The 288,358-nt window shown below is 44.1% G+C and overlaps 3 protein-coding genes across 4 annotated transcripts; 2 read left to right on the top strand and 1 right to left on the bottom strand.

Annotated features, from left to right (window-relative positions):
• Positions 1–20,958: 20,958 nt before the first annotated feature.
• TMEM248 (transmembrane protein 248) lies at positions 20,959–48,262 on the top strand. Its single transcript, XM_047779929.1, has 7 exons — positions 20,959–21,209; positions 37,048–37,224; positions 40,344–40,629; positions 42,417–42,567; positions 43,606–43,789; positions 44,902–45,045; positions 45,543–48,262. Exons 2-7 carry the CDS (start codon positions 37,057–37,059, stop codon positions 45,561–45,563), a joined length of 954 nt encoding a protein of 317 aa, XP_047635885.1. The 5' UTR covers positions 20,959–21,209; positions 37,048–37,056; the 3' UTR covers positions 45,564–48,262.
• Positions 48,263–134,415: 86,153 nt separating this feature from the next.
• On the bottom strand, positions 134,416–142,291 carry SBDS (SBDS ribosome maturation factor). The gene is made up of 5 exons (XM_047779928.1): positions 141,911–142,291; positions 141,140–141,269; positions 139,634–139,834; positions 137,204–137,368; positions 134,416–136,267 (listed from the first exon to the last, which is right to left on the bottom strand). The coding sequence occupies exons 1-5, from the start codon at positions 142,036–142,038 to the stop codon at positions 136,139–136,141; spliced, it is 753 nt and encodes a 250-aa protein (XP_047635884.1). The 5' UTR covers positions 142,039–142,291; the 3' UTR covers positions 134,416–136,138.
• An 858-nt stretch (positions 142,292–143,149) lies between these two features.
• LOC125127220 (S-adenosyl-L-methionine-dependent tRNA 4-demethylwyosine synthase TYW1) lies at positions 143,150–285,688 on the top strand. Of its 2 annotated transcripts, none has more exons than XM_047779925.1 (16): positions 143,150–143,335; positions 144,405–144,532; positions 145,562–145,699; positions 150,028–150,129; positions 151,080–151,274; positions 153,870–154,157; positions 157,894–158,016; positions 168,153–168,270; positions 173,426–173,478; positions 189,670–189,788; positions 197,323–197,432; positions 215,803–215,980; positions 225,267–225,402; positions 256,877–256,987; positions 265,501–265,668; positions 284,519–285,688. In XM_047779925.1, exons 1-16 carry the CDS (start codon positions 143,332–143,334, stop codon positions 284,738–284,740), a joined length of 2,193 nt encoding a protein of 730 aa, XP_047635881.1. In that variant the 5' UTR covers positions 143,150–143,331; the 3' UTR covers positions 284,741–285,688. The 2 variants fall into 2 exon arrangements, with proteins under 2 accessions (XP_047635881.1, XP_047635883.1); XM_047779927.1 differs by lacking the exon at positions 143,150–143,335 and adding an exon at positions 145,146–145,267 and having other exon boundaries at positions 144,482–144,532.
• Positions 285,689–288,358: the final 2,670 nt, after the last annotated feature.

The following is a 288,358-nucleotide window of genomic DNA, read 5'->3' as shown; positions in this document are numbered from 1 at the left end:
AGATCTGGCATTGCTGAGGCTGTGGTGTAGGCTGGCAGCTGTAGCTCCGTTTAGACCCCTAGCCTGGGAACCTCCATATGCCGCAGGTGCAGCCTTGAAAAGACAAAAAAAAAAAAAAAAAAAAGACAGTGCAACATTTGGGTAGGGATAGAACATAGATCAATTTCCTCCACATCCTCATCAATACTTGCTATTTTCTGCTTTTCTGACATGGCCCATTCTGATTGGTAAACCTCGCTAAGGTTTTGATTTGCAATTTTCTGTTGACTAGTGATGCTGAGCATTTTTTTCATGTGTTTTTTGGCCATCTGTCTGTCTTCTTTGGAGAAACGGTTGTTTGAATCCTCTACCCATTTTTTTTTATTGTAATGTTTGTCTTTTTGATATAAAGCTGCATGAGATGTTTATTTGTTTTGGAAATTAATCCCTGTCGGTTGCTTCATTTGCAAAGATTTTCTCCCATTCGTGGGTTATCTTTTCATTTTGTTTATGGTATTCTTTGATGTGTAAAAGCTTTTAAGTTTAGGTATTTTATTTGTTTATATGTTCATTACTGTAGTGCTGTAGGAGGTGGATCCAAAAAGATATTGCTGTGATTTATGTCAGAGTGTTCTGTCTGTGTTTTCCTCTGGGAGTTTTTAGCCTTACATTTTAGGTCTTTAATCCATTCTGAGTTTATTTTTGTGTATAGTTAGAGAATGTCTTAATTTCATTCCTTTACATGTAGCTGTCCACTTTTCCCACCATCACTTATTGAAGAGACTTTCTTCCGTTGTATGTTCTTGTCCCCTTTGTCATAGATTAGTTGACCATAAGAGTGTGGGTTTATCTCTGAGCTTTCTATCCTGCTCCACTGATCTATATTTCTGCTTTTGTGCCAGTACCATACTGTTTTTTTGACTGTGGTTTTGTAGCATAGTCTGAAGTCAGGGAGCCTGATTCCACCAGCTCCATTTTTCTTTCTCAAGATTGCTTTGGCTATTTGGGTTCTTTTGTGTTTTCATACATTTTTTTTTTTTCTTTTTAGGGCCACACCTGCAGCATACGGAAGTTCCCAGGCTAGGGGTTGAATCTGAGCTACAGCTCCCGGCCTATGCCACAGCAACAGCAATGTGGGATCTGAGCCACATCTGCAGTCTACACACAGCTCATGGCAATGCCAGATCCTTAACCCACTGGGCAAGGCCAGGAATTGAACCTGAGTCCTCATGGATACTATGAGGGTTCACTACCACTGAGCCAAAACAGGAACTCCTATACAAATTAAAAAATTTTTTTTGTTCTAGTTCTGTGAAAAATGCCATTGGTAATTTGATAGTGATTGCACTGAGTCTATAGATTGCCTTGGGTAGTATAGTCATTTTGACAATACTTATTCTTCCAACCCAGGAGCATGGTAAATCTTTCCGTCTGTTTATATTGTCTTTGATTACTTTCACCAGTGTCTTATAGTTTTCAGAGCACAGGTCTTTTGTCTCTTTAGGTAGGTTTATTCCTATGTATTTTATTCTTTTTGATGTGATGGTAAATGGGATTGTTTCCTTAATTTTGTTGCTGAACTACACTTTAGAACAAATTGACCCAATAAACATATTTAGAGCTTTCCATCCAACAGCAGGAGAATGCACATTCTTCTCAAGTCTACATGGAACATTGTTCAGAATAGATCATATGCTAGGCTACAAAACATGTCTTAGCAAACTTAAGATTAAAGTCATAACAAGTATCTTTTCTGACAATAATAATATGAAACTTGAAATCAGTAACAGAAGGAAAGTTGGAAAATTCACAAAAATGAACACATTTATGAACAACCAATGAGTCAAAGAAGAAACAAAAATATTTATTAAAACATGTGAAAATGGAAATACAACATACCAAAACTTGTGAGATGCAACAAAAGCACTTCTAAGAGGGATGCTTATAATGATAAATATTTACATTAAGGGAAAAAAAAAAAAAAGATCTTGGAGTTCCCTGGTGGCTCAGTGGGTTAAGGATCAGGCATTGTCATTGCTGTGGTTCACCTTGCTACTGTGGCACAGGTTTGATCTCTGGCTTGGGAATTTCCTCATGCTTCAGGTGCAGTCAAAAGAAAAAAAGAGAAAAAGAAAAGATGTCTCAAATAAGCAACTTAATTTTCAACCTCAACTAGAAAAAGAATTAACTAAGCCCAAAGTTAACAGAAGGAAAGAATAACAAAGATCAGAGCAGAAACAAACAAAATGGAGACCAGAAAAACAATAGTAAAGATCAACGAAAATAAGAGCTGATTTAAAAAAATAAATAAACAGGAGTTCCCATTGTGGCGCAGTGGTTAACGAATCCAACTAGGAACCACAAGGTTGCAGGTTCGATTCCTGGCCTTGCTCGGTAGGTTAAGGATCCGGCCTTGCTGTGAGCTGTGGTGTAGGTCGCAGACGCGGCTCGGATCCCGCGTTGCTGTGGCTCTGGCGTAGGCTGGCGACTACAGTTCCGGTTAGACCCCTAGCCTGGGAACCTCCATACGCCGTGGGAAGCTGCCCTAGAAAAGGCAAAAAGACAAAAATAAAATAAAATAAATAAACAAAATTGACAAATTTTTAGACTATAAGGGAAATGAAAGAATATTTAGACTATAAATGAAAAATGAGAGAAACATTAAATTAATACCAGCAATACAAAGGATTATGAGAGACTACTAAGAACAATTATATGTTCAAGAAACCAGACACCTAAAGGAAACAGTCAAAAGAAAACAGATATAGTCCTTGAAATAAACAACCAGGAATTCCTGCTGTGGTGCAATGGGTTAAGAATCCAACTGCAGTAGCTCAGATCACTGTGGAAGTGCAGGTTCAATCCTTGGCCCAGCACAGTGGGTTAAGTATCCAGCATTGCTTCAGTTGTGATGTAGGTTGCAGCTTTGCTCAGATTCAACCCCTGGCCCAGGAATTTCCATATGCTATGGGGGTGGCAAAAATAAAAAAGGAAGGAAGGAAGGTAGGAAGCAAGGAAGGAGGGAAGGAAGGAAAGAACCTACCAAGACTGAATAATGAAGAAATGGAAAATCTGAGCAGACCAATATGAGTAAGAAATTGAATCAGTAATCAGAAGACTCCCAACAAACAGAAGTCCAGGACCAGATGGTTTCACTAGTGAATTGTCTCAAACATTTAAAGAAGGATTAGTGCCAATGCTTCTCCAACTCTTGCAGAAAAATGAAGAGGAAGGAATACTTCCATACTCATTTTATGAGGCCATCACTGCCCTGATACTAAAAGCCTAAAAAGGATTCTACAAGAAAGGAAAATTATAAGCCAATATCCCTGATGAATATAGATGGAAAAATTCTTAATGAAATACTAGTAAACTGAGTTCAGCTGCATATTAGAATGATCATACAGAATGATCAAGTGGGATTAATCCCTGGGATGCAAGGATGTTTCAACATGTGAAATCAATCAATGTAATAACCACATTAACAAAATGAATGATAAAAATCATATTATCATCAGAGTTCCTATTGTGGCTCAGCAGGTTATGAATTCGACAAATATCCACGAGGATGGGAGTTCAATCCCTGGCCTCACTCAGTGGGTTAAGGAGCCTGTGTTACTGCAAGCTGCAGATAGGTCACAGATGCAATTCGGATCCTGTGTTGCTGTGCCAGGGGCATAGGTGGCAGCTGCAACTCCAATTCAGTCCTTAGCCTGGGAACTTCCATATGCCGCAGATGCAGCCTAAAAAAAGATCTTATTGTCTCAATAGATGCAGAAAAAAAATTGACAAAATTCAACATTTATTCATAAGAACTCTCCACAAAGTGAGTGTAATGGAACATTCCTAAGCATAATAAAGGCATGCTTACAGTTAACATGTTACTCTCTGGAGGAAAACTGAAAGCCTTTCCTCTAAGATTAGGTATAGGACAAGGGGAGGCCACTCTCACAACTCCTATTGAAACAGTCCTGGACATTCTAGCCAGAGCAATTAGGTAGGAAATAGAAATAAAAGGCACTCAAATTAGGAAGAAATAAAACTGTCTGTATTTGCAGATGATATGATCTTATATGTAAAAAACCGTAATGATTACACATACACACACACACAGACAAACTATTAAAACTGGTAAACAAGATCAGCAACATGGCAGGATATAAAATCAATACACAAAAATTACTTGGGTTGTTATTATACTAATAACTATCAGAAAAAGAAATTAAGAAAGCAATCCCATTTACAATGGCAGTAAAAACAATAAAATACTTAGGAATAAATTTAGCCAAGTGAATTTATAGTGAAAGACCTATACACTGAAATGTTTTAAGAGACTGATGGAAGAAACAGATGAAAACATAAATAAATGGAAAGATATTCCACACTCATGGACTGGAAGAATGAATATTGTTAAAATGTCTATACTACCCAAAACAATCTACAGATCTGAACCAATTCCTATCAAAATTCCAATGGCATTTTTCACAAAATTAGAACAAACAACCTTAAATTTGTATGGAGTCACAAAAGATCCAGAATAGCCTAAGTGATCTTAAGAAAAAAGAACAATGCTGGGGGCATTGTACTTCCTGATTTAAAACTATATTACAAAGCTATGGTTATCAAAGCAATATGGTATTGACAGAAAAACACACATAGGTTAATGGAAAAGGACTGAGAGCCCAGACTCACACACATATGTCCAATTAATTGACAGCAAAGTAACCAAGGATATAAAATGGAGAAAAGATAGTCTCTTTGATTAATGGTGCTGGGAAAACTGGACAACCACATGCAGAAGAATGAAACTGAGCCCCTATCATATACCATATATAAAAATCAACTCAAAAAAGGGATTAGAGGAGTTCTCTTGTGGCTCAGGGGAGTTAATGATCCAGCAGCCCAAGTCACTGCTGTTGTGCAGGTTCAATCCATGGCCAGGAACTGCATGTCTCAGCTGCAGCCACAAAATGTAAAAAATGGATTAAAGACTTGAAAATAAGATCAGAAACCATAAAACTCCTAGGAGAAAACATAGCGGTAAGTTTTTTTGTTTTTTTTTTTTTGCACATGTGGCATGTTCCCAGGCCAGGGATTGAAACTTCACCAGAGCCACTGCAGTGACAATGCTGGATCTTTAATGGTGTTCTAGGGGTAAGCTTTTTGACATGGGTCTTGGTGATGATTTTTTTAATTTGACACCAGAAGAGAGACTATATCAGGTGAAAAAGCTGTACACAGCAAAGAAAACCATCAAGGAAATTAAAGGCGACCTACAGAATGGGAGAAAAATATTTGCAGATCATATACCTGATAAGGAGTTAATATCCAAAATTTACAAAAAAAAAAAAAAACTTCACACAATCCAATAGCAAAAACATCAAACAATCCAACAATAGCAACAAAAATGGGCAGAGAACCAGATTAGACATTTTTCAAAAGAAGACAGGCAAATGGCTAAAAGACACATGAAAATGTATGTGACATCACTAATCATCAGGGCAATACAAAATAAAAACACAATGAGATGTGACCTCACACCTGTCGGAATGGCCATAATCAGAAAGACAAGAGGAGTTTCCTTGTGGCACATCAGGTTAACATTTCCAGAGAGCAAATCAATGTTATGTGCCAAGAGCCTTAAAAATCTTTCTACTTTTTGGCATAGTAATCCTATTTCTAGAAAGCCATGCTGAGAAAATAATCAAAAACACAGTAAAATGTACATAAAAATAAAGAAGTTTAAAAGTTCAAAATTTTTAAATTGCAAGGAGGGGGAACGTTGTAATTAAAGAATAATTATGCAGAAAGCTCCTAGCTTAATACTAAGCATAGTTCCAAACTTTGTTTTCTTTTTACAGCTGCACCTGTGGCATATGGAAGTTTCCAGGCTAGGGGTCAAATCGGAGCAGCATCTGCGGGTCTACACCACAGCCACAGCAACATAGGATCCTTAACCCACTAGCCAGGCCAGGGATCGAACCCACGTCTTTACAGAGACAATGTCCGGTCCTTAACCTGCTGAGCCAAAGCAGGAACTCCCCAAATGTGTTTTAATAGCCCAAGCAACGCCAGAGAAAAAGAAAGAAAGAAATACAGCAAAATCTCAATCAGTAGTTACCACTGGGATTGAGGATTACAGATGGTTTTAATTCTCCAAAGGTTTCCTAACTTTATACAATACCATGGTTGTTTTATCATCAAAAAATCAGAAAAAAATTATTCACAGAGTATAAAAACAAAAGCTCCAAACCACTGCACAACACAGAATTGTAATAGTTCATATTAGCTCTTACAGGGAGAAGTTTGTTTTAAAAGTGACACAGCTGTCGCCAGTTTCCCAGGCAACCTGTCTGTGGTTGCCAATACAGAATGCTACCTCTAGGGGTGGAATCACCCTCTTACAAGATTCTGAGGCCGGCCCCTCTTTAAAAGAATAATGAGTTTCTGCAGACGGTAGGTGTCTGGTTTAAATTTCCTCCATAGAAGTACACACCTGCTGAATGGTTTCAAGAAAATTGCTTGCTCCCTTTGTAAAAAGTCAATGAAGCTGAACGAAATCTAGTTCCTCGGATTTGCAGTGGCAGCCAGAAAACTGGTAAGCATTCTTGACTACGGAGAACGCTTCCTCCAAGCACCAAGGGAGTCTGTCATCAGAATTAACCTGAAATTCTGGCGGCACCTGCTCCGGGAGGTGGACAGACGGGGTGCGGGAGGCGGCTGGTCATTTTCTCCTGATTTGCAAAGTGAGAGGGGGTGGATGGACGTGATCTCTATTTCAAGTGGAAACTTGCTCGTATCACTTTGTAAATAAGAGCCACTCAGTCCGGAAGGAGCCCTGTCTAGGTGCGTGTTTAGGTGGACCCATCAGTCGGGGGCTGGCCCAGGTGGGCCGCGGAAGGTTCTGCCTTTAAACCGCGGGAATTCCGCGCTCTAACTGGATGTAGAGCCGAGCCTCCATCTAGAGAACGGTGCTGCAGGGACTGCGAAAAGGCACGTGTCTTGGACTTTGCCTTCAGCTCCGTTTCCAATCCCGTAGGAATGGGAAGCTATAAAACTATGAACAGTTAAGTGGCTCAAGACATAGTGGAGGAGGAGTTCCCATCGTGGCTCAGTGGTTAACGAACCCAACTAGTATCCCTGAGGCTGTGGGTTTGAATCCCTGGCCTCGCTCAGTGGGTGAAGGATCTGGTGTTGCCCTGAGCTGTGGTGTAGGCTGGTGGCTACAGCTCAGATTTGACCCCTGGCCTGGGAACTTCCATATGCCACGGGTGTGACCCTAAAAAGCAAAAAAAAAAAAAAAAAAATCATCTGCCCAGTGGAATAATTGTAGTCTCTGACATGTGTTCAGCCCTTAAATACAAGGTGCCAGGCTAGGCAAGCATTTCAAGTGCATTACCTCCTTAATGTGTCTAATAAACCTCGTCTAGCAGGAGTAATGATAGGTAGCCTTCATTAGCGCTTGATCCATGCTAGTTACTCTGCTAAGGGCTTCGTGGAAAACAAGACCTTTAACCTTCTCAAGGGCCCTGCAGCCAAGTATTATTATTACCCCGAGACACCGAAAGGAGACGAGCAGAGAGATGCGTGTCTTGTCCAAGGCCCCAGCACTGAAGTGGGAGCCAGGATTCAAACCAACGCAGGCTGACGAGCTCCAGAGCCCAGCTCTGTTTCTTTGTCTTCTGTTTTGCATCGGGGTAACAACACTTGATGTGAGACCTATCCTCTTAGCAATTGCTGAAGTGTGCATTATTTTTAAGTGTGCATTTATTTTATTTGGTTCAATGCTGTAAGCAGATCTCTGGAGCTTATAGAGCTTTTGCTTAACTGAAACTTGCCTGTTGATGAATAACTTCCCATTTCCTGCAGCCCCAGCTCCTGGCAACCACGATTCCAAGTTTTGATTTTATGACTTGGGCGCTTTTAGATACCTCATGGAAGGGAAATCCTGCAGGACAGGTCTTTCTGTGTCTCACTTATCTCACTCAACACAATGTCCTTAAGGTCCATCCATGTCCTGTATCGTAGGATTTCCTTATTTGTTTAAGGCTGAGTGAGATTGCATTGTGCGCTTCCACGTTTTCTTTATCCATTCATGCGTTTCCTTGTCTTAGGCATCGTGGATAGTGCTGCTGTGAACATGGGAGTGGAGTTTTCTCTCCAACATCCTGATTCTGTTCTGGATGGATATATACCCAGAAGCACTGGATCATATAGTTTCTTTTTTGTTTTGTTTTGTTTTTGCTTTTTTAGGGCTGCACCCGCGGCATATGGAAATTTCCAGGCTAGCGATCCAATCGGAGCTACAGCTGCCAGCCTGCACCACAGCCACAGCAAGGCAGGATCCCAGGAGTGTCTGTGACCTACACCACAGCTCACAGCAACACCGGATCCTTAACCCACTAGGCGAGGCCAGGGATCGAACCCACATCTTCATGGATGACTATTTGGGTTTGTTACAGCTGAGCCGCGATGGGAACTCCAACGGTTCTTTTTTTTTTTGCATCGTTTGGACCTGCCGTACTGTTTTTCATAGCAGCGGCATCAATTTACATCCCCACAAAGGCCCCATTTCAAAGCATCGTTTTATCCAACTCTGCCCAAGACCTCAGAGAACTGAGACAAGAGGGGATGATAGACACCCATGCTTTGGACCTTGGGCTTCAGGAAGAAAAGCAAATCTAAAGAGTTGTGTTCTGTTTTGGTTTTTTTTTTGCTCTTGGCCATGTCCACAGCATGCAGAAGTTTCCAGGCCAGGGATCAAACCCATGCCACGGCAGTAACCAGAGCCACAGCAATGACAATGCCAGATCCTTAACCCCTTGAGACATGAGGAGACTCCTGAAGAGTTTTTATTAAAAAAAAGATGAAAAAGAGGAGAGGATTTTTCAAGGGGGAGGTGGCTGTGAAGTTGTTAGTTATTCGGCGATTCGGATGATAGCATTTCAAGCTACAATGTTTGAGGCATACTTTGCTTTGGGCTTTTTTGGCTACACCTGAAGCATGTGGAAGTTCTCAGGCCAGGGATCAAACCCGCACCACAGCAGTGACCAGGGCGGCTCCAGTAACAATGCTTAATACTTAACCCACTGTGCCCCAAGGGAACTCCCCATGTTTTTTGGGTTTTTTTAGCATCTTTAGTAGTAAGAGTCTTTTTCTTTTTCTTTTTATATTACTCAGATGAATTTATCACATCTGTAGTTGTATAATGATCATAACAATCTGATGTCACAGGATTTCCATCCCACAGCCCAGGCACATCCCACTCCCCATGTTTGAAGAGAAGTTGTTAATTCCAGCCATGAATTTCCAGTCGACTGTGGGATGTCGCAGCATTGCCCTGAGTTTCTCACAGCCTAAAGCAAAAGGGTCAGAAAATACGGCAGGCAGACACACCTGGTCCAACACCACCTGCTTTTGTACATAAAATTTTACTAGAATACAGCCACTCTGGGAGTTCCCATTGCTCCTCGGCAGTGACAAACCCAACTAGTATCCATGAGGACACGGGTTCAATCCCTGGCCTCACTCAGTGGGTTAAGGATCCAGTGTTGCTGCTCAGATCTGGTGTTGCTTTGGCTGTGGCATAGGGAGCTGTACCTCTGATTCGACCCCTAGCAGGGGAACTTCCATATGCCACGAGTGCGGCCCTAAAAAGCAAAAAAAAAAAAAAAACAAAAAAAAACCAAAAAACAAAAAACAACACCAACAGCAAAAAAAAAAAAAAAAAACCCAAAAAATCTACATTTAAAAAACCCTAGGTTCTATGCAGGACTAACTATTGCACTTAGCTGTCCTGTTCCTTCGTCTCCTTTAATCTAGAACAATGGCCCAGGCTTATTTGCTTTATTCAGTTTTATTGAGTTATAACTGACAAATAAAATTGTAAGATATTTAACATCAGGATGACTTGCCATACATGTATGCTATGAAAGGATTTTTTGTTTGTTTTTCATGACATTGATACATTTGAAGAGTGTGGGCTAAATTTTGTGTGTGTCTTTTTTGGGGGGCCGCACCCAGGGCATATGGAGGTTCTCAGGCCAGGGGTCAAATCAGAGCCCTAGCCGCCAGCCTACACCACAGCCACAGCAACCCAGGATCCGAGCCGTGTCTGCAACCAACACCACAGCTCACAGCAAGGCCGAATCCTTAACCCACTAGGCAAGATGTCAAACCTGCCTCCTCATGGATCCTAGGCAGATTCGTTTCCACTGAGCCGTGACGGAAACTCCTAACTTTTTTTTATTAATTAATTTTTTGGATTGAAGTGTAGTTGATTTGCAATGTTGTATTAGGTTCAGATGCACAGCAAAGTGATTCAATTATATGTGTGTGTGTGTGTGTGTGTGTGTGTGTGTGTGTGTGTATAATGTTTTAGATTCTTTTCCATTATAGATTATTGCAAGATATTGAGTACAGCCCCCTGTGCTGTACCTTGGGTCCTTCTTGATTATTTTATTTATAGTGGAGTGCATGTATTAATCTCAACTTCCTGATTTATCCCTCCCCCTCCTTTCCCCTTTGGTAACCATAATTTTGTCTGCTCTGTCCGTGAGTCTGTTTCTGTTTTGTAAATATGTTCATTTGCATCATTTTTGTAGAGTCCACATATAAGTGATATCATACCGTATTTGTCTTTCTCTGACTGACTTCACTTCGTATGAGAGTCTCTAGTTCCATCCATGTTGCTGCCAATGGCATGATTTCAGTCTCTGTTATTGCTGAGTACAGGCTGGCTGTTTTCCTGGCCCGACCCTCAGCCTGGATTTGTTTGCTCATTTGCTCGTGTTTAGATTTCAGGTTTTAGCAAGGGGTGGGGGGGGGGTGTCCTTGTCAGCGCACCCCATCAGGGGACTCAGATTGTTAATGAAGCAAGACTGCACCAACAGGGGTAAAGAGGTTTTTTTGTTTGTTTGTTTTGTTTTGTTTAGGGTTGCACCCAAGACATATGGAGGTTCCCAGGCTAGGGCTTGAATCATAGCTGTAGCCGCCAGCCTCACCACAGCTCACGGCAACGTGGGATCCTTAACCCACTGAGCGAGGCCAGGGATCAAACCCGCATCCTCATGGATGCTAGTCGGGTTCGTGAACCACCAAGTCATGACGGGAGCTCCGAGGTTCGAATTGCTTAAAGACCCAAAATGACAGGATGCAGAAAGGCAATGTTTACAAATCTAGAGTTCATCTCAGGAAAAGGGTACCAGATAGCAACAGCTTAATGTAAGGAAATGCATTTGTCACCCTACGTGCACGGAACACCTGGGAAGAGGGACCCTCTTCATGTAGAGAATCCAAACATGCTTACAGACTCCAAGAGTTTGCAGTCATTGGATGGGCTGGTATTCATTTGAACAGTGACTCCACCCAGCGATACCAACACAAACTTCTCTATACTTGACAGTTCTTTTGTTCTCCAGTCCATGGTGATCTATACCTTATGGCATATTTCCGGTGACTGATTGAACCATAATTAATTCATCTACCCCTGATGAATTCACCCCTCCCAACAAAATCTACATTTTCTCATGTACCATTTTTAGTTCTCATCGGAGTACAGTTTGGAGGCTTCGTCTTTGTTCTTTCTGGGTCCAAACATCACATGGTTTGATGGATATTCATTCCCAATGAGAGGAATCCCTTGACAGGGCCCAGTGTCCCCCATGGGGAGCACTGTGGTCTGTTTTTTGTTTGTTTGTTTGTTTGTTTTTGCCTTTTGAAGGTTGCACCTGCGATATATAGAAGTTCCCAGGCTAAGGGTCGAATCAGAGCTACAGCTGCCAGCCTACACCACAGCCACAGCAATGCCAGATCTGAGCTGTGTCTACAACCTACACCACGGGTCACAGCAATGCTGGATCCTTGACTTGCTGAGCGAGGCCAGGGATCGAACCTGCAACCTCATGGTTCCTAGTTGTATTCATTTCCACTGCGCCACGATGGGAACTTTCTTTCTTTCCTTCTTTTTTTTTTTGTAGGTACCTATCTTTTTTTTTGTCTTTTTTCTTTTTTTGTCTTTTTGCCATTTCTTGGGCCGCTCCCACAGCGTATGGAATTTCCCAGGCTAGGGGTCGAATCAGAGCTACAGCTGCCGTCCTACACCAGAGCCACAGAACTACAGGATCTGAGCCGCATCTGCAACCTACGCCACAGCTCATGGCAATGCCAGATCCTTAATCCACTGAGCAAGGCCAGGGATCGAACCCGCAACCTCATGGTTCCTAGTCGGATTCATTAACCACTGTGCCGAGACGGGAACTCCTGTAGGTACCTTTCTTAAACCTTCAACACAATACCCATGACATCTTTTAAATAAACTTTTTTTTAAAAGAACAGTTCTAGAGGAATTCCCTGGTGGCTCAGTGGGTTAAGAATCTTGGTGGTGTCACTGTAGCCACACAGGTCACTGCTGGGGTGTGGGCTCGATCCCTGGCCCGGGACGTTCTGCATGCTGTGGGCACGGCCAAAAAATAACAAAAGATCCTTTATGCTCACATATATAGAGGAAATGGGAACCCAAAGGCATAGCCACGTTTATCCTGTTCCAGATGGTCACACGGTCACACCTCCCACCTGTTCATCCTTTGTGAGGACATGGCCCACACCCAGAAATTCACAGGTGCCACGCTGTCAGCTCCCTTGTTTTTATCTGGTGGAATAGACATGACATAAAATTGACCATTTTCAAGGGGACAATTCAGTGGCCTTAAGTACACGCACAGTGTTGTGCAACCCTTCCCACCATCTGTTTGCACAACTTTTGCATCATCCCAAACAGAAACTCTGTCCCCATTAAATAGTAACCCCTCATTCCCCACCTCCCCACAACCCCTAGCAACCCTGATTCTGCTTTCTGTCTTAATGGACTTGCCTCTTCTACTGCTTCATAGAAGTGAAGTCATACGCTGTCTGTGCCGTGTCTGGTTTATTTCATTTATCATAATGTTCTCAAGTTCATCCGTGTGGTAGCCTGTATCAGAATTTCATTCCTTTTTCAGATTATATTCAGGCATTCGCATCATGGCTCAGCAGTTAACGAACCTGACTGGCATCCATAAGAACGCAGGTTCGATCCCTGGCTTCGCTCAGAGGGTTGCCATGAACTCTGATGTAGGTTGCATTCCCGGCTCGGATCCGGTTTTGCTGTGGCTGTGGCATAGGTCAGAGGCTACAGCTCCAATTCGACCCCTAGCCTGGGACCCTCCATATGCCGTGGCTTCAGCCCTAAAAAGAAAGACAAAACAAAACAAAAACCAGATTATATTCCATTGTGTGTGCATATCGTGTTGTTGACTCATCTGTTGCTAGACATTTAGCTTGGTGGCCCTTGCGAATAACCCTGCGATGCACACTGGGACGTAAGTATCTGTTGGGTTCCTGCTTTTCTTTGGGGTGTGTACCTAGGAATAAAATTGCTGGGTCACACGGTAATTCTCTATTTCATTTTCTGTGGCCAAACTGTTTTCCATGGTGGGCAGATCACTTGCTGGCTCTTTAAAAGAGGGGGAGGCTTTGGCAAACAGGTACTTTGCCCCAAGGTTCTTCTGCATCAGAACTGAGAGACCACGTTGCTGCTCTTGCTCTAAGCGTCTCACAAGGCATCGAGATCAAAAGGTCAGAAATTCCCTTTAAAAAATTTAATCTCACCGTCCCCTCATAGCCATCTCATCTTCTTCCACATAGCATTCATTTTAATCTGTTTTTTTCCTTCTGAAGCAGGATGCTCTGGTTCGCCACTGGGCAAGTCTTACGGGTGGTAGCAACACGAGACACCGAAGGGCCCCCGATTCGGTTCATCTTGAGGTTCTAACTGAACAAGGGCAGAGAGATACTGTTATCCCATCCACGAGGCAATGAAACATTTTCAACAGCAGCTCCAACGTGGCAGGGTGGGGGGGCTACAGACCACCAGTCCCACCAATCCCTTTGGAATTCCTGCAGTTAGGTCCAAATTAATGGACATGGGATCTTTTTTAAAAATTATTTTATTGAATTATAAATTTATTGAAGTATTTACAATGGGTTAATTTCTGCTGTAGAGCAAAGTGATTCAGTTATACATATGTATATATTTGTATTTTTTATATTCTTTTCCATTATGGTTTATCACAGGGGGTCAAATATAATTCCCTGTGCTCTACAGTAGGACCTCATTGCTTATCCATTCTATATACAATAGTTTGCACCTGCTCACCCCAAACTACCAATCCCTCCCTCCCCCTGGGCCACCACAAGTCTGTTCTCTATGTCTGCAACTTTGTTTCTGTTTTGTAGATAAACTCATTTGTATCATATTTTAGAGTCCACATCTAAGTGATATCATAGGGTATTTGTCTTTCTCGGATTTTCTTTGCTTAGCATGATCATCCATGTTGTGGCACATGGCGTTGTTTCTTTCTTTTTATGGCTGAGTAGTACTCCACTGTGTATATGTACCACATCTTTCTCTGTTGTGCAAGGACATTGAAGTTGTTTCCCTGTCTTGGCTATTGTAACCAGGGCTGCAATGAACATTGATGTACATGCATCTTTTTTGAATTATACTTTTGTCCAGATATATGCCCAGGAGGGGGACTGCTGGATGCTATGGCAACTCTATTTTTAGTTTTTTGAGGAACCTCCATACTGTTTTCCCTAATGGCTGCACCAATTGACATTCCCACCAACTGGGTAGGAGGGTTTTCTTTTCTCCACACCCTCTCCAGCATTTGTTATACGTGGATTTTTTTAAATGATGGCCATTCTGTCTGGTGTGTGGTGGTACCTCGCTGTAGTTTGATTTGCATTTCTCTAATAATTAGCAATGTTGAGCATCTTTTCATGTGCCTGTTGGCCCTCTGGATTGGATATGGTATCTTGTCGTGGAATGTTTCCAGCCTCTGGAGCCCTTAAGAGTAGTTCCACGCACAGACAAGAAAAACTGGACTACAGAAGAGAAGACTTCTCTGTAAGTTTCTCTATCATCACCCCTCCCCTCTGTCCCAGTTCCACCATAAGAACATAGCAGGTAAAGCTGACAGCACTACAGTGCATATTTTTAAAAACCACACATTCTAGAGTTCCTGTTGTGGCTCAGTGTTAATGCACCTGACTGGTATCCATGAGGATGCAGGTTTGATCCATGGCCGTGCTCAGTGGGCTAAAGATTCTGAGTTGCCCCGACCCTAGCCTGGGAACCTCCATATGCTGTGGGTGCAGCTCTAATAATAATAATAATAATAATAAAATAAAAATCACATATCCCAATTTTTTTTTCTGTCCTTTTAGGGCCACACCCACAGCATATGGAGGTTCCCAGGCTAGGGGTCAAATCGGAGCTGTAGTCTCTGGCCTACGCCACAGGCACAGCAATGCCAGATCTGAGCCACGTCTTCAACCTACACCACAGCTCACAGCAACGTTGGATCCTTAACCCAGTGAGTGAGGCCAGGGATCAAACCCGCAACCTCATGGATGCTAGTCAGATTTGTTTCCACTGAGCCACGATGGGAACTCCATATATTCCAACTTTTAACCAGACTTTAATTTTGATCCCTCTCAGTAGCATCCCCAGAGCCCCCTGGGTTAATTCAGTTGCCCTAAGGCACTCATTACCAGGTCTAGGCCATCCTGGAACATCTCCTATACCCAAGAGAACTAGAGGAGCTACGGAGTTCCCGTCATGGCACAGCGGTTGCAATAACTAGGATGAAAAGGAAAGAAACATGTTTGCTAATCAGGGCTTATTTTTCTATCATGCTTTAAAAGTGGTCCAAAAATGCTTCACTGACAATCTATGGCAGCATTCATGTAAAAAAAAAAAAAAGAAAAGAAAAGCAAACACTGCTAAGTACACATTTTTTGGGTTGACATGTTTTCAATTCTCTTGAGTCTCTAGGAGTGGAATGGTGGGGGCACATATTAATTCTGTTTAACTTGTTTGAAGAAATGCCAGTCTGTTTTCCAAAGTGTCTCTACCATCTTTTTTTAGGGCAGCCTCCGTGGCATATGGAGATTCCCAGGCTAGGGGTTGATTCAGAGCTACACCTGCCAGTCTGCACCACAGCCACAGCAACACCAGATCCAAGCCGTGCCTGCGACCTACACCACAGCTCATGGCAACACCAGATCCTTACTCCACTGAGTGAGGCCAGAGATCGAACCTGTGTCCTCAAGGTTCCTAGTCAGATTCATTTCCACTGCGCCACGAAGGGAACTCCCTCTACCATCTAACTTTTTAAAACATTTTTTTGAAATTCCCTATGTGGCTGTTGGGATACAGGGGTTGAGGCTGCCTCTTTTATATTCTCTCATGATGGCAAGAGCAAAGTCATAGGTGGTGTCGATGCTGGCGGGATTCCTTTATTACAGTTTGGGTGGTAGCCTGGTTGAGGGGCCCCCAGTCATTGGTTGGTTCCGTAATTATGTAGATAGGCCAGTCCTGCAGCGTTTCTGCAGCGTCAGTGTGTTGACAGAGGGAGGGGCATAAAATAGCCCTTCTCCGTGTATGTATGATGAACCCTTCTCTTTATCCATTCGGTTCATCTGGGGGCTTCCCCTAAATGATTCCCCATGAACCATCCTCACACAGGTATGAGCCAACAGAGGATGGGTTTGGGGGGCACATATCCCCCGCTCTGGTCCACAGCGTTCAGAGCAGACACACTACCCCTTGGTCTCCGTTTCTCAGGATTCATTTCAACAAAGGCTGATCAGGATCGCGCCTGGAATGGTCTACAAAGCGACTCCATTCCTTCACCGAATAATCCCTCATTTCCATGGTTTCTTGCCCTCCATTGTCATCTTAACCCACTTGAATTATCTTCTTAGTTGTCATGGGTGTCACAGCCTTCGCTGATGCCTCAGGAATGAGAGTGCCAGCCAGAGAGGGCATGGATCAGCCCATGGAGAGTCTGAACTGGCTTTCATTTTTCTGACACTCATAGCAGCAACCACGGAATTAAATTTTGAGCTGACCTGGCATGGGTTTGCACTTCCCTTCTGATCCATTTTTTCTGGCTCCTGAAGTTCAGATTGTTTTCCTTTCCAGATTGTGCTGGAAATATATATTTTTTTAATTTCATTATGATTGCTAACTATCTCATTGCAAAGTCTGTGCTATTTCAAACAAGTTACAAGGATAACGTGTTCATTTTCATCCCCTGGGTCAGACTCGTCCATTTTCTTTTTAAATAATGCCTCAGCCAAATTTCGAGTTGAGAATGAGTCAGGGGGGAGTTCCCATCTTGGCGCAGCAGAAATGAATCGGACTAGGAACCATGAGGTTGCGGGTTTGATCCCTGGCCTCGATCAGTGCGTTAAGGATCTGGCGTTGCCGTGAGCTGTGGTGTAGCTCGAAGACACAGCTTGGATCCTGCATTGCTGTGGCTGTGGTGTAGACTGGTAGCTGCAGCGCCAATTGGACCCCTAGCCTGGGAACCTCCATATGCTGTGGGTGCGGACCTAAAAAGCAAAAAAAAAAAAGGAGTCAGGGAGGGTTTTCAGTAAATCCTGACATCAGCTGCATGGATGGTAGCAATGAAGAAGAAGCTTTTAACAGGGTTTGGTTGCTCAAGAAGACTCACAGGACCCTAAATGACTTTGCTATACTTTATTACAGGAAAAAAAAAAAAAAAACCCAACACTATAGCAACAGCATGAAAGTAAAGATGTGCATCACAGCCAAAGTCTGTCTCATAGCAGGAGGTCTGGAAAGGCCAGTATTGAGGTTCTATTATCCTTTTTTCGGTAAAAGCAAAGACAGAATGCACTTTCTCTGTGGGGCCAGGAACCACCAACCTGTGCATGCAACACCTTGGAAGAGAGAGCCTCCAAAATGGAGTCCCTCCCCCCCTTTTTTTTCCTTTTCAGGGCTGTACCTGAGGCTTCTGGAAGTTCCCAGGCTAGGGGTCGAATCAGATCAGCAGCTGCCGGCCTACACCACAGCCACAGCAATACGGGACCCAAGCCACATCTTCGACCTACATTGCAGCTTGGGGCAACGCCAGATCCTTAACCCACTGAGCCAAGTCAGAGATCATGGAGACTAGTCAGGTTCTTAACCTGCTGAGCCACAGCAGGAACTCCATTTTTTTTGTTCTTTAGTATCCTGCTGGCCACAGAAGCATAGCCCTGCTGTATTTCTCAGGGCCAGAGCCTCTTATGGGGCTGCACTGAGACTCAGGTATAAACCATTTGTCTGATTATCATCAATGATTAATAGTGAGACGCTGACATAAACCGCTCTGAAGCTCCTTGAACCCACGGGTTACAAAGCAGCAACGGATCAGTCCGTTGACCAGGGGTTGAAACGCTGCAAAAACGTTCACAAAACAGCCTAAGGTCAGTTCTGATCCTACCACGGCCAACTCTCACAGCACTCAACCTATCTTTGGAGAGCGCTTTGCAGTTGACAAAGTGTTTGAAGGATTTTTACCAACTCGAAGAAGCTGATATTGTCATCTCCAGCTTAGGGGTAAAGGACAAGAGGTTCAGACAGTTTGGGACCTGCTCAAGGGGATAAAGACCTGAGCAGCAGAGTCAGGACCAGACCTCAAATCCCACCTCCATCCAGGGCCTGCGGCTCTCCTTTCTGCTGCTGAAAATTCCCCCTTCCCAGCAAACTCTCTGCTCACCCTCACTGGTAATAATAAAGATGTCATTATTACCAGTGACATTTTTTCCATCTGATGGAAATCATATTTCTTCTTTTATGACATGTTTACTGTTCTTTCACTTAATAAGTTTTTTTTTTCTTTTTCTTTTTACAGCTACACTTGCAGCATATGGAAGTTCTCAGGCCAGGGGTCGAATAGGAGCTGCAGATGCCAGCCTATGCCACAGCTTGAGGCAATGCCAGATTCTTAACCCACATCCTCACAAAGACGTCAGGTCTTTAACCCGTTGAGCCACAACGGGCACTCCATCAACGAGTATTTATTGATTCTAATATTTTATTGAGTGCAAGACAGTCATTGACTCAATAATCGCTTTTCAGAAAAAAAATTACGTGCGTCTGAAAATATTTTCTTCCCTTCTTTGGACTTTGATGTACAGAATTGACACTTTAAATTTATGACAGCATATATTTATCCTGACACAGTGACCCACTGCATTGCTCTGCACCCTTGCAATCCAAGTTCAAGTTTAATCCACAGTCACCAAACCTTTAAAATTACCCTTGGCCGAGTGTAGTTGTTCGTTTCTTGCATTGGCATGCTTGTCAAAGCCTCCACTTTTTTTTTTTTTTTTCTGGCTACACCTGTGACATCTGCAAGTTCCTAGGCCAGGGATCACAGCTGTGCCACCGCAGTGACCGGAGCTGCTGCAGTAACAACACCAGATCCTTAACCCACTGTACCACAGGGGAACTCCAGAGCTGCCACTTGTAATTTGGATTGTTTTAACAACTTCAAGGCTGAGGGCATAATCTTGAGGCTAGAAATGTTTGGTTTAATTACTTCCTACTAAAAGTTAAGCAGCTGCTTTTGAAAGCCCGCTGAAAACTATTAATACTTTTGTCAACAGATATGTGTTTGGGGTCTACAGTCGCTCTCATGGCTCTAGAATGACTTCAGGCAACATCTCCTAAGTGTGACCTATTTTAGGATACTTAGCAACTTCTGCTGCCTTTGTCATTGATAGGGCATCTTCTGCATGCTCAACAGCAGAAGCCTAGTGTGTTTTTCCTTTTTATTATCTAGCAGATACAAAATTAAAAGTTTAATTTATGCATAAAATATAAACAATAGCAATTCATTAAATAGCTGCATATTCATGACCCTTTTTAAGATAGGGAATATCTCTATTACCTTGAAGTACCCTATGTGACATAAAGTTCGTGCATCCTTTTCTCATGCTTTTTTTTTCTTTCTTTCTTTTTTTTTTTTGTCATTTTGCCATTTCTTGGGCTGCTCTCACAGCATATGGAGGTTCCCAGGCTAGGGCTCTAATCGGAGCCCTAGCTACCGGCCTACGCCAGAGCCACAGCAACGCGGGATCCGAGCTGCATCTGCGACCTACACCACAGCTCACGGCAACGCTGGATCCTTAACCCACTGAGCAAGGCCAGGGATCGAACCCCCAACCTCATGGTTCCTAGTCAGGTTCATTTCTGCTGCAACACAACAGAAACTCCTTTTTTCTCAAGCTTTTTGTCAGTTCTACCCATTATGTATGCATTCTTAAACAATATGTGGATTAGATTAGCATTTAAAATTTTTTATAGTAGTATTATGCTACAATGCATCCTTTCCTGATTTGATCCCCTAGCACAGTATACCCTGGGGTTGATCCCTGCTGTGTTAGCCATTTTCAATTATTTTCACTGCTCTTTGGTATTTGATTACACATGAATATATGACTATATGCGCATTGTTTTTTTCCTCAATTCTTAGTGATTATAAACAGTGATGCTAGAAACATCATTAGATCTACTTATGCAGATATGCAGGTGTTTCTCTGGGGTAACATTCTCCAGAGATAATGTGTATCTTCAAGTTTACTGGACAAGGCCAAGTTTATTTTACGAAATCATTTTGTAATTTTGAATGTACAAAATGATACTTTCATCAGGAGTGATTAAGAGAGGAGCACAGAGAGACACCGACACACACGCACACTCACGCACTTAGGTCTGCACACACCCTGCACTCACCCATCACACACTAAAGATTCACGCACAGGTCCGCTTTTTTGCACAGCCTACAGCTTTGTACATAATGCACACCGACACACACAGATCCACAAACGTGCACCACACACGCACACTCACCGCAGTCACTCACAACATCCCCACTCACACCCTGACGCTCCAACATACTTCCCGCACGCCACGCCCGCAGGCACGCAGCTCACGTACTCACGCTAAAGCCCTCACGTGACCCAGCCCAGAAGCGTCCTCTCCGCCGCCCGCGACCCAGGAGTCTTGTCCCGGCTGGGCCGCCGTCGGACGGCAGGTGTCGGAGGTCAAGGCGGCGTTGGCGGTGGTTTTTTTTTTTTTTTCTACCCGGAAACCACGGCTGCGGGACCTGCGGACTAGCTTGTGTCGCGGCAGCGGGAGCCCGGGTGGTCTCTGGTCCTCGCGTCGGCCCCCCGGAGCCGGACGCTGCCCCCGGCGCGGCGGGGAGGATGGTGCCGAGCGGCCCCGGGCCCGCCGCGCGCCGCCGTGAGTGAGCTCCGAGCGGCCGCGGGCGTCCGCCTAGCAGCTGGCCCGGCCGGGCCCGGGGCGCGCCGCTGCCCACCGGGGCGAGGTGAGCCGGGGCTGGCGGGCGGGGGTCGACGCTCGGCCGGAGCTGACTGCCGGGCCGGGTGGGCCGAGCCGGCCGGGTTTCTCCCTTTCCTTTCCGGGCTGAAGCCCCCACCCCAGTGCCGGTGGGGGGTCGCCCCGCGTTGGCTCGGGTCTGGCCTGCGCTCGTATCCTCGGCCTGGTCGCCTGCCATCGGGGCCCTTGCGTCTCCGGAGCCAGGGTTTCCAGGCCGCCCTCGAGATGGTAGGACTTCCTACGTCTGGAGCTGAGGCCTGGATCGTTTGGATTTGGCTCGGGGAACATATTGGTAGTTTTCCCATTTTTGACGTTGGATTGTGTTTGCGTTGCTCCTCCTTTTGCAAATGGTACACATCTCAGAAAGAAGATGGGAGGGAGAGACACTTAAATGAAGTAGTGGTATTTTTTGTGTGTGTCAGGCTTGGTAAATATCCAGAGATGGGGTGGATTCTTATCCTCACTTCTATTTTAATAAGACAAATTAGGGACTGGCTTCAAGGCATGTAGTTCTGCTTCCCTTGATAGGCACCATCAGGAATAAGACCAGGCCTGTTGTGCTGTTTTGAATTGTGGAGACACCATAACCGGTGGACAGCTGGTGAGGGGGCCTTTTTTGAAGAATCCGATGTCTGTAGTTTAGTTCTCGGTTAGCAGATGACAGCCTTCGCTGAGTGTTGAACGATGAGCTTCTTTGCGGTCAGCTTGAAAGCAGGAAAGCTTGCGGCTCCTGAATTGCTCCTAGCCTGCCTCAGAGGTGAGCCGGGTCTGGGAGGTAGCGGTAGGAAAAACTCCAAGGTTGATGATGCTCCTTCAGTAAATTGGCTTGCTCGTTTTTGATCAGCTTGAGGTCTGAGCATTTGTAGCCTAGCTGTAGATGAGTGGTCCATCAGTGCTTGAATGATGAGAGCACCGTCCTGCGCCCTCTTTTCACCTGAGGATTCTCCAAGGAAGTAGACCTGTTGTGCTGCTAAGATATACTTCATGACTCCAAGGCTGTTTACACTCTGCCGGGAGGCAGGCGGTGAGTTTTCCTAGTAAAGGAGCAGCAGGGATTTCTGTGACCTAATTGAAGTGGCCTGGAAACAGGGCTGCCACTGACATCTGGGTCCTGGGATCACCGAATGGGCTGCAGCTGTAGCTGCTGAGCGGCAGAGAGACAGACCTGAGTGCGAGTGGAGTTTCTCCCCGCCAGAAACATACTTGGAGAAAAAGCAATAGGCTCTCAAATGTGGCAAGACTTTGTTGCCATATGGAGATACCAGCCGTGAGGGAGGACTTACTTCAGGTTGGGACCAGAAAAGGCTTCATAGAGGAAGTGACTTTTGAGGTGGACCACAAAGGCTCAGGAGGATTTGGATCTTTCAGAATTAGCTGGGGAATGAAAGAGCAAAGGACCATTTGGCGGAAGGGCATCCAGTCTTGGTAGCTGGGCAGTAGGTACCTGGAAGTATTGACAGAGGCAGCTGGCTAAGGGTTAAATGCTTTCCTAAAACAGGAAAACACAGGTTGCCCAGTCTGGCTTTTGGTAGATGACTGGGTTCTAGAGAATTGTTTTCATTTGATGAGTTTATCTTGTTCTATTAAACAGCCAGTGATATCAAGTGGTGCTTATTTTAAGGACAGTGAAGAAGATGCCGGTGGTAATTCCTGTCTGGCATTAACAATCAGGATATTAAATTTGGTGTCTGCGAGTTGTTTCACTGCCTGTATTTAGTTTGCAGGAGCACAGCTCTAGCACCATCTCTGCCACTCTGGCTGCAGCCAAGTGATAAATGGCAGCTCTTAGCCGCTCTCCCGAGTGTTTATAATGACATCGAGTCCACTTGACAGAGATGCTGTTTGTTTCTTTTACCCAGTTGTTGAAGAACCTTTGAAGCTGTTCAGAAAGGACAGCCTGTAATTGCCCTGGAGCCTGATGACTGGGACCTCCCCTCACTGGTCTTAACCTTAGCTTTTCTTTAAACATGCTCAGGACTGTCTTAACTTGTTCATACTTCTCTTCGACTCTTCTTCCCTCTCTGCCCACTGCTCTCTCTCCTTCTTGTTATAGCCAAGTGTCTGAAAGAGGGTGATCGAAGGGGGCTGGCCGATCTGTGGGATGTTTCTGTCTATATTAACATGCCCCAGAATAGCACTGTCATGTAAGAGGGCTTTAGAAGTAGAAGAAAAATGTTTTTACTATGACATTCCATTTTTTTTTTTTTACTCTGACATTCCAATTAAAATGAAAAAAGGAAATAAAGGAAAGACAGGCTTTTTAGCAAATTGAATTTCCATTTAGGATTTGTTTTGATAAACATCAAAATCCTTCACTTATCTTTCCATACACCAAATACATTTCACCAGAGGTCTGCCACTCTCTGTGTACCAGGATATACGTAAGTGTGGTCCTGAGTGGTGATAGTTTGCAAAGTACCATCATTTGCCGGTTGGACTTCTGTGCTGTTTGTTTCTCAGAACATCTCCCAGTCATTATGCTGACGTCGGATGTTATAATTTCACATTGAGCTTTTGGTGTTCATTTAATTTTGTCATCGTTAAGTTTTAATATGGGGATACTTTTAATATGGTTTTTAAGTAGTCAGCAATTAAAAGGAACCAAGAACAAAGGGATAAGTTATCTTTAGGACTAATAAATTTCAGGACCAAGATGAGTTTGTTTGTTAAAAAGAGAAGGGAGCATGTTGGAAGTTCCCATGATTTTATATCATGACTTTGAAAATGGAGCAGTGCACTGTTTAGTTATAAGCGAGTAGAAATACAGCCAAAGTCTGTATTTGGGAAATAAAGTCGTGAAACTATATCAGCCCACATCATTCTTTTTACTTTTGTCTTTATTTGAGTACTGATGTTGCCTGAAATGCATGTTTTGCCACTAAAATTTTCTGCTTTCTGTGGTCATTTCTCTTTTGATCATTTAAAACCTGTAGAGTTGTTGTGAAAGTCTCTTTTGCACTATGAATTATATTAGATTAAGAAACGAGAAGCCCTTGGGCAGGAGATTCCACTCGTCTTTGCTTTATACCCTGATGAGGGTACTGAGGTAGGAGACGCCTTGCTAAAGAGATGGGAATAAGGTCGCCCTTGACCTTAATTATGCTTTTTATTGACTAAAGTACATTTTATCTGTTGCACGTGAAATTTTTTTTTTTCCAACTTGGCATTGGACTTAAAACTTATCAACCCTGGTATTGTGATTGATGGCACAGCTTTTGGGGTCCGATGAATTAAGTCATAGTCTTAATTACTTACTGCCACTTATTTGTGGTATAACCTCCTACAAGTTACTCAACCTCTTTTGTCTCAGTTTCCTCTTTGGTAAAACGGAGATAGTAATATCTGCTTAGCAGTATTGTGAGGATTAAAAGATAGGACATTCGTAAAGCTCTCGGCATGGTGCCTGGCACACGGCACACTGTCAGTGGTGGCTGTTAGAAACAGCGCTCTCTCTCTCTCCTTAGCCCCTAATGTGAGAGGCTTCTGCTTACGTCACTATTGAAATCTTCCTTGCAAAAATTGTCTGGATACTTTTCAGTGTTTATCTCATTGGATGGGGTTGATTCTTTATTCAAACCCACGGCATTTACTGGGAGGCAGAAGGGCACTTCGTGGTTAATGCCTGGGCTCTGGAGGCTGATGGATTTGAATCCAGGTCCACTCAATGACCTTGGGCAGGGTAGCTAACGTCCTTGTGCCTGAATTTCCTCGTCTGTCCAACACAGATGTTGTGAGCATTGTATAAAATACGTGCCGAACTCTTAGACTCCTGTGCCTCGCTCACAAAGAGCGGGTGGGCGTGTGAGATGTTGCCCTGCCCCGGGTGGGAGGCGTGGGGAAACGGCATCAGGGAAGTGACAGCCCGCAGGAGCCGTCGCGCTTGGCGTTCAGTTTGGCTGAAGAGGAGGCAGTGTCGGTGGAGCTGGAGTGAGAGCTGCTGTTGAGAGACGTGGAAGAGGTGGGGTCGACAGGGCTGGTGATGGTTGTAGAGAGAGAGCGAGCCCAGGATGGCTGGCAGGGGACCTTGGCAGAGATCTGGGTCTTCCTCTACAGGGAGGGGTTGATGTGGAGTCTTTGGGTAGGTTTTGGCCTCGGTGGTTCCAGGTGCCAGTGGGTCATCGACACAGAGTTCCAGCAGGTAGATGTTTCCATCTGAAGTGGGGAGGCAGGTGGAGCGGACAGGAAGCCAGGAGGGAGGGTGTCCACCCTGAGCAGGCCCAGCCAGGGCTCAGAGGAGCCCCAGCTTTCGACGAAGAGTGGGAAGGCAGGGTGGCCGGACACGGGAGAGGAAAGCCAGGAGAGTGCGGTCCTGGAAGCCCGAGGCGGGTGTGGCCCCCGGTGCCCGATGCCTCTGGGAGAGGCGGTGAGGACAGGACCCGCACTGTGGCTTTAGCTTTGAGACCTGGACCTTTCGCCGCAGACATCCTTGACCTGCATTTGGCTCCCTGAGGGTCTTTTCCGTCTGTCCTCGCTGCTGCTGCAGTGCCGAGGTAGCGGGGCGTTGAGGGTCACGGGGTCTCTCTGATACCAGCCCGTGGCCTCCTCTCTGCGGAGGCCTGGGTACTTGGCCATCTCATCCGTTAACCTCTTTAGTAGGCTCAGGGCTTACAGGCCCGTGAGGGTCTCGGTATTTGGGACGTGCTGCTTTAATCTTCACGTTCAAAGCGGGCCTCCGTCCCACATCAGGGTGGGTTCCTGCCGTCCTCCCTCCGTCCGAGGCCAGGGTGCTTCCTGCAGCAGGGTTGGAGCAAGCTGGCCTCCCTCGTCCTCCCCTCTCAGCACCCCCGTGGCGTCTCCCACCGCGGCCCTGACTCCTGGTCGCTTCGGAACTTTGCAGAGGGCCCGACTTGAAAGGAGCACTCTAAGGAATTTCTCCCTTAGCCTCAGGTTGGAAATGCAGTTTACTAAGCTGAGTGGTGGTTTTCTTCTTCAGGGGAAGTCAGCTCTTTGATCTGGGTCTCAAGTAGTGGTGTAGCCTGTCTTCACATAAGGTAGGAACTGTGTAGGAAATACCATCTGGGAGTGTGGAATCCCCACGCTGTCCAAAGAGTCTAGCTTTAAACTTGGACGAGTCGCCACGTGGTGTACTTCACAGTATGTGGGCTCCCGAGAGAGGGAGAGCGACACCGGAAGGACTCGTGTATCTGGTTAACGTACGTCTTTTTAAATAAGATATTATCAAGTTGCACAGTTACGCGTTTTGGCCTTCACTCGTGCCAAGGGAAGCCTTCCTCTTTTATTAGCTCCTGGGCTCACAGCTGTTGACCCCACCGGCTCCCCTCCCTTGCACTTGAACTGATGGTGCTGACCTGCTGCCTCGGTTTCCCCCTCCCTGCCGTTTTCTCCTCACCAGCTGATTTCTCCCCTGCCAGAGGATGGCTTCAGAGCTCACCTGTGGTCTTGCCAGGTGGAGGAGTGTGACTGGGCAAGCGCAAGGTCCCCTGAGTATTTTTGAAACACAGAGGGGCTCCAAGACCCTTTCTTTTCTCACTCCCAATGCTTGGTCACGTCTCAGGAATATTTGGCTGATACCCCTTCCTTCTTGAAACTCTTCTCCATCCTGGGCACCCTCTGGGCTCATGGTCACTCCCTCCATCCATGCCTTCCCAACCTCTGCCCTGATGGAGGAGCCCCCGCTTGTCTGGAGAAGCTCTGCACCACCTCCCAGGAGCACACAGTCCTGGACTGTCTGGAGGGGTCTAGTCTGAACGTTCTTTCTCATTTCATTTTTGGTTTCTCAGAGATCCCTCCAAGTCCATATCACTGCAAGTTAGGCTTGCCTTTCTTTAGCACCAGGAGGTTTCCTGTCTAGTTATGTATTTTTAGGTGCGTTTAAGAAGTCATTCTTAAGTTCTCTTTTTCTCTTTTATTTATTTATTGCCTTTTTAAATAAAGAGAATGCATACAGTGAAGCGTTAGTAAAGTTTTGGGCGTTCCCCTTGTGGCTCAGTCGTAATGAACCTGAATGTAGTATCCATGAGGACTGGAATTTGATCCCTGGCCCCGCTCAGTGGGGTGAGCGTCCAGCTTTGCCATGAGCTGTGATGAAGGTCTTAGATGCGCCTTGGATCTGGCTTTGCTGTGGCTGTGGTGTCGGCCGGCAGCTTCAGCTCAGATTCAACCCCTAGCCTGAGACCTCCGTGTGCTGCCCAAGTGCGGCCCTAAGAAGCAAAACCAAAAAAAAAAAAAAAAAAGAGTCAGTGACGTTTTATTTTGGCCACAAGCCCAGCAGGATCAATGGAAGATTATGTATAAATTTTATTGTTAGAAATTATGACAAAGGAAATACGTATTCATGATGGAAATGTTAAAAAAGAAAAAGAAGAAAGAATAGGTAATCTCACGAGCTAGCGATAACCACCTCTATTTACACTTGAGGGTATCCTAGGCCTTTTTTTTTCCCCATGTGAGTGCTTTCATGGGTATACATGCTCTTTTACCTGCCAACTCTGAAGTAGCCTCGTTTTGTGTATTTTAGAGCCTGTGTTTTTAACGGCTACATAGTTTTCCTACTGAGAATACATTACTTGCTATTGTTGGGTATCTCGTTTTCCAGTTTTAACTGTTTTCACCACTTGAGAGAACTCTCTTAGCAGCTAAAGTGTTTCTGGCGGTGGATGTTTCCTCAGGTGAGGTCCTTCGAATCACAGAGGTAAAGAGTGTGCTTAGGCTCTAATGCTGTTGGTGTGTGTGGGCAGGTTGGTCTCTAGAAAGTTTGTAACAGCCACGCCTCCCCTTTTTAGGATCTCCCAGCTAATGGGTTGCTTGTGGTAACTCTAGGATAATCTTAGTATTGCCTTTTGCCCACTTAGATTGCAACTTGATGTTTAGTGGTGTCGCTTAACTAGTCTCAGAGCTCTAAGTCCTGAGTGTATGAACTCTGTGTGCTCTCACACACTTGTGAAATTGCCTTTTGGCCGTGTTCTGTGTACCTTCAATCCCTAGACCTTCCATAGAGGCAGCTTCACTGCCCTGGTGAAGTCTTATCTTTATTCTGATGAAAGCTGAATTGGAGTTGGGATGAATGAATATAGGGGAGGGAAGTCGAATAGTGTGCTTTTTCTCTTTTCATTTTCCTCTCCCCATAGAGTTTAATGTATTTTTATTTTTATTTTTTAAAAAGGAAAAATAACATTTTTGATTTATTTTTTTAAAATCTCATAATACATGGTTAATTAATTTGAGCATAAATGACAAAATGTTCTATATTTCCAACATTCCTTTTTTTTTAATGTATTTTTAAATTAAAGGTGACATTTACTGTTGAGAAGATTTCAGAAATTTTCTTGTAATTTGCACGGAAAATTAGTTTAGCCCTTGTTAATTTCATATTTGAAAACACTTGTGAATGGTGGAAGGGAATTTTAAGTTTATGAATTATTTGGATGCTTAATACCTTTATTCAAAAACCAAAAATACTTTCACTTTTTAAGTGAATGCAGTTGGCCTCTTCTGGGACTTTCTCTAATTAAATTGGCTTTCGTTGACATTGCTTGTTAATTGGCGGGTATTTATGTTGAGATGTGTTGACTGTGACATGGTTTAAATTACTGTTAGTTTTCCCTAGAAGTGAACTCAATTCAGATTTTTCTGTTTTTCTAAATGTTTCACAATTGTGGTTCCAGGTGGTGACTAGTTTCCAATTTATTGCATATACTGTTCAGATTTTGTTGTCTTTGTTAATAGAGCTCTACCGTTGATGTTTTTCTCAACCCTATTAATCTTTTTAATATTGTTTCTCAATTGACATATAGTTGATTTACAATATTTTATTAGTTTGGGGTGTACAACGTAGTGACTCAGTACTTTTATAGATTATACTCCATTTAAAGTTTTCATAATTGGCTGTATTCCCTGTGCTGTACATTACATCTCTGTGGCTTATTTACACATAATAGTTTGTATCTCTTAACTCGCAAGCCCCATCTTGGCCCTCCCCCACTGGTAACCACTAATTTGTTCTCTATATCTGTGAGTCTTGTTGCTGTTTTGTTATATTCATTCGTGAGTTGTTTTTTTTTTTTTTCCCCTCCCCGTTTTTGGCTCCACCTGTGACACATGGAAGTTCCTGGGTCAGGGATCGAATCTGAGCCCCATCTGCGCAATGCCAGATCCTTGACCCACTGCACTAGGCCTAGGAATCAAACCGGCAGTGCCACAGAGACAAGCCAGGTCATTAACCGTCTGTGCTACAGTGGGAACTCCCGCTTTTTAGATTCCACATTTAAGTGATAATATACAGTATTTGTGTCTGTCTTATTTCACTAAACATAATGCAATCCAAGTCCATCCATGTTGCTGCAAAAGGCAAAATTCATTCTCTTTTTTATGGCTAAGTAATATTCCATTGTAGGTATGTACCTCATGTGTATTCATTCATCTATTGGTGGACACTTAGTTGCCCCTGTCCTGACTGTTGTAAATAATGCTGCTGTGAACATTGAAGTGCATGTATCTTTTTGAAGTAATGTTTTTATTTTCTTCAGATATGTACCCATTTCTGGATCATATGGTAGCTCTAATTTTTATTTTCTTGAGGAACCTCCATACTGTTTCCCACAGTGATTGCACCATTTACATCTCCAGCAACAGTGTGCTAGAATTCCCTTTTCCCCACATCCTTGCCCATGTTTGTTATTTGAATCCTATTAATGAGTGGAGAGTTCCCTTTGCTCAACATCCTTGCCAGTAATTGGTATTGTCAGTGTCCTGGGTTTTGGCCATTCTAATAAGTGTGTTGTGGTAGCTCATTGTTGTTTTGTAATTTGCATTTCCTGATGACAGTAATGTGGGAGCATCTTTTTTCTTAGGCTTTTTTTGCCATCTAAAAAGCTCTTTGGCTAATTTTTGCGTTGTTTGTCTTCTGATTGTTGAGTTTTAATAGTTCTTTGTCTGTTTTGGATAACAATCCTTTATCAGATGTCTCTTGCGAATATTTTCTCCCAGTCTGTGCTTGTCCTCTCATTCTCGAAACAGTGTCTTTGTAGAGCAGAAACTCTTAATTTTAATGAAGTCTAGCTTATCAATTGCTTCTTTCATGGATGGTGCCTTCGGTGTCCCATCTGAAAAGTCATCATCACATTCAAGGTCATCTAGGTTTTCTTCAGTGTGATCTTCTAGGAGTTTTAAAGTTTTGCTTTTGTTACAGTCAGGTCTGTGATCCATTTTGAGTTTGCTTTTGTTAAGAGTGTAAAGGTCCGTGTCTCGTTTCACTTTTTCATGGGGATGTCCAGTTGTTCCAGCACCATGTATTGAAAGCCTTGTCTCTGCTTCATTGTCTTGACTTTGCTCCTTTGTCAAAGATCAAACATATTTATGTTGCTCTGTTTCTGGGCTCTCTATTCTCTCATTGATCTCTTTGTCTATTCCTTTGCCAATAGCACATTGTCCTGATTACTTTAGCTTTAGCTTTACAGTAAGTCCTGAAGTCAAAGAGTCCTCTTTGTTCTTCTCCTTTAATATTGACCATTCTGGTCCTTTTACCTCTTCGTATAAACTTTAGAATAAGTTTGTTTATATCTACAAAATAACTTGCTGGGATTTTGATTGGGATTGTGTTGAGTCTGTAGGTCAAGTTGGGAGGAACAGACATCTTTTTATCTATGAACAGGAAATATCTCCGTTTATTCAGTTTTTTGACTTTGTTCATGAGAGTTTTGTAGTTTTCCTCATATAGATCTTGTACATATTTGTTAGATTTATACTTAAGTCTTATTTTTCTTTGGGGGGGGTGCTAATATAAATGATACTGTGTTTTCAATTTCAAGCTCAACTTTTTCCTTGCTGGTATATAGGAAAGCAGTTGGCTTTTGTATATGAGCCTTGTATCCTGCAGTCTTGCTGTAATCCTGCAGTTTTGCTAGATTATTTTTTAGCTTATGTTTTAAGTCTGGATTCATTTGATTCATTCATTTAATGAACTTGCATTTTAAAGTCACTTATTTTGTGTCTGGATATTAATAATACAGAGACAGTAAGGCACATCAGCCTTCGAGGCTGACAGCTTGGTTGGGAAGATAGACATGTACACAGGCAACAATTTCATTCTGTGTGAGAAATTTGCAGAGAATAGTGGGGACATAAAAGTAAAAATGAAAGGTGGTCACTTCTCCCTGAGGGGTTGATGTGGGCAGGAAAAGTTTCAGAGAGTGGGTAACCCTTGAGCCCACTTTTGAAAGGGCAGAGTTGAAATAGTGAGATAGGGTTCATGGTAGGAGGACCAGTGGACACAAAGGCCTGAAACTGTAATCTTGTCTAATATGTTCTGGGAATTGCAAGCCGTGGTCAAACCACTGAGAAGTAGACAAGACGTAGTTTTTAGTTTGGATTGCCGCAAGAAGGAGCTTGGACCTGAACCCTTGGATCCTTGGACTCTGAGATAACTAAGCAGTAGCATGATTAACTTTGCATTTGGAAAAGTCACTCTGACAGCACGTGGAGGGTGGAGTATTTGATAACAGGAAGATGCAGTTGAGACTCTTAGCATATAGCTGCAAAAGAAGATGATGGCATGAAGTTAGCGTGGGAGCAGAGGAGTGTGGAAGGGAAGGGTCAGAAGTACTAGTGTTAAGGAAACACACTTAGGAGGTGTGGGGAGTAAGGCAGAAGTGTCTAGGATGTTTCCAGAGTTCTTGCTGAGATGGGGAATGCAGGAGGCCGCGTCAGATTGGGCAGGAAAGCTGATGAGCTCTGTGTTGTACTTATAGAATGTAGAAGGGTTTCCAGTGAGCACATGGTATACAGGTCTTAGGGCTTTAGAGATATGTAGAGGGCTGATGATCAGTCTCTCATCTTAACAAGAAGACGGGGGAGTTCTCTGGTGGCTCAGCGAGTTAAGGATCCAGTGTTTTCCCTGCTGTGGTTGCTGCTGAGCCCTGGCCTGGGAACCTCCTCACGCCGCAGGAGTGGCCAAAACAAAAACAAAAACCAACCCAAGAGGATGGGGCAGAGTGGCTAAGTCAGAGATACATCTTGGAAACAAAATCTGTAAGATTTGCTGGTGGATTTGATGGATGACAGTGGCGAGGGAAAGTAATGCAGCTAAATCTGTAAAACCAAATACTGTTCTTTGAAAACACAAATACAATACAGCCAGCTCTGGTGAGATTGATTAAAAGGAGAGAGGAGAGGACAAACACACAAAAACATCTGTAATGAAAAGAACATGACTACAAGTAAAAATTAAACAAAGCGCAAGATAATACTGTGCCCCAAATCTTAAAAACCAATAGAAAATAGGCAGTTTCCTAAATAACATCTTATCAAGATTGACTCAGTAGAAGTAGAAAACATAGACTTGCTAAAAAAATGAATAAGTAGTTAAGACAACCCGCCAAAATACCAAACCAAACAAAAATTTGAGGAGTCCAGATGGTTTTTTGGTGAAGGCCTATCAGGCTTCTTAGAAATAGAAGCAAATATCTCATACACGTTGTTCTGAAAAACAACGATGAGTGAGCATCGTCAATTACTCTTAACTAGAATGACTTAGTCATACCAGTCAAGGAGAGAATGATAACAGCCTATAATTTTTTAATCTCACTTATAAATAGATGTGGAAATCAGAATAAAATTTAGCAAATAGAAGTCAGCGGTTATTTTTAAAAATCATGGTTATATTATTTATCCAAGGAATGCGAATGAGTCAGCATGAAAAAATCAGCAAACATAAAAATCATTAACATAGTTCACGTTAACAGGATGAAAGGAGAAACATGAGTTGTTCAGAGGTTGCAGATAAAGCAACCTCTGAACACTTATGTGCAATGAAATCTTCTTTGCAAACTTGGAATAGAGGGTACTTTTTTTTTTCTTTATGGCCACTCCTACAGCAAATGGAAGTTCCTGGGCCAGGGATTGGATAGGAGCTGCAGCTGTGACCTGCGCCACAGCTTATGGCAACACTGGATTCTTAACCCACTGAGCGAGGTCAGGGATTGAGTCTGCACCCTCACAGAGACGACGTTGGGTCCTTAACTGGCTGAGCCACAACGGGAACTCCTGGAGGGTACTTTCTCGACTCAGTGAGGGATTTCTTTCAGAAACCTTTAACAGATACTGTATTTAATCAAAAGCATTTCCTTTAGAGCCAGGAGTGAGGCAGGGATTCCTGTAGTTGCCACATCTATTCATCATTTCACTGAAGGTTCTAGTCAAAGTAGTAAGAAAAAGAAAAACAAAAAATGGCCACAAGCTGTGGTGTAGGTCAAAGATATGGCTTGGATCTGGCGTTGGTGGCTGTGGCTGTGGTGTAGGCCGGCAGCTGCAGCTCTCATTTGACCTCTAGCCTGGGAACCTCCATATGCTGCAGGAGTGGCCCTAAAAAGAAAAAAAAAAAAATGAAATGAGGGTTGGAATGAAACACTGTTATTGCTTGCAATATGACTGTCAAGAGAAGCACAAAGAGGCTAAGTAGAATTTAAAAGATTGTAGCAAAGTATCTGGAATCAGGGTCAGTATACAAAAGTTTATTGCTGTTATATAGACTAATAACAATGGAAAATGTTATTTGTAGAAGATGCTATCAATGGTAACAGCATAAATTAGTATGTCTTTGAATCAAACCAATAAGATGTGGAAAAGAAAATTTTAAAAAACTATTTAAAAAGAGAGTTCCAGAGTTCTCATAGTGGCGCAGCAGAAACAAATCCGACTAGGAGCCATTAGGTTCGCGGATCCCTGGCCTCTGCTCAGCCGATTAAGGGTTGTGAGTTGCTGTGGCTGTGGTGTAGGCTGGCAGCTATACCTCTGATTAGACCCATAGCTTGGGAACCTCCATGTGCTGCGAGTGCAGCCCTAAAAAGCCAAAAAAAAAAAAAAAAAGAGTTTGCTAGTAACCTAGCAGTTAAGGGTTTGGTGTTGTCACTGCTATCTATGGTTCAGGTTCCATCCCCGGCCTGGGAACGTGTGCATACCATGGGCATGGCCAAAAAAAAATGATCGAAGAAGTGGGCCCAAATAAATGGGTGCTGCTAAAGGATATGGGATTTCTGTAGGAGATGATGAAAATGTTTTAAAGTTGGTTATAGTGGAGTTACTGCTGTGGCACAGTGGCTTAAGAATCTGACTGCAGTGGCATAGGTCCTGCAGAAGGTGCGGGTTCCATCCCTGGCCCAGTACAGTGGGCCAAAGGATCTGGTGTTGCCACAGTTGCAGCGTGGATTCAGTCCATGGCCTGGGAATTTCCATATGCTTTGGGTGCCACCTTTCAAATAAATAAATGATAGAGTTGGTTATAGTGATGGTTGCCCAGTTCTCTGAATTGAATTGTATACATTGAATGAACCTAGGTATGTGAAATATACCTTAATAAAGCTGTTAAAAAAAAAAAAAAAAACCATATGGCAAGAGAGACCATAAACCATAATAAAGAAAACCCAAAGACTTGGAGTAGTTATCTATAACATAAAAAAATTTGGAAGAGGTTCCGTGTCGAGAATACCAAAAAGAACTTTTAAGCATTAGTAAGATATAGACAAACACCCTACTGGTAAATAGACAAAGATTCAGGCAGTTCACCTAGGAAGAAACTAAATGGCTGATAAAGAAGTACAAAAGTACTCTGTTTCAGGGAGATGTTATTCAAAATAATGGCAAGGAGTTCCTGTCATGGCTCAGTGGTGAACGAATCCAACTAGGAACCATGAGGTTGCCGGTTCAATCCCTCGCCTTGCTCAGCGGGTTAAGGATCCGGCGTTGCCATGAGCTGTGGTGCCGTGAACGTTGCTGCAGCTTTGGGGCTCTGGCGTAGGCCAGCGGCTACAGCTCTGATTCAAGCCCCAGCCTGGGAACCTCCATATGCCGCAGGAGTGGCCCAAGAAATGGCAAAAAAAAAAAAGACAAAAAACAAATAATAAAAATAAAATAAATAAGATAATGGCAAGATACAATTTCACATCAATCTTTTTGGTCTGAATCAGTAAGATTGCCTTAGCATATCGTGTTGGCACGAATTTTGGGAAACAGAGTGAGCTTGAGCCCTTTCCTTGCTGGCAGATGTGTAAACTAGTACACGTTATAGGGAATCTGACAGTACAAAGTCAAGTTGCAGATGGGCCTACCCTGTGACCTCCTTGTGTTAGAACCACGCTTGCACCTGCTGTGGTGCCCTTTGTGAGCAAAACAGTAGAGAGAACCCAGCTGGGCTCCACAGCCCGCAATAACTGTGATGCAGTCGCATCCTGTACAGCAGGTAAACCCAGTGGACTGGGTCCACAGAGAGAAATCCCAGAAACAGAACTTCAGGTCAGAGACTCTTGAGAAAACAAAGCCCCCAGCTGGGCTTATTGCATATGGTTGCTCTTTGTTCTCGGGGGCTGTTGAGGCGTCTTTTTCGCTCCAAAAGTTAAAGCTTTTGGAGGTTTTTTAAAATTGCTCTTTTAGTGTTGTAGTCTGAGCATATATATACATATAAGAGCTTATTATGTGCCAGCTCCTGTTCGAGGGGCCAAGAGCTGGGGTTCTAGCAGTGAACAAGACAGGCAGAAATCTCTGCCCTCATGGCGCTCACAAGTGAAGGATGAGAGACTCTAAACAAGTAGCAATTGAACTGTACCCTTGGCCGGCACTGAACAGAGTGAAGGGAGTAGCAGGTCCTGGGAGACCAGGGGCTGAGGTTGGGCAGGGAAGGCCTGTCTGAGGAGCTGACTCCTGAGCAGAGACCTGCATTTTAAGAAGCACAGGCAAATGTGTGGAAATTTGGGGGGAAAGCATTCCAGGCAGAAGTGAAAGCCTTCAGATAGGACATGTTCACAAATTCCAAGAACAGCAAGATACTTGGGAAGAAGTTTAGCAAAAAAGTGCAAAGATACACTTTGATAACTACGAAATACTTGTTGAAATAAAGAGAACATAAGTGAATGGAAAGGCGTCCCAGGCGCACGGACTGGAAGACAGTCCTGCTAAGGTGGCAGCGCTCCCCAGACCGATCTACGGATTCCGGGTGATCTTTATCAGAGCCCCAGCTGCCTTCCTTGCAGAAACTGACAACTTAGGAAAAAGAGCAAGGCCAGAGCACAATGAGCAGGGAGGGCATGCCGGTGATGCAGTCAGGGAGGTCGGCGGGACGACTGGACCCTGACACCCTGTGGGCCTTCGCAGGAATCTCATCCCAGGTCGGGTGGGAAGCCTGAGGAGGGCTGCCAGAGGGGAGCGAGGCAATCCAGTACGGACTGCCTCCTCTCTGCCAGGTGCCAGGAGGGTCAGGATTGTGGTGGTGAACAGGGCGGAATATCGGATAAACAGGATTCAGCTCCAGTGGTAGAAAACGAGAGCAGCCTCAGTTTATTTTTGTACATGTTGGCATGTATTTGGGTCGTATTACTGACCTTCCTACTGACCTTGAAAGAATGCCTGTCTTTCAAGATCTTACTGCTTGGAAATAATGGGAACTAATGAGTTAAGTGTTTTTCCTTCTAGTCTTTCAATTTTTTTTTTTTTTTGCTTTTTAGGGCTGCACCCATGGCCTATGGAAATTCCCGGGCTAGGGGTCGAATCGGAGCCACCGCTGCTGGCCTACACCACAGCCACAGCCCCGCCAAATCCAAGCCTTGTCTGTGACCTACACCTGAGCTCACAGCAACGCCAGATCCTTAACCCACTGAGCAAGGCCAGGGATCAAACCCGAGTTCTCATAGATACTAGTTGGGTTTGTTACTGCCGAGCCACAAAGGGAGCTCCCCTTCTAGTCTTTGAAATGGATTTATGATGAAACAGTTCGCAAGTTCTGTAATGAGTGACCTGCTCACCCCGCGACATCGTTCAAGAGAAGTGAGAATCATAGGCTTTCTTCTGGCAAGTCGGTGAGTCTTCTGGTTAATTCCTTTCAGGTGCAGCTGATGAGAATAATGTTCAGCATCAACCCCCTGGAGAACCTGAAGCTGTACATCAGCAGCCGGCCCCCCTTGGTGGTCTTTATGATCAGCGTAAGCGCCATGGCCATAGCTTTCCTGACCTTGGGCTATTTCTTCAAAATCAAGGAGATCAAGTCACCGGAAATGGCAGAGGTACGGTGTGTTCTAAGTTCTCCTCTCTGACCGGCTGGACTTTGTACAGTGGGAAAACCTTTGGCTCCCCACACACCTTTCTTTGGTTGTGACCTTCAATCCCGGTGAGAAAGAGTACTATTTACTCCAGGATTTCTGTCTTGCATCTTGCTGTGACTCACTGTTAGGAGATAACCTAGCCAGAGAGGTAACTGATTTAAGTAATGCTACCAGTTTCAGTTAGACGGTTTCAGCAATGAAACATGTATTTTGGAAAGTATAATTGTAAAAGGTTTGTGTCAAGAACTATAACTGCTTTGCCATTCGTATTAAATTAGCTAATTGTAATTTTTAAGAACAACAAACATTTGTTATTTTAAAACCACATAGCATCATGGAGTTTTATCAGCTGTACTGATAGCTTTTTCACTGGATAAGAAAGGATTACTAAAAAAGTTAGTAAGCAGGTACTTATTTTGTTTTCTACATCAAGGAAAACTTCAGTTATCACAAACCTGCTGTCTAGACTTTATTTTTTGGTCAGTTTAAATGAATTATTCCAGCCTTGCTCCGCAGTCCTTAGTCTAGGCGTACATAGTTTGGACAGTCGTAATACAGATTTTAAAAGATGTGTTTCTGCATATCAGAAAATAGTTAACAATCTTGTTTAATAGAGGTGAATGACAGTATATCTGTTAATTTATTTTACGTGTAGAAATTATGCTGAATCAAGATACGGTGAATTTACTGGTGGATAAGTTTCTTTTAGGACAAATTAGTTCCCGTCTTAGTAGATTCCGTGAGTGCCTTCTCATAAACCTTTTTTTCCTTGGGTGTGTTTGTTGGTGGGGGTGGGGATGGGGGTGTGGATAGAGATGGTGGTGTAGTCACACGATGTGTGCCTTGTGATGGAGAGTCCTCTGGGTGTGATGGTGGCCGTGGCTTCCTCTTGTGCTCTGTGGCCTTCCAGATCAGAGCCGACTTTGGCAAGGGGAACCACCTTCCCACATGAACGCGCTAAGACAAAGTAACAAGCTTTAGCTTTCTCTCCCATGAAACCCTTCCAAAGAGTGTATCAGGAGACCTGCTGGCTGCCTTAACTCGCCCTCTTTTCTGACCCTGCCTGACTCTTTAAAGGTTGTGCAAACGGGCTATGTCTGCCTTTGGGCTACAGTGAATATTCTCATCACAACGGAAGGTCACAGCCTCCTGGTACTCCTTTCCTTGGACACTCAGCCAAGGCCACTGGTTAAGATGTCGCCTGGATAATCATCCCTTAATGATCAAAATGCGGCTCGACATTGGCCTCGGCCACTTGTTCAGAATGGTCTCAGACTCTGCAGGAAAGCTAGGGCTGCACAAGGCTGCAGAACTTAGAGTATGATTTAGTGATTTTTATTTTCAAATGAGGATCCTTGGTGTATGGGTAAAGTTTGGGTCTGTGAATCAGAAAACTTAATGCTGAGCCTGCCTTCAACTCAAATGGAATTGGGGAGTTGCTAATTTGCTCCGGGCCTCAGTTTCCTCATGTGTGGACTGTGAAAGGATGAGTCTAGAACGTTCATTTTCAGCCCTAATATTCTTGGACAGTCTGCCGAGATGGTAGGTGTTAAGGAAAATGTGATTTGAAGCATCTGGTTGTCCTCTTACTAAATGCCAAATAGGGGTAAACTGAGGCTATAGAGTTAGACTTGACTGCCTAAAGATTACTCAGATGGCATTAAGAGTTTTTGGAAGTACAACTTGGTTTGTCTTCACATTTGGCACCTTTTTTTGTAGATCATGTTGCTTGGGAGAAAGAAGTTGTATGTAAGTAACATCTTAGGTTGATTTGTTGTGGCTGTTTTAGCCTCAGTTCACCTTTGGGTGTCTGCTAAAATTCAGACCGACCCTGGTGGGGAGTTCCTGCAGGTTAAGGATCCAGTGTTGCTGCAGCTGTGGCTTGGGTTTGATCCCTGGCCTGAGTACTTCCATAGACTGCAGGTGCAGCCAAATCCAAAACGAAGCAACACAAAACCACCCCAGACCCTCGTGGGTACTTTTTTTTTTTTTTTTGTCTTTTTGCCGTTTCTTGGGCTGCTCCCGTGGCATATGGAGGTTCCCAGGCTAGGGGTCGAATCAGTGCCGTAACCACCAGCCTATGCCAGAGCAACTCGGGATCCGAGCCACATCTGCGACCTACGCCACAGCTCACGGCAACACCAGATCCTTAACCCACTGAGCAAGGCCAGGGACCAAACCCGCAACCTCATGGTTCCTAGTCGGATTCATTAACCACTGCGCCATGACGGGAACTCCCCTCGTGGGTACTTTAGTATGTTGGTATCAGTTTTAAAACTGCTTGTGTTTTAAATCACCATTGCAGAAATTAAGAGAAGCCTGAAGACATCTTTTTTCCTCCCTTTTGAAATTGTTTCCGCTCTAAAGTGGCACCCAAAGTCCATGGCGAGGGGGAAAGAGTACCACGAGTGCTGGTATTTACTGAAGTCTTGCATGCTCAAGAAAGAAAGGGGGTATAAAACGGACCTTTTGAGAAACTATTTTAAGGCAGCCTTAATTTTTAAATAATAGTAACTGCTAAATGAGTTTGGGTTTGTTCAAGCTTTGTTTTCAAGTTTGATTCTGAGGCCAGGTTATTTTATTATAATAATGCTTTTTAATTTACATGTTTTCTTGAATGACTTGATTTAATCTGTTTGTTTTATATCTCATGCCAATGACAAGTTCATATTTTATTCTTTTTCAGCCACACCCAGGGCATATGGAAATTTCTGGGCCAGGGGTCAGAATTTGAGCCACAGCTGCAACTGGGGCAACTCTGGATCCTTAACCCACTTCCCCCAGCCAGGGATTTGAACCCATGCTGCCATAGAGGCAGCGCTGGATCCTTCATCTGCTATGCTGCAGCAGGAACTCCAAGAGTTCATATCTTAGATTACGAGTGTGAGGGCAGTTTGGAAAAACCACACTGTCATGGCAGCACAGGAGGCCCAAGGCTGTGTTGTCGTCGTTTTAAAGGACTGACCCTGAGGTGCAGTTTCCTGTTGGGTGACTCCACACCTGGGTCGTGACGAGATCCTGGCGCTGGAAGCATTTTCAGACGACTGACACCCATTTCTCTTTCTTTCATTTTACTGAAGGATTGGAATACTTTTCTGCTGCGGTTTAATGATTTAGACTTGTGCGTATCAGAGAATGAAACATTAAAGCATCTCACAAATGACACCACAACCCCGGAAAGCACAATGACCAGCGGCCAGGCCAGAACGTCCACCCAGTCCCCGCAGTCCCTGGAGGACTCAGGCCCAGTGAACATCTCAGTGGCAATCACCCTAACCCTGGACCCGCTCAAACCCTTCGGCGGGTACTCTCGCAATGTCACCCATCTGTACTCGACCATCCTAGGGCATCAGATTGGACTTTCAGGTATGTGAGTCTTAGCCGGTTCCCTTGCAGGCTTTCTTGGGCCACACCTAGGCAAGACAGAGAGCATTCACCACGTATGGTTTTACGCATTAGACTGTTCTTTCTGGCTTTTTAGGGCCGCACCTGCGGCATATGGAGGTTCCCCAACCCACTGAGTGAGGCCAGGGGTCGAAGCCACATCCTCATGGATACTAGTCAGATTCGTTTCCACTGTGCCGCAGTGGGTCCTCAGAGACTTTTTTTTTGGGATGTGTCTTCCCCTTTGTTGTGTTTGAACTAAATGAAGTCCAAAAGGTACCATTTCTATTACATTGTCACTTATTAAAGTGCTTGATACACAGTAGGCTCTCAAAAGCCTATAGAAATGAGGCGGCCCATTTTTTGGTGTCCCCCCAGCCCTTGGCACTTGTCACATATGGAAGTTCCCAGGCCAGGGATCTAACCTGAGCTGCAGCAACTGCAGCCATGCCAGATCCTTTAACCCACTGCGCTGGACCAGGGATCAAATCCTAGCCTCCGCAGTGACCCAAGCTCTGCAGTCAGATTCTTAACCCACTGGGCCACAGTGGGAACTCCAGCCTATTTCTGGTCTTGATACTTAAAAACAAATTTTTTTTATTCTGCTTTATCATATTGGAATTTTCAATACATACAACAAAGACTGCTATTAGGCTTAACATTTTTTGAATGCCAACTGGGTTATGGGTTAAGTGCTAAGAAATGGAAAAAGTCTAAGATCTCTTCTTTTTGGGATTTGGGGATTAAGGCAGAGACAAGCATAACATGAGTTAATGTTTATCAAGCACTCAGAATGGTTCCTGGCACAAAGGAAATAGTATAAAAATGCTTGTTAAATAATATTAAAAATAAGCACCTATAAAACACTGAGCCACTCACTGCCCTTTGACTAGCACTGAGTCCGTGACAGACTGGAAGGGACTGGGGAGAAGGTGGGGAAAGTGGTGGAAGCCGGACTAATCAGGAAAGGCTTCATGCCAGGGGCCTGGCCTTGGAAGAGTCATCTTGGGTTTTTTGCTTCCCAAGAGCCCTTTAAAGTCCCTGCAGGAACTTGGGAGTGCCTGGCAGCCTCCCATTGGTTGTTCTAGCTGAGAGCTGGTCCTGTGTTAGGAAGGTAAGGGCAGCGGCTGGGTTTGCCACGTCGTGAGTGGACCTTTTTCCTCTCCTGTGGCCTTAGGATACCTTGGGATTCATTTACGCTTCATCTCTCACCGGGCCCCTGACCTTTCTTAAGGCTGCTTGTCTGTAAAAGGGAAGCAGTAACCTCTTGGGTCGTGGGTGGGGGAGAGAGGGGTGCACTTGCAGTAAAACACACAAAAGCAGTTTGAAATGGACGAGTGCTGTGCACATGCTCTGACAAATAGTCATGACTTAGGAGTTCCCTGCTGGCCTCCTGGCGCCTAGTGGTTAAGGGTTTGGCGTTGTCATTGCTGGGTCGTGAGTTCCATCCCTGGCCTAGGAACCTTCGCGTGCTGTGGGTGTGGCCAAAAGGAACAAGAAAACAGTGGTGGTCTCTTACCCAGCCCCCAGCCTCCTACCTCAGGCACACCCTCCTTTTGCCATCGTGGGGCTCAGCCAGGGGAGCCGGCCTCGGAGTCTGGCTGGAAAGTGCTCTTATTCCTGAAATCCCACAAAGGCAGGCGTCCTACTTCAGCGGGCTCATGGGTGATTCTCCCGGGGGTTTTGGTTTCAGGATTCATTCAAACCAAGGGAGAATAAATACATGAATTCATACTTCATTTACCAACAATCGGATGTCTCTTTCACAGGCAGGGAGGCCCATGAGGAGATAAACATTACCTTCACCCTGCCCACAGCCTGGAGCTCGGACGACTGTGCCCTTCACGCTCACTGTGAGCAGGTGGTGTTCACGGCCTGCATGACCCTCACCGCTAACCCCGGCGTGTTCCCGGTCACCGTGTAAGTGCTTTCCTGCGCCCAGCGGGTGTGCGCGAGGGGCTCCCACTCACCGGGAGCCCAGCTGGGATGCTTCAGCACATTCCCAGGCCAGCTAGCCTTGTGTGACGCTGCGGAAGTGTCCTCACTGGGGCCTGCGTGTAGGATTGGTTCACTGGGTACACAGAAGGGGGAGCTGGGGGCAAGGAGCAGAGGGTGAGTGTTCTGACAGGGCCTGGTTGGGGGGGCAGGTTTCAGGCTGCCTTTCCTGTTGGTGGAAGCAGCCACAGCAAAGATGCACAGGAGGCTCCGGAAGGACAAAGGATTCTGTTCCTCTCCAGTACCCGGGAAGGGTTCTTTTTAACTTGAGGGTATAAGTTGGACCTTATTTTCCAGGTAACAGTGACTTTCCGTGAAGGAACTTGACTTCATGCTTTTTGAGCCGCTGTCCCCATTTACCTGCCGCTTGGCCCTGAAGGCTTCTCTTGCCTCTCCTTTCTCTGTGAGGGAGGCAGGGATCTATAAATACATGAAAAACACAAGGTGTAGCCTATTTAAAAGAGTTCTATGGTGAATCCTTTTTAAATAATTATCCTGGGATTTATCTCTCTCAGACATTTGGAGGTTTGTAGGACAGGATCAGGCAAGTTAAACATTATTTGCTGTTGGTTACAATATCTGATGGAGGAGTTGGTCTGTAAAACTTCCGTTTGTGACCTGAGTTTAGAAAATTTGAGCAAATGGGCTTAAAAGGAGCAGGTCTATCTCTGACCACATCATATGCGGGAGGACCACAGGTTGAGTTCTGAAGGCAGCAGTCAAACACCCTGAGTGTTTGGGAACCTCCATGTGCCGCAGGTGCAGCCCTAAAAAGACAAAAGACAAAAAAAGAAAAATCACTGATCTAAAAACGTAATGGTGTTTATCTCAGAGAACCAGGTATGTGTCTGACTTTGCCCGTCCACACACGTGGCTCTGCTCAGTGCTGCGCCAGTGCCTGTGGGGGAGGCCCAGGCTGCGTCCCAGCCGCTGAGCATGCGTCTCACCCCTCTGCCCCTGCAGACAGCCGCCGCACTGCGTTCCCGACACGTACAGCAACGCCACACTCTGGTACAAGATCTTCACAACTGCCAGAGATGCCAACACAAAATACGCTCAAGACTACAACCCTTTCTGGTGTTACAAGGGGGCCATCGGAAAAGTCTATCATGCTTTAAATCCCAAGCTTACGGTTATTGTTCCAGATGTAAGTGAGAAAAACCCTGGGTGTGTGTGTGTCCAGGAATGGTCAGAGCAGGCCCTGTTCACCTGCTGGGGGTTAGCTTAGGCCCAGGTGCCCACCTGGGCAGTGGTGGAGACTTGGAAAAACACGCCACCCCTCTGGGTGAGAAAACTCTGCTTCTGTTGTTCCTTTCCTGCTTTGTTCAGTGGGAGTGATTCACTGAGCACTGCCGTGTGCCCGACCCACAGAGGGGACAGCAGAGGCTGGTTCAGTGTTAGTGAAGGGTGTTTGGTTAGTGTCAGTCCGAGAGATAAATAGTTTGGAATTCAGCAAAGGCAGAAGTAAGTGGGAGATGACTCTGGCTACAGAATGATGCCTGGGTAGGATTTTACCTAATGCAGAGGGGGCGGCAGAAGGCGCGCTATTCTGGCCTAGTGGGTTGGTGGCTCAGACTTGAGCCCTCTTTGAACAGACCGCACTGAACTTTTGCAAATGCTCTAGTCTTGTCGGTAGGTGCTAGGTGGATTTCTTTGCGTTTTGCCTGGTCCTTCTCCTCTGTCTCATTTTATCAGCTTGTAGAAGTTAGTGGCCCAGGGGCCTGTGGGAGCGAAACCTTTGGACCTTCTCAGACCAGGCAGTCAGGGCAAGCGGTGTGTCAGGAGGGCTGGCCTGCTCGCCTGCTGTGTGCACGAGGGATGGAGCCGGGGGCCTGGAGCTGTGAGAAGGGACCGGAGTGGAGGCCTGGCTGGGCCTGGTGACCGGGTCCCCGGGGAGATCAAAGAGGTGGCGTCAAGGCTGACCTCCGGTTTCCAGCCAGGGGCCAGTCCTCGTGGGGAAAAGGCCACGGGGAGGAGGGGAGAGGCGTAGCCAGGAGTTGGGAACGCAGGCTTGGGCTGTCTGAGCACGAGGGCGGGACTCAGAGACGCTTTGGGAAGGTGTGGGCGGTGTCGGGGACACCACGTCCTCCCTTACGGAGATCGCACTTTAACAGTTCAGAGGACCGAGCACCTCCTGTGCCCCTGTGAGGCCTAACGTTGAGGCCAGCCTGGAGGGTGGGGACCCTGGTTCCGGGGACCCGGCCTTAAAGCCTCCCCGTGACTCAGGGCAGCTGTTGGCGGTCCCCTCTCTCCATCTAGGATGACCGTTCATTAATAAACCTGCACCTCATGCACACCAGTTACTTCCTCTTCGTGATGGTGATAACGATGTTTTGCTACGCGGTTATCAAAGGCAGACCCAGCAAGCTGCGTCAGAGCAATCCTGAGTTCTGTCCTGAGAAGGTGAGCGGAGGGTGGGGTCCCGCCCGGCGTGTCGCGGGAGGGCTCTGTGTACAGAGGGGCCCCGTCGGTCCTTGGGCCCCGGCTCTGGGCGATGCCTTTCCTCCAGAGAAAGGAAAGGCGATCCTGACCTTCTCGGAGGTCGTCTCCCCTCAGCCCCAGTTACGGCGTCGCGGTTTCAAACACATACCCCGGTCTTGGCCGGAACAAGGTCCGGGCTGGGGGACACGTCCTCAGATCCCTGCTGGACAGCAGCCGACCCTGGAGGTGCCTCCCCTCCGCTTCCATCTGCTTGAGAAAGCGCCTCCCTGATGCTCTTCGGGTTTCCAGACCCTGCTCTCAGCCCGCCGGTGTCACAAGGCTGGCTGGGGCTGGCAGGAGACGTGGCGCTGTCTGTCCCTCGCCTGCTGGGAGAGCTTCCCGGCCTGGGGGGTGCATGCGGGGTGGCTCCAGGGGCTGCGCGGCTGCATGACGGCCTCGCCCCTCTTGTTGTCTTCTAGGTGGCTTTGGCTGACGCCTAATCTCACAACTGCCGTTTTCGGAGAGAGACAGAGCGAACCATCTTCATTGCCTGCTGAACCCAGCCTGGGCCTGGACACTCTGTGAATACATTATCTTGCGGTGTTGGGTCACTCCAGCCAAAGACATTTCAAGTGCCTGTAACTGATTTGTACATATTTATAAAAATCTATTCAGAAGTTGGTCCCGTGATGCACGTGCTTTGCACCGGGTGCAGCCAGAACTCTGCAGCCTCACCCGTGAATGTGGTGGGATGATTCCGCGTGGCGCTGGAGAAGTCCCAGCAGCTGCACGGCCTTCCCAGGGTCACAGGGGCGTTTCACTGCGGGTGGGGTTGAGGTTTGCTTTGGTTCTTGTTTCAGCCCGACATGTACAGAATGTTCAAGACAGTCTGCACCTCTGATATGATATTGCATTTCTAAAGCCACCAATCCATTTTGTGGATTTTATGTGTCTGTGGCTTAATAATCCTAGGAACAACACCAATACCTTTTTCTCCGTTTTGCTTGCAAGGAAACACACCTATCTTCCTCAGTTGTTGGGGTTTTTTTCCCCCCCCTTTGAAGAAAAAATAGTCACATTTTAATACTACTCTAGTTAGGACAGACTTGTGCTTTTCTCTTGAGCAAGAAGTTAAATACTTCAAAGTCACCTACATGGTAAAGATCCAAGTTTCATTTACCGCCTGGACAGTGAGGAGCGTGGTCCTGTTTCATTCGGCACAGACTGTTCCGCTGTTGTCGTCGTCTCTGTTGTCCCTTCCCTCCATTGTAAAAGTTAAAACTGCTTCCTCACTCAAAAGGGCTTAAAAAGGAAGTGCGAATGGCTCTGGGGTAGAAGGTGGCGCTTCTGTTTTCTGGAATGCAGATGACGGGATGGAAAGAGGACGATGACAACTTGGTCTAACAGTTGTGAAAGGGTTTCCTGTTTTCTTCCAAGAGGGAGTGGATTTTCTTCTCTGGGTGTTTTTGTCTGTTTAGGGGTTGGGTTTCTTTTTTTCCGCATTTATTTTTATGCAGTTAACATATTCTCAGAAGGAAATGTTAACCAGTGGAGGAGTAACCGTAAGAAAACAATGTCCCTGAAATTTGAAGGAAAGTGATTCTGATTTGCCATTTATCAGGAAAACCAAAAGCATTTTGCTTTTCTATCGCATTTTGGTGATTTCAGTTCTCTCTCCCTTTTTTCCTTCCAAGCCATCTTCTTTTTAGAACAATTATGCATCTTTTCCAGCCCTTTTTGTTACTTGCATTCTTACTGCTGGGTTTTGTTTGTTTGTTTTCCCCCAAAGAGCTTTTGGCCTCAATAACTCATCATCATTAATGATTTCCATGTTCTGCCAAGCCGTGTTCTCACAGAAGGGCAGTTAACATCTTGGGCGTGACTGTCCGCATTGCTTTCCCTCGACTCCAGGTCTGTCATCTCTTCTGAGTTAGGAGCAGTCCTGCAGTCTGAACTGTATTGGTCCAGAGCATCTGATCCCCGGCATTCTTGAATGAACGACAACGGGGGGCTTTTAGTAAAGGTTATTAAGATAATCATCGTCGTAATTTGATATGTTAATATTCTTTTTAGTACATTTCAAGCACAATGATCCTACTTGTCCATCCAGTTTTGTTTTTGTTTTTTATAAGTTGCTTACATGACGCATGGCTAACTGGTTAATTTTCTCTCTAGAGACTTTGAGAAAGAGCCATTTGGCGTGGCCTTTAGAAACATCAATATCATCACGACCAACAGACTTTTAGATTAAGCTGCTACTGAATTAATAAAGTCCCCGTGAAGTAGAGTTACAGGACTAGATGTACAACTGGCCGAGTACTACAGAAGGAAGACAGGTGAAAGAAGTCAGGTGCACGGGTCTCTTCAAGCCAGCTTGTTACTAAGGTTAAGGACCCTTGTTTTTGTCACTGGGGATGGCTGGGACCCGGGGCCAGGGAGGAGGGACGCTGTTAGGCGTGAGGAGGGGACGTGCCAAAAATGCCCAGACAGTGCGACTTGTCACGAGGCAGGACACACACTTTCAAATCCAGCATCTCCCTGGCAGGTGAGTCTCAAAGATCCCACAGAGACCCAGAGTTGGTCGAGGGTACAGAGGAAGGCTGGGGGGCGCTGGGGGCCTGGGCGAAGAGCTCTGGTGCCCGAGGGGGCATCCACTGACCCTCAGCAGGTCCGGGGGACCTGATGCTACCTGGGCGCTTAGAGGCCAGGCCCGGTCTTCCGCTCTCTTGCTGGGGGACCTCAGGATGAGAAGAGTGTCCCAGACAGGGCCTGTCTGCCACTTGGACGTGACCCCGCGCAGGCGCGCTGGCTTGTCCTCAGGCGTCTTGGGCTGGAGTCCAATGGAAAGGTCAGCAACTTACTATTAAAAAGGTTGTTTCGGATCATATTGATCTCTTTCCTTTCTCCTTTTGTCCTTTCACTGTATGACTTGAATCAGTTTTGATTCTATTTGTAAGTTTCTCGTCGCTAGGAGCCTGCCACTTCCGTTGCATTTTCTTTGGCAGTATGTAGGGATTCAGCGTCCTGGTTTTTCACCCTCCTGCAGGCACTGTGGGGTTTCGAGGGCCAGCGGATCCATTTCACGTCCCTTGCTGCATGATGGTCAGTAGCTGATCTGTTCCGGCATTCACTCCCGGATTGAGTTTCTGTGTTTGAAGTATGTGCATATGTGCTTTCCAGAATAAAACATCGGAGTTTATCTGCTGTGTCTCCACTTCCTCCTTTCTGACGGGTGTTTTCTGAGGGAAGAACCTAAGTGATAAGTCACTGGGAGGGTCTGCCAGCTGTTCTTTGCAGGTGTCACCTGTCATCAGGAGGAGGGCTGGGCGGTGTCCCCTGCCACGCTGGCCTCCAGGCACACAGCCTTCTCCCCGCGTGTACACTCTCTTTTACTCTGTTGGACCAGCAGGTGCTCCCAGACCTGACCCAGCTCCTGCCTGGAAGGAGTAGGACCAGCAGGAACATGTGAATAGGGATGGGAGTGTTGTTTCGTCATCTTTTTTGGCCACACCGGTGACATGCAGCAGCTCCCGGCCTAGGGATCAAACCCGTGCCACAGCAGTGGCAATGTCGGCTGCTTTTGCTTGTTTTTTGGCCGCATTCGCTGCATGAGGCAGTTACTGGATCAGGCAACTTGCCATGCCACCAGGGAACTCCAGGATGGGGGTTTAGAGCTGCTGCCTCCTCAGCTGCACAAGCCCTCCGTGTGCCCTCAACCTGAGTCCCTGGAAGCCGGCTCTGACTTAACCCCGTTACTGAGCTCCCGCATGGGCCAGGCCTCCTTTGCCAGGAAATGCATGCTCCGCAGTTATTGGTAAAGGGCAGTGTGTTGGCTCACCTGAAATCTTCCCTCTTCCAGCGGGCAGGGGCCCTGTGGGTCTCCCCTCCCTCCCCAGCAGGTGCCAGGCAGTCAGGGTCAGTCTCCAGGCTCCGAGGGACAGGACACCTCAACCAGCTTCTGTTCCCACTTCCTGCCCGTCTCCCTCTCCCCGACTCCCCCGGGGCTTGAACACTGGGCTCAGCACACGTGGTGCCCCTGGTGCCTGGAGATGCGCGCGTGCTGCTTGCTCCCCGTCGCAGGCCAGGAGCCCTTGGAGCACAAGAGCTCCCGTCTTGCCGCTGTGACGGCTGACACGGCCAGTCTCCAGGCCACGTTGGAGATGGTGCTCTCCAGGTATGTCACTGTCCCCGCGGGCGCACTCGGCCTGCAGGTCCTCAGATGCGTAGACCCGCCTTGGGGGTTTCAGACGAGGCAGGGGCCGTGGAGTCCAGTCTGGCGCGTCGTGAGCAGCCTCTTCTCTGCCCGTGCGTGGGGCCCACGCGCCTCACACCTCGCGGGCTGTTGAGGGAGGGACTGGACGTTGCAGGAACCGACGGCACGTCAGTCGTGCTTTCTCCACGGGCACCGGGCTGAGTCTGCTTTTGCTCTTACTCACTGTCTCTACTCCAAACTTTGCTCACTCAGTGACACATTTTTCTGGGGTTCTTCTGAAGGGGCCGTCGCCCATCTGGGAACCAGAGGGCCAGCAGCACACGGACAAAATGCTCACCTTCTGGGTGCTTCCTTCTGGTGGGGGAGACAGCCCATAAACAAATGTGTTTCTAACCCAGCGGCAGATGGCGATGAGACGGAAGCGTACCTGGACAGAGGATGACAGCTGTGATATCTCAGCTGGGGTGGGAGTTCTGTGGGTTAAGGAGCCAGCGTGGTCACTGCTGTGGCGTGGGTTCGATCCCTGGACGGGGAACGTCCACATGCCTCGGGTGCTGGCAGGGACAGGGGTGGGGTGAAAGGCATCTTCCAAGAAGCACGCTCTGAAGGCACACAGGAGCCCCCGGTGTCCCATGCCCAGGGCGGAGACTGTGCTCCAGGGGCCCTGGCTTACTAAGAGGTGGAGAATAGGGGTCCCGCAGGGATTTGTCTTCCCACCTGAGGACAAGACTCCCAGGCTGCTGCCGGAGCGGCCCCGCAGGGGCAGCAGGACAGAGGCTCTGCAGGGAGATGCCGCACCCAGCGTCTGGTCCAGGAAGGTCATCTCCGGGCTGGGGCACATCATGGCTGGTCCAGCTCTGATGGGCCACTTGGCTTAAGCTCTCTGTGCCCGTCTCCCTGTCTGTAAGGGAAGGATAACAGGACCCAGTTGAACGCAGGGAGGATTGAGCCGGTTAACACAATGCTCAGAAGTGTGTCTGGCACTCGGAACATGGTTATTGTAACCAGGTGCTAAGGGGAGGTGTCCGAGACGGAGGCTAGCAGGTCACGCCTGGTTACCTTTGGTAGATGAGAGCTAGCAAAGCAGAGATCGCCTCCAGGCTTTAGTCTTCCACCCGCTGCCTCTGCAGCAGTTCCTTTTGTTTGCTGTATTTGAGAACTGATGCCGGAAAGGATGTGTATGTAACTGAAAAAAAATTTTTTTCACAAAATAAAAATCACTCACCATATACAACACACATTGATATTTTAAATTTAGTTTCTTCTATTTAATGGAAAAACTGGGCTTAATCACTAAATTGATTGCATGGCCAGCCAATGAAAGTAAGGTAGCCTGAAACTTCAAAAACACTATTCGTTTATTTTTTATTTTTAGCTTTTTAGGGCCGCACCAGCGACATATGGAAATTCCCAGGCTAGGGGTCTAATCGGAGCTACAGCCGCCGGCCTACACCACAGCCACAGCAACGCAGGGATCCAAGCCACGTCTGCGACCTACACCACAGCTCATGGCAACGCCGGATCCTTAACCCCCTGAGCGAGGCTAGAGATCGAACCCGCATCTTTGTGAATACTAGTCGGATTCATTTCCGCTGAGCCATGACGGGAACTCCTCAAAAACACTGTGCTAGTGCCAGCAAATAAGAGCGACCAGGTCGTGGGCAGAGAGTGGCGTGTGGGGAGGCAAGTGGACCTAGTGTTTTGGAGCTTGGGATGAGGATTAGGATCCGGCTTGTCTGGGTTCATGTTCTGGCACTGCCCGCTTTGCTCTTGGGTAGCCTTGGGCAAAGTGCGTTTCTCCTCTCTGTCTCCATTTTTCACCTAAAAATCAGGGTTCGTAATGGCACTTCCGTCCTAGGGTTCTTTTGAGGATTCAGTGAAGTAAAAATAAGTGGAGCCCAGAAATGATCACTGTTGGCTGTAACAGTGGAGGCCGGACTCAGCCTGCTTACCCAGATCCCCTCCGTGCAGAGAACGCGGCAGGGGTTGGGGGGTGGCAGCTGGCAGAGGCAGGACCAGAGCTGAGCCCACACACCCTGTGTCTCCTGCCCTAGTCACACCCTCCCCCTCTCTGGTCCCTGGAAGAGTTCAAGGTTAATGGTGCAGTTCGACCAGTAATCCGGTCCACTGTCTAGACAGAACTATGTGGAAGATGACATTTCTCCTGCCCTCAGATGGAAGATGTAGAAGCGAGGCGGTAGCCCACCTGCAGTCGTGAGCCCCCATCAATAAAGTGGGTGTCGCGGGTTGAGGCAGGGGAGGGATGCCCGAGGCTGCAGGGATCAGTCTGCTGGTTCGGTGTTGAGATCTGGTCCCTCAGGTTCAGCCCCAAAGCTGCTCGACACTGAGCCTGCCTTCCCGCCGCAGCAGAGGGAAGTCTGCGTGTGAATGGAGAGCATTTAAAGAAGGCTGATTCTTGATGTTGGCCATTGTCCAGAAGGCCACAAACAGGAAGTGCTGGAGAGGGTGTGGAGCAAAAGGAACCCTAGTGCACTGTCGGTGGGATTGTAAATGGGTGCAACCACTGTGGAAAGCAGTATGGAGGTTCCTAAGAAAACTAAACATAGAACTACCATTTGATCCAGTAATCCTGCTCCTGGGCATCTATCCAGAGAAAACCACGACTCGCAAAGACACATGTACTCCAATGTTCATTGCAGCACCATTACAATAGCCAAGACATGGAAACAACCTAAATGCCCATCGACAGAGGAGTGGATCCAGAAGATGGGGTATATCTACACAATGGAATATGACTCAGCCATTAAAAGAACAAAATACTGGCACTTTTGGCAACATGGGTGGACCTAGAAATTATCATGCTAAGTGAAGTCAGCCATACAGTGAGAGACACCAACATCAAATGCTCTCACTGACATGTGGAATCTGAAAAACGGACAGATTGAACTTCTTTGCAGAACAGATGCTGACTCACAGACACTGAAAAACTTATGGTCTCCAGAGGAGACAGTTTGGGGGGTGGGGGGATGTGCTTGGCCTCTGGGGTGGAAATCCTGTGAAATTGGATTGTGATGATCATTATACAACTACAGATGTGATAAATTCATTTGAGTAATAAAAAAAAAGTTAAAAATAAAATAAAGAAGGCTGATTGACCCACTGGGGCTCTAGCTGGGAGGGTCGAGGCTGGATCCCAAGCTGTGGCCAGGGCTGAAAGCTTCGGTCATGTCTGGGTGTTTCTGGCAAAGGGCTGGACAACCACAAAACAGGGCGAAAGTGTTAAAAACCAACCGTTTCAGGGCTCTGGAGGTTGACCAAAGGCAAGTAAACAAAAAAATTCAGCAGCGTCTATTTGTGGAAAAACTGCTCAACCTTAAGAAAGTACACTGAGTATTTTGCCTGGAGCTGCTTCCCCGCCCTTCCGCATCCCCAGCGGCGGGGGTGGGGGTGGGGGGGTCTTTGGAAACAAGTGGCTTCACTGTGGGGCTTGACCCGGAGGGCAGGGTTAAAACCCCACATTGACGAACAGCACTGTCAGTAAAAATAGCAAACTTGGTAGGAAATGAAAGGGGAAAACCCACAGCTCTGTTGGCCTGAGTCTGCAGTCCCACTTGGGGCCGGTGGCAGACGAAACCGAAATTTACCCAGAAAATCCTGCAAAAGAGAGAGTCAGACAGGGTCCACACACCCGGCTTGAATGTACCCACACGGGAGACCCGAGAAAGCGCAGCTCCGTGGTGAAAATTAAAAGCTGGAGGGAGAGGCTTGCAAACAAACTGAACTTTGAATAGGCTTCCCCGCCTGCCCCAGACCTACTGGCTCGAGGTGTCCGAGCTGAACTCTGGGACCAGGCATTGCCCGACGTCTGTGCTATACAGACCCAGGAGCAGTCTCTTCAGCAATTTTTATTTTACGAAAAATCAAAATATAAATTAACCTGAACAGAGACATCATGGGCTACATGCCCCAGAGAAAATCGTTTCCAGATTGAATACATGCAACTTGCTAAAAACAGAACAGTAACAGCTGCCTCCGGGGGGAAATATCAGAATCCACAGTTGCTACATTATCTGAAATGTTCAGTTTTCAACCAAAAATAGAAACCCTTCACAACCAGGTCAAAATAGGTATGGGAGGTCCCCCTGTGGCTCAGGGGGACCGAAACCCAGCTAGAATCCATGAGGATGTGGGTTCCATCCCTGGCCCTGCTCAGTGGGTTAAGGATCCAGTGTTGCTGGGAGCAGATGCGACTCAGATCCTGCACGGTTGTGGCTGTGGTGTAGGCCAGCAGCTACCGCTTGGATTCAACCCCTCGCCTGGGAACTTCCACGTGCTGAGCGTGAGGCCCTAAAGAGAACCCCCTCCAAAAAAAAAAAAAAAAAGTCTGACTCTAACAAAGCATATACAGAACATTCATGCTGAAAACGGTAACACGCTATATATATAACACACTGGACACATAAATCAAAGACGGCCTAAATAAATGGAAGGATCTATCGTGGTCATGATTGGAAGACGTAACAGATGTCAGTGCTTTGCCAAACTGATTTAAATGTAAAATGCAATTCCTATCAAAATTCCAGCAAGGCTTTGTTTTTGGTAGACAACCTTATTCCATGTAATTTATAAACTAATGTATAACTTAAAATTTATGAGGAAGGAGTTCCCATCGTGGCGCAGTGGTTAACGAATCCGACTAGGAACCATGAGGTTGCGGGTTCGGTCCCTGCCCTTGCTCAGTGGGTTAACGATCCGGCGTTGCCGTGAGCTGTGGTGTAGGTTGCAGACGCGGCTCGGATCCCGCGTTGCTGTGGCTCTGGCGTAGGCCGGTGGCTACAGCTCCGATTGGACCCCTGGCCTGGGAACCTCCATATGCCGCGGGAGCGGCCCAAGAAATAGCAACAACAACAACAAAGACAAAAGACAAAAAAATAAAATAAAATAAAATAAATTTATGAGGAAAATCATAGGCCCTAGATATTTAAAGTAATCTCAGATTAAAGAATGAATCGACATCACTCTCCCCACTGTCAAGCCTTCCTGGGTAGCTCGTAGTAACGCCGAGGATAAAGTATCGGGGGAAGGACACGTTTCACAGATGAATGAAATGGCCTAGACGCAGACCCTCACACGTGCGCCTGTCAGACGTCTGACAAAGGTGCAAAGGCCATTCGGTGAAGAAAGAAGAGTCCTTTCGATAAATAGCGCTGAAGCAATGGGACAAAGAAGAAAAACTGAACCTTGACCTAAGGCCATACACGATGCAAAACCTAATTCGAAATGGCATATGTAACATGCAAAAGTATAAAATGAGGAAAAAAACCAGAATCTAGGGTGCAGAGCTAGGCAAAAGCTCCCTGGACATGACACCACGGGGCATCAAAGGAGAAACCAGACCTCATCAAAATGTAAAACATTTGCTCTCTGGATGAACTGACGAGGAAGAAACGACAGGCGAAAATATTTGCAAACTTGGAGAAAATGTTTGCAAACCATGGATGATTTCACAACTCTTGAAACTCAGCAGTAAAAATAACAACAGAACCCCTCAATGATCCAATTAGAAAATGGGCAAAAGAAGAGGATTTACAGATTTCAAATGCGCACAGGGAAAGATGTTCACCAGCTTTAGCCGTTAGGAAAACGCGAAGTAAAACCACAATGAGGAGTTCCCGTTGTGGCACAGCAGAAACAAGTCCAACTAGGAACCATGAGGTTGCAGGTTCGATCCCTGGCCTCACTCAGTGGGTTAAGGATCCAGCGTTGCCATGAGCTGTGGCGTAGGTCGTAGACGCAGCTCAGATCCTGCATTGCTGTGGCTCTGACGTAGGCTGGTGACTGTGGCTCCGATTGGACCCCTAGCCTGGGAACCTCCATGTGCTGCAGGTGCGGCCCTAGAAAAGACAAAAAAAAAAATAGTGACATCAAATGCTAGTGAGAACACAAACTGAGTTACCCACACATTGCTGGGGAGGAATGCAAAATGGTACACCTACTCTGGAAAAGTGTGGAATTCCTGCCTGCCTTCCTTTCAGCTGCACCCACGACATACAGAGGTTCCCAGGCTAGGGGTCCTCTATACATTTATCCCAGAGAAGTGAAAATATACGGTCACACCAAAACTTGTACATGAATGTTCATCGCAGCTTCGTTCATAATAACCGACTCAGTTAAAAATGAATGACTTTTAATCAAAAAAAAATTTTTTTTCTGGCCACACCTGTGGTGTGTGAAAGTTCCTGGGCCAGGGATTGAACCCATGCTACAGCAGTGACAACGCTGGATCCTTAACCTGCCAATCCACCAGGGAACTCCTAACTTAAACAAATTTTATTTTCTTTTTATGGCCACACCTGAGGCATATGGAAGTTCCCGGGATAGGAATCAAATTGGAGCTATAGCTGCAGGTCTCTGCCACAGCCACACCGGATCCGAGCTGCATCTATGACCTACACTGCAGCTTGTGGCAACACTGGATACATAACCCACTGAGCGAGGCCAGGGATCAAACCTGCATCCTCACAGACACTATATTGGGTTCTTAACCCACTGAGCCACAGCAGGAACTCCTAAAAATTTTTTTTAATTGATGTATAGTTGATTTACAATGCTTTCATTTCTGGTTTTTCAGCAAAGTGATTCAGTTTATGTATATGTAATACATATACACTTTTCCATATTCTTTTTCACTATATTTTATTACGGGACATTGAATATAGTTCCCTGTGCTATACAGTAGGACTTTGTTATTTATCTGTTTTAAATATAGTAGTTTGTATCTGTTAATTCCAAACTCCTAATTTATCTCTCCCCTACCCCCCTTTCCCCTTTGGTAACCATATACCTGTTTTCTATGTCTATGAGTTTATTTCTGTTTTGTAAATAAGTTCATTTGTATCATATTTTAGATTCCACATATAAGTGATATTGTGTGGTATTTGTCTTTCTCTTTCTGACTTCACTTAGTATCATACTAAGTCATAATCTCTAGGTCCATCCATGATGCAGCAAATGGGTTTTTTTTGTTGTTTGGTTTTTTTTTGTCTTTTTTTTTTTTTTTTTTTTTTGCTATTTCTTTGGGCCGCTCCCATGGCACATGGAGGTTCCCGGGCTAGGGGTCGAATCGGAGCTGTAGCCACCGGCCTATGCCAGAGCCACAGCAACGCGGGATCCGAGCCGTGTCTGCAACCTACACCACAGCTCATGGCAACGCCGGATCGTTAACCCATTGAGCAAGGGCAGGGACCGAACCCGCAACCTCATGGTTCCTAGTTGGATTCGTTAACCACTGCGCCACAACGGGAACTCCGGGTGTTTTTTTTTAATCTTTTTTGTGGCTGAGTACTATTCCATTTTGTGTGTATACCATATATATATTTTTTTTTTTTTTTTTTGGCCACACTCATGGCATATGGAAGTTCCCAGGCTAGAGGTTGAATCTGAGCTATAGCCTCCAGCCTACACCACAGCCACAGCAATGTGGGATCTGAGCTGTGTCTGCGACCTACACCACAGCTCATGGCAATGCTGGATCCCTAACCTACTTAACAAGGCCAGGAATCGAACCCTCATGGATACTAGTCAGGTTCATTAACTACTGAGCCATGACAGGAACTCATATATACCATATCTTCTTAATCCATTCATCGGTCGATGGACATTTAGGTTGCTTCCATGTCTTGGCTATTATAACTAGTGCTGCTGTGAACATAGGGAGTGCATATCTTTTTGAATCATGGTTTTCTCCAGGTGTATGCCAGAAAGTGGGGTTGCTGTATCATCGAGCAACTCCCTTTTTAGTTTTTAAGGAATCTCTATACCATTTTCCATCCTGGCAGCATCCGTTTACACTCCCACCACCAATGTAGGTGGGCTCCAAAGGAATAAACTCTTGATACATACCAAACTGGAATGACTCTCAAAGGCACTGTGCTGAGTAAAAGCAGCCAGTCCTAAGTGGTCACAGAGAATCTGATTTCTCATATATAACTTTCTTAAAATGACAGTTATAGAGACGGAGAACATTTCTTAATAGTTTTCAGGAGTTAGGGGTGTGGGATCTGGTACTATAGTTTTACAAGATGTTACCACTGGAGAAAACTAAAGGGTTTATTGCATCTCTTAACACTGTATGTGAATCCCCAACTACCTAAAAATAAAAATATCAATGAAAAACGACTGAGCAGAGAAATCCATGTTCCTTCCACAATGGAAGGAGAAACATTCCACAGATTAAGTTCAGGCAAGTTACTAAATACAGTATCAACTCTTGGGGGGGGGGGAATCAGAACCCACAGTTGCTATAATATATTATCTAAAACTGTCCCGTTTTCAACAACAAAAAAGTATGAGATGTGTATACAAACAAGATAGTATAATCCATCGCCAGGGAAAAAAACAGTCACTAGAAGCTGTCTCTAAGTGGATCCAGATGTTGGAATTAGCAGACAAAGCCTTCAAAGCAGCTATTAAAAATATGCTCAAAGAATTAAAGGACATCAGGATCAAAGAATTAAAGCAAAATGTAACCACAACTAAAAAGCAGGGAAGCGCGACAAAAACAATGAAAGCTATAACAAAGAATTAAATGAAAATTCTAGCGCTGAAAAGCACAATAATTTTAATTCAATATTTACTGGATGATCTTAATAGATTTGAGGTGGTAGGAGAAAGAAATCAGTCACCTTGAATGTCAATCATAAAAATTACCCAATCCTGAAAATCAATATTGTAAAAATGGCCATACTACCCAAAGCAATCTACAGATTCAATGCAATCCCTATCAAATTACCCATGACATTTTTCACAGAACTAGAACAAACAATCCAAACATTTATATGGAACCACAAAAGACCCAGAATCGCCAAAGCAATCCTGAGAAACAAAAACCAAGCAGGAGGCATAACTCTCCCAGACTTCAAGAAATACTACAAAGCCACAGTCATCAAAACAGTGTGGTACTGGTATCAAAACAGACAGACAGACCAATGGAACAGAATAGAGAATCCGGAAATAAACCCTGACACCTATGGTCAATTCATCTTTGACAAGGGAGGCAAGAACATCAAATGGGAACAAGAAAGTCTATTCAGCAAGCATTGCTGGGAAACCTGAACAGCTGCATGCAAAGCAATGAAACTAGAACACACCCTCACACCATGCACCAAAATAAACTCCAAATGGCTGAAAGACTTAAATATACGACAGGACACCATCAAACTCCTAGAAGAGAACATAGGCAGAACACTCTCTGACATCAACCTCATGAATATTTTCTCAGGTCAGTCTCCCAAAGCAATAGAAATTAGAGCAAAAATAAACCCATGGGACCTCATCAAACTGAAAAGCTTTTGCACAGCAAAGGAAACCCAAAAGAAAACAAAAAGACAACTTTCAGAATGGGAGAAAATAGTTTCAAATGATGCAACCAACAAGGGCTTAATCTCTAGAATATATAAACAACTTATACAACCCAGCAGCAAAAAAGCCAATCAATCAATGGAAAAATGGGCAAAAGACCCGAATAGACATTTCTCCAAAGAAGATATATAGATGGCCAACAAACACATGAAAAAATGCTCAACATCGCTGGTTATAAGAGAAATGCAAATCAAAACTACCATGAGATATCACCTCACACCAGTCAGAATGGCCGTCATTAATAAATCCACAAATAACAAGTGCTGGAGGGGCTGTGGAGAAAAGGGAACCCTCCTGCACTGTTGGTGGGAATGTAAACTGGTACAGCCACTATGGAGAACAGTTTGGAGATACCTCAGAAATCTATACATAGAACGTCCATATGACCCTGCAATCCCACTCCTGGGCATCTATCCAGACAAAACTCTACTGAAAAGAGACACGCGTACCCGCATGTTCATTGCAGCACTATTCACAATAGCCAGGACATGGAAACAACCCAAATGTCCATCGACAGAGGATTGGATTCGGAAGATGTGGTATATATACACAATGGAATACTACTCAGCCATAAAAAAGAATGACATAACGCCATTTGCAGCAACATGGATGGAGCTAGAGAACCTCATACTGAGTGAAATGAGCCAGAAAGACAAAGACAAATACCATATGATATCACTTATAACTGGAATCTAATATCCAGCACAAATGAACATCTCCTTAGAAAAGAAAATCATGGACTTGGAGAAGAGACTTGTGGCTGCCTGATGGGAGGGGGAGGGAGTGGGAGGGATCGGGAGCTTAGGGTTATCAGACACAACTTAGAATAGATTTACAAGGAGATCCTGCTGAATAGCACTGAGAACTTTGTCTAGATACTCATGTTGCAATAGAAGAAAGGCTGGGGGAAAAATGTAATTGTAATGTATACATGTAAGTATAACCTGACCCCCTTGCTGTACAGTGGGAAAAAAAAAAATAAAATAATTAAAAAAAATTACCCAATCCTGAACAATGGAAGAAAAATGAACAGAGCCTCAGGACCTGTGGGCACCATCAAGCATACCAACCCAGGGAAACGGCAGTCACGGAAAAAGAGGAGCTAAACAAATGGGACAGAAGAAACATTTGAAGAAATGATGGCCCCAAACTTTCAAGTTTGATAAAGATCCAAAAATATCAATGAATCCCAAGTTAAATAAATACAAAGAGATATTCTACCTAAATACACCATAGTCAAACTTGAAAGACAAAAAAAAAAAAAAAAAAATCTCAGAGTTCCCCTGTGGTGCAGCAAGTTAGGGCATCTGGTGTTGCCACTTCAGCAGCTTGGGTCACTGCTATGGTGCAGGTTTAATCCCTGGCCTGGGAATTTCTACATGGTTGAGTGCAGCAAAAAAGATAACAAAAACCCAAAAAACCGTCAAAGCAGTAAGAGAAAAATGACTCAGGGAAACAATGCAATTTTTTTTTTGTCCCTTTGCTTTTCTAGGTCTGCTCCCGCGGCATATGGAGGTTCCCAGGCTAGGGGTCTAATTGGAGCTGTAGCCACTGGCCTACGCCACAGCCACAGCAAGGCGGGATCCGAGCTGCGTCTGCAACCTACACCACAGGTCGTGGCAACGCCAGATCCTCAACCTACTGAGCAAGGCCAGGGACCGAACCCGCAACCTCATGGTTCCCAGTTGGATTCGTTAACCACTGCACCACAACGGGAACTCCTAAACAATGCAATTAATGACTTCTCAGCAGCAGCCATGGAAGAAGACAATGGAGTGGCATAGTCCAAGCGCTAAAAGAAAAACTGCCAATGTAATGAAATTCATTGAGTAATTTAAAAAAGAAGAATTCTATACGCAGAAAGATTATCCTTCAAAAATGAAGTGGGAGGAGATTAAGATGGTGGCGTAGGAGAACCAAAGCTCAACCAACTACCGCTGGAAACCCAACAAAAGCACATCTACAGATGAAGCAATTCTCACTGAAGACAAACCCAAGACTGGCAGAAAGACTTATGCAACAAAGGCTGTGAGAAAGATCCACACAGAACTGGGTAGGAAGCAAAGAAAAGCTATCAGCTTGGGAGCTGCATTCCGGGAGTGGACACAGAAGAGGAGGGGGGATGACATGGGCTTGGAAATATCTCCTGGGGGGCGAGAGGTTTGAACCAGATTGGGCATCCTAGGCTTCAGGTCTGACACTGGGAAAATGAGTCCCCTTAGCTGGCTTGCAAACTAACGGAACCGAGAGTGGGGCTGTGAGAAATCTATACTCTGCTCCTGCAGTGTATGCACACACTTGCTGATTCCCAAAACAAGGTAGAGGAAGCGGACTGAAATTGCATGGGACTCTAGCCAGTTTCCTTTGACTGCCCCAGGGTACCCTAGCCTGAGCTGAGTGCCCACTCTGCCCCCACCCCTTGCTCCGTGGTGCAGCTCCGTACCAGGGCAGAGCCAGCTCAGACCCAACACAGCTGCTGCTGCTTTTTTTTTTTTTTTTTTTGCTATTTCTTGGGCTGCTCCCGCGGCATATGGAGGTTCCCAGGCTAGGGGTCGAATCGGAGCTGCAGCCACTGGCCTACGCCAGAGCCACAGCAACGCAGGATCCGAGCCGCGTCTGCAACCTACACCACAGCTCACGGCAACGCCGGATCGTTAACCCACTGAGCAAGGGCAGGGACCGAACCCGCAACCTCATGGTTCCTAATCGGATTCGTTAACCACTGCGCCACGATGGGAACTCCCCAACACAGCTTCTGAACAGTTGGCAGCAGCCACTCCTGGAGCTCAGGGAAGCAACAGAGAGGGAGTGACTGGTGCAGGACTGGCCCAGCCCATGCCCCAAGTCATGCTGAGCACCCACTCCAGCCCCTCTTTCTCCAACACTGCTCCACTTTGGGGCAAATGTGCCAATGCTGGGAGGGGGAGAGCATACTCCTAGAGGAAGCAGAGCCAGGGTGGACCTGACCCTGAGGACTTCTGCTCCAGCAACTTGGGAACTGACCCCACCCCCTCAAAAGGGTGGTGTTGGTAGCTGAGTAGAGGAGAAGCCCCAGCTCACATCAGGATCCAGCCCTACCCCCCCCCCGCCCCCATCTCCTGCTCCACTTCCTTTCAAGGTGATAGATGCCAGAACACCCTGGGGGATATGGCGTGTGTTCATGCCAAATCTAGCTCTCCCACAAAAGCCACTGGACATAGGCACGTTGCATATGGGATGCTCCGACACAAGGACACAACTTTAAGACCAGGACAAGTGACTGTTTCACCAAGTAACTGTTTCACCCAATTTCACAGAGACAGAGACATTTAATCAGGGAGACAGAAGAGTTCCCACTGTAGGTTAAGAATCTGACTGCAGTGACAGGTCACCGCAGAGACATGGGTTCGATCCCTGGCCTGGAGCAGTGGGTTATTGGATCTGACAGTGCCACAGCTGTGATACATGTTGCAGTTGGGGCTCAGATTCAATCCCTAGCCCAGGAACTTCGATATGCCATGGGTGTGGCCATAAAGAAAACCCAAAGCAAAAAGGAGACAGAGGAATTTTTTCTCAAATGAAAGAACAAGAAAAAAACAACTAATGATTTTTGTGTGTGTGTCTTTTGTCTTTTTAGGGCCACACCTGTGGCATATAGAGGTTCCCAGGCTAGGGGTTGAATCAGAGCACTAGCTGTGGGCCACAGCCGCAGCCACATCCATGCAAGATCTGAGCTGCATCTGCAACCTACACTACAGGTCATGGCAACCCCAGATCCTTAACCCACTGAGCAAGGCCAGGGATCAAACCCATGTCCTCATGGATGCTAGTCGGGTTCGTTAACCACTGAGCCATGAAGGGAATTCCTCCCAAACAACTAATGAAACAGAGATAATTTACCAGATAAAGAGCCCAAAACATGAGTAATAAGAATACCAATTGATTTCGGGAAAAGAATAGATGAACACAGTGATCATTTTAATAAGGAGCCAGAAAATATAAAAGAACCAGTCAAATCTGAAGAATAAAATAACTAAAAGGAAAAACACACCAGGAGGAATACTAGCAGACTAGGTGATACAGAAGAACGAAAACAGGAGTTCCCGTCGTGGCGCAGTGGTTAACGAATCCGACTAGGAACCATGAGGTTGCGGGTTCGGTCCCTGCCCTTGCTCAGTGGGTTAACGATCCAGCATTGCCGTGAGCTGTGGTGTAGGTTGCAGACGCGGCTCGGATCCTGTGTTGCTGTGGCTCCGGCATAGGCTGGCAGCTACAGCTCCGATTCGACCCCTAGCCTGGGAACCTCCATATGCCGCAGGAGCGGCCCAAAGAAATAGCAAAAAGACAAAAAAAAAAGAACGAAAACATGATCTGAAAGACAGAATTATGGAAATTACCCAATCAGAAAACGAAAGAATAACAAAATTTTAAAATGAGAATAGGAGTTCCCGTCCTGGTGCAGCAGCAACGAATCTGACTAGGAATCATGAGGTTGTGGGTTCGATCCCTGGCCTTGCTCAGGGGCTTAAGGATCTGGCGTTGCTGTGAGCTGTGGTGTAGGTCACAGACGCAGCTTGGATCTACTGTGGCCGTGGTGGAGGCCAGCAGCTGTAGCTCTGATTAGACCCCTAGCCTGGGAACCTCCATGTGTGGCCCTAAAAAGTCAAAAAAAAAAAAAAAGAGAACAGTTGAAAGGATCTTTGGGACAACATCAAGTACCAACATTTACATTATAGGGGTCTCAAACGAAGAAGAAGAGAGAAAGGGATCAAAATTTGATGAAACTGTAGCTGAAAATATTCTCAAACCTGGAGAAGGAAACAGATATCCAGGTGCAGGAATTACAGAGTCCCAGAAAAGACGAATCCAAAGAGATCCCAACTAAGACATACCACAATAAATATAGCCAAAGTTGAAGAGCTATCAGCTGATTTCTCTTCAGAAAGTTTGCAGGCCAGTAGGGTGTGGCATGATACATTTAAAGTGCTAAAAGGGAAGAACCTATACCCTAAGGTGCTCTATCCAGCAAGATAAGCATCTAGAGTTAAAGGACATGGAGCTCCCGTCATGGCTCAGTGGAAACCAATCTGGCTAGCATCCATGAGGACGCAGGTTTGATCCCCGGTCTCACCAGGATGGCTGACTGGATTAAAAAAACACATCCCATCTATATGTTACCCATAAAAGACTCACATCAGAGCTACAGACACAAGCCTTAAAATGAGGGGATGAAAAAAAAAAAGATATTTCATGCAAATGGAAACAAGAAACATGGAACAGCAATACTCATGTCCAACTCACAGAATAAGAGAAATATAAGTAAAATGAAGAAGCAGAGGAACCACTCCCAGTTAAAAAACCAAGAGAATTCCCCTGGAAGAACACACAATGAAACAGGCCTCTTCAGTCTAAGAGACACTGAGTTCAAAAAATAGACAATGAGAACACTGAAGGAACTAAGAAAGGCTACTGACAGACTGGCAGAATACTGTAAAAAGGAAACTATAAAGAGGAACCAAGAAAAATGATCATTTGGTTAAGGATCCAGTGTTGTCACTGCTGTGGTGTAAGTTCGATCCCTGAACTAGGAACTTCTGCATGTTTCAGGCAAAGTCAAACAACAACGACAAAGAGAATTTCACACTTGTCAACATACATGTACCTAATATAGGAGCACCCAAATATATACAACAAATACTAACAGACATAAAAGGAAAAACTGAGGAGGTTCCCGTGGTGGTGCAGCAGAAAGGAATCTGACTAGGACCCACGAGTACTTGGGTTTGATCCCTGGCCTTGCTCAGTGGGTTAAGGATCCAGCATTGCCCTGGGCTGTGGTGTAGCTTACAGATGTGGCTCGGATCCTGAGTTGCTGTGGCTGTGGTGTAGGCTGGCAGCTACAGCTCTGATTCGACCCCTAGCCTGGGAACTTCCAGAAAAAATATATATATTTGGGAGTTCCTGCTCTGCCACAGTGGGTTAAAAATCCAACTGTGGTGGCTTGGGCCATTGTGGAAGGTTCAGATTCAATCCTCGGCTCTGCACACTGGGTTAAAGGATCCAGCTTTGCCACAGCTGTGGTGTAGGTCACAGCTGTGGCTCAGATTCAATCCCTGGCCCAGGAATTTCCATGTACCACAGGTGCAGCCATAAATTTTTTTAAAAAAATATTGTTGGAAATTTCCATTACCACACTCTCAAAATTTCCCAAAATTCCAAAAATTGTTGGAAATCTCCATACCACACTCTTGTTATTAGGATAACAAGACAGAAAATAAAGGAGATAGAAGAGTTCAAAAACACTACCAAACAATTAATTGAACCTGATGGTTAGTTAACTCCACTAGATTATACTTTTTTCAGGGCCACACCTATGGCATATGGACATTCTCAGGCTAGGGGTCAGTCTAAGCCACAGCCACAGATCCGAGCCATGTCTGTGACCTACCCTGGAGCTCACAGCAACGTCAGATCCTTAACCCACTGAATTGGGCCAGGGATTGAACCCACATCCCCATAGATACTAGCTGGGTTTGTTACCACCAAGCCACAATGGGAACTCCCAGATTATACATTCTTTTCAAGTGCACTTGGGGCACCGTCAGGATATTATACTAGAAGGCTGAAAGTGAAGATGACACACACAGATGGAAAGGTATCCTGTGTTCAACAGACTGGAAAAATCAATACTGTTAAAATGACCACACTACCCAAGGCAATCTACAGCTTCAACACAATTCCTATCAAAATAGCATTTTTCATAGAACCAGAACATACAATTCTAAAATGTGTATGGAAATACAAAAGACCCCCAAATAGCCAAAGAAATCTTGATAAAAGAAGAACAAAGCTGGAGTTATCATGCGCCCTGACTTCAGACTATACTACAAAGCCACAGTCATCAAAACAGAATGATACTGGCACAAAACCAGAAACAAAGATCAATGGAACAGAACAGAGATCCCAGAAATAAACCCACACACTTATAGTCAGCTGTTTACAACAAACAAGGCAAGAATAGACAATGGGGAAAAGACAGTCTCTTCAGTAAGTGGTGCCAGAAAGACTGGACAGCCATATGTCAATCAATGAAATTAGAACATTTATAGACGCCAAATGGATTAAAGACCTAAGTGTAAGACTGGAAACCATAAAACTCCTAGAAGAAAACATAGGCACAACATACTTTGACACCAAGCATGGCAGTATTTTTTTGGATCTGTCTCCTAAGGCAAAGGAAACAAAAGCAAAAAACCCAAATGGACCTAATTAAACGTAAAAGCTTTTGCACAACAAAGGAAACAAAACAAAAAGACAACATCCTGGGGAGAAAATATTTGCAAATGATAGGGCTGATAAAGGGTTAATAGTAAAATATATAAACAGTTCATACAACTCAATATCAAGCCAACGACCTGACTTTTAAAAATGGGCAGAAGACCTGAAGAGACATTTTTCCAAAGACGACAGACCAGATGGTCAACAGGCACACGAAAAGCTGCTCAACATCTCTAAACACCAGAGAAATGCAAATCAAACCCACACTGAGCAGTCCCCTCACACCTGTCAGAACAGCCATCATCAAAAAGACCACAAAAAACAAATGTTGGGAAAAGGAAAACGTCATACATGGTTGGTAAGCATGTATACTGGCATAGCCACTACTGAAAAGAATATAGAGGTTCTTAAAAAAACTAATAACCTCCATTATGATTCAGCAATTGCACTGGTGGCTATACATCTGAAGAAAACAGAAACACTAATTTGAAAAGATACAGGCACCACAATTTTTCTTTTTCTTTTTTTTTTTTTTTGGTCTTTTTAAGGCCACACCCACACATGGAGGTTCCCAGGCCAGGGGTCACATCAGAGCTACACCTGCCGGCCTACGCCACAGCCACACCAGATCTGAGCCGTGTCTTCGACCTACACCACAGCTCCTGGCAACGCCGGATCCTTAACCCACTGAGCGAGGCCAGGGATCAAGCCCACAACCTCATGGTTCCTCGTGGGATTCGTTTCCGCTGTGTCACGATGGGTACTCCAAAGCACCACAATTTTCATAGCAGCATTATTTACAATCACCAAGAAATGGAAGGAACATAAGTATCTCCTAACAGATGAATAAAGATAATGTGATATATACATGCAGTGGAATATTACTCAGTCATAAACAGAATGAGAAGTTGCCATTTACAACATCATGGATGGATCTGGAGGGCATTACTCCAAAGCAAAAAAGAAAAAGAGTCAACAATGAGAAGGAGAATGATGTCTATGGAATGACATGGAGAAAACTCCAGGACATAAATGAAAAAAAAAAAAAAAATCAAGGTGTAGAATGATAGGTATTTGCTATTGTTTGATTGTAAATGCTGAGACTGCTTTTGGAAAGACACCCCACCCCCAAAAACTGGTAAGAGAGTTGGCTCAAGGGGAGAGGAATTGTGTGGGTTGGGGAACAGGGATGGGAGGGAGACTTTTTGCTGGAGGAACTTTTATACCTTTTGAATTTTACACCATGTGCAAAAAGGGAAATTAAAAAGTGGGTAAGATATGGAAACACCCTAAATGTCCATTGACAGATGAATGGATTAAGAAGTTGTGGTATATCTACACAATGGAATACTACTCAGCCATAAAAAAGAACAACATAATGCCATTTGCAGCAACATGGATGGAACTGGAGACTCTCATACTAAGTGAAGTCAGTCAGAAAGAGAAAGGCAAATATCATACGATATCACTTATTTCTGGAATCTAATATACGGCACAAATAAACCTTTCCACAGAAAAGAAACTCATGGACTTGGAGAACAGACTTGTGGTTGCGAAGTGGGGAGGGGAAGGAGGGAGTGGGAGGGACTGGGAATCTGGGGTTAATATATGCAAACTACGGCCTTTGGAATGGATAGCCATGAGATCCTGCTGTATAGCACTGGGAACTCTACCTAGTCACTTGAGATGGAACATGATGGAGGATAATATATGTGTATGTGTGACTGGGTCACTCTGCTGTACAGCAGAAAACTGACAGAACACTGTAAACCAACTGCAATGGAAAAAATAGCAATCACTAAAAAAAAAAAAGTGGAGGCAAGTGACTGTGCTGGGTAGGAAGCAAGCAAAGGCACAAGATGGCTCCAGTGTGGTGTGGTGTCATCTTGGCTGAGCCAGTGTCCTTCCTCCAGAAGCAGTGCTGACAGCAGACGAGCTGCAACCACGTGCAGGGTACTTGGGGTGGAGAGAAGGAGCTACAGGCGAGGCTCCGCCAGTGACTGCCTTCAAAGCAGGCACCTTGTCATAATAGGAGAAAAAGGGATTCCATGGCGTGCCTTCTCCATGTCATTCCTGTGGCAGCCGAAGTGAAGTCATGTCTTAAAATTTCCCCCAATTCTGCTTGGGCAGTTGTAACAGTTGCCTTTTTTTTTTTTTTTTTTCCTCTTATTCTTGCCTGCCTGGGGCATGTGGAAGTCCTGGGGGGCAGGGTGCAGGCAGAAATCCAACCAGTGTCATGGCTGTAACCAGAGCCACAGCAGTGACAAGACTAGATCCTTAAGCTGCTAGGCCACCAGGGAACTCCAACACTTGCCATTTTTAGTCAAACAGTTGAAACATGTGAAATTGACCCTGCGAAATTAAAACTCTGTAAACTCAGTGTGAAAAAAATTTAAATACACTCCCAAAATGATGCCCCCCCAAAAAAATGCATAAGAAAATTGCCTTTGGTCAAAAGCACCCATAGAGATACCTTCAATTACCCAGGACTAGGAAAAAAAAAAATCAATTAAAAAATTTTGCTGGAGACCCCTGAAGCAGCAGCCAGCTTGAATTTAAGAGCCACTATGTGTGGTTCTCTGTGCTCAGGCCATCAGGAAGTTGCAACCCAGGGAGCTATGAGCCCTAGGTAAGCAGTGCGGGGCGGGTGCTGCCAGGCATAGGTCTCAGTTCTTTTTCTGCCCCTCACTCTAACTCACATTTTTCTTAACAGGTTTGAAAGAAACCTGATGATGTCACTTCATTTGCTACCCTTCTGATCAGCACGTCCCCTGCCTGCTTTTAAGACTGACATTGTATGGAGTTCCCGTCGTGGTGCAGTGGTTAACGAATCCCACTAGGAACCATGAGGTTGCGGGTTCGGTCCCTGCCCTTGCTCAGTGGGTTGACGAATCCGATTAGGAACCATGAGGTTGCGGGTTCGGTCCCTGCCCCTGCTCAGTGGGTTGACGATCCGGCGTTGCCGTGAGCTGTGGTGTAGGTTGCAGACGCGGCTCGGATCCCGTGTTGCTGTGGCTCTGGCGTAGGCCGGTGGCTACAGCTCCGATTGGACCCCTAGCCTGGGAACCTCCATATGCCTTGGGAGCGGCCCAAGAAATAGCAAAAAGCCAAAACAAAACAAAACAAAAACAAATACAAACTGACATTGTGTAATTCTAATTAAACATTACATATTCATCTTGGATGTATATTTTGCGTGACAAACCATCCCAAACCTAGTGAGGCAATAACCATTTTAGAGCACTCATGAATTCTCTGGGTCCGAATTTGGACACGGCCCAGCAAGGACGAACCTGCTCTGTTCCACGACAGTGGGGGTGATCTCCACGGCTGGGGGCTGGAATCATGCGCCCGGCACCTGCAGGGTGATGATTGGAAGCCCGTGCTCGGCGGGGCTGAGTTACAGCGCCACCGTGTGGCCTTTCTCACCTGGTTTCTGCTTCTGAGAACATCTACAGGTGCCATCCCAGATTCTCCCAACTGGCATGGCCCTTTATGAGCTAGGCTTGGTGTCGCTCACTCCATTCTCCACTGGCTGAAGCGGTCCCAGGCCTGTGCAAGTTCAGGGCGTCAATGCTCTCTCCGCCTGGGAGGAGCGCCAGAGAACGTGGAGACACCACACTTGCTTATTTTCTGTCTCCCTTCTATGAGGGCAAGGACTCTCTCAGTTATCTTCCACTATATCCCTTGTAGGCACACAAAAAACTTATTTTCAGTGTCCATCGACAGAATTGCAAAAAGATGTGGTGTGCATACACACACACACACAAACCCAACAGAGTATTACTCAGCCATAGAAAAATGAAATACTGCCATTTGCCGCAACATGGATGGACTGAGAGATTATCCTACGAAACCAGAGAAAAATAAAACCATACAATTGGCAATGATATGTGCAATCGAAAAAATGATATAAACTCATTTACAAAACAGAAACAGGCTTCAAAAAAAACTGTGGTTACCCAAGGAGAAAGGTGGGGGGAGGGAGAGGTTGGGGGTCCGGGATTGGCAGGAACACATGATTGCATGCTGAATATCGGATGGCCAATAGGGACCTGCTGCGGAGCACAGGGAACTCCACTCACTATTCCGTGATAACCTAAATGGGAAAAGAATCCGAAAAAGAAGAGATACCATACATGTATAAATGAATCACTTTGTTGTTCAGCAGAAATTACTGCAACATTGTTAATCCACTACACTTCAATAAAACTTTAAAAAAAATGTTGCCGATGCATGCTGTATCATGCTCATGTCATTTAATTCCTAGTTTTTTTTTTTTTGTTTTTTTTTTTTAAGAAAGCTTCTCAAATGGCAAGAGCATCTTCTCAGGCGTCTGTGAGGATCACCAGATGGCCCAGCCACCTCACGTTTTCTGAATTCACACACTGTCCTCAGAGCCCCCAGCCCTTCCATCCTTGCTACTTCCCAGCACCGTGGTCCTGCCAGGACCTACAGGCTGTTGAAGATGCCCTCAGACGTGACAAGGAATGGGTGTGACTTACGAGTTCCCGGGACCAAGTGGCATTTGCAGGTGCAACAGGGTCAAGAAGATGAGGGGCCCCTGGGTTTGCAAGGCAGGTGTGCCCACACCGGAGGGTGAGTTCCCTGGACCCCGAAAGGTTAACAGATGGAGCTCAGAGACCTTCTGGGTTGAGAATGCCCCCTACCACGATGCCACCTCGATTCTCACTGAATCCTTGTCCTTTTGGCCAAGATCCTGAACTTCTCCATACACCCTGGCACCTTGCTCTCAGCAGAACAAGAACTTGACATTGGGAGACCAGTCAGGCCTTGGGGGAGGACCACACAGTACTTCCCTTTGGGGATGCCTCTCAGCCGTGTGCCATCTTGCTGGGATGACAAACCCAAGTTACCTGCTCTGCTCTAGCAACTGGACAACCCGTGGTGGCCCCTCCACTGGACACATCCTCTCCCCTAAGCCAAGAGTCTGGCTTGATCTGTCATGGGATCATGCACCTCAAGGGCAGAGACACGGGGCAGAAAAATGGCTAAAGCCACTCCAGCAGCAGCTCTGAGGTAGGACAGCTGAGCAGTTCCTACTACTGATGCCCTCCCCCCAGCACAGGTGCCAGATTCCTGTCTGCTCCAAAGCCATGGCTTCATCTTCCCTTGAACCCTGTAGCATGTCCCACATTTTTTTTTTTTTTAGGGCCACACCCACGGCATATGGAAGTTCCCAGGCTTGAGGTCCAATCGGAGCTACAGCTGCCGATCCACACCCCAGCCACAGCAAGGCAGGATCCGAGCCAAGTCTGTGACCTACACCACAACTCACAGCAATGCCGGATCCTTAAGCCACTGAGCAAGGCCAGGATCAAACCCGCATCCTTGTGTATACTAGTTAGGTTCCTTACCAACTGAGCCATGACAGGAACTCCTCCCAGACTCTTCTCATGACCTTCCTATTGCTAGAGAGGTGAGCTGGGCTCAGTGACCCCGCAGGGTAACAGAAAAGATAAGCATGGGGGGTGGTGAGGAAGGTGCAGAAGTCACGGAGGGAAGGGAAAGCGAGAGGGACACGGGGACCCTTGTCATTCTTTTCCAGCACTGGAACATCCTGTATTTGTGGAAGCCTTTGTCTGATGAGGCTGAATAACCCCTGGGTGAGGACATGAAGAAGGATCAGGGCCCTGACGGAGGTGCGTCCCCCACTCCCACATCCGCATGTTGAAGCCCTAACCCTCACCCGCAACGTGACTGTATTTGGAGACAGAGCCTGTACCAAGTAAAGGTTAGATAAGGTCATAAGGGTGGGGCCCTGATATGACAGGATTAGTGACTTTATAAGAGACACCTCTCTCCACTTCCCCGCCACCCCCTCCAAGCACGCACAAAAATGAGGTCCTGTGATGACCCAGCCAGAGGGCAGCCACCTACAAGCCACAGAGGGAGGCCTCACTAGCAACTGACCGTGCTGGCACCTTGACCTGGGACTTCTAGCCTCCTATGAGAATATCAGTGTCTACTGTTTCAGCCACTCACTCGGTCTAGAGTATTTTGTTAGGACATTCCTAGCTGAGGATAGGAGCACATGACCCAAGCTCCAGCAGTCCGGGGCAGCCATCCGTGTCCCATCCACCAGAAGCATGTGACAAGGAGTTGGTGGATCTGGCAAATCCCTTTGGTGAAGAGGTGAGCTGAAACATCCAGCCCCAGTGGCAGCTTCCAGGATCAGGGTGGGTGGTGCCAGCCCTACTGGCGATCTTGTGTGTCTCCAAAACGGTCTCCACCGAGCCAGTGCTGTGGGTGTTCTTACTGTCCGTACAGCCTACAAGCCTCTTTCCTTGGTCCTTTTGGTGACTCTGTGAGCCAACCAATAACAGCCCTTTTAAAAAATTAAACCAGGAGGAGTTGCCTGGTAGCCTAGTGGTTAAGGACTTGGTGTTGATACTACTGTGGCATGGGTTTGATCACTGGCCAGGGAATCAACTAGGAACCATGGAGGCTGTGGGTTCAATCCCTGGCCTCGCTCAGTGGGTTAACTTTTTTTTTGCTGCACCCATTAGAGAGGTAGAACATACATACCACAAGCATACAGTTTGCTGAATTTTTACAAAATGACTACCCTCATGTAATGAGCATTCAGACCATGAAAGAGAACAGTAATGCCCCACCCCAGAGGTGTTCCTCAAGCCTCTTTCCAGGCACTACCACCTTCCTAAAGATAACTACAGTCCTGACATTTTTTTTTTTTTTGGGCCATACCCATGGTGTGTGGATGTTTTCCGGTCAGGGAGTCCTGATTTCTAAAAGCACAGTTTAGTGGATCACAAAGAGTAGATTCCTTTGTGTCTTGCTTTTATTGCTCCATGTTATTTTTGTGAGATTCGTGGATGAGGCTGCATGTAGCAGTAGATCCTTCATTGTCAATGCTGTAGAGTACTCCTTACCGTGAATCTACCACATGGTAGCTGTTCGTCTCTTACTGGGTGTTTAGGGGTTTTTCACCTGGGGGCTATTATAAATAGTGATGCAATGGATATTGCTGTCCGGTGTACTGTTGAACACAAAGAAGCATGTCTTTGCATCCGGGAGTGCACCTCTTGGGCCCTTCAGGTATGCACAGGACCGCCTGTGGCAGATGATACCAAATGGTGTTTCAAGGTAGTTTTACTAACATATACTCCCACCAACAGTGTATTGGAGTTCCCTTTGCTCTGCATCTTTTCTAACATTTAGAATAGTCTTTTTATATTTTAACCACTCTGATAGCTGAGTTTATTGGCCATTTGCATATTTCTTATTTTGAAGAGCCTGTTTTATTTTTTTTAATTTGTGTGTGTGTGTGTGTGTATCTTTTTAGGGCCGCACCTGCAGCATATGGAGGTTCCCAGGCTAGGGGCTGAATTGGAGCTGTAGCTGCTGGCCTACACCACAGCCATAGCAATGGACAGATCTGAGCCACAGCTGTGGCAACACCGGATCCTTAACCCACTAAGTGAGGCCAGGGATCCAACCTACGTCTACATGGATGCTAGTCAGATTCGTTTCTGCTGGGTCACGACAGTAACTCCTGAAGAGCCTGTTTTAATATTTTGCCCATTTAAAAATTAGGTGATCAATATTTACCTGATTTTTTTTTAACTACACTTGCAGCATGCAGAAGTTCCCAGGCCAGGGATCGAACCTGCATCACAGCAGCAACAACACTGGATCCTTAACCTGCTAAGATCTAATTTTTTACATAATGAGATTATTCAAAAAATGACTTATGTATTACAAGAATCTTCTCTCACTTTGTGTCTTGCTTTTTCAATCTCTTAATGATACAGTTTGATAAGTGCTTGGGTTGTTTCCATATTTTGGCTATTGTAAACAACACTGTGATGAACATAGGGGAGCATCTATCTTTTCAAATTAGTGTTTTGCAATTCTTTGGATAAATACTCAAAGTGGGATAGCTGGATCATATGGTAGATATAATCTTTACAGACTGTAAATGGGGATTTTAAAGAAAGTGATTTACAGCAAACCCACTCCTGGGCATTATCTTCAGAGAAAACCATAATTCAAAAAGATACATGCGACAAGAGGGGCAGACAACAGAAGTAAGAGAGGCTACAACTCTATTATCTGTAAAAATGTCACCACACCAAAAACCTATAAAAAAGACAGAGAACTATAACTCAGATGAGGGAGAAAGAAAAAACCCCAGAAAAACAGCTAAGCCATGAGGAGATTCTCAGCCTCCAGGAAAAAGATTTTAGATTGTTGATGCTGAAGATGATGTAAGACATTGGAAATAAACTGGAGGCAAAGATGGATAACTTACAGGAAACACTGACCAAAGAGATACAAGATATAAAACTGAAACAAGAAGAGATGCAAAATACAATAACTGAAATAAATTCACTAGAAGCAGCTAACAGCAGAATACAGGAGGCAGAAGAACGAATAAGCAAGTTGGAGGACAGATTAGTGGAAATTATGGATGCAGAACAGAAAAGAGAAAAAAGATTGAAAACAAATGAAGAGAGTCTCAGAGAACTCTGGGACAACGTGAAACGCACCAACATCCATATTATAGGGGTGCCAGAAGGAGAAGAGAGAGAGAAGGAGACAGAAAAAATATTCCAAGAGATAATAGCCAAAAACTTCCCTAACATGGGAAGGGAACCACTCACTCAAATCCAGGAAGCACAACGAGTACAATACAAAATAAACCCAAGGAGGAATACACCAAGACACATATTAATCAAACTGACCAAAATTAAGGACAAAGAGAAAATCTTGAAAGCAGCTAGGGAAAAGAAACAAATCACATTCAAGGGAACCCCAATAAGGTTATTGGCAGATATTTCAGCAGAAACTCTGCAGGCCAGAAGGGAATGGCATGATATACTTAACGTGATGAAAGGAAAAAAACCTACAACCAAGATTACTCTAACCAGCAAGGCTTTCATTCAGATTTGAAGGAGAAATCTGTGAAGGTTTTGATAAACAAAATCTGAGAGAATTCAGCAACACTAAACCAGCCTTACAACAAATACTAAAGGAACTTCTATAGGCAGAAAAGAAAAGACACAAACAGGAAACAAAAATACCACAAATGACAAGACTCACCAGTAAAGGTATATATACAGTAAAGATACGAAATCATCCATGCACAATTATGCCACCAAAATCAGAAATCATGAGAAGAGGTGGGTACAAATGCAGGACACTAGAGATGAACTTGCAATTAAGAGAACAACAACTTAAAACAATCTCATATACATATAGACTCTTATATCAAAACTTCAGAATAACTGCAAACCAAAAATCTGCAATTGATATGCAAACAAAGAAAAATCAACTCAAATACAGCACTAAAGATAGTCATCAAACCAGAAAAGGAGAGAACAAGAAAAAAGAGCAACAAAAACAAATCCAAAGCAATTAATAAAATGGCAATAAGAACATACATATCAATAATTACCTTAAATGTTAATGTGCTAAATGCCCCAACCAAAAGACATAGACTGGCTGAACAGATACGAAAGCAAGACCCATATATATATATATATATATATATACAAGAGATCTGCTTCACTTCTAGGGACACACACAAATTGAAAGTGAGAGGATGGAAGAAAATATTTCATGCAAACGGGGATCAAAAGAAAGCCAGAGTAGCAATACTTATGTCAGACAAAATAGACTTTAAAATTAAGACTATTTTAAGGGACAAAGAAGGACATTACATAATGATCAAAGGATCAATCCAAGAAGATGTTATAACAATTTTAAGTATCTACGCACCCAACACAGGTTCGCCACAATATATAAGGCAACTGCTAACAACCTTAAAAGGAGAAATCGACAATAACACAATAATAGTGGGGGAATTTAACACCCCACTTACAGCAATGGACAGATCAACCAGACAGAAAATCAATAAAGAAACACAGGCCCTGAATGAAGCATTAAACCAGATGGACTTAATAGATATTCATAGGACATTCCATCCAAAAGCAACAGAATACACATTCTTCTCAAGTGCACATGGAACATTCTCTAAGACTGATGACATCCTGGGCTACAAATCCAACCTCAGTAACTTTAAGAAAATTGAAATCACATCAAGGATCTTTTCCGACCACAATGCTATATGACTGGAAATCAACAACAAGAAAAAACTGCAAAAAACACAAACACGTGGAGACTCAACAACATGCTACTAAACAACCAATGGATCACTGAAGAAGTCAAAGAGGAAATTAAAAAATACCTAGCAGCAAATGACAACAAAGATACGACACTCCAAAACCTATGGGATGCAGCAAAAGCCGTTCTGAGAGGAAAGTTTATAGCAATACAAGCCCACCTCAGGAAACAAGAAAAAGCTCAAATAAGCAAGCTAACTTTACATCTAAAGCAGCTCGAGAGAGAAGAACAGACAAGACTTAAAGTTAGTAGAAGGAAAGAAATCATAAAGATCAGAGCAGAAATCAATGAAACAGAAGCAAAGAAAACCATAGAAAAGATCAGTGAAATGAAAAGCTGGTTCTTTGAAAAGATCAACAAAATTGATAAACCCTTAGCCAAACTTATCAAGAAAAAAAGAGGACTCAAATCAATAAAATTAGAAATGAAAAAGAAGTAACAACGGACACCACAGAAATACAAAGGATCATAAGAGACTAACATATGCAACTATACGCCAATAAAAAGGAAAATCTAGAAGAAATGGACAAATTCTTAGAAAAGCACAATCTTCCAAGACTAAACCAAGATGAAATAGAAAAGATGAATGGACCCATCACAAGAACTGAAATTGAAACTGTGATTAAAAAACTTCCAACAGGAGTTCCCGTTGTGGCGCAGTGGTTAACGAATCCGACTAGGAACCATGAGGTTGCAGGTTCGGTCCCTGCCCTTGCTCAGTGGGTTAAGGATCCAGCGTTGCCGTGAGCTGTGGTGTAGGTTGCAGACGCGGCTCGGATCCCGCGTTGCTGTGGCTCTGGCGTAGGCCGGTGGCTACAGCTCCGATTCAACCCCTAGCCTGGGAACCTCCATAGGCCGAGGGAGCGGCCCAAGAAATAGCAACAACAACAACAAAAACAACAGCAAAAAGACAAAAGACAAAAAAAAAAAAAACTTCCAACAAACAAAAGTCCAGGACCAGATGGCTTCACAGGCAAATTCTATCAAACATTTAGAGAAGAGCTAACACCTCTGCTTCTGAAACTTTTTCAAAAAAATTGCAGAAGAAGGAATACTCCCAAACTCATTCTATGAGGCCACTGTCACCCTGGTACCAAAACCAGACAAAGATACCACAAAAAAAGAAAACTACAGGCCAATATCACTGATGAACATTGATGCAAAAATCCTCAACAAAATACTAGCAAATCGCATCCAACAATACATTAAAAGGATTGTACATCATGATCAAGTGGGATTTATCCCAGGGATGCAAGGGTTCTTCGATATCCACAAACCCATCAGTGTGATACACCACATTAACAAACTGAAGAATAAAAACCATATGATCCTCTCAATAGACGTGGAAAAAGCCTTTGACAAAATCCAACACCCATTTCTGATAAAAACCCTTCAGGAAGTGGGCATAGCGGGAACCTACCTCAACATGATAAAGGCCATATACAAACCCACAGCGAACATCATTCTCAATGGTGAAAAGCTGAAAGAATTCCCGCTGAGGTCAGGAACAAGAGAAGGATGTCCGCTCTCGCCACTACTCTTCAACATAGTTCTGGAAGTCCTAGCCACAGCAATCAGAGAAGTAAAAGAAATAAAAGGAATCCAAATTGGAAAGGAAGAAGTAAAACTATCACTGTTTGCAGATGACATGATACTCTACCTAGAGAATCCTAAAGACTCTACCAGAAAACTGTTAGAGCTTATCCACGAATTTGGCAAAGTTGCAGGATACAAAATCAATACACAGAAATCGATAGCGTTTCTATATACTAACAATGAAAAAGCAGAAAAGGAAAATAGCGAAGCAATCCCATTTACCATCACATCCAAAAGAATAAAATACCTAGGAGTAAACCTATCTAAAGAGACAAAAGACCTCTACTCTGAAAACAAGCCACTGATGAAAGAAATCAAAGATGACACAAACAGATGGAAAGATATACCATGCTCGTGGACTGGAATAGTTAATATTATCAAAATGACTATACTACCCAAGGCAATCTACAGATTCAATGTAATCCCTATCAAATTACCAAGGACATTTTTCACAGAACTCGAACAAAATATTTTAAAGTTTGTTTGGAAGCACAAAAGACCCAGAATAGCCAAAGACATCCTGAAAAATAAAAATGCAGCTGGAGGAATCAGGCTCCCAGACTTCAGACTATACTACAAAGCAACAGTCGTCAAAACTGCATGGTACTGGCACAAAGACAGACATATAGATCAGTGGAACAGGATAGAAAGCCCAGCATTAAGCCCACGCACCTACAGCCAACTAATCTATGACCAAGGAGGCAAGAATATACAATGGAGAAAGGACAGCTTGTTCAATAAGTGGTGCTGGGAAAACTGGACAGTCACACGGAAAAGAATGAAATTAGAACACTCCCTAACACCATACACAAAAATAAACTCCAAATGGATTAAAGACCTAGATAGAAGACCAGACACTATAAAACTCTTAGAGGAAAACATAGGCCAAACACTCTCTGACATAAACCACTGCAACATCTTCTCAGATCCACCTATCAGAGTATATATATATATATTTTTTTTTTTTTTTGGTCTTTTGTTGTTGTTGTTGCTATTTCTTGGGCCGCTCCCGCGGCATACGGAGGTTCCCAGGCTAGGGGTCGAATCGGAGCTGCAGCCACCGGCCAACGCCAGAGCCACAGCAACGCAGGATCTGAGCCGCGTCTGCAACCTACACCACAGCTCACGGCAACGCCAGATCGTTAACCCGCTGAGCAAGGGCAGGGACCGAACCCACAACCTCATGGTTCCTAGTCGGATTCGTTAAAAGTTTCTGCACAGCAAAGGAAACCCTAAACAACACAAAAAGACAACCCACAGAATGGGAGAAAATCTTTGCAAGTGAATCGACGGACAAGGGATTCATCTCCAAAATTTATAAACACCTTCTGCAGCTCCATACCAAAAAAACAAACAACCCCATCCAAAAATGGGCAGAAGATCTCAACAGACAGTTCGCCAAAGAAGACATACAGATGGCCAAAAAAACACATGAAAAGATGTTCAACATCACTCATTATTAGAGAAATGCTAATCAAAACCACCATGAGGTACCACCTTACACCAGCCAGAATGGCCACCATCAAAAAGTCTACAAACAATAAGTGCTGGAGAGGGTGTGGAGAAAAAGGAACCCTAGTGCACTGTCGGTGGGATTGTAAATTGGTGCAACCACTGTGGAAAGCAGTATGGAGATTCCTAAGAAAACTAAACATAGAACTTCCATTTGATCCAACAATCCCACCTCCTGGGCATCTATCTATCCAGAGAAAACCATGACTCGCAAAGACACGTGGACTCCAATGTTCATTGCAGCACTATTTGCAATAGCCAAGACATGGAAACAACCTAAATGTCCATTGACAGAGGAATGGATCCAGAAGGTGGGGTACATCTACACAATGGAATATTACTCAGCCATTAAAATAACGAAATACTGGCATTTTTAGCAACATGGATGGACCTAGAAATTATCATGCTAAGTGAAGTCAGCCATACAGTGAGAGACTCCAACATCAAATGCTTTCACTGACATGTGGGATCTGAAAAACGGAAAGATTGAACTTCTTTGCAGAACAGATGCTGACTCACAGACATTGAAAAACTTATGGTCTCTGGAGGAGACAGTTTGGGGGCTGGGGGGATGTGCTTGGGCTGTGGGATGGAAATCCTGTGAAACTGGATTGTGATGATCATTATACAACTACAGATGTGATAAATTCATTTGAGTAATAAAATAAATTTTTAAAAAAGATACATGCACCCTGATGTTCAGAGCATCATTATTTACAATAGCCAAGACATGGAAGCAACTCAAATGTCCACTGACTGAGGAATGGATAAAGAGGATGTGGTACATACATACAATGGAATATTACTCAGCCATAGAAAAGAATTAAATAATGCCATTTGCAGCACCATGGAGTGACCTAGAGATTTTCATGTTAAATGGAATAAGTCAGAGAAAGACAAACATCATATGATATGTAGAATCTGAAAAAAAGGATACCAATGAACTCATTTGCAGAACAGAAACAGATGCAAGCTTACAGTTACCAAAGGGGAGAGCCGGAGGGAAGGATTGCTTGGGAATCTGAGATTGGCACATGCACACTGTGGTTTATGGAATGATTGGCCATTGGAGACCTGCTGTACAGCACAGAAAACTCTACCCAATATTCTGTGATAATCTATATGTGAAAAGAATCTGAAAAAAAATGAGTATGTGTAAATGTATCTCAGAATCGCTTCTTTGTACAGCAGAAATTACTGCAACATGGTAAATCAACTGTATTTCAATTAATATAAAAAATTAAAATTATACCCCCCTAAAACATAAAAGTGAAGATGTGAAAAAATAAAGGGATGTAACAGTTACAACACTGGAAGCATAGGGTGTGCCAAGAACTCTGGAAGGAGAGGAAGAAAGTTAGAGATTGCACTTAAAGTCAGAGGAGTCAGCAAGTGTCCAAGGAGAGAGATGGGGTCCAGCAAATAGTGGGTGCGTGGAACCTGGGGTGTGTTCAGAGGAATGGTGGGAGAGGGACCCAGGGACCAGGGCAGCTGACCACGCCTGTCCTTAGGGGCCACTCTGAGGAGGGTAGCCTTGATTTTTAGACAAGATGGGCAGTCATTGAATTTGGACACTGATAGATAAACCGGAGACTGAGAGTGAATCCAGAAAATAATTTTTGTTTCTTTTGTCTTCTTTTTTAGGGCTGCACCTGCAGCATATGGAGGTTCCCAGGCTAGGGGTCGAAACAGAGCTGTAGCCACCAGCCTATGCCACAGCCACAGCCACACCAGATCCAAGCCACATCTGCGACCTATACCACAGCTCAGGGCAATGCTGGATCCTTAACCCACTGAGCGGGGCCAAGGATTGAACCTGAGTCCTCATGGATCCTAGTTGGGTTCTTTACTGCTGAGCCACAACAAGAACTCCAGAATTTCTGTTTCTGATACAGTACAGGCTGACAAGGGAGAACCATTCAAAAAAAAAAAATGCGAACTAACCTTTAGGGAAGCTGATAATCGACAATGTTATATGTTAATTATATAACCATTTTTAAAAGTTTAATTAAACTTATTTATAGTTGACAATGTTATATGTTAATTACATCTCAGTTAAAAAAAAAAAAAAAGAAGTTGGATCCTGACCTTATACCATATACAAAAGTCAACTCAAAGTGGATCAAAACCCAAAATTTAAAGCAAAAACTTAAGACTGCTACCAAAAAACTTAGGGGACAATCTTAATGCTATGAGATTTGAGCATGATTTCCTGGATATCACATGAAAGCACAAGAAAAAATAAATTGGACTTCATCAAAGTAATTTTTGTGTACTAAAAAACACTACCAAAAGAGTGAAAAGACAAACTACAGAATGGAAGAAAATATTTGCAAATCATTTATCTAATCATTTATTCATCCCCAGAATGGGTAAAGAATTCCTACAACTTAACAACAATGAAACCCCAAACAGCCCAATTCAAAAATGAACAAAAAGAATGTATATATGGCTGTGTGACTGGGTCAACTTGCTGTACAGTAGGAAATTTACAGAACACCATATAACAGCTATACTGGAAAAAAAAAATCATTTAAAAAAATTGGACTGGAGTTCCTGTCGTGGTGCAACGGAAATGAATCTGACTAGGAACCATGAGGTTTCGGGTTCTACCTCTGACCTGGCTTAAGTGGGTTGAGGATCCGGCTTTGCTGTGAGCTGTGGTGTAGGTTGCAGATGCAGCTTGGACCTGGCGTTGCTGTGGCTCTGGTGTAGGCTGGCGGCTACAGCTCTGATTAGACCCCTAGCCTGGGAACCTCCATATGATGTGGGTGCAGCCCCAAAAAGACAAAAGACAAAAAATAAAAATTAAAAAATTAAAAAATGGACAAAGGACATACATAGACATTTCTCAAAAAGAGATGTACAAATTGCCACAAACCACATGAAAAGATGCTCAATGTATTAGTCATCAAGGAAATGCAAATTAAAACAACAGTAAGATAACAACATTATACTTAGGGTGGCTGTAATTTTTTTGAAAAGGAAATAAAATTGTTGAGATGTGAAGAAGTTGGAACACTCATACCGATATGAACATGAGATGGTGCAGACACTGAGGAAAACAATTTTGTGGTTCCTGAAAAAGTCAGATATAGAACTACCAAATAATTTAGCAATTTCACTCCTAGGTGTTTCACCAAAAAGAACTGAAAGCAGGGACTCAAAGAGATGCTGTAAACCAGTGCTCATAGTAGCATCATTCATGATGCCAAAAGGTATCAACCACCCAAGTGTTTATCAACAAATGATAAACAAAATGTAGAAGATACATATAATGGAATATTACTCAACCATCAAAAGGGAAGAAATTTCGATGTATGCTACAACATGGATGGACACTGAAAACAGCATGCCCGAATTAAATCAGACAGACACAGACAGATAAATATTCTATGATTCCACCTATACGAGGTGTCTAGAGTAGGTAAATTCATAAAGACAGAAACTAGCATACAAGTTACCCAGAGGCTGAAGTAGGGAATAATGGAGAGCAATTAATTAGTTAATGGTGACAGAGTTCACATTGGGAATGAAATTTTTCAAAAAGGTTTTGTTACACAACATTTTTTTTGGCCACACCCACGGCATGTGGAAGTTCCTGGACCAGGGATCAAACCTGTGCCACAGCAGCAACAACGCCAAATACTTCACCACTACACCACCAGGGAACTCCTAAGATATTTTTGATGCCACTGTACACATAAAAATAGTTCATATAATTATGATAAATATGCTGTGTATATTTTACCATAATAAAAATATTCAATGGGCAATATGGCACAGTATAAATGAGTAAAGAAATGGCTAGAATGGTTTTGGATTTTTATCACCTGCTATGTAAAGTTATCTTGATCTGAGCACATATTTTACAATGTGATTTATTATCTCATAAGATTTTTTTTTTAAAGAATGGATATATTTACTTTTTTGTCTTTTGTTTAGGGGGGCGTACCCATGGCATATGGAGGTTCCCAGGCTAGGGGTCTAATCGGAGCTGTAGTTGCCAGCCTACACCACAGCCACAGCAACATAGAATCCGAGCTGCATCTATGACCTACACCACAGCTCACAGCAACGCCGGATCCTTAACCCACTGAGCGAGGCCAGGGATCGAACCCGTGTCCTCATGGATGCCAGTCAGACTTGTTTCTGCTGCGCCATGACAGGAACTCCTCATAAGATGTTAATATAAAGTGAAGTAATGTGGAGAGGGAGTTCTCCTTAGTCCTAACTTCCAGTCCTTCTGTTTTGTTAGCCAGAGGCAAGGACTACTAACATTTTTAGGGAATCCTTTTTAGTTAATATTCTAGGCATTTAACTGTGCATTTTTCACTAATTACAGTTATATTTATTGTCCCATGCCTTACTTTGTTCACTTATCCATATATCTTAGAGATCTTCACATATCAGTGCACATACAGCATCTTATTCTTTTTAACGACTTGCATGCTCATCAACTGGTAAATACATCAAAACCTCCCCTCCAATGGACACACAACCATGTGTCAAAAATATGTACACGAAATTTTGTATATACTTCCAAACTTTCCACTGAAGAAATGATGAGCTCTTTTTAGAATCCCATAAGTAACATATGAGAATACCTATTTCCCACATGAAAAATATTGAGCATCTTACCCAATATTTAAGAGTCATTTATATTTCTCTCAATGTGATCTGCCTGATCATATTCGTTCCCACTTTTCCTATGGGCAGGAGGTCTTTTTTTTTTTTTTTGGCTGTGCTTGTGGCATATGAAAGTTTTGGGACCAGGGACTGAATCCATGGCACAGCAGCAATCTGAGCCACTGCAGTGACAAAACTGGATCCATGGTGCCAGCAAAGAACTCCCAGTCTTTTTACTGACTTGCACAAATTTTGATAATCTAGAGAATTTTTACCATCTAGGGAATTTACCTATTTTTTTATAACAGGGGTTATCTTAATTGGATTAACTCCCAAACAGAGTCCAAAGTAAGAACTTTAGTTTCCCTGGGAGCACAAGAGAGGGAATGAAGATATGACACGGGAGAGAAAAATCAAGAAAATGAGTATTGGTGAATGGTTTACCACTGTGGACACCGAGAGCTGAATCCTGCTTAGGACTCTCCAAAAAGCCATATACAAGGTACTTTAGAATTTTCCTGCCAAGGGATGAGGAAGTTGACGTGTTTATCCAACAATTCACCACCTCAATAACTGATGCTGCCGTTATGGATGTAAAATCCCTACCTTTCTGGGCTGCCCTGTACACAGGCTGAGCCAGCCCTGCAGGCAGAGAAAATCCTTGGGTCATGAGACAAAGGACACAAGCGCCGGGGTGAAAAGCTGTCAGCATGATTGGCACCTGTCGATGGCAGAAGACCTTGGAAGGGGGTCAGAGGATGGACGGGAATGAATTAGTAGCATCTGCTAGAGTCAGAATTCTATGCCCACATCCCATCTGTTTGTCTTTTAACTTTTTCACAATTTTTTTTTCTTTTTTGGCACAGAGAAAGTTTTCATTTTGATACTGTTGAATTTAAAATATTTTCTTCTGGGACTTAAAGGTTTTATATCACACTGAAGTCCTTCGCTGCTCCAATTAAAAAAAAAAAATCCTCCCATGGTTTATTCTAGAGGGTTTTTTTAAAAAAAATTTTTTTTTCTTTTTAGGGCTGCCCCTGAAGCATATGGAAGTTCTCAGACTAGGGGTCAAATCAGAGCTGTAGCCGCCAGCCTATGCCACAGCCACACCCCATCTGAGCCGCATCTGCAACCTATGCCGCAGCTTATGGTGGTGCTGGATCTGTAACCCACTGAGCGAAGCCAGGGAGAGAACCCACAGCCCTGTGGATACTCTTAGAACCAGAACCAACAGCTCAAACAGCCAGCTCCCTTAGACACCCAAGAACCAACCGGTCCAGAATGATGAATGCCCAACATTTTGACTTTGTTCATCTACAACCCACACTCTTACCTTGGAACATTCACACCCTTTCCTCCCACCCTTCCCAGGACCCGATCTTGGAACTTTCTCATCTCCTCCTCCTACCCTCAACCACAAGCCCCTCTAAGACCTACCACCCCCCATAACATTGGGGAGCCTGAGCTGGCTCTCAGTTCTCCTGGTCATTTGCCATCAAACCTACTTGAAGCCTCAACCCTCCAGACTCCCCGCCTCTATTTACTTCAGCCCCAAACCCATAGCCCTTTCCCACTCTAATAGATACTGGTCAGGGTCTTAACCCACTGAGCCACAACAGGAACCCCCTAGAGTTTTTAATTTCATCCTTTTAAAACATTGACACATTCTGGAATTTATTTTGACATAAGGTGTGAGGTAGGGATTTATATCCGTCAAGGTTCCTTCCTAGCTCCAGGTGACTGAATCTATTCTAGCTAATTTAAACAGTAAGGGAGTTTAATAATGAAGGTAAAAATAGCTCACAGGGCCCTAGGAGGTCCAAAGAATCCTATCGTTGGCTGAGCTTTCAGAGCCTTCTCTCAAAATCACAGTTTGATCTGGGCCACCAAGGAGCTCTAACCTTTGTCATAATAGAAAGCCACCTGCTGGATGAGAACCTACTGCCAGAGGGGCTAGCCCTAGAACCATCTGACACGATCACAATCCATGACAGCAGGATAAACAACCCACTCCCAGCCCCAATCCCCACATGTCTCAATTCTGAATCCAAATTCTTGCAGGAATGTATCTGAAGCAATACCTGGGTGTTGAAGGTACCACTTTTCCACCCTCTGTGTATAAGAAAGCACATTAGAGAGAGAGAGGAGTTCTGTGAAGCAGCCCATGGCAAAACCCAGTTTACTCTTTTCTTCTCAAGGGCCAGCTGTCCCCAGTTCATTTTCTTCCATTATTTCAAATTCCACTTTTGTCCGCTATGAATTTCTGTACCTATGTGAGTCTGAGTTTTCTCCTGCATTTTATTCTCATCTGCCTACTTGTGCAAGTTATTCCTGTATTCATCTTACCGTGTCTTACTGTCTGGTCATGCTCATCCCTCCACATGCCTGTGATCCTTATTTTCAAGAAATTTCATAGCTCTTTGTGCGAGCTTACTAGTCACATGAATTCTGGAATTGGTTTAAATAGCTCAAAATTAGTATTTGTATAGGAATTGCATTAAATGAATTATTAAGTCTTTTGAGAAGTGAATCTTTATAACACCAATTCTTTGGAGCCAAGAACATGGTATTTCTTATCATTTTTCAAAGTCTTCTTTTGAGTCCTTTGCAGTAGTACTGTAAAGAGAACGTTTACATGTGGTTCTTGAGCAAGTGTTTTAACATCTCCCACTGTCGCAGACTCTGCTCCGGATAAAAGTCAGCCCTGAGATTTAATGAGACTTCAGTGGCAAAAAGCCAGAATAGTCATTGTGTTTTGAAAAGTGAAAACAATTTTTCTGTTTTAAGTGAATAATGGAACCTCTAAGTCATTGCTCTCTTGGCAAAATAAACCCTTTAATGGCTTTTTTTTTTTTTTGCCTTCTTAGGGCTGCACCCACGGCATATGGAGCTTCCCAGGCTAGGGGTGGAATCAGAGTTATAGCTGCCAGCCCACGCCATAGCTACCGCCAGGCGGGATCTGAGCTTTGTCTCCAACCTACACCACAGCTCACAGCAACGTCGGATCCTTAACCCACTGAGCAAGGCCAGGGATGGAACCCCTGTCCTCCTGGATACTAGTTGGGTTTGGTAACTGCTAAGCCCCAGTGGAAACAGCTTAATGGCCTTTTAAACTAAACAAATGGGTCCATTTGGGGGAAGCACACCTGTGGCAGGTGGGAGTTAACCCACACCACGGCAGTGACCCAAGCTGCTGCAATGACAATGCCAGATCCTCAACCCACTGCACCACAAGAAAACTCCCAAATGGGTCCATTAAAAAAAATTACACTGTATTAGTTTTCCAGGGTTGCTGTGAAAAAGTGCCACAAACTGGGTGACTTAAAACAGTAGTAATACAGGGAGTTCCCATCATGATTCAGTGGAAAATGAATCTGACTAGTATCCATGAGGACGCGGGTTCGATCCCTGGCCTCACTCAGTGGGTTAAGGAATTGGCATGGCTGTGAGCTGTGGCATGGGTCACAGACATGGCTTGGATCTGATGTTGCTGTGGCTGTGGCATAGGCCGGCGGCTACAGCTCTGTTTTGACCCCTAGCCTGGGAACCTCCATATGCTGTGGGTGTGGCCCTGAGACAAACCAACAATAGTAATTCACCCTCTCACAGTTCTGGAAGCTAGAAGTCTGGAGTCAAGGTGTCAGCAGCACTACGCCCTCTGAAGGCTCTAGGGAAGACTCCTCTCCTGCCTCCGTTTGCTTGGGGAGGTTGCTTCCAAGCCTTGGCGTGACCTGGCTTGTGGCAGCATAAACCCACCTCTGGCTCCAGCTGCAAAGGGCCTTTTCCCGGGTCTCCTCTGTATCTGTAGATCTTTCTCTCTGTCCTTCTAAGAACAGCAGCCACTCAACTTGGGGCCGGCCCTAATCCAGTAGGGCTTCCTTTTACCTTGATTACATCTACAAAGACTCTCCTTCCAAGTCAGGTCCCAGGGATTAGAACTGCACCATACCTTTTTTGGGGGCTTGGTTGAGCCATGTTCTTGAAATTATTTTGCTTTCGTTGAGAGGTTTGGGGGCGGGGGATAAGTGGTTCTTTTCTGCGGACCAAACCCTATGCGGTGTTCCCATCAACTCTTCTAGCAATTAGAAGATGAACTATTAGGAAGGAACAGCTGTCCTATCAGCTCTAAACAGCTCATTTAGAAACAGAACAGATTTTTAAATAAAGTCTACTGGGTTTTTTTTTAAACAAGTAATTTCTGTGTTTGAGTGTAGCTGTTCCCTTGGCGAATGGGAACCTGTGATTTGGTTTCTGTTTTTGCTTTTTAGGGTCGCACATGTGGCATACGAAATTTCTCAGGCTAGGGGTTAAATCAGAACTGCAACAATAACAACAAAAAAAGAATCTAACTAGGAACCATGAGGTTTCAGGTTTGACCCCTGGCCTTGCTCAGTGAGTTAAGGATCCGGCATTGCCATGAGCTGCGGTGTAGGTCGCAGACACAGCTCAGATCCTGTGTTGCTGTGGCTGTGGTGTAGGCCTGGGAACCTCCATACGCTGCAAGTACAGCCCTAAAGAGACAAGATAAAATTTAAGAAAAAAAAAAAAAAGAAAAGAAAAGAAGCAGTCACTGGCCTAAGCCACAGCCACATCCATGGCAGGATCTGAGCTGCATCTGTGACCTACACCACAGCTCACAGCAATGCTGGGATCCTTAACCCACTGAGCGAGGCCGGGGATGGAACCTGCATCCTCACGGATACTAGTCGGGTAACACTGAGCCACAAGGGGAACTCCCAGAACCTGCAATATGGATTACATGTCCTGTCAATAGAAAGGAAAAAGTGGTGGAAATAAATGTTATAACTGGAAATTTTAATAAGAAATTTAAATGCCAAGGAGGTTTTCATATCATTTAAATTGGATATGTTCTTTAGTCTCAAGTTTTTCTTATACGATGAACCTAATTTGGACAGAAGAGGATTTTTATTAATATAGATGGTTATTTTTATAAAAGTTCAGATCTGTCAATGTGACCATGTAGGTCCATCTGCTCTCCATGTGACATGTGATGGGTGGTGTCAGTCCCAGGGAATCTTTTTTTTTGCTTTTTTAGGGTCGAACCCGAGGCATATGAGGGTTCCCAGTATAGGGGTCGAACAGGAGCTATAGCCGCTGGCCTACACCACAGCCACAGCGACACTGGATCCAAGCCACGTCTTCAACCTACACCACAGCTCACGGCAATGCCGGATCCTCAACCCACTGAGCGAGGCCAGGGATCGAACCACATGCTGATGGACACTAGTCGGGTTCATGACCGCTGAGCCACGACAGGAACTCCAGTCCCAGGGAACCTAAGCCTAGGCTCTAGAGTGTGTGGGATCAATCCATGAAGCATTCAGATATGTGCAGCCCAACTGAAACGGAATTTACAAAAGTGAGGAAACACTATTTACTTAAGGAGAGGGACTTGAGCAAGACTAAAGGAGAAACCACAGCAAGGGGCTGAGTCTGGCTTGAATTTGGTGCATCCCAACCTGCTCCAGTCTGCTGATATCCTCCTCTTGGTGTTACTTGCAATTGAAGAGACCAGGATAGACTGGGTCTCTTTCCTTCTAATATAATTGGGTTTTGAAGGGTGAAGCGGCAGGTCCCTTCCCTGGAGCCCTCCCAAGGGATTTCTCTTGAGCCAAACGGATAGTTACGCTAAGAAATGAGGCTGGATAAGCTTCCTCTCTTTGGACCTGAGGTGACTGGGCCTGATCTCTAACGGGGGAAGATGTTTCAAGGCTTGTCCCCCAGGAAGAAGGGACTGGTTCCTGTCCCGGCAGGCAACCTTGTAACGGAGCGGGAAGGCATACCTGGAAGTCTGGGCGTGTAGGCTGTGCAGCCACATCTAGTAACAGGAGTAAGTTACTCTCCTCTTTGGAGTGGGTTTCCCTTCGGCTGCCTCTAAACCTGCAGAGAAGTTTTATCAAAATACAACTTCTAAGATTTCAGCAAGATAGCAGAATAGGAAGAAGTCACAGCCTCATTCCCCCACAGAAATACTGAATAAAAATAAACACAGGAGTTCCCATTGTGGCGCAGTGGAAACAAATGCTACCAGTGAGCATGAGGTTGCAGGTTTGATCCCTGGCCTCGCTCAGTGGGTTAAGGATCCGGCGTTGCCATGAGTTGTGGTGTAGGTCGCAGACTCGGCTCGGATCCCGCGTTGCTGTGGCTCTGGCGTAGGCCCATGGCTACAGCTCTGATTCTACCCCTAGCCTGGGAACCTCCAAATGCCGCAGGTGTGGCTCTAGAAAAAAACCCCCAAAAAACAAAAAAAAACCTCAACCTAAATTTATACCTCAAGGAGCTAGAAAAATAAGAATGAACTGAGACCAAAGTTAGCAGAAAGTAATAGCAGTTAGAGCAGAAATAAATGAAGTTAAAACTAGGAAAACAATCTTAAAAATGATGAAAGCAAGAGTTTGTTTTTCAAAAAGATACAAAATTGACAAATCTGACCTTAGGCTAAGAAGAGTCAAACTAATAAAATCATAAATGAAAGAGGAAACATTACAACAGATGCTACATAAACTTAAAAAGAGACTACTATGAAAAATTATACGCCAACAATTAGGATAAATCAAGAAGAAAGGGATAAATTCCTAGATACAGCAAATCAAAAGTCTGAATCATGATGAAATAGAAAATCTGAACTGACCAAGAATGAACAATGCACTGGAACAAATAATCAAAACTCCAGGACCAGATGGCTTCGCCAGTGAATTCTACCAAACATTTAAGAAAAATCAATGCCCATCCTTCTCAAATTCTTCCAAAGAATTCAAGAGAGAGAATGCTTCCAAACTTAATGAGGTCACCCTGATATTAAAGCCAAACAAACACACTAACAGAAAATTATAAGCCAATATCTCTTATGAATATAGATGCAAAAATTCCCAACAATACTAGGAAGATGGAATTTAAAAGCATATTAAAAGGATAATACACCACCATGTTTAAGTTGGATTTATCCCTGGATTGAATGGATGATTCAACATAGAAAAAAAAAAAATGATACACCACATTAACAAAATAAAGAGTACAAAAAAAAAAAAAAATCAGGGAGTTCCCGTCGTGACGCAGTGGTTAACAAATCGGACTAGGAACCATGAGGTTGCGGGTTCGGTCCCTGCCCTTGCTCAGTGGGTTAAGGATCCGGCGTTGCCGTGAGCTGTGGTGTAGGTTGCAGACGCGGCTCGGATCCCGAGTTGCTGTGGCTCTGGCATAGGCCAGTGGCTACAGCTCTAATTAGACCCCTAGCCTGGGAACCTCCATATGCCACGGGAGCGGCCCAAAGAAATAGCAAAAAGACAAAAAAAAAAAAAATTCACATGATCACCTCAATAGATGCAGCAAAAAAGTATATGACAAAATTCAGCACCTTTCCATGACAAAAATGCTCCACAAACTAGGCACAGAAGACATGCATCTCAACATAATAAAAGCCAAATGTGGCAATCCCCTAGCTCACATCCTACTCAAACAGGATAATGTAGAAAGCGGTCCCTCTAAGATCAGGAACAGATCAAGGATGCCCCCTCTGGCCACTTCCATTTAACATAATACTGGAAGTCCTAGCCAGAGCAATTAGGTAAGAAACAAAAGGTACCCAAACTGGAAAGGAAGAAGCAAAATTATCTTTGCTTATATAATCTTATAATGTGGAAAACCTAAAGATTATACACACACACACTTAGAATAAATGAATTCAGTGAAGTTGCAAGACACAACATACTAAAAAGTCACTTGTGTTTAGTTTCTTTCACAGCCAAGGACTAGACCTTTTTTTTTTTTTTTTTTTCCTGGTCTTTTTAGGGCCACACCCATGGCATACGGAGGTTCCCAGGCTAGGGGTCGAATTGGAGCTGTAGCTGCCAGCCTATACCACAGCCACACCAACGCCAGATCTGAGTTGCATCTGCGACCCACCCCACAACAGCTCACGGCAACACTGGATCCTGAACCCAATGAGCAAGGCCAGGGATCAAACCTGCAACCTCATGGATACTAGTCAGGTTTGTTAACCACTGAGCCACCATGGGAACTCCCTAGACCTCTTTCTTTTTGAACACAGCATAATATCCCATTGGATATTGGATATTATGTACATACCACAATGTCTTTATCGATTCATCCACCTACAAACACTTGTATTTTTTTTTTTGTCTTTTTTGTCTTTTTTTTGTTTCCCAGGCTAGGGGTTGAATCGGAGCTGTAGCCACCGGCCTACGCCAGAGCCACAGCAACACGGGATCCGAGCCGCGTCTGCAACCTACACCACAGCTCACGGCAACGCCGGATCCTTAACCCACTGAGCAAGGGCAGGGACCGAACCCGCAACCTCATGGTTCCTAGTCGGATTCGTTAACCACTGCGCCACGACAGGAACTCCCAAACACTTGTATTTCTTCCATTATTGTAGCTATTGTGAATAATGCTGCAATGAACATGAAGTGCAAATCTCTCTTGGAGGTACTAATTTCAATTCCTTTGGGTATATACAGGAGAGGAATTGCTGGATACTATGGTGGTTCTATGTTTTGGGTTTTTTTTTTTTTTTGAAGAAACACTGTATTATGTTCCATAATGACTGCACCAATTTATTTTTTAATTTTTTTTGTCTTTTTAGGACCACACCTGTGGCACACAGAAGTTCCCAGGCTAGGGATCAAATCAGCACTGTAGCCACTGGCCTCCACCAGAGCCACAGCAGCTCAGGATCAGAGCCATGTCTGTGACCTACAGCACAGCTCAAGGCAATGCTGGATCCTTAACCCACTGAGCAAGGGCAGGGACTGAACCCAAGTCCTCGAGGATACTAGTCAGGCTCACTACTGCTGAGCCACAACGGGAACTCCACGGCTGCACCAATTTACATTCCCACCAACAGTGTACAACCTTGCAAACACTCATTGCCTTTATTTTTTTTTTTAATGATCACCATCCTAACAAGGCTGAGGTGATCACTGTATTTTGATTCGCAGTTCCCTGATGATTAAAGTTGAGCATTTATTCATGGCACATGGAGGTTTCCAGGCTAGGGGTCGAATCAGAGCTACAGCTGCTGGCCTACATCACAGCCACAGCAACACGAGATCCCAGCCATGTCTGCAACCTACACCACAGCTCACGGCAACGCCGGATCCTTAACCCACTGAGCAAGGCCAGGGATCGAACCGGCAACCTCATGGTTCCTAGTCGGATTCATTTCTGCTGCACTGTGACAGGAACTCCCTATTGGCTATTTTTATGTATTCTTTTGAAAACTGTCTGGGGGAGGGGGTCTGTTGTCCATTTTAAAATTGTTTTTTGTTGTTATTTGGTTTGTTTTTTGTTTTTTTTTTGTTTTGCTAGTGAGTTGCCGATATATGTTAGATATCATCCCCTTTTAGGTACAGGGTGTGCAAATATTTTCTCCCAATCCATTGGTTGCTGTTTCATGTTGTTAATTGTTCCATTTGCTGTGTAGCAGTTTTTGGATTTGGTATAATCCCACTTCTTGACTTCTGTTTGAGCTTTCAGACACACCAAGAGAAAAAAAACTCAGGCTATCACCAATATGTGGAAACCCAGAAAGGCGAATACACAGACACAGAGTAAAAGAGTGGTTACTAGAGGTGCAGAGTTAGAATAAATGGGGAGACGTGGGTCAAAGAGCACAAAGTTACAGTCATGCGGGATAAACACATCTAGAGACCTAACGTATAGTGTGATTAGAACAGCTGATACTATTGAATACTGGAAATTAGCTCAAGTAGATTTCAGTGCTTTTATCACACACACAAAAGATAACTCTGAGGAGATGATATGTTAATTAGCTTACCATGTCTATATATCAATCAGGTTGTATACCTTAAATATATATATATATTTTTTGTTTGTTTTTTGTTTTTGTCTTTTTTGTTGTTGTTGTTGTTGTTGTTGTTGCTATTTTTTGTGCCGCTCCCACAGCATATGGAGGTTCCCAGGCTAGGGGTTGAATCGGAGCTGTAGCCACCAGCCTACGCCAGAGCCACAGCAACGTGGGATCCGAGCCACGTCTGCAACCTACACCACAGTTCACGGCAACGCCGGATCGTTAACCCACTGAGCAAGGGCAGGGACCGAACCTGCAACCTCATGGTTCCTAGTCGGATTTGTTAACCACTGCGCCACAACAGGAACTCCTAAATATATATATTTTTAAAATTTTGTTTCTATATATTAACAATGAATCATTCAAGAAAAATTACGATAATAATCCTGTTTGCAACAGCATCAAAAAACAATTCAAGACTTAGGAATAAACTTATCCAAGGGGGTGAAAGACTTGTACACTAAAAATTACAAAACCTTATAAAAGAAATTGGAAGATACACAAATAAATGAAACAACACCCCATGTTCATGGATTAGAAGATTTTATATTGTATTTGTTTGTTTTTTGCTTTTTCGGGCCACACATGTGGGACATGGAAGTTCCCAGGCTAAGGGTCAAACTGGAGCTGCAGCTTCCAACCTACACCACAGCCATAGCAACACCAGATCTGATCCATGTCTGTGACCCACACTACAGCTCATGGCAACACCAGATCCTTAACCAGGGAGGCCAGGGATTGAACCTGCATTCTCATGGATACCAATTGTGTTAGTTACCACTGAGCCACAACAGTGACTCCCAGAAGACTTTATATTGTTGAAAAATCCATACGACCCAAAGTGATCTATGGATTTGATGTTATTCCCATCAAAAATTCCAATGGCATTTTAAAAAACAGAAATAGAAAAAGTCATCATAAAATTCATATGGCCATGGATAGGACCTAAAATAGCCAAAGCAGTCTTGAGAAAAAAGAAAAAAGCTGGAGGCATCACATTTCATGAATTCAAAATATATTACAGAGCTATAGTAATAAAAACATTATAGTATTGGTATAAAGACAGACATGTAGACCAATAGAACAGAATAGAGGGCCCAGATATAAATCCACCCACATATGGTCAATTCATCTTTGATAAGGGTACCAAAAACACACACGGGGGCAGAATAGTTCTTCAACAAATGGTGTTGGAAGACTGGATTCATACTCAGATAAATGAAACACAACATCTGTCTAACAAAATCAGCTCAAAGTGGATTAAGGACCTACAGACTTGAAACCATAAAACTCTTAGAAGCAAAACATAAGGAGAAAATCTTCCTAACACTGTTCTTGTGTTACCAAAAACACAGATAGCAAAAGCAAAAATGGACGAATCAGACTACATCAAAGTAAAACACTTCTTCACAGCAAAGAAAATAAGTCAAAAGAATGAGAAAGCAACTGATAGCATGGGAAAATATATGTAAATCGTATATCTTAAGTTCCCAGGCTAAGGGGTGAATCAGAGCAGCAGCTGCTGGCCTACCACCACAGCAATGCCAGATCCTTAACCCAATGAGCCAGGCCAGGGATCGAACCCACACCCTCATGGATACTTGTCGGGTTCGTTACCACTAAGCCACAATGGGAACTCCATAAATCACATATCTGATAAGGGGTTAATATCCAAAATATATAAAGAATTCATACAACTCAATAGCAAAAACATAAAACCTAAACAACCCAAGTAAACAATGGACAAAGGACTTGAACAAACATTTCTCCCAAGAACATACGCAAATGGCCAACAGACACAGGAAAAGATGTTTAACGTCACTAATCATCAGGGAAATGCAAATCAAAACCACCATGAGACAGCACCTCAATCCTGTTAGAATGGCTATTATTAAAAAAAAAAAAAAAAAAAAAAAAAAAACCGAAAAACATAAAAGAACAAGTGTTGGCGAAGTTGTAGTGAAATCAGAACCCCTGCACACTGTTGGGGGGAGGGATGTAAAATAGCACAGCAGCTAAGAAAACAGTGTAGAGACTCCTCGATAAAAAACAAATAAAAATAAATAAAAATAGGAGTTCCCATCATGGCTCAGCAGAAACAAACGTGACTAGTATCCATTAGGAGGCAGGTCTGATCCCTGGTCTCACTCAGGGGGCTGAGGATCTGGCCTTGCCATGAGCTGTGGTGTAGGCTGAAGATGTGGCTCAGATCTGGCATGGCTGTGGCTGTGCCATGGCTGTGGTGTAGGCTGGCAGAGCTACAGACCCCTGGCCTGGGAACCTCCCTATGCTGTGGGTGTGCCCCTAGAAAGACAAAAATAAAGAAAGAAATAATAAAAATAGAATTATCATATGAACAGTAGTCCCACTTTGGGGTACTTTTCCAAAAAGCGAAAGCAGAGCCTCAAGGAGGTATGTGCACTCCCATGCCCACTGTGGCGCTATTCACAAGAGCCAAGATGTGGAAACAACTCAAGGATCCATCCACAGCTTCATCAACAAGGAAATCGTAGTACATACAGAAAATGGACTTTCTTCCTTAAGATAAGGAAATCCTGTCACATGCTCCAGCATGGGTGGACCTTGAGGACATTATGCTAAGTGAAACAAGCCAATCACAAAAAGACAGTTACTCCAGGATCCCAGGTCTGTGAGGTATCTAAAGCCATCAGACTCACAGGAACAGAAAAAGTGGTCACCAGGGGGTCAGGTGTTGCGAGACATGTTTTTATAATATTTTCTTAGCCTCTTTGCTGAAAACTCCATCTGGTCCTTCCTTACGTTGTCCCGTCTTCCTGCTTGAGAAACAGTCCCGGTGCTGGTAAATGACTTAAGCTTAAGAACAAAGACCTAAAGGCATGGGTAAATCGCGGGGTCAGCTGAATGAGGACATAATACATTGGTCTAGGCACGCCGGACCTGTGCAGGTTGGCACGCCATTTGCACAAGCATGATGTGTCCTCTAAAGAATAAGAGAAAGAGGAAGCTCATGGTCAAGTGGTTTATGAGTGGTCGTTAGCAGAATGTGCATTAGCAAAGAGAACCAAGGTGCAAACCTAGGCACACAGGGTTGCCGCCAATAGGCATGCCCTTTGCAGAAGCACAGTGAGGATTCTTTGGAATGCTATGCATAGATAGCTAACTCAAATGCTAATGGTTCTTAAATGCCTAAAGTTTAAAGTAAAAGTTTAACCATCTACCAGCTAAGTGACTTAAAATAATAAAAGAACTTATAAAATAATAAAAAAAAAACCCTGTATCCTGCACCTACAACCCCCTTTTCACTTGACATAATCCTCAATAAAAGCAGTGTAGTTTCTTGAGGCAGGGCTCTTGGTCCCTGAGACCTTGAGTCCCCCGGTTCCCACCTTAAGATAAATGTCTCTGTGTCTTGTTTGATGTTAACTTTTTTTCCTTAAGTTCCACAGCACCCGTTCTTCAGCCCCATCCTGCGGAGCTGGTCTTGGCACAAGGGAGGTGAAAACAGGAATTATTCAACAGAGTTTCAGTTACACAAGATGAAAAAAATTCTTGCAATCCGTTGTGTAATGGCGTGCATATATTTAACAATACTGTACTACACACTTAAAATCATTAAGAGGGTAAACTTATGTGTTTTTTACCCCCCCCCCACACACACACTCACAAAAGAGAAGGGTAGGGCAGTGTTTTAAGGAAGTATCTGGAGGAATCAGGCTCCCTGACCTCAGACTATATTACAAAGCTACGGTTAACTGAAACAGTATGGTACTGGCACAAAACAGAAATAAAGATCAGTGGAACAGGATAGAAAGCCTAGAAGTAAATCCATGAACATAGGTTAGATAATCTATGACAAAAGAGGCAAGAATATACAATGGAGAAAAGACAGTCTCTTCAATAACTGGTTGTGCTGGGAAAACTAGGCAACTACATGTTAAAAAAAAATGAAATTAGAACATTCTTTTATACCATATGCAAAAATAAACTCAAAATGGCACAACGACCTAAATACAAGGCCAGAGACTATAAAATTCTTAGAGGAAAACATAGGCAGCACACTCTGATATAAGTCACAGCAACATCTTTTTGGATTCGCCTTCTACAATAATGAAAAATAAAAACAAAAATTAACAAATAGGACCTAATTAAACTTAAAAGCTTTTGCGCTGCAAGGGAAACCAAATACAAAATGAAAAGACAACCCACAGAATGGGAGAAAAATCTTCGCAAACCAATCGACTGACAAGGGATTAATCTTCAAAGTATACAAACATCTCATGCAGCTGTATAATCAGAAAGAAAAAAACCATACAATCAAAAAATGAACAGAAGATTTAAATCTTTTTCCCAAGACGACAGATGGCCAAAAAGCACATGAAACGATGTTCCCCATAACTATTAGAAAAATACAAATCAAAACTACAATCAGGTATCACTTTACACCAGTCAGAATGGCTATCATCAAAGTCTATGAACAGGTGTTCCCACTGCGGCTCAGTGGTAATGAGCCCAACTGATAGTCCCGAGGACCTAGGTTCGACCCTTGGGCCCATTCAATGGGTTAAGGATTCGGTGTTGCTGTGGCTTAGGCTGACAGCTGCGAGCTCTGATTCAACCCCTAGCTTGGGAACTTCCATATGCCACGAGTGTGCCCCACCCCCCCAAAAGTCTACAAACAATAAATGCTGGAGAGGGTGTGGAGAAAAGGGAACCCTCGTACTCCATTAGTGGGAATATAAACTGGTGCAACCACTATGGAGAAGCTATGGAGCCTCCTTAAAAAAACTAAAAATAGAACTACCATATCATATAATCCAGCAATTCCACTCCTTGGTATATGTCTAGAGAAAAACCATGAATGGAAATATATGTACCCCAATGTTCTGTGCAGCACTATTTGCAATAGCCAAGACACGGAAGCAACCTCAATGTCCATAGACAGAGGAATGGATAAAGAAGATGTGGCCCACATACCCAATAGAATATCACTGAGCCATAGGAAAGGCGGAAAAAAATGCCATTTGCAGCAGCGTGGAGGGATCTGGAGATTATCATGCTAAGTGAAGTCAGTCAGACAGAGAAAGACCAGTATCACATGAGATCACTGATAGGTGGAATCTTTTTTTTTTTTTTTGCTATTTCTTGGGCCGCTCCCACGGCATATGGAGGTTCCCAGGCTAGGGGTCTAATCAGAGCTGTAGCTGCCAGCCTACGCCAGAGCTACAGCAACACGGGATCCGAGCCGCGTCTGCAACCTACACCACAGCTCATGGCAACACCAGATCCTTAACCCACTGAGCAAGGGCAGGGACCGAACCCGCAACCTCATGGTTCCTAGTCGGATTTGTTAACCACTGCACCATGACGGGAACTCCCTGATATGTGGAATCTTAACAAAAAGATACAAAAAGAACTTATTCACAGAACAGAAACAGACTCACAGATCTCAAAACCAAACTCCTTTTTTTTTTTTTTTTGGGTCACACCCGTGGCACATGAAGTTCCCAGGCAAGAGGTCGAATCGGAGCTTGCAGCTGATGGCCTTCACCACAGCCACAGCCATGTGGTATCTAAGCCACATCTGTGACCTACACCACAGCTCACAGCTGGATCCTGAACCCACTGAGCGGGGCCAGGGATGAAACCCACATCCTCATGGGTACTCGTCAGGTTTGTTTCTGCTGTGCCCCAATGGGAACGCCTCAAACCCAAACTGACGGTTACCCAAAGGGGAAACGTGGGGCAGAGGAGGGATAAATGAGGAGTTTGGGGATTAACACAGACACACTACCATATATAAAATAGGTAACTAACAGGGGCCTACTGTACAGCACAGGGAAACCTACACAAGACTGTGTAATCACCTATCTGGGGAAAAATCTGAAAAGGAATCGCTGTATGTTTAACTGATGGACTTTGCCAGGCACCTGAAGCGAACACGAGATTGTACATCAACCAAACTCCAATACGCTTTAAATGAATACGTGGAAAGAACAGTCAAAACCATGGAGACAAGAACGACAAGGGTGGCAGAGAGACGTCAGCAGCACGGCTCATCGAAATGCTCCCTTTCTCTCTCCCCTTCACTCTGCAACCAGTAGAACACCCACAACTCCAAGATGCTCCTGGCCAGCACACAAGATTCTGGAGCATTCCGCCCATCTGCACATCTAAAGAGGGATGGACTGGAGCAGAAAGAGGAGGTGGAACCAGGGAAACTGGGGAGATGGTGCCTGCACTCCTGGCCTTCTGGCGAGGATGGCAGAGCCCGCAGCACCAGAGAACTTGGTGGCAGCAGGGAAGGTGGTGCACGTGACTCCAGCCTTCAGGCAGCAATGGCACCTGCAGCCACAGATAACAAGGAGTGACAATGAGCCTGGGACTCATTCCTCCAGCTGCTGAAGCGCCCCCAACTCTGGCCCCTGCCCCTCCCCTTCCCACTGTGGTGGAACCCAGGAATTTTACAACACTGAACACAGCAGAGGCGCCCTCACTACCCCAGCTACCTCCTCACCGTTACACATCCCTGTGAATCAAGGGATCCCAGACATACACAAAGAGCCCACCATCCAAGTGCCCCAGGTGGTGATGCTAGAGACACTGGTAAGAGCTAGACACCAAGGACCCCAGAGGCACAAGAAACAACAACCAGGGCACAAGGCAACACCTCTGACAGAGGCTGTGGACAGTGGGCAGTGCAGACTCTTACAGAACCAGAGGCAGCTCAGGGAAGAGAAACCAAAACACGTGTGCTCTAGCGCCACCTACTGGAAAGAAAAAGGCCTCTAAGTTCTAACCTGATGAGTCTTTATTTAAAATAGACTCAAATAAAAAGGTTTTTGTTATATCAAATGTGCCAGCAAAGGAACAAATCATCCAGCACTATGAAGAACGACAGTACCCTGCGCCACAAAAATGAAAATTACAATTCTCCAAAACAGAATCTTAAAGTCATGGAATATTGCAATCTACCATAGAGAATTCAAAGTAACCGTTAGGAAGAAACTTAGTGAAAAGAAACTCAGAAAGGCAGTTCGACGAGCTAAGGAAGAAAAGCAATGAACAGAAGGAATTTTTTATCAAAGAGATTGAAATTATAACATGAACCAAAAAAGAGTTTCCCACTGTGGCTCAGAGGAATGAACCCAACTAGTACGTGGGTTCGATCCCCGGCCTCACTCAGTGGGTTAAGGATCTGGCATTGCTGTGATCTGTGATGTAGGTCACAGACGCAGCTCAGATCCTGCATTGCTGTGGCTGTGGCATAGGACAGCAGCTGTATCTATGATTTGATCCCTAGCCTGGGAACTTCCATATGTCACGGGTGCAGCCCTAAAAAAACAAAACAAAACAGAAATGGAGCTGAAGAACTCAATAAATGAGATGAAGAATGCATTAGAAAGAATTAGAAGGGGAGTGTCTGTTGTGGCTCAGTGGTTAACAAATCTGACTAGGAACCGTGAGGTTGCGGATTTGATCCCTGGCCTCCGCTCAGTGGGTTGGGGATTTGGTGTTGCTGTGAGCTGTAGTGTAGGCCAAAGATGCGGCTCAGATCCCATGTTGCTGTGGCTGTGGTGTAGGCCGGCAGTTGTAGCTCTGATTAGACCCCTAGTCTGGGAACCTCCATATGCCATGGGTGCGGCCCTAGAAAAGACAAAAAGACGAAAGGAAGGAAGGAAAGAATTAGAAGGATGTCCCTGGTGGCTCAGTGGGTTAATGACCCAACACCCTCCATGAGAATGTAGGTTCAATCTATGGCCTCACTTAGTGGGTTAAGGATCTAGCATTGCCCCAAGCTGCGCCACAGGTCACAGATGTGGCTCGGATGCAGTGTTGCTGTGGCATAGGCCAGCAGGTGCAGCTCCAGTTCAACCCCTAGCCTGGCAACTTCCATATGTCACAGTTGTGGCCATAAAAAGAATAAAAAAGCACTGGAAATACAGCAGACCAAATGGAAGAGAGAATTAGTGACCTCAAAGATAGAAATCTAGACATGGTAAGTAGAAGGGGAAAAACAAGTAAGATATCAATAGATAAGGAAATTCTCTGAGAACAAATTGACTCTTCTAGGAAGGGCAACATTAGGGTAATGGGTATCCCAGAGGGAGAAGAGAAGGAGAAGGGAGCAGAGAGTTTATTTAAAGAAATAATAGCTAAGAACTCCCCAGACTTGGGTAAGGAACTGGATATATATAAGTTCATGAAGCCAAGAGAACATCTAATTATCTCAATGCAAAAAGGCCCTTTTAAAGACACATTACAGGGCGTTCCCATCGTGGCTCAGTGGAAACCAATCTGACTAGCATCCAAGAGGATGCAGGGTCAATCCCTGGCCTTGCTCAGTGGGTTAAGGATCTGGCATTGCAGTGAGCTGTGTCGTTGGTTGTGGGTGTAGCTTGCATCTGACCGTTGCTGTGGCACGGGCCAGCGGCTACAGCTCTGATTTGACCCCTAGCCTGAGAACCTCCATGTGCCACAGGTGCGGCCCAAAAAAGACAAAAATAAAATAAAGACATTAAAATTGTGAAAAGTCAATGACAAAGAATTTTCAAAGACAGCCAAGGAAAAAAGGATGGTAACCTACAAAGGAGCCCTTATTAAGGTATGAGCATATTTCTCAGCGGAAACCCTATAGGCCAGGAAGGAGCAGAATGACATTCTCAAAATACTGCAAGACAACAACTGTCATCAAGAATTCTCTATCACAAAAAGTATCCTTCAGATGTGGAAGAGAAATAAAGACCTCCCCAGGCAAACAAAAGCTTTGAGAATTCAACAACACTAGAGCTGCCTTAGAAAAAATGTTGAACTTTTCTACCAGCAACAAAAAGGCCAAAAGTATGCAAAATGTTGAGTAAGGTTATAAATAGACAATCAGAAAACTGCAACTCTTCATTAGAACGGGTTTTTAAACACTTTATTATAGCATAAAGGTGGAGAGCAGAAAAATAACTATAGCTACTTCAACTTGGCAACAAATTCACGAATAAAAAGGGATAATTTGAGACAAGAAAAGCACAAAAACCAAAGAGGAAAGGACAGAACCTATAGAAGTAAATGAAGATAAAACACGTTCAGCAGAAAAAGAACGATTTTATCTATGAGACATTTTCTATAAATCCCATGTAGCCACAAAATGGAAATTAGAGCAGAGACACAAAATATAAAAACTGATAAAACATTAAAAAAAAACTAAACCAAAATGGCAGAGAGAAACACAAAGAAAAAAAATCAACAGTGAAGGTATGTAGCAACCAGAAAAGATAAAATGGCAGTACTAAGTTCTCACCTACGAATAAATCACTCTACATGTAAATGGATTGAATTCACCCATTTTTATGACACAGAATGGCTGGATGAATTAAAAAACAAGACCCAGCTATATGCTGCCTCCAGGAGACTCACCTCAGCTCTAACCACAAACATTGGATAAAAGTGAAAGGATGAAAGCTGATACTCCAAGTAAATGGAAGCCCAAAAAAGTGGGTGTGGTCATACTCACATTAGACATAATAGACTTAAAGCTGAGAAAGGTAATAAGAGACAAATATAGACAATATATAATGATAAAGGGGGCAACTCATCAAGATATAACATTCATTAATATATATGCATCTCACATAGGGACACTAAAACATATTAAATAATTAATTGTCCTAAAGGGAGAAATCAATAGCAACACAAAATAGTAGGGAACTTTAATACTTCACATCTATGGATAGATCATCCAGACAGAAAGTCAACAAAAACAGTTTCCTTAAATGACACTTTACAACAGACGGATTTAATAGATTAGTACAGAACATTCCATCCAAACACGAGAGACTACATAGTTTTCTCAAATGGATATGGAATTTTCTGAAGGACAGACCATATGTTTGGATGCTAAACAAGTCTCAGTAAGTTTCAGAAGACTGAAATCATATCAAGTATCTTTTTCAATCATAATGGTATGAAACTAGAACTCAACTACAAGAAGAAAGGTGGAAAAATTACAATTATGTGGAGGCTGAACAACATGCTACTGAACAACTATTGGGCCAGGGAAGAAATCAAAGGAGAAATAAAACATTACCCAAAGACAAATGAAAATGAAAATACACCACAGCAAAATCTAACAGTACTAAGTTCTCATCTACAAATAAATCACTCTACATGTGAATGGACTGACTTCACCAATTTTTTTTCTTTTTTGTCTTTTTGCTATTTCTTGGGCCGCTCCCTCGGCATATGGAGGTTCCCAGGCTAGGGGTTGAATTGGAGCTGTAGCCACCGGCCTACACCAGAGCCACAGCAACGCGGGATCCGAGCCGCATCTGCAACCTACACCACAGCTCACGGCAACGCCGGATCATTAACCCACTGAGCAAGGGCAGGGACCAAACCCGCAACCTCATGGTTCCTAGTCAGATTTGTTAACTATTGCGCCACGACAGGAACTACTGACTTCACCAATTTTTAAGTATTGCAACAAAAGCTGCACTCAGAGGGAAATTTATAGCAATATAGGTTTACCTCAAGAAACTACAAAAATTTCCAAAAAACCAATCTAACGTTACACCTAAAGGAACTAGAGAAAGAACTGAAGTGCAAAGTCAGTAGAAGGAAGGAAATAAAGATCAAGAGCAGAAATAAATGAAATATAAACTAAAGGGACAATAGACAAGATCAGTGAAACTAAGAGCTGTTTTTTAAGAAAGATCAACAAAATTAACAAACTTTTAGCTAGCCTAAGAAAAAAAGAGAACTGTGATAAATCACAACCAAAAGTGGAGAAATAACAATGAAGAGCACAGGATTATAAGAGACTATCATGAACAGCTATATGCCAAACAAACTGCACAACCTAGAAGACATGGACATATTCTCAGAATCATAAAACCTTCAAAGACTCAGTCGTGGAGAAATAGAAAATCTGAATAGACTGATCACTAGTACAAAGATGAAAATGGTAAACAAAAAAGGTCCCCCAAACAAAAGTCCAAGACCAGAGAGCTTCACAGGGGAATTCTACCAAACATTCAAAGAAGATTTAATACCTATCCTTTTCAAACTCTTCCAAAAAATTAAAGGGGAAGAAACACATCCCAACTTATTTTATGAGGCCAACATCACCCTGATACTAAAACCAGACAAGGACAAAATACACAATAAAGGAAAATTACAGGCCAGTTGTCTCTGATGAGATAGATGCAAAAATCCTCAATAAAATATGAGCAAACCAAATACAGTAATACATTAAAAGGACCACATACCATAATCAAGTGGGATTTAGTCTAAGGATGCAAGGATGGTTCAATATCTTTAATAAATATTTTGAGCACAGCAACAAAATGAAGGATAAAGACCATACGATCATCTCAACAGATGCAGAAAAAGCATTTTATAAGATTCAATGTGCATTTATAGTTAAAAACTCTCAATAAAGTGGGTACAGGAGTTCCCATTTTGGCTCAGCAGAAACCAATCTGAGTAGCCTCCATGAGGATGCAGGTTTGATCTCTGGCCCTGCTCAGTGGGTTAAGGATCTGGTGCTGCCATGAGCTGTGGTGTAGGTTGCAGACGTGGCTCAGATCTGCTGTTGCTATGGCTGTGGCTTAGGCGGGCAGCGGCAGCTCTGATTGGACCCCTGGCCCGGGGAACTTCCATATGCCGCAAGTGTGGCCCTAAAAATAAAAAAAGTGGGTCTAGAAGGAATGTACGTCAACATAATAAAGGGCACATGTGACAAACCCTCAGCTAACACCAAACTCAGTGGTGAGCTATCGCTCTACCATCAGGAACAAGAAAGGGATGCGCACTCTTGCCACTCTTACTCAACATAAAACTTGAAGTCCTACCAAGAGCAACTAGTCAAAAAAAAAAAAAAAAGGTCAAACTGTCACTGTTTGAGCATGACATGATTTTACATATAGAAAACCTTAGGAGTTCCCGTGACGGTGCAGCAGAAACGAATCTGACTAGGAACCATGAGGTTACAGGTTTTGATCCCTGACCTTGCTCAGTGGGTTAAGGATCTGGTGTTGCCGTGAGCTGTGGTGTAGGTTGCAGACGCATCTTGGATCTGGTGTGGCTGTAGCTGTGGTGTAGGCTGGTGGCTACAGCTCCAGTTGGACCCCAAGCCTGGGAACCTCCATATGCCGGGAGTGTGGCCTTAAAAGGACAAAAAGACAAAAAAAAAAAAAGAAAAGAAAACCCTAAAGACTCCACCAAAAATCTATTAGAAATTATAGGCAAAAAAAAAGAAAGAAAGAAAAAAGACAAGAAAAGAAAAAGAATAGGCAAATACATCGTAGGGTAAAAAAGTCAACACACAAAAATCTATTGCATTTCTGTACATTGACAGTGAGCTAGCAGAAAGAGAAATTAAGAATCCTACTTTCAATCACACACAAAAAAATACCTAGGAATAAATTTAACCAAGGAGTTAAAAACCTGTACACTGAAAACTATTAAGATATTATTGAAAGAAATTAAAGACACAAATAAATGGAAAGCTATTTGTACTCATGGATTAACATTGCTTTAGGTAATAGGGACATTTTTACTATTTTTTGCTTTTTAGGGCCATACCTGTGGCATATGGAGGTTCCCAGGACAGGGGTCTAATCAGAGCTGTTGCTACCGGCCTACACCACAGCCACGCCAGAGCCACAGCCACGCCAGATGCAAGCCGTGTCGTGACCTACACCACAGCTCACAGCAACGCTGGATCCTTAACCCACTGAGTGAGGCCAGGGATCGAACCCACAAACCTCATGGTTCCTAGTCGGATCTGTTTCTGCTGTGCCACAATGGGAACTCCTGGACATTTTAATTTTTATTATTTTTTGCTTTTTAGGGCCACAGCTGCAGCATATGAAAATTCCCGGGCTGGGGGTTGAATCAGAGCTACAGCTGCCGGCCTACACCACAACCACAGGCATGTGGGATACCAGCCGTATCGGCAACCTACAGCACAGCTCACGGCAACACTGGATCTTTAACCCACTGAGCAAGGCCAGGGATCAAACCCACATTCTCATGGGATACTACATGGGTTCATTACTACTGAGCCACAATGGACCTCCATAGTATGGACATTTTTATAATCTAGAGATTCAATGCACTCCCTTTCAATATCCCAAGGACATTTTTCACACAAGTGGAACAAAAAAAATTCTCAAATGTATATGGACCCCTAGCCTGGGAGCCTCCATGTGCCACAGGTGTGGCCCTAAAAAAAGAAAAAAAAAAAAATCAAACATATATGGAACTGCAAAAAACCGAATAGCCAAAACGGTTTCTCTAAAACTGTTTTTCATCAGTCTTTCATCTGAAAGAAAAAGGAACAAGGCTGGAGGTACCACACTCCCTGATTTCAAACTAGATTTCATTACTACCAAGAAATAGTCATCAAAACAGTATTTTTCTGGTATTGTCAGAAAGATAGATATATAGATTAACAGAACAGAACTGAGAACCTAGAAATAAAACCACATATATGGCCACGAATACTTAACCAAAGATCAAAGATCATACAATGGAGAAAGGATAGTCTTCGATAAATGGTGTTGGGAAAACTGGACAGCCACACACAAAACATTAAACTAGAGCATCATCTCACACCATCCAGGAATATCAACTCAAAAAAGATTAAAGAATGTAATTCCTGAAACCATCAAAGTCCTAGAAGAAAACATAGGCATCATACTCCTTGCCATCAGTCTTAGCAATATTTTTTTGGATAGGTCTCCTTGTGGAGTTCCCATCGTGGCACAGTGGTTAATGAATCTGACTAAGAACCATGAGGTTGGGGTTCGATCCCTGCCCTTGCTCAGTGGGTTAACGATGAGGCATTGCCGTGAGCTGTGGTGTAGGTCGCAGACGCGGCTCGGATCCCACGTTGCTGTGGCTCTGGCATAGGCAGGTGGCTACAGCTCCGATTCTACCCCCAGCCTGGGAATCTCCATATGCTGCGGGAGTGGCCCAAGAAATGGCAAAAAGACAAAAAAAAAAAAAAAGAAGATAGGTCTCCTCGGGCCAGGGAATCGAGCAGAAATAAACAAATACAACTACATGAAATTAACAAGTTTCCACACAGCAAAGGAAACCACGAATAAAATGAAAGATAACCTATGGAATTAAGGAAGACGTTTGCAAATGACATATCTGTTAAGGGGTTAATATAAAAAAAACATAAAAAGGGAGTTCCCGTCATGGCGCAGTGGTTAATGAATCCGACTGGGAACCATGAGGTTGCGGGTTCGGTCCCTGCCCTTGCTCAGTGGGTTAACGATCTGGCATTGCCATGAGCTGTGGTGTAGGTTGCAGACGCGGCTCGGATCCCGAGTTGCTGTGGCTCTGGTGTAGGCCAGTGGCTACAGCTCCAATTCGACCCCTAGCCTGGGAACCTCCATATGCCAAGGGAGCGGCCCAAAGAAATAGCAAAAAGACAAAAAAAAAACATAAAAAGAACTCAAATAACAACAAAAACAACCTGATGAACAAATGGGCATAAGAGCTGAATAGACATCTTTTTTTCCAAAGATATACAGATGGCCAACAGGCATGAAGCAATGCTCAACATCACTAATTATTAGGGAAATGCACCTCAAAACCTTAATGAGATAACACCTCATGCCTGCTAGAATGGCTATTCCCAAAAAGTTAAGAAATAAGTATTGGTGGGGATGTGGAGAAAGGGAATCCTGGTACAGTGTTGGTGGGAATGTAAATTGGTGCAGCCACTATGTCAAACAGCATGGAGATTCCTCAAAAAATTAAGAAATGAACGACCAAAGGATCCAGGGGTCACACCTCTGAGTTATTAGCCAAAGAATACATAAACACTGGCGTTCCCATCATGACTCAGCAGAAACGAATTTGACTAGCGTCCATGAGGACACAGGTTCAATCCCTAGCCTCACTCAGTGGGTTAAGGATCTGGTGTTGCCATGAGCTGTACTGTTGGTCACAGACACAGCTCAGATTCTGCATTGCTGTGGTGTAGGCTGGCAGCTGCAGCTCTGATTCGACCCCTAGCCTGGGAATCTCATATGCCTTGGGTACGGCCCTAAAAAGAAAAAAGAATACATAAACACCAATTTGAAAAGATAGAGGAACCTCTACAGTGACATTTACTCCAGCCAAGATGTGGAAACAATCTAAGCAGCTCACACACACATATACTGATATCCTCTTGGACATTTAAATCGGGTTCTTAACCCACTGAGCCACAACGGGAACTCCTAAAGTGCACTTCTTACTGGAACTGTGGTTCAAGAGGCTGGAAGGCGCTTGCTCTGGTCGCTGCTCAAGGCGATGGTGCCGAGTTGGCTTCGGAAGCAGAGAACAGAGCTGAGAGACCAGGTTGGGTTGCCTTGGTCTGGCTCCAAGCCCAACTCCGATTTCTGGCCTCAGAGCAAGCCCACCTCCAGGGTGAAGGATGCACCCTCAGGCCCAGTGCCTGTCAGTAGAAGCCCAGGGGGGGCACAGCTTTCCTTCCTTTGCTGAATGGCAATGCTGGTGCTAGGCTTCCTGAACTTTCTCACCCAGGTGGAGCCACTGCCTCAAAGGATAAGTATCTTCAGGACCACAGGGCGCTGGGTGGGTCTCCTGGGCCTTGTGAAACCCAAGGACAGAGGCTCAAGGGGCCCTTTGGGATGGCGACCTAGGGGTCCAGGGCGGCAGCTAAGCACCTTCTTCACCTCGGTCTTAATTCTACCTGTTCTGCAGTGCTTGCTTCTTAACCACCATCTCCTCCTAAAAGCCTTCGTTTTCTCTCCTTATTTTCTGCACTCTATTTTTGGTTGAGATTCTTTCTGGTTTCATACTTTTAAATATATCTCTTTGCCAGGCATTGTTTTCCTGTGGCATAAATCTTGTCTTCTCCCAAGCATGAGATGCTTGGGAGAAAGGCCTTATGTGCCTTTAAAAATTTTTTTAAAGTACAGGTGATTTGCAATGTTCTATCACTTTCTGCTGTACAGCCAAGTGACCCAGCCATGCATGCATGTACGTGCTGCTTCTCAAACCATCTTCTAGCACATTGTCCCCCAAGAGATTGGACAGAGTTCCCCCTGCTGCACAGTAAGACCCCACTGCTTATCCAGTCTAAATGTAAAGGCCCTTTAAGAGATGCCTCGCAACGACTCATTGGACTGAATCAAATTACAGGCTGAGATTGGTCAAATAAGGACCACGTCTATTTAGATTATGAGGATGAGGGCTTATTTCTCAAATTCAGGCTGAAAACAAATTACGATAATGAGTACGAGTCATAATAATCACCACTCACTGTTTTTGTGTGTGTGTCATCTTAACAAGTTAAACTGATTTGTCCTTTTTGTTTGGCTCATTGTTTTCTATGCCAGAACTGGGCAGGTGCGTTATGTGTATCATTTACTCTTTGATCCTAACAGCCCTAGATGTTACAAATTATAACCACTGGTACCATTTTGTCAATGGCTACACCAAGATTAAAGAGGCCAGGATTTGTCCAGTGTCACGTTGCTGGTGGGCAGGAGAGCGGAGACCCAAATCCAGACGCTGAGCCCTAAAGCTAGGGGCTCCCCGTCATCACTTAGAAAAAAGCAAAGCAACACACTCACCTCTGACAGTCATCACAATCATGGCCCAGTATTCGTGGACCACAAAGTGGCTTTGCCATTTGATCCTGGAATCTAGGACTTTATCCTTTGGGCCCATCCTTGGCAGGTTCTGAGACACTGTCAGGTGACGGCAGACATTGGGGAGCGATGATAGGTGTAACTGTTGGTTCTCCAAGCACAGGGGCCCTGCCCAGGTCAGGTGGAGAGCCGAGCCAGCAAGTGTCATGGGCACAGGTGGATACACCGTGGGGGGGGGGCGCTGGACAACAGTGTGGGTTTTGCCCCTTTAGGATGCATGTGATACATCAATGAGGTGCTGCTTCATAAGGTGTGCCCCCTTGGGCACCTAAAGTCTTAAAGGTCACGACATGGGTCATGATGAAGGGCTCAAGTTTGCAATCAAGACGACTGGGGTTTGAATTCCAAGAATGAACCACACAGCTGCTTCCTGAAGACATGACCTAGCCTCACACTAACTTAAATCCCGTGTCTGCAGCATGGGGATGATGATAAAAGAGATAGTGTGCTCAGTACTCCCCTCTGCGCCTGGTCATGGGGGATGCTGAGAAAACGGCCCCTGGTACCCACCTCCTGGTTATTACAGGATGGCCCAACCCATCCTGAACCCAATTCCATGATCTGCATATGGTCCCTTAACTACAATAACATCGAGGTAAAAATGACTATGAAAGGGCCTTCAGGAGAGACTTTTGTCCAGAGATGAGAACTCCATCTTGGAGTTCCCGTCGTGGCGCAGTGGTTAACGAATCCGACTAGGAACCATGAGGTTGCGGGTTCGGTCCCTGCCCTTGCTCAGTGGGTTAACGATCCGGCGTTGCCGTGAGCTGTGGTGTTGGTTGCAGACACGGCTCGGATCCCACGTGGCTGTGGCTCTGGCGTAGGCCGGTGGCTACAGCTCCGATTAGACCCCTAGCCTGGGAACCTCCATATGCCTCGGGAGTGGCCCAAGAAATGGCAAAAAGACAAAAAAAAAAAAAAGAACTCCATCTTGTTTAAAATGATGAAACCATGCCCTAGGTGAGGTTAAGGACCCTTCTGGAGGCTTCATGCTATTACGTGATAGAACCAGGTCTGTTTGATCTGTTCTTTATGTCGCAAAAATTAACATGAAATTCATGTGGCTACATGGAAACTACTTGGGACACACCAGAAAGTCATGATTCTTTAAAAAGTTATGCAAAAACAGAAATAGACTCACAGACATTGAACAAAGGTGTAGTTGCCAAGGGGGCAGGGAGAGGGAGTGGGATAGACCGGGAGCTTGGGGTTAGTAAATGCAAACTATTACATTTAGAATGGATAAGCAGGAGTTCCCGTCATGGCTCAGTGGTTAACGAATCCGACTAGGAACCATGAGGTTGCAGGTTCGATCCCTGGCCTTGCTCTGTGAGTTAAGGATCTGGCGTTGCTGTGGCTGTGGTGTAGGCCGGTGGCTATAGCTCCGATTAGACCCCTAGCCTGGGACCTCCATATGCAGTGGATGCAGCCCTAGAAAAGACAAAAAGACAAAAAATAAAAATAGAATGGATAAGCAATGGAGTTCTACTGTACAGCACAGGGAACTATATCTAGTCTTTGGGGATAGAACATGATGGAAGACGGTATGAGAAAAAGATGTGTGTTTGCGTATTTATATATATAATGTATATGTATTCCTGAGTCACCATCTCTATGGCAGAAACTGACAACACTGTAGTAAATCAACCATAATAAAAAATCAGTTAATAAAAAAATTTATGCCTATCTAGTATGCAGTACAGACATAAAAAAACCTTCCTGAAACTCTTGGTGGGTGGGCTTTATTTCAACGCTGATCAATACTTGGGTATTTAATCATCATTAAGCACTATAAAATAGACAATTACGGGGCATGACTGCAACACTACTGCTCCTCACCCTTCTTTTCTCCCCGTAAATATGAGAGACCTGTTATTTATGTGAACTACAAAAATGGCTCATGGACACAGAAATACCAGACATGAAACACACAAAATCCAAAATGAGCACCACCGAAGTTCAGATCATTTCAGGAATATTATCAAGGGCAAAATAATAGCTTTAAAGGAAAATCATGGACATTAGATCCTAGACGTTTTGGGATAGCAAGTACGATCACGGATTGTTCTATGGGGACAAAGCCAAGATGAGTTACCTGAAAATTGCACGAGATTTGGAAATGTCCGGTATCCCTCACTTCCCATCACCATGAGGGCGTTTCACAGAAATTCAGCCTCACTTCTGGCTGGAGGAGTCGTGCATTTTCCGCATGTGCCTGAGTTTCTCTTTTCAGGGTGGTTGGAGGGGCTGCCTATGAAATGTGTTCATGGATCGTTTCACAGGAAAAGGAAGGGGCTGTCTGCATGGAGCTCTAGGAGTGACCTGCTTTCTGAGACTATGAAGCTCTGCAAAGGTCAAGGGGCAGGGAGCTTCCTTGCAAAAACTGAGGTCCTGGAATTCCTGTCGTGGCGCAGTGGAAACGAATCCGACTAGGAACCATGAGGTTGTGGGTTCCATCCCTGGCCTCACTCAGTGGGTTCAAGATCTGGCGTTGCTGTGAGCTGTGGTGTGGGTGGCACATGCAGCTCGGATCTGGTGTGGCTGTGGCTGTGGTGTAGCCCAGCGGCTGTAGCTCTGATTAGACCCCTAGCCTGGGAACCTCCAAGTGCCTCTGGTGCGGCCCTAAGATAACCAACAAAAAAAAAAGAAAAAAAAATTGAGGTCCTTTTCTCTTCGGTGCCTGCCTGAGTGGGACTTTCTGATGACCTCAGGTGTCTGGGCTCACAGACGTCTTCTCTGCCCTGGGAAGAGTCAGTTCCCTCTGGATATCACGGGTTTTCTTCCGGGTCCCTTTTTATCTTTTCTTCCAGCTAAGCCTGTGATATCCGTGACCTGACGTAATACTCTGTTTCCTGTCCCTGGCCATCCCAGGACTTCCTGAAGGCTGGGGCTTAGAAGGAAGACTGATCACGAAAAAGTGTGTTCTGCCTTCAAGGTGGCCTTGCCGGTGGCCTGCAGGACCACAGGGGCGCTCTCCAAGGACACAAAGTGTTCACTAGCTCAGTGCATTCCTGTGGTGCTGGGGATGGAAGGTCCATCTCAGTGCTGTGTATTTGCCATGTGTTTTGTGGGGACAAGTTGGGGCAGAGGCTAAATGGGCTCATAAATTATTACCGACATATACCAAGTTCAAAATGGTTTTCACCTAACATTGCTTCTCATGAAAGGTATTCTGGAGAGTCTAATCTCCATCCACCTGGGGGGCAACTGAGACTTTGCCATGGGAAGTGAGAGGTTGCCGAGGCTGGTGGTTGGCACAAGCAGTGCTAGAATCCTTTTCATTTTAGGGCCAAACCTGCAGCATGTGGAGGTTCCCAGGCTAGGGGTCGAATTGGAGCCGCAGCTGCCAGTCTACACCACAGCCACAGCAATACCAGATCAGAGCTGCATCTGCTACCTATACTATAGCTCACAGCAACAGTGGATTCCCTGACTTACTAGGCAAGGCCAGGGATCGAACCCGCATCCTCACGGACACAATGTCAGGTACTTACCCAGCTGAGCCACAGCAGGAACTCCTGCAATCTGATTTCTGACCCCCTTTACCCCAGAGGCCCGTCTCCCTCCTGGTGAGGTTGCAGGAAGGTGGGGGCCCCAACACCAGTTGCTACTCCCCTGTAGCGGAGTGGCTGTCTCAGGGATGGGCATTTACCACTAGTCCAGCAGGGCCCAGTGTTTGATGGACAGTGAGGGTCTGAGTCAGGGCTTAAAAAAACCAAAAAGCTTTAATCAATAATAAAGGCACATTTCAGTCAACTTGAAATTTGACAACAGTTCCCACTGGGTCGTTCCCCCCCCCCCCTTTTCTAGGGCTGCTCCCGCGGCATATGGAGGTTCCCAGGCTGGGGGTCTAATTGGAGTGTAGCCACTAGACTACGCCACAGCCACAGCAACGTAGGATCTGAGCTGCGTCTGCAACCTACACCACAGCCCATGGCAACGCTGGATCCTTAACCTACTGAGCAAGGCCAGGGATCGAACCCTCAACTCTTGGTTCCTAGTTTGGATCCATTAACCACTGAGCCATGACGGGAACTCTGGTAGTTTTGTTTTTCTTTGAAACTATCCAGGTTTGGGATGTTTGGCCTCAATTAGAGGCAATCTGGTAACCAAGTCTGCAGCATTAGAATGTTGCAAAAGGCCCTGGCCGCCCCTCCCTCTACAAGGTGGGCCAGGGCCGCCCCAGGGAACGCACGGCCATCCGTGGGCTCTGTGCCCCAGACCCCGTTTTGTTCTGGTTACACGGCTCCTGAGAGAGGCTGGGGAGGATCAGGGCACGGATGATCTAGAAACCCCAGCCTCTGCTCCAAGAACACGTCTCACTTGCTTTCCCATTCGGACACTCTATTGAGGCAATATGTGAACAAATTCCATCTCTGTTACTTGCCTACAAGTAAAAATCAGCAAGCTCTCTACCTATTTTTCTTCTCTGCCTCCATCTTTTAGTAGAAATCCTACTTTTAACATTTGCCATCAATTACTGTGCAACAAAATAAAAACTATGTAGATTTTTTACTTGATGTGGATGCCGAAAGAATTCACCTTCACGGCATCAGTAAGTGTTTTCCGGGGTTCCTGTCGTGGCGCAGTGGAAATGCATCTGATTAGTATTCATGAGGACACAGGTTCGATCCCTGGCCTCATTCAGTAGGTTCAGGATCCAGCATGGCTGTGAGCTCTGGTGTAGGTCGCAGACGCAGCTTGGATCTGGCGTGGCTGTGGCTGTGGCTGTGGCATAGGCCGGCGGCGACAGCTCTAATTGGACCCCAAGCCTGGGAACTCTGATGTGCCTTGGGTGCAACCCTAAAAAGACAAACAAAAAAAAAAGTGTCTTCCTCCAAATACATCTTTTGAATGGAAAAATAACACGAGATATTTCCCACAGAGAAAAAAAGTAAGCACATCTGATTTCTTAGTGGGTTCTGAGAGTATAATTGCCTTGAGCATCAGGAAGTATAATCTGTATCTCTCCCAACACAATGGGATGTGGTGCAGTAGCCTCCGCTTAAATTCTAAGATCCCCCAATGGATGCCTGAAGCCTCAGAGTACCAAGCCCGATATATACACTGTGATAAAGTTTAACTTATAAATTAGGTACAGTAAGAAATAATAAAATAGAACAACTATAAAAATACACTGTAATCAGACACAGAGAACAAACTTGTGGTTGCCGAGGGGGAGGGAATGGGATGGGTTGGGAGTTTGGGGTTAGCAGATGCAAACTATGCCATTTAGAATGGGTCACAAGGTCCTCCTGAACAGCATTGGGAACTCTATCCAATCTTCTGAGAGAGACTATGATGGAAAAAGAATATAAGTATGTATATATATAAAAAATACATATATGTCACTTTGCTGTACAGCAGAAATTGGCACAACATTGTAAATCACCTACACTTTAAGAAATGATTTTTTCCATTATAGTTGGTTTACAGCGTTCTATCCATTTTATACTGTACAGCAAAGTGACCCAGTCGCACATACACATATACTGTCTTTTTTGCACATTACCCTCCATCATGCTCCATCCTAAGTGACTAGATATAGTTCCCAGGGCTATACAGCAGTAAATCAACTATACTTTGATAAAAATATAAGACAATCAAAATTATATAAATATGGTCTTCCCAAATATCTTGTACAGATTGAATGCTCCCCCACCCCCGCCTTTTTTTCTTTTTTTTTTGCCTTTTTTATCTTCACTAAGCACTTATGTACTGGGGGCTGTAATTTGCAGTTTCAGGTGGAACAGTAAGCCTAGCACAATTTTTTTTTTGCTTCTTCACAATTTCACGGACAGGTTTGTTCTTACCCTAGAGCTTAGCAATCTCAGTATATGATTTTTTTTTTCCTTTTCTTTATTAAGTTGAGAACTTTCACATTTTCACTTAAAAGCAGCACTTTACAGCTTCTCTTTGGCACATGCAAATTGCCAGCATCACTCCTCTGGCACTCCAGGGCCATTTGTTAAGTAAAATAGGGTTAAATGAACACAATCCATCTGGTAACAGAGCTGGCTACTAAGTAACTAGAGGGTGGATATGTGGGACAAAGGCATGACTCATGTCCTGGGTGGGACGGAGCTGACAACGTGAGATTTCATCACACACCTCAGCACGGCGAGCAGCTTAAAACTTATGAATTATTTCTGGAATTTTCCATTTAATATTTTTGGATTACGGTTGACTGCAGATACCTGAAATCACAGCATGAGAAACCACGGATAAAAGACAACTTCTGTATCTTCTTTATTACCTATGGGTTCCTTGAGGGCAAAGGGCGTGTCTCTCTTGCCCCTGTGTTCTCAGCATCTGGCATCCTCTACCCGGTTTGTTTTAAATAGATCAAGAAAAAAGCTTTCTTGTTTATTTTAAAGGTTGGTTCTAAAAGCCCCGGGGAAGTCTAATCTTAGAAAGGGAAAGAAGCTTTTTGAAAACACACTATCTTCAGACAGTGAACTCACTGAAAGGCACCCGATTTCCTTGCCAGTTGGAACAAGTTACTGTAGATGCCCAGGTTGCTGGACGGAGACAGGGTAATAGTCATGGAAGCCCCCTAGTCCTTCTGTCCTGGAGCGAGAGAGAGTACAGAGTATTCCCCCCGCCCCACCAAGACTCAAAGGAGCAGCTTTCCCAAGCCCGTTGCGTGCTAGACATTGTTCCAAGTATTTTATGTGCATTATTCCACTTAGATCATCACCAATGGATGAAGCAGCTATTCTGAGCCTTCTTTCAGAAATTCAGACAGTGAGGCTTAGTGAGATCAGGTGAATTTGCTTGCATGTCTTAGCTGACTTTTATGAGCCACAGAAACCATCTGGAGCTTGATTTTGGGGGAAAAAAAAAAAAAAAAAAGCTAAAGCGGGGCTAGGAGGCTTCATTTAAGGATCCCAAGATATTTTGCTGAACCCAAGGGCAGACTTGCCACTTGATTTAGGAAGGTGCTGAGCTTGAATCAGGAAAAGAGCTGGGAATCCAGGAAACCCACCCGTGGTTCATCTCTCTCTCCTCCTGCACAATTGGTGCCTGTGTGTGTGTGTGTGTGTGTGTGTGTGTGTGACTCTTGCCCTCCTCATCCTTGGTGAAGATAATGACTGACTCAGAGCTCAATCATGTATTACAGGTCCAGCCACTGGCAAAAACCTGATTGTTCCTCTGTCCTGATTCTAAACTCCTTCGAGAAACCATTATGGCTTCTTAGAAATGCCTGGAGTCAGGCACACATATGCGGTAGGTAGCAAGAGTCTCTCCATGCGTAGAAAGATTGAGAGACAGATTACAGGCAAACCACGGGAAGGACTGTGGAATGAGTAGACACCAAAGACCTGCCTGCTGACTGCACCAACTTCACACAACTAGTTAGAATTAAATTCCTGTTTTTTCCAACTCTGTTTCCAACAGATTCTGGGCTCTTTTCTACTCCTATGACACTTAAAAAAAAAAAAATCTATTTGAATTTAGCGTTGTCACTGTTGTGGCTCGGGTTTGATCCCTGGTCAGGGAACTGCCATGTGCCATGTGCATGGCTAAATAAATTTTAAAAGCCTGCTTGATGCTTTCTTTTTGGTCCCTTTTAGCCTCCCAAGATGGCATCACTTTAAAAACCACCTCATCTCAATAGATACAGAAAAACATCTGACGGAATTCAACATCCATTCATGATAAAAACTCTCAAAGCTGGTATAAAAGGAACACATCTCAACCTAAGAAAGGCCATTTATGACAAATTCACAGCTAACAATCATACTCAATGGTGAAAAGCTGAAAACCTGCCCTCTTAAAAAAAAAAAAATCAGGAGCAAGACACAGATGCCCACTCTTGACAATTCTGTTTAACGTACTATTGGAAGTCCTAGCCACAGTAATCAGACAGAGAAAAGAAAAGGCATCCAAACTGGAAGAAAAGAAGTCAAAATATCACTATTTGCACAAGACATGATATTGTATATAGATGACATGGTATTATCTACAGAAAACCCTAAAGGTTTCACCAAAATACTAGAGTTCATCAATGCATTTGGCAAAGTTGTAATATATTTCATTATATTAATTTTATCCTACATTTTTTTTCTTTGTCTTTTTAGGACCGCACTCCATAGCGTATGGAGATTCCCAGGCTAGGGGTCTAATTGGAGCTGTAGCCACCGGCCTACATCACAGCCACAGCAATGCCAGATCTGAGATGCATCTGCGACCTACACCATAGCTCACGGCAGCACCAGATCCTTAACCCACTGAGCAAGTCCAGAGATCGAACCCACATCCTCATGGATACTAGCTGGATTCTTAACCTGCTGAGCCACAATGAGAACTCCCTACTGTGTTTCTATACATAGATCTAATGAACTATCAGAGAGAGGAAGCAAGGGAGTTCCTGTTGTGAAGTGGTAGGTTAAGTATCTTGTATTGCTGCAGCTGTGGCTTGGATTTGATCCCTGGTCCAGCTGGGAACTTCCATATGCTTGGGTATGACCAAAAAAGAAAAAAAAAGAAAAAAAAAGAGAGAGAGAGAGAAAGCAAGAAAAAAATCCCATTTTCCATCACATCATAAAGAATAAAAATATCCACCTAGGACTAAATCTAAGAATGTAAAAGACCTACACTCAGAAAAGTCTAAGGTGCTATTGAAAGAAACCGAAGATGACACAAACAGAAAGATATACTGTGTTCACAGATTGGAAGGATTAACACTGTTCAAAAGACCATACTACCCAACACGATCTACAGACTCAGTGCAATCCCCACCGAAATAGCAATGGCATTTTTCACAGAACTAGGACAAATATTTCTGAAATGTGTATGGAAACATCAAAGACCCCAAGTAGCCAAAGCAATCTTTTTTTTTTTGTCTTTTGTTGTTGTTGTTGTTGTTGTTGTTGCTATTTCTTGGGCTGCTCCCGTGGCATATGGAGGTTCCCAGGCTAGGGGTCCAATCGGAGCTGTAGCCACCGGCCTACGCCAGAGCCACAGCAACACGGGATCCGAGCCGCGTCTGCAACCTACACCACAGCTCACGGCAACGCAGGATCGTTAACCCACTGAGCAAGGGCAGGGACCGAACCCGCAACCTCATGGTTCCTAGTCGGATTCGTTAACCACTGTGCCACAAAGGGAACTCCTTTTTTTTGTTTTTGTTTTTTTTTGCAAAGCAATCTTGCAAAGGAAGAGCAGAGCTGGAGCAATCGTGCTAACTTCAAGCTATACCACAAAGCTACAGTCATCAAAACAGCATGGTACTGGCATAAAACCAGGCACATATATCAATGGAACAGAACACAGAGCCCAGAAATAAACCTGCACCCTATGGTCAATTAGCCTATGACAAAGGAGGCAAGGACGTACAATGCCTCTTCAATAAGTGGTGCTGGGAAAATGACAGCTACACATAAAAGAACGGAATTAGAGTATTTCCTCACACCACATACAAAAATAACTCAAAATGGAGTTCTCTTGTGGTGCAGCAGGTTAAGCACCGGGCATCATCACTGTAGTGGCTTGGTCACTGCTGTGCCGCAGGTTTGGTCCCCGGCCCAGGAACTTCCACATGCCGTGATGTGGCCCAAACAACAACAAAAAAAGCCAAACATACAAACCCAAAACCCAAACAAAAAAAACTTCAAGTGGACTAAAGATCTAAATGTAAGACCTGAAACTATACAACTCCTAGAAGAGGAAGAACACTCTTTGACAAGCTTGAGCAGTATTTTTTTTTTTTTTGGATCTGTCTCCTAAGGCAAAGGAAACAAAAGCAAAGATAAACAAATAGGACCTAATTAAACGTAATAGCCTTTGCACAGCAAAAGAAACCATCAACAAAACAAAAACACAACCTACTGAATGGCAGAAAATACTTGCAAAGTATATGACCAATACGGGGTTAACATCCCAAGTATATAAACAGCTCATACAACTCAATGTCTAAAAAACAAAAACCCAATTAAAAAATAAGACAATCTGAACAGACATTTTTCCAAACACGACCTACAGATGGCCCACAGGCACGTGAAAAGCTCAACACGGCTAGTCTTCAAAAAAATGCAAAAAACCTGCAGTATCATCTGACCATATGACCAAAAAGACTTCAAATAGGGAGTTCAGGGGGTTAAGAACCTGACTGCAGCAGCCTGGCTTGCCTGCAGAGGGGTGGGTTAAAGGACCCTGCATTGCCACAGCTGCAGGGTAGATTGCAGCTGTGGCCTGGATTCAATCTCTGGTCCGGGAACTTCCATATACCTTGGGTATGGCCATAAAATAAAAAAATAAAATTAAAATAAAGAAGACCACAAAGAAACAAATGTTGGCGAGCATGTCGAGAAAAGGGAACTCTCACATGATATGTGTCTTCCTCTGTTTGACTTCACCCAGCATGATCATCTCTAGGTCCATGCAAATAGGAGGCTCTTATTATTTTAAGGTCATATTACACGATGAGCAAAGCAGAATCCAAAGGAGACAGACCCCCGAGAAAGGAACAACCCGGGAACCACATGAGGTACCCACTGGGCTTTTCTGCCCTCTCCTGAGTGAGGTCTTTTTCCCTCCTCCGTAAATCTCCTCTCAGACAGGAGCCCCTTCCTTCAGGTGAGCTGACTTTACTCAGGATGTGCTCGAAGGACTTGTCCTTTCTAGTGTGTCCTGTTTTGTTTTGTTTTGTTTTGTTTGAACTTCTGGTCTTGAGTAAAGGAATCCCAGTCTGCTAGGTTTTTCTCAGGAGGGTACCCCTTCTGGGACCCCAGCAGGTTTTAAGTTTAAAAACCTACAGGAGTTCCCACTGGTGCACAGTGGGTTAAGAATCCAACTGTAGTGGCTTGGGTTGCTCCTGAGATAGAGGTTCTATCCGTGGCTTGGCTCAGTGGGTTAAAAGATCCAGCACTGCAGAAGCTGTAGCAAATGCAGCTGGGATTCAGTCCCTGGCCCCGGAACCTCCATATGCCATGGTGTGGCCCTAAAAATATATATATACATATACATTATATATATTATATATAATATATACACACACACTTTTTGATACAATATATGTGGTATCAAATGATGCAAGTGATTTACAAAACAGAAACAGACTAACAGACATAGAAAAGGATAATTACCAAAGGGGAAGCAGGGGGAGGGGTATTATCAGGAGTTTGGGATTAATAGATACACACAAGTTTATATAAAATAAATCAACAACAAGGACGGATAGCACAGGGAACTATATTCAGTATCTTGTAACAACTTCTACTGAAAAAGAATCTGGAAAAGGGTATGGAACTGAATCACTTTGCTGCACACCTGAAACTAACACAACATTGTCAATCAACTCTTCTATAAAAGAAAAAAACAAAAACCAAAACCAAATGAACAGGAAAAAAAACTTGTTACCATTTTAAATGAATTGGACCAACTTAACCCAAAACAATTTAGAACTCCAATGGCCATTACTGGGACCCTTTGATCTCCCCAGACTTGCTTTTCTTAGACCCAAACTAGAGGACCAAGACTCTAAAGTTAAAACAAACTGAACGGGACGCCTATTTCGACTGGTGTCTTGAAAGCATACTGGGGACTCTACAACTGCCCTTTTTGCCAAATACCGTTTCCAGATCAATCAACGCTAACAAACAACTGAAAGAAGACAAAACAGCTTCTGAAGCCTCCATCCTCCCTCCATACCCTCCTCCTTCTCTAATTCTCTCGCTGAACTTTTTTTCTCCACACTGCTCCCTACCTCTTCCTTATCTGAGCCCATTGGGACCCGTGCCTTTATAAAATCGGACCCTCTGAAGATCTAACGCGAAGCTTCTCAATTCCGACGTCCCCTGGAAGAAGGAAAACTGCAAGTTACCGTCCAAGACTTTGCTAAAGTAACTAAAGATCCCCAGACATTTGCGGAGAAATTTAACGTAAGAGTCCAGACTTACCGACCAGATTTCTCAGACTTACACCCCGGAGCTCATGCGTCTCGGTGAGAGCCAAGCCCAAGACTGGCTGAAAACAGCACACGGGGAGACGCACAGAAATCTCGAGATCCGCAAATGAGAGCCCCTCCTCCTGCCTTGATAGACCTTCAGGCTCAGGCACTCTTCAACGGGCTTCACCCGGCCTTATTCCAATCAATCCAAATGATTGATTGGAATAAGATTCAGGCTTGCGCCCCCACGCCTCGTGAGCCTCCGCGTGATTATGACAGGCAGCTCCAATCATCTTCAGGGAAAACTCGGGCTTTCCTATGGATGTGGATTCCACTTGGGTAGAGCCTTCAACCCTGTTTGTTAAAGGGCTGAAGCGGGATCATTCCCTTCTGGTGAACAGGGCCAGGGCGGACTGAGATACGGCGTTGCCTCCTAATTCCCGGGATCGGGACTCTGAGGACCCCGGGGGCTTTTGCAAGCCTTCGTCCTAACCAGCGTGGAGTGGGAGGGCTGTCTTTGTCCTTATTGACACCGTAGCTACACTCTCAGGGTTCAGCCACGTTGGAGCCGGGGGCTGGACCCCGGGGGACTGAAAGAGTTAAATTGTGGGGGGGTCTCTAAGAAATCTTAACTTGTGCCTCCTTCTGACCCCATCCCTTTTGGTAGGGTCCTCCAAGAGACATTCAGCCTTTCTCCTTAGTTCCTCCGCCCCTACCCATATTTTAGGTGGAGATTGTTTTGTTGTTTTGATATTTATCAAATGTCTTACTCAAGGCATCTTTTTTTTAAAAACGATTTTTATTTTCTCCATTATAGCTGGTTTACACTGGTCAATTTCTACTGTCCAGCGAAGTGACCCAGTCATGCATATATATACATATTCTTTTTTTCACATTATCCTCCACCATACTCCATCCCAAGACTAGATACAGTTCCCTGTGCTTTACAGCAGGATCTCATTGCTTCTCCATTCCAAAGGCAATTAGTCTGCATCCATTAACCCCAGAGTCCCAGACTCTCCCTGTCCCTCCCCCTTGGCAACCACATAGGTGGAGATTTCTTAAAGAAGTATTGTCTACATTTTCTTGCAAAAAAGGGGAGATCATTTTATTTATTTTTATTTTTTTTAATTGAAGTGTCGTTGATTTACAATGTTGTCGTAGCTTCAGGTGTACAGCACATGGGTCCCGTGATCCATATCCATTCTTTTTCAGCTTCTTTCTCCTTATAGGTTATTACAAAATATTCAGTATAGTTTCCTGTGCTCTGTTGTAGGCCCTTGTTGGTTGGTTCTCCGTTTTATATATATAATAGTGTGTCTATGTTAAGCCAACCTCCTAATTTAATCCTCCCCCTCCCGCAACTGGGAGATAATTCTGGAATTTGACAGTAGGGTTGTTAAGGAAGGGCTCACTGCCCGACATGCATAGAAGCCAATCTATGGCACTGGTTTTGGGAAAATAAAGCACTATATTGTGAGGTCAACCCGCAAGGAGATAGAAGCAGGGCTCAAATCTGTCTCCTTGATCCAGAGTTTGGGGCAAAATCTCAAGGATTGGGGGTTAGGGGAAATTCACTCTTGGAAGAAATTGATTGGTTAGCTTCAAATCAGTGCATATACGGTAATCAAGCAGCTGGGGCTCTGGAAGCCTGATTTTCCTTCTTGTAGGATTCTCCCTTCCTAAAGGGCCCCCATGGCCACCTTTCTATGAGTTCTGTAGATGGAAGCTGTGAGGTTTTGAGGTCACCCTGGAGACACACGTTCCGGTCTTGCTCACATGCAGTGCTGTCTGTGAAACAACTCCAGGTTTGAGGCATCACCAACCTGTTTTAAAGGTGCAAATCCAGTTTAAGCTGGTCAGTGTTTTTTGTGCTCTTTCAGTATCAACCAAAATAGCCTTTCAAGGCGGAGCCCATGGAGACTGAAAGAGCCCATCCTTACCTGGGATCCTTTAGTTTATTTCAACAGGTAAACAGTTTGCATCTCTGCTTCCCTCTTTGCAGGAAGACAGCACTGACAGCATTTACACGTTAAAACGTTTAGCCTTAATGGGACACAAAGTCTCCAAAGAAAAACTGGAGTTTATTCAAACTCAGATTTCATGGTTGGGGCACCTGCTCTCAAAACTAGGACTACATTGAGATCCAAATCGGTTTCATGGCTTCCTGAGCTTCCCCAAGGGTGAAGCTAAACTTGGGCCAGCTGGCTACTGTTGCAATTGGAAAAGCTTGTTAAGTCCCCCTGCCTTTGGCCTATGAAAGCCTTTTGCTAACAGCTTTTTCTTGCTGTGATCATCTGAAACCTGTTTCTCTTCTTCCTTCCTTTATGGACAGTATTCCTCATGACTGTTTGACTCATCACCTCCTGACCTTCAAAAAGACATGTAGGACCCTCCTTTTGGATACCACTGACTTTTTGTGGCTTATCGATGATTTTTCTATAGAACAGTGAAATGGCAAATCTTATGCTGGGTATGCGCCTGCAAGTCCCCTTGACGTCATCGAGGCAGCACATTTGCCCTTGGCTGGCTCAGGCCAACAGGCTCTGACTTGAGCCTGCATTTTGGCCAAGGGCAAAAGAGGAAATATCAATACAGAGAGTAGCTATGCCTTTGGAGGAGCTTATGACTTTGGAATGCTCTGGAAACAGTGAGGCTGCCTCACGTCCAGTGGGGACAGAATTTAAAATGGCCCTTATGGCCAGGAATTATTAGATGCCATACTCTTACCAGCCACTCTGACCAATTATCCAGGTCCTTGGGCATTTTGACCTTGAGTCCCTGGAGGTCAGAGGAAACCACCTCTGTGATATTTTTGTAAAGAATGCTGCTCTCAGGGGAGCCAACGACTAAACCTCCGCCGTGGTGTGTGGTCAGGACACTCCAGATGGTTGTCCTTTTCCTCTTTGCACATTTCCTGCTTGCCCAGTCCCTGCTTCACCTACACTCTACCTGTGTGAGCCTGCTTGCCAACCCCCCGCCTCAGCTAGTGATCGCTAATCCTTAAGCCGCAATGGCTCCACCTGCTAGTTTATTAAAAGGGAACATGTGCTCTGTGATGATTGTTAACCTGAGGGGCTACGAGGGAGGAGCCCTAGCTGCCGGTTTCCCTGGCAACTGATGAGCCAACCTGAAGTCAACTGCCCCTGTAAACAGTAGCCTTCTTCTCTCCAGAGTAGCAAGAATGTTGTCATGCCCTGCCTATTGTCTGTCACACATGATGGAGTGTCACTCCGGGACATTTATTGTGGACGTGCAAGATCCCCTGTGCCATAAACCGTGGTTCCTTGTAGAATGTCTGTTCCTCATATCCTATAGAATAATTTTTAAGCTTTATATGTGTTGACTGTCAAACTATTGTAGAATCAACATGCCCAATAGGGTGATGCTGGCTCAGTGTTTCAAGGTGATCTTTAGTGCTTTTGATTTTTTTTTTTTGTCTTTTTGCCTTCTCTAGGGCTGTTCTGAGGCATATGGAAGTTCCCAGGCTAGGGGTCAAATTGGAGCTGCAGCCGCCGGCCTACACCACAGCCACAGCAACTCCAGATCCAAGCCTCATCTGTGACCTACACCACAGCTCACGGCAATGCCAGATCCTTAACCCACTGAGCGAGGCCAGAGATCGAACCCGCAACCTCATGGTTCCTAGTCGGATTCGTTAACCACTGAGCCACGACGGGAACTCCAAGTGCTTTTGATCTTGATAAGATCTCTTTTTATTGAAGTATAGTTGTGTTAGTTTCTGGTGTAGAGCAAAGTGATTGAGTTATGTGTAACACACGCATTCTTTTCCATAGCTTTTCCGTTGTGGTTTATTACAGCATATCGAGCATAGTTCCCTGTGCTACACAGTAGGACCTTGTTGTTCATCTGTTTTATTTTTTTTGTCTTTTCAAGACCGCACCCGAGGCATATGGAGGTTCCCAGGCTAGGGGTCAAATCCGAGCTGTAGCCGCCGGCCTACACCACAGCCACAGCAAATAGGGATCCAAGCCTCATCTGTGACCTACACCACAGCTCACGGCAATGATGGATCCTTAACCCACTGAGCAAGGCCAGGGATTGAACCCGCAACCTCATGGATACTGGTTGGGTTCGTTAACCACTGAGCCATGAAGGGAACTCCCCCTTCCCACTCTTTCCTCTTCGGTAACTAAATTTCTTTTGTCTTTGATTCTGTTTCTGTTTTGTAAATAAGTTCATTTATATCATTTTAGATTCCACATGTAAGTGATAACGACATTTGCCTTTTTCTGACTTCCCTTGGTATGATAATCTCAGGGTCCATCCATGTTGCTGCAAATGGCATTATTTCATTCTTTTTTAATGGCTGAGTAGTTTTCCTGTGTGTTTGTGTGTGTGTGTGTGTGTGTGTGTGTGTGTGTGTACATCTTCTTTATCTGTTAATGGACATGTCTCGGCTAGTGTGAATATTCCTGCTATGAACATCGGGGTATATGTTTCTTTCTGAATTAGAGATTTCTCCAGATATATGCCCAAGAGTGGGGTTGCTGGACATAGGGCGATTCTATTTTTAGTTTTTAAAGGAGACTCCATACTGTTTTGCACAGTGGCTGCACCAATTTACGTTGCCACCAATAATAATGGAGGGTTCCTTTTTCGAGGCAAGGATATTTTAAAGGTGAGAAAGGCTGTGATAGAGCATGGGCGCTGGTGCTCTGTCCCACCCCTGAAGAAAGCAATGTCTTCTCACTCAGCCAACAGCTTGTTCTGTGGCCGTGGACATTTATCAACAAACTTCTCTGAAATAATATTAACTACAATTTACTCTGCCTGTACTGTGGGAGAGGTTTAGGCTTTGCATACATTATCAGCTCCATTTTAGTCATGAGGCAATAAAGGCTCAGAGAGGTTAAGTGATTTGCCCAAGGACACACAGCTGTTCAACAGCAGAGCTGGGGTTAAAGTCAGTGTTTCCTGATTGTAGATGCCATATCCTTTCTTCCATCATTTAGAGAACAACTGAATTTATAAAGCTCCCCAAAAATGCCCAGAGGGAAAGAAAGAAGAAAGAATATTGGCAAAGTTCTGTTGTTTGCTAAACTTGAATTTTATGTGTGTGTGCTACCGTTCTTTATCTTTTTCAGTCCTAGGACAGTAAAACTCAACAGCTTTCAGCTCCAAATGATGGCGAAGACTTTGTATTTAAAAAGGGATCTGTGGCGTTGGAGTTGGGACATACACACCTGAAGGGACCGTCTTTTGAGACTGAAAGAGAAGTGGAGCTTTGCACAGCCACTGGTCATCAGTAGAGCTTTGCACAGGACACTGGTCTTCAATGGACCCAACAGGAGTTGTCCTCTGAGGTCTCAGGACTCAAGGCAGGAAAGGTTATGAACACCAACCAGGTGGCTTGACTCTTGAGTAGGTCTGGGGCAAAAGTGCCTGGATCTGAGTCTCTGAGTCCAGCTGGAGTGTACAGGTGTCTGCCGAGGATGCCGGGTCTCCCTCTGTGTCCGTCAGATGAGGGGAGGGAAGGATCCCGGGCTTCTCAAGAAAAAGGACAGTGGAAAAGCCATAACCCTTTCCTCAAAGACTTGACTTGTGATCTGGGATGATGTGACATAGAGCAATGCTTTTGAAACTGCAGATCATGCCTGGCATGAAGAACAATAAAAAAAGAAAAAAGAAAAGCAGTGAAACAGAAAATAATAGACACGAGAGAGTGCATGAAATAAGGGAATTTTTTCTTGGCAAAACTTGTGATGATATATGATGTACACACAGGCTGAGTCATGATGGAAAATAGAAAATGGTAGAAAATGGGTTGCTCCAAAAATGTCCAAGTAGGATGCCCTCCTTGTTTGCCCTTCTGTGGTTTACAATAGACTAGACTCTTTGGAGAAAGGCAGAACATTCAAAGACTGATTAAAGGAGATTCGGGAGTTCCCTGTTGACTCAGTGGGTTAAGGACCTGGTGTGGTCACTGCTATGGCCTGGCTTCGATCCCTGGCCTGGGAACGTTCACATGCTGTGAGTGAGGCCCAAATAAATAAATAAATAAAGACATAGATCTAAGATCCATGTCATGAGACTCAAGGACAAGAAAATGGGGCAGTTGTCTCACTGGCACTGAATGCCTGGGCTGAACTCAGCCTTGGAGGAGAGCTACAGGAAGCAAGGTCAGAGCCAGCTCACACTGTCTGCCCCTGGCGAGGTGAACTGTGGCGAGAAGCAGGTGTTCTACTCCAAACCCTCCTCTCCTCCCCTTTCTCTGGGAACCTTCTACCACCTCCTGTCTCTGCGTGATTTGTGTTATAAATGCTCCCCAGCTTCCCCGGCAGCTGTCCTAAGTAGCCTCACAGCATCCGGGCCTCCTAGGGCCCCAGCGAGGTGCAGGACCTCGATACGGAACAACTCACATTCCTTCTTGGGCTTTTTGCTCTTGCAACTTGCTCTCTAGGGCCAGGGTCATCTGTTAAGGTCCTGGTCACGCAAGGGACAGAGTTTAAGACCTCAAGTTCCCAGAACCAAGGAAGTCTCCCAGGGTTTTCAAAGGGCAGGGCAGAAGAGATCCTTGAAAGGGAACATTGATGAGAATAAAGATTGGATGTCTTTCTAAATTTACCAAAAAGCTTATTTAAAAAAAAAAAACAAACTTCTGGAGTTCCCATCATGGCTCAGTGGTTAGTGAACCTGACTAGCATCCATGAGGTTGCGGGTTCGATCCCTGGCCTCACTCGGTGGGTTAAGGATCTGGCATTGCCATGAGCTGTGGCGGGGGCTGCAGACGTGGCTCAGATCTGGCGTTGCTGTGCCTGTGGCATGGGCCAGCAGCTGTAGCTCCAATTCAGCCTCTATCCTGGGAACCTCTATATGCCTTGGGCGTAGCCCTAAAAAGACCAAAAAAAAAAAAAGGAGTCACTGCAAGGAAGACACCTTGACCTCCTTTGTCCTCCTGAAAGCAGTAGTCTCCCACGTAAACGGTGAGCCCTCTGGACCAGGAGGGTAGAAGGCACATTATAATCAGAGACGGGATTTAGGGACCACAAGGCTGTAGAAACAAACACGGTTTCTTCACTAATTTGCTACCCCAAGCCCAAACCCCTTCGTCTTGTTGCTTCATGGATTTATTGCTTAAAAGCTGCCTGCTTTGGTCACTTCTTTGAGCCTCATGTTTGTGTGGGTTCCTTTATGTTTGCAATTCAATTCGCTTTTCTTCTGCTCATCCGTCTTGTGTCAATTAAACTATGCAAACCGCTGAAGAACCCAGCTGGAAAAGTCTTCGTCCCTACACCTCCGAAAAAGGGACAAGAACGGGATGAAACCATAATGCACTGCTCCGTGATGGGCTTCTCTGCCCACCCCACCACATCTGCCTCTCTCTTTCTTTCTTTTTTGTTTTTTGTCTTTTTCAGGCTGCACCTGCAGTATATGGAAGTTCCCAGGCTAGGGGTCAAATTGGAGCTACAGCTGCTGGCCTACACCACAGCCACAGCAACTCTGGATCAGTGCCTTGTCTGCAACTTACACCACAGCTCAAGGCAACTCCGGATCCTTTACCCACTGAGTGAGGCCAGGGATCACACCCGCATCCTTATGGATACTAGTCGGGTTCGTTAACCCCTGAGCCATGACAGGAACTCCTCTACTTTCTATTATCACGGACATTATGGAATATTAGGTCTCTATAGAACCCGGAGATATGTCTCATTTATAAAAACTACTTAATACTTTACAATAAGGAGCTATCTCAACTTATTTAACTATGTGCTATTGATAGTTATTTTTAAGTCTTCTCCGTAGAAAACATCCTTGTATACATACCTTTAAAATTTAGATAATTTTATTTCTGGAGGATAGATACCTCAAGGTAAGATACACATACTTAAAAATTTAAACATACCACCAGGTTGCTTTCCTGAAAGGTGTAACAATTTACACTTCCATCAGTAAATGTGTGAAAATGCCTGTTCCCTTGGTCCCTCCCCCATACTGATACCCCCTCGCCAGTATCAGAATGAATCTTTTACGTTTTGCTCAATACGATGGCTAGAAAAAGACTTTTCATTATTTTGCATTTCTCTGAGAGAAGCTGACTGTCTTATTTTGCATTTATTTCTAGTGCCTGGGGTTGAGCCTAAGGACCTTTTTTATTGGTTTGTCCTGATTTGTTGGCATTCCACCTGTCTTAAATGTTTATTTTACTTTCAATCATATTTTCTCTAAACTCTCTTGAACTATCTTTTGTCATTGAGAAATTCTGCTTTTTTATGTGGTTAAATCTCTTAGTGTTTTCCTTTATAATTTCGAAGGTTCTGTTTTCCTTAAGAATGCCTCGTTCAGGCAGCTCCTGTTGTGGCTCAGTGGAAATAAACCTGACCAGCATCCATGAGGATGCAGGTTCGATCCACTCTCGCTCAGTGGGTTAAGGATTCGGCTGTGAGCTGTGGTGTAGGTCGCAGAGAGGGCTCGGATCCAGCATTGCTGTGGCTGTGGCTACAGCTCTGATTCTACCCCTAGCCTGGGAACTTCCATATGACTCCCGTGCGAAAGACAAAAAAAAAAAAAAAAGCCTCTTTCAGGTATTTTCCTGTATTTTCTAACATGTTCCTGATTTTATTTTTACACTTAGTCCTATAATTCATGCAAAATTAATTTTATCCAAGTTATGATGTAGGAGTCCAACTCAGATATACAATCAATAACACAGGGGTCATTGAGCAAATCACCCATTATTTTGTTCACCATATCGAAATATCCAGAACATATTGTTTCTACTTCTTTTGTAACACATTTGCTCCAACTTAGCAGTTTAAAATGCACAAACTTGTTACCTCACAGTTCTGTATGGCAGAAAGCCTGTTGTGTGGTGCAGTGGGTTAAGAATCTGACTGCGGCAGCTGGGATTGCTGCTGAGCTGTGGGTGCAATTTCCAGCCTGGCACAGTGAGTTAAAGGATCTGGTGGTGTAGCTGTGGCTCAGATTCAGTCCCTGGTCCGGGAACCTCCATGTGCTGAGGGTGTGGCCATAACAAATTTTCTAAACAATTCACACACACACACACACACACACACACACACACACACACACATCTTATGCTAAACATGTAATAAAAATGTTTATCCTATTGCTCTCATAAACTTTGGGACTTGTTGACAGTAAGGATCTTGGAGTTTGGGGACATTTTATTAAGGACTAAAGGTTCTGCGGGTTGCTTGGGAAAATGAACTACTGTGGGTGAATGTCTGACTTTTCTGACACAAGAATACACTGTGTAAAGTTGCCTCTGTGAACATCAGCTTTGGGGTGAACTGACACCTGAGAATGAGGGCCCTTGACTCTGGTTTGGGGGGGTTCATAGTTGCAAGAAGTTTATCTTCTGTATTCACACCCACTTAATACCCGAGGCTCACTCAGCTTTCCTGAATGAAGTCAGAATGGCCTCTTTGTACCTGGTACCCACTGCTCTTGGAGGATGTCTTTCTTAGACAAGCCTCCAAGGGAAGTTTCATGAATATTTCAAGTTATACCTTCTGTATCTGGAGAAGATCCATCAAGCTCTTTTTGCTTGATTTGGTAACACAAATGTTCCTACTTTACACGGTTGTAGTGTTCCTTAACTGGTTTTTACTCAAAAGCAAATCCCAACTGCAGTGATAACAAGCCTCCTTTTTTTTTTTTTTTTTTTTTGGCTGCACCTGCAGCATGCAGAACATGCAGAACTTCCCTGTCCAGGGACTGAACCCAAGCCACAGCAGTGATAACATCAGATCCTTAACCTGCTAGGCCACCTGGAAACTCTGACAAACCCTGTTTTTTTTTTTTTTTGTTTGTTTGTTTGTTTTAGTGCCCCACCCACGGCATATGGAAGTTGTCTGTGACCTACACCATTTCTCACCACAACGCCAGATCCTTAACCTGCTGAGCAAGGCCAGGGATAGAACCTGAGTCTTCATGGATACTAGTCAGGTTTGTTACCGCTGAGCCACGATGGCATCTCCTCTGATAAACCCTTTTAAAAATAATATTCTATACTAATATGAAATCTTACTTAGGGTAGCCTGTTTAACAAAATTATTGAACTCCTGAACAATCACCACGTCTGAGAAAGCCAGGCAGTAGCTCATTCAAACTTTACAAAATTACCTCTTGATACCCATTTCATTAAGAAATGCTTCCCTCTTCCCCTTTGTCACACCAATGTATGCCCCAAACCTTTCTGTAATATGCAGTTTTAACTTTTTTTTTTTTTGTCTTTTTGCTATTTCTTGGGCCGCTCCCATGGCATATGGAGGTTCCCAGGCTAGGGGTTGAATCAGAGCTGTAGCCGCCAGCCCACGCCAGAGCCACAGCAACGCGGGATCCGAGCCGCGTCTGCAACCTACACCACAGCCCACAGCAACGCCGGATCATTAACCCACTGAGCAAGGGCAGGGACCAAACCCGCAACCTCACGGTTCCTAGTCGGATTCGTTAACCTCTGCGCCACGATGGGAACTCCTGCAGTTTTAACTTTAAACCCAAAACTATTTTACTTTGATTTACCTGCAAGATTCCCAGTCTTGATCGTTTCTATCTCTGCACAACAGTGACAAATAAATGAACTTGTGGCCCCTTTCCTTCAAAAGCATGACAACCATGCTTGTCTGCCCCAGTGAGAGTGCCACTCAAGACTCTCTTGGCATTAAAGCGGCCGGCTCTCCGGGCAGAAAAATCTCAGATACGAGTGGTATTGAGTACAGAGGACAGGTCCGCTCCTCTCTGCAGTAGAAAGGACTCTGTTCTTTTCGATTCCGTTCACCATTTATCTCCATTCTTTTCCAACCAAAAATATGTAGGAATTTGGTGAAGCTGATGACTCTTCTTGGGGTGATGGAAGGGGCTCTGGGCCACTCAAGCATGCTCACAGTGCTGTGAAATTGTTTTTGGAATATCCAAGCTGAGAAAGAATTCGGTCAGGATTAGACTCTTAGCTCAGAAGAACAGGTGCCACTCTAAAATTACATTTAGAGGCATTCGTTTTGTAGGTACCATTAATAGTCACGTGGAGATGAAAAGTAATGGCTTTCATCATCTCAGGCATTATTAGTGGCCAACTATGTATTCACAACCACCTCTGGTGTGTGTGCAGCAGCAGAAAATTATTTTCAAAGAGTCAATACCTTAGATTTCAATAATCTAAGAGCAGGTACACAAAAAAACTATAAATAAGGAAACTTGCTGCTACCAAAATCATAGGGACCTTATGATGGGGGCCTGGAGGAAGCAGGTAGGTTGCAATGGGATGTGGGGCTGTTGCCTCTAATGAGTGCTACCCAATCTCCCCCCATCACAGCCCATGGAACACGTGTGCATGACACCCTGTGGTTAATAAGAGGGCTGTTTGCAGGCAGGGACAAAGCCCTGAGGGCTGAGGGCATCCGCACAGACAGGAACCACCCGTGGCACACCAGTGTGCATGGCTGTGAACGGTGGGAAGCTCTAGCTGAGCTGCAAAAACTCAATCGAGCTTTAATGGTGGATTTGAAAAAGTCATTTGGAGTTCCCGTTGTGGCTCAGCGGGTTAAGACCCTGACTAATATCGTGAGGATGTGGGTTTCATCCCTGGCCTCGCTCAGTGGGTTAAGGATCCGACATTGCTGTGAGCTGTGGTGTAGGCCGCAGATGTGGCTTGGATCTGGCCTTGTTGTGGTGTGGGCTAGCAGCGGCAGCTCCAATTCCACCCCTAGCCTGGGAACGTCCATATGCTACAGGTGCGGCCCTAAAAAAAAAAAAAAGTCATTAGCAGCCAAATTTGTCATTACTCGTCCTCACTCCTGATGGCAGGGGACCCCCCCACCCCCAACCGCCCCGCCAGAGAGCATGCTTCTCAGTCCTCAGATATTTATTCCACAACCACTAGATCCAAACCATGGGGGGCACACACACAACTGGCTCATCTCCTGCCCCCAGTCGGGTGTGTCAGGCGGGCGTTTCAGCAGCTCTCTGGAATACGAGGTAGGGCCAAATGAGGGCAGTTCAGAGTGGTATGAGGTTATGGAGGCTGGGAGCAAGTAACTGTGTGGGACCAGGGAAGCTGCCCAGAAAAAAGCTGAGCCAACAGAAGCGGCTTAATCTGCAACCTCACTCTGACCAAATGTGCACAAAAAAGCTTGTATGGAAAATGCCAAACAAAGAGATAAGCCCTGAGGCAATCCATTTCAGCAGTGGGAAGATGATTACGAACGACAATTAGTAGAAGGTAAATTTTTTTATTTTTTATAGGTTCAGGAACATGACTCAGATGGATCTACATTTGACACTCCTTGAAGTTCCGGCTTTAGAAGACATGACTATGAGGATGGGAGAAACTTAAGGCAATGCTGGCGAAACCTTCTCCTTTTCTGCTGGACATGCAGCCCTTGAACATTTTTAGCAATTACCACTTTCAACCTGAAACACTGCTCTCACTGTTGCGGCTAGAAATAAAGTATAAACCTCACTGGTTAAAATTATTTCCTGGGACTTCAAATTTAGATTACTTTGTCAAACAATAAACTGTCTAAGTAAAATGGAACCAGTGAGGGGGTTACTTAGAGATTGTTATCAAAACAGTTCAATTTCGGCATTCACACCAGTGTGTATTCCCAAATTATCAAACCAGAATGCTTCGAACATGAAGAGAAAAAATTCTGACTTCATAATATCTATTGAAATTATTGTAAAAGGGGCATTTCTGGGAACTTGAATTAGCAACAAATTCTATGTGCTTAGAAAACCAATCAGAACCTGTTCAAGGGAAGAACTCTTTTTTCATTTGAAAACTGCTGTCCACGAAATACATCTGCGTGGTCATTTTGAGTGAAGCCCTACTCTGTATTCTACACTATCTCTTTTGAAGACAAATAGATTTTTTTTCTTTTTTTGGCTGCCCCATGGCACATGGACTTCTCGGGTCTGAGGTTTCAACCTACGCTGCAACTGTGGCAACGCTGGATCCTGAACTTACTGTGCCGGGCTGGGAACTGAACCTGAGTCCCAGTGCTCCAGAGACGCTCGCTGCCCATCCCGCTGCACCACAGCGGGAACTCCAAAGAAAAGGAGATTTTGAAAAACTTGCACACTGTCTATTTAAGTGTTCAAATACTAAAATACTTAAGTTCAACTACATCTCAGATAATAGTAGCTAAGATTTACCAGGTATTTAACAGAACAGGCCCTGTTCTGAGCATTCCTCATACTGACTTAAGTCCTGCTAAGAACTCTCCAATCCTACCAAACAAGAAGCAGAGAAAAGAAAGGGAGTTAGGAAGCTGTCTAGAAACACAAGCCATAGTTTAACAAAAATAAAAAGTGGTTTTATTGATTGCATATAATTTCGGCTCTAGTACTATATATTATAAACTTTGAGAATTAGAAATGACTACAATCTAGGTTATGGCAGCACGTCTGATGAATATTATTTAAGTCCTGCTCACTCATCATACATCTATTTTTCAGATAATCAGGAAGTTACCATCCAGGCTTTCGATTAGGTCACGAAGTCACGACAGAGTTCCCCCATACGCGAGTTTCTTTTAGGTAGGAATTAGACACTCTGTATTTTCTTTTCTGGCAAATACTTCCTTTCTGTCATACAGATACCTCCTCCCAGTGTACAATGTACTTTTTATCCACAAGGGTTGTCTGGAATGACTTTCACCCTGGAAAGCTACAAAGGCCTACGGCAGCAACAAGATGCTACTCCGGGCTTTATCTTAGATTTTTCACTTTTGCCTAAAACCCCGTTTTATAATTAAAACTACATCAATCCCACATCATAACACTTACTTAGGAAAGTATTTTTGAATACATGTTTGCCACAAAGATGGAAAAACATCAAACCTTCCGAGCAAGTTTTTGGCAGATCACAGAAAGAAAACAGGACTGTGGGAAACAAAAATGCTTTAGTGCTGGCCAGCTGAAGACACTGGAGACTGTCACTCGAATTTCTCATCTCCTTCTTCGACATCTTTCAGGTTGAGCACCTCCAAAGAACCTTTGCCTTTCGTCTCCTTTTTTATCAGCTCATCGATTTCTCTGAAGCAGCCGGGGTCGATGAGACACACCTGAAACATTTACCACAGCTGGTGACCACACGAGGAAGAGCAATCCAACAGAAGGGACACCGTTTAACTTCCTCTGAGATGAACACACCACACTTTCCAGATCTCTCTACAACCGCAGTTCTAGGCGCATCAGATAAGACAATGCACAGGACAGTGGGCCCAGCCTCTGCCCTTAAGTACACATGCAGGCCCTGGGACAGGCATTAACCTCCTGGCTTTTCTAGACGCCTAGGACTGTTCTAGATTCCTTGGCTGTAAAATGTAGCGGCTGCATTAGAGGACTCTGGTCCTTTTCACTCTACAATTCGGCATGAAGGTACAGTGCAATGAAATCACCTCTTTGTAAACACATTTGAAGCAATAAAACCAAGAAGCCAGAAGGCCTATTCAAAAACTAGGAGCAAAGTTTTGCAAAGATTTTAGAACTTCAGAGAGTGTCAGAGTGTTGCTCACGGCTAGAGTGGAAAGCTCAACAACCAATGCTCTGGAGCTCACTCATCTGTCAGGAAGCTGTCCAGCTCTGAGACAGGTATTTGCAGACAGCTGAACGTGCTCTACGTCTGGGAGGGTCCGGTGAAGACCCAAAGAAATGAGGCTTTTTGCTGCTTCTTTAAAATGCTGTGTGGTAACTGAAATGGACAAACTTTTAGGCTTAGTTCCAATTGCCTCCTAATAGCAAACTCACTGTAAAAGATCTTTCCTCACCAAAAATGAAGACGACCCACGTCGTGTCATCATGATTAATTTAACCAACAAACCAAAGTCGTAAGTGGTCTGGTTCGCTGTGGACCTTGACCTGTCCCCGAATTCTAGCTAAGGCTGTTTCTGCAAATGTCTTTACTCGTCACACCTTCTAACTGTTTGTGAAATTTTACGACTAGAAGATCGACGTTTCGGTAACACGGAAGTCAAGAAACAGCAGTGTGTTGATCTTACCATTTCCAGCTGTTGACCGTAGTCTTCACTTTCGATAACCTTGATCAGGGGCTTGAGCTTTTCCTTCAGCTTCTTCCCTTCGTTCACTGGAAGAATGAACCGCAGTCTCATGTGAGCACGTTCTATCTTCATGTTCTCCTTCAACTGCTTTATCACTTCCAAAGCCTAGCAACACAAAAGTGACAACATCTGCACTGTCTTTGTTTCTTCTGCTGCGTTATCGTGGAAGGTATTCAAGATAAAGCAGTTCCCAGAAGCTCCCATGTGGCACAGCAGGCTAAGGACCCAGCATTACAGCAACTGCGGCTCGAATTCCATGCCTGGCCTGGGAACTCCACATGCTGTGAGTGTGGCCAAAATACAAAACAAAACAAAGCAGTTTCCATCTAGCTGGACTGGATGAAGTTTCTCAGATGACAAGAAGAATGTAAGCAACCAAAGGGGGGAAAAAAAAAAAAAACAGATAAACTGGACTTTAAGATGAAAAACGTTAGTGCTTCAAAAAACTGCCATTGAGTTCCTGCTGTGGGGCAGCGGGATGGATGGTGCCTCTGCAGTGCCAGGATGGGGGTTCGCTCCTCAGCCTGGTGCAGTGGGTTAAGGATCTGGTGTTGCCACAACTGTGGCATAGGTCACACCTCTGGCTCAGATTCAAGCCCTGGCATGGGAACTCCATGTGCCCCCCCATACAAAAAGAAAACAAAACACTACTGAGAAAGTGAAAAGATAACCCAGAGAATATGAGAAAACACTGGCAAATCATACATTTGATAAGATACTAGCATAAAATATATAAAGATCTCTTGCAACTCAATAATGAAAAACCAATCAACTGAAAAATGGTCAAAGGATCTGAAGAGTGATTTCTTCAAAGAAGACAGAGGGTCAAGATATCAATAACCACATGAAAATATGCTTAAACCATCTGTCATTAGCGAAATGCAAGTCAAAACCAGAATGATACTCCCAGAATGGCTATAATCAAAAAGGTGGACAATAACAAACATCATTGAAGATGTGGCAAAACTGGAGCCCTTGTGCACTGACTGTGGAAATGTAAAAAGACCCAGCTCTTTTGGAAAATGGTTGGGCAATTCCTTAAAAGGTTAAATGCAGGTACCACATGCCCTATCGATTCCACTCCTGGGTAGAGAGACAGGGAAACATAGGTCCCCACTAAAATTTGTAATGAATTTCATAGCAGCATTATCCATAGTCGCTAGAAAGTGGCAACAACCCAACTGTCCATCGACTGATGAACAAAAGGCATTTCCATACAATTCAGTCCTAAAAAAGGAATAAAGTACTGCCTCGTGCTACAGCACGGATAAATCTTGAAAGGGCCACATATTGTATGATTCCATTTATATGAAAGGTACAGACTCGACAAGTCCATAGAAACAGAAATAAAATTTGTAGTTGCCTCTCTCCCTCCTTGTGAGACGGAACAGGAGGTGACTGCTGACAGGTAAGGGTTTCACTGTGGGGAGATGAAAACATTCTCAAATTAGGTAGTAGGGAGGGTTGCAGAAATTGTGAATAACACGATTGAATTCTATGCTTTTTTTTTTTTTTGCTTTTTAGGGCCGCACATGCAGCGTGTGGAGGTTCCCAGGCTAGGAGGTGAATAGGAGCTACAGCTACCGGCTTATACCACAGCCACAGCATCGCCAGATCTGAGCCGCTTCTGCGATCTACATTCGAGCTCACAGCAACGCTAGATCTTTAACCCACTGAGCAAAGCCAGGGATTGAACCCACAACCTCATGGTTCCTAGCCAGATTAGTTTCCACTGCACCATGATGGGAACTTCCGTTTGATTTTTTTTTTTTTTGATTGAATTGTATGCTTTTTTTTTTTGTCTTTTCTAGGCCTGCACCCGTGGCATATGGAGGTTGCTAGGCCAGGGATCCAATGGGAGCTACAGCTGCCAGCCTACACCACAGCAACTTGGGATCTGAGCTGCGTCTGCGACCTACACCACAGCTCACGGCAACACTGGATCCTTAACCCACTGAGCAAGGCCAGGGACTGAACCTGAAACCTAGTCGGATTTGTTAACCACCGCACCACGAAGGGAACTCCTGAATTGTATGCTTTAAAAAGATGACATTCATCGTGTGTGTGTCATCTAAAAATAATAAAAATTCTAACAGGTGGAGTTAAAACTGATTCTTTAAAAATCCAAGTTTTATCTTTCAAGGTCTGACTTCAATAGGAAGATGAATCCTCGTACGTTTGAGTTTGGTTAAAAAAAAAATCCCACCACTCCTCTCTAAACCTCCTGTCCTTTCCTTCCTCTCTCCCCAAACCTCCTACCCTCTTGCTTCCAAGTAGCACCATCTTGTTATTACGGACTGATTACTTTATTTTCCTCAGGGAACACTGATTTTCACGGAGGGTTTTTGATGACCGTAAAAACCTACTCACCTGCTGTTTTGTACTCTTGTTGGGTTTGACTGAATAGTGGATGTCCTTCATGGCTCTCTCGATAAGGATGACAGTGTATGGTCTCTTTGTTTCAGGGTTCACACATTTGTCGGCCACAATAGTTGCAATGTCCCTAAACATCTGCTCCAGCTGTGTATGTCGTTCTTTATCAGACACCTGAACCTCTCCTTTAGTCAAAATCTAAAAAAAAAAAAAAAACAAAAAAACAAAACCAAAACCCCAACGAGTTTAAGAAAGCAATGTCTTCATTTTTTTTTTACTTAATTTTTTTTCTGCTTTTTAGGGCCGCACCTGCAGCACATGGAGGTTCCCAGACTGGGGATCTAATCGGAGCTACAGCTGCTGGCCTATGCCATAGTCACAGCAACGCCAGATCTGAGCCGAGTTTGCGACCTACACCACAGCTCACAACAACGCCAGATTCTTAGCACACTGAGCGAGGCCAGGGATCGAACCCACAACTTCATGGTTCCTAGTCGGATTTGTTTCCACTGCGCCGAGACAGGAACTCCAAGAAAGTAATGTCTTTATTTCACACTATTGGTTAACTGACCATGGAATTAATAACTGGGGAGAAAATTAAAACTAAAATTAAAATTAAATTTCATTCTCTGATACTGATACTTGGCAGTAATTTGAGCTTTGCTTAAAGGATGCACCAGATTGTCTTGTTCTAAAATCATACTCATTTAGGTGAGGGGAGGGGTAAAAGTAATCTTAGTGAAGGGTGTAAATGATGAAATACTTAAAATTTTATTTTCAGTTATGTTACAATAAAAATACATAAATGGATGAAATAAGGCAGTTTAGTAGGAAATCTAATTTGGGGCAGCTTTGACAAAAATATCCATGTCTTGAATTATTAAAAATGATGCTGTAAACACCAAATTACTGCATGGTAACTGTTCATTCCAAAAAATAATACTTATTTGAGAGTTCCCATTGTGGCTCAGTGGTTAACGAGCCTGACTAGTAACCATGAGGTTGCGGTTTGATCCCTGGCCTCACTCAGTGGGTTGAGGATGCGGTGTTTGTCGTGAGCTGTGGTGTAGGTCGCAGACGCAGCTCAGATCCCAAGTTGCTGTGGTGTAGGCTGGCAGCTGCAGCTCTGATTGGACCACTAGCCTGAGAACGTCCATATGGTGTTGGTGGGGCCCTCAAAAGACAAAAAAACAAAAAAAGTAACCAACCCCAAAATAATACTTATTTTCATTAATGATTTTTATTTTTTTCCACTATAGCTGGTTTACAGTGTTCTGTTAATTTCCTACTGTATAGCAAGGTGAGCCAGTCATACATACACATATACATTCTTTTTTTCTCACATTATCATGCTCTATCATAAGTGACTAGAAATAGTTTCCACTGCTATACAACAGGGGAAAATAATTGCTAAAAATAATACTTTAAAGTTTAACCTATCTCTAAGTACTTACACCACAAATGGATATTAGGGTCGATTATGCTGCAGTGGTTAGAACGCACCTGCTTACAGATTTCAGTCTGGTCATCTGTTCCAAATGCACTGATGAGATCTTCCTTCTTTGCAACTTGACCTTTAGAAACATTTACAAACACTGAGTGGGTCTGTAGAACTTCATCAAGATCTTTTTCCCTTGTGAGAACAGGAGAGAAAGTCCTAAATAAATACTTTTGCAACTTGGAAGTTCGTTCACATATAAATCCAAGACGGCAACGATACAAGTAGTAAGAAACAGCTACTTCTAAACGACCCTTGGTGCCCGGGGAACGTCTTCCAAACTGAGAACTCCATTTGTATTCACATTTACTCACTGGGGAAAAACATCGTGGGAATATGCGCGAATCACTGAGGGGTGGGGTCAGGCTGCTGCCAAGGAATTCCGTTCTCTAGATGGCAGCAGTGAAGATGCTACGCACTCTAGTTAAATTACTGGGCTTAGATCTGTGACATGCACAAACTATAGAAGTACCTGGAAGACTACGACCTTTGCCTTGATCATTATTCCAAGAAAAGAACCACAATTAGAAGGGTTTCTTGGCCGTAGCTTTTATGACATTACAGCAAAAGCAAAAACCAAACCCCAAACCACACCAACAAAACAAAAAAGAGAACGTTCGCTTTAGACGCTAAGCGCGAGCAGCAGGAGTAAACTTCCCACTTCCTTCCCTGACAAGACCCCAGCATGGCAAACTCATTAGACAACCAGAGGGAGGTGGCCTCCAAGGCTATCAGCTCCAGCTCCCGCCAGGGATCGGAGGGAGAGGATCACTCACACGCCGCTCCGCCAGCCGACGACCTTATTTTTGTAGCAGGCGATTTCAAAGCGCTTCCCGGCTCGCTTCATCCGTACCACAGCCACATTGGTCAGGCGTATCTGGTTGGTGGGGGTGAAAATCGACATCGCGGCCACTCAGCGACCTTGGGACCGGCGAACCAAGGTAAACCCGCGCCGCCGGCCTGAGGCCACCGGCGCCTCGATGTAACCACCCGGCGAACGGCACAGTCACGCCCGCAGACTGGGCGACGCAGTGACTAACACCCTCGCGGGCCACCCCAATACACCCAGCTGACTTATTGCGCAGGCGTCAGGTGTTGCGAGAACCGCGCGAGGAAGAGGGGGCAAAAACGCCTGCGCATTGTGGCTTTTACGACATCGTTCGGCGCCGGAAAGAGTAGCGCTCTTCCTTGACGTAATTTACTTTCGCGAAAGAACGAAAGAGCTCTGATTGGCTGGTGGAGATGTTTGGGGACCGGGTGGAAACTCTGACGGCGGTGCCTCATAGTTCTGGGGAGTTCAGGGCCACGCCCCCCTTAACTTTACCTTATATAAAAATTTTAACACAAAATACTTAGGGAAAAGTGTAATGAACCCCCATGTACCCATCATTCTTTCCAACAATTATCAATATTTTGCTTTTCTTGTTTCATTCTCCCTCTTTTTTTTTGGTTGGAGCATTTTAAAGCAAATCATCTTATGGTTTTAGCTTTAAATACGTGAAACTTCCAACAGATACACCTAACAAGATTAACCATAATCCCCTAATAACATCTCCTAGCCAACTCACAATCAAATTTCCCCTCAATAATGCCTTTTTTACAGTTGGTGTGTTTCAACTGAGATTCAAATGGGATCACAAATTGCATTCGGTTGATTATGCCCTTAGTCTCTTTTAACGCTCCCCACCCCCCATTTTTTCCCCTAAATCACTCCTGTCTAATTCGGCTTTTCTCAAAGTCCGTTCCCTCCTCTATGCGGATTCCTGAGTGTGCAGGAGCTTTCCAGTTTCCATTCTCGGAGCCCTGGGCAGGGCCCATTCTCTGGGCCCATCCCTTCCCCTTCTGAGCCAATCCGAGCGGGGCCGGGAGTGCTCTGGATTACACTCACCAAGTTCTGGGCGGTGTTTTTTATAGGACCGCCTCCTTTTCCCTCTGAGCCAATCCGAGCGGGGCCGGGAGCTCTCCGGTTTTTTTTCACCAAGCTCTGAGCGGAGCTTGCCTCTGGGCCCGCCCCTTCCCCCTCTGAGCCAATCCAGACAGGCCTGCGAGTGGCATGGCTGCCCCCAGTTTCTCTGGGCACACGGCTAATGCTGCAAGGAGGTTCTGGCGGTTTCCCAGTATTCGCGCCGGACGCTAGGATTGTTAGGTCCGCTGTCCTGGGCTCCAGTCGCGCCGCAGGACTTGGGCTCTAAGAAGAATGGGTAAGGGCCCCCAGCGGGCAAGATTCCTGGGGCGGGAAGGGAGAGAGCCGTTTTTCTGAGACCCTCGGGCCCCTTCCTCCAGAATACGTTCACCTTCTCACCCTGGGACCAGTGCTGCTGAGGACAAGGGAGGACTGATCCCTGCTTGTGACCTGGCTTTGGCCTTTTGAGGCTAGGAGATGAGTATAGACCTATGCCCCTAAACTCAAGTAAAGGGCAGAAAAAACCGCTTCTCCCCCTCACCCACGGGTGTTGAGGACTTTTGGTCCTTTCCAGGATGGAGTAGCACCTGTAAACCCCCAATTTTAGATTTCGCCTTTTAAAATTGCCCCCAAGTTCAGCATTTAAGGCCAGGTCCATCCATAGCTCCCTTTAAAAAGTGGGACTTGAGGTCAGTTACTTGTGCAAGTAGCTCTTGGTCTCTAAAAATAAAATTAAAAAAAGAATACTTTCGGTTTTATTTTAGGGTTTTCTTATGGAGCAGCATAACAAAACAAAATTAACTTGGTTAATTAGTATAATTCCACATAAAGTGTTTTGACTTTATGTTCATTTCTTTTCCGAATGCTATAACCAAATGAAATAAAATTTTACATATTTTTTGAATTAGCATTACAGTCAGAATTATATCACATTACCACATAATGTGTTGTTGGTTTTTTTTTTTTGGTCTTTTTTGCCTTTTTTTTAGGGCTTCACCCGTGGCATATGGAGGTTCCCAGGCTAGGGTTGAATCAGAGTTGTAGCTGCCGGCCTATGCCACAGCCACGGCAAAGCCAGATCGGAGCCACGTCTGCGACCCATACCACAGCTCACAGCAACGCCGGATCCTTAACCCACTGAGCAAGGCTGGGGATGGAACCCTCATGGTTTAGTCAGATTCGTTTCCTGTGCCAGGACGGGAACTCCTATAATGTGTTGTTTTTATTAGAGTTGCTTTTTATATATTTCTTAGCTGATTGTTGAATATGAAGGTTGCTTTGTTTTTTTCCCCCTTTAAAATAAGGATGGGTATCTTTGTTTATGTAGCTTTAAATAAAATTACATTAATGTATCATTTTAAATTTAGATCCTTTGGATACGTGGGACTTCTCCTCGCCTTTGATATCATTATGGATAAACAGGTTTTACATATATTTGGGCTTAGCCTTTGGCTTTAGCCTTTGGATATGTTTCCAGATTGTTATCAGGAAGCAGGTAAGTGGACTTATTTTTTTTCATAGGGAAGTATTTGGTGTCGGTTTTTACAGAGAATTCAAAATGCAGATTTTTTTTCTAAGGCTTCCGGAAAAGTACAGAAAAGCTAAGGAACTTTTATTTTTTGGCTGTGTCTGCAGCATGAGGAAGTTCTGGGGCCAGGGATGAACCAAAGCTGGATCCTTTAACCCAGGGCACCGGGCTGGGGATGGAACCTACACCCCTGCTGGGACCAGAGCTGCTGCAGTCGGATTCTTAACCCCCATGCCACAGCTGTAACTCCTCAAAGGAACTTTTATGTTTGGTCTCTAGACGTATTTTTTTTTTGTCTTTTTTTTTAGCTATTTCTTGGGCCGTTCCCAGGCTAGGGGTCGACTCGGAGCTGCAGCCACCGGCCTACACCAGAGCCACAGCAACGCAGGATCCGAGCCGAATCTGCAACCAACACCACAGCTCACGGCAATGCCGGATCGTTAACCCACTGAGCAAGGGCAGGGATCGAACCCGCAACCTCATGGTTCCTCGTCGGATTCGTTAACCACTGCGCCACAACGGGAACTCCCTCTAGACGTATTTTTTAATGCAGAAATATTTTTTTGGTTGTTTTTTATAGACTAAGTTGTTTACCTTGTCTTGAATGGGCAGTGGAAGTCTCCTTCTTAAGATATAGGAAGACTTTGGAATGAAAAATTAAACTTTTGCAAAAGCAACAAACCTGTCCAGCACCTTTAAGGGGTAATAGTCTTCTCTTTTCTTTCCACTAATTAAGAATCAGAAAATAAGTTCCTATTAATGATCCACTACAACGTATTATGAGTGAAAGTATGTGTAGTTTGATCCTGGAGGGAGCGGCAGTCTGGTCTTAAGAAATGTGCGCCCTCCCTTTAAAGAACCTGATTATATGAAGGGGTTAATATACAAGGAGTACAGTCGAGAGATTAAGAGAATAATAATAAAGTCAAGGTCAGTATCTGTCTTAATGAAGTTGGGAAAAGAGTCACACTTAATGGATTTTGTGTTTACTTCAAGGACAAGAACTCACAGGAAAAGACTGTTCAAAATGCATCACGGAATTTGATGACCAATGGCTCTCTCTCTCTTGAAAGGAAGGAAGTCTTTGTGTCTGGAGTGAAGATTTTCTATGGTTCCCAGACTGGCACAGCAAAGGTGAGAACTTTGTATCATACTTTTCCTTGGGTTGCCTGATCTTTTAAGCAAATCTTTGAAAAGCCCCCTGTAGCAGTGACCCAAAGTGGTCGTCTAACCTCTTTTCATCTTCTTTTTTCCTTTTGCTAGCCTACATTTGTCCTTTGTGGGGCGGTAGGTGGGTTTTATGTCTTGTGCCCAATGTCACCTGATGAGGGGGTGTCTAGTGGGCATTATCCTGAGAGGTCTTTGTCCTGAAGCTTGCTTCTGCTCAGTGGAGTGGAGACTTGGAGTTCCATTATTGGCGCCTGTGGGTCTAAACATAGGGGATAGTGAAAAATGGCAGGAGTAGCGTCCAAGATGGGCCCTTACTTTCACAACTTCACACATCTATTTAATGAAATGTGTTTTGATTTCTGATAGTGTTAAAAGTGTTAACGACACGTATCTAATACAGGTGAAATACAGGCTGCAGATACATAGCTGAAAGATGCCTTAACTGGAGCTGGATGCTGCCTGCTTCTTTGTTATGAAGGTTGCAGCTATTGCTTTCTAGGAAACGGTTCTAAGGCTAACACTGAAAATGAATTTTAAAAATACTCAATGTCGATATTTCGATAGCGTATTAGAAAGGGATCTGCTGCCCTCTTGTGGATGTTTTGCAGAATACGCCCTTTTAAAAGATTTTCAGTTCTTGGTGCTGGTGCTTTGCTCCACATCCTAATTAAAGGTACTTGGAATTAAGTTCAGTCTTAAGCAGCAGAGGCAGGAGGAAATGTCAGAAAAGAATCTGAGCCGCCAAAACCAAGTCCTTTTATGTTACTCGTAAAAGATCTCATTTCCAGCCTCTTTTATGTGTGCTTTTACATTTTTAAAAAATATCAAATTAATACTTGCAGATGGTAACAAATCCAGGTATACAGAGAGTTCCTAAGAAAAATACTCTTTGGAGGATCTGTTTTAACCATTTCTGTTTTTCATTCCCCTGGGGCTTATTTCTTTAACCTCTTTGTTCTGAGTTTCTAGATTATCTATCAAGTTAGATAAAAGTTAATGACTTCTATGAGTCTGTTCTTCAGATCTCAGCAGCTTAATATTGTTGCTCACATCTTGGTTGGTAAAAGGTAAATGGCCCTCCTTAAAGGTGTGCCGCCCGAATTTCTCCTTGGCTTTCATGTCTGATTGAATCATGTCTAGCTGGGTATGGAACACTTGGTCAAAGTTTTTCCGTACAATTTTGTCTTCAGCAGACAGAAGGTCAACCCCCTCATCCCTTTGTAGGTGGCTTTTTTGCTGTTATTTTTCTTGGAAGCTTTTATTTTTTTATTTTATTTTTATTTTTTGTCTCTTTTTGCCTTTTCTAGGGCTACTCCCGAAGCATATGGAGGTTCCCAGGTTAGGGGTCTAATGGGAGCTGTACCGCCGGCTTACACCACAGCCACAGCAACGTGGGATCCGAGCCGAATCTGCAACCTACACCACAGCTCACGGCAACGCCAGATCCTTAACCCACTGAGCAAGGCCAGGGACCAAACCTGCAACCTCATGGTTCCTAGCTGGATTCGTTAACCACTGAGCCACGATGGGCACTCCCTTCTTGGAAGCTTTTAGAATCATTCCTTTATCCTTGATGTTTGGAGCTTCTGTGAGAAGGTGTCTAGGTTGGGTCTGTTTCAGCTATTGTATTGGATACTTGGGCTCTTTTGAAGATTTGTGTTCATCAATTCTGCTAATATTTCTCTTGTAAACTTTTTTCCCTTCTATTTTCTCTGTTCGTTATTTCTGGGACTCTTGTTAGCAGACGTTGGACCTTTTAGATGGTCTTCATTTTATTTTATTATTATTTTTTAGGGCTGCACCCACGGCATATGGAGATTCCCAGGCTAGGGTCGAATCGGAGCTGTAACTGTGGGTCACAGCCACAGCAACACCAGATCCGAGCCACATCTTCGACCTACACTGCAGCTCATGGCAACCCCAGAACCTTAACCCACTGAGCAAGGCCAGGGATCGAACCTGTGTCCTCTTGGATACTAGTCGGATTCGTTTTTGCTGAGCCATGGCGGGATGGTCTTTATGTCTCACATTCTTTCTCTCACAGTTTTGTTGATTTTTTCTTTACACTCTGGGTTCTTGGATTTCAATTCCAAACCTTTTTATGAATGATTTCGTTTGCCCATGTTTTAACTGCAGACATGCCATTCTTTTCCATTTTCGTAGCATCCTTTTCATGTAAGAGTGTATTTCAGTGAGTTCCATCCTCTCCCTGATCTTCATAGGATGTGTAGGAGGCGACTCAAAATTAGCATGCTCCCGACTCAGCTCCCAGTTCCCTGCCCAGGCCTCTTCCCCCTCTAGTCTCTGCCATTTCAATAAATGGCAGTGTCATCCTTCCAGTTGCCCAGTTCAGAAAGAACCTCGGACTCTTCTCTTTTTCTGACTGCCCGCACCCAGTCTGTCAGCCAGTCCCGTGTGTTCTATTTTTAGAATAGGCGCAGCTTCCGGCCACCTCTTGCCACCTTCACGGCTGCTGCCCTGGTCCCGGCCGCCCTCCCCCCTGTTTTGTCCGGGCTACTGCGGTCCTTTCAGCCTTGGGCTCCTCCGTTCAGCACCTCCCCGACCTCAGCGTCCGCTCAACTGAGCAACCACAGGACCTGTGAGAACTGAGCCGAAATCGCGTTAGTCACCTTGGTTCAAACCCTGCGATGACCCCCTCGTGCACTTATTGTAAATGGCAGCGCCGTCCCGGTGCCCCGGAGGCCCTCCCGTCTGGGTCTCCGCTACCTCCTCCCCATGTCCTTGGTCCCTGCTCTTATCAGCCTCTGTTCCACGTGTGCTCCCGCCTTGGCCCTTTTCACTCACCTGTCCCTTTGCTGGGGGTGGCCTCACTGCTTGCTCTCTCATTTCCTCCAGGTTTGGCTCAAATCTTTTTTTTTTTTTTTCCTTTTTTAGGGCCTAACCCGCAGCATATGGAGGTTCCCAGGCTAGGGGTCTAATTGGAGCTGTTGCCACCAGTCTATAGCACAGCCACAGCAACACCAGATCCAAGCCGCATCTGTGAGCTACACCACAGCTCATGGCGATGCTGGATCCTTAACCCACTGAGCAAGGCCAGGGATCGAACCCACATCCTCATAGCTCCTAGTCGGGTTCATTAACTGCTGAGCCACAAAGGGAACTCCTGGCTCAAATCTTTACCTCTGAGGCTCGTGGCAGTGTTTTCTGACACCAGATACTTGTTTTTCCCCAGCAACAAGCTGACGCTGGTAGTGACTACCCAGGTTATTGTCACACCTCCTTGAGACACCTGCCCCAGGTCCCAGGGGCCACCTGTACTTCTGACCGCCCAGCCGTAAATTCCCACAATCTCCCCTAAGGCTCGCCGATTCCCTAGAACGACGCACAGAAGGCTGGGAATTGCTGCACGGGCGCTTTCCTGGTTTATTCTGATGGATGCAGCTTGGAAAGACAAATGGAAGAGATGCAGAGGGCAGGTCTCAGGGGAGGGGTGGTGGCCCTTCCAGTCCTATCTGGGCCATCTACCTCCGGCCTATTGGTGTGTCCCCACCCCTGTCATTTAAGTAGGACTGATTAAATTAAGTCATTGGCCTTGGCCCTCTTTGATTGAACTTCACCTCCTGCCCCTCCTCTGCTCACTGGGTGAGAAGGCGAGAAAGGTCTAAGCCTCTACTCCCAGGGTTGGTTTTCCCATGACCGGCCCCCATCCTGAAGCAACTTAATTTCAGGGCAGGGGCGGAGCGGGCATCTATTTGTTTACTCTGAAGTCCAGTTTCTATTGGAAAAGGATAAATTTTGGTTTTTTGGCCGTGCCTGAGGCATGCGGACGTTCCAGGGCCAGCGATCGAACCTGCATCACAGCAGCGACCAAGCCATAGCAGTGACAGCGCCAGATCCTTTGTCCTTCACCTGTTGCGCCACCTGGGAACTCCTGAATTTTTTTCCTGGGTTACCAAGTTTTCCCTTTTTCTTTGAGTATCATTATGTATTTTCATCACGTCAGTCTGTCAGCTCTTTTCTTTTCTGATCGTCAGATTTTCACACTTTGGCTTCTGGGCTTTTTAGCTGACTCCTGCATCCTCACCCTTTCCTCCTTTCTATAAATTTTTTCGGCTTTCCTGACGTGTAATTGAAGCATGCGAGAAATTGTGTGGTAGAGGTGAGAATAGTATTTGTGTGAATGATGAGACCCGTCGGTGCCAGGGTAAGTTTTCCATGACAGGTGCCTCCTCTCCTCGCCATCGGAAGGAAGTGAAGACTGTATTTTTCACTTATTTAGCTTATTGAAGGCTTCACTGGGTTTTTTTTTTTTTTTTTTTTTTTCCTGTTAGGGGTTTGCAGCAATTCTGGCAGAAGCAGTGACCTCCCTTGACCTGCCTGTGGCAGTGGTGGATCTGAAGGCATACGATCCGGACGATTATCTGCTAGAAGAGGTTGGTAATTGTCTTTTTTTTTTTTTTTTTTTCCCCTTCAGTCACAACCTTCCAATTGTATTGACCGCCTGTGTTCTGGGAGAAGTAGACTCTTCAGAGTAAATTCAGTGTTCACGCTAAGAGACGGCAGCTGGCTGCGTTTTCAGGGTCCGTCAGATCAGGGTGGTCCGGGCACGGATCTGAAGTGATGTGGCCGGGGTGGCGTGGGGCCCCCCGGGTGTGCTGTGTCACTTTCCTGGGGCTGAGCTTAGGGTGGAAAGCTTGGGCGGTCTGAAGTTCCTTCCTGCTTTGACTCCGAGACGATTTGTGTGGCTGTGTGCTGTGCACGTGAACCGCGCGTCAGCCTCTGGCATCCTTGGGTGCCAAGGAGTGAGCTTGAATCTGCTCGAAATTATTTGTTAAAAATTCTTAGCCAACTCGGAATTCTTACTCATAAGAGATGACTTACAACTTCCCTCCTACTTGGAGCTGTTAAGGTAACACAGCAGGTGAAATGCTGGCTTACAGCACTCAGATGTGTTTTGTGTCCCATGGAGATGATGGTGCCAAGTGAGTGTTAAGTCATTTTAAAGTTTGATTGCTTTAATTTTTCAGGTAGTTTATTTTTTCATTTTTTTGTCTTTTTGCCGTTTCTAGGGCTGCTCCCACAGCATATGGAGGTTCCCAGGCTAGGGGTCTAACCGGAGCTGTAACTGCCAGCCTACACCACAGCCACAGCAACGCGGGATCCGAGCCACGTCTGCAACCTACACCACAGCTCACGACAATGCTGGACCCTCAGCCCACTGAGCAAGGCCAGGGGTTGAACCCGCAACCTCATGGTTCCTAGTTGGATTCGTTAACCACTGCGCCACGATGGGAACTCTGAATGTCGGCGTTTTAAAAAGGATTTTCTTCGTTGTGATGACAAGTCTTGGCAACTCTGCTGAAACAGTTACTTTCTTGGTTAGGTCACTAGTAAGAGTGTCTGTGCCTTCCTGGTTGCCACCTACACGGATGGTCGCCCGACGGAGAGCGCAGAGTGGTTCTGCAAGTGGCTGGAGGAGGCAGCCAGTGACTTTCGATTTGGCAAAACCTACCTGAAGGGTATGCGATACGCCGTGTTTGGCCTGGGAAACTCTGCCTATGCCAGCCACTTCAACAAGGTAGGTACGAGGTAGGCACGTGCTGAGGCATAGGGATAAGTTCTCTTTTAGTCAGAAAGTCACCCACACGCATCCATATATAGGTGGGCATATTTTTTTTTCTTTTGTCTTTTGTCTTTTTAGGGCCACACCCGTGGCATATGGAGGTTCCCAGGCCAGGGGCTGAATTGGAGCTACAGCCGCCAGCCTACAGCACAGCCACAGTCACACCAGATCTGGGCTGCGTCTGCGACCTACACCACAGCTCAGGGCAACGCTAGATCCTTAACCTACTGAGCGAGGCCAAGGATTGAACCCTTGTCCTCATGGATACTAGTTGGGTTCCTTAACCACTGAGCCACTACAGGAACTCCCGGATGGGCATATTTGAGGTGGTCCGCAAACTTTGGTGGTACTTAATAATAAACTTTTTTAATCTTTTTGTGTTATTCTTTATTGCTGGAATTGCTACCGAAGAGTAGGTGCTCGGTACATTTTTACAGAACAGAAGGAAAGAAAGTGCCCCCTGTTGTCTAGCAACTTAGTGCCCTGGCTTCATGGCATAGCCTTCAGCCTTCTGTCCCCAGGCAGGACCTTGTGGATGGAAGGTCCCTTATTCTTTGGACTTTCTCAACTACCTTCTCTGTTGTGGAACAACCTTTACCGCCCAAGCAAACTGTTCAGTAGAGTTGAACTCATTGTCTTGTTTGTTGTTTTTGTTTTTTTGGCTGAGCCTGTGGCATGCAGAAGTTCACGGGCCAGGGATCAGACCTGAGCCATGGCAGCGACCTGAGCCACTGCAGTGACAAGGCCAGATCTATAACCTGCTGAGCCACAAGGGAACTCCAAACTCATTGGTTTTTTTTTTTTTGTCTTTTTAGGGTCCCACTCATAGTATATGGACGGTCCCAGGCTAGGGGTTGAATCAGAGCTGTAGCCACCAGCCTACACCACAGCCACAGCAACGCCAGATCTAAGCCTTGTCTGAGACCTACACCACAGCTCATGGCAATGCCGCCTCCTTAACCCACTTCGCAAGGCCAGGGATCGAACCTGTGTCCTCATGGATGCTAGTCAGCTTTGTTTCCGCGGAGCTATGACGGGAACTCCAAAAACTCATTGTCTTTTAATCATTACTTTTTAAAGGGAAATAGAAGAAAAACATTCACTGCCCTTTATGTAATAAAAATCCATTGTTTTCCTGGATTTTTCTAAGTGAAATTAAGTTGGCTTCTTTTCTTTTGCATTCTGTTTGAGGTACTTTAGTTAGTTAGTTATTTGGAAGTTCCTGGGCCACGGATTGAACCTGTGCCACAGCAGTGGCATCACTGGATCCTTGAAATACTAGGCCACCAGGGAGCTCCAGGGAAAAACGTGGAGGCTCTCCGTTTCTTAGTGGTTCTGAAAAGTGACCAGAATTTTTTCTGTGTACCCTCTCCAGATGGGGGCCCAGCCCGGCTCACCTGTCTTTGGTAGAATGTGAGTAGAGAGGAGGGTGGACATCCTTCCTTCTTTCTTCTTTTTTTTTGGTCTTTTTAGGGCCGCACCTGCGGCACATGGAGGTTCCCAGGCTAGGGGTCCGATTGGAGCTGTAGCCACTGGCCTACGCCAGAGCCACAGCAACATGGGATCTGAGCTGAGTCTTTGACCTACATCTCAGCTCACAGCAATGCCAGATCCTTAACCCACTGAGCGAGGCCAGGGCTCGAACCCTCATCCTCATGAATGCTAGTCAGGTTTGTTAACCACTGAGCCCCAATGGGAACTCCTTTTTTTTTTTTTTTTGTCTGCCATATCGTCAAAGGAATTAGAAGGTAAAGTTCAGATATGCAAATACTCTGTTTGCTGCCTTGTCACGCAGGAAGGCTGTTGCGTTTTTGAACTCTTAACTCTGCTTCTTGATAACCCCGTGCCTCACCCCAAGTGATTCATATTGCAATAAAGTGCATTTCTGGCTTATGACATCATGAGTCTTGCCACATGGGCTCCATTTATACTTTGTTGTTTAATTGTCTTTGGCCCCGTTGGTTTTAGTATTACATTTTGGAACCCATTGATTTTGCTACTGAGTTATTTCATTCTGACCATAATTTGGATTCAGAATTTTCAGATCCTTTAGGTACTGACTCTTTGTTGAAGAAAAAGATTTGGGGAGTTCCCATTGTGGCTCGGTGGTTAACGAATCCGACCATTATCCATGAGGATACGGTTCGATCCCTGGCCTTGCTCAGTAGGTTAAGGATCCAGTGTTGCCATGAGCTGTGGTGTAGGTCACAGAGGTGGCTCGGATCCCGAGTTGCCGTGGCTGTGGCATAGGCTGGCAGCTGCAGCTTTGGTTTGACCCTTAGCCTGGGAATTTCCATTTGCCACAAATGCGGCCTTAAAAAAGCCAAAAAAAAAAAAAAAAACCCCCAAACCAAAAAACAGAGATTTGTCTGCTCCTTTGGGAAAATAAAATCTTCGGAATCTTATCAGAATGTATCTGCAGCCTTTGAGCCCTGGGGCTGAGTGGTTCCTTCTTCCCAACGGAACCCCAGGCTGTGGCAGAGCAGATCTGCGGGCCTCTGACCTGGAGGGCTGGCTGTGTGTTAGCTCACTTGTCTGTTTCTCCCGCAGGTGGGGAAGAACGTGGACAAGTGGCTGTGGATGCTGGGAGCTCATCGCGTGATGGCCCGTGGGGAGGGTGACTGCAATGTGGTTAAAAGCAAACATGGCAGCATCGAGGCCGACTTCACAGCCTGGAAGGCCAGGTTCATCTCCCGACTACAGGCACTCCGTCAGGGAGAGAAGAAGCCCTGCAGTGGCAACTGCAGGAAAGGCAAGTGCGAGTCTCATCAGCGCGGCTCAGGGCCAGCGGAGCCAGGGCCCCAGGCTCAGGAGGGATTTCGTCAGAGAGATGCCGAGGTATGTAGCCCACATGTCTGGCTCTCGCTGTTCTCCTCTTGTGTTTGGAGATGCGTCACCTTTCCCTTTGCTTGGCTCCTGGTTAGAAGGATGATCTGAAATTCACGGCGGGGGGGGGGGGCGGTTTAGAGAGAGTATGGCCTGAGGTTGAGCCACGTTGTGCTGGGTGCCTTCTTGTGTCTCTTCTGTTTTTTTTTTTTGTCATCTTTTTTGTCTTTTCTAGGGCTGCAGCCACAGCATATGGAAGTTCCCAGGCTAGGGGTCGAATTGGAGCTGCAGCCAGCAGCCTACGCCAGAGCCACAGTAATGCGGGATCCGAGCCACATCTGTGACCTACACCACAGCTCATGGCAACGCCGCATCCTTAACACACTGAGCAAGGCCAGGGATCGAAACCAAAACCTCATGGTTCCTAGTCAGATTCGTTAACCACTGAGCCATGATGGGAACCCCATGTGTCTCTTTTGTAATCCTTGCATTGCTGGAGTCCAGTAGGTTTCTTTTTTCTTTTTTGTTTTTATATGGCCGTACCCGCGGCATATGGAGGTTCCTAGGCTAGGGGTCCAATCAGAGCTGTGGCTGCCAGCCTATGTCATCGGAATGCCAGATCCGAGCCACATCTTTGACCTGCATCGTAGCTCATGGCAACGCTGGATCCTTAACCCACTGAACAAGGCCAGGGATCGAGCCTGAGTCCTCATGGATATTAGTCGGGTTCGTTAACCACTGAGCCTCGACGGGAACTCCCTGGAGTCCAGTAGGTTTCTGCCACAGTTTTGCATGTCAGGGAACAGGCCTGGAGAAATCGAATATATCCTCTGCTAAGCTTGTAGCTTTTTTACCCCCAAGCTGCGGGTTCCTCCTGACCTCTCTCTCTGTCTCTTCTTTGGCTTTTTAGGGCCGAACCCGCAGCATATGGAAGTTCCCAGGCTAGGGGCACATCGGAGCTACAGCCAGGGATTGAACCTGAGTCCTCGTGGAAAACGAACCTGTCAGGTTGGTTACCGCTGAACCACAGTGGGAATGCCCCCACCTTTCTTATTCACTGACTCCAGTCACTCAAACTTGAAGGCCACAAGGCATCCCCGCTGCCTCTCTTCCATCCCTCACATTCTAAACATTTCTCTTTCCTCCTCCTTTAAATCTCCCCCCATTCCTTTGAAGCACCTCTTTTTTTGTTGTTTGTTTTTTGTTGTTGCTCTTTAGGGCCGCACCCTCAGCATATGGAGGTTCCCAGGCTAAGGAATGAATCGGAGACACAGCTGCCGGCCTACACCACAGCCACAGCACCGCCAGATCCGAGCCACATCTGAGACTGCACCACAGCTCACGGCTACGCTAGACCCTTAACCCCCTGAGCGAGGCCAGGGATCGAACCCCAAAACCTCATAGTTCCTCGTCGGATTCATTTCCGCTGCACCACGACGGGAACTCCTGAAGTTCCTCTTATCAGGCTGTATCCCTGCTGTTGTCGTTGGGCCACCTGGTCACCCGCATCATTCAGAAACAACTTTGCGTCTGACTCCCTGTCTTTCTCCACCCTGGCTCCTGGCGTTCCTCCTTGTGGCCAAGGATCCACGTGGCTGATTTATCCAGCACCCTGGCCCACCACTTTCCTGCCCTTCACACCCTCAGGAACTGTTTTCTCCACTGACCTTGGCCTCCCATTCCATGCTCACCTCTGACAGGTCACGTTCCTGTGACCTGAACTCTGACCTCTCTCTGGTGCTCCTCCTTGAAAGTTCTTTGACCCCATATTTTTTCCACTGGGTGATGCTGACTGCTTGCTTACTTCCCTTCTGTCCTTACTCAGTTTAAATTTTATACTCATCCTCCTATAAACATCATAAATTGCTTTGCCTTCCACAATTCCACTTCTTCCTTCCCCCCCCCCCCCCCCCCGGCTGCACCAGTGGCATGCGGGATTTCTGGTGCCAGGGATTAAACCAGCGCCACAGCAGTGACAATGCCAGAACCTTAACCCATTGGGCCACCAGGGAGCTCCTTCCACCCCTTCCTCTGACTCAGTTTGCTCAACCCCAGGCCAGGTTGAAACCCGTCTGCCTCCTCGTTGACCACTGATTTGTGACCACGGGCTCAGGCGTGCACTCAGAACTGCCCCCACATCTCTGACCTCCTTTCCCAGATGGCCCTTCTCACTCTTCAGGGACAACTGTTCAGGGCTCTTTCTCCCTACCCCTTCCCCCAGCTCTCAGACGAAGGCGCCAGAGAATTCTCTTACAGCCTCGCCACTCTGTCTACAAACCCTACCATCTTCTCTGCCAGCGAGACCAAGGATCCGGTTCCTGTTAAAGCCCGCCCTCTGCATGCTCTGGAATCAAGGACTTGGTTGCTTCGTATGCCGTGTGTCTCTCTCCTGTGTTGTTCATCTCTCCCGCTCCACTGGAGGGTCCCCAGAAATACATACACATGCTCTGCAAGCACCTGTGTTTACTTAGACCCAAAAAGCAAATAAACAAGTCTTTCCTTTGCTCTCTGTCTTTCAGCTGCTCTTTCCTTTTTCTGCTCTTTTGCTAGGTGGTCTTTTCGCTTATATTTGTTTATTTTCCCTCCAGCTGGCCCTTAACATTTTTTAAAAAATTAAAAAAAAATTTAGAGACGTTCCCCTTGTGGCTCATTGGGTTAAGAACCTGACACAGTGTCTGTGAAGATGTGGCTTTGGTTCCTGGCCTTGCTCAGTTGGGTTAAGGATCCGGCACTGCCACAAGCTGTGGCATAGGTGGCAGAGGTGGCTCAGATCCATTGTGGCTGTGGTGTCGGCTGTGGTGTCGGCTGGTAGCTGCAGCTCCGATTTGACCCCGTGCCCAGGAACATCCATACGCCACACGTGTGGCTCTAAATTGAAAAAAAAAAAAAGGTAAAATATGCATAATATTGAATTAACCATTTTAAGATACATGCAGTCCAGTGGTATTTAGTACATTCCCAATTTTGTGCAACTATCTACACTGAACTTCCAGTACCTTCTCATCACCTCCAAAGAAACCCCCTTAACCATCAAGCAGTGACTTTTCACTCCCTTTCCCGCAGCCCTGACAACTTCCACTTGGCTTTCTGTCTCTATGGATTTCCTTATTCCAGATATTTTATACAAGTGGAATCCTTCATACGTGACAGCCTTTTTTTCATTTAGCATAGTATTTTGGAGGGTCCTCCTTGTTGTAGCGTGGAGCTTGGGTATTTAAAAAAGAAACCCAAGGCGTTCCCTGGTGGCTCAGTGGGTTAAGGATCCAGCGTAGTCAGTCACTGCAGTGGTCGGGGTTGCTGCTATGATGCAGCACTGATCCCTGGTCCCAGAACTTCCAAATGCCGCAGGCGTGAGCCAAAACGAAAAAAAAAAAAAGGCAAAGAAAATGAAACCTGAGAGCCCTGCTTGATTCCTCCCTTTTCCTCATTCCCCCATGTAATTCCTCTCTTAAGTCTGGTTGGTTCTTCATTTAGAACAGGGGTCAGGGCACATTTTGTGTGATGGGCCAGCCTGTAAGTATTTTTAGCTTCGTGGGGCACATGGTCTCTGCTGCAGCTGTCGCTTCCACCCTCGTATAAAGAACATAGCCACGGGTAATGTGTAAATGATGGGCACCCTTGGATTTGGCCTGAGGCCCACCTCCAGCCTAAAGTATCTCACGTCCATCCAGTGAGCTCTCAGTCAGGGAGGGTTTGGTGGACGGTTCGCTGTGTTGCCCACGTGTTGCTGAAGCCTCGGATGTTGCAGGAGGAGGAGCTCCTTGGGAGCACCAGTGAGGAGGAGTCTGGCTCCGAGGACCAGCAGAGTGTCAGTTCTGTTATCGATGTCGAAGACCTCGGCCAAGTGATGGATCGTGTGAAGAAAGAAAAGGTAACTGTGATTTGGGAAGCAGTGAGCTGGGGGCCGGAGGTTGGTTACCGTCTCGTGTCTGTACTGGTGCGTCGTCCCCCTGAGATCATCCCGGGACAGTGTTCTTTCTTTGCCTCCTGTCCTGAGATCTCATTTGAGACCCGTTGGGTCTCTTGACATGAGCTTGGTGAAGATCTACTTCAGCCATGGGGAAATGAGCTCGGCGTAGGATGGGCAGCAACTGAGAAAAGGGCGCATGGTTGGAGGTCTGTTATCCAGTGTCGTGGCTGAAGGTGACAGGGTAGGCCGCGTGACGCGATGGGCTCGTGTTGCGATTCCAAGGAACTCCCATGTGCAGGTGTCTCCCTGTGGTGGCCCGAGTGGTGCCGGGCTGAGAGACGGCACCGTGGCCTGTGAGTGCTGCCATCAGCCGCGGTGCAGGCGCAGGCCTCTAAGAGAGGTCAGTCTAGCTTGTCATTGTCTTGGTGACTCAATAGGTGCAAGAATGTCCAGTGCAGTAAGATTTTATGAAGATTCCAATGATCTAAAATTGAAATCAGAATTCTGGCTTCATGGGATTTGTGGCATCTTTTTGGCACCAGGACACAGGTTCAGTCCCCAGCCCAGCACAGTGGGTTCAAGGATCTTTGCTGTCACAGCTGCGGTTCAGATCCGACCCCTGGCCTGGGAACTCCATATGCTATGGGATGGCCAAAAAAGAAAAAAAAAATTAAGATGATATATGTAATAATACAAAAATATAGGGTTAACATATACACACTACTATGTATAAAATATGTAATCAACAAGGACCTACTGTGTGGCATACAGAACTCTCCTCAGTATTCTGTAATAACCTATAGGGGAAAAGAATCTGAAAAGGAATGGGTAGATGTATACATGTAAGTGAGTCACTTTACTCTACACCTGAAATTAACATGGCATCGTAAATCAACTCTACTCCAGTTTAAAATAAAAATTGAATTGAAAAATATAATACTCGCAATTTCTGTTTGTGCTTTGGGAAATGAGAATATTCTCAACTAAAAACTTATCCAATGCGTAAGTCTTAGAAGCAAAAGAAGGAAAACTTTGGGAACCTCTAAGAAAATCAGTGATAAAGTTAACACAGACTCAAAGAATTCAGTAAGGTGGTAGGAGGTAATAAGGTAAAAAGTCAAAAGTCTTTGTGTTTCCAGATAATAATTGGTAAGACGCTATAGTGGAAGAGGAGACTTTCCATTTTCAGCAGCCGCAGAAGACAAATAAGTATGTAGGACTACTTTTAAGAAGTACTCTTAAGTCTTTTGTAAGGCCTATAACCCAAAAGTACCCTGAGTGTAAAACTCTGTGCTGTTGAAAATGAATTTAAAATTACGATCTTTCCGGAGTTCCCGTCATGGCTCAGTGGTTAACGAATCCGTCTAGGAACCATGAGGCTGCGGGTTCCATCCCTGCCCTTGCTCAGTGGGTTGGGGACCCGGCGTTGCCGTGAGCTGTGGTGTAGGTCGCAGACTCGGCTTGGATCCCACGTTGCTGTGGCTGTGGTGTAGGCCTGCAGCTACAGCTCTGATTAGACCCCTAGCCTGGGAACCTCCATATGCTGCAGGAGTGGCTCTAGAAAAGACAAAAAATAAAATAAAATAAAATTGTGATCTTTCTTATTGCAGAACTTTGTTACTTATTTCCTAATACTTTGACGTTTCTGTGTTGTCTCTGTCATTTTTAGAAGCTTTTGTATTTTGGAAGCCCTGGCGGAGGAGCTGTGAAGAATGACGAGTGAGGGGATGAAGGTTCAGAGCCTGGCCCAGCCAGTTCATAACCTGGCCGTCTCAGGGCCCGGCTTAACCTTCTTGGTCTTAGTGCCTTTGTCTGAGACACGTGGATCGTAATCTCTGCCTTCCTCATGTTGTTGTGAGTTAGATGAGAACGTGTGCATGAACATGCATTGTAGCGACTTGGAGTTCCCGTCGTGGCTCAGCAGTAACGGACCCAACTAGGATCCATGAGGTTGCGGGTTCGATCCCTGGCCTTGCTCAGTGGTTTAAAGGATCTGGTGTTGCCGTGAGCTGTGGTTTAGGTCGCAGATGTGGTTTGGATCCTGCCTCGCTGTGGCTATGGCATAGGTTGGCAGTTGTAGCTCTGATTCGACCCCCAGCCTGGGAACTTCCATAGGCTGCGGATGTGGCCCTAAAAGAGCCAAAAAGAAAAAAATGCATACAGCCTCTAAAAGCCTAACAGACTGAAATGGGAAGTAAATTTGCTTGGATATTTTAAATTTGCTTATGTATTCTGCTATAGGTGGTCATTTAGTCTGTTTCAGGTTTTCTCTTCTTGTCATTAGCACTAGTCTGAGACCTTTTTTACTTTAAAAAATGTATTAATTTTTGCTTGTTTTGTGTTTTCCCCAAGTGGATATACTGGGTCAAAGCAAATGTATAGTCTTATGGCTCTTGATGAAAAATCTGAGTAATTTTCCAAGGTGAAACTGTCTTAGAATAGATTTCAGTATATGAGAGCCTTGATTTAGATTGATTTCTGTATCTACTAGGTTGAGAGAAGATATTTATTTATTTATTTGTTTTTTGTCTTTTTAGGGCCGTACCCGTGGCACAGGGAGGTTCCCGGGCTAGGGGTCAAATCGGAGCTGTTGCTGCTGGCCTACGCCACAGCCACAGCAACTCCAGATCTGAGCTGCGTCTGCGACCCACACCACAGGTCACGGCAATGCCGGATCCTTACTTAACCCGCTGAGCAAGGCCAGGGACCGAACCCTCAACCTTATGGTTCCTAGTCGGATTTGTTAACCACTGCGCCACGATGGGAACTCCATGTACAGTATGATTTTTTTAAGGTTACGATGTGATGATTTGATGTATATATATACACATATATATGTATACACAGTCAAGTTAACACATCCATCGCTTCATCTAGTTAACATTGTATGTGTGTGTTGAAAACACTTAAGATCTACTTTCAGCAAATTTCAGGTGTATTGTAAGAGTTTGGAATAGTTTGTGGTGCATTATTTTCTCTGCTTTGTCATCTTATGTCCATTAGAGGGCACCGGAGAAAAAGCACTGGGGAAAAATTTGGTCATCCGTGTAAATTATTTTTCAAAGTGAAATGACTTTGGATTTTATGAACTTTAAGCAGATGGCTTATGATATTTCAGGTTTCTCATAGACATTGCTCATAAAAATCATCAGATCTAGGGGGAAACATATACCTGTATCTCCAAGTTCAGTGCAACGTGAAAATAAGCTACCTGTTTCTGTCATTATTATTATTATGTTATTTATTTATTTGGGCTGCAGGTGGGGCATATTCCAGGCTAGGTTGGGGTCAAATCAGAGCTACAGCTGCCGGCCTATGCCACAGCCACAGCCACACCAGATCTGAGCTGCATCTGTGTCGTATGCCACCGTTCATGGCCACGCCAGATCCTTAACCCCACGGAGCAGGGCCAGGGACTGAACCTGCAGATACTAGTCGGGTTGGTTTCCATTGAGCTGCAACGGGAACTCTTGTTTATCATTATTATTAGGTTAAAGCCGAGTTTCCAAGTGGGTCTTGCATGTTCATTTTGTATTGGACACAGTATACTCAAGTCAGTGATGCATGTGTGCTGGGTTCTTGTTTTTTATGTATTTATTCTATTTCATTGGTCATTTTCTTTGGGGTCCCTTCGCACATGTTCCTGAGCTGCTTTCTGCTTGGTCATCATATAGTCACACCAGATCACCTTCATTGTTCCTGTGGAGGAGGCAGAACGCTCTAGTACCTAAGAGCGTCAGCCGTCGAGTTGGGCCAGAGCCCTCCTCTTGCAAGGGCTCTTTTTGAGTAATACTCACTAACGTCCATGGCGTCACACTCTCTCAGCGTGTGTGTCTGGGCAAGTTGTTTCACCCTCTGTGCTTCAGTGGGAGGTAGTGACAGTAACTGCTTTATAAAGTTGTTATAAAGATTCAATAAGTTAATCCATTTAAAGCCTTTATTTTACTGCCTTCCACATATTAGGTCCTTGATAACGAATAACTATTAGTGTCTAAGAAGATGTCCTCGGAGTTCCCTGGTAGCCTAGTGGTAGAGGACTCGGTGTCGTCAACTGCTGTGGCTTGGGTCACTGCGGCGGCACAGGTTCGATCCCTGGACTGGGAGCATTTATATGCTGTGGGGGTGGCTCAAAAAAAAAAAAAAAAGATGTCTTCAAATGGGATATGTTTGGTGTGAATAGAATACAGCCGTGGTTTTCTACCTCCCTCCCTCTGCAGCAGGTGCAAGATAGGCGTGGTAATTCTAGGGCCGGAGAGAATTGGGAGGGTGGGAGGGATATTTAAGAACAAGAGAACTAGAACTTGAAACTCTGCAGAAGGAGAGGGGATGGGGTGCTAGAGGGACGTGGCACGTCTGGGGAGCTCTGTAAGGAGTTTGGTTGAGGGTCGAGGAGGGTGTTCGTGGAGAGGTGATGGGTTGAGAGTCGAGAAGGATGTGCATGGAGAGGTGGCGGGGAGGAGGCAGGCAGGGCCAGCGTCCTGGAGGCCTTCTCACCCTCTCTGGGAGGGCAGGGAGCCCTGAGCTTTGTCCTAAAGGCAATGGGAGCCACGTGGTTTGATTGAATAGGCTGAGGGGGTTGAAGGTGTGGGGAGAGAGCGCCAGGGTAGCTTCGGAGGATTAAGAGAAGTCAGACTACATCTTGCATGAGCTCATTCAGTCCCCACAGGCGCCCCGACGCCCGTGCTGTTAGCATCTCCACTTGCCCTGTTTACAGGATGGGCCACAAGCTCCGAGAAGGAAGCCAGTTTGTCCAGAGGCATGTGGCTGCCAAGTGGTGGGGCCAAGCCTAGGCTCTATCTCTTTGGTTCACTCTGCTGTGCTGCCTCCCTGGGGAGAAGTGGTTTCCAGAAGGGAAGCTGCAGAGTCTAAGTGGAGAACAAGGAGTCTGGAAGCAGCTGGCCATGCCGAGGCTGTTTGTTTTCTGTCTCTCATGTTGTGATTTGTCAGTGTAAAGCAGATTGCTACTTGTCTTCTTCTCCTTCTTTTCTGCAGTACATAAATGTTGCTAAAATACTCCCCACAGCGTGTTCTGGTTAAGCAGACAAACAGTGATATCAGTGTCATTAGTTGGGGAAATAGATGGCGATGCTCGGTAATTCCTCATCAGAGCAACGCTGCACTTTTCGGGAAGGAGCTCAGCGTGTCCAGTTCTGATTACAAGGTTGGATGGTACTGCAGCAGAAGAACATGAGGCGGGTTCTCCTTTCCTAAGTGTTTTTAAGGCTTTAAGGGTTTAGTTCACCCACAAGCATATGGTAACATCTCTTCAACCCCAAGACCCTGCCTTTCAACCAGCCTGATTCAGCCATAGCCTGGACAGCCAGGAGCACTTAATAGTAAGGTCTGGAATTATTTCCCTGAGTTATCCGAAGTAGAATCACTGGGCCAGAGGGAAACACTTTAAAGCTCTTGGCATACCTGGTCAAAGTGCTTTCCAAAAAGTTCGGAAAGCATTCTTAAAACCTAGTGTACACAAGAGCTTTGAGCCCCGTCGAAAATTGGTCACTTCAAAACTGAGCTATGACAGTGAGGGACATATGGGGATTCTGTTATTAAAGAAATAGGAAGCTCTAGAAAGGGAGTTACAGTGCAGAAGGTGGAGTTTTAGATACACCCGAGGAGGGATTTGCACTGTTGAAAGTTGCCAGATCTAGAATCTGCTTTTCTAGAGCTAGAAATAGCTAACTAGTAGCTTTGAGGCATTTATTCTTTTTTTTTTTTTCCGCTGACAACATGCCCCGGATATCAATACTGATGGTGTCAGCCTGGCTCCAGGCCCTCAGGCTGACTGTGTGGGAAAATGACCTCTAGGAGTTCCCTGCTGGCCTAAGGGTTAAGGACTTGGTGTTGTCACTGCCGTGGCTCTTCTGCATGCCCGGGTGTGGCCAAAAAAAAAAAGTGACCTCTAGAGAACTGGAGAGTCCAAATCTGTGTGAATTGATAATGAAGGGAATCACTGGATGGTAAACAAGCATCAGTGAAATAACCAGACAGACAGATTGGAACAATCCGTCAAAAAGACTTTTTCCTAGAAGCAAAAGCGGTAAAGAAAAGCCTGTTTGTTGCAGCACACCTGTTTGGCACTTAACTATCCAGGTGGAATTTTTATCTTCAAATCTTTCACGCCTCCCATTTTTGTCTTGTTTTTATCCTAAGCAGTGTTGGGGGAGGGGAAGGGCGAGGTAACTGATTTCTGGGATGAAGGTGTGAGAAAGAAATTAGGTGATGTTGTCTCATAGCTTTTTTTTTTTTTCCCTAATTTTAAAGAAAATTAGGACCACTTTTTGGTTCCCAGGATTACATCAGATTCATATACGTCTGTCTGTCTGTAAAGAACTTTTCCCTTATTTAATTTTCCTCGGTGCCCAGGAAGCGAGCTGATGATCGGCTGTCCCTTTTGCATGTCAGGAAATAGCAGCTTGGAGAGGGCATTTGTTTTCTTTCAAGACAAGAGTGATGGGTGTGGGAGTTGGGAAGGGGTGGAAGTAGAGGTTGGAGACCTCGGAGACTGCTGAGTTTGGCTATTGTAGTTGTCGCTTAGGCGACACCAAGGCTGGGGGCTAAAGCAGGGGCCTTGTGGACGGACAGAATCCGTACCTTGGGAATTAAACGTTTAGAACTTGGTCGCTCTTTGTCCAGTGGGTGTTTAGGAGAGGGAGGAATCAAGGTTGACCAGTTCTGGGTTCTTCATTTATCTCTGCCGTTATAGCCATTATTTAAAAAAATAAATGAAAAGTAAATAAAAAATTAAAATATACAGGCCCTATGTCAGTTGTTACGTTGCTATATTCTAGGCAAACGGAAGAAATGCCTGCACATTGGAGATTAGAATTCGAATAAGAATGGGGCTTTGCACTTCCTTGGGGAGTGTTGTGAGCTGTTGCATTTCTTTTTCAGAAATGAAGTTACTGCTGCGTATGCAAGATAGGACTAAATTGCCATAGAGGGAAAGAATGCTAAATGTTTGCCTTGAATGCTCAGGACCTTTAATCATAGCCTCCCATCTCTTTCCCTGTAAACTCTGTGTCCAGATGATTGGATCTGGAGTAGCTGCACTCACATTTTATCAGAGATAATTTCTCTAGTGATGGGCCATGGACGGTGGTCCATGGCCATCCTTGAAGAGAGTGTTCATTTCTTAGGGGTCAGAAGTTTACGTTGAAAACCATAAGGCGGTGTCTGAAGCTCTGACCATGGGTGGTCCGAGGCCAGGGTCATGGGCTGGATCCAGTTTTGGATTTATGTGGTCTGTGGGGTCAGCAGATAAGCTGGCGATGTTTTGTGGTGACAGGTTTTTGAGGGCAGATATTGCCACCTACTGTTAATTCTTGCATGATTAGTAGGGAATTACAGCAACTTACTGTAGAATTACTTCAGAGACATCTAAATGCTCTCAAGGTCAAGGTTAGTTCATTTTGCTCTACCGCAAGACTTCTCAAGTTCCCATCTTTGCTTTTAGGTCTGAAATAGACCTAAAAAAAAAAAAAAGAAAAAAAAAGCCAAACGATTCTCTTATTTTTAAATATTTTAACAAAATAATAACTGCAGCTTTTAAATTTTTTAAATGAAATGCCCAGCATTAAACTGATTACTTTCATAATGGATAAGAACAAATGATCGATGTTTGTTTATACGTTTTTTTTTCGTTCCATCTGGAAATGTGTAGTGGAGAACTCTTTTGACAGAAGCAAAATCGTTCATTAACTTTGCACTTTGATTATATTTAGTAATTTGGAAGGCCGACTTTGACAATGCATAGGGATCTGCTGTGGTTGGAGGTTTTTCATTAAGTACATTAGCTCCTCTATTTTTTTTTTGTCTTTTGTGTTTTGTCCTTTCAGGGCCACTCCTGTGGCATATGGAGGTTCCCAGGCTAGGGGGCTAATCGGAGCTGTAGTCGCCGGCCTTCGCCAGAGCCGCAGCAACGCCAGGTCCAAGCCAAATCTGCAACCTACACTGCAGCTCATGGCAGTGCCGGATCCTTAACCCACTGAATGAGGCCGGGGATTGAACCGGAAACCTCATGGTTCCTAGTCGGATTCGTTTCCGCTGTACCATGATGGGAACTCCTCATTAGCTCCTCTAAAGTGCTTTTTCACTGACTTCCTATTTACGAGGAGTCCCTGGAGTAACAGATGAAGTACAGAAATCAACTCTGAATTTCATTGGTGTACTTTCTCTGTTTTTAAATGTTTTTTAAACTGCTTAGTCTTGTTTTACATGTTATGCACGTAGAGAACTTTGAGCAGACAGAGCAGTACAGCCGATCCCTAGTCCCTACTGCCCAGCTTCAAACATGGACCAGCCTCTGTTCAGACACAGATTGGAGACATCCTGTCGTCTTGTGAGGTGTTTCCGTTTTTAGGCAGCAGGGGCATCACTGGGAGCCCGCCTCCTGATTCACCAGGGGCTGGACGTTGACAATGGATAGGCCTGAGGGTGGCTGGGGGCTTGGTGGTAAGGGCTCCTACCAAAGTGAGTTGCTTGGGATTTCTTCAGGTCTTAGCAAGGACTGATGAGTGTCTCCTCTGAAATGTTACTTTGCGTGTTGTCTTGAACTTGGAACTTCCCAGCTAGGGGTTGAATAGAAGCCGCAGCTGCTGGCCTATGTCACAGCCATGACAACACCAGATCCGAGCCATGTCTGTGACCTCCGCCTCCGCTTGGGGCAATGCTGGATCCTTAACCCACTGGGTGAGGCCAGAGAGTGAACCTGTGTCCTTGTGGATACAAGTTCTGAACCCACCGAGCCACATTGGGCACTCTCTTGAATTTATTAATTAGCACTTTAGCCAAATTCCAAAAAGACACTGCGACACTTCCTTTTTTTTTTTGGCTACGACCATGGCATGTGGAAGTTCCCTGGCCAGGGATCAAAGCCACACCACAGCCATAACCAGAGCCACAGCAGTGACAACACTGGATCCTTAACCTGCTTAGCCACCAGGGAAGTCCAAGGTAACTTTAAAATATATATACAGAATCCCCCTTGTGGCTCAGTGGAAAATGAATCTGACTAGTATCCATGAGGACGCAGGTTCAATCTAAAAAGACCAAACATACACACACACACACACAGACACAAACACACACAGACACACACACACAAATATGTATACATTTAATGAGATTTAAAAAGAGAGGAGGGAGTTCCTGTTGTGGCACAGTGGAAACTAATCTGACTAACAACCATGAGGTCGTGGGTTTGATCCCTGACCTTGCTCAGTGGGTTAAGGATCTGGCGTTGCTGTGAGCTGTGGTGTAGGTCACTGGCAGCTGTAAATCCGATTCAACCCCTAGCCTGGGAACCTCCATTTGCCTCGGGTGCGGCCCTAAAAAAGACAACAACAACAAAAAACCCCAGCATGATGAAGGGCCTGGTACAGGGATCAGAGTTGTGCTGTGAATTTTCTAGTGGCCGAAGTCAAAAGGAAACACTGTCCCTCTTAGGTTATGCTTCAGATTTCTTTCTGTCACTGAAGGCAGATTTTCACCATGGGATTTTCTAACAGAAGCCTTTGGGGCTGCAGGTGGAGGTGGTAGCGTAACTTGGTTTCCGAGCAGATGGCTCTCTGGGCAACTCAGAGCAATTTTTTGACTTGTTTTGGGGCTTTGCAGATGTTATAACCAGCAATGGCTGTAATTTAGTGAAGTCCTATTACATATCAGGCATTGTGCCCGGTTATTTGATCTCATTTAGTCTTCAACACAGTTCTGCTCCACAGATATTACCTCCCCCCCGCCCCTTTCAGGTGAGAAAATGCAATTCAGAGAAATAACTTGCTGAAGTTGGGTAGCTGCCTGTGCTCAGATGGCGAAAACTCTTTGACATCTAGAGAAGTGGATTTTCAATTTACGTTGTGTGGGTGTATGTGTTCGAGTATGTGGTCACTTTTTCTGAAAGCAAAACCACAAAGACTCGGGCATAGCTTCAGCTCATCTCGTGACTGGACCTGGGGTCCCTTCAGATGGAACAGGGGTGTGGGCTGAGGGTCGTGACGAGCCTTTTTACCTGTGCTGCAGGTGGATGGTGGTTGCGCTGTCTTTTTCCCTGCATGGTACCAATTCTGGCTTTCCTTCTTTTCATTTTAATACAGAGAGAAAAGGCGCAGCAGGAAGGGGAAACTGGCGTGTTGAGGAGTGCAGTGAAGAACGAAGCCAATGAACCAAGAGCTATGATAACTCCCGCTCTCCGAGAAGCCCTTACTAAACAAGGTGAAAGTCCTTAGGAATTGTTACAGTCCGATACCCTTAAGTGTTCCAACTTATCGCCTCAAAGAGGAAGCCAAAAACTAGGGATCGCCAAGAGGGAAAAAGATGAAGTCGCTCTGTAGTTGGCTCAGCCACGGTGTGGTGGTGGCAGCTGTAGCTAAGTCGCAGTCTTGTTTCTGTGGCTCACTTAAACGCTGGCTGCCTGGACCAAGTCTCCTCTCTGCTTGGTTTATTGGGATGGAACTTGACTGTCAGTGAGGCTCAGGTATGCAGATGGAAGATGCACCCACTGGCTTCTTTGCACATCACAGATTCTTCTTCTTTTTTTATTTACCAGCTGCACCTGCGGCATGTGGAAGTTCCCGGGCGAGGGGTTCCCGGACCTACATCACAGCCACAGCAACACTGGATCTGAGCTGCAGCTTCGCCCTACACCACAGCTTGTGGCATCGCCGAATCCATAACCCAGTGATCGGGTCCAGGGATTGAACTTGCATCCTTAGGAACACTGTGTTGGATTCTTGACACGCTGAACTGTAACGGGAACTCCTACATTGTTTTATTTTTATTTTTTAAAGTATTCTGTTTTATAGTCTTTGTCGGCTTATTAGCTATAGCACTGTTTTGTTATTTAGTGGTTGCTCGAGGTTCTATACTATAGGTGTCACAATATATCTGAGTGGAGGTTATACCACTTCATGTGGCAGAGAAGAGCCTTCAGTACGTCTGTTTTTCCCCCTTAACTTCTATGCAATTGTTATCATTCATTTTGCTTTTACATATGTTTTAAGCCATGTACCACACTGTTATTTTTTGGTTTAAGTAGTCAATTATCTCTTCACAATTTAAATAATTTTAAAGAATTAGAAAAAATCTTATACATTGACTCACGTAGTTGCCAATTTTGATACTTTTCATTCCTTTGTGTAGATCTGTATTCTGTGTGCTGGCCTTTTCCTTCTGTCTGGACTCCTTTTAGCATCACTTGTATGTGGGTTTGTTGGCGATGAGTTATTTCAGCTTTTGTTTCTCTGTGATAGGCTTTATTTTACCTTCATTTTGAAAGGGTTTTTTTTTTTGTTATTTATTCATTTCAGCTTTTTTGATGGATAGTTTTTGATGGGTGATAGATTTGTAGGTTGGCAGCTTTTTTCCTTTTATGTTGTCCCACTGTCTCATTGCTTCTCACAAGGGCTCTGCAGCCATCTTTTCTTTGTTCCTTTGTTCCTTTTTGGCTGCCCCGAGGCATATGGAATTCCTGGACCAGGGTTCAGATCCAAGCCGCACTGCCACAAGCTAAGCTACAGCTGTGTCCCAGCGCGCCCAAGATGCTTCTGATCCCTTTGTGCCACAGCGGGAACTCTCCCCTCCCACACCCCCGACCCTGGCTTTTTTTTTGGTTAAAAAACCAGTGTAATTATATAAATATGTCCTTACAATTTGTTACATCTTATTGATTCTTCAATATAGGCATTACACCATTCTAGGTGAGGTGATAAACAAGACATTATAGACCTTACATCGTACCATGGAAAGAAATGGTTATTAATAATACAATTGTAGAACTGTATTATTTAATTGTACAGTTGCATTCTTTAATTATAATTATCATAAATTCTTTGGTGGAGAGGAAATCAGAATCAGATCTAAGAAGACTTCAGCATTCCAAGAATGATGTCAAATGACCCCTTTCATGGTGAATTATGCACTTATTTACTATGAGATATATTTCTTCTCCAGAGATTCCTTGTTTGTGTTTCGATTGTAGATTTTTGGTTTGCAGTTATTCTGAAGTTTTGATATAAGAGTTTATATGTATATGAGAGTGTTTTAAGTTGTTACTTGCAAGTTTTACGTTGTTCTTAATTGCAAGTTCATCTCCAGGGTCCTGCATTTTTACCCACCTCTTCTCATGATTTCTGATTTTGGTGGTATGACCCTGGCTATTTTTAAGATTTTCTTCTAATTACTGATCTTGAGCAGTTTTAATTATAATATATCTAGTATAGTTTTCTTCAAGTTTCTTTTGCTTGGGATTTGTTGAGTTTCTTAGTGCTGATTTTGGCCATTAATTCTTCAGATATTTCACTGCTACTCCCTTTCTCTCTTCCTTGGGGACTCCAATTATATGTATAATAGGCCACTTGAATTTGACCCACAGCCTGCTCTTTTCATTTTTTAAAATTCTTTTTTCTGTCGTGCTTTACATTTTTTGATAGTTTCCACTGCCGACTTTAAGTTTAACTCAGTTATCTTTATCTTCCGTTAGTTATATTCAGTGTAATTTCCAGCTTAGATGTAGTTTTCATCTCTAGAAGCTCAGTTTAGGTCTTTTTATATCTTTCATGTCTCCTCTTAACTTGTGGAGCCTCTGGAGTACTTAACTGTTTTAAGGTCCATATCTGCTAACATCTGTGTCATTTCTGGGTCAGTTTGGTTGCTGGATTACTTTCCTCATTACTGGTTATGTTTTCCTGTCCTTTTGCATGCCTGGTAATCTTTGATTGGATTTTGCATCTAATTTTACCTTTTTGGGTACTCAATATTTTTGTATTCCTATAAACTTTTTTTTTGCTTTTTAGGGCTACGCTCAAGGCACATGGAAGTTCCCAGGCCAGGGGTCAGACCGGAGCCATACCTGTCAGCCAACGCCACAGCCACAGCAACATCAGATCTGAGCAGCGTCCGCCACCCACACCAGAGCTCATGGCAACGCCAGATACCCAACCCACTGAGCGAGGCCAGGAATCGAACCTGCGATCCCATGGTTCCTAGTCAATTTGTCTCCACTGCACCACAACAGGAACTTCCCTATAAATATTCTTGAGCTTTGTTCTGGGATGAAGATAAGTCACTTGGAAATGGCTTGAGCCTTTTAGTCTTGCTTTTATGATTTTTGGGTGAGACCAGATCTGAGTCTCTCTGCTGTACAGCTAAGTTTTTCCCCACTAATGAGGCAGAACACTTCTATGCACTCTTGCTTTGCAAATCTTGAAGTTTTTGTTTTCTTCTGTGGCTGTGCCTGTGGCATGCAGAACTTGCGCCACGTTAGTGACCTGATCCACAGCAGTGCCAACACCAGATCCTTAACCCACTGAGCCACCAGGGAACTCCTCTTGAGGTTTTTTTTGTCTGACTGGCAGGAATGGACGTAGTTCCCAGCTGACCGTGAGCACCAGGTGTACCTCTGATCCCTTCAGATGGTTCTTTCCCATTACTGGGTGGTTTTTCTCTCACCTGTACACTAAGCAGTGCTCAAGGAAAGACTTATAGGAATCCCTTGCAGACTCTTTTTTTTTTTAAATGGCCACAACCACAGCATATGGAAATTCCTGGGCCAGGGAATGAATCTAAGCCACAGCTGTGGCAGTGCCAGTGCCAGATCTTTTAACCTATTGCATGGGGCTGGGGATTGACCCTGTGCCTCTGTAGCAATCTAAGCTGCTGCAGCCGTATTCTTAACCCACTGCACCACAGTGGGAACTCCTCTCTGCACACTCTTTTAGTTCCGTCTCTCTGTAGCTTTTGTCCCTCCAGTACTTGATCCGGCAAACTTTAGCCACCAGGGCTCCCCAGACTTTACTTCTGTGTCCTCAACTCGGGGAAAGTAGCGAGCTCTGCCTGGGTTGCCTCTCCCTGCTGCACGGCCTGGAAGCTTTCAAGGCAGGAAGCTCAGGTAATGGTAGGGCTCGACCTTGTCTGTTCCCATCTCTCTTGGATCATTGTCCTTTGTTGCCTGATGTTTTGTGTCTTAAAAACTGTTCTTTCATATATTTTGTCCAGTTTTCGGTATTTCAGATGGGAGAGTAAACCCTGTTACTCCTTCTTGGTTAGAAACAAAATCCTGCACTGTGATTCTTAGCAACTGCAGTGTGCTTTGTGGTCGGCTGTGGGTCTCTGCACCCTGTACGGTGCGGGGTTTTCATACCTACCTAAATGCAGAATTTTATAGAACCCTTTGTTTCTTGGGAGAGAAAGATATAAAGAACTTACAGAGTCTGATTTCTACAGGCGTGGTATAAGCAACATATAATGTAGGAATCCGAAAGGAGAACTAGAATTTTTCTCTGGGAACCTGTTGAATGCTTATTATTCTGTATCTGAGATTAGCTATTCCTTTGGACTTGTTTCGTCTTCAAGTAGAGATGCAGGGCTTTATTTACATACGAGATGTTTACCTACATGTGGAAGAGGATAAAAGATGAAGCCCTGTAATGTTGCCACTAGAGACTTCTAATCCAAATTGACATTATTCCATTAATCATCGCACTGTGAATATGCATGTTTAACCAGCCACCGATCCACTTACGCCGTCATCCAGACTGTATTTCTCCATTTAGCTCATTTGTCTGCAAGTCAAGAGTCTTTTTGTGCCAGAGACTCATGGTAATTGTGGCTTATTACTTGAAGCCCTCCTGAGGAACTTTATTACTGAATGCTTTCTGAAATCAGAACGTTCTCCTTGTTTGCTCTGCTAGTTTGTTAAAATGGGGAAATGTGATTGCTTTGGCCTGGCCCTTCCATGCTTTTCATACCTTATGCAGCTCAAAAGATTTAAATGGTAGGTCGTGGAACCGTACTGAGAATGCATGTCAGGTTCTTAGAATTTGATTTTTCCACTTGTGGGGGCAGTATTTCTTTATTTTATTCTCCTGGTACCCATCTGATTCTTTATCTTTTCTTGAAGACTATTGATGAGAGTTCCCCAGTTGTTCATTTGAAGTGTATTGTGACTTGCTTTTGCTGGATGGCTCAGCATATGGTTTATTTTTTATAAATGTTCCTTGGGTCCTTGCAAAGCCTCCTATGGTTGTTGAGCACAGTGCTCTGTGTTATTGATCAAGTTTACTGTGTTGCTTCAGATCTTGGAGCTCTATTAAGTTTTTGGTCTCTGAGATCTGTTAGATACTGAGAGGTCTTAGACTCTCTCCCTGTGATTTTTGGATTTGCCTGTGTATTTTGAGTCTATGTTATTAGGTGCATACATATTTGAAATTGTTTTTATCATTCTGGTGAATTAAACCTTTCGTGTTTTCTGCCATTGGGCTGCTTGTCATTATTTAAACAAATAAAAGTGATTTTGCTATAGTTTTAAAATTACTTTTTGATATGAGGCTTTGAATCAATTCAGTATTATGTTCCCTGTTTTTTCATTCAGGTTATCAGCTGATTGGGAGCCACTCTGGGGTGAAGCTTTGCAGGTGGACAAAGGTATCTGTTTCTTTTCGAATGCTGTTTCTGTTTTATGCAACTTTTTTGTTGTTGTTGTTGTTTTATGCAACTTTCATGTGGCTATTACATGCCATGAGTGTTACCATTTTATTTTATTTATTTACTTAGGGCCGCATCCACGGCATATGGAGATTCCCAGGCTAGGGGCCCAACTGGAGCTGCAGCTGCCAGCCTACGCCACAGCTCACGGCAATGCCGGCCGGCTCCTTCACCCACTGAGTGAGGCCAGGGATTGAGCCCTCATCCTCATGGATACTAGCCAGGTTCGTTAACTCCGAGCCACGATGCGAACTCTGAGTTTTACCATTTTAAAGGTATAGTTTACATTTAATAAAATGTAATGATTTTGAATGGATTAGTTAAATGAGTTCAGCTGGAACTCCCAGCATATTTTGATGGGTGTGAAAAACCCTTATCCACCATCTGAATTAAGATATAATAGACTATTTTCCTCACCCTGATAAGTACGTTCGTTAATGCCTGTTTCTAGTCAACACCTTCTCCCCCACAGCCAGGCCGCAGATGTTCTCATTGCTGTCGTTGTCTTTTGCTTTTGCCTGTTCTAGAATTTCACGTGAATAGGATCATATAATGTGTAGTCTTTTGCAGATGGCGCCTTAAACTCAAGCTGATGTTGCTGAGATTCACCCAGGGTGTCATATGTATCAGTAGTTCACCCTTCTTATTGCTGTAGTATGAACTTTCCATGGTTTTTAATCTGTTGATAGACTTTTGGGTTGTTTGCAGTTTGGGGCTACTGGGAATGAAATGGCTATGGACATTTTTGTACACTGCTTTTTTTTCGTGTGTGACCATACATTTCAATTTCACTTGGGTACATACTTGGGTGTGGAATTGCGAGGGTCGTGGGGTTGGTATATATTGAACTTGATAAGAAACTCCCAGTCTGTTTTCAGTGTGGTGGTGCTATATGTTACACTTGCATCAGCAATTTATGAACGTTGCTACATAGTCTCTCCGTTGTGTGGTATTACAAATATCTTAAATGTCAACCATTCTGGTGAGTGGGAAATAGTACCATTTTGATTTTAATGTATATTTTGCTCATGTTCCTGATGATAAGGAGCACCTTTTCGTGTGCATGTTGGCCTTTCACAGTTTGTGAAGTGTCTACTCAGATATTTTACCCAAGTTGCATTGTTTGACTTTGTATTATTGATTTGTAGGAGTTTTTTATTTATTGTGGATATGAGTGTTTTTGTCTGATGCGCACTGTGAATATTTTCCCCTAGTCCGTGGCTTCCTTTTTCATTTCCCTAATGGCATCTTTCGAAATTTTTAATTTGAATCAAGTCCAGTCTATAGTTTTTTTCTCTTTTGTGGGTAGTGCTTTTTGTATATTAAGAAACTTTTGCCGACTTTTAGGTCACAAAGTGTTTTCTTCTGGAAGTTTCATATATAGTTTTAACTTTTATGTTTAGGCCTGTGAATTAATGTTTATGGGTAGTGTGAGGTAAAGTCAAGATTGTTCCTTCTGGAGTTCCCATCTTGGCTCAGTGATTAACGAACCTGACTAGTATCCATGAGGATGCGGGTTCAATCCCTGCCCCTTGCTCAGTGGGTTAAGGATCTGGCGTTGTCCTGAGCTGTGGTGCAGGTTGCAGATGCAGCTCGTATCCTGCATTGCTGTGGCTGTGGCCTAGGCTGGCAGCTACAGCTCCTGTTCGACCCTTAGCCTGGAAACCTGCATATGCTGTGTGCACGGCCCTAAAAAGACAAAAAGACAAACCTGCCCCCCTGTGTGGATTTTCAGGTGTTTTAGCGCCATTTGTTGAAAAAGACTTTCCTTTTACCATTGAATTACTTTTAAGCCTTTGTAGAAACTTCAGTTAGCTGTATATGGGTAGTCCTCTTCCTGAGCTATGTTTATTCTGTTGCATTGATGTGTTTGTCTGTCCTTAAGCCAACACTGCATTATTTTGATTACTGTGGTTTTGTAATAAGTTTGAAATCATGCAGCGGAAGTTCTCTGCCTTGTTTTTGTTTTTGCTTTTTTTGCTTTTTTTGTTTTTTTTGGCTGTGCCCACAGCATGTGAAAGTTCTTGGGCTAGGGGTTGAGCTCTCACCACAGCAGCGACCTGAGTTGCTACAGTGACAACACTAGAGCCTTAATCTGCTGTGCCATAAGGAAACTCCCTCTGGCTTTTTTTTTTTTTTTAATTTTTAAGATTCTTTCCCTTTTTTAGAGTCCTTTGCATTTCCATATACATGTTAGTATCACAGCCTGTGAATTTCTCTTGAATCTATTTGTTTTGTCTTTTTAGATTTCGTATTTGTCTGTTTGTCATCTCTTCAGCACAAGGCCAATTATATGAACTGTAATTTCTTTCTTTCTTTTTTGGCGGTACCTGTGGCATGCTGAAGTTCCCAGGCCAGGGACTGAACCGGAGCCACAGCAGTGACAATGCTTTTTTTTGTTTGTTTGTTTGGCTGCATCCACAGCATATGGAAGTTCCTGTGCCAGGGATTGAATCTGAGCTGCAGCTGTGACCTGTGCCAAAGCTGTGGCAAAGCCAGATCCATAACCCACTGTGCTGGTCTGGGGATTGAACCTTTGCTGCCGCAGAGACAATGCAGGATCTTAACCTGCTGTTCCATAGCGGAAACTCCTTATTTTCCTTATTTTCTATATTCTTGATGCTCTGGCACTTGCTTGGCTGCACCCACAGCATGTGGAAGTTCCCAGGCCATGGATTGAACCCCCATTGTAGTTGCGACCTGCATCACAGCTGTGGCAACACCAGGTCCTTAACCCATTGTGAACTTCCTTTTATTTTATTTTATTTTATTTTTTTGTCTTTTTGCTCTTTCTTGGGCCGCTCCCGCGGCATACGGAGGTTCCCAGGCTAGGGGTTGAACCGGAGCTGTAGCCACTGGCCTACACCAGAGCCACAGCAACGCGGGATCCGAGCCGCCTCTGCGACCTACACCACAGCTCACGGCAACGCCGGATCGTTAACCCACTGAGCAAGGGCAGGGACCGAACCCGCAACCTCATGGTTCCTAGTCGGATTCATTAACCACTGCGCCACGACGGGAACTCCTTATTTTATTTTTTAATGAAAATACAGTGACATACAATATTATGTTAGTTTCAGGGATATGACATAATGATTTGACATTTGCATGCATTATGAAGGGATCACCATGCCAAGTCTAGTACCCATCTGTCCCCACACAAAGTTATTACAATAGTCTCGACCATATTCCTTCTGTTGTATATTGTAGCTCCGTGATTTATTTATTATATCATTGGAGTTTTGAACCTCTTAATCCCATTCCTCTATTTTGTTCACCCCCTCTCTGCATTCTGGCAGTGACCCATTCTCTGTATCTGTGAGTCTGTTTCCATTTTCGTGTGTTTGTTTTGTAGATTCCGCATGTGAGGGAGAGCATGTGCTATTTGTCTTCCTCTGACTTATTTTACTTACCATAGCGCTCTTCAGGTCTCTCCACGTTGTTGCAGATGCCAAGGTTGCCTTCTTCTCATGGCTGAGCGATGTGTACCCCAGTTTCTGTATCCATTTCTCTATCTGTGAGCACTGAGTTGCTTCCATATCTTGGCTGTCGTAAAAAATGCTGCCTTGAACATTGGGGTTCATGTATCTTTTACAATTACTATTTTTGGTTTTGGGGGTAAATAGCCAGAAGTGAAATTGCTGGATCGCATAGCAGCTCTATTTTCAGTTTTTTGAGGAACCTCCATACTGTTTTCCGGAGTGGCTGCAACAGTGCACAGTCATAGCAGGAGCGCTTGAGGGTTCCCCTTTCTCTGCATCCTTGCCCAGCACTTGTTATTTGCTGTCTTTTTGATGAGGGTGATTCTGAAAGATGTGAGGTTGGATTTGCACTTGTGGTTTGCTTTGCCCTTCCCTGATGTGATGGGTAGGTAGCGATATTCAGCATCTTTTCCTGTGTCTCTTGGCCGTCTGTATGACTTCTTTGGAAAAATGTCCATTCAGGTCTCCAGCTCATTTTGTAATTGGGTTGTTTGTTTTTGCTGTTGAGTTGTATGTATTCGTGTACGTTTTGGTTATTAACCCCTTATTGGGCATATTGTTTGCAAATATCTTCTCACATTCAGTAGACTGCCTTTTTGTTGTTTTTGATAATTTTCTTCATTGTGCAAAACCTTTTTTGGCTTGATGTAGTTCTATTTGTTTATTAAAAAAAAATTTTTTTTTTGTCTTTTTAGGGCCACACCCACGGCATGTGAAGGTTCCCGGGCTAAGGGTCGAATTGGAGCTCTAGCTGCCAGCCTACGCCAGAGCCACAGCAATGCAGGATCTGAGCCACATCTGCAACCTACACCACAGCTCATGGCAATGCCGGATCCTTAACTCACTGAGCGAGGCCAGGGATCAAACCCACGTCCTCATGGATACTAGTCTCGTTAACCACTGAGTCATAGAGGGAATTCCTGTTTGTTTATTTTTGCTTTTGTTTCCCTTGCTTTAGGAGACATATCTGAAAAATATTGCAAAGAGTGATGTTAAAAAGTATGCTGCATATGCTTTTTTTTTCTTGAACTTTTTTGAGTTTAGATCTAACATTTAAGTCTTTGGTCCATTTTGAGTTTATTTTTGTATATAGTGTAAGAAAGTAGTTCATTTTGACTCTTTGGCATATAGCTGTCCACTATTCCCAGCATCATGTATGTATGTTTGTATGTGTGTATTTATTTTTCTTAGGGCCACAGGTGCAGCATGTGGAAGTTTCCAGGCTAGGGGTTGAATTGGAGCTGCAGCTGCTGGCCTACACCACAGTCACAGCAACACCGGATCTGAGCTGCATCTGTGACCTACACCACAGCTCATGGCAGCGCTGGATTCTTAACCCACTGAGTGAGGCCAGGGATCAAACCTGCATCCTCATGGATACTAGTCAGATTTGTTTCCACTGAGCTACAACAGGAACTCGCGTCTTTTCTGCTTTAACCTTCATACATCGTGTGCTGCTTCGGGTCCTCCGCACCCATCCTGTCCACCTGACTGGATCCTACCCATTTGTACCAGTCGGGCAGATAGAAACCACCCTGAGTATTTTAGCAAAAACAGACTTCATAAAATAAATGAACTGAGGGTGTACAAAGCCATCGCAAAGCCTGGGGCGGTGAAGGTCAGAGAGAACTGCTTCTTGCTTTGAGAAAATCCGAAAGCGCTGGACTCACAGGACACCGAGTGGCGTGACCTGAGACGCTGGAAACATTAAAGCCACTGTTTCCCAGGCGCTCCCTTGGCAGCTGCTGCAGACTCAGTGTTGGTTGCGTGCCCTGGTGTCTGCCAGCTGCTGCCAGCGAGGAATGATGGTTTCTCCTTGCTTGTCACCTCAGTCTTACATAAGCACCTCTCACTGGTGGCGTCTGAAGGAGAACCCTTCGGTCCAGGGACTCTGAGAAATCCCGGGTTAGGGCTTCTTCTTCGCCTTGCTTGGAAGGGCAGACAGGGATCTGAGAATTACCAACACGATCTTCCTCTTTGGATTCTTAGCATCTGTACGCACCCTTCTACCTGTATTTACATTTTCAGATGATCCTAGAGACAGACATTTGCTTCTGCCGAACCCGTTGCCACTGTTAGTCATAAAAGTGAAGATGCGTTCCCTCTGTCCCTTCCCTCTCTTTTGAGATCCTCTACCTAAGATGACATCGTAAGGTTAACTACCACTGACCTGGCCTGTGTAGAATAGTCGGAGAAGAGGAGAAATGATTATGCACATCAAAGCAAGGAAGATGCCATGTATATTTACAACCGTGCTCCTATCTGCAGCTGGTCGTGGTTGGCATTTATACCTTCCTTCTCCCGCTAGCCAGGCCACGTTTCCTTTGTGCTCCTAGCAGTCCCCTCTGTCTGATGCTTCCTTACCTGGCAGGTGATTCTGTCAATGAAGAGTTCGAGCCAGTAGGGGCCCTTCTGCTGTTTGTCTTCTCTTACCTTCCGCTATAAAGGAGAATACTAAAGAGGCACTCCAGAGAGCCCCCTGGTTCCTGACAATGCTTTTGTTTCTATGGCACGGGGAGCTCAAAGGAGCCAGGCGCCAGTGTTCACTGTCAAGAACTGTGGAGGGTCTGCTCTTGCAGCCTCCTCCCAAGCCACCAAGTTTGCCTGGCAGAGGACACAGGACTCTTGGGTCAAAGACAAAACCACAGCACGCAGACTGAGATCCATGTCCAGGTGGAGAGACAAATTCCTGGTGCTTCCTGCTGCTCTGTCTTCCCTAAATCCTCTTCCTGTTTGTATTTTTTTTTCTTTCTTTTTAACAACTTTTTGAATCAGTTTAGAATGTGTTTTGCTCTGTAGTATGCAATAGATATTTAAATCAGGGGTTTGCAGACCTTTTCTTAAAGGGCCAGGTGGTGACTTTTTTAAGGTTTGTGGGTCATATGACTTTGTGGCAACTTTACAGCTCTGCCATTGTAGCCCCAGTCCTAGGAGCCATAGACATTAGTAAACAAACACAGGTGATACGATGCTGACAGAACTTGACCCACAGAAATGGGTACTAGTCTGGATGTGGCCCGCGGGCTGCAGTTCACTGACCTCAGCATCGAGCTCTCCATCCCCTGTTAAAAATGGAAGAGGCTGAAATGTTACCCTCCTTGCAGGCGATCGGGTTAGACCCAGTACAGTTTCATGGATGCTGGCAGAAGGCAAGTAGTTTATTACTCATAATAATAGCAAAAGCCAGAATATCATCATTTGCTCTGGTTCCGGAGCCCCAGGTCCCATCAAGCAGCCCTAGGAAGGCCAGGTGTAGCACCTGCACATACGCTATAGGAGAGGAGCCGCAGGCTTTGGGAACATGAATCTTTTATAATTGGCAGTCCTCCTGCCTGACCTTTGCCCTAGAGGAGCACATCTTCATTATACTCTGGAGTAAACATACCTGTCCTTTACTCCAGAGGGAGACCCTCTATCTTCCAAGGCTATTCATTTTATAAAGCTTTTTGAAAAGACAGTCTAGAATAAGGGCAGTCAGGGCCTCTGCTTGGAAGACATTCACACACAGAGAGAGAGAGAGAGACCCAAGGAGAATCGTCTTCCAACCCCCCTCCCCCATTCCTCCACCCCCGCCCCCCAGTCTGCTGCTCACAGAGCCTGTCTAGCAGTGGTGTCTTGCAGTCATTCAATGTGCATCTGCTGGGCTACGGTTGTATTTTCTCAGGCTCCTGTTTGCCTTGAGGATAAGAATTCATGAATTCATGCGTCTCAGGCTATCTATCATTTTTTCCCCCTAAGTTCATAACATGAACACTTTTAATTCGAAGCATGTATCGCTCTCAGGTGTTTTCCTTTTCCATCCTGCTTATCTACTAATTTTCAGATGTGGGAGCACTTCCTTTTAAAATACAATGTCTGGGAGTTCCTGTTGTGGCGCAGCAGAAACGAACCTGACTAGGAACCATGAGGTTGAGGGTTCGATCCCTGGCCTTGCTCAGTGGGTTAAGGATCCAGCGTGGCCGTGAGCTGTGGTGTAGGTCGCAGATGTGGCTCGGATCTGGCGTTGCTGTGGCTGTGGGGTAGGCCAGCAGCTACAGCTCCGATTCTACCCCTAGCCTGGGACCCTCCATATGCTGCGGGTGCGGCCTTGAAAAGACGAAAAAAAAAAAATGCAATGTCTGAAGACTTCCAGTCTGGACAAGGTGGCACAAACCCTTCCTTTTCTCCCTGATCCTGCTGGGCACAATTGTAAACCCTGGGAAACACAAGAGACAGCCACGCAAGAACTCTGGAGTGGTTTGGGACCCCAGGACTGTAGGAGCAACAGCAATAGGATGCTTACATCTCCCCACCTAAACAAGAAGGCAGCCCAGACCCTGTGTTTACTGAGCCTTAGTCTAGCAACAGAAGGCCACTCATTTAGGCTCATTCCTCCCTGGCCTGGCATGGGAGTCCCACTGACAGATTCAAGTGAGCCTGGAACCACTGGCAAAGGGGATCAGTTGGGAGCCCCACCGACAATAAGCAGGTGGGACAAGTGCTGACCTTCTCTGCTGGACCCAAAATTCCCATCTTCTGCTGAGAGATACCATGTGGTCAAGTGAAAGTGGAAGGAGAGAGACCCTTTCTTACTCCTGCAGCGATTAACCTGCCTGTGAAATGTTCTCCATGCCTGCTGGACCTGAGACCACCCTCCCTCCACCGAGAGATACTGCGGGTGACTGTGGTGGCCAGAGGGATTCTGCCACACAAGCAGCCTGCCCTGAGACTCCCCTCCTCTATCGAGAGACCCTAGTAGGTCACCCTGGAGAAACCCCTACCACCCCCTGTAATGGTACCAGCCAAGATCAGTGGGAGCCCAAGCAAAATTACATTGCAGAGCCTTTGAAAATTAAACTGCCGTTGGAGTCACAGCATATGAAAATACTCCAGGGCCTGTAAGTTCAACCTATACAAAATGCCTGCTGCTAAAATGAAAGAATGAAATAGGATTTAGAGCCTTCTAGCACAGTAGACAAAAAACCTAGGATACAGTAAAAATAAATAAATAAATAAATAAATAAAAATTACCTGTCATTTCAAGAACCATGAAAATCACAACTTGTACAAAAAAAGATAATGAACTGACACCAACACTAGATGAATCAGATGGTGGAATCATCTGACAAGGATTTTAAAGCAGCTGTCATAAAAATGCTTCAGCAATCAGTTACAAAGTCTCTGGAAACAAATGAAAAAATAAAAAAATCTCAGCAAAGAAATGGAAGTTATAAAAAGAACCAAGAGGGAATTATAAAATTGAAAAAATACAGTAACAGGAAAAAAAACAAAAACAAAAAACAACCCTCACTGAACGGGTGCAGGGACAGAGTGGAGATGACAGAGTATGGAGTCAGTGACCTTGGCAATCAATAAAATTCCTCATGACTAGGACTAGTCAATAGAATTTACCCAATCTGAACAGCAGAGAGCAAACGCCAACCAGGATAGAACCAAAGAAATCCATAGGAAGACACCTTAAAATTAATGATCTGAAGACTAAAGAACATAAAAGTCTTCAAAGATGGTAGAGATAAACAATATATTAACATCCAGTGTCTTAACCTGAAGTCACGGAGGCCCAAGGGAAGTGGCTCACGTTTTTTCTAGTGTGGAAAGAAAATAACTGTCAATCATGAACTCTGTGTCTGTTAGAACATCATCTTCGTGAATGAAGATTAAATACATACAGACATTACTGGGTGAAAGAAACTGGAAAGAATTTGTTTCTAGCAAATCCGTCGTTAAAGATGAGCTAAAGGAAGTTCTTCAACCCTAAGGAAGTAATAAAAGAAAAATTCTTAGAGTACCAGAAGGGAAGGCAGAATGATGGAAAGAGCAGAAATACAGATACATGCAGCAGCTGACCATTTTCCTTATGAGCTTTATAAATCATATTTGGTGACTGAAACAAATTATAATACCTTGTGATACTCACGACAATGATATTTAATTTAAAAGAGGGAAGATTTAAGGGATCTGAAAAGAAGTGATATTTCCATACTTCACTTGGTGTGTGATAAAATGTTTTTACCAGTAGACTATGGTAAGTCACATGTGTATATTTTTTTACTTGGAACAACCACTACAAAAACTATACAAAGAGATAACAGTCAAAAACACAAGAGAGGGAGTTCCCGTTATGGCTCAGTGGAAACGAATCTGAATAGTATTCATGAGGACCCAGGTTCAATCCTTGGTCTTGCTCAGTCGGTTAAGGATCCTGCATTGCCGTGAGCTGTGGTGTAGGTCACAGATGCAGCTCAGATCCTGTGTTGCTGTGGCTGTGGTGTAGGCTGGCAGCTACAGCTTCGATTAGACCCCTAGCCTGGGAACCTCCATATGCCTTGGGTGTGGCCCTAAAAAGACCAAAACAAACAAACAAAAAAACCAAAAAAAACCTCCAAAAAATCAAAAAGCCCCCACAAGATAAATTAAGATGGAATCCTAAACATATTCAACCCACAGGAAATCAAGAATAACAGAAATGAGGATCAGAGGAAATAAGTAGGAAACAAATAATAAAATATTGCCTATTTAAAAAAATAAAAAATAAAATAAAAAAATTTAAAAAAAGACCCAATAAAATTGATTAGTCATCAGATACCAAAAAAAAAAAAAAAAAGGAGTTCCCGTCGTGGTGCAGTGGTTAACGAATCCGACTAGGAACCATGAGGTTGCGGGTTCGATCCCTGCCCTTGCTCAGTGGGTTAACGATCCGGCGTTGCCGTGAGCTGTGGTGTAGGTTGCAGATGCGGCTCGGATCCTGCTTTGCTGTGGCTCTGGCGTAGGCCAGGGGCTGCAGCTCCGATTCGACCCCTAACCTGGGAACCTCCATATGCCGCGGGAGCGGCCCAAAGAAATAGCAAAAAAGACAAAAAAAAAATAGTGCTTATTTTAGGGCTAATTATCAGTACATCAAATGTAAATATTCTAAATATATCAATCAAATGAATAAGATTGGCAGAGTGGATTTAAAAAATGACCTGAGGAGTTCCCTGGTGGCCTAGTGGTTAAGTATTTGGCGTTGTCACTACTGTGGTTTTTGGGTTTGATCTCTGGCTCCGGAACTTCCACATGCTGTGGGTGTGACCAAAGAAAAAAGACCCAAATATAAGATGTTTACAAGTAACTCATTTTAAATTCAGTGACATAGGTAGGTTGAATAAAATTGTAGAAAAATATATACCAGGCCAACAGGTAATCTACTATGTAGAGTTGCCTCTATCAATACCAGGTTAAGTAGACTTCAGAGCAAAGAAAATTAATACAGATGGAGAGTGACTTTTTGTAATGATAAAAGATCTATCTGCATTATATGAATATGCCCAGACATCAGAGGCACAAAATAAATCATGCAGAAACTTATATAATTGAAGAAATTAAAAAAATCCATAATTACAGTTGGTGACTTTGAATTCCCCTCTTAGCAATTCCAGAACTACTAGACTGAAAATCACAAGGCTATTGAAAATCCCAACAACAGAATTAGTAAGATCTAGTTGACATACAGAGAATATACCACCCAGCAATAGCAGAGTATGCTTTTCTTCCAAGTGCTTTATGGACCATTCACCAAGATAGACCATATGTTAGGACATAGAACAAACCTTAGCAAATTATTTATTTATTTAAAACAATTTTTTATTACAATTGATTTACAATGTTCTGTCAATTTCTGCTATATCGCAAAATGACTCAGTCATACATACATATATTATTATCTTCTATCATGTTCTATCACAGGTGATTGGATATAGTTCCCTGTGGTGACAGTAGGACCTCATTGCTTATCCATTCTAAATGTAATAGTTTGCATCTACCAACCCCAAACTCTTTGTCCATCCCACTCCCTCCCCCTTATCTTTGGCAACCACAAGTCTGTTCTCCATGTCTGTGAGACTGTTTCTGCTCTGTAGATAGGTTCGTCTGTGCCATATTTTAGATGCTGCATGTAAGTGATGTCGAATGGTATCTGTTTTTCTCTTTCTGGCTTACTTCACTTAGTATGAGACTCTCTGGTTGTATTCATGTTGCTGCAAATGGCATTATTTTGTTCTTTTTATGGCTGAGTAGTATTCCATTGTGTATATATACCAGATATTCTTAATCCATTCATCTGTCAATGGACATTTAGGTTGTTTCCATGTCTTGGCTATAGTGCTGCAATGAACATAGGGGTGCCTGTATCTTTTTGAATGAAAGTTTTATTTGAATAGATGCCCAAAACTGGGATTGCTGGAACATATGGTAGTTCTATATTTAGTTTTCTGAGGTACCTCCATACTGTTTTCCATAGTGGTTGTACCAATTTACGTTCCCACCAACAGTGCAGGAGGGTTCCCTTTTCTCCACACCCTCTCCAGCATTTGTTATTTGTAGACTTATTAATGATGGCCATTCTGACCAGTGTGAGGTGGTAACTCATTGTAGTTTTGATCTGCATTTCTCTAATAATTGATGATGTTCAGCATTTTTTCATGTGCTTGTTGACCATCTGTATGTCTTCTTTGGAGAAATAGCTATTTAGGTCTTCTGCCCATTTTTCGGGTTCTTTGTTTTTTCTGTTGAGTTGTATGACTTGTTTGTATATTTTGGAGATTAAGTCCTTGTCGGTTGCATTGTTTGAAGCTGTTTTCTCTCATTCGGGAGGTTGTCTTTGTATTTTATGGTTTCTTTTGCTGTGCAGAAACTTGTAAGTTTGATTAGGTCCCATTGCAAACCGGACCTTATTTATTTATTTAGTCTTTTGTCTTTTTAGGGCCACACCCACGGCATATAGAGGTTCCCAGGCTAGGGGTCTAATCGGAGCTATAGCTGCCAGCCTACACCACAGCTCACAGCAATGCTGGATCCTCATCCCACTGAGTTAGGCCAGGGATCAAACCCACAACCTCATGGTTCCTAGTTGGATTTGTTTCTGCTGCACCACAGCGGGAACTCCCGGAGCAGATTTATAAGAATTGAAATTACACAGGAGTTCCTATGTGGCTCAGCAGGTTAAGGATCCACTACTGCAGCTCAGGTCACTGCTCTGACCTGGGTTCAGTCCCTGGCCTGGGAACTTCCACATGCCACGTGCCTGACCAAAAGGAAAAAAAAAAAAAAAAGAAATCACACACAGTGTATTCTCTGACCACGGTCAAAGCAAACGAGAAAATAACAGGAGCAAAAAAAATCCCTAAATATGTGGAAAAATAAATGATACCTTTCTAAATAAGCCATGGGCCAAAGAAGAAGTCTCAAATGAAGAGAAAAAAACATAGAGCTGAATGATAGTAAATATAAAACATTATATATCGGATGTAGTTCAGGCAGTGCTCAGAGGGAAATTTATAGCAATGTATACTTATGTTAGAAATGAGGAAAGATCTCAAATCAGTGAAAAATCAGTGAAAACCTAAGTAAATGTAAATAAGAATCTAAATGTAAATCTAAATAAATGTTTATAAATTGGAGGATTCAATATAGTAGAACATCAATTTCGCCCAATTGATCTGTGGGTTTGATTCAGTTCCTGTGAAAATCCCAGGAGGGTTTTTGTAGGGATAGACAGGCTTAGTATAAAATTTGTAAGGAAAGGCATAGGAACCTAAAATAGCTGAAACAGTGTCGAAGAAGAATAAAATGGGAAGAATCAGACATCCTGATATCATAGTTTCCTGTATTACACCCGTAATCAAAGTGGTATGGTGTTGGCAGAGGAATGGACACAGAACAGAATGGAGATCCCAGAAATAAACCCACAAATATGCTTAACTGATGTTTTACAGAAGTGCAAAAGCAGTTCCTTGGAGGAAGGATAACTTTTCCAACTAGTGGTGCTGAGGCAATTAGATATGCATAGGCAGAAAACCCCAACCCCCCCTCCCCCACCAAACACAGACAACAAAAGTATACACAGACACACAAAACACAGGTTGTCTTAAATGTCACACCTTATATAGAAATTAATTCTAAATGGATTAGGGCCTTAAATCTACAGTGTGAAACCATACAACTTAGAGAAAGCGGTTATTTATTTATTTAGTTAGTTAGTCTTTTGTCTTTTTAGGGCTCTACCTGCGGCACATGGAGGTTCTCAGGCTAGGGGTCGAATCGGAGCTGTTGCCGCCCGCCTACGCCACAGCCACAGCAACCAGCCACAGCAACGCGGGATCTGAGCCCCATCTGCGGCCTACAGCACAGCTCACGGCCACACCAGCAGATCCTGAACCTACTGAGCAAGGCCAGGGATCGAACCCGCAACCTCATGGTTCCTAGTGAGATTCGTTTCCACTGTGCCACGACGGGAACTCCCAGAAAAGTTTTTTTCAAGAAAAATATGCCGTCCTTCTTCTGTCCCTTTATCCTTCTGGCCTGTCTGTATTTGTAGTTTGGACATCTCACCTTTGGGGGCTTCTCATTGGTCCCGAGGGCTGACTGGGTTGGTCCTCTCTCCCACGGGCTCCAGTCATGCCACGATGGACGTTTGTCTTTTCTCTGCTTGCCCAGCATCTGAGTCTTTACATGTTTGGGGAATTTCTGTTGCATGGACTTTGTTTGGTGTGAGGGCCCACAGCCTGCTACAGAAAGTAGGAAGGACAGATTCTATCTCTGGGTACCATGTCCTGGCAACTTGAGTATAACGGTGTCATTTAAAATAGTCTTTCTTTTTAGCCAGACACTTTGAGCATGGAGTGAGTGATGCAAAGGGACTCAGACGTGGAGAACTCAGCTGTGCTGGTGGCAGCAGCATTTGCCTTTCAGGGGGGCACTGGCGATGCGATCCAGGGACGAGTGGTGTTAGGTACAGTATGTGGCTTGGGGGGCATTGAGTGGTGGTCCTGCGACCAGCCTTCTTCATTCCTGCCTTTCTAATAATTCATTGAGCTATGAGATCCTTTCCATAAATTCCTTTTCCATTTAGTCAGTTTCTGTTGTTTGCAAAAGAATCTTGGTTGATTCAATCCCTCATCTTAATAATGGTGTACATTTTTCTTGCTTACTTGTCATTTCCTCCAACCAGATCACGGGCAGGGGCTCAGTCTTATTAGTCCTTGCACATTCACCACACAGCATGTTTGAGATATATTGGCTTCTCTGTAAATAATAAATGAAACATGCAGGTCTTCAACTTTGTTTCTCCACTGGCATGATATTTAGTGGTAATTACTTTGTGTCTTTGGCATTCGGTGGACTTTTAGTGTTCTGTGCTTTGTAAGATTTGAATATTTTATTTACCTTCTTGAGTACTTTGCTGGGAACTTGCAAAAGAGTTTGTAGGCACAGTTATCCTGAACTGTGTTTTTCCTTCAGTCCTTTTTTTTTTTTTTTTTTTTTCCTTAGTGGATATACTAAGTGAGCTAGATAGGGGAACGCCTTTTATCAGGACAAAAAATAAGACTTTGTGATCAACTGACACAGGAACAAGCTGGTAGATTTTATGTGGACAGCACGGTAGTATCAGTACACTGATGTGTCTTTTTCTTGAGATATATGTGTGTGCATAAAGGCTATCTCTCTGTATGTCCTGTTTGTTGTTCCTGTGGTTAATTCCGAAGTATTTCAGTCACTTGGGCTCAAGTTCTCAGTTATTTTGGAGGATTTCCTCTGCTTTGTCCCTCTCATCAGGATTGGCATTGATTGTACCTCTTTGGTACCTTCCCTTGTCCTCTGCTCATGTTTTGAGCCAAGTCACCATGACCTTTCCTGCATAACCGCCTCACAGGCTCACTTTTACTGAAATCAAGCCCATCTTTCACAGAGCTCCTGGCTGGATCTTTCTGATGACACTTCAAGGTGCTCCATAGTATCCTGTGATTCCAGCCCAAAGTTGGTCTGGGTATTTGTTCCGATTGCCCTTCTTACTACACTTAACCATGGTTCGGAGTTCCCGTCGTGGTGCAGTGGTTAACGAATCCGACTAGGAACCATGAGGTTGCGGGTTCGGTCCCTGCCCTTGCTCAGTGGGTTAACGATCCGGCGTTGCCGTGAGCTGTGGTGTAGGTTGCAGACGCGGCTCGGATCCCGCGTTGCTGTGGCTCTGGCGTAGGCCGGTGGCTACAGCTCCGATTCGACCCCTAGCCTGGGAACCTCCATATGCCGCGGGAGTGGCCCAAGAAATAGCAAAAAAGACAAAAAACAAACAAACAAACAAAAACCATGGTTTTACCAATCCCATATTAAATAGTGTTTGGAATAATCTGTTTCTTCTGCACCTGCTGCTTGCCCCCTCCGCAGCCTCAGTATGTTCAAATTCTGCCCTTCCTTTGACAGAGAACATGCTCGGGGATGCCTTCCCTTACCCACGCTCCTTTATTCGATGCAGAGATATTCTTTCAGATAAGCACCACCGCTTGTCTTCTGGGAGCCAATCTCATCTTTCCTTTGGCTTTAGCTACTATGGTCCTCGTATTTGAGGCAGTTGAATGGATTTGAAAATGAAAGCACCACTGTAGCGGTGTCCAAGGTAATGGATCGTAGGTTTATCTCATTAGGTTTTAGAAAACCCAAAGCGCTATCGAAAGCCGAACACCTTCAAAACACTATAATCTGCCTCATGCAGATACCAGTAGGGATATTTATGGTTATGAAACACATGGTTTCTTCTTTAAAATGGTGCCTTGGTGTTTCCTTTCCTTGCTTGGAGACTTTTATTCAAATTATCGTTTGTTTTGTGCTTTCACAGTCCATGCTCCGAGGGAGAGGAGGTTGCTATAAACATACATTCTATGGCATTGAAAGCCATCGCTGCATGGAAACTACCCCAAGCTTGGCATGTGCGAATAAATGTGTCTTCTGTTGGCGGTAAGTAAAAACGAATGGCCATGGCGACCAAATATGTAATGATCTGTAATAATCAGTTTCAGCCCAACCCTGCACTCAAATGTACCCAAAGCCCCGTGTTTTTACAATTCATCCCCTTTTCCATTCCTATTATATTTTTGAATTGGGTTGCTTTTTTTTTCCTGGACTAGTTTTATCAGGGGGTTGCCAATTTTTAGTTTCTTTTTTTTTGTCTTTTTGCCATTCTTGGGCCGCTCCTGCCGCATATGGAGGTTCCCAGGCTGGGGGCCGAATCGGAGCTGTAGCCACTGGCCTACACCAGAGCCACAGCAACATGGGATCCAAGCCGTGTTTGCGACCTACACCACAGCTCACGGCAACGCCGGGTCCCCGACCCACTGAGCAAGGGCAGGGACCGAACCCGCAACCTCATGGTTCCTAGTCGGATTCGTTAACCGCTGCGCCACGACGGGAACTCCCAAATTTTTAGTTTCTTAAGCCCTTGCTTAAGCTTTATGGATCTTCTCCATTGTGTCTTTGTTTTCTTGTTTAATACTCTACTACTCTTTCTTTTCTCTCTGTTCTTTTTCGAACTTAAATTGGACTATTAATATTCAGTCTCCTGTAAGTTTTTACGTATAAATTTTCCTCCAGCTACTTCTTTAGCTATATTCCGTAGAGTTTGATTAGTTGAGCATTATTCAGTTGGAAATATTTTCTAATTTCCATCATGACTTCTTTGTAACTCATGGATCAAAGAAGTCTTTTTTAAAAACGAGATTTTGGTGATTATATTTTCGTTATTAAACTTTAACCGAATTTTATTATTGTTATAATACATGGGTTCTAATGCAAAATATATAAAATTTATGAAGTGCTACATGCCTAGTATATATAGTCAGGTTTAAAAAAAAAAATTCTATCATATGGAGTTCCCTTGTGCTGTGGTGCAGGTTTGATCCCTGGCTGGGAACTTCCACATGTCACGGTCCTGGAGGAAAAAAAAATCTATCATATACTCATGGAAAGAGTGTGCTTTTTAATTATTGGGTAATAAAACAGCAACAAAATTATTCTTTGTTGCGTATTTTTTGTTTTCTCATTGTTGAGTAGTCCTTTTCATCTGTAATAATACTTTTTTGCCTTAAAGTCTGTGTTTTCTAATATTAATGTAACTCTATTAGATGTCTTTTTTGGGGGGGGTCTTTCTTTTTTCCTTTCTTTATGTAACTTCAACTTTTATGTGTCCTTATATTTTAGTGGGTTGCTTAGAAGCAAGTGTTTGGCTGGATCAGTTTTTAAAAGTCATCTTTACTGAAGTTTTATTTATATATATTCGAACGTACCTGCTTAAAATGTACAATTCAGTGAGTTTCGGTAAACGTGTGCCCTGGGCAACTATGCCCATGGTCGAGATGAAGAACTTTTTGTTGTCCGTGGAGGTTCCCCTGTGCCCCCTCCCAGTCAGTTTCTCTCATCTCCTGCCAGCCTCAGGCAAAGTGATTTTGCTTCCTGACATGATATGTTACTTTTTCTATAGACTTGCATAAAAATGGAATCATTGAGTATGCATTTTTGTGTCTGGTTTCTTTTGCTCAATAAAATGTTTTTGAGATTTCGATTCACCCAGGTTGTTATATCTCAGTAGTTTGTCCCTTTTTATTACTGAAGAATAGTCTGTTATATGGTTGTACCACAGTCAATTTATTCAACTCTTTTGAATATTTGAGTTGTTTCAAGTTTTTTTTTTTTTTTTTTTTTTTTTTTTAGGGCCGTACCCATAGCATACGGAGGTTCCCAGGCTAGGGGTTGAACTGGAGCTGCAGCTGCTGGCCTTTGCCACAGTGACAGCAACGCAGGATCCGAGCCATGTCTGTGACCTACACTGTCGCTCAGGGCAACGCCGGATCCTCGACCCACTGAGTGAGGCCAGGGGTAGAACCTGCGTCCTCATGGTTACTAGTCGGGTTCATTACTGCTCAGCCACAATGGGAGCTCCCAAATTGTTTCCAGGTTTTGACTTGATAAGGAATGAAGCTTTATGAATATTAATGTACAAGACTTTTGTAGACAAATGTTTTCACCTGGGTGCGGAATTGCTAGGTTTTTAAAAAGCCACTTGGACAATCTCTCTTTTAACTGGTGAGTTTAGTTGATCTCTTTATAGTCATCTTTTTATTTATAGAAAAATTCTGACAGGTATATACATTCTTCATAATTTTTTTTTTGTCTTTTTGCCGTTTCTTGAGCCACTCCGGCTGCATATGGAGGTTCCCAGGCTAGGGGTCGAATTGGAGCTGTAGCCACCAGCCTACGCCAGAGCCACAGCAACACGGGATCCGAGCCACATCTGCAAGCTACACCACAGCTCACGGCAACGCTGGATCCTTAACCCACTGAGCAAGGCCAGGGATCGAACCCGCAACCTCATGGTTCCTAGTCGGATTCGTTAACCACTGAGCCACGATGGGAACTCCTACATTCTTCATAATTTAAAAAAAAATTTCTTTTTATGGCCACACCTGCAGCATATGGAAGTTCCCAGGCTAGGGTTTGAATTAGAGCTGCAGCTGCCAGCCTACACCACAGCCACAGCAACACCAGATCTGAGCTGCGTCTGCACCCTGTGCTACATCTTGCAGCAACGCTGGGTCCTTAACCCACTGAGCAAGGCCAGAGATCAAACCTGCATCCTCAGGGAACTTAAAACCTGCTGAGAACTCCAAGGAATATCTATTTTTATTCTCTTATTTTGTGCTTTTTTGTTTGCCTTTGTACATTTTTTTTTCTTCTATTTTTCTTTCTTTCTTTCTTTTTTTCTATTCAAGACCGCTTTTATAGTAAGGCATCAGTTTTTGTGTTTTGTCGTAGGAGGCTTTTCAGATTATCTTACTGGACATTGAAGCCCTGAGTGTTGTGTAAGCTGGCTGCATACAGTGTATCCTATGTAGAAATGAATCTTTCACGTAAAATGGGAAATCACTTAAATTGCCGACATCTTTTCTTTAGGGCCTGCTCCTCGTTCATTTTTCTCCTTCATGACAGCTCCGGGTTCTCTAGCTCCTTAGTCCTTGTGTCTTCATGTCAGCTCATCTTGTCATGATCACCCATGACTTCCTTACCATCAGCTCTAACGGGGGTGGCTCCATTCTGTTGTAGTCGAACTCTAGCGAAGCATGCTCGACAAAAAGGACTTCTGCAGTCTCTTCTAGTTTTCCCCCCAACCTTTGGGCAGTTTTTCCGTTTCCCCTTGTTGGCGCTTTTTTGGCTCCTTCTTTGCCTGAGGAGGTCTGTCTGCTTCTGTCCTTGGCGTTCTTGAATCGCTCTGCCTTGTGATGGGAGGCATCGCAGGCCGTCTCCACGGCTTCCCTGCACACTTGTGGTTCCACACCTTTCTATTCTTGATCTCCAAGCCTAGTCTTCCTCCTGAGGCTTCCTCTTCTGTTTGTGATTGCCTGTTTTGGATATATTCTTTCAGATGATCCACAGGCACGTCAAGCCCAGTTTGTCCCCAGGAGTTTATTATGCTCTCTGTTAACTGTTCTTTCCTGTCTTGGTAGTGGCAGCCTTAGCAATCCAGCGCTGAGACCGAAAAGCTCTCTTTCTCTAACTCACTGTGTCCATTTGTGTATTTAATTCTGTTGATCGTACTTTAGGTTCTCAGTATTTTATCCTTTAACAGCCAAAATGATTTAATAGTCTGTGTCATCTCTTAATGTATCGTTCATATTGGAGCTATACCTCTTAAAAATTTTCTTTTAATTTAAGTGAACATAAAAGTAGTCCAGGCTTAACATAGAAAATTTTAGAAAATACCAAAAGCTATGAAGAAAAACAACTATCTGTGATTCAAGCATCCAGGGAAAACATTGCTAATGCTTTATGGTATTTGCTTTCTGGTTTTTTTCCCCTTAAGTCTTTCCTCTTATTTTAAAAAAATATGAGATCATCCTCTACTTTCTGTTTTATGTCCTGTTTTTATTTTTTTAAATATAAGACTTTTGCTCTATCATTAAAGGCTCATATGCATAAACTTTTTGTTTTGAAATAATTTTAGTTTACGGAAGATTTCCAAAGATGGCATGGAAATGATGTGTCTTTCACCCATCTTTCCCTACTGTTCAGACCTTCTTTTTCCGTGGAACAAGTATCAAGACCAAGACATGAGCATTGATTCAATACTGTTAATTAAACTGGGAACTGCGTGAGTTTTTTTTTCCATTTTCCTGTTGGATCCAGTTCAGGATCCTACATCCAATTTAGGTGTCACATCTCTAGTTTCCTCCAGTTCTTTAGGCTTTCCTTGTCTTTCACTACCATGACAACTTTTGAAGAATATTAGGTATTTTTGGATTTTTGGAAAATGTGACTTTCTCAGCTTATCATATTGGGGGGTACATATCATATCTAACTGTTATTACTGAGGTTTTTTGGCTTTTTTTTTTTTTGGCTGCACCTGTGGCATGTGGCAGTTCCTAGGCCAGGGATATAACCCGTGCCTTAGGTACAGCCTCTGCCACAGTTGTGGCAACACAGGATCCTTAACCCACTGTGCCACACAGGAACTTCCTATTACTGTTTTTTGAACATAGAATGAGTAGTATAGTGAATTTCTGTGTACCTACTCATATATCTAATCACACTCCATTTACCTACCGTAGTCCTCACTATTTTGATGCAAATCCCAGCCATTACTGTTTTATCTGTACATATTTTGATTGACATATAATATAAAAATTAAGGCCTTTAAACAAAGAATATAATACTATCATCCTGTCTTAATTTCTTTTATATGTTTTCCCTTTAGTTATCCAGAGATATAGTGAAAAACTGGAAAGTATCTTTTTGGACATTCTGTTAAATCAGTGGTTCTCAACTGGGGCAAAATTTCTGTTTTTTCACCCCATGTGGAAACTTAGGACACTTGACCGTGTTTAGAGACCTTTTTTTTTTGTCTTTTTTGCCTTTTCTTGGGCTACTCCCACAGCATGTGGAGGTTCCCAGGCTAGGGGTTGAATCAGAGCTGTAGCTGCTGGGCTACACCAGAGTCACAGCAACGCGGGATCCAAACCACGTCTGCAACCTACACCACAGCTCACAGCAGTGCTGGATCCTTAACCCACTGAACAAGGCCAAGGATCGAACCTGCAACCTCGTGGTTCCTAGTCAGATTCGTTAACCACTAGGCCACAACGGGAACTCCTAGAGACCTTTTTGATCATTGTAACCGAGGAAGGTGCTACTGGCATCTCCCTAGTAAAGGACAGGGTTGCTCTTATATATCACATAACATAAAGGACAACCCTCCACAACAAAGCATATTCAGTCCAAAACGTCATTTGTGCCGAGGTTGAGAAATCTTGTGTACAGTGGTCCAGAGGTAGAGTAAGAACTTCACAAGAGTGTATTTGCTGTTTTTACTATCCTTTGGCTACTGTTGGCATAAGTTTAACTTTTATATAAGCTGTAGACACACAGTACATCCATACTCTTTTTTGGTTATACTGTCAGTTGTTTTTAGAGCTATTAAAAGTAAAAAAGTAAATTTAATTTTTCCTCATTGTTTTCCTTTTCAGCACTCATCATTTCTTTCTACAATCCAAGTTACTACCTGGTATCTGTTTCTTTTGCCTGAACAACTCCCTTTATCATATCCTGCAATGTAGGTTTGCTGACAAAGAAATTTCTCAAATTTTGTCTGCCAAAGTATTTATTACTCCATTTTTTGAAAGATATTTGCACTGGGTATAGAATTCTGAGTTAACAAGTTTTTTTTTGTTGTTGTTGTTGTTGTTTTGCTTTTTAGGACCGTGTCTGTGGCATATGGAGATTCCTATGCTAGGGGTCGAATTGGAGCTGCAGCTGCCGGCCTACACCACAGCCACATCTTCGACCTACACCACAGCTCACATCAACACTGGGTCCTTAACCCACTGAGCGAGGCCAGGGATCGAACCTGAAACTTCATGGTTCCTAGTCAGATTCATTTCCACTGTGCCACGATGGGAACTCCAAGTTTCCTTTAAGCTTGTTGGAGTTCCTGTTGTGGCATAGTGGAAATTCCTAAGCATTCTTTTAGGTGTCATTATAGTTTTATCTGGCTTATTTGTGTTGTCAGAAGTAATTTTTAATCTTTGTTCTTATGTATTGTGTCCTTTTTCTCTAACTTAAAGAGTTTCTCATTTGCTTTGTTTTTATTAGTTTGGATATGGTATTTTTAGGCTGTTAAAAAATATCTTGGTTGTTCTATGAGCTTCTTGGATATGTGGTTGTTTATCGTTAACTTTGAAAAATTGTTGGCCATTTTTTTTCTGCTTTGTTCTCTCTGTTTCTTTTCTGGGATGTCAATCATTGGTATTTTGGTTCTGGGATTCAAATTTTGCGTGTTTTGGACCTTTTGATGTTGTCCCATAGTTCTTGGATGATCTGTCCTTTTCTTCACTTAAAGTTGTGTGTGTGTGTGTGTGTGTGTGTGTGTGTTGGTTTATTTTTTATTTTTTTATTTTTTGGTCTTTTTGTCTTTTTTAGGGCCGCACCCACGACATGTGGCAGTTCCCAGGCTTGGGGTCTAATCGGAGCTGTAGCCGCTGGCCTTCACCACGGCCACAGCAACACCAGATCTGAGCTGCGTCTGCAACCTACACCACAGCTCAAGGCAACGCTGGATCCTCAACCCACTGAGCAAGGCCAGGGATCAAACCCGCATCCTCATGGATACTAGTTGGGTTCACTAACCACTGAGCAACAACAGGAACTCCGTTAGTTGGTTTATTTAGATTGGCCTCTCTGAATTTTTTTCATTTTTTTCCTCTGGAATTTGTAGTGAACCATTGATCTGTTGAAGGCCTTTTTTTTTTTCAGATTTATTTTTCCTATTTGATTGTGTTTAATTTTCATGTTGGTGCTGAATTTACCCACCTGGTCTTGCATGTTGTTCACCCTTTTCTGTCAGGGCTTTTAACATGTCAAAGCATCATTTTAAAAATATTTCCTGTCAGATAGTTTCAACACTTGAGTCAAAAGAGTTTGGTTCTGTTGATTGCTTTGTCTGCTGGAAACGTGTTGTTGTTGGCTTGCTTTTTGGTATGACTCATTTTTCTGTTTAAAGTCAGAAATCTTTTTTGGAATATTAGAAACCGAAGTAAATGTTTTTGTGGGTCTGGAAATTGGCACACTTTTCCTTTCTGGTGTCCTTTATAGAGGTGTTTTCCTCTATGTCTGATTCCTCCTGCACTGCCTCTCAGGTAGGGTCTTGCAATAATATTCAGCTGGTGGTCATTACTGGTTGCTTGCTAGCCTCGTGGTGTGTGGCTGGGAGAGAGGGGGGGGGGCCTGATTGAGTCTCAGTCTTAACCAGGCCCTTCTCTTCTCCACCTACCCTTCTCTGCTTGGTGTCAGGATGGAAAATTAGTAAAATACAGCTGTAAATAGCTAAGCTTTTATGAGGCAACCAACTCTGATTTTGTAATTATATGGATTTCTTCATCGGAAGAGACGAGCTGAAATCTTAATGCAGGGGGACCTTTAGAACTTTGGCCTCTTTTTTTTTTTTAAGGCACCACACCAATCCAGTGGGTACTGAATGGCGGTGGAAGATGGACCAGCCTGATAGCATCTTAAAGGAAGCCATCGAAAACCATCAGAACATGATCAAGCAGTTTAAAGGTACTTATGTTCCCACTACAAAGGAATTGCTAATAGCCTGAATTAAATCGGCAGAGGAATTGCCTCTTTGGCAGGATTTTGTCCCTGCTGGCAACCTCTCATTGAGGGAAGTGAAAACTTTGTAGAAATATTATATCCATTTTGGCCTTTTTAGTTTTTACTGATAACGTTATGTCCCCTACGGGGGAAGAACTAAAAAATTTAATTCAAAGCATAGCTACTGTAATACAGCGCACTCCGGCTGTTAAGTTTCGCCTGGGAATGTATCACCATCTTTCCCCAAAACCTTTGTTATTGTTCCATCTTGGTGGGCACAGAGCAGCCTTAAAATGGACTAAAAATTCTAGATCATTGGAAAAGTCTTAAATAATATCTGTCTGTTAGAGAGTGATGGGAAAGCATTTTCGTACAGATGCCTTATAAAGAAGAAGGGTTAGTGTGAATGAAGTTTCCTCCCCGTAATCCACAGTGATGTGCAGAAATCTGCCTCTCAGTCTTTAGAATTTCCTGATTGAGCTCTGTATCACAGTTAAAGGTATGTGACTTTACTGGAGATTGCTGGTTCTCAAGCCGTAGGGGGCCTCCGAACCCCTTGTTCAAATAGAGATTCCTGGTCTTCTTCCCTAGCAGATAATTCAGTGAAGTCTGAGGTGGGGACCGAGAATGTGCCTTTCCAACGGATTTCCGGGAGGTGTGGATGTTGTTGAACCGGGACCCATCTTTTGAGACCCACTGCTCTAGGTAGATGTGGTGCACTGGTGAAGTGACGGCTTTAGACAGACAGCTGCAGAGGGTCCACGGAAATTTGTTTGGCTCCCTGTTAAATGTGTGTGCTTCTGTCCTCCCCCTGCCTCTAGTTAGTTCTCCCTCCTTTCGTCTGCCTTCCTTTCTGATGCAACAACCACAAAAAATTCCAGCCAAGGTTGTCTTGATGCAGTTAGTCTTGTGGTGCGAACATCCTAAGTGAGCGTCTTTGTAAACCCCGGTAATTAGCATTTTGAAGATCAGGTGACCCTTTCATGCAGAGCAGTGTATTCTTTCAGGTCACTGCTTCTTGAGATCATAGCGCTTCTGATAGTGTTTTTCTTTTTTTCTTTTTGTCTTTTTAGGGCTGCACTCGCAGCATATGGAGATTCCCAGGCTAGGGGGTCCAGTCAAAGCCGTAGCCACCAGCCTATGCCAGAGCCGCAGCAACTCGGGATCTGAGCCGAGTCTGTGACCTGCGCCACAGCTCATGGCAACGCCGGATCCTTAACCCACGGAGCAAGGCCAGGGATTGAACCTGTGTCCTCATGGATGCTAGTTGGGTTCGATGACTGCTGAGCCACTATGGGAACTCCTGATGTTGTTTTTCTAACACCGCCAAGCTTCTCCAGGTCTCAGCAGACATGGCCTGGGTGTCCAACAAATTTAATTCAATCCTGACACTGTCTGGAGACAGCATCAGACCTCACAGGTTAAGGGCTCAGTCCTACCAGACTGCCCCCACCTCAGATGCCCGTCCCAAGTGTAGGGTGTTGTCTATGCTCCAGACTGACTGGTGATAAATCGGAAGTTCCTGCAACCTCCTCCTCGGATTCCTTTAGTTCACTAGAGTGGCTCATAAAACACAGAGGAACATTGACTTATGTTTACCAGTTTATTAGAAAGGGTATCATAGAGGTTGCAGCTGGAGAGAACATACAGCCAGGTCTGGAAGGGTCCTGAGGGCAGGAGCTCCCGTCCTCATGGAATGGGGTTGCACCATCCTCCTGGCACATGGATACAGCCACCAATCCAAAGCTCATCAAGTCTTGTTTAAGAGTTTTGATAGAACTCAATTTGTAGCCCCACTTCCCTTTCTCACCAGTCCTGGGGCGTAGTTGACAATCCTAACCCTAAACCCTTGGTTTTTCTGGTGACCAGCCATCCTGAGGCTATTTATGGTTCTACCCTGTGTCACCTCATTTGGACGAACTCAGGTGTGCTCAAAAGGGGCTCCTTATTTTTTACCCCCGTAGAAAACAGTATCACTGTTCTGATTTCTTAGGAGAAATTGGAAAAGTGATACACATAGTGATTCGAGATCAATAGGAATTTATAGACTATAATTATCCCTTTATTTTATTCTTTATGAATTTTCTGGGCAAAGTTGACCTGTGCGTCTTTGTGTATGTCGGTATGTATGTGCTGACTTGATGCTATACATCTGCAAAGATGCTAATAAATATTTAAATATTCCATCTTGGCTTTTAGTCTCGAGCTTTTTTTTGTCTTATTGGGGCCACACCCACGGCATATGGAGGTTCCCAGGCTAGGGGTCTAATTGGAGCTGTAGCTGCCGGCCTCCACTACAGCCACAGCAATGCTGGATCTTTAACCCATTGAGCGAGGCCAGGGATCAAACCTGCATCGTCATGAATACTAGTCAGATTCATTTCTGCTGAGCCACGGTGGGAACTCCTCAAGTTTTGTTTTGTTTTGTTTGTTTGTTTTGGTTTTTTTTTGTCTTTTTGCTATTTCTTTGGGCCGCTCCCACGGCATATGGGGGTTCCCAGGCTAGGGGTTGAATCGGAGCTGTAGCCACTGGCCTATGCCAGAGCCACAGCAACGCGGGATCCGAGCCGCGTCTGCAACCTACACCACAGCTCACGGCAACGCCGGATCGTTAACCCACTGAGCAAGGGCAGGGACCGAACCCGCAACCTCATGGTTCCTAGTCGGATTCGTTAACCACTGCGCCACGATGGGAATTCCTGTTTTGTTTTTTAAATAAATTATTTTCTGTAACTTGGATAAAGCAGTGTCTCATCAGTTTTTTGGAAAATTAAATGAAACTCTAGTGAAAAAGCAGTAGGTCTCTACATCAGGAATTTACTACATTTTCTTAGATTCTTTGTTGATTTAGTTAATGTTATTGATTGTTGATCTTCCAGTGAACCATATTCGAAATTTGCCTTTTAAATAAATTTCAAGGTGAAGTCTTATTTTCTTTTGTATGGTTATTAGTCTGAGTTCTCCAGAGGAATAGTCAACAGGATGCTGTGTGAGTGTGTGTGAAAAGAGTGGGAGAGATTGATAGAGCAAGAGACGGACTTAAGGAATTGGATAATGTAATTATGCAGACTTGGCCAGTCAAAAAGATGAATGAAAGTAATCCGATGGGGTAGACCAGCAGGCTGGAGATGAAGACGGACCTGCAGTTCTAGGAGTTCCTGTCGTGGCTCAGTGGTTAATGAATCCGACTGGGAACCATGAGGTTGCCAGTTCAATCCCTGGCCTTGCTCAGTGGGTTAAGGATGCGGCGTTGCCATGAGCTGTGGTGTAGGTTGTAGACATGGCTCAGATCCTGCGTTACTGTGGCTGTGGCGTAGGCTGGCGGCTACAGCTCTGATTCGACTCCTAGCCTGGGAACCTCCATATGCTGCGGAAGCGCCCCAAGAAATGGAAAAAAAAAAAAAAAAGAACTGCAATTCCAATCCCAAGGCCTTCTGCTGGCAGAATTCCTTCTTGCTTAGGGGAAGTGAGCCTCTTTGTTCTTTGAAGGCCTTCAGCTGATTGGCTGTGATTCATCCCCATTCTGGAGGGCAGTCTGCTTTCCTTGAAGTCCTCTGACTCAAATGTTAATCTCATCCAAAGGACACCTTCCCAGGAACATCCAGAGTAATGTTTGACCGGATATCCCGCCCGGTGGCCCAGCCAAGTTGCCACATAAAATTAACCATCCCGGATAGTAATATGATAAGCAGGCAAATGCTACTAATTTTATCTTTATAGTCTAATCAGTTTGTTTGGGTTTAGTAACTAAAGAACCAGTTGAACCCTTAAGTAATGGGATGATGACCAGGGATGTGTGTTTCCTGGACATCTGGGAATCTTTCTGAATAAATTGGGGTCCCAAGCGGTTTGCAAGGGAGGAAGCAGCCCTGGGGAGCTGACATTCATTTCCTCCATTCCGAGATGTCCTTGATGCAGAATGACAGTCTCAGTTTTGATAGTAATTTTTCTGACAGGAGCATTTTTGCAGATGCACTTTAAATGGAAATAAGTGATGAATAAATCATGAGGCCGCCTTTCTTCACGTTAATAACATGTGTTGGGTGAGCGCGGTGAGCACACAGGCCTTGTTGGCCTGGCTTGTTGGAGTGTTTGTTCTGTGCAGAAAGGTGTAGCTGGTTAGAAACCTTGTGCTTTTTGCTATAATCAGTAGGCACCTCAAACAGTTTGTCTTCAGGTGCCCGTGGTATGAGTAAGAGACGAGAGTTTTAAGATACATCTTGTCTTGGCCAGGGGACGGCAGACACAGGATTGCAGGGAGCAAGAATAGAGCATCCTGAGTAGGGGTGAGAATGCCTAAGGGGGAGGGGATGACCCCCAGAAATTCCACAACTGCCATTCATTTCATTTAAAAAAATTTTCTTTAGTTTTTTTGTCTTTTTAGGGCCACCCCTGTGGCATGTGAAGGTTCCCAGGCAAGAGGTCGAATCAGAGCTATAGCTGCTGGCCTACGCCGCAGCCACAGTAACACCAGATCCAAGCTGCGTCTGCAACCTACGTACACCACAGCTCACGGCAACACTGGATCGTTAACCCACTGAGCGAGGCCAGAGATCGAACTAGTATCCTCATGGATGCTAGTCAGATTCGTTTCTGCAGAGCCACGACGGGAACTCCTCATTTCATTCTTAAAAACAGCTTTTGGAGTTTCCTCATGGCCTATCGGATTAAGGATCCGGGGTTGTCACTGCTCTTGTTCAGGTCACTGCTGTGCACAGGTTTGATCCTGGGCCTAGGAACTTCTGTGTGCCTTGAGTGCTGCAAAAAAAAGAAAAAAAAAGTGTCTCTACTTTGCTCTTGCAGTTCTCACAAAGGATTTTTTTTTTTAATGCCTTAATGAATTGGCAAAATGTTACCATGTCAGCAAAGCACCTATTTGATCAACAGTAAATTTCCTAGAAAGATTTTCAGATTGCAACTGGTTGATGTGTGTTCACCGACACTCTTCTGGGTACCTGAGCAGTCTTTTTTTCCAGTAATAGTAGAAAACAGGTGTGTATTTGAAGGTGTGGTGGGCCGCAGCTAGAACGGCATGTGGGTATAAAGAGGCTCTCATTCCTTTTATTTTCACAAAGAGAACTCCCTTACTTTCCAGTCTTTGGATGCCGGTGACTATTTGTTAATGCTTTTTTACTTCATGCTGTGCTTAATCAAAACATTGCTTTTGTGAAAATCTGTCTCATTGCTGTAATAACCATACCAAATCTTGCTGTGAAACCATAGTATTAGAAAAGGGAAAAAAAAAAAAAAGGGCAAAAAACCTGATTTTTAAAGGATGAAATACATCATTTGTAAAAATCCAGAGTTCTTCTGGAAAACTGGTGGTCTGCAATACAAAAATGTTATTTTCTTTTTATTATAACTTTGGCAAAGTGATAGAAGTTTCAGAGTATTGGTTGTGTTTTTCATCTTCTTGGCTCGAAGCAGAAAGTAATCTTAAGAGTTCGGTTGATGGTTGTTGACCATGGCCATTCAGCTAGGCAGTGAGATCTTATACCTTCACTCAGTCTTTATCAATGGTTATACTCTAAAATTTTCTTGTCTTTTTCTTTTCTTTTTTCTTTGGAGGGGAGCCTGCCTGCAGCTTGTGGAAGTACCGTAGCTGCAGCAACACCAGATCCTTAACCCACTGTGCCAGGCCGGGGATCGAACCCACACTGCCACAGGGATGACACCAGATCCTTAATCTGCTCTGCCTCAAGGGAGTTCCCTAAAGTTTTCTTTTTCTTTTTTTTTCTTTTTTTTTGTCTTTTTGGTATTTCTTGGGCCGCTCCCGAGGCATATGGAGGTCCCCAGGCTAGGGGTCGAATTGGAGCTGCAGCCGCCAGCCTACGCCAGAGCAACGCGGGATCTGAGCTGCGTCTGCAACCTACACCACAGCTCATAGCAACGCCAGATCCTTAACCCACTGAGCAAGGCCAGGGATCGAACCCGCAACCTCATGGTTCCTAGTCGGATTCGTTAACCACTGCGCCACGACAGGAACTCCAAGTTTTCTTTTCTAATGAACCTAAATTCCTCCTGTAGTCGGTGAAATCCCTATGTTCTATCTTTTATTCATCTTTTATGATCTGTAAATAAAAGCGATCCTCCTCCTTTCTGGGTGGTCAGCTTCAGAGTGAGGACGGTGAGGCTAGTGCAAGTCACTCTGCCTCTTCTGAACCAAGTCCCTCACCTGAGGGCAGCTCTAACACTCATCTTACTTTTGTTTTGTTTTTGTTTTTATTTTTGTCTTTTTGCCTTTTCTAGGGCCGCTCCCTTGGCATATGGAGGTTCCCAGGCTAGGGGTCGAGTCGGAGCTGTAGCCGCTGGCCTACACCAGAGCCACAGCAACGTGGGATCCGAGCCGTGTCTGCAACCTACACCACAGCTCACGGCAACGCCGGATCCTTAACCCAATGAGCGAGGCCAGGGATCAAACCTGCAATCTCATGGTTCCTAGTTGGATTCGTTAACCACTATGCCACGACGGGAACTCCTCCTCTTACTTTTGGATGCTAAATATTCAGGAATGGGAGTTCCCTTCGTGGCTCAGTGGTTGATGGACCCAACTAGGATCCATGAGGATGCGGGTTCGATCCCTGGCCTTGCCCAGTAAGTCGGGGAATCCACTGTTGCTGTGAGCTATAGTGTAGGTAGCAGATGCAGCTGCGATCTGGTATTGCTGTGGCTGTGGTGTAGGTTGGCAGGTGTAGCTCCAATTCGACCCCTAGCCTGGGAACTTCCGTATGCTGTGGGTGCAGCCCTAAAAAAAAAAAAAAAAAAAAAAGATTGAAGAATGTAACGCTAGTTTTCATTGCAGCCCCTAGAAGAGAGTATCCTCCCCAAATCAGAGCTCCTTAGCAGAGATTGGTCTGGAGAAGTGGTTAATCTCCAATGTAGAATTACTCACAGATGCCCTTCAGGAAACTGGTTCCCCTTTTTCTTCCGTTTCTATATTAGCTCTCTGATACTATTCCTCTTTGCCCCCTTGTGGCTTAAAAAAAGCAAAACAAAATAAAAAACCAAAAGGAAAAATATATTCCTGGTTTCCTTTTTTAGAACTAAGGATGCATTTTCTTACGGGGGGGGGGAATTTGAATTTGATTAGGTGATATTGAAATAGACTTGTTAGTACCGTAGTTTAGGTGTATTACAGATTAATTTGATATTGGGAGGTTTGAATGGTAACTTAATCTCCATTTAATAATTACCGTATGTGGGGAAAAATACGAATTTCAGGTTTGATCAGAAACTCAGGAACAGGACTCCCATACAGGCGGTTTTCAAAGGCATTTCCATCTTAGTTTGTTATGATGTGGGTGTCTCCACTCAAGCCTCTCTTTAGAGGTCACTCTTTTAACTCTTTAATAATCGCCCTCACTCTGGCTTGGAGTCCTTTGTTTTTAAAGGGTGCTTTCTCACCCCAGGATGAGCACGTGCTCTCTCTCCCATGGGTCCGGTTCCATCATTTGATGATCTTATTTTTGCGTCGGATGAGACTTGTTGTGACATTGTTGTTTCTGCCTCTGAATTTCCAGCTTTAGCTGAGGGGTCAGCCTTGAGCACATTTGGAAGATATTCTGATCTTTCAGATGCTTCCTTTTTGTGCTTCTGTTCTCAATTCCGAGGGCAATCATTGTCTTTTCAGTTATTTCATTGATCATTAAACCCGCTTTCTTCCCATGACCTTTATTAGCTTTGCCTTTGTATGCACGCAAAATTAACTTTATATTGATTACAAGTGGGTCAGCGTCTCAGCGCAACTCAGCGTCTTTTCAAAATACTCACTGTCTCCCTCTACATGCCACCATGGCAGGGAGAGATGGTTTTCGGAGCATGGGGTGCAGGTTTCTTTAGCTCATTTCCCCATCAGTTCAGCTGACATCCCGTGCGTGAACAGGATTAGCGAGGAACGTCCTTGGTGCTGAAGGTGCAAAGGTCGAAAAGACTTGGTTTGTGGCCAGATGCGTTTATCCAGAGTTTAAGTCTGCGAGTATAGGGTCTCCAGCAGATGGTCCTCAGGATGAGGTTGGGTCAAGGACACATCCAAAACCAGTGTGGGGGAGGCGGAGAGGAGAACACCGCCTGCTAATTATTTTCTGAAGCTTATTTACTTATTTATTTATTTTGGTCTTTTTAGGGCCACACCCGCGGCATATGGAGGGTCCCAGGCTAGGGGTCGAATCAGAGCTGTAGCTGCTGGCCTACACCACAGCCACAGCCACAGCCACGCCAGATCTGAGCCATGTCTGCAACCTATACCACAGCTCACGGCAATGCCGGATCCTTAACCCACTGAGCAAGGCCAGGGATCGAACCCTCAACCTCATGGTTCCTAGTTGGATTTGTTTCCGTTGCGCCAGGATGGGAATTCCTGAAGCTTATTTATTAAAAAACAAACAAACAAAAAAACAAAAAACCCAAACCAAAAAACAAAACCCCTCACGGTGGAAGTGAATTTATCAAATGTACCTTATATATGACTTTCAGCTGGGATGGGTAATTAGGAAGATCCTTGACCAGGAACTGCCTTGTTACGGAGAAGAAAGAAAGAAGAAAATGTTCTATTTCTGATTGGTCCAGTCTTTAGAGATAGGAGTATTCACTCATATTGTTCAATGATTCAGTAAAAAAAAAAAAAAAGAACCAAGTATTCCAAATAAAGATCCATTATTAACCAATTCCCCTGCCCTCCCCCCAGAAAACAAATGGGCAAATTCTAGGTTGAAGCCTGTGTCATTTTTATCGTCAGGGTCATTCAGCTTGTTGCTGTGACATTATGATAAAAATTCTGGATTCTCAAGTTTCTGCTTCGGCATCTCTCAGTGCCATCAGGTATGCTTCCTGGTTAGTATGAGGACTCATGGTTGTCCGGGATCAGGAACCTGTTCAGGTTAAGAGGAATGTCACAAAACGTGCCTAGGGGAAAAAAACCCAAAGCAAAACAAGAAAAAAAACAAAAGCGGAGTTTAATTGTGAAACGGAGAAGGTTTAGAGAAACGCGAAGTGCACAGGCTGTGTGTGTGTATGAGAGGCAGACAGACGCCCCTACAGGAAACTGTCCCCGTAGCTTGGCTGCTGAAGTGTAGCTCTGCTGATCCCCGGGCTGCCCTGCCACTCCACGACTGCCTTCCATCCGAAATTTGGCGGATGTCTTATTTCCTGACATGCTTCTCTGAGGACAGCAAAGGAAAGCATGAGCTTGATTCCCTGAGGGCCTTGTTTTGGGGAGGAGCCCTTGACACGCCTCTGACAGTGCGGTGTGAAATTGAAATGTGCTTTAGAAGGAGAAAACCCCCAGGGTTTTCCATATTCTCAGTGTCTTTCTTTTGACAAAATTAGGATAATTAAAAAAAAAAAAATTCCGGAATTATTCTTTTAAAAGGTTGACCCACAGGGCTTTTTTTCCTCTTGGTGTGTGTTTGTTTGTATAGTTGTCTACATTAGCAGGTCTGATATTCGTAGTTGTAATTCTAAGAGAAGATGGCTATTCATCTTTTTGCTTTTAAGCTTCCCTTCTCCTTCTCTGGCTGCTCCCCGATAGTTTCCTTTGCTCCCCTCCCTCCTCTGTCCCCTTTCCTCAGTCTTGGGTTCTCTGCTCCAGCTACCCTGCTGCCTTGGTAAATCTGCCTCGGCCCTGGCTGGAAATAGCATCCATTTCACAAAATGTTTATTCCCGCCCAGGCCTTTCTCCCAGAATCCAAACTTGAATGATGGCCGCACATTCAGCCAACAGACATGTTGAACTTGACGTGTCGAAAATCCAACACGTGATGTCTACTTCCATCCCTCCACTCCCTCAAAACCTGCAACCCCCCTGCGTCCCCCTAAGGCTGTCTTTGACTCACCTGTTGGCAACTCTGTCGGTTAGGTCAAAACCTTTGTAGAAACCATTGCCACCTCTCTTCTCGCATAATTTATAGCCAGTCCACGAGAAAATCCTCCAAATATACCTTCAGAATAGAGCCTTGGACGATACCGTCAAGATCGATCCAGCCAATGAGCCCTTCATTCCACCCCAACTGCCACCACCTTGGTCCAAGCCACCATCCTTTGTTGCTAGGGTTATGGAATAGCCTTGTGGCAGATTAGCCTCTCCGCTCGCCCCTCCGTTCTCAACGTAGCACCCAACCTGGTCCATTGAAAATGAAAATTAGAGAGTTCCCATCGTGGCTCAGTGGTGAACGAACCCGGTGGGTGTCCATGAGGATGAGGGTTCAGTCTCAGGCCCCACTCAGTGGGTTGGGGATCTCCAGCGTTGCCATGAGCTGTGGTGTAGGTTGCAGACGTGGTTCAGATCTGATGTTGCTGTGGCTGTGGTGTAGACGGGCAGCTACAGCTCTGATTTGACCCTTAGCCCGGGAACCTCCATATGCCGTGGGTGTGGCCTAAAAAGACAAAAGGCAAAAAAATTAGATGAGGCTACCCCTCTCAAAACCCTGCCAAGGCCACTCAGATTCCTTGGACATGCTCCCACCTTAGGGCCTTTGCTCTGGAGTCTCCTGCCTGGACTGCTCTTTCCCTCTCTAGCCTCAGCCCCGACCCTCATCTCCTTCAAGTCAGATCTTACCTGTCCAATGAGCTTATCCTGACCACACTCAGTCACAGGGCGCGAGCCTCTTTTTCTCTCTACCCTGTTCTACCTTTTCTTTCCACGTGCTTATCACCTTCTCATATACTAAAGAGAAGGATTCCTGCATGGTACTCGCCAGCCCCATGGAGCCCTTTACACTTTTTTATTTTTGCTTTTTAGGGCCACAACCAGAGCATATGGAGGTTCCCAGGCTAGGGGTCCAATCGGAGCTGTAGCCGCCCATCTACACCACAGCTACAGCAGTGCGGGATCTGAGCCACATCTGTGCACTACACTACAGCTCACAGCAATGCCAGATCCTTAACCCACTGAGCAAGGCCAGGGGGCAAACCTGCATCCTCATGGATGCTCGTCAGAGTCGCCTTAGCCACTGCGCCACGCCGGGAACTCCTCCATTTTAATTAATGAAAATTAAGTCCAAAAATTCAGTCCCTCAGTCACACGAGCTGCATTTCAAGTGCTCGAGAGTCACGTGTGGCTGGCGGCTACTGTATTAGGGCAGACAGAGAGCTGTTTCCATCATCTCAGGAAATTTTGTTATGAGGGGTAGGCAAGATGGGCAGAAGGGTGTCAAAAGATACGGACTTCTCCTTTTAAAGTCCATCAGTCCTGGGACGTATAGTACAGCATGGTGACTCTAGTTAATAATATTGTGTTGCGTATTTGAAAGTTGCTAAGGGGATCCATCTTAAACGTTCTTACAAGGAAGAAAAGGTATAACTATGGGTGGTGACGGATGTTAATTAGACTTCTCATGGTGGTCATCTCACCATATATACAAATAAGGAATCATTGTGTTGGGCACCTGAAACTAATACAATTGTATCGTCAAGTATATCTAAATAGAAAAATTTATTGGACTGCTCTGCTATAGAATTTACTCATTTATTGTTTCGTGTTTATTCTGTCTCACATGCAAGAACATAAACTTCACAAGGCATAGGTTTTCCTCTTTTTCTTTCTTTCTTTTTTTGGGGGGGGCCACACCCATGGCACATGGAGGCTCCCAGACTAGGGTTTGAATCGGAGCTGTAGCTGCCAGCCACAGCCACAGCAATGCGGGATCCAAGCCCCGTCTGCGACCTATACCACAGCTCATGGCTGGATCTTTAACCCACTGAGCAAGGCCAGGGATCAAACCTGCGTCCTCATGGATACTAGCTGGGTTTGTTAACCACTGAGCCGCTCTGGGGACTCCCATCTAATTCTAAGATTAATCATCTGTCAGTACCTACGTAAGTATTGTCTTATACAAAACACGGTAGATGTTATATATATTACTAACGCTAGACATCAAAAATGAAAAGATAATGTGAAAAGGAAATTCATATTGATTTATAGGAATAAGGATTCATACCTTGATAGTGAAGAAGCAGCTATATGATTACTTGATGGTAGCCTAGTGTAACTGATAACAGCACTGCGTCACAGTAACCCAGCTTCTAACTAACAAATGAATTGTAATACAGTTCTTATGGCGTATACTGTTATGGTCCTATTTATAATACAGCACTGGAAACATTGTTATATTTAAAAAAAAACAAAAACAAAAAAACTACCTGCCTGTGATGATAGGCAGTTTCATCAGGAGAGAGAGAGGCATCTTGTAAGGTAGTGGGATTCTTCGAAAGCAAAGTTATAAAACAGTAAGAAAACTAACACGCGGTTAGTTTTACGTTTAATATCACTCACTTTATGCCCGTGAAAGGATATGCTGTCCCTTTGAATACGGTTGCCCACGATGTATAATGAATGCTTAGGTGATGGTGACACGGAAACGTCTCATAGAGGTCTTGCTGTACGGTTATTAGATTTTCGCATGAACACACACACGTACACAACAGATTCGTGTGTTCATTATACGGCGTGGTGCATATTTACTGTGCAGTAGATGGAAGTGGATCCTCATCTTCACGCTGAGCAGGAGGAGGGGGAGGGAAGGGGCTGGTCTTGTGGTCTCAGGGGTGGCAGAGCTGGGAGAGGCTGGTAGAAGAGGCAGGCATTCTCGGGCGTTCTGTAAATACAGCATCATTTCTGCCTGATGCTGTTGCCTTTTCATTTCTCTTTAAGTATTGCTGTACGACGCCACGCCTTCTTCCACCATCTGCTTTCGTCTCTGTGCCCTTATCTAAGAAAGGGTCCCTGTCGTAAAAGAAGGCCAGAGCAGTCTTGCATCACCAGAACCCTTCTGCCGCCTGGTCTGGGGTCCATTTGTTCTCTGGCCCTGCTGCTTCTCTGTCTTCTTCCTCATCATCTTGGCCCTGGGGTGGAAGCACTCAGCTCCATCAAGTCACCTTCTGTTCCTTCCTCCAGTGCGGTGTCTGTTAGCTCTTGAATTTCTCCAAGATCCACATCTGGAAGCCCTCCTTCCCCATCCCCACCCCCAACCCCCTTCTTAAAACCATATCCAGTGTCTCTTTCTTGCTTTCTGTGATGGGCTCTTTCGTAAATCCTGGGAAGTCCTGCCCAACAACTGGACACAGTTCTCTGCAGCAGGAATTTATGGTTTCTGGCTTGATAGCTTTCAGGCGTTTTTCTCTGCCAATGATGGCATCTGCAGTGGTGTGATCCTTCCACGCTTTTGTAATGTTCTATCAGGGATCTGACCATCCTGACCATAGAGTACCATGCGTATCTGTCCTTCTGACCCCCTGACCTCAAGGCTAAACTAGAGACATTGTGCTTGGGGGCAGAACTCCTGAGGTCTGGATGGCCAGGGCATGGTCCAGTATCACAGAACTTTGAAAGACAGCCCCTCACCAGCAAGGTGCTTCCTGACATCAGGGACAAAGCATTGATGGACCCAGTCTAGAAAAATATTCTCATTGTCCAGGCCTTCTTGGACAACTGAAAGACCGGCAGCTGGTGTTTCTCATTTCTCTTCCAGGCACAGGAGTCAGTGGCTTTATAGTGAAGGGCGCTCCTGATCATACAGGAAGGGACAGGCTTCTGTCCAGAATGGTAAAGTTAGCCTTTCCATTCCTGCCTTAAATCCTAGTGCTGGCTTCTCTTCCTTACCCATAAATATCCTTTGCAACTCCCCCCCCCCCCCCAGACTAGGACACTTTCAATGACATTAAAAACCTGATCAGGCAGTTGTCCTTTCTCCGTTGTGGTTTTCTTTGCTGGGAATTCCTTTGCTGCCTCTTGGTTGGCAAACGCCGTTTCTTCTGTTATCTTGACATGTTAAAAGCCAAACCTCTCTCTAAAATCATCAAACCATCTTTTGCTGGCACACATTCTCCAGCTTTAGATCCTCCACCTTCTTTTTGCTTTATTGGCTTTTTGAATCACATTCGTCTATAGGTGATGCCTTTCTGTAGCAGTCTCGTACTCACATAAAAGCTGCATTTTCGGTATGAGATAAAAAGACATTTCACAAAAAGGGTTTCCATGTCTGCTGGCGGAGCGGCCTCGACGGCTTCATGAATTCCTTTTTTCTTTTTTTGCAATGGCCCTCATGCTGGATTCATTTCTCTTGAAGTGGCCGGCACCTGCCGCTGCAGACCTCAATTTATGGTGCATATCAAGCATTCACCTTTCTCTCGTCATGTCCTGACTTTTTTCTCTGCTGCTTGCAAGCCCTTCCAGCATCACTAGCCGCATGTTGTATGGGTCCTGTGGTGTTATTCAAGGGTCATGGTGTTGCACTAACCCCAGTGAAAACTACAACAACCACGAGAGTTTGCTCTTTACGGCAATTCTCAATTTACTGGAGAGACGAACCGCTCATGTGGAGGTGATGAGCCTCACGCGGCAGTACTTGCAACACTTGTGCTCAGTAGCAACAGGAGGTGGCGATGAAATGATGCAGTAGGTACTACTTTATGCAGTTATGATGTAATACTGTGTCTTTACATTTGTTTACGTTTTTTCCTCGACTGCGAATGGTGTCGTGTATGGTCCATCAGTGTTTAAGTTTTGATATGTATATTTTATGGTAGTAAATGATGAGACTGGTGTCTACATTTATTTTATGCATTCTCAACAAACCTAACTTTTTTTTTTGTCTTTTTGCTATTTCTTTGGGCCGCTCCCGCGGCATATGGAGGTTCCCAGGCTAGGGGTCGAATCGGAGCTGTAGCCACCGGCCTACGCCAGAGCCACAGCAACGCGGGATCCGAGCCGCGTCTGCGACCTACACCACAGCTCACGGCAACGCCGGATCCTTAACCCACTGAGCAAGGGCAGGGACTGAACCCGCAACCTCATGGTTCCTAGTCGGATTCGTTAACCACTGCGCCACGACGGGAACTCCCTAACTTTTTCTTAATTTGGGATATTTCTAGGCCCTGGGGTACATCTGTGAGCTTTTTCAAATTGTCACAAATCTCCAAAAACTTCGTGTGTGTGTGTGTGTGTGTGTGTGTGTGTGTGTGTGTGTGTGTATCTCCACATATAAAGTTCCCACCTTTGTTGCTCAGGGGCCATTGCATGTTGAACTGAATGGAATTATCATTTTATTTAAAAATTACTTAATTGAATTTCTTTTTTTTTTGTCTTTTTTGTTGTTGTTGTTGTTGTTGTTGTTGCTATTTCTAGGGCCGCTCCCACGGCATATGGAGGTTCCCAGGCTAGGGGTCGAATCGGAGCTGTAGCCGCCAGCCTACGCCAGAGCCACAGCAACGCGGGATCCGAGCCGCGTCCGCAACCAACACCACAGCTCACGGCAACGCCAGATCGTTAACCCACTGAGCAAGGGCAAGGACCGAACCCGCAACCTCATGGTTCCTAGTCGGACCCGTCAACCACTGCGCCACGACGGGAACTCCTGAATTTCTATTTCAGTTCATGAAATAATTATTTTAATAAAAATATTTGCAGCTAACAGTTTTGGATTGCTTTTGTGCTGAGCCTGGCACCAGACTAGTTATTTCATGGGGCTTGTTTAATTGCATTCTTAGAATTGTGTGCAAGTGTGTGTGAAGTCCCCACCATAGAGGCCAAGGAATAGGAGTAGAGAGGGTAATTGGCTTGACCCAGGACACACACCAGCCTGGGACCTGGTGCATCTGACTTCCAGTGGTTAGGGCCTAGCCAGTGCTCAGTTATTCTGCTTCCTGAGCTTTGAGTTAATTTTGCAGTTCAGATTAAATCTGCCCTTTTACCCATCTTTTCATAGGGAAATTAAAACGAATGCCTTTTTTTAAAAAAAACAAAAAGGAAATATTATACTCAATGCTGAGTTGTCTTGGCAACACAGAGTGAGTTCAGGATCAAGTTTTATTTAAAACCTCGATTCACTTGAGTGAAGAGCTTAGGTTTCAATACCTTAAAAAAATGATTCATCCCCAAATACTGACATGAAATACATTCTTAGAATTGCAGTTAGAGAAGAGATAAAACCTGCCCCTTTTCGATTGTCCAGATTTTAGCCTGAATTTTGTTGATTTGATGTCTTGGGTATTCTTGCAACCTGCTTATATCCAAGTAGATGGTGCTCGTGTATGTGTGAAATGAAGTCAACCTCCTGGAAACTACGGCACAAGCCAGCAGTGAAAACTAGCTTCATTTTCGCCAGATTTGTTGTTGTTGTTGTTCCGGGGGTGATGGTGACTGGGATTGAAGCAGTTTGAGAAACCAGGATAAAGGTGATGATAAAAACAAATCCTTGATGGGTGCTCTTAGGGTGTGTGCTCCTGGCGCTCTGCTAAAGCTTTTCCGTCTCTTAGTCCCATTCTCTCCTTTAATTCCCATTTCTCATTTCCATTATTTCATTTAATTCTCACAAGCATCCTTTGAGTCAAGTCCTGCTTATAGTTAAGGGAATGACATTTCAGAGATGGCCGTTACATGACTGAGAGGTTGTACCGACACGATCCCCCCCAGTCTCTGTGGAGACTCCGGATCCTTTAGGGAGAATATAGTTTTCAAAAAGAACCTGAAGATGATGGATGGAATTATATACAGCAAAAGGAGATACGTTTTTATTTGCGTTTTCATGCTCTTTCCAGGTCTTTCCAGCTCTGTGTTAGATTGAGGGGCTTTCACACATGCTTTCAGCCTCGAGGCAGGAGCGGTGCTTCTCGACCCCCGCCGACACTCGAGTCACTTGGGGAGCGGTTCAAAAATAGGGGTGTTTTGGGAGTTCCCGTTGTGGCTCAGTGGTTAACGAACCCGACCAGTATCCATGAGGATATGGGTTCGATCCCTGGCCTTGCTCAGTGGGTTAAGGATCTGGCATTGCCATGAGCTGTGGTGTGGGTCGAAGATGCGGCTCAGATCCCGAGTTGCTGTGGCTGTGGTGCAGTCCGGCGACTGCAGCTTCGATTCAACCCCTAGCCTGGGAACCACCATATGCCTTGGATGAGGCTCTAAAAAGACAAAAAAAAAAAAAAACCCAAAATATGCGTTCTCAGTTTCATCCCCAGAGATTGCAGTTTAATTGGCTTGGGATGCTGCCTGGACCCTGGGTTTTTTTTTAAAGATCTTCAGAAATTCCAGCATCACTAGGGTGGAGAGCCAATGGTGTGTGCCCATAGTTTCCCAGACTTGTCTGCATATCGTAAGCGCCTGGTGAGCTTCAGAAACTGATGCTCTTATGCCAGTTCCCCAGAGATGGTGATTTCCTTGGCGCGTGCTGGGGCCTGGAGCTCGGAACTTTGAAGATTCCCCGGGCGGTTCCTGTGTACCTACAAGCTTGGGGACGCCTGGTTCAGGCAGTGGAATTTGACCCTGGCTGCACCTTAGAATCACCTGAGGAACTTTTAAAGCTCCCAGGACCCCGGCTTGCACCCACTCCAGTTAAAGTCAGTCTTTGGCGGTAGACTTGCCAGCGGTATTCGATATTCTCCAGGTGATTCCAATATGAAGCCAAGGGCGAGAACCACAGGTTTCTTTTTTGGGGGGTGGGGTGGGGGGGTGCTGTGTGCAGCGGATTGGTATGCCATCTCAGGTCCCCAACCAAGGCTGCAGCAGTGAAACGCCGAGTCCTAACCGCCAGACCACCAGGGAGCTCCCTTGCAGTTTTCTCCTTTTTCTCTCCTCTGTTCTTCTGGACCAGAGCTACGTTCAGTTTATCAATTCAAAATACCTGAGGCGTTGAGGGGGCAATGATTGGTATAGAAGAGGCTTTTCCTGTGTAGCTGTACTGAGTTCATTTTCTTCAGCCAGCGTGAAAGAATGCAGAGCTAAGCAACTTATGGAAAGTAATACGTTCCATGTTCCAAGTAATTAGCTAATAACAAAGTTAGTTTTGCCTGCTTGTATTGATGTAGTTTAATTAGTACTAAAACCAATGATGAGTCTGCTGATTTAATCTAGGGGTTTTTTTTTCCTCTGATTTAATAATTTTGGGTCTCCCCCGCTGCCCCACCTCCGCCGCTGTTTTCTATTGTTTGGCTGGTATCAAAAATGACTTTGCCCTCTAGTATCAAGGAGCCATTAAGAAAAATTTTAAACATTGTAATTAAGGGGAGTTCCTATCATGGCTCAGTGTTTAACAAATCCGACTAGGAACCATGAGGTTGTGGGTTCCATCCCAGGCCTTGCTCAGTGGGTTATCGATCCAGCGTTGCTGTGAGCTATGGTGTAAGTTGCAGACTCGGCTCAGATCCCGAGTTGCTGTGGCTCTGGCATAGGCCAGCGGCTACAGCTCCAATGAGATCCCTAGCCTGGGAACCTCCATATGCTGCAGGAGCGGCCCTAGAAAAGGCAAAAAGACCAAAAAAGAAAAAAAAAATTGTAATTAAGAAAGATAAAAGCGATGCCTTCTATGTGTGCCTTTTTGAGCTTGCTCCTTTTTGCCGCATTCTGCAGGAGTACCAGGTGTCAAGGAAGAACGCTTTGAGGAAGGAATGACAGTCAAACACTGCGCCTTGTCCCTTGTGGGAGAACCCATCATGTACCCAGAAATCAACAGGTTTGTGAAGCTGCTGCACGAGTGTAAAATCTCCAGCTTCCTGGTCACAAACGCACAGTTCCCCGCGGAAATCAGGTGAGCGGTCCAGCTTGTTACGGTGCTGCTGCTTGAATCTGTGTTTGACTGAAAAGTCAAACTAACAGGCATTAATAAATTCAAAAAAAGGATTTATTGATTCCCAGCTACACACAGATGTTGGCCTTGGGGGGGCAGTGGTGGTCCTGCTCTTAAAAATCTCTTCTCTTGGGAAAGATAACACTATTTTTTCAAAAACAGAGGCACAAATAAATTGCTGGAGGAATTCAAAAGAGAAGCCTTTTTTTTTTTTTAAAGATAGGAGAAGCAGAACAAAACATCTCAGAGAAGGCATCATTACATTGGGGTCTTAAACCATGGCTAGGATTGGTACCTGGGGAGATAGGAAACTTGATTTTTAATAAGAACTGTCTGAGGAGTTCCCGCTGTGGCGCAGTGGCTTAAGACTCCCGACTGCAGTGGCTTGGGTCGCTGTTGAGGAGCAGGTTTGATCCCCAGCCCAGTGCACTGGGTTAAAGGGTCTGGCATTGCCACAGCTCAGATTCAGTCCCTGGTCCGGGTGTGGTGTATGCCATGGGTGTGGCCATTGAAAAAAAAAAAAAAGAACTATGCAAGAAAGATATGGCGTTAGGATATTTACATACCATTATGTAAATATCGTGGATTGACCCACAGAGTGTGTGAAAGATTCTGGCAGCTGGAAAGCAAGTTGGAGAGGGTGAGATTGGATTGTAGAGGACTTGGAATGCTCTTCTGCAGAGTGATCTTGCTTTCTGCAGAGTCATCCGTTGGCATGGTGTAAAGGGGGTGAGCCAAGAGGCGGGAAACTGGATGGGAGAGTTTATGTGTGTTTAGGTAAGAGTGAGAAGGACGAAAGCAAGACAGAATGAAGAGTCTTAAAAAGGCAGCCTTGAGGCCTGATAGATAAGTTTGTTTGGCTCTGTGGGCCCTGCTTAGAAGAGGTCATACATGATGATTCTGACAGTTCCAGCAGTGTTGACTGGTGGGCTTGCAGGGCCCTGTGACAGTCTAGGGCTCTCGTAAGGAAGGAGCAGGTTTCGGAGGTAAGATGACGAGGTTGGTCTGGCTGACTGGGAGGGAGGGTGTGGAGTCGACCATCTCCTGGGGCTTTGTGTTATGCTTGTACTGTGCACAAATTACAGCAGCAAACCCCTTAACTTTTCCTGAGTTGTCATTTACTTGTACCTTCTTCATTAGACTTGAGTCCCTGGGCCAATGGCCCCTGCTTCTTTATCTTTATGTCACTAAGTATTATGCCGGGCACACTGTAGGTGCTCACAGATGGTGGGTGGAATATTGGGGAGATTCCCCCCCTAGGAAGACATTTAATAATTTAAAATTCAAGTGCGTTTTATAAAAATCGGCCAGTAAGATGTAGCAAGAATGATCTCATATGCAAACACATGCACAAAGTCAGTTTAAAATTTAACATCACAGGAGGGCACAGTCTTTAGGGCATTAGCCTGCTGTGGCCTCCTTTGCCTGGGAAAGCAATACAGCTGCATTTTTCTCCTTCCCTCCCCTACCTCACCCCCAAAAATTAACATCGTAGGAAAACAGAGAGTTGATTAAAATTATTAGCTCCTAGGCAATAATATGGAGATCAGTAATATTATCACAAAGATAGCTAAGGTATTACTTTCTGAAGTCATATAAAAAGAAGTTAAAAGAAAAAGTTTGTAAAAAGTCAGTGTGTAAATTTTGCATAGAGTCACCATTCCTATTTTTTTTTTTTTGTCTTCTTGCCTTTTCTAGGGCTGCTCCCGCAGCACATGGAGCTTCCCAGGCTAGGGGTCGAATCGGAGCCATAGCCACCGGCCTACGCCAGAGCCACAGCAACACGGGATCCAAGCCATGTCTGCAACCTACACCACAGCTCATGGCAACGCCCGATCCTTAACCCACGGAGCAAGGCCAGGAATTGAACCTACAACCTCATGGTTCCTAGTCAGATTCGTTAACCACTGTGCCACGACGGGAACTCCACCATTCCTATTTTTATTCGTTTTTATTTTTATTTATTTTTTGTCTTTTTAGGGCCGTGGCATTTGGAGGGTCCCAGGCTAGGGCTGAATCAGAGCTACAGCTTCTGGCCTACACCACAGCCACAGCAATGCCAGATCTCATCCGTGTCTGTGACCTACACTGCAGCTTACCATAGCACCAGATCCTTAACCCACTGGGCGAGGCCAGGGATCAAACCTCGTCCTCATGGATGCTAGTCAGATTGGTTTCCGCTGAGCCATGACAGAAACTCCACCATTCCTATTTTTAAAGTTTTATGTTTAAAATCTTTGACTTTTCGGATGGCTCATGAGGGTGAATCGGATAGAGTGGTGTGGGGACACACACGCATACTTGCATACATAGAAAAAAACGAGTCTGTCCCAAATTTAAGACATGCAGTTGTTGTCCCTGGTATCTGAGCAGAATTAGTTCCAGGACTCCCTGCAAATACCCAAATCCATAAATGCTCAAGTCCCTTTTATAAAATGCTATATAGTATTCACATATAACCCATGCAATCCTCTCCTGTACTTTAACTCCAGATTACTTATAATGCCTGATACAATGTAAATGCTGCGTAACTAGCTGCTGGTAGGTGGCAAACTCAAGGTTTGCTCTTGGGAACTTTCTGGAACTGCCCCCCCCCCCACCTTTTGTCTTTTTAGGGCTGCACTTGTGGCATATGGAAGTGGTCAAATCAGAGCTCCAGGTGCCAGCCTACACCACAGCCACAGAAATCAGTGCCAGATCCCAGCTGCATCTATGACCTGCACCACAGCTTGCAGCAATGCCAGATCCTTAACCCACTGAGCGAGGCCAGGGATCGAACCTGCATCCTCATGGATACTAGTTGGGTTCTTAACTTGCTGAGCCACAATGAGACATCCTTGAATATGTTTGATTCACGGTCGGTTGAGTCTGTGGAGCCCTCAGAAATGGGGCCTCCTGAAATGCTTAAAGGAATTGAACTTCTAGGAGTGGCGTGTAGAATGATGACCAGAGAGAGTGATCCATCGTCTGATAATACACAGTATTCTTGTGAATGCCATCAGGGATTGAGGAGAGATGATAGAGAATTAAATAAGACGTGTACGTGAACGCCGTCCAAGAGAAAACGGGAAGGAAATACTTCTCTCGGTGCAGATAATGCCGTTTTATTTCTGTGAATCAGGAGGAATCTAAATACTAATTGTCTCTGGCGTCCTAGTTTCCTTCAGAAGAACAAGGCTATGGCACAGAGGTCATGCATTTTGGAAATTAGCCCTAATGTTTCTCGCGCTAATTCTATACTTTGTTCATTTGACTCAGCTATTAGGTGAACTTCCTGCAACCATTTCATCTTTGAGCACGTGCTAAGAAGTAACAATGGTCTCCGGCTAGTTGCATGGGGACTACTATTTTTTTCTGTTAATGAAATATTTCTTTTCCAAATGACTGCAGGACCTGACTCATCTTCTGGTCATCTTTGGAAGACAATCTTGACTTTGTCAGCTGATCTTCCCTGGACCCACCTGCAGGCATTACATTCAGGCTAGGGGCCTTTTCAGGACACTTCACTTTTCTTGAGGAGGCCCTCAGTCTCCCCTCCAGCTCCAAAGCATATGGCTCTTTGCCGACAGTCCTCCCACCAAAGGGAGTTGTCACAGCGAGTGGTCCCCGAGGGTTTGTGGAAGAGAGAAGCCAATACTGTTGCAAGTGAGAAAGCTGGTACACGCTAGGTAGCTTTATGTTTTTGTTTGTCATCACACAGGCTAATTAATAAAAACGACAAAAATGTGTAAGACACCTAATGATAGAGCTGGTGGTGATTGAACGATAAAAGGCCTTTCTCTGGAGAGAAGCCCACTTGGTTCCACAAAAACAAGTGCCTTTATGATGGTTTTTTTTGTTTTGTTTTTTGTTTTTTTGCTTTTCAGGGCCACACCTGCAGTATGTGGAGGTTCCCAGGCTAGGGGTCCATTTGGAACTAAGCTGCCAGCCTATACCACAGCTAACGGCAACGCCGGATCCTTAACCCACTGAGCGAGGCCAGGGATCGAACCCGCAACCTCCTGGTTCTTAGTTGGATTCACTTCCTCTGCGCCATGACGGGAACTCCTGTAATGGTATTTTTGGGGTTTTTTTTTGTTTTTGTTTTGGTTTTTTTTTTTGTCTTTTTTTTTTTTGCTATTTATTGGGCCGCTCCCGCGGCATATGGAGGTTCCCAGGCTAGGGGTCGAATCAGAGCTGTAGCCACCGGCCTACGCCAGAGCCACAGCAACGCAGGATCTGAGCCGCGTCTGCGACCTACACCACAGCTCACGGCAACGCCGGATCGTTAACCCACTGAGCAAGGGCAGGGATCGAACCCACAACCTCATGGTTCCTAGTCGGATTCGTTAACCACTGCGCCACGACGGGAACTCCTATAATGGTATTTTTGATGTGCATGTAACTGGTAACTCATAGCTTGTATCAGTTATCTGTAACCACTTGCCCTAAAACGGAGTCACTCACACTAGCAACCATGTATTTAGCTCATAAATCTGTGGATCGGCTGGGCGGTCTTTTCATCTTGGCTGACTGTGCTGGTCTCAGTGGTGTGCATGTGTCTAGTAAGTTGATGGATCCACTGGGCGGCTGATTTATGATGGCCTTGCCTGGGACAGCTGGGGCCTCCATGTAGCCTTTTATCCTCAGCAAGCCTGAAGTTGATCACATGGTGGCAGGGTTTCAAAGAGCAGCCAGAAAGGACAAACCCCAATGCACAGGCATCATTCAAGCCTCTCTTGTGCCACATTTGCTCACTCGTCCTTGGCCAAAGCAAGTCACATGGCCGAGCAGGGAGGCAATGAAGGGACCTTCAAAGCTACAGGTCAACAGGACACAGGCATAGAGGAATTATGGCCATGTTTGTAGGCTACCGTATAGCACAGCAGACCATATCTTGTACTTGGCAAGGAGGGTAACCTTGAACCTACTGGGACTCAGTCTGTTTTGGAACTCAGTTTTTAAACACTTTTAGGTATGCGGGAAGGCTTGGAGGTTTCTTAAGAAGCCTCAGACTGACAATTGATAAGGAGTAGGTTTTATTTGTCCTGAACCGTTGTTGGTTTTGTTTGTTTGTTTTTGTTGTTGTTTTTTTTTTGTTTGTTTGTTTGTTTTGGTAAACCAACATTTAAGATCCAGAGATTTTGCATAAGAGAGATTTCTGACCTTGGAAAAAAAGACATCTAGCAAAAATTGTCAAGAGCCAAGTATGAAGCTCTGTTTTCACAACACCAGAACACTTCACTCCTAGCTGTTTTTTGTTTTTTTTTTTTTTTTCTTTCCTCACAACACTTCTGACACCAGATGTGTGGTTTTCCCCACATCCAGCAGTTCTCCAGTTCTCTGCAGAGGTGTGTGTGGGTATGGGGATGGCCCTTCTAGTTCAAGCTGTGTACAGGGAAGAGGAGGCAAAAAACAACTAAGTTAAATTTTAAAAAGGTTTGTTGGAGTTCCTGTTGTGGCTCAGTGAGTTAAGAACCCAACCAGTATCCATGAGGATGCAGGTTCTATCCCTGGCCTCGGCTCATTGGGTTAAGGATCTGGCAGTGCTGTGAGCTGCGGCATAGGTCACGGATGCAGCTCCAATCTGGTGTTGCTGTGGCTGTAGTGTAGTTTGGCAGCTGCATCTCCACTTTGACCCCTAGCCTGGGAACTTCCATATGCCACAGGTGTGGCCGTAAAAAGGAAATACATAAAAAATTAAAAAGCTCTGTTTTTTAAGGCTCAGGGTTGAAACTTGGCTTAGAAATGGGTGAAAATCCATGGTTCCTCAGAAAAATGGCTGAGTCTTAATAAGAGCAGTAACCTTTGTCATGTGTTACCATGTCCTCTTCCATTCCCACTTCTCTGGCTCTGCAAATAGTTTACTACAGTCATGGTAAAAACCAAATAGCCTTGCAGCCAGAGGAAGGGACACAGCAGAGCTGGAACCCTTTCAAAGTCCCATTCCCAGAGAATTGTCCGTATATGGCTTGCATGGCAGTTCCCTAGAAACTCACTCACAGGGGTTGTGTTCACTCAAAGTGATTCAGAGTTTGTCCAGTCCAAAAAGCCTTTTGCTCGGGTGTTTCTCATGAATAATTATCGGCAATTGTTTAGCTTCCCAGCTGCCTGAGGCAGCAATAACAGTTGGTGCAAACAGGAAGCTAACCACATACTTTAAAGGAAAAGCTGGGGAATGAGTTGTCCGTAGGGGACTTTGAGAAGCTCCAGCATGTTCCCAGGAATCTGGAAGACCACATACATGGGCAGGGCTGTGGGTATGCCCGGGAAGACTTGAAAGGCCCTGTGCTCTCACCTCTACCTGATATTGATGCCTTGAGCAAGTAGACAGTGAAAACTAAGGCAGAGTTGTCAGCTGCCTGCTTGGGCATTGAAGGCTTGCCCTAAGACACACACAGAGCCCCTCAACAAAGACTAGGGGACTTATTGATTGAAGGCATTTAAGGATATCTTTGAACATTACCTGACAACTAGGCTAACCAAACATATTTAAGTGCCTAAACACAACTAAGAATACAGAAATTACCAAACTGGTTCAGTAACAACAAAAACAGCAAACTGAAAACAGAAAAGATCAAAAGCCTTGGTTGGGAGATCCCGGATTTAGAATTGCCACAGTGTTATTTGAAATGCCCAGCTTTCCTTAAAAAAGTCATGAACTAGAAGAGAAACAAGAGATCATGACCCATTACACAGGGAAGAAAAGAGTTAATAGAAACTGTCCTTTTTTTAAGATAGATTCCGAATGTAAGTCTTGGCTATTTGGGTCACTTCAGTTATTTTTTTTGTCCAGTCGGAACATCAGAGTCACTACTGAAACTGCTTGATTTCTTACAAACATACATCTCTCCTCCTTTTTTCTCCTTTTTCTGGAGATGAGTAGGTTTCATTCTAGGTAGAGTCTTGATAGGATCATGATCATTGATTATCCTGGGGAGAATGAGGCCTCATCGCTGCAGAAAGGAAAAAGGGGAGAGGGGTTTTTATGTTCAGTTACAGTGCATGTCTGTAAACGATCGTTCGTAACTCAGATTTCAAATCAGCAGGACGAAGGGTCATCACAGTCGTCATATCAGGATTCATTGGGCATTTCCACCAGGGACCGGGCTCAGGGTTGTATATCCCTTTTATTGCAGAGTCCTTTTTAATTGTTCTCAACAGCAATGTGAGATTCTGAGACCCGGGAATTGTTATGATGGTTTTAAGGATATAACTGAAAGGATTCTAACTGCGTAGAGAGGAGACAGACAAATGACTCAGCCTGGAGCCTCATGGCCCGTTGTGGGGAATAGAGCTGGCAGACACAATATCCCTGGGGCCCAGAAAGTTTCTCCAAGGTCCTTTTACTGCTTTGGGGCCCCTTAGGAATGAGCTCTCGTTTTCTCTTCTCCATTCTTCTCTGCTCCCTAGCAAAAGGTCTGTAAAATTCCTGGATTACAGCACCTTAGACCTTTAGTACTGGCAAAAAATTCCTTATTGCTAGTGTCAGTGGCCAGGGCTCCCTTGTTTTGGCAAAATGATGGAAGTTTGTAAAACAGCTATGGCCTTTGAAATTTGCTATTCATAATCTTAAGTAGTTAAGGAGACATAGTGAAAAGGTCAGGCCATTTCCCATTTTGCATCAGGCAGCGTCATGACAAAGTCCTGTAAGCCTCAGATGATGATAGCCAACAGTAACCGTTCAGACCGTCTTTTTTATTTTTGTAAAACATGAAGTCCATTTAAAGTAGCTCGTCTGTTATTAAAGAGGCCTCCAGCAAAAGGGGCGGCGAGGCAAAAGGCTGCCACGACCACATGCTGTAGTTTTGCATTTTCAGTAACCGAAGTCTCTGCTCTCAGGATGACACACTATTGAACTTTTAAGGATTCCCTTTATCAGTATTGGAGAGAGATGAAAGCCATGAGAGTCTGCTAGTGTTTTTAATCATTCCTTCCTAACTTTGATCAGAACTTCTGCACTTTAACAACTTAGAGTTTCGACCTTTCTGACTTTTCCATATGTCACTAAGCCAGATCATTACAAGCATTTGTTGGGCTCGAATTTCCTTAAAAGTTCTGTCGGCGGAAGTCAACGCTATCTCCTAAAAAGTCGCGTTGAGTGTCTGTTTGTATGGCCAGATGCAAAGAAAAATGAGGTTCCCGACCTTCAAGTCTTCCACTCCCAGATTGATAAGGCCGGTACTGATGGCTATAAAAAGCACACAAACCACTTTGATGGTGAATTTTATGGCACGTGAATTATGTGTCAGTTTTAAAACGTGCATAGACTTTGAAACAAAAAATTTTAAACAATATTCTAGGGGTAAGTACGAATTCTAGAATATTTATAGAAAATGGGAGCATTTGGTCAGGATTATTAAGGGGGAATTTCTTTTTTTCTTTGGAAATTCATTGAAGAGAGTGAATTATGAGACCCATTTGAAGGGAGAATGGAGAGACTTTGGAAAAAGAACAATCTGGGCTTAAAACATGCCCGGCAAGAAAACTGGTAGATGAGGACATTGTGAAATGAGAGAGTCGTTACGTTTGAGAGACGTGGAAAATGAATGGTATGCAAGGATATAGATGAAGAAGGCAAAGAAAAACAAGAGCCTGCAACATACATTTTTCTTCTAGGTTACGCTCCCTTATAAGAGCTTGGCTGCTGGTGTTCCAGCTCTGCATGACTTAAGGCTCCCCGAAAAGGTTATTGCTGGCCCACACAAGGCTCGACTTGAACCCCACCCCGGCTCTCAGAGGCATCAGCGTGGTTCTGTGCCTTTGAAAGGAGACTGGAGCGCTCTACGTTCTTCCTGTTTCTTCGAAAACTTGCATCAGGGAATCGATGATGAGAGGTGGCCCATCCGTGCAGACCCCTGTAAAAGTCTGAAGTGGTGGAGTTTATGGGGAAACTGGTCTGAGAGCCCCCTTTAATTGTGCTGAGCTGATGGAGTCAGACCTTAAAGCTCAGTCAGTCTTGTTTATTTTCCACCGAAACCTAGTGCTTGAAGAGAGACCAGTTTTAAGTAATTGAATGTTTTCAATTTATTAGGGATCGTCTCGTCATTTTGAAAAATAACCAGCTGACATCCCATTCTGCCACACTGAAATCATTGCTTCAGTCTTCTGGGAGATGTCGAAGCCTCTAGACCCAGTGAAATGTTTAATCACCACATCTATTACAGAGTTGAAATTTAACATCGTGTAAAGCCTGACGTACATGTAATTTTCTTTTTCTGTTGTGTGTATGTGTTTTTTTTTTTTTTTTTAATTTTAAATTACCAAGGAACCTCAAACCAGTTACCCAACTATATGTCAGTGTGGACGCTAGCACCAAAGAGAGCCTGAAGAAAATTGACCGCCCGCTCTTCAAGGATTTCTGGCAAAGATTCCTTGACAGTTTAAAAGCCTTGGCTGAAAAGGTAAGAATTATGCATCTTAAAAAATATATGGAGAGAGTTTTTTTTTTTCTTTCTTTCTTTTTTAAGACTAAAATCTCCCTTTTTTAGGCTTCCACTTTTATTATTCAATGAGTATTTATTGAGTTCCTCTTAAGTTTCTTTCTTTTTTATTACTCAAATGAATTTATCACATCTGTAGTTGTATAATGATCATAATAATCTGATTTCACAGGATTTCCATCCCACAGCCCCAGCACATCCCCCCACCCCCTGAACTGTCTCCTCCGGAGACCATAAGTTTTTCAATGTCTGTGAGTCAGCATCTGTTCTGCAAAGTTCAGTCTGTCCTTTTTTCAGAGTCCACATGTCAGTGAAAGCATTTGATTTTGGTGTCTCATTGTATGGCTGACTTCACTTAGCATGATAATTTCTAGGTCCATCCATGTTGCAAAAAATGCTGGTATTTCATTCTTTTTAATGGCTGAGTAATATTCCCTTGTGTATATTTACACCATCTTCTTGATCCACTCCTCTGTCGATGGACGTTTAGGTTGTTTCCGTGTCTTGGCTGTTGCAAATAGTGCTGCAGTGAACATCGGAGTCCATGTGTCTTTGCGAGTCATGGTTTTCTCTGGATAGATGCCCGGGAGTGGGATTGCTGGATAGCATTCCTCTAAAGTTTCTATAGCACTCTGCCTGTGTATATCACATGTTCTTCATGTATTTGGGGGGGGGGACACGACTCTCAAACTAATTAATAAAACGCAGTTAAGCTGCAGTACATAGCAACCCTACAAGAGGAGTCAGCAAGTAGTGTATGTTTAAATAGGAAGTTAATTTTCCAGGACTTCTAGGACCAAATTTCCTACCCATTAAGGAACTCAATCCTAGAATGTCCAAATTTAATGTGTTTTCTTGCAAACATTTGCCTCTTCTTCCGCCTACCTATTCTTTTCGTCCTAAAGTAACCTCTGGTTCTTCTTTTCCATTGACCCTCCCTCCCTTCGCCAACAGTGGGTATTTTCTGTTCGTTCCTCTTCTCTTCTCTTGCAGCCATTTCCCTCCTCCATTCTCTTTGCTTCCGCCCCGCAGTTGCTCACGCTCTGCCCACATCTAACTCATACCGAGAGCCACTACAGGAGCTTAAAAAATTGCAGTTTCCTATTCCTAGTGGGATTTGAGCATCTGCCTTTTAAACATCTCAGGTGAAGTTGATGTGCAGTCAGATGTGGGGGGGGGGGTCACTGTCCCAGGAGACCCGCCTTTCCCTCCTTTGCCCGGCACTCACGTTGACGTTGCTGCCCCGTGGCGGCCTGGCTGCAGGGGACATTGCTGGGCTCAGGGTTCACCATACTCCCAGGAATGCTGTGCCTCCCTGCTTATCTTGCCGTTGCTGCAGCTGTGCCCAGTACTTTTGCCACGTCTTGAGCGACCTCCTCAGAGCCTCCACTGTCCTTTCTTTCGATTCCTTTGACTTGTAGAAAAATTCCCCGCAGCCTTCAAGCCTCAGCTTCGCTACTACCTCTACAGCGAAGCCTTTTCCTCTCGCTCCCTTCCTAAGTTTTTTTTTTAATCTGTAAATACACTTCATTTACTCTGTTTCATCCTAGCTTCTCTCTCCCCAACCGGCTTCCTTCCTCATGTCTGAATTCCACCCAGTGTCTAACTCAGCACCTTTTACGGCGTTTGCTAAGTGTTTGTTAAAGGGATGAGGGAGTGGAGACTCTCTAGCGCTCTGCAGCGCTAAGACGTACTGTACACATTTTCAGGACTTTTCAGCTCGTCGCCACTTCCTTCCCCCTGTCCCCCTTTTGTGCTTGAGAAGTTAAATCAGTGCCTTTTTTGGTGGTTAACACTGACATTAGTTAAGATACGCAAAGAGGCACTGGTTTCTGATCTGCCTTGGATTATTCATAAAGAGAGCAAGTCAGATGCTTCTTAGGTCCTACATTCTCTGGATCTCTGGACCTCACCTTCAGCTGTATCATCTTCACTTGTTGTAAGACAGGAGATGCGTAGCCTAGACATCAGAACGGATTTAGATGGCAGTAAATGGCAGGAGCTGGCAGTAGCGAACACACATAAGTTCGTCATCTCGGCCGTATTCTGAGTCTCGGTGTGGAAGATGAGCAGTAGGCATTCACAGAATGGCTTAATAGCTTCCTTTTTTGGTTTTGGCCACAGTTTTCCAAAAAATGAATTCTTATCTTGAGGTTTCAAGCCTTTGGATGTCAAATTCATTTGTAAGTACTCTGGGTTGAATCACTGATAGCAATGCAGTAACTTACGCTTCTACACTATCTTCTCACCCATGCGCTTCTTACACAGAGTATCATTATTGTGTCCACATGACTCTAGTTGAAACACTTTCCTTGGGCTATTTAACCTATCTGCCTGCACTTAGGGCAGTTGCTTTCTAAGCATTTTGTATGATTAGTTTATGTTTCTCATTCTTGTGTTGTTTACGTCATTCAAGCTATGTTATTTCTTTATGCATATCTGATACTACCGGCACATTAGATACCATCAAGAAAGGTCTGCTTTACTGCTATTTCATACTTGAAAATAAGACCATGACTGAACTTATTAGCTAGGGTCAAATATATGATTCCTGTAATCTCATATCATTTGAGTTTTTATTTATTTATTTATTTATTTATTTTTTGTCTTTTTGCTATTTCTTTCGGCCGCTCCCGCGGCATATGGAGGTTCCCAGGCTAGGGGTTGAATCGGAGCTGTAGCCGCCAGCCTACACCAGAGCCACAGCAACGCAGGATCCGAGCCGCGTCTGCAACCTACACCACAGCTCACGGCAACGCCGGATCGTTAACCCACTGAGCAAGGCCAGGGACCGAACCCGCAACCTCATGGTTCCTAGTCGGATTCATTAACCACTGCGCCACGACGGGAACTCCTGAGTTTTTATTTTTTTATTTTAATTTTTTTCATCTTTTTAGGGCTGCATCCGTGGCATATGGAGGTTCCCAGGCTAGGGGTCGAATCAGAGCTGTTAGCCACCGGCCTCCACCACAGCCACAGCAACACAGGATCCGAGCCACATCTGTGACCTACGTCACAGCTCACAGCAACACCGGATCCTTAGCCCACCAAGTGAGGCCAGGGATCGAGCCTGTGTCCTCATGGATACTAGTCAGATTCGTTTCCGCTGAGCCCCAATAGGAACTCCCTCATTTGAGTTTTTAAATGAAAACTTTGAAATAAAAGTGATACTTGAGATATTTTAATTAGAACATCCATGCTGTTATCTACTGTTACTTGTTTAAGCTTCTAGGATACTTGAATAAGGAAAGACAGGTGAAGGGAAAGAATTTCTTAAACTTTATAAACAAAGAAACCTGATTTCCCCCAAGCTTTCAGCCTACATATCAGCTAGTGCAAACTAAAGTAGAAGAGGGTAGCATCTTTTGTTGTTCACTCCTGGCAAGTGTAATGTTTACATTTCAAGATTTTCATGCTTTGTCAAAATGTTCCTTTTCAAATATGAAGGGAGAAATATATTGGTACTTGAGTATGTGGGGCTCAAAAGCAATTCCAAGATAACACAACATAAAATGTGTTAGCATTAATTTCCGTACACAATAGCTGCTTGTCAAACAGTCCTTTTTTTTTTAAAGAAAGAGAAATCCATCTCGTGCAAGACAACACTGCCTACCTTTGGCAGCAGGCTTTTATCAACAGTGTGACCAGATGTGTTTCTGCTGGCACATTATTATGCCATGTTGAGAATCCAGTAGGAAGTTGAACTAATTAATCCCTTTCCATGTTTGAGCAATAATATTGATATTTCTGAAACCTTATGTTTGTCTTTTTTTTTTTTTTTTTTTTGCCATTTCTTGGGCCACTCCTGCGGCATATGGAGGTTCCCAGGCTAGGGGTCCAGTTGGAGCTGTAGCCACCGGCCTACGCCAGAGCCACAGCAGCGCAGGATCCGAGCCGCGTCTGCAACCTACACCCACAGCTCACGGCAATGCCAGATCCTTAACCCACTGAGCAAGGCCAGGGATCAAACCCGCAACCTCATGGTTCCTAGTCGGATTCACTTCCTCTGAGCCATGACGGGAACTCCTGAAACCTTATGTTTGAAAGACAAAAATAAATGCCTGCATTACACATTCTTGGATATCAGAAATGAATATCAGTCCCCTCTCTGTGGACGTGAGCAGGCAGTGACTGATGTTATCCGAGTTATGTTATTTTGATGTTGAGAAGGGCTTCTTGTGCATTAATGAGGTGGCTGCACCTGCGGTATATGGAGGTTCCCAGGCTAGGGGTCCCATTGGAGCTGCAGCTGCCAGCCTAGGCCACAGCCAAAGCAACGCCAGATCCAAGCTGCGTCTGTGACCTACACCGCAGCTCACAGCAATGCCGGATCCTTAACCCACTGAGCGAGGCCAGGGATCAAACTGGAGTCCTCAAGGATACTAGTCCGGTTCGTTTCTGCTGTGCCACAACCGAACTCCCCTTTTGCGCCTCACTTATTTGGATTATTGTTATTTTTTTATTGATTTGTAGGTGTCCTAACATATAGTCTAGGTGAAAGTGTTTCTGTCAGATACATCTGCTCAAGATATCTTCTGGTTTGTCTTTGCCTTTTTACTTTTAATGATATCTTGCAATGAACAGACAAAGCCCAGGGTATCAGTTGGTTTAAATTTTATGGTTAGTGCTTTTTATGTCCTGTCTATGAAATCATTGCCTACCCCAAGGTCATGAAGATATTTTCTTTCTTCTTCTTTTTTTTTTTTTTTGGTCAAAGCTTTATTAGTTTTTCTTTCATATTTGGGTCTGCGAATCATCTCATATTAATTTTTCAAGGATAACTCGAGGAGGGTTTATTTACTAAGGGCTTAATTAGAAAAGTGTGTGGGAGGAAGAGCGGACCCACCGGGATCGTGCCAAGGATCGCGGGGCGGGCAGCACCAGAACTGTTGCCACCCCGGCCCCAGGGACAAGGGGAAGGGGAGGTTCCTGGAAGCTGGACGGGGAGGGACTGCTGTAGAGCAGGCTCTCTGGAGAGGAGGAGTGGTGCTCTGTCCACGAGGAAAGACGCCTTTTTCTCTTCCCTTCTCCACTGGCTGCTCCCACTGGCCAAACCCCAGAGGAAGCCTGAGGGCACGGGAGCCTCGTCAAGGCAGTAACAGTTGCAGTTTCCATGTCAGTGTTGAGACACCAAGGTTCAGACAGGTTATGCGATGCTTTCAAGGTCACACACACGATTGGTGGAGCGGGAAATTCAATCCAGGTACATGGGACTCTGGACGCTCACCGCTGTTATTGTGGATACCACTATATTGGACTCTTTGTCTATATGATAACTTCTTGCTTTCATCTTCAAATCTGGTATTTTAACTCTTTGCCCACCTGCCTCTTTACAGAGTCCAGTTTGCACAGAACCTCAGAACCTTCTCCATCTTGGTACTACTTCCTGTCGTCTGGACCCTGCCCCCTGATATTACCTTGCTTCTCCCTGTCTTAGCAGCTAAATGCCTATTCACTGTTTTTTTTTTTTTTTTTTTTTTGCTTTTCTGGGTTTTTGTTGTTGTTGTTTTGGGCGATGCCCGAGGCATGCGGATGTTCCTAGGCCAGGGATCAAACCCGTGCCATAGCAATGACTCGAGCCACTGCAGTAGCAACACCAGGTCCTTAATCACTGAGCCACCAGGGAACTCCTCTGTTCACCATTGAACAGCCCTTGCAGTGCTAACATTTCTTGTGGCAATGGGATAGTTCTTCTCTTTGGAATTAAGGGTGTGGTACACCCAAGTCAGAGTGTTCCCACGTATCCAACCAAACGCCACATTATACAAGTCTCCTGCCAGATGCTAGGTGTATGCTGGCTCAAACCAACAGAGTGGAAATTTAATGGAAGTCAGATCATAGTGGGTTATAGAAAGTGGATATGTTAATTGTCTCACATTCAAACACTTTTGTCTTGAGCTCTTATTTCATCAATCTGACATGTATTTGTTTTTCCTAAATGTTTGCACCAACGCATCATATAATTTCCCAGCGCTTACACTAGTAATTAGTCATCTTAAATGTGTTATTTGATCACCATGTGATCCAACGTTTACGGAAAAACATTGACGTCTCTTTCATACTCCATCTTCAGTTGTTTTTGTTCTTCTCCCTTTAGAGGCTTTCAGGCAGTGATTGTTTTTTTGTCATTAGTATGTAGTCAAAGTATTTGACTGGAACCTACTGGGGGGGTGTCTTTCCAGTCATTGGCCAGGGAGCGTAGTGCAGGGAGGTGACTCCACTTGGTCCCCCATCAGCCCCATGACCTTGGCTGAACTACTGAGCCTCTGGAAGCCTTTGCTTCCTCACCACTTCCTCGGGATTAAAGTAGTTCCTGACTCACCGGATTGTGTTGAGGGGCTAAATGATATAGCACAAGTAAAACTTAGAGTACACTGCTGGGCACGTGAGCGCCATAATGTTAGTGCTGTTATTAATAAAATTAGTTCTGACTTGCAGTCGTAATCATTCGCCTCTTCCGACTCATTTTTGGTCACAAATGATTCTCAACCCTTTGGAGACTTCTTTTTACTGCATTCCTTTTAGCCAACTCTTACTTTGAGCATATGGTGCTTCAAGTCTTGTGCTGCATCCCAGATACAATTACAACTAGGATGTGGTCCAAGCCCCAGGGGAATTGCAGTCTTCTGGGGACAAATATAGGCAGACCTCATTTTGTGGTGCTCTGCAGATACTGCAGTTTTGACAGAATGAAGGTTGTGGCAACCCTGTGTCTATCAAGTCTGTCAGTGCCATTTTCCTGGCAGCATTTGTTCACTTTGTGGTTTTGTGTCCCATTTTGGTAATTCTCACAATGGGTCAGACTTTATCATCATTATTATATTTGTTTCGCTGACCTGGGATCAGCCATCTTTGACGTTACTACTACGGCCCATGGAAGGCTTAGATGATAGCATTTTTTAGCAATGCTAAAGTGTTTTTTAATGAAAGAATGTACATTGTTTAAAGATATGCTGGTCATCACACAATAGCCTGTGGTGTAGTGTAAACATTTGCAGGCACTGGGAAACCCAAAAATTCATGTGATTTGCTTTATTGTGCTGCTTGATTTATTTCGTTTTTGGTCTGGAGCGGAGCCTGCAAGATCTGTGAGGTTTGCCTTTGGACAACTAAGCAGCCAGTTTTAGCACATGGTGATGGGACCTAGGATAGTGGTGTGCACAAAGCTACACAAGATGAGAGGAGACCTGGGATCAGAGCTGAGAAGGATCCCTCAGCTGTGGTTAAAAATCAGCAAAACAGATCTATTCCACTCAAAAACTGAGACATGACGTTAAAGATCTAGCCCTCCTCTGGTTAATAGGGTCTGGCACACAATCAGGGTTTTTTTTTTAAAAAAAATCTGTTAAAATACTTGTGTAGTCCTAAAAACACTCCCCTTTGACTGAAGCTGAAAAAAGCATCTTTTAATGTATATACTAATTAGGTACTTTTTTTTTTACTTGAAAACTGTATTGAACAAAAACATGAGTAATAGTTGTATAACTATGAGGTCATGGGTGCTCTTGTAACATGTTTTCCAGATTTCATTAAAAATAAGCAAAATCTATGACAACATTAGGGAGGAACAATTTATATTTTGTCTTTTAAATCTGCTAGAATTTTCTATAGGTCATTACTGCAGGAGTGGATAATTTATCTAGTAGAAAATTTCTAGATCTTGACGGCTTCAATAGCCAAGTCCACAGAGTAGTAGCCATTTTGGGCGGGTGACTTTCAGGGCCAAATCTTTTTTTTTTTTTTTTCCATCTGAGAAAGCGTCTTTTACATGAAGCTCACTGTGTATTAAGGTCAGCCCTGAAAAGACTGTGGCTTGAATGGTAGTGAATAATACTGACACACTGCAGCTCCGAAAAGGAGAAATGGTTTTTAAAATCTAGTTATCCCCAAGTTAATAGGGTTTTAACCACCCTTTGACCTGCTATTCATATTATCAGGTCGGCTGAAGTGTATAGGAAGAGACATCCCTTCCAAATACAGGCACAACCTGCAGGCCATCTCCCTGTCAACTGTTGGTTTCCACCTTTTTGCTTTTAATACCCAAACATATACAGCATAGAAGTCTTTCAGTACAATGTTTTTCTAAGGGCACAGTTCATATTTATTTTCCAAAACTTAATACAGCGTTTATTTTTTAAATTTTATTTTATTTTCTTGCTTTTTATGGCCACACCCATGGCACATGGAGGTTCCCAGGCTAGGGGTCTAATCGGAGCTGCAGCTGCCGCCTACACCACAACCACAGCAACACAGGATCCAAGCTCGGTCTGCGACCCACACCACAGCCCACGGCAACGCCGGATCCGGATCCTTAACCCACTGAGCGAGGCCAGGGATCGAACCCGCAACCTTGTGGTTCCTAGTCGGATTCGTTTCTGTTGCGCCATGATGGGAACTCCTTAATATGGCATTTATAGCAGCATAACCTGCCAGAAAAGTCTTGAGTGGCTTTCCAAATATAGTTGGTAAATCGTCAAAGTCCAGGGCAGACGGTTTGAAAAGCTCAGCGTAGCAGCCAGGGGAAGTTTGCTTCTTGATGGTGCTGGCACGGAGGGAGGCCACTTTACTGATGAGTTAAAGTTAACCTTGTTTGTTTTCACTTGTTAAACCAGAAAGTAGTGTTTTACGTACTTTACAGACTAGTGCAATAGTTGGTACACTTGTGGGCATTTTACCCTGTTTTAGCTTCATTTTAAGAAATTCTCTGGAGGCTTTGAAGTTCGTGTGTAACATATTTTTAACTTTTCCCATTTAAAATAATGGGAAATATGCTTCACTCAGCATTTTTATACATGCTATTAGATTTCAGGAACAGGTTACTGGTCTTAGCTGGGAGATGCTTGTGTTACTGTAGTTTCATAATTAATTAACTAGTGGTTATGATGGTTCTTGAAATGTATTGGTTGTGCGTTTCCTGTGGTCATTTTTTCTGGATGTCTTTCTGCTGCCCACTCTATTTTAAATTGCATTTTTCAGGTTTATAGTATTCAAGGAAGTATGACCTATATCCTATTTCACTATCATTATAGTTCCTATTTAGGCCAGAGTTTGAGTTTTAGGTAAATAGTTGTAATCACACTCACTTTATCTCCTTTGCAACATAAATGTTTTCTGTCCGTTGATGTCATCTTGCTCTGTTATTTACTGATAATGATGGATTGCCTTCTTCTAATATTTATCAGTTTTCCCTTGTATTTTTACTTTTTTTATGATTTTCTCTCATGTATGCATAAAATTTAATATATAGATCATAAACCAATGTTTAAAGGATCTAAACTACAGTCATTCATTCAGCAAGTATATATTTTGCTAAATATTTGGTGAGGATTCTTCAGCCACTGGGAATAAGTGAGTAAGACATGTAAGGCCCCTATTCTCTGGTAGGAGAGACAGAAAACAAATAAATAAAGATGAATATACCATTTATAGACCACCGAGCACAATGTGGTAAGACAAACAAACTTTCAGTAAACAAAGCCCAATCATGTGGTAATTGAGAAGAGTCACCTTTAATTTTAATTAGATAAAAGGAAATCAAAACTGCAATTACAGATATTGGTAAAATAGTGGAAGTCAGAATAATGTATGACAATATCCAGAATTGAACCAAAGGTGAATTGTATCACTTGGGATTCAGATTAATGACATATAACAGAGACTCCCCCTGCCCCTGCGATAGTGAGTAGGATAATCAAGTTAGAAAGACTTTTCCTTCTAATGTCACAGAAGCCCAAATCTAGGTGAACCAAGGACTGATCCAGTGGCTAGGAGATAATACAAAATATATGCATTGTTTTCTGTCCCCAGTTCTGGCACAGATCTCCTAAAACTCTTATAATACCCTAAGCAATAAAACATCTTACGTTCTAATGCTGGTTTTAGACTCTGGTTCCTGACACAGAGTTCCTAAATCCCTTGAGTTTTCCCGAGAGTCTTTTGTTTTAATGAGGTGATTCTTGGTGGGCTTGTGGATGGGTACTGGTCAGCAGAAAGACCAAGCTGTGATGAAACACTTGGAACCTTCAGCCCCATCCCATATCCTACAAAAAGGGGAGAGAGGCTGGAAATGGAGTTAATAATCCCTCATGCCTGCAATGATGAAGTCTCCATGAAAAGCCCATAGGCACAGGGTTCAGGGAGCTTCCAAGTGACTGAAAACTGGGAGATTGGTGCCTGGAGAGAACATGGAGGCTCCTCACCCTTCCCACATACCTTACTCCTCGGCTCTTGTGTCTGGATGCTCATCCGTATCTTTATCCTATCCTTTTATAATAAACCGGTATATATTAAGTAAACTGTTTTCCTCAGTTATGTCAGCTATTTCAGAAAATTAATTGAACCCCAAGAGATCATGGGAATCTCTGATTTATAGCGGATCTGTCAGAAGCACCGGTAACAAGCTGAACTTGGAATTAGCATCTGAAGTGAAGGTTGTCTGTCTTGTAGGACTAAGCTCTTAACCTTTGGGATCTGGTGCTACCTCCAGGTCATAATCTCAATTAGAATTTCGTTATATCGAAGGATACGTAGTTGCTGTCACATGCCTACTTGGTGTGTGTGGGGGGAACCCACACCTCTGGTGTCAGAAGTGTGAATATGGAACAAGTGTAGAGGTAAAGGAGAATCACGGGAGAGAGAGTGAGTTTTTCCTTTTCGGTGGCTTCTCAGTATCATCAAGAGGCCAAGTTCCTATCTGACCGTCAACATATGACTTCCATTCTGACGTTTACTTCATGGTCCAAAATGCTTGCTAGAGCCCCAGCCATCATGCTGGCATTCCAGCCTTCATTTTGAGCAGACGGTACAAGGATAGGTCTAAGAAGGGCACATCTTCCTTTTAAGATAATTTGTATAATGCTTCCCTTTTGGGCAGGATTTAGTCGCTTGGCCACATCTTGCTGAGGGAGGCTGGGAAATAGAATCTTTTAGCCGAGTATGCCGTTGTCCCCAAGTTGTTCAGATATTCTGCTTATAGAATAGAAGGGGTGAATAGGTATTGATAGGCGACTAGCAATCTACATCAGGGAACTAAGCATTAAGTTCAAATGTTAAACAAGTAACAACAAAATAGGTCTATTAGGAAGAAGGAAATAATCAAGATAAAAGAAGACATCGTTACTTTTGGGGAATCTCCCAGTGCTGGACTAGAGAAGGTTATCATTGCCTGTCTTCAGAGGAATCTCAGTAGTTTGGGGCAGATGGAAGGCAGATTGGATAGCATTTTTAAGGACAGAAGAAGCAATCTGGAAAGGTAGACGGGAGACAGCCCGGCGGTTTGTTTGGAGATGTCGTTTATTGTTTGGCTTGAAGTGGAGGAGGCCTGCACGTGAACAGTGGAGGGAGTGAGGCCAATGTAAGAGATTTATCTTTCTATCGTGTCTTGGGCAGAGGTGTGTCTTGTTTCTGAATTCCAGAATAATAATAATGGTTGTATTATCAGTGTCCAGGATTCCCGAGTTCCTGTGATGTAGGTGTTATACTCGGTACCGTGCGTTTCCTAAGACTTAAAAAAAAAAAAAAGCAGTCCTGGCCAACAGGTTGGCTTTTTTGAGAGGTTAGGTATGTTTGTCCCAATGTTGCAGAGACCATGGGATTTTCATCTGGCCAAGGGCTGGGGAGGGACACCCTGGTGGTTTGAACAGACATTTAAAAAAAAAAAATGACCATCATTTTCAATTTGTTTTCGGTGATACTTGCTTGGACATTTCAAAAAGCATGAAAGGAAAATTTTCATGTTTATCAAAAGTGGTTTGCAGTTTAAAGTGATTGAGATCCATTGTCACAAACCAAGGAAGTCATCAGCCCCCATCCCTCAGAGACCAGTGGGCATCCCTCCCCCCCGCGCCACCCCATAGATTTCATCCTCTCTAATTTCTTCCAAATGGAGTCATTCAAGACCATTCATTTCAAGGGCGATTTAAAAACCTTGAGATGTGGTATTAATGCTTGGGAGATGAGAATTGAACCTTTTTGTGAGAATCATTGTGCTCGATTTATGAAAAGAGTGTGGCAAAAAGGGCTGTTCAAAAAAAAATGATCAGAAGCTAATTTCTTTTGCTTCTTGAAACCAGAAAGAAGGAAGCACTTTCTGAAATTGACATTTGAAGACCCCCATAAGTGCCTTTGGGAAGTGGAGACAGAGGAAACCGTATGTTTTGTTTGGCCACGTGAAGATTACTTGCTCCTTTGACGTGGCCCATAAGAAGCTAGCGTGGGGCAGAAACTCATCTGCCACTTCATAAGAATCAAAAAATTATGCCATTAGTTCCTTCAGAGTCTGAGAGATTGGATTGAAATAAATACCATTGATATGTAGCCATGTGCACCTTCACTTCAGCCGCACAGTGGGGAAAAAGGATATTTTGCCTGTGACAAGCTAAAACTGTGAAAAATCATGTAAATAGAATTTGAGCAACCCTGGGAGTTGTTTTATTTCCACCACTTTTAGAGTCTTTCTGATGAGATATCTTCTAGCTTTGGAGTTTGTAAAGCAAACAAACAAACAAACAAAATGTTCCGAGTTCCTGTAGTGCCTCAGCGGAAACGGATCTGACTGGCATCCATGCGGACACAGGTTCAATCCCTGGCCTCTCTCAGTGGGTTAAGGATCTGGCGTTGCCATGAGTTGTGGTGTAGGTCACAGCGTTAGCTCGGATCTGGCGTGGCTGTGGCTGTGGTGTAGGCCAGCAACTGTAGCTCCGATGAGACCCCTAGCCTGGGAACCTCCATATGCTGGGGGTGAGGCCCTAAAAAGACAAAAAAAAAAAAGTCCCAAATCAAACAAAAACAAAAATCCCTCTCTGCCTGTATTAAAACCCCAAAGGGAATTTTGGTAATTGTCTTGCAGTAACTCATGAGCTGCCTGCCTCTCAAGGTGTCAGGAGGCCCGATCCAGGGATGGGCGGAAGCTTCCATTTGAGGTTACCCTCAGGAGCACTTCTGGTTTTTCCTCTTCCAGTTCATGATGGAGAATGGTCCTCCTTTGACTTGATGTACTTTGAAAATAGCTGGAAGACCGTGAAGACACTGAAAAACCCCTGAGTGGTAGGGCTGTTTGTGCTTTTATAACCCATTACAAATTCAAGTGCATCTTCCCCGGGGGAAAGGCAGCGATTACTTTTTGGACTCCTGGTGGCCAGTTTCTGGGAGAGGTTGGATGTAGGGCCTGAGAAAGGCTGGAGCCCGTCTTATTTTCCAGAACTTACTCGTCATGATCTCGAAGAGGAAAACACCACACAACCACCTCCTTCCTGTTCATCTTTCTAGATGGTCCTGTTGCGTGGAGCTGAGTTGTTGCACGCAGTCATTTCTTTACCAAAAGTAAAGATGACCTTGAAAAAATCCACATAGGAGAAGTCACGTTTGAAGAGTTTAATTTAGCACTTAACAGGAAAATTTAGACCGAAGTTAGGAATTAGAGCAAATCAGTGGAATCCCTTCTAAATAATATGTTCATTAAATAAAAGGACAAAGGAAATCACACTGAATACAGAGACTATTAATAACATTTTATAGATCTTTAATTAGTAATGGATACTACTCAGTTAATTTCCACTTCTCTGATCCTTGCTTGCAGTAATGTTTTAGCAGCCACATGATAATTGCAGGTTTGTTTTATTCTTTGTCTGTGCATAGTAAATAAAGCATTTGCTTTTTTCTTTCCTGTCTGATCCATCACTAAATTGTTGACTTTTAAGTTCCATCCATTGTAGTTATAGAAACCAGAGAATTTGATACTTAAAATTAAAAGCCCAGGGATAAATTTTATTTAATCTAGTTTGGCATATTTTTATTTTATTTATTTATTTATTTATTTATTTATTTGCTTTTTAGGGCTGCACCTGTGGCATATGGAAGTTCCCAGGGTGGGGCTGAATCAGAACTGCAGCGGCTGGCCTGTGCCACAGCCACAGCCATGCAGGATCCGAGCCACATCTGCGACCTACACCACAGCTTACGACGTCACTGGGTCCTTAACCCACTGAGCAAGGCCAGGGATAGAACCCGTGTCCTCATGGATGCTAGTCAGATTTGTTTCTGCTGAGCCACGATGGGAACTCCTACTAGTTTGTCGCATTTTTAAATGTGCTCAACTCAGAATTAGCCACCTATAATGCCACCCAGGGCAACTTTATACCTGACCTCACCAGAATTAGCAAAGTTAGACTTTCCTGTCTCCTGATAGGTTCTAAAGTGAATTTTTATGGCCTGTGTTTGTTTACAGCTCACGGCAGTGTTGGATCCTTAACCCACTGATCTAGGCCAGGGATCGAATCCGCAACCTCATGGTTCCTAGTCGGATTCGTTTCCACTGCGCCATGTCGGGAACTCCTGTTTTGTCTTTTAAATTATTGCTCATGAAATCCTAAAGCGTCCACTGTTCCACCTTTTATTTTCTATTCTTTTTGGCTCTCACTAATACCTACATCTCTTTTTTTATCTCGCATTCCCAGTGGTGATTCAAAAATCCCTGTACATTCTCAGCTAAGAAAAATATATACCGGCATAAACCTACAAGTGATAAAAATTTTCAAATAAGGCACTGGTGATGACTTAAATACATCCTAAAATAATTACCACAATAAGTTTAGTGACCATCCATCATTGCATATATATATAAAAATTAAAGAAATAGAAGAAAAAATACTTTTTCCTTGAGATGAAAACTGTTAGGATTTTCACTTAACGACTTCCCAGTGCAGTGTACAGCAGTATTCATTATATTTATCATGCTGTACATTTTATCCATAGTATTTATTTATGACCAGAAATTTGTACTGGTTTGGTTCTTCTTTTTTTCTTTTGTGGCGTCTGTGATTTTCATTGACTTCCCAATGCTTTTTATTAAGGACTTAAGATGGCTTTCTATATGTATACACACATAAGCATATATATGTATAATATATATGTATGTGTATATCTATATTTATTTTAAGTATGGTATGAGAGAGGAATTCTTTTTCTCCTGTATGGATAATTGATTGAACCAGCATCCGTTGTTGAATAATTCATTCTCTACCCTCTGATTTGCAATGGCTTCCTGATGTAATCAACTTTTCATGCATTCATGGATGTTTCTGAACTTTCTACAGTATTATATTGATTAATTTTTCTGTTTTTCCCATTGCCACACTAAGTTATTCTAGTTCTGTAATAAGACAATATTAAGTACCAGAAAACCCTTTCCTCTTCAAAATTGTCGTGTTTATTCTTAGCCCCATACTGCATTTTCATATTTATTTCAGAATCAGTTTGTCAGTTTTCACACACATATACACCACACACACACACACGCATAAATTTGAGATACTGATTGGAATGGCATTGAATTTGTAGTTTAATTTGGGAACGTTGCCGTGTTTACGAAGTCATATCTTTGGTTTAAAGTTGCTTGTTCCGTCATTTTAATTTTCTTTGACTGAGATGTATCTTCCACTTGTAGATGCCATCGTCTGTCTTTGTGAAATGTTACATCCCAACACATCCTTTGGAACTGCTTGCAGACTCCTTTTGAGTAGGTGGTTGTTTTTGCTCGCGTGTGTGCTCTAACAGGCAGCTGGGTCCAGTTCCTGGTCACAAGGCTGTTGCATTACGTATTTTTAGCCAGCTTTATCTATTTGGTTTTCATTTTTCATTTTATCTATGTCACTGCAGTGGGGATGGCACATCAGAGGACCTTCGGGTACCCCTTTGACGGTACTGTGTTCATCAATGCATTTTTTGGGTCAATTATGTAAATTAGATGGATGAGGATTTTGGATGAAAAGCTTATTAATTTTTGGCATTTTGTGTCTATATAGCAAGTACCAAATACCCTTCTTCAGGCTCTTCTTGCTGTTCTTCCAGATTCACTTTCTCATGAGTCAGACGTGAGGTAGAGTGCTCCACACTCAGGCACATCTTCTCACTAACAAGCTTTCCAGGGAGGAAACTTTATAGGCTTCAGGAACTGAGTCACCATCTAATGAGTCTGGGTTTATTCGTGTGGGGGGGAGGTGGCAGGGGGTTCTTCTTTTTCCCGGAGCCAAGCTTAGGCACAGGGAGTTTAACGGGTAGGCTAAGGGCAGTCTGAACACCCCTTGACTACAAAGTATATGCACTCGCACAGTTAATTTCCCAGGAAGGGAGCCTTTAGTCTTTAATATTTGAGACTTGAACTTGTGAATTGTTAAAAGTAATACTTCTGGAGAAACAGATCTATAGGACTTATTGATTTTAGAGTTGTGTGGTTTCTAACTGCCCTGTTATTCTTTTTAGATTTACTCTGTCACTGGTTCTGTGCGACATGCTTGGGGTATATTGAAATGTCCTTCTCGTGCCCCCTTCTGTGCACTTGGGGTCCAGGTGTTTCTGTTCATGTCTGCTGCACGATGATGGAGTGATTGTGCCTGAAGGAGCCAGAAATTTTACTTTTTTGTCAATATCCTCGGACATCCAACTCAGTGTGCTGCTTAGGTGACGTGTGTATGCACCCTGGTATAGGCTGTAACAGGGTCTTCTGCTTACTGACTTGTGTGGCATTATTTCTCTGACTTCTCCTTACTCTTATGTAGATAGGCTGCCTGTTACATTCACCTTGTGGCGGTGGCCGTAGATGTCTTGATATAGATCTCCTGCCTGGAGAGCAGAGAGAGCGGCCCTATGATTTTGTAGCCGGTCCGTTCTTCCTCTAGAAATCTTACTTTTTATTTTTCCTTTTATGGCCATACCTGCGGCATATGGAAGCTCCCAGACCAGAGGTCGAATTGGAGCCGCACCTGAGGGGCTTCGCTGCAGCTTGTGACAACGCTGGCTCCTTAACCCACGGAGTGAGGCCAGGGATCGAAGCTACATCCTCACAGAGATAATGTCAAGGTCCTTAACCCACTGAACCACAATGGGAACCCCTTGCCAAATATTTATTCTCTTTTATTTATTTTGGTTTTGCCTTAAGCTCTTTACATTCTGTCTCTCTTATTAATCAACTTTTTCGGGTTCCCTGTTGTTCTTATTTTCTTTGCTTTTCCTTGCATGGCCCTGTTGTAAATTTCGGTATTTGTGGTTCTCAGGGCACCGGTCATTTTCACACGGTGAAAACTGTTCTGTTCCAAATGCCAGTACAACTTTACCTCTTTTTTTTCTTTCCCATCCTCCAAAAGGTAGAGGAACACTGCTCTGTATCACTCCTTTGCTTTTTTGATGTGTAAATATTGCTGCTTTTTTTTTTTTTTTTTTAAATCCTCTAGTGCGGATTTTGTCCCCTCCTACTGAGTGTTTACTTACAGTTTTTCTTTGTCTCATCCAGCTGCTGGTGCACGTAGCCTCTTTTGTGTTTGAATTTTGCACTTCTTAGCCTTCTCTTTTTGTGCTTTTCAAAAGATAAACTTGCAGTACCCCTTTGACTCTATGTCCATTATGCGGTGGGCCCTCCAGGTTCACGTTGGCAGGTTCAACCAACCACAGACAATGTTTGGGGAAAAAAAAAAAAAAATTCTGGAGTTTCAGAAAGGAAAACTTAAATTTGCCTCACAGAACAACCGTCTCCATAGCATTTCTGTTGTCTTTATCACTGTTTGCAAAGTGTTCAGTATTATAAATAATCTAGAGGTGATTTAAACTATAACTAGAAATGATTTAAAATGTATAGGAGGACATGCATAGGTGATATGCAAATGCCATGCCATTTTGCATAGCCTTGAACATCTTGAAGATTTTTTTTGTATCTGCAGGTGTCCTAGAACCAGTCCTTTTAGGATGTGGAGTGCTGACCGAATGCATTATAACCTGGGTGTGTGTGTACGCGCATGTGGGTGTATGTACACACATCCACGTGTATATATATGAAATTTTTTTAAAAATGTGTGATTTCACCCTCCTACTCCTTCACACGTGGAACATTTTTCTGCGTATTAACCATGTTACCAGGAAGATGCCAAGCTCTTTTCTTTGTGCTGTTGTTCAGTAACGTAGAAGTACACGACACCTCAAACCCTGGCTGCGCTTCATCTCGTTTTCAAGTTGATTGGCGTGGTGTGCTGAAGTTCTGCAGAACTGAAGGCCGATCTTTTTCCACTTCCTTTAACAGATTTCTGGTCCTCGAGCAGGAGAATTTTGTTCAAGGCATCTGTTTTAGGATGGTTGTAATCAGGCGTATCAAGAAACTGTTAAACTGATCCTGTCTCATCTGAAGGGTCAGTCCTATTAAACTATGTGTGTCTCTGTGTGTCTCTACATCTTTTCTGACCCCACAACTTTAACTGTATTTCTTTCCCAGCCTTTTTTGTTCCCCCTGCATATATGTACTTATGCCATTAATCCTCTGGTACATAAAAATGACTCCTCATCATTAAGCCTTCTTCAAAACTAATTATTCTCAGTGGGAGCAAGGGTATGGAACAAAACAGGTCCCACACCCTCTTCCTCCCCCTCTCGCAGAATCACGTCTCTTGAGCTCTCTTCCTGTTAGGAGTGTGTTTCTCTGCCATGCTGGGATTCACATGTTCTGAAGTAATCATCTTTAGTATTACATAGATGTGCCATAAATCGCCTAGCTATTTCTTGGGATTGAACATCTTGAGAGTTTATAATATCTCATTAGTATAAATAAAGCTGGGGAAGGAACATTCTTATTCATCAGTATTTGTCCACAAATTTTATCATTTCGAAAGGCATAAATTTTTAGAAATGCAATTATTGGATCAACAGATTTGACTCTTTCTCAGATTCTTTAATCATGTTGCCTTGTTGCTTTTCAAAATGTTTGTCCTGAATTGCTTTTACCATCAGTGAATGAGAATGTCTGTCTTGGTATACTTGAGGCAGCATTGATGCTATTAAAAAAAAAAAAAAATCTTTGCCAATTTGATAAGCCAAAATGGTACCTCATTACTGCTTCAATTTGCATTTCTTTGATTACTAGTATCTCAGTACCATATTTTAGGAGACCATTTTATCTTGTTTTGACACAGCCTCAACTTGAGTCTGTCTTGGATTGCAACTGTCAAGATAAATTGTTGAAATTAAGAGCTATAGTCCTGGGATATAATAACCTCATCCAGAATATGTAGCATTGAAAGCAACAGAATTAGAACTAGAAGCTGAATTAGAAGCAACAGAATTCTTTTTTTTTTTTTTTCTTTTTACCATTTCTAGGGCCGCTCTCACGGCATATGGAGGTTCCCAGGCTAGGGGTCCAATCTGAGCCGTAGCCGCTGGCCTACTCCACAGCCACAGCAATGTGGGATTTGAGCCGCGTCTGTGACCTACAACAGCTCACGGCAACGCCAGATCCTTCACCCACTGAGCAAGGCCAGGGATCGAACCCGCAACCTCATGGTTCCTAGTTGGATTTGTTAACCACTGAGTCACGACGGGAACTCCACGCAACAGAATTCTAACTCATAACTGTATATTTAAACATTTTTTTATTACGGATTTTTAAAACATTCAAAAGAAGAGGGAATAATACAAGGAGTTTCTTTGTAAACATGATCTTAGCTTGAAGGCTATCAGCATTCAACATTTCCTGTTTCATCTATCTCCCCACTTTCTTGGGGGTGAAGGAACATTGGAATATTTCAAATCAAATCACAAATAGTATCATTTTATCTATGAATACCTGTGTATAACATATAAAGACATTTTAAAAATTGAATGCTTTCTTCTAGGACTTTTCATATTCATTTTTTATTTTCAAGAGAAGTTTTAAATTGAAGTATAGTTGTACAGAGAATTTTTCTTGAGCTTTACAGCAAAGTGATTCAGTATTTTTGTAGAGTATATTCCGTATTTTGAAAACAAACGTTTTTAATTGTGATGAATTCCATCTTTTCTAGTTTTTCATTTATTGTTATTCTTTTGGTATCATATCTAGGGGCCTAATCAAGATCACAGAGGTTGTCCCTACGTTTTCTCCCAAGAGTGTTATCATTTAAGTTTTTCATATAGCTCTTTGATCAGTTTTGAGTTAATTTTTGTGTATCGGATGAGGTTGGTGGTCCTGCTTCAGTCATTTGCACATAAATATCCAGGTTGTCTTAGGACTGTTTGTTGAAGAGATTGTTCTTTTCCCGTTAAATGGCCTTTGCACTCTTGTGAAAAATCAGTTGTCCATATAGGTGTGGGTTTATTTCTTGACTTTCCACTCTCTGCCATTGATCTGTATGTCTGTCCTTAGGCCAGTGCCACACAATCTCTATCAGCATAGTTTTTTTTTTTTTTGTCTTTTTGCTATTTCTTTGGGCCGCTCCCGCGGCATATGGAGGTTCCCAGGCTAGGGGTCGAATCGGAGCTGTAGCCCCCGGCCTACGCCAGAGCCACAGCAACGCGGGATCCGAGCCGCGTCTGCAACCTACACCACAGCTCACGGCAACGCCGGATCCTTGAACCCACTGAGCAAGGTCAGAGACCGAACCCGAAGCCTCATGGTTCTTAGTCGGATTCGTTAACCCCTGCGCCACGACGGGAACTCCTATCAGCATAGTTTTGAGTAAGTTTTGAAATCAGAAAGTGTGAATCCTACAAACCTCTTCTTTTTCAAAATTATTTGGGGTCCATATGCATTTCTTTTATTTTTTTATTTTTTGTCTTTTTGCCATTTCTTGGGCCGATCCTGTGGCATATGGAGGTTCCCAGGCTAGGGGTCTAATCGGAGCTGTAGCCACCAGCCTACGCCAGAGCCACAGCAACGTGGGATCTGAGCCGAATCTGCAACCTACACCACAGCTCACGGCAACGCCGGATCCTTGAACCCACTGAGCAAGGCCAGAGACCGAACCCGAAGCCTCATGGTTCTTAGTCGGATTCGTTAACCCCTGCGCCACAACGGGAACTCCTCCATATGCATTTCTGTAGGTAGGTGTCTTGAGAATCAGCTTGTTTTTCTGCAACATGAACAGTTGGGATTGTGATAGGGATTTAAAATTCTTTTTTGTTGAGGTGCAATTCAGATGACATAAGGTTAATAACTATTTTAGAGTGAGCAATTCAGTGGCATTTTAGTGCATTCAGAGTGTTGTTCAGTCACCACCTCTACTACTACCTAGACATTTTCACCACGTCGGAATAAAACCTTGTGTCTGTTACATAAATAGTTACTCCCCGTTCTCCCTACCCCTGGTCCCTGTTACCCGCAAATCCACTTTCTATTTGTGTGTATGTATAAACCTATTATAGATATTTCATGTAAGTGGGCTCATGCAGTATATGATTTTATTTTATTCTGGGGATAAACTCCACATATTCAGCATGTGTAATATTTTAAAATGCTATTGGATTCAGTTTGTTGAGAACTTCGACATTTTCCTGTGATATCTTTGGTTTGGTTTGAAAATAATGCTGGACTTAGAGAAAGGGGTTAAATCTTCCTGCTTGTATTTTGGGAAGAATTTGAGAATATTCTTGCAGTATTTGGCGGAATTCAGCAGTGAATTTTTTGTACATTTTAAAGTTCTTTTTTTTCTTTTTTGTCTTTTTAGGACTGCACCTGAGGTATATGGAGGTTCCCAGGCTAGGGGTCAAATCAGTCTATAGCTGCTGGCCTATACCACAGCTCACCATGACGTGAGATCCTCAGCCCACTGAGCAAGGCCAGGGATCGAACCTGTATCCTCATGGATACTAGTCAGATTCATTTCCGCTGAGCTACAACGGAAACTCCTTTTTTTGCTTTTTTAGGGCGGAGCCCACGGCATATTGAGGTTGCCGGGTTAGGGGTCTAATCGTAGTTGTAGCTGCCAGCCTGCAGCACAGCAACACCTTATCTGAGCCATGTCTGCAACCTACACTGCAGCTCAGGGCAACTCCAGATCCTTAACCCACTGAGCGAGGCCAGGGTTCAAACCTGCATCCTCCTGGATACTAGTCAGGTTCATTACCACAACGGGAACTCCCTAAAGTTGTTTTCTTCATGGTTTTCATGGGAGTTACAACTAAGATCTTTAATTTATAGCAGTCTAGTCTGTGTCGATCCCATGTGAACTTAGTAGTATATGAAAACTCATTTTCTCTGCGATTCCATCTCTCGCCTTTATGTTGTAAATTTCATAGACTACGCTTTATACATCGCACTGCCCGTTAACATAGATTTAGAATTATTGTGTATGTTTTTAAAATCACATTGAAGCAAAACGAGAAGTTACAAACCGAAGTTAGAATAGAACTGAATTTTTTATTTACCTATTTCGTTTCCTTTATCACAGTTCTTTATTCTTAGGTTTTCACGTTGCTCTCTGGTGTCCCTTCTTGTCATCCTGAAGGGCTCCCTTTGGAATTTCTTCTATGTCAGGTTCACTGCTGGCGGTGAACTGGCCAAGCTTTGGTTTATCTGGAAATGGCTTCGTTTCTTTTCTGTTTTTGAAGTGTAGTTTTACCTGATGTAGAATTCATGGTTGATGATTTTTTTTTTCCTCTCGGCAATTTTAATGTGCTGTCCACTGCCTCCTGACTGTTAATGGTTGGTGATGAGAAATTGGCTCTAATCTTATTGAGGATCCTTGTCCATGACAAGTCATTTCTGTCTTGCTGCTTTCAAGATTCTCTTTGTCTTTCGACAGTTTGACGGTAATCTGTCTCCGTGTGCCGCTCTTTGAGTGTGTCCTACTTGAAGTTTGTCGAGCTTCTTGAGAGATTTGTGTTTTTTTAAACACATTTTGGAAGTCATTGGCCGTTGTATTTTCAAATGGCATTTTTGCCGTTTTCTCTCTCCTTCTGAGAGTTTCATACTGCGTATGTCGGTACACGTTACAACATTCCATGAGGCTTTAAAAAGAAATACGAATAATGAACTTAGAACCCTTTTCTTCTGATCCTTGGAAGTAAGGACAGTGTCTTGATGTGGTTCCTTTTATGATTTCTCTTCCTATTGGATCAGATTTTCTTCACCGCATCTTATGACATTGTCTTCGCCCTCTTTCCTTGACCTATAGTTTCAGTTATCATGAAGGGTTAAATTGGTTGGTTACTTCATTTATTTAGGGAGTAATTCTGTAATGGCTTTTCCTGCTTGTCTTCTTCGAATATGAAGAATACTTCATTTGGCGGCCTCACGAGTTACTCTTTGAATCTGTTTTCTCATTCTTTGCTTATTTCCCCTATCAGACTGGCACATTTTGTTTTGTCTACCGCAAATAGTGTAAAACTTAGTTAATTAAAGCCATTTGAAGAACAGATGTGTTTTCTAAGGACTTTAAAAATTCATTGCCCAATTTCTCATAGAGGTAATAAATGTTCCTTTTAGAACCAATGATCATCCCTGACAGATTGTTTCTGTTTTAAGTTGGTTTTTGTTTTAAGAGGTTTAGATGTACTATTTTGACAAGCATATGATTTGGTCCGTGTTTCATTTGGCTTTTACAGATTGAGGAGACAGGCAGGAGCGGTGGCATCTTACCTCGCTGGTTTCCTGGCTCCCTCTCCTCTTTTGGGGTACCCATTGTTGCTAATGTCTTTTCTGACTCTAGGTTTGTTCATTTACTGGACCGCAATGTAAACGAGACAACCTCTGGCCCTTTGGTTGCCTTGCTCACTGCTGTGTCTCTGGCACCTAACTTCATGTCCTGTGTCTAGAGGGACGTGGTCACTGTTGGTTGAGTTGGTTGAGTTGACGCCCATGTGCATGAATGAATCTGTGGAGCTGCTGCTGGTGGTATTGCTGATGGCAGCCAAAATGTACTCATACTTTTGCATCTTCCAGGCTGTGCTCTACATTCCTTATTTGTTTTAGTTCTTTTAATGTTACAACAATATTATGATCTATCGATAGATACTGTTGCTCTTCCTGTTTTGCAGAGGCACAGAGAGCACGCCTAAACTCACACAGTCAAGTCCAGAGCCCAGGAACTTAATCGCCACTCTTTTCATCATCTTATACTTTTTCCTCTTTTCTCTCCTCCTTCGCAACTATTCAGGCCCTTTTCTATGTTGCAGTTACTCCTCCCCCCTCCTCCCCCCTCCCAGTTCCCCCTGGTAAGCATTTAACATTTACCTTTGGAATTTGGATCTCTGTTTTCACTCCATGTCTTTTCAGTCCATGAATTGCTTCCCTCTAAGAAACATACGTTAAAACCCAGATTTAAAATCTGTCGCCAGAAAAGAACGGGTCTAAGTTTTAAAGGTTACCGTCTAGGTCTCCTGGCACACAGTCCAGCTGCATATTCGCTGTGATGTTATGTTCAGATCCACAGCCTCTCCCCTCTCAGTATTGTTGTCTCTGTGTCTACCACGGCGGGGGGGGGGGGGGGTCTTTGACTCTCAAATTAAACCAAAAAGACATGAAATTATAAGATGCCAACTCCTTGACATTTTTTATTTTCGTTACAAATCCCATTGTAGCCTGAGCAGCAAGTAGCCAAACTGTTTGCCTGAACTGGATACCTTCATCCTCACTGGTATATTCCATGACATCGTACCACCCCTGTCCCTACCTAATATGCCACATTCAGAAACTCCTGCAGTGATAACCAATCTAGAACCCATGCAAATTAAAATTACTAACTAAATCCCCATATTGGGGGGGGGGGGGTTAAACAAAGTCAGTTACTACAATCTAGTTTGTACTCCACTTTTTTCCTTTTTTTTTTTTTTTTAATCTAAAAGGATAAAATAAAATGTTAATGTCTGCTGCAAAGGAAATTCTAGCTGTCACTTCCCAAGCAATGTCTGCACTCAGTTTTACATGTACTCTACTGGAGTGTAACACTGCTTTCCTCTACAGATATTCGGAATTCCTTTAACTAATGTTAAACAGACTTTAAAGTCTCCAAAACCATCCCATCGAGCAGGCTCCCACAGACACGGCGAAACGCAGAATGTGGAGTTGATCATTTGAAATAAAATCTAATCGAATAAAATCTAATAACATTCCTTTGTTTTTAGTAAGCCCATAGTGCTCTCTCTGTCTCTGACAATCTGAATATCTGTATGCTACCAATAGAAAGGTAAATATATTAAAATTATTTGTTAATCAGGAGACAGGAAGAAAATAAAAGGGAAAGCCATAAAATGGATAAAAATATTTCTTTCTTTTTTTTTTAATGGCTATAGGTGCGGCGTATGGAAGTTCCCAGGCTACGGGTCACATCAGAGCCACAGCTCCTGGCTGACACCACAGCCACAGCAATGCCAGATCCAAGCCACCTGTGCGACCTACACCACAGCTCACGGCAACGCTGGATCTTTAACCCGCTGAGCGAGGCCAGGGATCGAACCCTCATCCTCGTGGATACTAGTCGGTTTTGTTTCTGCCGAGCCACCATGGGAACTCCTGAAAATATTTCTAATACAGTTATAACAGAGTTCTTACAGCCAGAATACATAAAGCATTTGAAAAATCAAAACAAAACCCAGTAGTGAAAAGACAGCTATCCTAATAGAGAAACATCCAAAAACTCAAACAAGTGCTTCACAAAAGAAGGGATCGAAATGACCAGGAACACACTCAACTCCATTAGTAATCGAAGTGCTAATGAAAAATAAACGAGGCAGGAGTTCCCTTAGTGGCTCAGCGGTTAACAAACCCCACTAGGATCCCTGAAGACACAGGTTCTATCCCTGGCCTCCCTCAGTGGGTTAAGGATCTGGCGTTGCCGTGAGCTGTGGTGTCGGTCACAGAATCGGCTCAGATGTGGTGTTGCCGTGGCTGTGGCGCAGGCCATGGGCTACAGCTCGGACTCGACCCCTAGCCTGGGAACCTCCATATGCTGCGGGTACAGCCCTAAGAAGACCAAAAAAAAAAAAAAAAGGAGTTCCCGTCGTGGCGCAGTGGTTAACGAATCCGACTAGGAACCATGAGGTCGCGGGTTCGGTCCCTGCCCTTGCTCAGTGGGTTAACGATCCGGCGTTGCCGTGAGCTGTGGTGTAGGTTGCAGATGCGGCTCGGATCCTGCGTTGCTGTGGCTCTGGTGTAGGCCGGTGGCTACAGCTCCGATTCGACCCCTAGCCTGGGAACCTCCATATGCCGCGGGAGCGGCCCAAGAAATAGCAACAACAACAACAACAAAAAAAGACAAAAAAAAAGAAGAAGAAGGAGAAAGAAAAATCCACAGTGCAGGAGTGGGTAAAGTTGAAAGGACTAACAGCAAATGTCGTTGGGAAGAGGCAGCTGGAGCTCTGATGCGTTGCAGATAGAAGGGCGGTGTGATGACTTGGGAAGCCGGTTTGGCGTATCTGTGACCCAGCATTTCCGCTCTAGGAACATCCAAGAAGCACGTGTGCGCTTACGCATCAGGACTCAAGTACAGTAACACACGTAGTAACGTTATTTTATAACAGACCCAAACTGGAGTAAAAACCAACCAACCAACCACTTTGACTGGTAGTGTATTCCTGTATTGGAGTACTGAACAGCGGTGGAAATGTGTCTCCAGCTACAAACAGCAGCATGGATAATCTCACAACCTCAAATTCAGTCAGGGAAGCCAGACAAAAGAGTGTATGCCGTAATAGCATTTCATAAAATTTCCCAAAGCAGGACAACTAGTGTTATAAGAGATAACAGCATTATTTTATAATGGCTAAAAAAGTGGAAATAATCCAGATGTCTGGAAATGGAATGGTTGAATAAATTCCTGTATATTCATGTAATGGTATACAAAGGAAACGGACAAATTTCAACATGCAGCGACAGGGGTGAATTTTATAAACACAGTGTTGTATGACAGAAGCAAGGCCCAAAAGAATATAATTCCACTTATACAAATTTCTTTCTTTTTTTTTTTCTTTTTGCCATTTTCTTGGGCCGCTCTCGTGGCATATGGAGTTCCCAGGCTAGGGGTCCAATTTGAGCCGTAGCCACTGGCCTACACCAGAGCCACAGCAACTTGGCATCTGAGCCGTGTCTGCAACCTACACCACAGCTCACGGCAATGCCGGATCATTAACCCACTGAGCAAGGGCAGGGATTGTTCCGCAACCTCATGGTTCCTAGTCGGATTTGTTAACCACTGCGCCACGACGGGAACGCCACACTCATTATATAAATTTTTAACATAGGCAAACGTCTGAGCGTGGATGTTGAAGTCAGGGCTTTAGATATCTTGGGGTCAAAGGGAAAATGGCTGTGACTTGGTGGCAGGTGTTTTCTTTGTGTTCATCTCTTGAGCTATACATTCATGTTTTATGTACATTTCTCTGGGTATGGATTTTTTTTTTTTCTTCACGTTTGGAAAGGTTTAGCAATGTGAGATAGTCTGCCCTGGATTCACCCTGCATGGGTTCACATCCCAGCTTGGCCTCTTTCCACCTGTGTAACTTGGGAAAATTTATTTAACAGCACTAGGGCTCAATTTTATATCTATAATGTGATGATAATAAACCTATTTTGTAAGATTTGTTGCAAAGACGAGGCAAATATTGGAATCTTTGCTGAGCTATTGAACACTTAGAACAACAGCTGGCGCATAGTAAGGGCTGACTCACTGCTCACTTTTCTATTGTTATTGTCAATCTCATTGCCCATTAATTTGTTGAAAGGAATTTTAAACCCCCTTTAGAATGCCGTTGTATTTAGAAATCCATCCAGGCTCTCTGTGTAGGCTCGTTTTTTTGTTAGGGTCTCAGAAAAGTTCGCGTCTTTCACTGTCCATGTTATTTCATAAATAATCTTTGGGTGTTTTGTAGCTGTATTTTACCATCCAAGTAGGATTTCCTTTGCCTTCTAATTTGTAACTGTACAGCTGGTATATATGTAGTGTGTATATGGCTTGAAATAGCTAATACTTGGTATGACTTAATTGCTGCTGGCTCACTTCTAAGACTTATGAATATGAACATTTTAAATTCTGTGTAAACCCCCCGTGCTGCACAGATAGAAACTGAGACAGAGAGGTTAAGATGGCTAGTGTGTGGTCTGGGATTGGGTCTGACTCCAGCGTCTCACATTGACCCCACTAATCTGCTAGGAAGGCTGCTCATTTTTATGTTTTTATTTGGTAACTGTCCAGTTTTACTTAATCTGACTTTTTAGTTGATTTTCTTAGGTTTCCTTCCAAGAAGTCAGCTCTATCATTTGCAAGTAATTGTTTTTTGTACACTATTCTTACCTTATTGCTTTGATTTTAACTTTCAGAGAAGTGTTTATAAAAATAATAGAGTCGGGAGTTCCCATTGTGGCACCGCAGAAACGAATCCGACTAGGAACCATGAGGTCGCGGGTTCGATCCCTGGCCTCACTCAGTGGGTTAAGGATCTGGTGTTGCTGTGAGCTGTGGTGTAGGTTGAAGACGCGGCTCGGATCTGGCCTTGCTGTGGCTCTGGCATAGGCCGGCAGCAACAGCTCCGATTAGACCCCTAACCTGGGAACCTCCATATGCTGAGGGTGCAGCCCTAAAAAGACCAAAAAAAAAAAAAAATAGAGTGGACATTCTGTTGTTAGTCTGACTAAATGGAAATGCCTCTATTTCTTAAACCTGTCATCACTTTTTTTTGGTCTTTTTTTAGGCCTATATATATCTTTGGCGTATGGAAGTTCCCAGGCTAGGGGTTGAATTGGAGCTGTAGCCACTTGCTTACCCCACAGCCACAGTGATGCGGGATCTGAGCTGCATCTGCGACCTACACCACAGCTGATGGCAACTCCGGATCCTTAACCTACTGAGAGAGGCCAGGGGTCGAACCTGTGTTCTCACAGCTACTGGTCAGATTCGTTTCCGCTGAGCCACAACGGGAACTCCTCTTAAACCTCATAGAAGGACGTGGACTACTGATTGGAGAGTGTTTTTTTTGTATTAAGGATGCGTTTTTGTTGTTGTTGTCTTTTCGGCACCTCACCTGTGGCATGTGGAAGTTCCCAGGCTAGGGGCTGAATCTGAGCTGCAGTTGCTGGCCTACAGCACAGCCACAGCAACTCAGGATCCATGCTGCGTCTGCAACCTGCACCACAGCTCATAGCAATTCGGGGTCCTTAACCCACTGAGTGAGGCCAGGGATCAAACCCGCAACCTCATGGATCCTAGTTGGGTTCATTAAACACTGAGCCATGTCAGGAACTCTAAGGATGTGTTTTTTATTTTTCGAGTTTACAATCTGGTTTTTCAGTTGTTTATTCTGGTTTGTTTTAGAATCAGGGATGGGTTTTAAGCTATAGCAAATGTCTTTGTGTATCTAAAAGATGACTGTATGATTTTTCTGTGTTGAGCTACTAATGCGATGAATTGTTTTAATATACAGCTTAATATTGAATTATCTTTGCATTCCTAGAATTTTTAATAGAGTGCTGAATGCTGTTTGCTAAAATTTCTATAAGATTTTTGCATATATAAGTACAAGTGAGTTTGACCTGTAGTTCTCTACAATTTTTGGTAGGTTTTGGCATTGGGTGAAGTCTAGCTATGTAAACGGAATCTGGACTATTTCTGTCTTTTCATGCATGGTACTGCACTTTTTTTTTTTTGTCTTTTTAGAGCCACACCCGTGGCATACGGAGGTTCCCAGGCTAGGGGCTGAATTGGAGCTGTAGCTGCCAGTGTACACAAAAGCCATAGCAACACCAGATCCAAGCCATGTCTGAAACCTAAACCACAGTTCATGGCAATGCTGGATCCTTAACCCACTGAGCAAGGCCAGGGATCGAACCTCTGTCCTCATGGATGTCAGTCAGATTCGTTTCCACCGAGCCATGATGGGAACTCTGATACTGCATTTTTAAAATAATTTTTTTAGTATATATTTTCTCGTATGGCTCCCTAATACTGTTCATTAAAGATCTCTTGGTTATCTGCAAACATAAGTAAAGGTAGAGAAGTTGGTAATTTTTTAAAGTATAATTGATATACAGTATTTTATAAGTTATCAGTGTATAATATAGTGATTCACAACTTTTAAAGATTGTGCTCCATTTTTATTTATTTATTTATAATTATTTATGATTTTATTTATTTATTTATTTATTTTGTCTTTTTTGCCATTTCTTGGGCCGTTCCTGCGGCATTTGGAGGTTCCCAGGCTAGGGTAGAATCAGAGCTGTAGCCATGGGCCTATGCCAGAGCCACAGGAACGCAGGATCCAAGCCGCATCTGCAATCTACACCACAGCTTATGGCAATGCCGGATCCTTAACCCGCTGAGCAAGGCCAGGGATTGAACCCACAACCCCATGGTTCCTAGTCGGATTCTTTAACCACTGCACCATGACGGGAACTCCTCCATTTTTAATTATTTTGAAAAACTGGCTATAGTCCCTGTGTTGCACAGTATATCCTTGTAGCTTATTTTGTACGTGATGGTTTATACGTCTTAAATCCCTACCCCCCTCCCCTCGCCCCACTGATAACCACTAATTTGTTCTCTTGAGGCCGTTTCTTTTTTTATTATGTTCTCCAGTTTGTTACAGCTGTTAGATTCCACATATAAGTGATATTATGCAGTATCCTATGTCTGACTTATTTCACTTGGCACAGTGCCCTCCCAGTCCATCCATGTTGTGGCAAAAGGCAAAATTTCATTCTTTTTTTGGCGGAGTAGTATTCCATGGTGCATGCATACCACCTCTTCTCTATCCATTCATCTGTTGATGGACGCTTAGGTTGCTTCCATAGCTTGACAATAGTAAATAATGCTGCTGTGAACAGTGGGGTGTGTGCAAAGATTGGTATTTTGTTCATCGCTCCCCTCACTTAGTTTTTCTCTTGAGTATTTTGAGCCTTGCTCCTTAAAGCATGGTTGGAGGTTTAGCAGCACGGGGACTACCCAGGACCTTGCTCCCGAGGGATGCAGTCGTGTACACATAACCACAGGCATCGCATCTCCTTTGCTGTGTTCTGTTGGTTGTAGGCAAGTCACAGGTCATGCCCCCGACTCTTGTTATAGATTTTAAACTGTCGTTAATCATGTTGTTTTGAGGTGTTTGCGTACGTCTTTGAACTTTTAATAATTTTCTAGGGTCCTGAAAGGAGGCTATAAAGTCAAAGCATGTAAAGTTTTGAAAGTCTGGATGCCTGTGGTCTAATGGCTTTTCAGAAAACCAGTGCCTGTTTTGGTTACATGGTAAACAAATGGCCATATTGACAGTTCATCAGTGTGCCTTGTCTGCCAGCTAGAGATCATTTCAATAAAGAGAAAGCAGGAAGGAAGACAGGAGTAGTTAGAAATGCTTATCCTAAGTAACTTGAGCAATTGATACCTGAAAGCATAAAGGGAATATGAATTTATTTTCAACAGTCTAAAACTATTGGGTCAATTTATGATTTCTGACTAAACGAAATTCAGTGTATTTGTTAAAGAATCTGGGTGTTTTATCTAGTGTTGGATTCTAGAGAAAAGAAATATGCCAGTATCTGCCCCTTTATAAGGCTCCTGGGAATCTTAATGACATAGTTTACATTTTTTTCACCTTTCTACAAAACATAACTTTAATTTATAGAAGTTCATGTCAGATTTCACCTTACCTGGGTTCTCTATGGGTTGAAGAAATTTGAAAATCTTCGTCGGTAGTAAAAACGAGGTTGGCTTTTCCTCTGTTTTAGCAACAACGTACTGTATACAGACTGACGCTGGTGAAAGCGTGGAACGTGGATGAGCTCCAGGCCTATGCCCAGCTGGTGTCCCTGGGGAGCCCCGACTTCATCGAGGTGAAGGTAAGCCCCTGGCGGCCGGTGCCGGGCACGTTTCCCACGGTGCTTTGTTGGCCACGGTGGAGTCACAGTCTTCTGAAACGCTACGGGAGGTCCTGGATGTTTTATGTATTCATTCAGAAATATTCATCAAGATCCTGGCACTGTTCTAGGCATAAAGTAATAAGGACTAAGCACAAAACTTCTGTTTTAGGGAGAGGCAGACCATCAACACAAAACGAACGTGCCGCCCACTACATAGTAACTTTATCATGCTGAGAAGCAGCATACTATTATAGTGACGAATTGGCTGGCTTTTCAAGGAACTTTTACTATGGAAAACTTCAGCTATATACAGAGGTAGCGGGACTAGTCTGATGAACTCCCATCCGTCCATTACGCAGCTTCAGAACTTACCAACTCATGTTTCAACTGTATTCCTATCCATTTTCTCTGCTCTCGTTGTTTTGAAGCAAATCCTCATGTTATACCATTCCTCTGGAACTGTTTTCATATCTATTTATAAAGGATATGCACTTATAAAGGGTATGCACTCATTTTAAAAGCTTATTCTGAATTCTGGTCCCACAACTAAAACAGTTTCAACAGTAATCTCTCAAGTGTTGAAACTTTTAAAGTTTCAGACTTGACCAGTTATTTTAATAGTATTTTTAAAAATTGAAATAGAGTTGATTTGCAATATAGTGTTACTTACTTGTATATAGCAAAGCGATTCAGTTTTATATATATATAGTTTTTAGGTTATTTTCCTTTATAGGTTATTATAAGATATTGAATATAATTCCCTGTGCTATGCAGTGAATCCTTGTTGCTCATCTATTTTATGTGTAGTAATGTTTATCTGTTAATCCCAAACTAATTTAACCTTCCTCCCCTCTCTTTCTCCTTTGGTAACTATAAGTCTGTGAGTCTGTTTCTATTTTGTATGTAGATTCATTTGTATTCTTTTTTAGATCCTTTGCATAAATGATATCATAATATTAGTCTTTGACTTATTTCATTTAGTATGATAATCTCTAGGTCCATCCATGTTGCTACAAATATCATTATTTCCATTCTTTTTTATGGCTGAGTAATATTCTATTGTATGTATGTGCTACATCTTCTTAAACCAGCTGTTGAAAGTATTTTTTAATCTGGAACCAAATAGGGTCATAATTGGATTATTTCTCTCTTAAATTTCTTTTATTCTATTAGTTCCTCTTCCATGTGTTTTTTTTCCCCCTCTTGTGATTTTTTTTGTTGTTGAAGAAAATGAATCATTTATCCCTGTTAGTTTCCCGTAGTTATATTTTAGATTTTTTCTGACTGCATGTTCTTCTGCCCCTTATTATTTCCTGTGGATTGGTAGTTAGATGAAAGAGGATTTATTAGATGTGTGTGTGTGTGTGTATGTGTGTGTGTGAGTTTGGATTTCAAGATTATTTCATTGGTGCTAGTGTATACTTCCAGCAGGTGGCATGTGATGTCTGGTTGTCTCTGCCATATTTTTGCCAATGTTTCTTTGGGCTAGATCCCTATAAGTGCATTGGAGTGTAAAGGGTAAATTCATGTGATGTTTTTGCTCAGTACTGTGGATGGCTGTTTCAGATTTCATAAGCAGGAAAGCTCTTCTGAGAAGATGACCCTTAAAAAAAACTGATAGCTAAAGAGTAAGAAGCAACACAATATGCAGAGGCCTGGGGTCAGCGCATTCTGGGCAGATGGCACAGCTAGTCTGCAGAGGTCCCCCGTGATCTCTGTGGGGTGGTTAGAGTTGGCTCTGATACAAGATGAATCAGAGGTGGGCTGGGGCCAGATTTTGTTAAGCCTTTCATGCAAGGATTAGACGTTATACACAGTTTTATGATACGGTTTTTGTTTTTTGGGTTTTTTTTTTTGCTTTTTAGGGCCGCACCTGTGGCATATCCAAGTTCCCAGGCTAGGGGTTGAATTGGAGCTGCAGTGGCCGGCCTACGCCAGAGCCACAGCAACGCCAGATCTGAGCCGCGTCTGCAACCTACGCCACAGCCCACTGCAACGCTGGATCCTTAACCCACTGAGCGAAGCCAGGGGTCGACCCGCATCCTCATGGGTACCAGTTAGATTCATTTCCGCTGCGCCACAATGGGAATTCTGATAAGGTTTTGTTGTTGTTGTACTGGGAAAGAGTTTTAAGCGGGACAATCTGATTTATGATTTAAATGATTGCTTTGCTGTCGTCATGAGTGGATTCAAGGAGGCAGGGGTAGACCATAGGTATAGACCAGTAACTAAACTATTGCTTAATCCAAGCCAGAGGTGTACTGGCTTGGGCAAGGTCATTTGTGATATATTTGGAGAGCATAGGTGCCTTTGGGATAAAATACGGGAGTAGACCCAACAGAACTTGTGGCTGGATGACATGTGGGGAGTAAAAGAACACAAGGAATCAGTAATAGTGCCTGGGTTTTTGGCTTAAGCTGTCATGTGAATGTGCAAACAGATTGCTAAGATGGAAAAGACCCGTGGAGGAGGGAGGCAAATTTGGGGAGTCATTTCATGGGGTCTGTGTCGGCCTAAATAGTTAGAGATATCTTTTAAATACCCGTGTGTAGGCTCAAATAGGCCATAGATTACATAAGCCTGGGGTCCTGGGGATAAGACGGAACTGGCGGTAATGATTTGGAAATCATCAGCATGAGCCGAGAGTTCAAACTCTAGAGTATTTTTTATTTTCATTTTATTTTATTTTTTCGTCTTTTTAGGACCATGCCCACGGGCACATGGAAGTTCCCAGGCTTGGAGTCGAATTGGAGCTGTAACCACTGGCCTTATGCCACAGTCACAGCCACACCAGATCTAAGCCACGTCTGTGACTTATACCGCAGCTCATGGCAATGCCGGATCCTTAATCCACTGAGCAAGGCCGGGGATCGAACCTGTGTCCTCAGGGATGCTAGTCAGATTCATTTCCACTGAGCCACCACGGGAACTTCCAAATTCTAGCGTATCAAGAGGCAGAGAACTTTCTTGGACAACTAAGAATATGCAAAATGAGAGAAAGTGACCAGAAAATTCACCTTGTCTCTTAAAGCTCCACTTTTCAGTTTACGTTCCTGAAGCTGGATGCGCTGGCCTATCAGAGCCTATCCCAGCTGTCTTTTTAGTAAGTTCAGTGCTCAGTATTACTGTCTGCTGGTGGGGTGAGGAGGTGGGAGCACTTGAAATGCTGCTCTCTGAGTGTGTAGCAATCTCCAGTGAGGTCAAAGCCATTCTTTTCTTTTGAAATTGCCCTTAATTTCAAAAGGCTGCCCTTGGCAAGAACTCTAATGATGCAGAGATACAAACTACATCTTAAATATATGCATTGGGCTTAAGAAAACCTTGCCAACATCAGGGATTAGTGGTGTTTTAATTCATGATTAGCTATTAAAGAATGCTGCCTCAAATTATGTTGCCGTAAAACCTCTATTATAAAACAGCTTGGCTGGATCACACAGTCACGTTTTTTCTCCTTCCTTCTTTGCAGTCATGTTTTCTCTAATGAACAAGGGATTTTACAGTCTGAAAATATTCAGTCAAAATTATTTTTTGAAGAAAGATGGCTACTTTGTAAACAGTGTAATTCTTTGATGGGTTTTTTCTTTTTTTTTTTTTTTTCCCTTTGGCTGTGCCTGGGCCAAGGGGTCAAACCCATGCCACAACAGTGACCTGAGTGAGCCACAACAGTGTCAATGCCAGATCCTAAAACCCGCTGAGCCACAGAGAATTCCTGTAGTTGGATAAACTATTAACATAACTAAGAAATAGACGAAGCCTTCTGCCTACAGCTGAGATGTTACAATGACACAATTTCTTTCTTTTGATGGCCGCGCCCGCAGCATATGGAAGTTCCCAGGCTAGAGTTAAAACAGAGCTGCAGCTGCCAGCCTGCGCCACAGCCACAGCCACAGCCACAGCAATGTGGGATCTGAACCACGTCTGCAACCTACACCACAGCTCACGGCAACGCCGGATCCTTAACCCACTGAGTGAGGCCAGGGATCAAACCCTCATCCTCATGGATACTAGTCGGGTTCTTAACCCGCTAAGCCACGATGGGAGCTCCATGACGTAGCTTCTTTCAAACAATTTCCATTTTACTCTTTTATCTCTGCATTTAACAAATATCGTTGAGCTCTCTCCTTGTGCCAGGTCTCATCAAAGTGCCATAGGTACAAATTTTGTGTGCAAATTTGGATATTCTGTTTGGGAAATGGGTGTCTTATTGAACAAGGCAGAGTCGACAAAAGTCAAGTGAGCTACTTTGAGAGATTTTTTTTTTCATTGAAAAATTCTTGGAGGGATGTGTAATCTAATCACAGTTTTCAAATGCATGCCCTATTCACATGATAAAATACAGTGTAACAGACAACAACTTGTGTTGTACCCGGGTAAAGCGTGGTGATGATCCCTTGTCTCTGGTAAGAGACCTGTATTATCAAGTGCCCAGGTCTTTGACGATTAGATCGCATGGCTTGTGATCTAATCCGCTCTCATTTGTCCAGTAAGTTTGTCCAGTAATGAAGTATCTTTCTCTTAAACTGAAATAGGAAAAGGATGTTGACAGAACGTAGTGTGCTATTAAGAAACAAAACAGGAGTTCCCGTCGTGGCGCAGTGGTTAACGAATCCGACTAGGAACCATGAGGTTGCGGGTTCGGTCCCTGCCCTTGCTCAGTGGGTTAACGATCCGGCGTTGCCGTGAGCTGTGGTGTAGGTTGCAGACGCGGCTCAGATCCCGCGTTGCTGTGGCTCTGGCGTAGGCCGGTGGCTACAGCTCCGATTCGACCCCTAGCCTGGGAACCTCCATATGCCGCAGGAGCGGCCCAATAAATAGCAAAAAGACCAAAAAAAAAAAAGAAAAAAAACAGCTTATAAAATAATATTTTTTATTTGATTAAATTTTATCATTACGTATTTGGATATATTTAGTATGGAAGGATACATTTTAGGTTGTGAACAGTGTTTCATCTGGGAGAAGGGGAAGGAAAGCCTTATTGTACTTTTCATATTTCCGTGTTATGAATTCTTGCAGGGAGCCTGCATTCCTTTTATAATTCAGATGATTGAAATGGAATCAGTAAATGGAGAAGGCCTGCTTTCCCGTTCCGTGGGGTTAAAGAGGCACCTTTTGGTTTTTGGCTTATTAAAGTTCCATTTTTCCATAGTGGAGAATTTTTAAAAAATACTAAGAAACCAAAAAACATTTGGGAAGAGCTCGCATTATGGCACCCAAAGATAACCCCACGTTCCTCCAGAAACAGGCACTTAGAAGGAAATAAGTAAAAGTATGATGGACCAGCTTTTGAGGGACTAGTCAATCCGTGAGGCCCATAGGGCATTTCGGGGCAGAGGAACGGGCCATGCCCGTGGTCGCTGCAGCTCCAGCCGAGACGGGACGTGGATGTAAAGGCGGAAGACCAGGCCCTTTCCCCTTGAGGGAGAGGGCCGATTAGGAGAAGTTTCACCCACGAACACACCTCTGCACTTGGAGGCTTATCCCTTGCTTATGCTCTTGGTTAAAAGGAAAAGTCTCCCAGGGCCTCACCCTCCAAGAGAGTGGGTGTTAAAATTTAATAGTCCCTCCAGGTCACGTAAATGCACCAAAGGTGTGGACCTGCTACGACAGGCTGACCCCGGGCTGGTGCTGTGCTGGGCTCTCTGCAGAGGCGCACACAAGACCAGTCCTATCCTTCGCCTGGGTTTCCTGGACGTGTGTGTGGAGGGAGAGTAGGGAGGGGTCTCTCGCGTCCACGTGGGGAAGGCTTGTAAGCCTGGATTTATGCCTAACATATAGGACAGCTTACTTATCCTCCTCCTTGAGCCTACATTTCCTCCGTGTTAAAATTAGAAGAAGAAGAATATCAGTCAATAGATTTGTTTTGTGAATTCAGTGGGGGCCGGGGGGGTACTGTGTGCCTGGATTCAGGAAACGTTTAGATCGCCTTCCATCAAGTACATTTATTTAAAATAAATCAATAGACACTATTTGTTTTTCTATTGATTTTTCTCTTCGCTTTCGCTGCTAGTCTTGTAAAATATTTCTGTTCCATTTGCTGTAAATTAACATGCATTTTAGTTTCATTAGGCTTCAACAGGCCTATATTTGCTAGCCTGGGACTCTTAACCATCATTATTTGCTTGTTTATGAAAATGCGTTTCGTGTTGTAAACACCTGCCTTACCGAAGAACTTTCATAACACAATCTATTTTTAAGTGAAATACTGTCTTTGTATTCTCTGCCTAGCGCCGCACCTTGAGAAGAGTAAGTGCTCAGTAATTATTTGTTGTCAAATGATTTAAAACCCTCTTCTCCTGAGCTCCGTGACAGTCGAAAGAGCTCCATCCTTGCAGAATGCATCTTGCAAAATAAATGTCTTAGCTTAGCCTCACTCTTTCTGCACTCGCTAGGAAGGAATATTACCCACTGCTCACGTATGCAGCAATCCTTACATGCATGGGTGTTTATCAGTTGGCTGATAATCATTAAAGAGTAGAAAAATCCCGAAAAAGATGAATGAGATTTTATATTAGATTGGAAAAGGGTTCTGGAGTTCCATGTTCTAGAAGATTATGTGACTTGATCGTTAGGTGGTTCAGAGTAGATTGGTTGGTACAGAGAAGAGCAGGGCACAGCTCCTGCCCTCTAAGAGATCAGGATCTAGACACGCCACTATGCCAGTTATCTGACAAGGGATATGCACAGGGATTGGGATTAGATGGGATAGGGGTTCCTGACTCAAGATTGAAGCATTGGTGGGGAGTTGAGCCACGTAAAGCCCAGGTGCTGAGCGGGGCAGTCCAGCAATATTAAAAACAAATTCATGGAGTTCCCTTGGGGTGCAATGGGGTAAAGATCTGGCATTGTCACTGCAAGTGGCTTAAGTCACTGCTGTGGCCTAGGTCCTAGGTCCAGCCCTGGCCTGGAAACTTCTACCTGCCACAGGCAAAAAATTAAAAAAAAAAAAAAAATTCCTTTGAAGTATCTACTATCTACATGGTTGTTCCTAAAACTCATCCATCATAAACAGTATTTAAAGTGAAATAAAGTTCATTTTTATGACTGATTTGACCTAAAAATCATTTTCATGTTTTCTTATACACGTGGGTAAGTTTAGTACCATGTTTTAGACACGCTTTCTTAAAGATTTTTTAAACTATGGCATTATTTGCTTTTTTATTCAGCTGAAATGCAAATTCAATTTAATGAACTCTATAAATTATTGGGCTAATAGAGGAGATTCTCTTGTTGATTGTAATTAAGCTGGCTCGCCTGTCGTTTATCTTCAGCAAAGTCATCTCAGTGTAATAGACCAGAAGTCTTTTTTGCAGAGCCACCTGGGATAGAGGGTTTTGCAGAAGTCATGTGAGTTTTCGGCCCCCTCCCAGCTCTCCCATGTGTAGGGTCAGGGTCACTCTGCAGTGCTCATCTGTCGGCTTTACATTTAATGTCATCCTGTCACCTCCAGTCTTTGCGTCTGTGTCTGTGTCTGTGTGTGCACACACGTGTGTGTCTGTGTGTGGGAGAGTGGGCGAGGGCACATCTTCTTATTTTCCTTCTTCCCGACTTAGTCGCAGTATTATCTAAAATATTCAAATCTCTTGCTGAGAGTTTGGTCTCTTGGGTATTTAGAGAGTCGACAAAGTTAAGGTATCCCTTGATATTGAAAATTAATCATTAGTCACTCATGACTATGTAACTTACCAAGTAGAGAACTTAATTGAAACTTTTGGGTCTTACTTGTCTGGGCTGATAAGTAGAATTCAAAAGGGTTAGAAACCAATTTATCTTACTGCCTTTGTCCTGTGTGGAAATTTCTATGGGGTAGATACGTGTATATACACGTAGGTGTGTATAACGATAGATATATATGTATTTCTACAAATGTATAATCGTCTTGGCATGATTCTTTGTTTACACATATCCACATACAAAATGCATGCCAAAGGGATCTCCTTCAAGAATAATTTTTAAGGGATCCCTCTCTGGCCCTTTGCCGAAAGTTTACCGACCTCAGATCTAAACTATGCAAGAAAGGGGAGCTTATCGCACTTTCCCAGTGGATACATTTTTCATTGAATTTTTATGGGTGTCACCTATGCCTCCACTATTGTATGAGGATGTTATCTCATGAGAATTCATCTATTTTAGTGACAAATGAATCTGAATGGAAAGATATGTTATTGGTTCAGATATGTTGTTATGACTAGTCGGTATGGATGGTGACAGAGCACAGGCACCCAGGCACCAGCATTGTCAAAGAGTGCAAGGAGCCCCAGTGCTGTCATTGTCACCCACTACTCGTATGAGCGCCTAAGCAAATTTTATCATCTTTGTACTGCCTTTCTCCCTTTAAAATATGGATTGGATTGGATCGGATCGGATCGGATCGGATCAGATTGGATCGGATGGGATCGGATGACCTCTAGAAGCCTTCCTGACCCTGAAGCTCTCACCGTGTGACACTGAAGCAGGTCTGGACGCTGCCTCTAACTGTTGTCGTGTTTCCACAGGGCGTTACCTACTGTGGAGAGAGTTCAGCGAGCAGTCTTACCATGGCCAACGTGCCCTGGCACGAGGAAGTGGTGCATTTTGTCTCGGAGTTGGTGGGTCTGATCCCCGACTACGAAATTGCTTGCGAACACGAACATTCCAACTGCCTCCTGATAGCTCACAAGAAGGTAAGAACAACCCAGCTACGCACTCTGCCGTCGCCCTTGTCCTTCCTGCTCCTTTGCCCCCTTTTCTCTTCATTTTCCCTCACCTTGTTGTCGTGGGTATCTGCCTGGTTGCTGCCTTTCCTAAACCAGATATTAAGAAAGCCCTGAATTCTGTCTGTTGGGCTCATGACCTCTCTTTCCTGTGTGAGACCGCATTGTTTTCAGCCCTCTCCCGGGCACTTGAAGTGCTTTCTGGCTTGTAATTGGTGCATCCTGAGAACCAAAACAAAACACCCTTTAATAACCTCTAGTCCTCTCCCGGAATGACAAGGGAAAGCGAAACTAGTAAACAACCCCCCTATGAGTGTTTCTGACTATCAGGAGACATATTGAGGTATTTATCAAATGTTAAATCATTTTGAATCTTGGCTTCCGCAGAAATGTTTCTGGGATTTTGGTTTTTCCTTTTTTCCCCTTTAGAATTTTTGTTGCCAGAATTTGGCGTCTGTCTCCTGGTGCCAAATTGAAATGCGGAGACAGAGTTTTGGGTAAAGGAGAAAAAAGTATTGCATTGCCAGGCAAACGAGGGTCACAGCAGCCTAATGCCTTAACGACTGTGCCCTTCCTTAGAAAGAATTGCAAGGAGTTTTATAGTTAAAAGGAGAAAAACAGGTTTTTAGATAGGAATCAAGAGGGGGACAAACACGCATTCTTCTTTCTTTGGGGGAATCCTGATCCTCAAAGCTGGAGTCAGGAGATCTCGGTATGATCCTGATGGTGGTCTACTGGGTTATTGCCTAGAATAACAGTACTTGCCAAAAGGACATCTTTTATTTATTTATTTATTTATTTATTGTCTTTTTGCTATTTCTTGGGCCTCTCTCACGGCATATGGAAATTCCCAGGCTAGGGGTCTAATCGGAGCCGTAGCCACCGGCCTACGCCAGAGCCACAGCAACGTGATCCGAGCCATGTCTGCTACCTGCACCACAGCTCACGGCAACGCCGGATCGTTAACCCACTGAGCAAGGGCAGGGACCGAACCCGCAACCTCATGGTTCCTAGTCAGATTCGTTAACCACTGCGCCACGACGGGAACTCCCTAAAGTATTCCTTTCTAAAAGAAGCATAAGGATTGCAACTTTTCTCTTAGGGGTATAAGATGCCTATATTATTATGTGTATCCCTTGAGAGGGAACCAGGACCCTGCCCCAAGGCTGGACTGTTGTTTCTTGACTGTCCGTCCCTGGTCTCTGCATCCCCTTCCTTCCCTGATCAGCAGCTGTCTGACCCTGTCCCTGGGAACTCAGGGACGGTCATGCCAGTTGAATGAGGCCCGTTTCCCAAGAACAAGAAATGGGGGACCCAGAAAGGCTTTTGCGCCCAGGAGCCCCACAGGACTGTGCTCGGTTTCATTTTTTATTGAACGGACCAAGTACCCGAATTTAATGTATTTTTTAAGTAAATGATGCCTAACAAAGGGAAAACTCAGTTTTGGGTAGAGGTAGGCCATGGAAGGGAAAAAAACTAATCAGAAGGCCGGTGTTAGAATAGCAGTCATAATGATGTGTCCTTATGAAATCTTTACACAGAAATAGTGTAGTGTCTGGGATTTGATTCAGAATCATACAAGGTAAGAAGCACGTGGCTGTGTGGATGGATTGAGGGTTGTCGAGACTGGATGATGAATACATAGAGGTTCGTTTTACTCCTCTGCCTAGTTTCCAGTTCCGATTCTGCGTTAAAAAGGCTTTTTTAAAAAAGTAGACATAGATGAACCTTGAAAAGATTCTTCTAGATGAAAAGTTGACGCAAAAGACCACATTTTGTATGATTCTATTTATATGAAATGTCCAGAATAGGTAAAACCTTAGAGACAGAAAGTAGTTTGGTGGCTGATGGTGGTTGGGGGAAGAGCTGATTGGGAGGTGATGCTAATAGGTTTGGGATTTCTCTTTGGGGTGGTGAAAACGCTCTGAAATTATATAATGGTGTTGATTGAACAACCTCGTGACTGTACTAAAAACCACAATTCATATACTTTAGGAGGTTAAAGTTGATGGTATGCGAATTATGTCACAATAAAGATAAATTAATACCAAAGAGGTAATAAAGGGTAGGCTAGCTTTTTTTTTTTTTTTTTAATAAAAATACTTTTTTTTTGCAAGTAGAGTCAGGCTTAATTTGAACATGAAAGACTCACTTTTTTTCCTCCCCCCCAAACCTTAGTGGCTTTCTGAATAGCCTCTCAGATTAATGGCATTTAATAATATTAGAATCACTCAATTAAAATTTCACACCGTCTAGTCTCAAACAAACATGAGGTGAAAAGGCCCTTATGCTTTGGGTGCAATTAGATTTTATATAGCCGACCTAGAGATATGTCAGACCTAAATATTTAGACAAGAATATGTTCTGGGAGCATCAAGGAACAAAGAAATAAAAGCTACCTAATATTTGAAATGTCGATTAAAGTAGCTGTGAAGGCAAAGTAAATCTTAAAAATTAAAGCCAAATCTCTTGACCTTTGTTTTCTAGCTTTTTATTTGTCGTTACTTTTTTTTTTTTTTTAAGAACTGATACACTTTTATTTTGAATTTTAAAATATAGGGCTTAATTCCATTATTTGTCGTTACTTTTTAAGGTAAGATATTACCTTTACAAAAAATAAGTTGCTTGAAGGGACCTGCTCTGAAAAATCCTGCTGTTGGTGGTAAAGCTCTCTTTTCCTCTGTCAGTCTGTTCTTCACACCATGGACAAAGAAGTCTTTATAGAATGGAGGTCTCTGTTGCTTAGTTGCCTTCAGGGACCTCCCATTGCTTTTATCATGAAAATCAACATCCTTGCTGTGACCTCGAGGCTCCCACCTCTCCGGGCTCTTCCCAAACCCCTTTTCCTTCTCTTTCTGCACTTTCATCAGCCACAGTAGGTCTTATTTTGCCTCCAGTTAGTCTGGGAATTACATACTTTTTCTGTTCTTTTAGTGATTGCACTAGAAATTACTACATGGATCCTTGACTGGTTGAAGTCCAATGTTAAAAGATACTTTTACCCTCTAACTGCAAAACAAGGACTTTAGAACACTTAATCTCCATTCATCCCTTCCCAACTCCCACTCTGTGATTGTCGTGTGTGTGAATTATAAATACGTGCAAGGACAGTATTGCTATCACTTCATGTAGGCAGTGGGTACTTTGATTTACCTCCCTTTTATTTTTTTTTATTTTTTCTTTTCCTTTTGTCTTTTTGCCATTTCTTGGGCCGCTCCAGCGGCATATGGAGGTTCCCAGGCTAGGGGTCCAGTTGGAGCTGTAGCCACTGGCCTATGCCACAGCCACAGCAGCTCGGAGTCCGAGCCACATCTGTGACCTACACCACAGCTCATGGCAACGCTGGATCCTCAACCCACTGAGCAAGGCCAGGGATCAAACCCACGCCCTCATGGTTCCTAGTCAGATTCGTTAACCACTGCGCCACGATGGGAACTCCCTGATTTACCTCCATTTTAAACATGATTTTGTTCTCTACTGCTTTTTGCATTTTTGACCTTCTATCTGGGATTGTTTTCCTTCTGCCTTTTAAAATTTTTTAATTTCCTTTAGTAGGGATTTGCTGATGGCAAACTCTTATGTTTCTGTTTGTCTGAAAGTGTATACTTAGGGTGGATGTCAGACTAGGTTGGCGTTTGTTTCCTTTCAACACAGTAAAGATACTGCCTAGTCTTTTAAATTTCATTGATGAAGAGTCAGCTGTTCATTGCTTCATTTAAGGTGATTTGTTGTTTTACCCCTCTGGCTTATTTTCTCTCCTTTTGGTTTTATGCTCTGATGTGTCTAGACATGAACTTCCTTTTATTTTCCGTCTTGGGATTTCTTGGGCTTTGTAAATCTGTGGATTGATGCTTTCCATCAGTGGTTGAAAATGTCAGCTTTTATTTCATTAAGTGTTTCTTCTTCTCTATTATCTCTTTTCTTTTGGAATTCCAATTAAACATGTTAAACGTCTGTATTTTCTACATCTTGCCTTCTCATTTGTATTTTTTATTTCATTTGTACTATTTCTTTTGCATTATATTCCGATTCACTAATTTTTGCTTCAGCTGTGTCTCATATGCTATTGAATTAACAACAGTTTCTTAATTTTGGATATTGTTTCCTTGGTTGTGTAATCTCTGGGGTTTTTTGTTTGTTTCAAATGTGATTTGTCATGTTGCATACTTTTTAGTTCCCTACTGAAAATTTCAAGCTTGGCTTTTATCTTCTTAAATAATGGAAATACAGCTAATTTCATTGTTTGTCTAGGAGTGATAATGAGACTTAGGATTAGAATATTACCTCTGAGATTTAGAGATACATGTTTTAACCTTTGCACTTTTTCCCTATGTAAATGGAGGTCAGATGGTGAGGAGACTTGCTTAAACCCTCATAAAAAGGCTGAGCCAAACAGATTGCATTGTTTGGCGCATACAGATTTCTGCATCTTTTTGGTGGATTTGACCCTTTTTCCATAATGTTCCTCTCTGTTCCTACACATTTTCTTTGCCTTGGCATCTACTTTATCTGACAATAATATGGCCATTTCTGCTTTCTTCTGATCGATGTTTGCCTTGTGTATCTTTTTCCACCTTTTTCGTTTCAGTCAACCTGTATCATATATTCGAAGCGAATGTCCTAAAGACAATATACAGTTGGTTGGGGTATTTGTTTGTTTGTTTGTTTTGTAATGTACTTTGCCAATCTCTGCAGGGTTTCTGCTGAAACCACAGAGGGGGTTTGGGTTGACGGGATCCTCCATTTTACCTCATCTGATACCTCTTCCGCAGTGGGACGCGTGGGGTATGGCTCACTACACTGGGCAGCTGTGGACGTCTAGGATCCCCACTTGGTGTTTGCTGACTGGAGTGAGAATGAGGCCCATTTTCCTCATTGCCCAGGATGGTTGTTATGTATACGTTCTCTGTCTTGCTAGGCTGCTCTTTTTCTTTTCTTTCTTTTTTTTTTTGTCTTTTTGCCATTTTCTTGGGCCACTCCCGTGGCGTATGGAGGTTCCCAGGCTAGGGGTTGAATCGGAGCTGTAGCCACCAGCCTACACCAGAGCCACAGCAACGCGGGATCCGAGCCGCGTCTGCAACCTACACCACAGCTCACGGCAACGCCAGATCCTCAACCCACTGAGCAAGGCCAGGGATCCAACCCGCAACCTCAAGGTTCCTAGTCAGATTCGTTAACCACTGAGCCAGATGGGAACTCTTGTAGGCTGCTCTTTTTCTAATCTTTGGCTCAGGAGAGCAGGCTTTACTGGGACTTCAAAAAAGGTTTGCGCCCATTGGTGTTTCTGGATTGTGGGCTTTTAACCAGGCCTCTGGGTTCTTGCACTCAGTCTAGGATTTATGAGCCCAAAGTGAACCCCAGGGAACACACCACTGTGTTTCTCAGGTCCTAAGGTCCCCAGTCAGTGTACCTTCTTAGCTCCATGTTTCAGTCTTGTGTTTGTTTTCTGTATAATATCTAGGGGTTTTAGCTGTAGAAATACAGTAATGGTCCAGAACCAGAAGTTGCCCCCCCTCCCCCATTTTTGCTTAATGTCCTTTCCGTTTTTTAAAAATTAAAAAAATATATATTTTATATTGTTCTATAGTTAATTCAGAACCAGAAGTCTATGACTACACAGTTTTAACATTTACAGTTTTTAGTTTACTATCTCCCCAGTGAGCAGTAATACTGGCCCACTTGGCGCTGTTTGTTATTAATAGACTGTTTCTGTGTAAACTCATTTTCTTTATTTATGTTAAAAGTGTCACCCAGTACAGTTGCGTGGCTGCCTCTGTAGTATTACTGGAAAGATTTTTATGAAACTTACGTGAGAAAGATCTTTTCCTCATCCTAATCAGATCCCATCAAAGCCCATGTAATAATAACTAGGCCCGTCATTTACAGATGAATGCCTTTTTAAGGGTAGTAAAAGCAGAGTCATAACCAAAAGGCAAACAAAGGAAAGAAACAGAAAAAGACAAAAAACAAAATCCGCCAAACAGATCATTCAGCCTGCACATAACTGAGAGTGGGTATTGACTGTTCAGCATTCTTATTGTTTATGCTGCCAGTTCCAAGCTTATTGTTCCTCTGCTGTATTTTTGAAACACACAACCTCTCAGAGTATGCAAGAGAAAACCCTGAGCGTTTTGTGTGGTTTTAATGGCTTTCACAATCAGGCCCTTTCAGCTTCATTTCATACGCACTCCCCAGGCCTTCTCTAGGCACCGTCATGTTGCTTCCTCCCTCTGCGTATTTGCCCAAGCTGTCTCTCCTGCTACAAATGCCCTCGTTATCCCACCTCACCTCACCTGGTGAATTTCCGCCCTTTAAAACTGTAAACAATACCTCCTTTCCCCCCCCCCCTTTCAAGAGCTATAAGGCTATTTTCTCTAAGAAGCTACAGGTTCCTGGAACACAAGGACTGTCATTCCCAGCACTTTCTAGAGTATCTGGTACATGTTAGATAGATTCACAGGGTTTGCTTAGTGAACTAACAGGCTCTCTGCCCTTTCATTGTCTTACCTTTCGAAATCAAAGACATTGTTCCATCTTCCTTACTAATTTTAGTACCTGCTTATCTCCTTCCTTATCGTTTATTCACCCTTCCTTTATTCAATGAGCATTTATTCTACTGAGTTTGCTACTTAATAGGTCCTCAGGAACCTCCTAGTGATTTAATCCAGTTGTTTTCCCAGTCACCCTTCCTGTCTTTTTCTGCAGCAGGAAACTGAAGCATGCTTGTCAAAAGTCTCACCTGTGTACTGCACGGTACTTTTCTGGTTCTAGTCAAAAGCTGGCCAGCAGAAATAAGAACACTGCCAGAAAGTATAGCATTAAAAAGCTCCCAACTGTGGCATTTCTTTCTTTGCCCATTTCAAAAATTTGAAATTCTCTCTAAGCCAGGATAGCTCAAAATGTAAGGTGAATCTTTAAAAAAAAAAAAAAAAAAATTCTAGAGCTATCCCAAGCATTGGTTGGCTGTTTATATTTAGATAACCTTGAAAGATCTTGTATTAAATTTGTAAGGTTTTGGAGTTTTTGTCATGGCTCAGCAGTTAATGAACCCAACTAGTATGCTTGAGGATGCAGGTTTGATACCTGGCCTCGATCAGTGGGTTAAGGATACGGCGTTGCCATGAGCTGTGGTGCAGGTCACAGATGTGGCTCGGATCCTGTGTTGCAGACCAGCAGCTACAGCTCTGATTCAACCCCTAGCCTGGAAACCTCCATAAGCTATGAGTGTGGCCCTAAAAAAAAAAAGAAAAGAAAAATTTGTAAGGTTTTCACAGTACGAAATAGACTCTGGAAAATCAATTATAATTTGTGTTATCCTATCCATCCCCAGAATATTCTGTGGTCGTTTGCAGTGCAGTGATCTTGGTATTGTCATACTCTACATGACATGCAAGGCATTTCTCAATTCTAACAGTGGGATAGTCTTTTAAAAGGATGGTTATTTTTAAATATCTCTATAGAACAGTTTTGTCATGTAGAAGCGACTTTTAGATTCTACCTAAAGGACTTTCTGCTGTTGATAAGACGTAGGTTAAGTGGGGGAGGAGAGAAGATGGGAGTAGAAAGTTCAGTGAGCAACTCTGACTTTGAACAAAGAAAAGACAAAAAGGACTCACGTTAAGATACATACGTCAGCATATTCCAGTTCCAAGGTTGAGCTGGAGGGACAAAGAGATGACGACGGTTTTCCCCACGGGAAGTAGTTGGCAAGAGGAGGGTTGACCTGTCTGTGTGCTTTGGAAAGGCCAGCTGGGATGAGGAGGTACAGCCAGCCTTCTGCTTCTGGGCTCCCAGCCTGGCAGCTTCCGTGTAACCACGGTCCTGTCTGCAGACTCGTAAGACCATGATGATCCAATACACGCTGATGATTTTAGCTCAGAAACAGCGACGTCCACTCCGCATATTTGTACTTTCTAATTTTAGTGGATCACTGCTACTGGAAATTAAGTAATAGCTTAAATGCATGGCTTGCCAAACCCACATAGCAGTTTTAAAACTAAATTCTTTTTTTTTTTGTCTTTTTGTCTTTTAGGGCCACACCGGAGGCATATGGAGGTTCCCAGGCGAGGGGTCCAATCAGAGCTGTAGCTTCCGGCCTACACTAGAGCCACAACAACGCAGATCCGAGCCGTGTTTGCAACCTACACCATAGCTCACAGCAACGCCAAGTCCTTAACCCACTGAGCGAGGCCAGGGATCGAACCCATGTCCTCATGGCTGCTAGTCACGTTCCTTAATCACTGAGCAACGATGGGAACTTCAAAGCTAAATTCTTAGATTTAAAAAAATAGACTTAATGTTGTAGTATAGTTTGAGATTTACAGAAAAAATGAGAATGTCGTGTAGGTCCTGAATACCCTGGATTTTCCAAATATTGTCATCTTACAATGATAGAGTACTTGTGTTACAATTAATGCACTAATACTGATACTTTATTATTAGCTAAAGTCCCTAATTTGTTTTTTTTGTTTTTTTTTTTAATATTTATTTATTTATTTATTTTGTCTTTTTAGCTATTTCTTGGGCCGCTCCCGCGGCATATGGAGGTTCCCAGGCTAGGGGTCGAATCGGAGCTGTAGCCACCGGCCTACGCCAGAGCCACAGCAACTCGGGATCTGAGCCGCATCTGCGACCTACACCACAGCTCACGGCAACGCCGGATCGTTAACCTAATTTGTTTAGATTTCCTTAGGGGTCTACCTAATGTCCATTTTCTGTTCTAGGATCCCATCCAGGGTAACGCATTACATTAGTTGTCATGTCTCTTTAGGGTCTGTTTGGCAAGGGCGTTTTCTCATGCTTCCTCAATTTGATGACCTTGACAACTTTGAGGCGTATGCCTTAGGTATTTTGTAGGATACACCACTACTGAAATTCGTCCCTTGTTTTTCTCATAAGACATGGGTTATGGATTTTTAGGAGGAAGGTCACAGAGGTAAAGGGCCATTTTCATTATATCGTCTCAAGGATGCACACTCTCCGTATGATTTATGACTGTTGATTTGGACCTTGATCAGCAGGCTGCTGTGCTGTTTGTCAGGTTTCTCCACCATAAAATTATTCTTCCCCTCTCCCTTTCTGTAGGAAAATTATTGATTTCTCCTTTCTCCTTTGGACGTCTGTCTCTGGATGCAGCCCAGATCTAGGTCATGAGAGTTAGACTCCACATCCCTAAGGGTGAAAGAGCTGCATAAATTATTTTGCATTCTTTTCCATAGGTTTACACCTCTGCTGCCCATTTATTATTCAATCCTTTTTATATCAACATGGACTCATGGATATTTATTTTATAACTTTGGGTTATAGTCTAATTCAACTGTATGACTTCTACGCAAATTGTTCCAGTGTTGGGCATGAGGGGCTCTTTAAGTTGGCTCCTGTGTTCCTTTGACACACCCCCATTCGTGTGTGTGTGTTGGGGCGGGGATTGTTTTTGCTTATTTTGAGCACTTCTTTCCTTTCTGGCACTCTAGGCTCCTCTTGTATATTTCCTGCCTCAGTCCTAGAATCAGCCATTTTTCTCAAGAGCTGCAATTGGAGAATGGTGTTAGAAATCAAGATCTGGGTGGGGAGTTCCCGTCGTGGCGCAGTGGTTAACGAATCCGACTAGGAACCATGAGGTTGCGGGTTCGGTCCCTGCCCTTGCTCAGTGGGTTAAAGATCCGGCGTTGCCGTGAGCTGTGGTGTAGGTTGCAGACGTGGCCCGGATCCCGCGTTGCTGTGGCTCTGGCGTAGGCCGGTGGCTACAGCTCCGATCCGACCCCTAGCCTGGGAACCTCCATATGCCGCGGGAGCGGCCCAAGAAATAGCAAAAAAAAAAAAAAGATCTGGGTAAAGGCATGCTCGTTGCTACTAGGGTGTCATTAGTTTTAGGCCCTCTCAGATGACAAAGCAAAGAAATCATATCTATATACACATGTAGGTAAATGTTTCTATATGTACCATTTGTATTTATGTTAAGCTAAACACACTGAAGTCTCAAACTCAATCCGTTACCACAGGACTTATTGTAGTCTCTATTTGCTTATCTGTAAACTCACACTCCAAAAGTGAGAAACCTAGCTTCTTTATCAGTCATCTATTGAATTGATTGTTCAACTCCAGAATGTGTATATAGAATTTTTCACCCTAGAATATAATGCTTATGTGTAGTTCCTTTTGCCTTTAATCTCGCAGGCTCCACGCATTTCCGTGATTACTTTAGGTGAGTGCCCTTTCCAATCCATCCCCTTCATTGACGTTATTTCACACATTTGTAATTTAGTGAGATTCTCTTGTCACAATCTGTATCTCTTCCCAGGTTCCCCTGACCTCCTAAATGATTTTTTATTAAATCATAAAGTTCAGAATTTGAGCTATAAAGTTTCATAGGTTTTGAAAAGTGTACAATGCCATGGAAATATGAATGAGCGTTTTTTTCTTACGCTTATTTGCCATCTGTACATCTTTGGTCAGATCTTTTGCTCATTTTTTAATTGGGCTGGTTGTCTTTTTTTTTTTTTTTTTTGATCTTTTTGCCATTTCTTGGGCCACTCCCATGGCATATGGAGATTCCCAGGCTAGGGGTCGGATCGGAGCTGTAGCCACTGGCCTACGCCAGAGCCACAGCAACGCAGGGATCCGGGCCATGTCTGCAACCTACACCACAGCTCACGGCAACGCCGGATCCTCAACCCACTGAGCAAGGCCAGGGATCAAACCCGCAACCTCATGGTTCTTAGTCGGAGTCTTTAAACACTGAGCCACGATGGGAACTCCTGGTTATCTTCTTATTGTTGAGTTTTAAGAGTTTTAAAAATATGTTTTGAATATAAGTCATTTAACCGATATTTTTTGCAAATACTTTCTCTCAGTCTGTATGACTTTGTTCTCTTAACTGTACCTTTTCCAGAGCAAATGTTTCTCATTTTAACAAAGTCCAGCTCATCAATTTTTCTTTCATGGTTCATGTCACCAGCAAATAGAGACAATTTTACTTCATCCTTTTCAATTCTGATACCTTTTATTTTTTTCTTGCCTCATTGCTCTACCTAGAACTTCTGGCACTATGTTGAGTAGGAGTTGTAAGAATAAGCCTCCTTGTCTTATTTCTGATCTTAGAAGAAAAAGCTTTCAGCCTTTCGCCATAGAGGATAGGCTTGTCTTATGGCCTTTATTGTCTTGAGATAATCAGTGTACTAAAGGCCATAAGACAAGCCTATCCTCTTTTCTTCTGTGCCTAATTTGTTAGGAGTTTTTATCTTGAATAGATGTTGAACTTTATCAAATCCTTACTCTGTGTCTTTCGAGATGATCTTAAAAACTTTCAAAATGTACATTAGACCAAAACATAAGATATGAGATATATATATATATACGACTATTGATCTAGTTGGTGTATTTTGTTGTTGTATATATACATCTATTGATCTAGTTGATGTATTCCGTTGTTCGAGTCTTTTGTTTCCTTAGTTATCTCCTGTCTGGTTGTTCTATTCACTATGGGGTATGAAGCATTAAAATCTCCCACTATTATTGCACAACTGTCTATTCCTCCCTTCAGTTCTGTCAATATCTGCTTCCTATATTTTGATAATCTGTGGTTAGGTGCATGAATGTTTGCCATTGTTATACTGTCTTGCCGAATTGAGTCTTTTACTGATAGACAATGTCCTTCTTTGTCTATTGTAACCTTTTTTGATTTGACATCTATTTTGTGTGATACTAGTATAGCCACTTCTGCTTCTTTAGGTTACTGTTTTCGTGGAATAGCTTTTTTCATCCTTTCACTTTCAACCTGTTTGTGTCCTTGGATATAAGGTAGAGCTTTTGTAGACAGCGTGTAGTTCAAATATGGAATGTTTTATCCATTTTTCCAATCTCTGTTTTGGTTGAAGAGTGTAACCCAGCTACACCTCTGTGGTCAGAGGCAGCAGTCAATGACCAGAGGACAGATTCCCAGTGTTTGGAGGACAGGATCCTCGGTGCCCAGCCTGTCTCCCATGGCCTGCAATGCAGGCTGCTCCCAGAACATGTTCCCGGTGGCCCACCATGGGCGTGGGGAGTGGGGAATGGGTAGCTACTGCCTGTCTGAGCTCAAATTGACATGACATTAGCTGCAGTTGATAGGCCAGACCTTCCCCTCAAAGTTGCAAGCCTTCAGTAGACTTCAGAGTTCCAAAATAGTTACATCGGATAAGATTCTGCCCGTGTAATTTTTGTCCGGGTGGGAAGGAGTATTCCTAATGCTTCCTACTCCACTGTCTTCCTAGAATCCTGTACTCTTAGATTTTACAAGTTGATTCTTAAGTTTAGTTCTGACGTCAACTGGCATTGCTGTCCTCTTTGACCACAGTGCAGGGAGTTCTCAGTACTCTTTCCCACAGTGAATGTATGTTTTGATGTGCAGTCGTATAAATCCCACTTGCATCCTAATTGTTCCTGCTGGGTGCAGTTTCCCTCTGGATCACGTACGTGGTGGAGTTAGTCTTCTCCCCCACTGGAGCGTCTTTATTCCCCTGTTGCTCCTGAATGATAAGTTATCAGAGTAAAAAACTCTGAGTGGAGGGATTTCCTTCCAGCACTTTGCAGAGGATATTCTGTTGTCGTCCAGCATAATCTTTACATTATCTCCTCGCATCTTTCATCATCAGTCAGATATCTGGTGGTGTCATTCCTTAGTCTGTGTGTCTGCCGATAAAGTCAACGGGCAGTACCATTTATTAACGTCACTTTGATAACACTCTGCCTGCATGAAGTCATTTGATCCTTACACGAATCTTAGGAGTAATAAATACCGTCTTCCCTCCTGTTCCCAAGGACGAGTCTCAGACTGAGAGAGGACAAGGCTTGTCCAAGGACAGATAGGGCACAATTAGAATTCAGTCCCATATCTTGCAAAAGACAAAGCCGTCTCTGGACCCCTGCGTTATACGACCTCTCAAGTGCGTCAGGGCGCGCAGACAAGGGTGGGGAGGGGCCGTGTCCGTGGGAAGCCAGGTGCAGGGTCCTCTGGGCTGGCTCCCCAGGCAGCATCTCTTCATCTCCCTCAAGGTCATCGTCACCGAGAAAGTTTCTTGCCGAATTTGAGGTCCTGCAGGTCCTTAAGCACTGATCACAGAGGCCTCCCTCTTGGCTGTAGAAACGCACAAGCTATAAAGGGAGGAGATGAAGAGCTGTCACCTCCCACACCCTCCCCCGCTGGAATAAGAAGGGAACTGTGTGTCTCCATTAGGGTTCAGTGCAGTGTTTTCCTAACAAAACCTACCGGCCGAATATGTTCCCCTCCGTGTTACATGTGGAACTCATTCTTATCGGAGGCCTGATTGTTCCCGGTAATTACTTTCAGAAAAATGTCAGAGAAGATTGCCAATTCGGGGACATTACTGAGAGGACTTAGCTCCACTCCAACAAAACGGGGGATTAAGATGGAAACTCCAGAAACCGAGCTTCCAGATGATCATTTTTTAATTGCACTTGGCTGTATCTCGAATTCCATCACATGGTCATGGTTTTATCCCTTGAATTGGCTCCCGAGGCAGCTGAGCCATGGGAATACGACTTATGGAATGAACTACAGAGTGGCAGCTCTGCTCGGCGTCTCACTCTGGCAGGCAATCCGGTGCACTTGGAGGGCCGTCTTTGGGATCTTTGCCTCCTTGTACCCAACGAACAAGCAGTGCACTTGCAGCTGCCTCAGGCAAAAACAAAATTCATGAATCTGGGAAATTCAGAAGGTATTACTGCAGCACCCTTTTCTTGTATTCCGAAATCACTTCGCCCTGTAACCTCCCTGGGACCCTCTCCACTCCTTCCCAGTTATCATGTACTTCTGAGTTCAGAGAAGGTCTGGCAGGGCCCCCTTTTCCACCCTTTAACCAGTGCCAGGTGTTTGGTTCCGAAGTTACTGTATGTTTGGAAGAGCTAACTAGAAAATAAGTGATACGTGGACCGCATAAAAGCCCTTCTTAAGAGTGTGAAAATGAAAATGGTATGTGTGATTCTTATTTTGGTGTTATTCTGTTTTGTTCACTGTAATGTGGACTTTGAAGTCTGGTCATAGCAGTAAAGGATTGATTTTACCCAAAGAAAGAGGCTGACCTTTGTCTTCAGCTTCCAGAGGTGATTTCTAAGCTCGTGGACTGTCCTGCTGGGTACGACTGTCTTTGCTCAGCTGGAGACACCCTGGGCCAAACTAGATCATCTACACTGAGCCATGTAATTTGGAGTCAGGGCTTTGGGCTCCACTGTAGCTGCTCCGCTTCCAGAGAGGCTGGAAACAGGTCAGCCCCTTAACGAGCAACTAAGGCTAGGTGACCAAACCCCATTAAAAGCCCTTCACTGAAGCTCAGGCGAGCCCCGCAGGCTGGCAGCACTCCATGCCTGTTGTCAGACATCCTGGGTGAAGGTAGCATGTTCCGAGACTCCAGCAGGAGAGGACAGCTGGAAGCTCCGTGCGTGGAACTCTCCTAGACGATGCCCAAGTGTCTCTCCCCGTGGCTGATTTTAATCCCTATCCCTATAATGCTATAATAAGCCATACTATAACAGCTTTTAGCAAATTTTGCGGGTCCTTCTAGTGAACTGTCAGAACTGAAGATGGGCTTGGGAACCCCTAAATTTGCCATTGGTGGCAAAAGTGGGGGGGGGGGTAGTCAGGGCAGGGGGGCTCCTGAACTTTGTATTGGGGTATATCCATTTTCTAATCCTAGCCTCAGCGTTTTTCATTGTTCTTATCTGCAAAATAGGGGTAACTTCTGTTTACAGGGTTATGGTGACGGCTAAATAAAACTGCATGTGTCTGTACATCCAGAACAGCGCCTTGCCTATGGCAGGCTCTTAATAAAGGATCTTCCCTAAAGGCGCCGATGATTTGATTCAGATAAAATACCTGCAGTGAGGACTTGCTTGTCTTCATCTGTTTGCTGACTCTCTCTTTACTTTGTATTAGGGAAGATGAGGATGAAATTTTCTTCTGCCTTTCCTCCTCACCCACTTTCCTGTTCTCCTGCCTTCCCGGCGTATGTCTGCCGTACGGGCCTTTACAGTCATTGCAGTGAGAGTTTTAGGAAGAGGTGAAATAAATAAATGCCTGCTTCGTAGGATCTTCTTAAGTGTTTACAATAATAATGAACCTATTCTCCATCATTCTGTTTGATGAAATTTTCCAAGTGTGAAAGATGAGCAAATTAGGAGAACAAGGCCCTGGGGACAGCAGTGGATTGTTCTAGGTGATGGGAGCCCATGGGATGGGCCCATCTGGCAACAGGACCACGCACATCCTCAGCAGCCTGGCGTTGTGGTCAGGCCATCCCGTGTTGCACTTGTGATGTATTTTTGAGATCCTCCGTGACCGTTTGAGTTTATTTGTAGTTCTGCATAGGTTTGCCTCTTCCCTTAACTGTTGGATTTGAGGAATTCTTGAAGCAGGGTGACCTCACGTCTCAGCATACTTAACCCGAAATTTTATGATTTGGGGTTTCAGTCTTCTGTTTATGCAGCTTCATCTCTCAGTGTTATTTTTACGCCAGCCATACTAAAATTTGCCCTTTTAGCGTCTCCTTTTTGCATGGAACACCCTGACTTTTTCTGAGCTGTTATTCAATATGATTATTCTCAGATTGTCTTGAAAGGGGGTTTGTGTAAATGTAGATTTGTCTTAGGGCTCTTATGGTTCAGCATTGACTGAGGAGTAACCTACGGTGGTAGACTAAAGGTTTATGTCTCTTCAAAATTCCTATGTTGAAATCCTACCCACCTCCCCCACCCCCACCGCTGAATGGCCATATTTTAGACTCAGACTCTAAAGAAGCAGTTAAGGAGTTCCCGTCGTGGCTTAGTGGTTAACCAATCCAACTAGGAACCATGAGGTTGCGGATTCGATCCCTGGCCTTGCTCAGTAGGTTAGGGATCCAGCGTTGCCGTGAGCTTTGGTATAGGTTGCAGACGCGGTTCGGATCCATCCCACGTTGCTGTGGCTGTGGTGTAGGCTGGAGGCTACAGCTCCGATTCGACCCCTAGCCTGGGAACCTCCATATGCCACCGGAGTGGCCCTAGAAAAGGCAAAAAGACAAAAGAAAGAAAGAAAGAAAGAAAAGAAAAAAAGAAGCAGTTAAGGTTAAATGAGGTCATAAGATGGGGCCCTGATCTGATGGGTTCAGTGTCCTTACAAGGAGAGACACGAGAGCACCCCTGCCCCCAGCCCCTGCCTGTGCACTCGGAGAAGATGCCACGTGAAGCAGTGGTGAGCAGGGGGCTGGCTTCTGGAACCTGCATCTTAAACTTCTAGCATCCAGAACTGTGAGAACATTAATTTTTGTTGTTTAAAACACCCTGGCTACGGTTTTTTGCTATGCAGGCAGGCAAACGAATACACCAGCCTTCGGTTATATGCACTTAGTCTTCTAGCTTGTTTCTTAGACATTGACGGTCAGAGTTGACAGTTGTCAGATAGAAGCTTATAGTTGTCATATTCGTGCAACTAATTTCTTGCATTTTAAGCCAGAGTAAAATTCTATAGTTAAAAGAGACTGGATCTTCAGACGGCACTGGGAGTTGGAAAATCAGTTTAATTGGTTGCAGCCAGCAGTTTTTAAAATGAAACACACTATAATTTTGTGAAAGTTTGTGTGTCCAGAGCATATACGTGTGAATGTGTCTACTAGATTGAGATATAAAATTATTTCTCGAGAGTTCTTTTTGTGGCTCAGTGGTAATGAACCTGACTAGTATCCATGAGGATTTGGGCTCAATCCCTGCCCTCACTCAGTGGGTTAAAGGATCCAGTGTTGCTGAGAGCTGTGGGGTAGGTCACAGATGCGGCTTGGATGCTGCATTGCTGTGGCTGAGGTGTAGACAGGCAGCTGCAGCTCTGATTTGACCCTCGGTCTGGGAATTTCCAAATACTGCACATGCGGCCCTAAAAAAAATAAAAAATAAATGAAGATTTAAAATCTATTGCTTTAGTCCAAACTTACCTTTTGATTCCTCCTAGAATATCCAGGACGAGTGATTATCTTTAGAGTTTGAGGGGAAAGGAAGCCAGGATTGTGGACCCTGAGGGTCCTGAGTTCAGACCTAGAGATCCGAACCCAAAAAGGGAAGGAGAGAGGGGAGAGGAGGAGTCCAAAAACCAGCATCCTCGGCAGGGTAGGTGGGGTGGGGGGGGCGGGACTACAGAAGCAGGTACAATGTGCTCTCGTTGGGCAGGTTCAGGTCCAGCCAAGTCCTGCGGCAGGGGAACTGTCACAGTCGTCCAGAGGGATGTGGGGAGACTTTCCAGAGAAAAGGACATTTATGAAGAGATTTGAGGCTTAAGTGGGTGTTAATCAGACAGAGGGAACAGAACGGGCGTCAGGGGGGGTTGGAGGTGTGAGATTGAGACTGTGTTCTAGGTAGCAGACCTCTGTTCTGCTGTAAGCGTAGCCATCCCAGGCGGTCTGCAGATGTCGGAAGCAGCAGAACTGCCCTCAGACAGTCAGGCAGCTGGTAGACTCTTGCCAAATCCTAGAAGGGAGCGCCTGCCTTAGGGCGGTCCCGGGGCCTGGCCATGGAAACGCAGCCAAGGGAGAAGTGACGGGGCCTGACCATGTTCTGGGTGGAAGGGGCCAGGGAGGGGGGAGAGAGGCACCTTCGACACTAGTTTTGAGGTTCCGCACCCGGGATGACTGTGATTGCTTTCACCGGCGTGGAGAGCATTCGTGGGAGGGAAGATGATGAGGCGAGGTGGATTTTACACCTCGAGTTGTAGAGGTGATGGTGCTCTTAGGGCAGCTTTGCAAGGAATGGTCTTAGTAGAAGAAAATTTCTCATGAGTCATAGGTAGACTACACGTTTCCATTGATTTGGCATTTTTTTTCCCTTAGAAAGCTCCTAGCTGCTGGGTTAAAAAAAAAAAAATAGATGTCACTTAAATTCAGCATATTTTAAAATTCTAAATCCAGGAACCTATATATTTTCTATACTCTTCTCAGCTAGAAATGAAATTGTTACTTAACTTGGTTCATAATCAGGTTTTTTAAAGAGACGTTGGCATCACAAAGATTTGTCTGTCAATAAATCAAGTATCAACATATTATATATTTACATGACTGAATGCCAAGTGGATGCTTGGAAGTAAAAGCCTTCACACTTCAGTCCATAGTTCCTTCAAAGCCTCCTCAACTTTCTGTTTCCTCATGCCTGGTCATTTTTTTTTTTTTTTTTTAAACAATGACTTGTGAGCAGCAATTTTCTTGAAAGAGTACAAACTGGATTATTCCCCTTTATTGAATTCAGATTCTTAACATGGCTTTCCACTAATGAAATACTGTATCCATGCTCAACCAAAAAGGCAAGCTTGAGTCATTGAGTTAGTGTTTCAGAACGAGAAGTCACCGGTTAAAGCTTCTCTAATAACAAGCAAAAGTTAGTAATGAAAAGATTCCACTAGGCGCTGCTAACACAACCACGAAGATTCATACCAGAGAAAAAGTGGCAACAAGAGGAGTGGGAAATAGCTTGAGTACTAACGCAGGGCAATGCCCCACACTTCATCAGCCCTTTTTCAGTGATTCTGCTGAAGGAGAGAGACTTGACTTTCATTTCCGGGATGTATTCTTTATTCAGCGACGGGTCTTCCAGGGCCATCTCGGCGGTGGTCCTGAGGGCAAAGAAGCTGTCTTTTGACTGCATATATAGAACATTCTGCTTTGATATGGAACCATGTCTGGAGCATGAAAGGATTTTCTTTAACATGATAGGGAGAAAAGATCAGGCTGGCTTTTGCTTCTTTTTGATACTTACTTGACATTTTTTTAATGGATGTTTTCACTTCTGACCTGACTCCTTTTTTTCTTGCCAGTTTAAGATTGGCAGAGAATGGTGGACGTGGATCGATTATAACCGCTTCCAGGAGCTCATCCAGGAATACGAAGACAGTGGTGGATCAAAAACGTTCAGCGCAAAGGATTACATGGCCAGAACGCCTCCCTGGGCACTATTTGGTGCCCGAGAAAGAGGCTTTGATCCCAAGGACACAAGATATCAGAGAAAGAACAAAGCAAAGGATGTTTCCGGATGTTGAGATTATCTGAATGTAGGATCCTGAAGGACACAAACCGATGGCCTCAGAAGGTTCTCGGATTCCACTGTGATTTTCCTAAGGACAAATGACCCAAATGATATCTCACACGGAGAAGAATAAGGAAGAACACGGGGACACCACTCAAACCGCAGGGCTCAGGAGACGGCACCCAACACTTTGAGTGGCGGGGGGCTCAGCCTCCCCATTTCTTTCCAGAACTCAGTCCTTTTTCTGGGTTTGCATCTGAAAGAAAATGACTTTGAGGGGGGTGTACACAGTCCTTATTAGAATTTAACTGAGTTTGGGACTAGAATTTGGAAGACGCCCTCGGATGCCATTCCTGGGCATGTCATGCAGAACGAACGCCTGTTCCTCTTCCTCTGTCGTGGGCTGCTGGCCTTTGCTGATGGTGTTACCCTGAGGCCGGCATATCTGCTCCCTCCCTTTCCTACACCTTCAGATAACATCTCCTGAAAGTAATTTAAATGGTCATCATTATCAATTATTTTAAGTACTGCATGGATTTCTTTAAATTTTTGCTTCATACCAACCCTTCTGAGATGGAATTGGATCTAAAACTGTCCCAAGTCTCATTTCTTTCCCATCCAGATTGCTTGTAGAAGGTAATATGTGGGCTGGATTCGAGTAGAACCTCCAGCCGAAGGAATTGTCCCGTGATGTCACTGAATAATTAGTCTCTAAACTTTGAAATAATGAGCACAATTTGCTTTCAGTTTAAAAAGTCAGTGCTGAAGGCCCTCGGCACTGCACATCTGGCGGGTTCCCCTCTTCTTTCATTCTTGGAGCCTTCGCTCCTTTTTTAGCAATCTGTTCTGTAAGGTTCCAGTTTTTTTCTAATTGAAAATGTCATTAAATACTTCATAGTTTTTGAAAAGTGTTACAGGTGTTTTAAAAATTCCTTCATCCTAAAAATTTAATTAATAAAATGTCTTTTGTGAAGACTTGGACCCCACATTGTCTTCTGAGCACTTTCTGGTCCTGTGGTTCTCAGCCCTTTCAGACCCACCTCCTCCTCATAGATCAGCTGTTTTGTAACACGCTCTATTCTCTGCTGAAGTAAAATTCAACGAGGTAGAATCTGCCTAACTCAGTTGAAAACTGGGCACTGTATTTACTGCTAAAGGATAGAGTCGAAACACATCTCTCTTGTGCCACAGGATGAGACAGGGACAAAGGATCACAGGATTCAGATGTTCTTGTTGAACCCAGCACACCTGCAAGTGTGTTCATTCTCCCGTTCTGCTGACCACTGAGACAAACTAGAGGCGGCAGTGGTCTAGGCCAGTGAGGCAGGGCCTCGCTGGATAGAGATGGATAAACACCTCCAAGTAGGATCAAGTGTTACAAAGCAAGAACTCATGCTAAGCAGCACACAGATGGGCTCCTGTTTGTGACAGTTAACTGAGCAGACAGCTGTTGGTAAACGCTTTGGGGGCTGCCCCGAGGAGCAGGGCAGGAAGCAGAGCATGCTGGGCTTTGGACCATCCCTCAGCCTCTTTTTCAACCGGGCAACTCTGCTTTTATTTTTTATGTATTGAGGTTCTGCTTAAGATGTGATTTGAACGAAGATAATTCTGTTGCTTCAAAGAAAAAAAAAATAGCAAACCTCTCACCTCCAGAATGAGCCTTTCTGGCTCCATTACCTTCAGGTACATAAATGATTAGTTCTTCTTGCCTTCCACCCTGGAAATGTTTGCTTTATATTCAAGCAAACAGTCAAAAAGAAACCCAAGACAAAAACATGGCGTATCCATCCCAGTCACAACAAAAAAATTTTTTAATGCCCAGGGGGAAAGAGTTAATGGGATCTATGTGAAAAAAAATTCAACGTTTCCTGAGCAGTATTAACGCACAAGAGATTGGGAAGCTTGAATATTCTAAGAAGGTGAGCTATTTGAAAAATAGCATTCTAGATGTCCAGTGGAAGTTATTGTTGGAGGCTAGGCAAATGATTGCAACATTCTGCTGAAAACTTAGCCAGGTAAGAATAGTTACAAAGTTCTAGAAAGGAAAATTGCCTTACAAGATATAAAACACATTATCTAAAATAATTAAAACCACTTAAAACAAGAGATCAACATCCAAAATGACAAGAGTAAGAATCTCTGCTTAGGAGTTCCCGTCATGGCACAGTGGTTAACGAATCCAACTAGGAACCATGAGGTTGCGGGTTCGATCCCTGGCCTCGCTCAGCGGGTTAAGGATCCGGCATTGCCGTGAGCTGTGGTATAGGTTGCAGACGTGGCTTGGATCTGACGTGGCTGTGGCTGTGGTGTAGGCTGGCAGCTACAGCTCCAATTAGACCCCTAGCCTGGGAACCTCCACGTGCCCAAGGAAGCGGCCCTAGAAAAGACAAAAAGACCAAAAAAAAAAAAAAAGAATCTCCACTTACTCTCCTAAATAGTGAAAATATGGGCAAAACAACTAAAATCAATTAATTTTAGAAATCTGACAATTTAACCAAAGGTTCGTATTGAGCTGAAAATCATCTATTAAGAGAACTACTGAACCTTAATAAAATGAACAGCTTACATCCATCAGAAAGCATGGTGGCTGGAAGACGGGTTACTATCTTAAAAGAACTAGAAGAAAAGACTTTGAACCAAAAATTCTATATCTAGCTAAATCGTCCTTTACAATTAGAGAAAAAATTGAGGAATTTTCCAGATAAAAAGTAAGAGAATTTATCACCAGCAGACCTGCCTACAAGGAGGAGTCCGCAGGCCCTGATGAAAGTGTGTTAGACACTAACTTGAAACCAGACGAAGAAATAAAGAGCACCAGTAAACATCACTATGTGAATTTTATAAAAAATATAGATGTATTTTTGTTTGTGACCCTCCTATCTGCTTTAAAAGACAGCTGCCTAAAGTCAATAATTATAAACTGTTGATGGACTTAGATGCAATTTGTATAACAGTAACAGCACAAAATTATGTGGGTCTGATTCCAAAGCAGATTGTTTTAAGATGCTAATTTTAATCTCAAGAGCAGCCTCTAAGAATAAATTTAGAAATTATAGGTAAATATATATGTATAAAATATATATATATTTATATAATACATATTTTACATATTTTATATGTAAAATAAATATATAATATATAACTTTACTCCCAGTTTCAGTGTGTGGATTTTTCCCTCACACCAGACAATTCTCCAATACCAGCTGGGTATCCTACAATTCATCTTAATTCTTGACACTGTCTATGTGGAGATAGCATCAGATCCCACAGTTAAATGCTCTGCCTCCCTAACTTCAGATGCCAGTCACAAGTCCAGGTTGTCACCTGTGCCTCTGACCAACCAGCTAGAGATTGGAGGTCCCAGTGACCCCTTCCTCGGGTTTGGTTCATTTGCTGGAGTGGCTCACAGAACTCAGAGAAACATTTTACCTACTAGATTGCTGGTTTAGTATAAAAGGATATAACTCAGGAATAGCCAGAGAGGAGAGATGCATAGGGCAGGGTACCTGGGGAGGAAGCCAGGGCTCCCATGCCCTCTCTGAGCACACCACTTTCCCCGAATCACCACATGGTCACTAACTGAGATGCTCTCCAGAGCCGATCCTTTTGGGTTTTTATAGAGGCTACACTA

Source organism: Phacochoerus africanus, chromosome 5 (genome assembly GCF_016906955.1).
Source record: "Phacochoerus africanus isolate WHEZ1 chromosome 5, ROS_Pafr_v1, whole genome shotgun sequence".
In the NCBI taxonomy this organism is placed as follows: domain Eukaryota; kingdom Metazoa; phylum Chordata; class Mammalia; order Artiodactyla; family Suidae; genus Phacochoerus; species Phacochoerus africanus.
The sequence above is the reverse complement of the archived record's forward strand: the minus strand, read 5'-3'. Positions and strand labels throughout refer to the sequence as shown.

Bases quoted from the DNA above. Each gene is read 5' to 3' on its own strand.
- TMEM248 (XM_047779929.1), top strand. From the start codon at position 37,057: ATGAGAATAATGTTCAGCATCAACCCCCTGGAGAACCTGAAGCTGTAC. The intron at 40,630-42,416 runs GTATGTGAGTCT...TCTCTTTCACAG, and splicing joins GCATCAGATTGGACTTTCAG to GCAGGGAGGCCCATGAGGAG. The intron at 42,568-43,605 runs GTAAGTGCTTTC...CTGCCCCTGCAG, and splicing joins GGCGTGTTCCCGGTCACCGT to ACAGCCGCCGCACTGCGTTC.
- SBDS (XM_047779928.1), bottom strand. From the start codon at position 142,038: ATGTCGATTTTCACCCCCACCAACCAGATACGCCTGACCAATGTGGCT. The intron at 141,270-141,910 runs GTGAGTGATCCT...TGTTCTCACAAG, and splicing joins GTCGGCTGGCGGAGCGGCGT to GGAAAAAGATCTTGATGAAG. The intron at 139,835-141,139 runs GTGCGTTCTAAC...TTTTTTTTTTAG, and splicing joins AGACTGAAATCTGTAAGCAG to ATTTTGACTAAAGGAGAGGT.
- LOC125127220 (XM_047779925.1), top strand. The intron at 154,158-157,893 runs GTATGTAGCCCA...CGGATGTTGCAG, and splicing joins TTCGTCAGAGAGATGCCGAG to GAGGAGGAGCTCCTTGGGAG. The intron at 225,403-256,876 runs GTAAGAATTATG...CCTCTGTTTTAG, and splicing joins TAAAAGCCTTGGCTGAAAAG to CAACAACGTACTGTATACAG.